The sequence below is a fragment of the Rhinoraja longicauda genome, chromosome 18 (genome assembly GCF_053455715.1).
Source record: "Rhinoraja longicauda isolate Sanriku21f chromosome 18, sRhiLon1.1, whole genome shotgun sequence".
In the NCBI taxonomy this organism is placed as follows: domain Eukaryota; kingdom Metazoa; phylum Chordata; class Chondrichthyes; order Rajiformes; family Arhynchobatidae; genus Rhinoraja; species Rhinoraja longicauda.
Window position 1 is genome coordinate 19,666,795 of NC_135970.1, and position 242,088 is coordinate 19,908,882.

General features: G+C 44.7%; 2 protein-coding genes across 2 annotated transcripts; both read right to left on the reverse strand.

Moving 5' to 3' along the window:
* Positions 1-33,748: 33,748 nt before the first annotated feature.
* On the reverse strand, positions 33,749-34,891 carry rassf10a (Ras association domain family member 10a). The gene is made up of 2 exons (XM_078414898.1): positions 34,420-34,891; positions 33,749-34,299 (listed from the first exon to the last, which is right to left on the reverse strand). The coding sequence occupies exons 1-2, from the start codon at positions 34,889-34,891 to the stop codon at positions 33,749-33,751; spliced, it is 1,023 nt and encodes a 340-aa protein (XP_078271024.1).
* A 6,749-nt stretch (positions 34,892-41,640) lies between these two features.
* Positions 41,641-166,324, reverse strand: LOC144602163 (transcriptional enhancer factor TEF-1). The gene is made up of 15 exons (XM_078414900.1): positions 166,207-166,324; positions 159,932-160,002; positions 150,664-150,889; positions 92,879-92,943; positions 89,426-89,488; positions 89,268-89,330; positions 79,046-79,057; positions 74,308-74,442; positions 73,200-73,246; positions 70,406-70,467; positions 68,806-68,930; positions 65,227-65,400; positions 54,822-54,962; positions 51,755-51,907; positions 41,641-50,019 (listed from the first exon to the last, which is right to left on the reverse strand). The coding sequence occupies exons 1-15, from the start codon at positions 166,322-166,324 to the stop codon at positions 49,906-49,908; spliced, it is 1,569 nt and encodes a 522-aa protein (XP_078271026.1). The 3' UTR covers positions 41,641-49,905.
* Between the last annotated feature and the right edge of the window lie 75,764 nt (positions 166,325-242,088).

The window sequence follows — 242,088 nt, forward strand, 5'->3', positions numbered from 1 at the left end:
TACCATTGACCAGAACCTGATCTGGAATAGCCATATATGCAATGTGGCTACAAGCACGTTAGAGGCTTGGAATCCTGGGGCAAGCAACTCATCCCCTAATGCCCCACCTAGCCATCTACAAGTCAGGAGTGATGGAATGTTCTCCATTGCCTGGATGAGTGCAGATTCAACGCACACAAAGTTCATCACCATATAGGACATAGCAGTCCACTTGATAGTGATCCCACCACAACCATTCACTCACTTCACCAATAATGCAGAGTAGCAGCAATTTGTACAATTTATAGGATGCACTGAAACAACTCCCAAGACTACTCAAACAATACCTTCTAAATCCACCACCTCTACCAGCTAGTAGGACAAAGGTAGCAAAAGCTTTATAAGGATTTTGCCAGGATTCGAAGGACTAAGTTGACGGGAGAGGTTTGCTAAGCCGGGACTTTATTCTTTTGAGTGTAGGAGTGTGATATAAAATATAGAGGTGTGTAAAATCACAAGGGGAATAGATAGAGTGAACAAAATTGGTTTGTTTTCTCTGGAATTTCAGAGGCTGAGGTCCGATATCCTGAGGTTCTATAAACCTGATAGAAGTTTCTAAAAATATGGGAGATGTAGAGAAGGTAGACAGTCAGACCTTACTCCTTTGGGTGGAAATGTCACTAGAAGCATAGCTTTAAGGTGAGGGGGGAAGCGTTTAATGGAGATGTGTGGGATATTTATTTTCCATAGAGTGTCATGGGTGCCTGGAACACACTGCTGGGGCTGGTGGTAGAAGCAGATACAATAGCAATTCTTAAGAGGCCGTTAGGCAGGCACATGGAGGGATATACAGGCAGATGGGATTAGCTTTAGTCTGTGAAGACATTATGCGCCGGAGCGCCTGAGACTATAATGCTGCTCTATGTTGTATTTTCTGTATTCTCTGTTTTCTGCTCGTTTTTCGAGCTGTGATCACAATACTCCAAGAAGCAAGCAATGGTGCGTAAAGGAAGGCAGAGCCAGAATGGACCCGCAGAGGAAGGATTTAGACACAATGCTGCCTGACCCGCTTGTTTCTACAAGCTCTCCAAGATACGCTTGTAGAAACAAGTGGGTCAGGCAGCACACCTTCAGACACGAAGAAGGGTCCTGATCCAAAACATCACCTATCCGTGTTCTCCAGACTGCCTGAGCACTGAGTTACTCCAGCACTTTATGTCCTCTATTGTGAACCAGTATTCGCAGTTCCTTGTTTTTGCAAGTTTTCCAAACTAGCCTTTTTGTCTAAATCCTTCCTCCCCAGAACCATCCTGGTAAAATTCCTCTGCCTTCCTTTAAGCACCGTTGCACGCTTCCTGGAGTTTAACTGTGAGTTCTTCCATCATTTCTGCTTTTGTTCAAGGGCTTTGGGACATAGTTGGATAAACTTTTAGCACGGATTCAAACAGAGAAGCTGAACGTCTGCTGACGATCACAGACACGCACCTTGAGCTTGTTAAATCTATTTTTGTTTCTCAGTTGCAGAACTCCAATATAATCAGGATTGTGTTCACATGGTGTGGGAGGTTATCTGTTCCACTTGCAGGAATCCTTTTAATGTTCTCAGGACCTTTTAGAGCTTTGCATTCCGTACCTGCCTGTACCTCCCACTGATGAACCAAGTGAAACAAGAATGCAACTCTGATCAACTTAGACTCATAGAGCCAGGCCCTTCAGCCCATCTCATCCATGCCAACCAAGATGCCCTGTCTAAATTAGTCCCGTTTGTCCGTGCCTGACCCATATTCCTCTTAACCTTTCCAATCCACGTACCTCACATCTTTCAAATGACTTTGAGCTGAGATTCCTTGTCATATTTGGCAAGGCTAATTTGGAAAGCACCGTATTGAAAGAAGCATTTAGCATTTGCTGATGTCATAGAGTTGTACAGCATGGAAACAGGCCCTTTGGCCCAACTTACACATGCTGACGAAGTTGGAATGCTGAACTAGTCCCATTTGCCTGCACTTGGCCAATAACCTTCTCAAACTTTACTGTCTATCCAAATGTTATGATTGCATCCTCTTCTATAGCTTCTTCTGGCAGCTCATTCCAGATATAGACTACCCTCCGAGTGAAAAGGTGGCCGCTAAGGTTCCTCGTAAATCTCTCCTCTCTTGCCTTAAGCTTATGCCATCCAGTTTTAGAATCCTCTACCCTGGGGAAAAAGATTGTGAGCGTTCACTTCATCCATACCCCTCATGATCTTGTTCACCTTAATAAGGTCACCCCTCAGCTTCCTACGTTCCAAAGAAAAAAGTCCCAATCTATCCAATCTTGCCCTTCTAACTCAAGTCCATCATTAAACACACTCCACACACTGTTTACTATATTGGTAACGGTGGTGTAGTGCTTATGTTATTGGGCGAGGTATTAGAGTTCCACAGATCCACAGACATGAGTTCAAATCTAACCAAAGCAGCTGGGAAATTCTAATTAAAGTCATTAAATAAATGTACCTCGTTGGTGACCCTTGGACTATTTTTGATCGGACTTTGCTGGCTTTACCTTGGACTAAACGTTATTCGCTTATCATATATCTCTACACTGTAAATGGCTCAATTGTATTTATGTATTGCCTTTCCGCTGGCTGTTTAGCACGCAACAAAAACCACAGCTTTTCACTTTACCTTGGTACACGTGACAATAAACTAAATGTGGGATTTTACAAATAGGTTTTGACTCTATAATAGACTGCTGTAAAGATCTATCAGATCTGCTACCATCGTCCAGGCTGTATGCACCGCTCTGTTCTGTATGTAACTCCAGATATATCAATGTGATTGATACTTATTCTTAACTTGTTTTCTCAATTCAGGGGGCAACTGGGGGAGCACAATAAATGCACTCTTGGTCTGTGATTCCACATCTTTCAAAGGATTGGGGGGAAACGTGGGTCTGCAATTAGAATGTCAGCCATGGTTGAACTTTGTAAACCTAGTTTTGCCTGACCCTTTAAAAGTTCATGAGTTCTAGGAGCAGAATGAGGCCATTCAGCCCATCAAGTCTACTCCACATTCCAGCAATGGGTGATCTATCTTTCCCTTGCAGTCCCATTCTCCTGTTTTAACCCTTGACACCCTTACTAGTAAATAATCTGTCAATCTCTGCCTTAAAAATACCAATTGACTTGGCAACCACAGCCATCTGTGGCAATGAATTCAGTTTAGTTTATTGTCACTTGTACCGAGGTACAGTGAAAAGTTTTTTTGTAGAGATTCTATCCGGTCAGTGGAAAGGCTTTTCATGATTTCAATCAAGCCGTCCACAGTGTACAGAAACAGGATTAAAGGAATAATATTTAGTACAAGATAAAGTCTGATTAAAGATAATCCGAGGGTCTCCAATAAGGTGGTTGCTCAAGACCACTCTCTAGTTGGTGTTAAGAGACTCAATAGCGAGTATAACTGCAGTTAAATGCAGAGATATGGGAAAGAAAGGTGGAGTCGGGTGTTAGTAAACAGCTGGATATAGCTGGCCATTTTGGAGATGGTCCAACAGGGTGGGCACTACGGGCAGTATGGTGGCGCAGCGGTAGAGTTGCTGCCTTGCAGCGCCGGAGATCCTGACTACGGAGTTTGTACGTTCTTCCCGTGACCTTTGTGGGTTTTCTCCGAGGTTTGTAGGCTAATTGGCTTGGTATAAATGTAAAAATTGGCCCAGGCGTGCGTAGGGAGTTTTAATGTGCGGGGATCACTGGTCGGCGCCGACCCGGTGGGCCGAAGGGCCTGTTTCTGCGCTGTATCTTTAACTATACTAAACTAAAGACTGTAAGAAAAGCCATTGCAAGTCAATATTCTACCCATGATGAGATAGAAGGAAATGGCACAGTGCCTTAGCTGGTAGAGTTGCTGCCTCACAAGTCTGGTCAGCATGGACAAGGAGGGCAGAAGGGCCTGTTTCCATGTTGTACAACTTTATGACTGTAATCACAGGACTTAAGACAGATGGAATTTATTCACCATTGTGATTGCTGGGCTCAGGCATCGGAAGGAGATTTCACCAGGACACTTACAGCATGATAAAGCAGAAGTTTTGGATACGGCTCACATGTAAAACAGTTAAGAAAAGCAGTATCTCACTCACGCGTGATTCACTGGAGGCTGTGAGCCCAGGTATGTGTAAACAAACACAATGCAGAGCCTGTGTTATGACCTTGGCACCATCTGATGTGTTCAGGGAGATTCACATTGTTCACAAACATTAATGTAAAGATAGTTTACTTCCTCTGTTACCATGAATGCAATATCAAGGTGATTAGACACAACATGCTGGAGCAACTCAGCGGGACAGGCATCTCTGAAGAGAAGGAACGGGTGATGTTTCGGGTCGAGACCCTTCTTCAGACGTCTGACCCTTGCTCCAGCATTGTGTGTCTACCTTCGATTTAAACTAGCATCTGCAGTTCTTTCCTACACATGATGAGTACAAGTTATTGGGCTTGATCTTTGTTGTAGTTCAGCAGGTACATGGCTGTGCAGGAGGGGCAGTGAGGGAGCGCCGCACTGTGGGAGGGACAGTGAGGGAGCGCCGCACTGTGGGAGGGGCAGTGAGGGAGCGCCGCACTGTGGGAGGGGCAGTGAGGGGGCGCCGCACTGTGGGAGGGGCAGTGTGAGGGAGCGCCGCACTGTGAGAGGGGCAGTGAGGGAGCGCCGCACTGTGGGAGGGGCAGTACTGAGGGAGCGCCGCACTGTGGGAGGGGCACCTCTTCAAATATTTCTATGATATTTGTACTATACGCATCAATCAGGCCATGCTGATTATCTCTAATCATTAATATTTCACATACAAATAAGTACTGTCTGTCTGAATCCCCTCCAGTAACTTTCCCAACATTGATATTAAGCTCACGGGTCTGTAGTTCTTTGTCTTGTTCCTTACCGCCCTTCTTAAAACAAAGGCCCAACGTTGGTCATCCTCCTAATACCTCACTCGTTGCTAACTAAGATTCAAAACTCTCTGCCAAGGCCCCAGTAATATTCTTCCTTGCTTTCCACAATGTCCTTGGATACACCTGTTCAGGCCCAGAGATTCATCCATCTTTATGCACTTCAAAACATCAACAATCTCTTTGATCCTTAAGGGAATCTACTATTTCCTACTTGCCCCTTTGCTCTGAATATACTTATGGAATCTCTCTGGATGCAACTCTACTTTATCGGCCAAAGCTATTACACGTCCCCTTTCTGCCCAACTAATTTCCTACTTAATTGTACTCCTCCATCCCTTTACCAGGGTAATGCCTCCAGCGCCTTTAAGGTCGGCTTCTGGAGGCACCCCCGGGACACAAAGATGGCCGGGCGAGGAGAGGAGAGGAGAGGAGAGGCACGTCGGTTCACGTGAACTGCTCCAGTACATGGAGGGTGTGGGCCAACCGGACTTTGAATGATGGCATCAAAACATAGCGACACGTGCATGTGGAGTAAGTCCAAAATGAATCTCACTGTGCAGTTACATATGTGACAAATAAACCACCATTGGACTATTAAATCTTCTGATATGTGCCTCTTCCTTTCCCCTGACCACAGCCTCAATGTTCCTCATCCCACCCTCTTGCCCTTCACACCAACATAAACATGCTGGCCCTGAACCCTCCCTGTCTCAGTTTAAAACCCCCATGCTTGCCAGGCATCCCTTTACCCGCCTACAGCCTCTCCCTCTCAACCTCTGCACGTTCCCCTGTTTGATGCCGTTAAAATTAGCCTTGCCCCACTTCAACATCAACTTTGTGAGCCAGTCCTATTGTTTTGCGTTACTATTTTAAAACGTCACCCATCCTTTTTTCTCCAGTGATGCTGCCTGATCCGCTGAGTTACTCCAGCACTCTGCGAATTTTGAACGTGGATTGTGAATCAGAATGAATCAGTGCGTTTGTCCTAGGTGCTGTTGGGAGTCAGGTTAAATGCACTGAACCATTGTCGGGAGACAGGTCAGAGTACGGCACCAAACTCCTGGGCAGATTTGTATCTGGAAGAAAGAATGAATTCCCTTTGTTACTGGGCAGATCTCTCTTGTGGTTTGTTTTGACACGATTGGCATCATTTTCCTCGCCTGAGAACGTAAGCAGGCAGATTGCAACAGTTCCGGAAGTCAGAATTATCAACAGAAAATTATTGCTTTGTTTTGGGAAAGAATTTGCTCCTCCAGATTTAACCTCCAGTGCCTTCCCTCTAGCATCTCCAACCACCATAACATTGCTGCTGCTTTCCCCTTCTCCGTAGTCTTAGTCTCCCATTTCCCTTTACAACCCCCTCCTTCCCCTCTCCCCCCCATCTCCTTCCACCCGTATCCCTCTGCCCAACTTGACATTTCACTCCTCCTCTCCTTGCTTACCGTTAATGTGAGAGGGGCAAAGTTTAAAGGAGGTATGTGAGGCAGGTTGACATTCTTGTACACCTGCACCCCTAGTCTATCTGTTCTACACCACACTGTGGAGCCCTCTTGTCCATTAATAAGGTCCTGCCAAAATGCAACACTTCACATTTCTCTGAATTCAACTGCACCTGCCATTCCTCGACACATTGGCCCAGTTCATCAAAATCCCATTGCAATCACAGGTGGTCTTCAGTCCACCATAGCAACAATTTTTAAATGTCATCTACAAATTTGCCAACCATGCCCTGACTTGACATAGGGCAGGTTAACATCTATATTCATATCCAAATTGTTAATGTAAATAAATACAATGACCTAGCACCAATTAATAATCATCAATTCAAGTGGCTCATCCCTTGGAAAGGCCTCCAGTCTGAAAAACACCCTTCTACTACCCTCAAGATGGACACGAAGCGTAACTCAGTGGGTCAGGCAGCATCTCTGGAGAAAAGGAATAGGTGACGTTTCGGGTCACAACCCTTCTTCAGACTTAACTACCTTCTTCAGGACTAAAAAATGATCCCAACCCAAAACATTGTCTATCGGTTTCCCTCCACAGATGCTGTCTGGCCTGTGGAGTTCCTCCAGCAGCCTTCCCCTCTACCACCAGAGTATTTTCCCCTCTACCACCAGCTCTGTCTCCTTCCTCTGCTGTTCCTGTGCTGTGCTGTCCATTGTTGTATGTTCATTCTAAAGAGAATCAATCCTCTACCTCACAAAGAAAAAACTTGTTGGTATACACGTCCAAAGAACACTTCCATCCCAAAAACGAATTATACAGAATTGGGCCAAATGGTCTTCCTGTGAACTTCTAGATTGTAACTTCTACAGTCAGACGTGAACTACCACATTTTGGTGCATCTATTGAGTAACATGACCAGCACACCACACCCAACGTTTTGAGTCCTTGTTTGGATGCTCAAGTTACAGTACCTGTACAGATAATAATTAGTCATTTGCATCTTGGGACCCCTGCAGTATTGAAAAGAACAAGTGATTTACTTAAAGCACAGTTCAGTTTGAAGGATTGTTTTAACTTCCCAACAATAACTGGAGATAAACCTTCACAAGAACTAAACTCCATCCAAGCTCTTAACTTGATTATTGTAAAGCTCCATTATGGTGATAATGAATTCTTAAATGCGGTTTAATTTCAAAGCACACAAAGGTCTATTCTTGTGCAAGGTTGTGACAGGTGTTCAGGTGGGGTGAGGAGGAGAGGGAGGGGAGAAATAAAAATGCTGCTGTAATTTTCAGCTTAGACTGTGTGAAATTTGAACTATAAGCACTTATCTGGAGTATTCTCTCATGACCTTGGGCTTTGTGTTTAAAAGTCAAGTCTGACTTGACATAGGGCAGGTTAACATCTATTAAGACAGATGCAAAGCGCAGGTGGGAACAAGGGAGCAAAATATGTCATCAAACATGAAAATAAAGACCGGCAGAAAGACACTAAAAATCTCAAATATTTTGTTTGCCTTGTCAATACAATTTTTACAAGTTACATTTTCACACCTCTTTTAAAAGTTTCCCTTTATAAACATAATGTTGCCCAGTACTAACTTACACCAAGCCCATATGCTCTATGTTCATTGACCCGCACTGAATCCATTTTAGAAGCCAAAACACTCCCTCATTTTCAAAGCTGTTCACAGCCTCGCCTCACCCTCTTCCCGATGTCCTTCAGACCTGCAGTCTCCACAATCCTGCAATTCTGGCCTCTTCATCGGCCATCACTCTCTCATATGTGGCCACGTCTTCAACTGGCAAGACTAGCAGTTTGCTTTTGCTTGTTAAACTGTATGTAATTGGAGCCAATAGGTCTTATGGGGTCAAAGTACAACAAGACCACATAATACCTCAGCGGTATGAACATTGACTTCTCTAACTTCAAGTAGTCCTTGCTTTCCCTCTACATTTTATCTCTGTACCACCCACTCCCCTGACATCAGTCTGAAGGAGGGTCTCGACCCGAAACGTCACCCATTCCTTCTCTCCAGAGATGCTGCCTGACCCGCTGAGTCACTCCAGCTTTTTGTATCTACCTTCGATTTAAACCAGCATCTGCAGTTCTTTCCCACACGTGACCACATTACAGCCAGCAGGGGGATGCACTGTGAAGGCATTGAACCCAACAAATTAGATCAGGTCCAGTGGGGTTAACAGTCATATGCACAAGTGCAGTTTGTGGCACAGGTACCATGAAAGTCTTGCAACAGAACAGGTGAGAGGGGCCAAGTTGAAAGGATGTATGGGGCATGTATTCATGTGGAGCGTGATACAGAGACTCAGATAACACGTAACAATGTAAAGTATACACAAATTACACATAAATTCTGCAGGACAGTAAAAGAAAAAAGACTGCAAAATAAAAGCACGACATTAGTGTAAAACAAGTCCTTGGTAGTGCAAGAGATGGTCACAGTTTTCAGAGAATACTGTATTGATCAATACAGCACAGGAACAGTCCGTTCTCCCTCAATGCCCATGCTGAACATGAAGCAAAGTTATACTGTGTGGGAAAGAACTGCAGATGCTGGTGTAAATCGAAGGTAGACACAAAAAGCTGGAGTAACTCAGCGGGACAGGCAGCATCTCTGGAGAGAAGGAATGGGTGATGTTTCAGGTCGAGACCCTTCTTCAGACTGAAGAAGGGTCTGTCCCGCCAAGTTATACTGATCTCCACTGCCTACACTTGGTTCATATCTCTCCATTCCCTGCATGCCCATGGGCTAAAAACCTTTTAAACAGCACAATTGCATTTGCTTCCACCACCATCCCTGACAGCATATTCCAGACACCCACCACTCTCTGCATAAATACATACCCCGCTCATCCCCTTTACATTTAACCCATCTCAGTTGCCAAGGTAGGATTAGGGCTGTTTTTGGTTTGGTTCAAGAACCTGATAGTTGTAGAAAATAGCTGTTCCTGAACCTGGTGGTATGGGACTTTTATCTTCTGTACCTCCTGCCCAATGGTAGTGGTGATGTGGGTACGGCTCGGATGGTGGGGATCCTTGATGATATATACCATCTTTTTGAGACAGCGGCTCTTGTAGATGCCTTTGGTGGTGGGGAAGACTGTGACCAGGATGAACCAGGCTTAGTCCACCACACTCTTCAGACTCTGCAGGCAAAATGTTTTGTATAGATTTGGTGGGCCATAAAACCTGTTACTCCATATAATTTGTGTTTGCAAGATAAACATTTTTACTTTTGTGAAACACTGTTTTCTGTTTAATTTTATTATCATTTTCTCACGGGCAGCACAGAGGCACAGAGGTAGAATTGCTGTCTTACAGTGCCAAAGACCCAGGTTCGATCTTGACTTCGGTTGCTGTCTGTATGGAGTTTCTATGTTCTCCCTGTGACTGCATGGATTTTCTATGGGTGCTCTGGTTTCCTCCCACACTCCAAAGACATACAGGTATGCAGGTTAATTGGCTTAGGTAAAATTGTAAATTGTCCCTAATGTGTAGGGTATTGCTAGTGTACCGGGTGATTGCTGATCAGCATGAACTCTGTGGGCCGAAGGGCCTGTTTCCCCGTTACATCTCTAAAGTTTACAGTTTAAAGTTCTCAACCTCGGGCTGCTCCCTCCTTAATAAAAGATACCAGCATTTTCCAAATAACAGATGTTAGCTGGTGCATGCATGAAACAAGCTGCCTGAGGAAAGCTGCAGAGGCAGGAACAATTACAGCATTTACAAGACACGTAGACGGGTAAATGGTCTGGAAAAGTTTAGAGGGATTTCAGTCAAACACAGGCAAATGAGACAAATTCAAGAAGGCACCTTGGTCGATATGGATGAGTTGGGCTGAAAGGCCTTTTTCTGTGCTGATCTGATGTCAAGAATCAAGAGTGTTTAATTATCATATGTACCAGCAATGCGACAATTAAATTCTTACTTGCTGCAGCATAACAGGCCTGTGCACACGATACAACATACGTAAGTTTACATACCTTAGCTTACAATACATAAATAATAGATAATAAACATAAGTTCAATACATTAATAACAAAAATACGAGTGCAATATAAAAACAACCTTGTGAGCAACCATGCTCCATGTTGTATGGGTATTGGCGAGTGTGGAACTTGTCAGAGAGTCTGTCTGTCTTTGTGGGGAAAGCCAGAGTAACAAGATTGCTATTCCTCTCTGTGAGCCTTAATTTCGTGAATGACTCTTGTGGTCGGTTTGAATAACCCTGTATTTTGTAGTGTCTGAGCCCACCACCAACCATAGGAGCCAGTCCCATCTCTAATTATACCCCAGTACAAATACAAAGTTCCCTCAAAATGGCAACACAGTCAGACTGGGTGGTGAAGAAGGCTTTCGGCATGCTTGCCTTCATCGGGTAGAGCATTGAGGACAGGAGATAGAATGTGATTTTACAGCTTTGCAAGACGTTGGTGAGACCGCACTTGGAGCATTGTGTGCAGTTCTGGTCACCATACTATAGGAAGGATGTGATTAAACTTGAGATGGTGCTGAGAAGTTTTACAAGAATGTTGTCAGGATTACTGGGCTTAAATTATAAGGAGAGGCAGGATAGTTTGGGACTGTTTCCCCTGGAGTGAAGGAGGCTGAGGGGGATCACCTAAGAGGTTTATAAAATAAGATGGATGGTCACAGTCCGTATCCTGTGGTAGGGGAGTCTAAAGTAAAGGGCATCGTTTTAAGGTGAGAAGGGGAGGATTTAATGGGGACCTGAGGAGTAACTATTTCACCCAGCGGGTGGAGGGTAAACCCAGTGGGTCAGGCAGCATCTCTAGAGAATGTGGATCGGTGTCGTTTCCAGTCTGCAGAACTGTGCTGACCTGAAACATCACCTATCCATCTTCTCCATAGATGCTGCCTGACCCGCTGAGTTACTCCAGCACTCTGTGTATTTTTTTTTGTAAACCATCATCTGCAGTTCCTTGTGTGTCCGGTATATGGGATGAGCTGTCGGAAGAAGTAGTTGGCGTAGAGTATAATAATATTTTTCAAAAGTTTGGACGGGTTCATGGAATAAGAAAGGTTTGGAGGAATATGAGCCAAACTCAGGTAAACTCAGCTCAGAAGCGCCCCTTGGCTGGTACGGACGTGTTGGCAGAAGGGCGTGCTTCTGTACTGTATGACTCTATGACTGCCCACGGAATCCTCCATTCCACTCAGCATATGTGTTAAGCAGCATCTGCAAACAGGGGCACGATTACCCCTCACCCCTCCCCCCTCCTCCTCTGCCCCGCCCCCCACTGAACTCTGGTGTTCAGTGAGACACAATCACCAGGTAAGGAGGAAATGTGTACCTTTGCAAAGATGGCAAATACAAAATCCTGCCCCCTTCCCTTCTGGAATTTGGGCTTTAGTTCTACCGCTGAATACCATCTCCCTGGGAGAGGAATAAAATGTAATTCAATGTATGGTTCAGGCCACCCAGAACCCAGAAGGGAAAGCCCTCCCCCCCCCCCCCCCCCCCCCCCCCCCACACACACAGCGCGATCCCAACATGTGGAACAGATGTTGTCTGGAAATTCTAATTGCAAACAGAAATTAATATACATTTACATTTACATTCCTTCAATCCAAGAACGATGCAACACAGAGTCGATAAGGTGTATTGCATGGAAACAGGCCCTTCGGCCCACCTTGTCTATGCCAACTAAGTTGGCACACTGGGCTAATACCACTTTCCTGGAGTTGGCCCATATCACTCTGAACCCTTCGGTTCACATATCTCTCTGAAGGTCTTTTAAAAGTTGTAAATGTGTACGCTTCTATAACTTCTTGTGACAGCTTATTCCTTATACGAACTACACAGAGTTAAACGTTTCCCCTGAGGTCCCTCTCTTAAATCTCACCCCTCTCACTTTAAGCATATGCCCTCTAGTTTTAGAATCCTCTACGCTGGGGAAAAGACTGTGAGCGTTCACTTTATCCATGCTCCTCGTGGTCATGATAATGCAACTCAACAAGGTCAAACTTCAGCCTCCAACGCTCCAAAGCCAGAGGTTCCAGCCTATCCAACCTCATCCTTTAACTGAAGTCCACAGCCCAGTTACCATCTCATCTGCACCCTTTCCAATTTGATGACTTCCTAAGGAGGGGGGGGGGGGGGGGGGGGGGGTGGAGGACAAGCAGCGCATAGGAACAGTTCTCTAATTAGTCCTCATCTTTCCCCAGAGGCCTGAAAATTCTTCTACAATAGTGTTGTAAAGGTGCGGGTTGAATCTAAATCCACCATCCAATGAGGCTCCAGATCTCAACTCCCCAAAAGATAAAAATATTTTCTCTTCTCCCCTCTAATTCTTTTGTCAATTATTGTAAGACTATATCCTCTTGTTCAGCTCGTCTTCATGTGACCCTTCAAGTCATTCACAGTTTAACTGTAACTTCAATTATCACCATTGTGGAATTCTCTGCCTCAGAAGGCAGTGGAGGCCAAATCTCTGCATGTTTTCAAGAGCGAGCTAGATAGAGCTCTTAATGATAGTGGGTATTTATTCACAAAATGCTGGAGTAACTCAGCAGGTCAGGCAGCATCTCGGGAAAGAAGGAATGGGCGACGTTTCGGGTCGAGCAAGACCCTTCTTCAGACTGATAGTGGAGTCAGGGGGTATGGGGAGAAGGCAGGAACGGGGTACTGATTGTGAATGATCAGCCACTGTAGCTGTAACCTACTGTAGCTGTCCTTCTTAGCGTCAGCTGTGATCCCCGTGACAAATGCTCACGGATAAAGCTTCGCTGCGTGGAATACAAAAATATAAATTGAATGTAAATCAATGAACAGAGAGCATAGAACTGTATGGCAGAGGAACAGGCCCTTCGGCCCACTATGCCCATGCCACAAAAAGACGTCAAGTTAAACCAATCTCCTCTATCTCTGGGGAAAGAGGAGGACTAATTCTACATGAACCATATCCCTCCATTTTCTGCATATACATGTGCCTATCTAAAAGCCCCTTAAACGCAACTGTTGTATCTGTTCCCTCCACCACCCCTGGCAGCGTGCTCCAGGCATTCATCACTCTGTACAAAACTTGTCCTGCACATCTCCTTTAAACTTTGCCCACCTCACCTTAAAGTTATGCCCACCAGTAGTTGACATTCTCACAAAGGTATAAGGTTCAGCTACATCCTCTCTGGTCCTCCCATACCCTTACATGCTGCTATCAGGTCACCCCTTAGCCTGCTTCACTCCAGGAAAACGAGCACAGCAAATCCAATCTCTCCCCGAACTAAGATCGGCTGGCAGCGGTGCACTTGTAGAAGGTTCGTGGGGGTTGGGGGGAGAACTCTAAGTGTGAACCTATTCTAGGGTGATACAGCCCAGTGTAGTCTCCATGTCCACATGTTCCAGATAACCACAGCGAACATTATTGGAATCAGAGGAGAGAGAGACATAAGATGTACTGAACTTCCACCAACCTCTCCAGCTGCCTATCAATAGATAGAACAGAGAACAGTACAGTTCGGTTTAAACCAGCATCTGCAGTTCCTTCCTGCATACAGCAGTACAGTCCAGGAACAGGCCCTTCAGCCCACAATGTCCACATGAACATGTTGCGATAAACATCTCTACCTGCAGGTGATCCATATTGCTCCATTCCCTGCATATCCACGTGCCCACCTATGAGCCTCTTAAACGCAGCGATAAAATAGCCTTTAATTTATAATGTCCAGTGAATCCATGATCTCAGTGGGAGATCCCAGCATGATCAAACCCATTCCAGTTGTCAGCAGTGGGCAGTCACTGGGAAAACAATCAGAGCTGTCCTTGCCTTTATTAAACATTCCCCCAGCTTTATGTTGGTCCTTTACATGATCCTCAGGAGACGAAACAGGAACCAGAACAGTACAGTGACTCTGAGCCCCCTGCGCTTGGCAGCTGAGACGTGATAGAGCGGACAAAGACTTGCCTCCCCTCCCACCGGGCTCCTCTTTAACATGAAGGCTTGTTCCTGGAGGGATTTTCAACTGACTTGCTTGCTGTAGGAAAGCGTAGGGATTTGTAAATCACTGGATGAATGCAAAGAAACGTTGTCCTCTTTCAGGCCTTAGGACTTACTCAAACTCATTTGCAAATTCAGATGAGAGGAATCCTAAAGGCTGCCGTTTTTCAGCTGCCACAACCTCAGACCAAAGCCTTTCGTTCCCTTGAATCTCCACACATGTCAATCTGTTTCTCATCAAACCCCGCCGGCACACTCACAAAACGAAGACAGGCACATTTATGCAGTGGTACCTTCCAGGAATTACGCCACTGGCACGTTGGCACAGCTGGTAGAGCCACTGCCTCACAACGCCGATCCTGACCTCGAGTGCTGTCCGAGTGGAGTTTGCACGCTCCCCTGAGACATTCGAGTAATCCGGTAACCGAGTTTCACTGTAACTTAATTGGAACACGTGATAATAAAAGACATTGGACTGATGGCTGTGGGATTCTCACACGCCACTGTGGTGGCTGTTTATGTTTAATTTTTATGTAATTTAGTGTCTTGTTGCTTTATTTGGTGTGACTTTATGGTAAATCATATTTCGTTGTACCTTGGGGTACACGTGACAATGAAGAACTATTGAACTATTGAAATGTCACCTATTCCTTTTCTCCAGAGATGTTGTTTGACCCGCTGAGTTATTCCAGCTTTTTATGTCTGTCTTTGGTTTAAACTAGCAACTGCAGTTCCTTCCTACACATAGGTTTTACCTCATTGGAGGCCTTCAAATATCTTTCATTGGTCTTTGCTGGCACTAAATATTATTGCCTTTATCCTGTGCCTGTATACTATGGAACGCTTGATTGTAATCATGTATAGTCTTTTCGCTCAGTGGATAGCAGGCGATAAAAAAGCTTTTCACATGTGAAAATAAATAAACTAAACTAAACTAAACTAGGGTCTGTGTGAAGAAGAGTCTCAACCCGAAACGTCACCCTTTCCTTCTCTCCAGATTTGCTGTCTGACCCGCTGAGTTACTCCAGCATTTTGTGTCTAACTTTGGTGCAAACCAGCACCTGCAGTTCCTTCCTAAACTAAACTAGGGAGTAGATATGAAAGCGGGACAACATAGAACTAGTGTGAACGGTTGGTCAATGGTCAAGGTGGATTCAGTGGGCCAAAGGGCCTGTTGTCAGCTGTGTCTTTTAATCCAATAAATCAAAGTCAAAAGCAGGGCCTCGCTCCACTCAGTTCACCCAGTGCCTGTCTCTGGTCACCCATCTGTGGTGGCCCCTGCTGGTTCTGTAGTGCTTTCAGCGCCAAGACAGGAGGACAGGAGAGTTACCCTCCCTCCCCAGGGACAGAGTCAGAAAATCACAGCACCGAAACAGGCCCTTCGGTCAAACTCATCCATGCCAACCAAGATGCCCCATCTAAGCCAGTCCCATTTGCCCGCATTTGGCCCATATCTCTCTAAACCTTAGACAGACACAAAATGCTGGAGTAACTCAGCGGGACAGGCAGCATCTCTGGATAGAAGAAATGGGTGACGTTTCGGGTCGAGACCCTTCTTCAGACCCGACGAGAATTCTCTCTCTAAACCTTTCCTATCTATGAACTTGTCCAAAAGGTTATTAAATGCTATTATCGTAACTGCCTCACTACTTCCTCTGGCTGTTTGTTCCATATACCAACTATCATCTGTGTGGAAAAATTGCTCCTCACCTCAGATTCCTATTAAATCTTTCCCCTCCCATCTTAAACCTACGCCCTCTAGTTCTAGATTTCTCAACCCTGGGAAAAAAGACTGTGCATTCACCCTATCTATTCCCCTCATGGTTTTATACACCTCCATAAGTCCCCTGCACTCCAAGGAATAATGTCCTAAAACTGCCCGACCTCTTCCTATAGCTCAGGTCCTTAAGTCCTGGCAACAGCCTCTTAAATCCTCTGCCACTCTAAGCACACGCCCTATGGTCGGAAGAGAGGGGATTCGCTCTGTATTGCTCTGCTTAGTGATATAGCCGGTGGAATGTGGCTTGCAACCCTGTCATGTGCGAGAAAATGCTGCCAACTTGAGAGGCGTCTTCTGAGATCCCTCTAAGTTAAACAATTGGATGTTAATTCAAGCGGACCACAGCAGATTTTCCGCCTTAGTCTGAGAGTGAATAGATCTTGCCCAAAAGATTGCCCGGTAGGGGAACTAACTGCGTATTATATTTCATGGCTGCATTGGCCGAATCTAAATTCATTTGTAATTAAATTCCACTTTCGCTGCCTATATTGTGTTTCTCAGAAGTCTTTCTCTTATGGTCGTGTGAATGCAGTGGAGTTATGTGCATTGAGAGTGGCGGGGCAGGGGGTGGAGGATGCTAAAGGCCTGCTTTATTTTCCTTAATAGTATTGGTCTGTTGCTTTTGCCAAGTGCCTTCTTATTTTTTGCCATGGAAGTTTAATTTCTTTATTCCTTTAATAAACTTTTGAGGCAGTGCTGGCTGGGGTTGCTTAATATTTTATAATCGCCGACTCTTCAGTTGAATGGCCCTGTGGAGTTATTGCAGGATTATGTGAGCAAACCACTTGTGCATTCAGTCCATCAAAGTCCTTTTGCATTTTACCAAGTATCTGCAAAACAAGACCTTCAGGATAGTTGCCAGCATTCTTGGGCGTTCTAGATACAGTGGCGCAGTGGTAGGGTTGCTACCTCACAGTGTAGGTTCAATCCTGACTATGGGTGCTGACTGTACAGAGTTTGTACATTCTCTTTGTGACCACGTGGGTTTTCTCCAGGTGCTCCGGTTTCCTCCCACGCTCAAAAGACGTGAGGTTTGTAGGTTAATTGGCTTCTGTAAATTGTCCTTAGTGTGTAGGATAGAACTAGTGTATGAGTGATTGTTGGTCAGCGCGGACTTGGTGGGCCGAAGGGCCTGTCTCTACACTGTATCTCTACACTGTATCTCTAAACTAAACTGAACTAGACCCAGGGATGTGGAGGGGCAAACTACACACTTACAAGAGGGATTTGCTTTAGTGTGGGAAGCTGCCACACAAAGGGAGGGATTAAGATTCAATGCCATGTTTGGCTGTGACATGTTGCTTTGTATGCGCCTTCAAGCTTTTGCATCTTTTGTATCTGTGTCTTGAGAGCTAGTAGCATCAGATTCAGCAACTGCTGCTGCCCCTGCTGCTGCCCCTGCTGCTGCCCCTGCTGCTGCCCCTGCTGCTGCCCCTGCTGCTGCCCCTGCTGCTGCCCCTGCTGCTGCCCCCTGCTGCTGCCCCCTGCTGCTGCCCCCTGCTGCTGCCCCCTGCTGCTGCCCCTGCTGCTGCCCCTGCTGCTGCCCCTGCTGCTGCCCCTGCTGCTGCCCCCTGCTGCTGCCCCCTGCTGCTACCCCTGCTGCTGCCCCTGCTGCTGCCCCTGCTGCTGCCCCTGCTGCTGCCCCCTGCTGCTGCCCCTGCTGCTGCCCCTGCTGCTGCCCCTGCTGCTGCCCCTGCTGCTGCCCCTGCTGCTGCCCCTGCTGCTGCCCCCTGCTGCTACCCCCTGCTGCTGCCCCTGCTGTTATCTGACTGCCCCTGCTGCTGCCCCCTGCTGCTGCCCCCTGCTGCTGCCCCTGCTGCTGCCCCTGCTGCTGCCCCTGCTGCTGCCCCTGCTGTTATCTGACTGCCCCTGCTGCTACCCCTGCTGCTACCCCTGCTGTTATCTGACTGCCCCTGCTGTTATCTGACTGCCCCTGCTGCTACCCCTGCTGTTATCTGACTGCCCCTGTTTCCTCTCTCAGAGCCCTCAAACCTTTGGTTATTTCCATTTCATTACTTTTTAATCAGGAGGGCGGTACAGTGGCACCACCGTGGAGTTGCTGCCTCACAGTGCCAGAGACCTGGGTTCGATGCTGACTACAGTTGCTGTCTGTACATAGTTTGTAGGTTCTCGTGATTGCGTGGGTTTTCTCTGGGTGCTCCGTTTTCCTCCCACACTCCAAAGACGTACAGGATAAAATTGTAAATTGTCCCAAGTGTGTAGAATAGTGGTAGTGCACGGGGAACGCTAGTCGGCGCGGACTCGGTGGGCCGAAGGGCCTGTTTGCGAGCTGCATCTGTAAACTAAACTAAAAGCAGCAGTACAGTGGTGTGACGGTGCTGCCTCATGTGACCCAGGTTCAACCTGACCTCAGGTTCTACTTGCACCTTCTCCCTCAGACCACGTGTGTTTCCCTCAGGTGCTCCAGTTTCCTCCCACATCCTAAAGGCACGTAATATTTAGGTTAATTGGTCACTGTAAATTTCTCTGTGAAGGTAAGTGGCAAGAGAAGAGGGGTAAGAGTAGATGGGCATGTTATTGACTTGTAGGACTTTGGTGAGGCTGCATTTGGAATATTTTGTGAATCCTTGATCACCCCATTACAGGAAAGATAATTGGAGAAGATGCAGAAAAGGTTTACGATAATGCTGCATGGATTAGAGGGCATTACATATAAGGAGAAGTTGAACCAACTGGGAAGATAGACACAAAGTGGTGGAGTAACTCAGCAGATCAGAGAGCATCTCTGGAGAAAAGGAATGGGTGACGTTTCGGGTTGCGACCCTTCATCAGACTGAGAGTTAGGTGAGAGGGAAATTAGAGGTTTGGAAATGTTCAGAACAAGTTAGAGCTGGCACCGATGACCAAGGAACGGTGGAGCCTACCTTACCTTACCTGAGCAAATATGGTACCTGGCCTACCTTAAACTAACTTGGATTGTTTTCTCTGGAACATTGTAGGTTGAGGGGAGACCCGACAGATGTAGGTGAAATTATGAGCGGCATAGATAGGTTAGACTCGCATAGCCATGCTCCCAGGGTGGAGAGATGTGGAGCAGGTTTTTTCACACAGAAGGTGGTGGGTGACTGGAATGCACTGCCAGGGATGGTGGGAGAGACGGATATGATAGCGATGTTTAAAAGGCTTTTAGATAGCTCACGGATACACCACAAATGAAGGGATATGGATCACATGCAGGCGGAGGAGATTAGTTCTGCATGGATATGGTGGGCCAACAGACCTGGCCTTTGCTGTACTGTTCTACGTTCCATGTTGTTCGTGCATCTTGGAAACATACAGTTCAGGCCACCTAGTCCTTGCATCGATTTATGGTATTCCTTGTTATTCTCCCAACATTTCCATCAATTCCCCCCAGATTTCCCCATTCGCCCACGTACTAGGGGCATTTTACAGCGGTCAGTCTACCTGTCAACCCGCATGTGGGGGGGGAAACAGTCACAGAGAAAACCTTCAAACTGCAGGCAGGCAGAACCAGAGGCGAGGATTGAACCCAGCTCACCGGAGCTGTGAGGCAGCAGATTCAGCAACTGTGCCACTGTGCCAGTGAGAGAGGGAAACTGGACTGATGGGATTCCCTTGTGGGCCGGCAGGAACCTGTTGGGCTGAATGGCAGGTCTCGACCCGAAACGTCACCCATTCCTTCTCTCCTGAGATGCTGCCTGACCTGCTGAGTTACTCCAGCATTTTGTGAATAAATACCTTCGGGTTCTATTGATATCATCTCCCTTAGACTTGCATCCTCTCCAAAGCCTCCACATCTTTCCTGTAATGGGGCGATCCTTTTATGCCATGGCAAAATATAAGAAGCACAGAACCTCTCAGGATGGCAGATTGAGCTTTTCACCTCGTCCTTGCTTTTGCACACCTCTTCTTTCCACTGTCTTGTAGAATTTACGTGCAATCTATGTTTTATTTGTGCGTAGTGTGTTGTCTGAGTCTATTTGCCTGTGACGCTGCTACAAGAAATATTTTCATTGTACCTGGCCTTGTGCACATGACAACAAGCCCACTTGGTTTCAAGTGGACTTGACTTGAACTACTAAAACTAATCCACCTGCGATAGATGACTCACTGATTGATGATGCGGTAGGCATATCACCTGACAGCCTAGCACTGCGTGATGTAGGTATGCGAGCTATGTAATCCTGCTGTGAAAGGGCTTTGCCACTCCAGCACATTTCAATAGCTGTATCGCAGTAAGAAATGATGGGGTCTCGGCAAGCAATAAAGACCGGGACAAAGATAAAAATGTAACATGATCAAAGGCGGAGCAGACCAGAGGTAAACTGCGAAGCCTCTGTTCTGAGGTTCGGTTGGATAGGGTTGTCCATGCTTTCTGTCCCTTGGATGTTGCTGTCAGATATCAGGAACAGGAGGAGGCCACTTGGCCCATCCAACCTGTACTACCATTCAATAAGAGCATCGATTTAAGCGCAGTTAGCAGTTAACTCTAACCCACACTGCTGATTCTTGCTTCACGTTAAGGATGCGTTCCAGAAAACCATCTTGTTGAGTAAAATTTCATAAATTGCAATAGTCATTCAACGTAGAAAAAGGCCCTTGATTCCAATTCGCGTCTACTGACCAAGATGCCCCATCTAAGAGAACAAAGGGGGTCCCAGTGGGGGGGAGGGGGGGCGCTGAGAACAAAGATGGGCCATTGGGGACTGTAATGAATACTTTGTCAGTGCCCTCTACATAGCGACCCTTTGCATGCCTTTTGTACGGTATGCAAAACAAAGAATTTCACCGTGACATGCCACATGTGATAATAATCGATCAATCAAAACTAGTCCCATTTGCCTGCATTTAGCCCATATCGCTCCAAACCTTTTCTATCCATGTATCTATCCAAATATCTTTTAAATATTGTCACTTGACGTGCCTCAACTACATCTTCTAACAGCTCATTCCATATACCCACCACCACTGTGTGGAAAACAACCCCCTTCCTCTAGGTTCCTATGAAATCTTTCCCCCTCTCTTCCTAGACCTGTGCGCTCCGGTTCTTGATTCCCCTACCATGGGAAAAAGTGTGCATTTACCCTATCTATTCCCCTCATGATTCCCCTGCCCTTCAGAATTAAAGGACGTTCTTTTAGGAAGGAGATGAGGAGACATTTCTTTAGTCAGAGGGTGGCGAATCTGTGGAATTATTTGCCACAGAAGGCTGCAGAGGCCAAGTCAGTGGATATTTTTAAGGCAGAGATAGATAGATTTTTGATTAGTGCAGGTGTTGGAGGTTATGGGGAGAAGGCAGGAGAATGGGGTTAGGAGGGAGAGATAGATCAGCCATGATTGAATGGCGGAGTAGACTTGAAGGGCCAAAAGGTCTAATTCTACTCCTATCACTTATGACCTTATGACCCTTGATTCTCTTATTGTGAGAAAAAGACTGTGCATGTTCCTTATTTATTCCCCTCACGAATTTACACACCTCTATCAGATCACTGTACAGCCTCTGGTGGTACATGGAATAAAGAGCTAGCCTGCCCAACCTTTCCCTGTAGCTCAGGCCCTCGAGTCCTTGGCGATATCCTCATAAATCTTCTCTGTACTCTTTCCAGCTTGACAGCAGCTTCTTATAGCAGGGTGCCGGGGAAATATGAGAAAGCGGGCGACGGGCCTACAACAGTGCTGCACAATGTGCCTCTGTCGTAAATCAGGGGCACGTGCTGTCTTCTGCTTCAGTGTCCTACCCACCATCTTGTTCCCATGCCACTCTTACAGAATCACAAGCGTTCATTAGAGTACCAAACAAGCATAAAAGACTCTGGATAAGTTACGAGCAGCTCCAAACTCCAGCACAGCTGGTAGAGCTGCTGCCACACAGCTCCAGAGTCCCGGGTTCGATCCTGACCTCGGGTTATAGAACGGAAACAGGCTCTTCGGCCCAACTTACCCATGCCGATCAAGATACCCCATCTACACTAGTCCCACCTACCTGCCTCTCTAAATCCTATCCTATCCATGTACCTGCCCAAATGTCTTTTAAATGTTGTTACAGCACCTGCCTCAACGACCTCCTCTGGCAGTTCATTCCATACACCCACCACACAGTGCACGGAAAAGTTCCCCTCAGTTTCCCATTAAATTGTTCCCCTCCACCTCCACCCTTCCGAACATCTGCATGGGTCTCCTCCGGGTTCCTGCCACATCCAATGTACTGTGGGTTGGTAGATGACTGTCAATTGCCCCGGGATTGTAAGTGAGTGCCAGAATCTGAGTGAATCTAGCGTCACAGATAGATAGGATAGTGAAAAAGGATGGGGTGGCACAGTGTCTCAGCGGTAGAGTTACTGCCTAACAGCACCAGAGTCCAGGGTTCGATCCTGACCATGGGGTGCTCTCTGTAGGGAGTGGGTGAGTTTGTACATTCTCTCTATGACCAGTTGGGGTTTTTCTGGCTGCTTTGGATTTCTCCCACACTCCAAAGATGTACGTTTGTAGGTTAATTAGCTTCAGTAAAAACTGTAAATTGTCCTCGTGTGGTGGATAATTCTAGTGTACGGGATTGCTGGTCAGTGCGGATTCGGTGGGTCGAATGGCTTGTTTCCGTGCTGTATCTCCAAACTAAACCGATCGATTAGATCAGCCACTGCTCCAAGAGGCCGAGCGTGCAGATTGGACGCGACAACATCGCCTGGTCAGGATGCCCCGTGCACCACTGGCCCAGTGCCACACCCAGGACAACAGACCTTTATGGCCACATTAACACTAACATCTTTAACTGGAAGGGTACAAGTAGTCAACTCTTGCGTCCTGCCTCTGTGGAATCTGTCTTGCACTCTTGTACTCAAGTATGATTGTGCTTGGGGATAGTAAGACTTTTACAAACTCTGCAAGAATGAATTTCATAGTACCTAGGAATGTGTGACAGTCAAGTTCGACTGAACCATTCAACCATTTGTGCCAGGGGTGGTGGTGGGGGCAGATGTGATATTGGCTTTTAAGAGGCTTTCAGATAGGCACATGGATAGGCAGGGAATGGAGGGATATGGATCACGTGCAGGCAGAGGAGGTTAGTTTAACCTGGCATCAAGTTCGGCACAGACATTGTGGGCTGAAGGGCCTGTTCCTGTGCTGTAGTGTTCTATGTTCTATGCTTTGAACAAAGTCGGGCCTGTAGCACATTAGCCAGTGGGTGCTGCATGCATGATCCGCCCTCTTGGTGATATATTCCTGACACCTCTCCCTCCTCTCTCATTCTCCACAAAGGCTTGCCTCGCTGGCATTGTGTTCTAACCAGCCCTTGCGAAACACAGAGCAGGTGTAAACGTCACCTGCCGCCCCACTGCACTGCTCAGGGCACTGAGCTGAAGGAAGTTAAAGTGAAGCCTACTGCCTGACCTAGACACACACACACATAGCACAGACACACACATAGCACAGACACACACACGCACATTCATACACACATAGCACAGACACACACACACACACACATAGCACAGACACACACACACACACATAGCACAGACACACACACGCACACTCATACACACACACACATAGCACAGACACACACACACTCATACACACACACAGCAGACACACACACATAGCAGACACACACACACACACATAGCACACACACACATAGCGCACACACACACACACACAGCACAGACACACACTCATACACACTCATACACACACTTATACACACACACACATAGCACACACACACGCACTCATACACATACTCACACTTATACACACACACACGCACTCATACACACACACTCATACACACACACACGCACTCATACACACACGCACACACTCATACACACACTCTCTCACATATACACACACACCACATACACACTCACACGCGCACGCACACTCACTCATACATGCACACACGCACATCTCACACACACACTCATGCACATACACCATGTACACACTATCTCTTTCTCTCACACACACGTACACATACACACATGTGCACACACACGGACCTTCAGACACACACATGCTACAGGCACACATACATGCACTCACACACGCTCACACACATGCATCCACACACACAACACACACACAGACACAAACAGAAACATACATGCGCACACACTCACCCACGAGGTATAATCACCAGCTGTGCCACCTGCAGGAATCATCGCTGCACCTGTGTGCTGGCACCCTGACAATGCCAAGAAATATGAAAATATGAAAAAAATATATATCTCTGTTTAACTGCTAAGTTACACTGCTAAGTAGCAGCTGCCTGTGTATTACTTGCTGAGTGCAACAAACCGAAACTCATACGCCCGAGGTCAGAATCATTCCAGGCTCAGACAGAGGCTGATCAGCCCACTGTGGCTGTGCTGCCCCTTTGAAAGTCCATATAATAAACATCACACATCATTTAACATAGAACAGTACAGCATAGGCCCTTCAGCCCACACTGTCCATACCATACATGATGCCAAGTTCACCTAACATCCTCTGCCTGCACATGATCCATACCCCTCCATTTCCTGCATGTCCATGTGCCTATCTAAAAGCCTCTTAAATGCCACCATCATTTCTGCCTTCATCCCAGCCACCCACCACAGTGCACCCCAGACACCCACCACAGTGCACCCCAGCCACCCACCACAGTGCACCCCAGACACCCACCACTGTTAATCCCTGCTAATATTTCTATGTATTCACTTAGTATAGTTTAGAGATACACCAAGTCCATGCAGACCACCCGTAAACCAGTTCTGTTATCCCAATTTCACAATTTACCCACTAGAGGCAATTTAAGGAAGCCAATTAACCTACAAACCTTCACGTCTTTTGGAATGTGGGAGGAAACCGGAGGAAACAGGGAGAACATACAAACTCTGCACAGACAGCATCCCCAGTCAGGATTGAACCCGGGTCCCTGGCACTGTGAGGCAGCTGCTCTACCGCCTGCCACTGTGCCTCCACTGATATCCATGTAACTTAGGGAAATTGAATCAGCTTCCACTGCCGCACTGTGGGAGGGGCAGTGAGGGAGCACCGCACTGTGGGAGGGGCAGTGAGGGAGCGCCGCACTGTGGGAGGGGCAGTGAGGGAGCACCGCACTGTGGGAGGGGCAGTGAGGGAGCACCGCACTGTGGGAGGGGCAGTACTGAGGGAGCACCGCACTGTGGGAGGGGCAGTGAGGGAGCGCCGCACTGTGGGAGGGGCAGTGAGGGAGCTCCACGCTGTGGCAGCCCTCAGTGCCCTTGTGTGCGGGTGTCCTACAACAGTGCTAGTATCGGATTATCTGCTCATTCAGGGCAGCACGGTGGAGCAGTGGTAAACATGCTGCCTTATAGCGCCAGATTGCGGGTCGGTGTGGACTCCGTGGGTCAAAGGGCCTGTTTCAGTGTTATGTCACTGAACTAAATGAAACTAAACTAACTTAAAGTAAACTGTCTATGCCAGTATTAACTGGTGACCTCTCTCATTGTGGAACTTGCTGGGTACATAGTTTCCTATAAGAAAACAACTGCAGATGCTGGTACAAATCGAAGGTATTTATTCACAAAATGCTGGAGTAACTCAGCAGGTCAGGCAGCATCTCGGGAGAGAAGGAATGGGTGACGTTTCGGGTCGAGACCCTTCTTTCTGAAGAAGGGTCTCGACCCGAAACGTCACCCATTCCTTCTCTCCTGTGGGTACATAGTTTCCCCTGTGTTAGCCTCGAAAACCACACTGATTGCACGTACTTAATGATTGGAAAAATTGAAAACCAGGCACCAGATGGGCAAGAGCAGGTTACAATGTATAACATGTCCAGGTACACAGCGCACTAAATCCCAGTTGACGTGTACCACTAGAGTTTACAAACGGCTCCCACTTTAACTCCTTATGCCGTGTCTCATGTTACCTCGGTTGAAAAAGAAGTGTCTCCCTTTCCTCTACCACCCCCTGGCTCTTTCTCTCTAATGCTGAGCCCTCATTTGATCAGGAGTTTACTCCTTAAGTGCCAGAATAGGCTGTGTAGTTGCCCTGATGCCGGGGATGTGGGCATCAATTATTGACCATGTTGACCTGCGCTCAACGGATGTATCAGAAGAATTCCTTCCCTGAATAAAATTAGGTAACCAGCTGGGTCACAGTCATCGAGAAATATACCGGCCATTTTGCCCATCTATCCCATTTGCTCCATTTGTACCGTATCCTTCTTCCCTTTACATATTTAAGTATGTAAATTGTAAATGCCTTTTAAAACATAGTATTTGTATGTTTCCACTACCTCCTCTTGAGTAAGTTCCAGATATCAACAACTCTCTGTGTAAAAACCTCTCCCCTCAAGTCCCCTTTAGAACACCTTCCTCTCATCTTAAACTTATGTCCTCTTGTGTTTCATTGCCACGGGAAAAAGATCATAACCATTTGCCCTACCTACGCCTCTCACTATCTTATGTACTTCCATCAGGTCTTCTCTCAGCCTCTGTCATTCCAGGGAAAACAATCCCAGTCTATCCAATCTCTCCCCAGAACAAGAGTCCTCTAATCCAGGCAGCACCCTGGCGATCTCCCCTGCCCCCCTCCAGCACAAACATGTCCTCGGTCATTGAAATAGCTTTCGATCCACCAGTTTCATGGTCACTATTGCTGATACCATCATCTTAATTGCATGTTTATTTAATTCAGTTTAGTTTAGCTTAGCTTAGTGATACAGCGTGGAAACAGGCCCACCGAACCAGTGATCACCCTTTACACTAGTTCTATCCTGCACACTAGGGACAATTTACAGAAGTCAATTATCCTACAAACCTGCATGTCTTTCGAGTGTGGGAGGAAACTGGAACACCCGAAGAAAACCCACGCGATCACAGTGAGAATGTATAAACTCCACATGGACAGCACCCGTAGTCAGAATTGAACCCGGGTCTCTGGCGCTGAGGCAGCAACTCTACCGCTGCCCCACCGTGCCGTCCTAAACCAGATGAACATGATGAACATGATGAACATGAGCTTGGTAACCTTGAAGGTGTTGGCTAGTTAATTAGCCTCTGTAAGTTGCCCCCAGTGAGCGGTGAGTTGGGGAATCACAGGGGAGTTGATGGGAATCTCAAAGGTTAAAGGGAGAACTAATGGGGAATGGGGATTTCCCTGGGAGCTGCATTAAGTCAATGGGACGAATGGCCTCCTTGTACATTCCCAAGAAATATGGAAGCTCCTCAATTTTTTTACAGAGCACACAGCCAAATTAATTAGGCAGTCTAACAAATCACTTTTTGTGTGTTTTATTTGTATTTTGCACCGTATTTGTTTATTATGTTTTATATGTATTTTGTATTTTATTTGTATTTTGTAGTTTTGTTGTGCAGTATTTTTGCAGCATACACAGCCTGATTAATTAGGCAGTCCAGACAAATCCAGTGACACAGCTTCCAAGCCAGCAGTGCTAAATACGGTAGATCCGGGCGCATTTGCCTGACTTTGTTCCAACCGTTGCCAGTACACACCCCACTGTGTGGCCCGCATTGCTCTGGGTGCTGGCTGTTATTGCAGGAGGCCCCCACAGTTTGTCTCACCATTCTCTCCACAGCGCCGCGCTGAGATTGGGGCAGCAGGCAGCAATTTGTTGCAACATCCTGCACGAGACCAACTCTCTGTCGAGGTCTCGGCACCTGGTGGCTGCAGAACGAATGAGCTTGTGATGACTGAAGGGCAAAATCCACTTGCATTTTTACAGACGTGGTTAAGAGATGTGACTGCAGCTCAGTGGTCAGTCTGCACACAGAGAGATCGCACACACACAGCAATAATGTTCAGTTTAGTGTTTAGTTTAGAGATATAGCAGGGAAACACGCCCTTCAGCCCATCGAGTCTGTGCCAACCAATGATCACCCTGTACACGAGCACCATCCTACATTCTAGGAACAATTTACAATTTTAACCAAAGCCAAATTAACCTACAAACCTATAAGTTTTTGGAGTGTGAGAGGAATCTGGAGCACCCAGGGAAAACCCACGTGGTCACAGGGAGGACTTACAAACTCAGTACAGACAGCACCTGAAGTCAGAATCAAACCCAAATCTCTGGCGCTGTAAGGCAGCAACTCTACCGCTACATCACTGTACCGCCCTGTCTGTTGTGACAACAGAACAAGGGAGTATGACCTCCACTTGCAGTGAGGGTGGGGGGATTCTATTGCCCGAAGGGCCGAATGGCCTACTCCTGCACCAATTGTCTATTGTCTATTGCCCTTCTTGTCATTTGGAGCTGTGCTCCCTGGATTCAAACCCCCTCGCCTCGACCCTCCGGTAGACCAAAGGGAGCAAGACCAACCACCAAAGCTCTACTATTCTGCAGGTGACTCTTATAATATGTCCAATATGACAGAATATTACAATTACAGTACTTTTGTATTAGAAAAATAAGATAATAGTTAGGTTCTTAAAACAATCTGCAGAATCCTACCTCAGCATTAATCCAGTATCATCATCGAATGCATCTACATGAGGAGCTGCCTCAAGAAGGCGGCATCTATCATCAAGGGTCCCCGCCATCCGGGCTATGCCCTCGTCTCACTGCTACCAAGCGGCAGGAGGTACAGATGCCTGGGGTCCCACACCAGCAGGTTCAGGAACAGCGACTTTCCTATCATGGATATGTTTCCTAATGTCTTGTTTTAAGCACAGATTTTTTCTTTTCATTCTTGTAGAATTTATGTCTGCATAATTTATGTTTTTGTGTGTTGGCTGAGTCTATGTGCTTCCATGCTGACCAAATTGCCACACTGGGCTAGTCCCAGTTGCCTGCATTTGGCTCGTACCCCTCCAAACCCTTCCCATCCAATTGTCTGTCTAAAATTCCATTTAAAAAGATCTTCTTTATTACCAGGCACTGGGGGGTTTCTGCATCAACAGCACCTCCATTGTTCTCGCTTGCTTACTTTCCTCATCCTGTTCTGCCCACTACTTGTTTTTTTGTGTGTCTTTTAAGAAGCACCTCAAGAACCTTCAGTGAGAAGTGGCCTGCATCAGACACGTTGTCAATGTTAATCCAGACCCTTCACGTTCCTCTTGCTAGTGGCGTTGGGAGAAAGTTACCGTGTGATACAGTGATGGTATCCATGGCCTTAACATTCCAGCTCTCTTGAGAACTCTCACCTTTCACTCTCTGACAGCAAGCCACTTCCTTTGATCTCGCTGTTGTAGGCTAATCTTATCAAACACTAAATCATTTTTGAAAAAAATCCAAGGACACCGTATTCCCAGAACGTCGCATTACCCATTAAAGAAATCAAATCAATCAGAATGAGGTGCTTGTTGGTTTTATGTATTCCAATGAAGTGTGTTTACAAACCATCAGTTATATCGTGAAGCCTGGTATATTTTATTTGCCTGTATCCATTGTAGAATTACTCAATAAATCCTATCACTGTTTGGTTATGTGACAAAATGGATCAAAAAGGTGTCTTTAGATATACCTGGGTCTTCAGCTGACCAGTCATCCTTCATTCTAAACTATAAACATTTTGTCATGGGATCAATAGATTGAAAACAAGGTAAAAAATTGGTCACACGGTGTGGTTTAGCTATTGGACCTGTATGCAGATACTTGGGCTATTCAGTCTGAAGAAGGGTCTCGACCCGAAATGTCACCCGTTCCTTCTCTACAGAGATGCTGCCTGTCCCGCTGAGTTACTCCAGCATTTTGTGTCGGGAACACAAATTGGCAAATATGGAATTCACAAAATCACTTCCAAAATATTTGAGATAAAGACTAAAAATTCACTCTTATGGAATTTATGTGACAAAAAGTAAGTAAATAAACACAAATGTGAAAGTAACTAAATTTTGTCAATTCTTGTTATGGCTTTGTGTTAGGGGAAATCCCAATGTAGTTTTCTAGGAACACAAGCCCTACATAATGCGGTAATGTACTGTACCTGGGCGATCAACCAGATGCCTGGGCTCCAATCTGGATGTTTGGGCTGACAAATTGAGGAAGTGACAAAGGTGATTGAAGATGTAGGCCTACAACAAATGATGGCTACTTGTCCTTTGGTGAAGCATTTGACAGGGTCCTTCATGGTCCAGCAACTCGTTGGTTGGTGGGACCAGGAGGGAGCTGGAGACGTTGGACATGATGAGCCGGGATGAGGGTTCACCAGGGTAATGCCTCCTGCACCTTCAAGGTTGGCTGCAGGAGGCCACCCCGGGACACAACGATCGGTGAATTAAATGGTTATTCAGTCAGAATCTTTTAACCGGGGTGGAAATCTAGTTAAATGGAAAATGAATATTGTGTTCAGCTCTAGTCGGCCCATTACTGGGAGGTGTGGAAGCTTTGGAGAGGGTGCAGAAGAGGTTTACCAGAATGCGGCCTATATTAGAAGAAATTAGCCACGAGTGTCGACATTTTTTTCTGCAGCATCAGAGGTTGAGGGGAGACCTAATAGAAGTACATAACATTATGAGATGCAGAGAAAGGGTAGACAGTCAGAGTGTTCTCAGAGTGGAGATGTTAAAAACTAGAGGGCACAGCTTTAAGATGGGAGGAGTAAAGTTTAAAAGAAATGTGTGGAGTATGTTTTTTTTTTTACAGAGAGTGGTGACTGCCTGGAACACACAGCCAAGGGTGGTGGAGGCAGGTACGATAGTGGCATGTAGGAGGTTTTTCGATACGCACATGGACATGCAGGGAATGGAGGGATATGGATCACCAGCAGGCAGAAATGATGTTTAATTGCTTTCATGTTCAGCACAAACATCGTGGGCTGAAGGGCCTGTTCCTGTGTTGTACCTTTCTACGTTCTACATCTTGAGGAGAGTCTGAGGAAGGGTTGTGACCAGAAACATCACCTGTTCCTTTTCTCCAGAGATGCTGCCTGACCCACTGATTTGCTCCAGCACTTTGTGTCTATCTTAAGGATAGATAATAGTCAGGCCCAGGTGAAATGTATATCCCAGGCTGGTGAAAAGCAGCAAGGGAGGCAATTGCAAGGGTTCTAGCCATCGTTTTCCAATTCTCGTGGTTTCAGGAGCGCTGCTACAGGACTGAAGGATGGCTAGCAATGTGTCAGCATTTAATAAACAGTTGATGCTGCTCCGGTTCCAGAAGTCTACCCTTACAGAATTCAATCACCCAGAAACCTGAAAAGGGAATGAATAGTCTCGTGGAATTTGTGTGAAAAAGGTACATTTATTTTTTTTCCACTTGCGTTTCTTGGTGCAGACGTAGCTGCCACTGCTTCGTACAACAGGCCATGATGATTCAGACCATTTACAAGGAACGCCATCACCCCTCTCCTCTGTCCCTGTAACACGTGCCACCTCGTTCACGTCTGATGCAGGGAATCCGTTCTGTGGAACCATGTCAATCTTTTATCCGGATGCTCCGGTTTCCTCCCACACCCCAAAGACGTACAGGTTTGTAGGTTAACCGGCTTCTGTAAATTGTCCCCAGTGCGCAGGACAGAACTAGTGTACGGGTGATCGTCGGTCAGCGTGGACTCGATGGGCTGAAGGGCCTGTTTCCATGCTGTATCTCTAGACTAAACTAAAATGTCTGATGGATAGAAACTGTAACAAAGAAGGGGGACAGTTTAGTCGTTGCAATGAAATCTCAGGATTTAGAAACTTGCTTTTCGGTGGAACCATTCCTTGACCTCCAGGCGGTCTGAGACTCTGCCCCCAATGAGAAACATCTGCAGGGCAGTGTCATTGGAAACACAGCTGCTAATTTAAGAACAGCAAGACCCCACAAACAATTGGGATCATCGCCAGATGTGGTCTGTGGGCAAACTGTTGCCCAGAGCTTTTGCCTCCAGACAAGGCCACTGTCGCTGGGTGAGGGCAGGTGGGCTCATGGCTGACACTATGTGGAATGGAATGCCTTGGACAGCGTTACACCCTGTCACGCCTGGAGTTTAATGCCCCTGTCCTGGAGAGAGTGGGGTTAAGAGCCAGAAGCCTCAGGCACGGCGAGGAGTGCTGGCCACTGGTTGGGGACTTGGGGAGGGGGAGGCGCAGGGTTAAACTGAACCCCGAGCACCTTCCTCTGGCTGAAACACCTGGAGCACAACAAACTGCAATAAATACAGGGAACGCTGGCAGTACTCAGCAGCAGGTGTGGAGGGAGATACAGAGCTAACATTCCAGTCCATGGCCCTGCATCATTTAGACTGCTTCCTGCACTCCTACACACCTCAGTGGGGCCACAGTTGCTGCCAATTTATAGACTGTAGATTTTAGATGTACAGCGTGGAAACAGGCCCTTCGGCCCACCGAGTCCATGCCGACCAGAAATCACCCCATACACTAGCATTACCCCACACACGAGGGACAATTTACAATTTTACCAAAACCAATTAACCTATCCTGCCCTCAATTTCACATGTCCATCATACGTTCATAAGTTATAGGAGCAGAATTAGGCCATTCAGCCCATCAAGTCTACTCCGCCATTCAATCATGGCTGATCTATCTTTCCCTCACAACTCCATTCTCCTGCCTTCTCCCCATAACCCCTGACACCCTTACTAATCAAACATCCATTGACATGGCCTTCTGTGGCAATGAATTCTGCAGATTCACCACCCTCTGACTAAAGGAATTGCTCCTCATCTCCATTCTAAAGGCACGTCCTTTTATTCTGAGACTGTGCCCTCTGGTCTTAGACTCTCCACACGTCACTGATTCTTCCCTTTCTCTCCATCGTAGTCTAGGCACAAACCTGCGGACTCCCCCCCCCCCCCCCCCCTCCCCTCTCACGTGACTCCACCCCCACCCCAACTGCTACCTATAACAACTCCATCCCATTTTCTCAATTCCTGCAAAGAAAGGTTCTGGCAGCGGCCTGCCACCTTGACTCAGTTTCTCCCTCTCCACAGATGCCACCAGAAACATAGAACATGCAACGGTACAGGCCCTTCGGCCCGCAATGTCTGTGCCGAACACCATGCCAAGTTTAACTAATCTCTGCCTGCACGGGATCCATATCCTTCCATTCCCTGCTTATCCATGCGCCCATCCAAAAGCCTCTTCAATACTACTGTCCATTCTGCCTCCACCACCATCCCTGGCAGCAAGTTCCAGGAACCCACCACTCTCTGTGTAAAAAACTTCCCCTGCACATCTCCGTTATAGTTTGTCCCTCTCAACTTAAAGCTATGCCCTCTAGCCTTTGACATGTGGACCCCGGGGAAAGAGTTCTGACTGTCTACCCTATCCATGACTCTCATCCATTCAAACACTTACATCACCCCCCACCACCAACCTCCGGTTTAACAATCCAAGTTTGTCCAACTTCTTCTAAGAGCTAATATTCTCTAATCCAGGCAGCATTCTAGTCTCCTACACCGTCTCCAAAGCCTCCACGTCCTTCCTATGATGGGGCGACTAGTGCTCTCATGCAATGCTCCAGATGCAGCCCAACCAAAGCCATGCAGTGCTGCACCATGACATCCTGACTCTGACAACTCAACGCCCTAACGGATGAAAGCAAGGGTACCTTCTGCATGGCGTGGACGTTCCCGGCTTCTCTCTCCACAGATGCTGCCTGACATGCTGGGGGTTGTTTTCTGTTTTTAGTTCAGATTTCCAGCATGTATTGCCCAAGTTACAGAGTGCACAAACACAAGTGCCCTCCCTCCCCGAGCCCCGGCTAGTGAGTGCGGACTAGACCAGGGATTCAGAGACTGGGGTGGCGTCGGAGTCCAGACTGTTCATGGAGCTGAGGCCGGTGTCGGAGTCGTCGGTGCCGGTGGCGGCCGGGCAGCCGGTGGGGGTCCAGCCCGTGGGTTGGGGGGCTTGGACTGTCCGCTGTGCTTGGCGCAGTTCCCCCAGCAACCTGTCCATCTCCCCCCGCTGGTGGTCGCGGGCAGCCCGGCTTTGCTCCAGCTCCAGGGCGCACGTCTCCAGCTCACTGTCCAGGCGCTGCCCAGCGCTCACACTGGTGTCCAGCTGATCCAGCAACACGGCCTCCTCCAGCAACGGGACCCCGTCCGCCGGCCCTTCCTCCCCTTCTATCCCGCCGCCCCCTCCCTCCAGGTACGTGTCCTGCACGTAGTTGGCGCCGTGCTCCCTGATCCTGTCCTGGTGCACAGTGGCCTCGCAGCGCTCAATGTCGCGGTCCAGGGCCCGCAGCCGCTGCAGCTGCTGGCGGATAGTGTGGTCCTGGGACAGGACCAGGTGTACCAGCGTCTCCATGCGCTCCCCGCCCTCCCCACCTTGCCAGCTCTCCCCGCCCTGCCAGCTCTCCCCGCCCTGCCAGCGGATAGTGTGGTCCTGGGACAACACCAGGTGTACCAGCGTCTCCATGCGCTCCCCACCCTCCCCACCCTCCCCACCCTGCCCGCCGCTCTCCTGCCGCTTGCACCGCTTCATCTTGGCCAGCTTCCTGAACGCCTTCCTCACCACCCTCCTGTGCTTGTCCCGGGACATGGCCGTCGTGCTCCCCGCCTTGCCCGGGTTGCCCGCCTTGCCCTTGCTGGCGACCACCTTGGCCTGAGCGCTCCGTGGCCCCGTGCTGCCCAGCTCCACTCGTGTCTTCTCCAGCACCAGGGTGACATTGTGTCGCTCCTCTCCCCACGCCGCCCACAGCCTCAGCACCTTGGTCTTGTTGGGCAGAGTCCTCTCCAAGCCCCGCCACTTCTCCACCAGGCTGTAGGTGTCCAGGGCTCCGGACAACAGGTCGCTCAGCCCCGCATCTTCCAACAGAGCGGCGATCACATCCTGGCAGCTGGTGCGCCTGGACAAGCCGGAGACTAGCTTCTCCTCCTGGTACACCCACACGCCGATCTTGCACTCCTTCCCCTCCATCCCGGCCTCGGGGACTTGACAGTCTTCCCCCTCTGTCCCCCCGACTGTCCGGGAGCCGCTCAGTCCCTCCCCACCGGGGGGCACCTCCTTGGCGACATGTCTGCCCGCATCAGTGTCCAGGGTACCGGCATCTCCAGGCACTGCGCCCTCCAGCATGGGGCAGCCCGCGGCTCTGTGACCACAGGCTGATGGAAACCTGGCAGCAAGAATATCCCCGGCACTCTGGCAACATCCAGACCCAAACTACACGGTAGTTACACTCGCAGCTGGCTGGCAAACGCGAGACTGCATCATTGGGACTCCCCTGCTGGAATCCCCCCCCCCCCCCTCCCTCCCTCCCTCCCTCCTCCTCTCTCTACGTATCTCTCACGCACACACACACCACAACCACTCACTCACAACAAGGCTGCCCTCTATAGCATCTCACGCACGATCTGTTGCTCGGCCGTTGTTGTTAAACAAAAGTGTCCCGACCTGAGACGTCGTCTGCCCATTTACTTTAATTCAGCTTAGTTTATTGCCACGTGGACTGAGGTACAGGGAGAAGCTTTTTGTTGCGTGCTGGCCACAGGAGAAAGACTACATGATTACAACCGAACCATCCACAGTGTCCGGATACACGATAAAGCGAATGACGTCCAGTGCAAGGAAAAGTCCGGTAAAGTCTGATTAAAGATAATTGGGGAAGATGCTGGAGTCAATTATAAAAGACAAAGCTGCGGAACATTTGGATAATAGTAACAGGATCAGTCTGAAGAAGGGTCTCGACCCGAAACGTCACCCATTCCTTCTCTCCCGAGATGCTGCCTGACCTGCTGAGTTACTCCAGCATTTTGTGAATAAATACCTTCGATTTGTACCAGCATCTGCAGTTATTTTCTTATACAGCAGGGGTGTCAAACTCATTTTCACCCCGGGCCACATCAGCATTATGGTTGCCCTCAAAGGGCCGGTTGTAACTGGCCCCCCTTTTCCCCCACTCTCTTCTCTCCCCTCCCACTCTCTCCTCCCCCAGCCCCACTCTCACTCTCCTCCACCCCTACCCCCGCCTCCCCCACTCTCTCCTCCCCTCACCCCTCTCCCACCCCTACCCTCTCCTACGCCCACCCGCCCCACCTGCATTCTCACCGTCCCCCTCCCCTCCATTCTCCCCCTTCCCCCCACTATCTTCCCCCACCACCACCCCCCTTCCCCCCCACACTTCCTCCTCCCACCCTTACTTCACTCTCACTGTCCCCTTCCCCCTCACCCACCTTTTCCTCCCTCCCCCCACTTCCCTGACCCCCACTGTCCCCCTGACCCCCACTGTCCCCCTTCCCCCTCCTCCACTCTCTCAACCCCCCACCACCACCCCCTCCCCTGCTGTCCCCTTCCCCACCCCTCCTCCTCCCCACCCGCACTCTCCCTCCCACCCGCACTCTCCCCCACCCCTCTTTCCCCACCATCCCCTTTCCCCCACTCTCTCCTCCCCCCACCCCCTCATTCTCTCCTCCCCCAGCCCCACTCCCACTCTCCCCACCCCCCCTTTCCACCACTCTCCTCCCCCAGCCCCACTCTCTCTCCCACTCCTCTCCTCCCCCCACCCTCACCCCCTCCTCCCCCCACCCTCACCCCCTCCTACCCCCACCCTCCCCACACTCGCCCCACCCCCATTCTCACTGCCCCTCCCCACCCCCACTGTCCCCTCTTCCCCACCCCCACTGTCTCCCTTCCCCCCCACCACCACCACCACCCCCCCTTTCCCCCACACCCCCTCTCCTCCCCCACCCCCTCATCCCCCTTTCACTCTCACTGTCCCCTTCCCCCCAACCACCTTCTCCCCCTTTCCTCCCTCCACTCTTCCCTGACCCCCACTGTCCCCTTCCCCCCACCCCCACTATCTGTTCCCCCCCACCACCACCTCCTCCTTCCCCAGTCCCATTCTCCCTCCCACCCCCACTCTCTGCTCCTCCCACTCTCCCCTGACCCCCACTCTCTCTTCCCCCAACCACCCCACCTCTGCTGTCCCCCTCCCCTGTCCTACTCTCTCCCTACTCTCTCCTCACCGACTCTCACTCCCCCCCCCTTTCCCCACCACCCCCTTTCCCCCACTCTCTCCTCCCCCCACCCTCACCCCCCTCCTTCCCTCCACCCACTCGGCCCCCACGTCAACTCCCTTCCGTGGACAAGGGGAGAGCCGGTGGATGTGGTGTACCTTGACTTTCAGAAAGCCTTCGACAAGGTCCCACATAGGAGATTAGTGGGCAAAATGAGAGCTCATGGTAGTGGGGGTAGGGTACTGACATGGATAGAAAATTGGTTAGCAGACAAGAAAGCAAAGAGTGGGGATAAATGGGTCCCTTTCAGAATGGCAGGCAGTAACTAGTGGGGTACCGCAAGGCTCGGTGCTGGGACCGCAGCTATTTACAATATATATTAATGACTTGGATGAAGGGATTAAAAGTACCATTAGCAAATTTGCAGATGATACAAAGCTGGGTGGCAGTGTGAACTGTGAGGAAGATGCTATGAGGTTGCAGGGTGACTTGGACAGGTTGTGTGAGTGGGTGGATGCAGTTTAATGTGGATAAGTGTGAGGTTATCCACTTTGGTGGTAAGAATAAGAAGGCATATTATTATCTGAAATGGTGTCAAGTTAGGAAAAGGGGATGTACAACGAGATCTAGGTGTCCTAGCGCATCAGTCACTGAAAGGAAGCATGCAGGTACAGCAGGCAGTTAAGAAAGCCAATGGAAATGTTGGCCTTCATAACAAGAGGAGTTGAGTATAGGAGCAAATAAGTCCTTCTGCAGTTGTATAGGGCCCTAGTGAGACCGCACTTGCAGTTTTAGTCTCAAAATTTGAGGAAGGATATTCTTGCTATTGAGGGCGTGCAGCATAGGTTTACTAGGTTAATTCCCGGAATGGCGGGACTGTCATATGTTGAAAGACTGGAGCGGCTAGGCTTGTATACACTGGAATTTAGACGGATGAGAGGGGATCTTATCGAAACATATAAGATTATTAAGGGGTTGGACACGTTAGAGGCAGGAAACAAGTTCCCAATGTTGGGGGAGTCCAGAACCAGGGGCCACAGTTTAAGAATAAGGGGTAAGCCATTTAGAACGGAGATGAGGAAAAACTTTTTCAGTCAGAGAGTTGTGAATCTGTGGAATTCTCTGCCTCAGAAGGCAGTGGAGGCCAATTCTCTGAATGCATTCAAGAGAGAGCTAGATAGAGCTCTTAAGGATAACGGAGTCAGGGGGTATGGGGCGAAAGCAGGAACAGGGTACTGATTGAGAATGATCAGCCATGATCACATTGAATGGCGGTGCTGGCTTGAAGGGCCGAATGACCTCCTCCTGCACCTATTGTCTATTGCCTATATCCCCCCTCATTCTATCAGTCTGAAGAAGGGTCTCGACCAAAAACGTCATCTGTCTATTCCCTCCACAGTTGCTGCCTGACCTGCTGAGTTTCTCCCAGCACTTTTTGTTTTGCTCAAGATTCCAGTCTGCAGTCTCTTGTGTTCCTCTCCCCTTACCAAACCCATGCTGTCTGCCATGAACTGACTGACATTCTTGAGATGCAGTTATATTGTTTCTTCATTCTTCCCAGTGATTTCCCAACATCAGCAGCAAGTTGACTAGCCTGTAATAAGTTAATCCCTTTTCCCTGTCTGAAACCATGGTATCACATTAATCCTTAACAAGATCCAGACTACAGCCAAATAATGATATCCAAGTAACAAGAAAAATAATTTCCTTTTGATCTCTAGCCTTTGTCATTTGTTCCATTAATCTGCTAACCATCCCCCTCACCTGTATCCACCTATCACTATTGTCTAATCCACGAGTCTCCAGTGAGGTAGATGTCTGCTCAGGGCTGCACTCTGGTTGTCCATAGGGTTGTTTAGTTGCCTGATAACAGTAACTGTCCCTCAATCCAGAGGTGTGCGTTTTCACACATGTACCTCTTGCCTGATGGGAGAGGGGAGAAGTGGCTGGAGCGAGACTCATCCTTGATTATGCTGGTGGCCTTGCCGAAGCAGCGTGGTGTAGATGGTGTCAATAGGTATCACCCTGCGTGTGAAAATGCCATTACAATGGTGAATTGGCAGCAGTGTGCTCGCCCAGTGAGGAAACTTCAATTCCTACATGCAGGAGGTGTTGCATCAACAAGACAGCCGGTATCAAAAACCCACACCACCCTGGTCACCCTCTCTTCTCACTGCTACCATCAGGTCAAGGGTACAGGAGCCCGAGAACCATGACCACCGGGTTCAACAACAGCTCCTTCCCATCAACCTCTCGAACCAGCCTGCACAACACGAACCAGAGCGATACAAAATGCTGGAGTAACTCAGCGGGACAGGTAACATCTCTGGATAGAAGTGGGTGACGTTTCGGGTCAAGACCCTTCTTCAAAAGACTGAGGGTCGGGGAGAGGGAAACGAGAGATGTGGATGGATAAGGTGTGAAAATGAAAGATCAAAGGGTATGGAGGTCAAGGAAAATGTAGACTAGATCGCTGTTAGCTAGAGGAAGGTGACAATGAGGCATATAAAGTAAAATTTAATCAGGAGCACAATAGTCGGAGAACTAGGATGGGGGCGTGGGGGGTGGAGAAAGGGAAAGGAAGGGTTACTTACTTAAAGTTAGAGAAGTCAATATTCATACCGCTGGGTTGTAAGCTGCCCAACACTAATGACAACTCTACCTCAGCAATGATCTACCATGGACTTTATATAGGTTTCTGCACTGTTCTTTGGTTTTATACCATTATGGTCTGGTTATTTAGTATAACGTGATAATTTATTGTATCATTATTGACTTTGTTCCGTTTTATATTTATATGCCTGTAAATCTGAGACGTAAGAATAAAAAACAAGAAGCTCTCCCATGACTCACACTGAAGGGACTCGTCCCGAAACGTCACCCATTCCTTTTCTCCTGCTGTCTGTCCCGCTGAGTTACTCAGCACTTTGTGTCTATCTCTATTGTAAACCAGCATCTGCAGTTCCTCCCTACACACCTGAGAATTGTATTGATCGATTCACGGTACATATGGCAGTAAAACACTCCTGGCACTGGTTGCTCTCTCACTGCCAGACTCCCGATGCAGTTCTGAGAAGCGATGACCAGGCAGACAAAGGAAAAGTTTCAAGGATTATCTCAACTCCTCCTGGAAGGCAGCTGTGCAACATTCCCACTGTTACATATCTCCCGCATGGAATCTCTGGCCCATGACTGGTGAAAGTGGAGGAGTAGTGGTCAGAATGACTTTGAGAACCTCGAGTCCATGTGTGATGAGAGTGCAGAGTGAAGGAAGGGGTGCACCTTCCAAATTATCCACCCACCTGGCAGCATTGTTTCCGCAGCAGCAACCTCATCCGTCGGAGGTGGAGTGGAAGCCTCCTGTGAAGACCTGGCTTCTATTTGCTGGCTTCTGCTGCCCTCAGGTGGAGTTTGACAGAATTGCAAACATTTATTTGTGTGGGCAGTTTACAACCCACTGGTATGAACGTTGATTTCTCGAATTTCAAGTATCCTTGTGAATCTCTGCAGTCTTTCCAGTTTAACGGCAGGAGATATTACAAGGTTCCAGGAATTCTCTCACGGAGATCCATGTTCGGCACTTTACTTTCAATGCCTGATACCCAGACATTCTTTTTTATTTAAGTCCGTTTTTGGTGTCAAGAGTTTATGGATCATTATCAGGTGTCCTTGAGATGGTGTTCTTCTAGAACCACTGCAGAAACAGTGTTCTTGAGGAGAGAGTGTCAGGATTAAAACCTGGTGGTAAAGGAATGATGATATATTCCAAGTCAAGATAGTGTGTGAATTGGAGGAGACAGAGGGTGTCAGTATGCATATCAATGAAAAATTACGCAACCATGTTTTCCATCAATTTACCCAAAGTTGGGGGCACTTTAACTTGTAACATAATAACTGGACTCTAAGCCTGTACAAATAAATATTTTAATTCATTCTCTTACATTACCTGTGCAGTTCAGGTTCGCCCATTACAGGAAGGATGTGGAGGCTTTGGAGAGGGTTCACCAGAATGCTATCTGGATTAGAGGGTACTAACTATGAGAAGAGGTTGAGTAAACTTGGATTGTTTTCTCTGAAACACCACAAGTTGCAGGGAGACCCGATAGAAATATATAAAATTATGAGAGGCATAGATAGGGTAGACCGTCAGAGTATTTTCTCCTGGGTGGAAGTGTCAAAGATTAGAGGGCATAGCTCTAAGGTAAGAGGAGGAAAGTTTAAAGGAGATGTGCAGGCGTCAGGGGTTATGGGGAGAAGGCAGGAGAATGGGGTTAGGAGGGAGAGATAGATCAGTCATGATTGAATGGCAGAGTAGACTTGATGGGCCAAATGGCCTAATTCTACTATCATTTATGACCTTATGCAGGGCAACAGGTGATAGGGTAATAGGTGCCTGGAATACGCTGCCAGGGGTGGTGGTGGGTGATAGTGACGTTTAAAAGGCTTTCCGATAGGCACATGCTTAGGCAGGGAATGGAGGGATATGGATCACATACAGGCAGAGATGAGTTAAACTTGACATCATGTTCGGTACAGAACTTGTGCTGAAGAGCCTGTTCCTGTGCCGCAATGTTCTCTGTCTTATCCATTACCCAAGCACAGTACCATCACAAGAAAAGCACTGACTACACCCGATCCACTCTCGAGCAGATCTAAGCCCACCTTGACAATAAAAGGCAGAGAATTAGAGTAGTTTCCTTTTTTTTATTGTTGATTTATACTGTATGAATACAAATACAAAGTTTCTAGAAAGCTACAAAATGTCTACCACTTTAATTAGGAAGGCCTTAAAATGTGTCATTAAAATGTGTCAAACATTTGCTGTAAAGGACACACAAAGTTGTGTTTCCGAGTGATGATCAAATAATTGCACTTTAACTGTCATGGATAATTAGGTTATCACACATTGGTACCAAGAAAGCTAAGATACATCCTTTATACAAAGCACCTGTAAAAGATTTTCTGCACACAAAACCCTATAAATTTCATATAACTATCCATAGTAAAGATGAGTTTACATCAAAGCCAACATTTTTAAACAGTTATAACCAAAAATAAGGTACCGGTACCTGCACGTTAACAGCAATACAAAACATGATACAGCTCGCAAGTTTGGCATAATCTCCTTCTTTGAAAGTTTTCTTGGGATCACTCTGAAAGACTGATAGGGACGCGCTTTGCAGGAGGAACGAAGCAAGTGCTTGTTAAAAAAACGACTAACTCATCTGCTGGATTTGAGCAAAATAGTATTTCGGGAACAAAGGATAAAACACTGATTGCAAAACTTTGAAGGCAGTGTTGCGATTAGTTACTGCAAATAACCCATCCTTACGGAAGTTTTAAAGTGGCTTGCATTTCATAACATCTTTCACATCCCTTTCAGCTCATTCCAAAGTACTTTAAGGCCAATGAAGTGCTATCACTGTTGTAATGTCACACGGAAGCCAGTATGCACACAGTAGGTTTCCATAGGCAGCAACGCAAGATTGACCAGATTATGACCCTTTAGAAAAACGTGCTTCAGGGGTACAAATGTTCGCCAGGGCAATGGCGTGTAAAGTTTTGACAGTAACAGCGATAACTCACTTTTTTCAGGGAGCATGAGATAAAGCGAAAAAGGAGAAAAAAAAAGAAATTTCTATCAAATTTGCCAGCTGTAGGTGATATCAAAACTAATCACTGAGCATTGTTTAAATCAATTAAAGCCACAATACCATTTCATACACATTACAACACAGAAAATAAGCACGTTAAATTCAATGAGTTATTTTATAAATGTGAGCTGACACACACAAAAATAAACATTTGTTTATGCAGAAGGTACTTGCAGACAGAGGAAACAAAATGAAAGGCTACTTTAGGTTTGAAGGATACAGAACTCCTTGATTCAGGCACATATGTATTCCCCTGGCTAATCTTCACTTCAGCAAGTCACAGGCCACAACGCCATTCAGGCCACAATGAAACAATTTGCCAATAAAGAGATAACAGGGCATTCTGCAAATTTAATCCAAGAGTACTCCACCGCAAAATTTAAAAAACAATAACAACTCCAACAGCCTACCGTGCCTTCCACCGACCGCACAGGTCACAAAAGCAAAACTCCTACACTCACAGTTACTGTTCCTCCTTGCAGAGTAACCAAATCTATATATTAGCATTTCTAGAATTATATTTAACAATTCCTAACACCCCCTAATGCACCAAAACGACCCCACTGTGACAGTGGTGCACAGATAATCCACTTTACCCACATCCTTCGACTTGGGTGTCTACTACTTACACTGTGCGTATAAGCATGCACCTTTGTACATGTGCCTGCTAACTGCGTGTGTACATGTATGTGTAAGTATGTAGCAGTGGGTTTTATACTCCTGTGCACATGTTTAGAAAGTGCCCTTTTTTTGTTTGTACTTGGTGGACGTATCTGAAATAAAAACATAATTTTGGACATTAAAAATAGAGAGCTCCAAAAATGCATTTAAAGTAATGGTTTTTAAAAAAAAGCTCCACAAATCATCAAGAGTCAAGAGGGGTTTTGTTTTGTCATATGTCCCAAAGTGAAACAATGTAATTCTTAAAGAAGGAACATGGTTAAAAGGAATAAGTCAAACAAACAGGACCAGGACTCTCAATTCTCTCTCTCTCTCTCTCTCTCTCTCTCTCTCTCTCTCTCTCTCTCTCTCTCTCTCTCTCTCTCTCTCTCTCTCTCTCTCTCTCTCGAGAAAGGCTACTCATAAATAAAGACCTCCAAAGCCATTGCTAGTCACCCACATCAATGAACCTGAAGCATTGTGGAGAAGTCACTGAGAAACACTGGGGATCTCTGCAGCTCTCACCACACCCTTCAGCACGTGAATGGGCTCACAAACCTTTCAACAACAACAACTTTCGTTCATAAAGTGCCTTTACATGTCCCAAAGGGCTTCACCGACAACCATCAAAAAAGACGTGATGCTAAACCACATGGAAGGAAAAATTGGGGAGGGTGACTTTTAGTCAGGTAGGCTTGTAAGAAGCAGCTTAAAGTAGGAAGGCGCAGGGTGAATCCCAGATCCTAGGGTCCCCAGGACTGAAGGAAGGCCTGTCAATGGCAGAGCAATTAACTTTGCATCTGAGAAAGATGCTAGACTTGGAACATGACTATTTTACAGGCAACACCAATGGGGTGGGGAGCAAGACCAAAGTGGACCAATGAGGATGATTTCTAAAGATTGAAGCATCACACACACACACCTGGATAAAGTGAATATGGACAGGATGTTTCCACTAGTGGGACAGTCTAGGACCAGGGGCCACAGCATCAGAGTAAAAGGACATACCTCTAGAAAGGAGATGAGAAGGAATTTCTTTAGTCAAAGGGTGGTGAATCTGTGGAATTCATCGCCACAGATGGCTGTGGAGGCCGTCAATTGATATTTTTAAGATGGCGTTTGACAGATTCTTGATTAGTAAGGGTGTCAGGGATTATGGGGAGGAGAATGAAGTTGAAAGGGAAAGATATATCAGCCATGCTTGAATGGCAGAATAGACTTGATGGGCTGAATGGCCTAATTCTGCTCCTATAACTTATGAACACACCCACACATTGGACCCAATGCAGGTAGCAAGTACTGCAGTGAAGGGCAGAAGGGACTTGATGTGGATTATGGAACTGGGATGCAGAGTTTTGTATTACCTTATGTTTCCATAAGTAGATATAAGAACCAGCAGATACTGGTAAACAAAAAAGGCACCCAGTGCTAGAGTAACTCAGTGGGTCAGGCAGTGTCCTTGGAGAACATTCAGGTCGGGATCTTTCTTCAGACCGATTGTCTGAATCAGTCACTTATCCATGTTCTCTGGAGGTGCTGCCTGACCCGCTGAATTACTGCAGCCCTTTGTGTTCTTCTCATTTTATCCAACTCTGTAAAAAGCAAGTTTTCTTTGGTAGCTTCTCCTGTGCACCTTCTCGTCCCTCAATGGGATTCCGTTTAAAGACGGCTGAGACACGGAGTCCAAGGCACCTATCAGTCAGACCGTTCGCTATTCTGACACGGATGCACCCCCATTAAAACAGGAGGCGCACGTTTCAGTCAAAAATCCAGAAAACGAGGAACCCTGAATGCAGGCAGACCCGCAGTCTGAAAGGGCAGTGAAAGAAGATCCAGCGAGAGCATTTATCAAGGCAGACTAGGAGAGGAGAGGGTTTCAGGCTTTGATACCAATCACCTTTCGAAGGGCTGGCATAGACAAGATGAGACGAACAGCCCCTTCCTGTCACGACTCACATGCAGAAATGAACTGCCACGGTTCACCCATACTGCAGATGTGGAGTGCATAGGGCAGGAGAACTATTTCTTCAATGGAGGTAACATTACGTTTGATTTAAGAATTGTTCCAGGTACATATTTGCTGCACATTGCCCTATCAGAAGACAATGTGATGTTAGATTGCAGGCTGCATCAGCAAACCAATTCCAAAAATCAGCTGGAACCTGGCACTGAAGGGATAAATGACTATTGAGAACGGGGGGACACTAAAAGCTGGAGTAACTCAGCGGGTCAGGCAGCATCTCTGGAGAGAAGGAATGGGTGACGTTTCAGGTCGAGACCCTTCTTCAGACTGGTTAGGGATAAGGGAAACGAGAGATATAGACGGTAATGTGGAGAGATAAAAAACAATGAATGAAAGATATCCATAAAAGTAATGATGATAAAGGCCGTTGTTAGCTGTTTGTGGGGTGAAAACACAAGGCTAGTGCGACTTGGGTGGGGGAGGGATAGAGAGTGAGAGGGAATGCCGGGGCTACCTGAAGTTAGAGAAATCAATATTCATACCACTGGGCTGTAAGCTGTCCAAGCGACATACGAGATGCTTTTTGTGCCGACCTTCATTTTATACTAGCATCTGCAGTTCCTTCCCACACATTGAGAATGGAATGGATGGTGCAAGTTGAATAACATGATGTCAAGCTGGCCACTTATCCATGTTGGCAGCTCATCATGTTTCCACTAAGAACCTCCTCTCCCAATCTCAAGGTCAACATTCAAACTTCTTCACCAAACCCTCTGGCAGCTTTCCTCCCAGCTGAGCACTTTGTCCGAGTCAATCATTAACTGGGCAGCGCCAATCTTTAGACAAGAGAGATGGCAGGTGGATGCGATGTGTGGAAATATGAAACGATCTGAAGTGGTCGTCAGAATGGATCATCACAACTTCTCGGAGGGTTATAAATAACGCAGTCTCTTTAGAAAACCAGTAGTAATTACACAAGATCCTCCTTCACCCAAAGTTAGCCTCGAATGTGAAACACAAGACCATCAGGGATCATTGAGCCAAGTGAAATCCATTCAAGGCAAAACTTGAGGGGGACGAGGAGAAGGTTAGATCAGGTTTGCAGGTTGAAGTGGGTGGAAATTCTTGTTGAATGCTCAAACGTTGTGCTGATGCCCATGTCTTAGTCTTGATATAAATGTCAAGACACCAGAATCTGCTGCCACAGAGGTCACGCAACCTTGGCAATGGATGCACCTCCTGATCATATCTTGGTCTGACGAGTGGAATGATCTTGTGAGCATCTTTGCACAAGAGGAAGGAGACAACCGATGCCTCGTGATATCCCAAAGAAACTAATGCAGGCAAGAACAAGACTGTATGAGGCAACTGAGAAAAGTTAGGAGTTGTGTTTCAGGGGTACCTCGGTGGAGAGAATTTTGGATTATAGGAGATGGGATTTAAGAGAAGTCTTCAGAGTTGCAAAGTTCTTAACAAAAAAGTCCAACAGGGAGTTCAAGAGAAGTGTCTTCTTCCAGAACTCACTAGTATGTGTGCTTCTATTTAAGAAGAAAGTGTGAGAAAAGAACAAGAGAGGTTAATGGGGGTAGGGGAGAGGGATTGGGAACAACAAGCAGAAAGGAGAATTGTACTGAGCATCAACACTAGTAGGAACGAGGTGACTCAGTCCATTTCTCGGCTGCTCATTCTATATAATCCTGTACAAACCAAATCCAACATTTAATTTGAGCTACCACCTTGGAGGCTCACATGATGCACTTCTTAAACGTATAATTTAATCAGTCTTCACTATTCTAAAAACCGCAGGCACTGTATGTAAGTACGTTGGATGCTGACACAGTATTGTCAAGGTTACTGTTTAGCCAACAACTGTTCACGGTTTCTCATACAATAGTCAAACTCCACCAAGATTCAAACTCTATAACATCCGCTAAAAAAATAAACAATTATAATAATTTTTTATCTTTTTTTGTTTCCGCTATACAATGTGTAACCTCAGTTGTATCTATGAATCTGTCAGCTTCTCCGAACATACTTCAAAAACGCCACCTTCAAGACTTCAATTTGTTTGCAGTACTCAGTAAAAGGCATTAAAGGTGATCACTTTTTTTAGTTTTATTTGGTTTCCGATCTGCACACAATTTACATTTCATTTGACTGAACAGATCTTTTCTAGGCTGGAATATCAAAAAACAAAGGCACTTACGTGCTGGAGTGCAGGAGATCATATGGAGATTGTTATTTGGTCATTAGTTGTTAAAGGCATGTGTTTAAAAGGCTGGCTACTCTTGCATTCAATGCTCATTCCAATCCAAGCTCCGAAACAGGATCCTCGTTTGACCAAATTGGAAGTGATTGTTTTATCACTGGTTGGCATACAATTTAACACACTTTACCAAAAAGATTTTTTTTCAAAATACTTTACAAGTGTGTTCAGATTCATTGTTTGCAACACACGTGTGTCAGGAACAATCGTGAGACAAAGCATTGTTCTCAAAGCACAGTATCATCCAATTAAAATAGGCAGATCTACAGATGAATTGTAACTTTCTATAGTACGCTATTAAGGCACTGATTAATCTACGCTTTGGCAGCACTGAATTAAAATTACATCTGAAAAAAAGTCACTGATAACTTCCAGCTTAGCAAAGAACTCACAGCCTCAGTAACTTCTTATTTGGGTTTCAATAATTTCTTACAATGAACAGTGATCACAATATATATTTTTTTCTTTGTACACGTTTAAGTGTGTTAAGACAAATGCTTTAAAACCATGACATTTTTCCTCAAATCCCCAAAATTGAACATCTAGTAACTGTGCCACTGCAGATTATTTCAACGTACAGAAATTCAAACTTAAAAGTCATAGAAATGACACAGGATAAGCTGGTTTTGTTACACGACAGCGAGCTTACCTGTCAAGTAACATGGGGGAACCACAGCTGTTACACACACAAGTACCAAAGTTGAAACACGCACACACACACATATACACACACGCACGCACATCAAAAAACAGGCAAGACCCCTTGTGAGAGTACACTGCGTCTCAGAGAGAACCAAGAGGTCAGAATATGGAGGCACCAATAAGTCCCTTGTTTATTTGCTGATGGATTCTAGCTGGCAGTTTCTTTCATTCCATCAAACCAAGCTGTCTTCACCCACTCAAGGACACTAACCACACTGGTTCAGTTACCAGCCTCTTCAAGCAAGCGTCATTTACAAACCCACGTCGGGACCAGATCCGCGTGTACTGAATTATCTCCCTTGGTTTTTCTAAACATGCACTTTCTTCCGATGCAAAAAATACACTTTTTTTTCTCCAAAAAGTAAATTTCCAAACACTATTACAAAATAGAATTATAGAAACATACAAAAGTCATTGCTGTTTCTTAACTCACAGTACTCTTATAATAAATTCTTGTGATATGATTGTTGTTTTAATTTGGTATCATCTTTCCTCACAGAACTGAAACAGTACAGCTGGCACATACACAACTAACAAATGGCCTGGAAACATTCACTGGGAACCTAGCTGAGATTTCTACATGGACTAGAAAGGGTTAAGTATTGAATATTACTGTGTAAAGTCAGCAGGGGATTTTAAGTGCCCGCAGAATTTTGTTTTTGCCTTGTAATCTCATGACTGGGACTAACGTTTTAGAAATTAATTTCCTTTGTACTAAATAACCAGTTTGTCACACATCCCCATTATCTTGTGATTTAGTCTCACAACTAAAAAAATAAAAAGCAAATGATCCTTTCTACAACTGATTTTTCTTTTAAATAAAAGCACGTGTTGGCATCGCTGGACAGTACCAATTCAACTGGCCTAATCCCATTTTAGTCCTAATCTCCAAAATACTTCCATTGTGGGTCTGCACTCATTCACGTTGTGACAAGTTCCCATTCATCTAAACCTGGTGAGCATGCTTTTTGCAGCAGGATTTCCTAAAACTGTTCAGCTAAATGTTGCAAGGAACTGTTGACCAATGTTATATTTTTTTTTAAAAAAGGAGTGTGTGTGTTTAAAAAAAAAAGAATAAGGAAACCTGAAAGCAAATAGACCTGGTGACCATGAAATCACTGACATTCTTCACACCAGCATTACGATAATTCTTGACCTGAAGTCTTGAACTATATCCTGATGCCATCTCCTGCATATTCACATGTTGATAAATATATACCTGTGAACATACTATCTTTGGAAAAAAAAACTCTTTAAATAAATTATCTTTACAAAGGCAGGCAGTCATTCCACAGTTAAATGCATTGTGTCTACAATCATTATGTTCCTGTCTTTTGTTTCTTTTTGCTTTCTGTTGACACAGAAACCCTTGTACTGAATAGACAATGCTTCCATAATTATTAGAACAAAATTTAGACGTGATAGTCCCATTTTTTTCCAATGTAGTAACTCAAACAGGTAATTTGTTTTAAAAAAGAAATCTTGAAGCACAGATAATTTCAATATAAAAACCTATCAATATGGTACCATAATTCACAGCTCTTAATGTATATACACACGCGCGCACACACACACACTCACACACACACACAAAAAGGCTACCTACATCAGAAATTCAGACGGGTTACGGGTGTATCAATTGATTTGAGGCACTGCCACATGTTTGAGGTTTTTAGTCTATTCAATTACAGCTGTGTTTTTCTTTCTCCAGAGAGGGAATGAAGTTTTCATGGTTATTCCTTCATGAGCCTGTAGGTGTGATGCTGCGCTCCATGTTCACTGGTAGAAACTTCAAACACACAAGCCATGCACAGAAGCGTCTCCTGTGTGTCCCTGTTTGTTACCACCTGGAGGCAACAAAATAAAATCCTGAGCGATCTCTCCCACAACTAAGAAAACAAGTTTCATTTAAGAATTTAGAAAGAGCTGCGTTGGAGCATTAATAGAACGAGCATTGACATTCGGACACCCGACAACACATTGGGATGGAGATACATGAGACTGCAGATGATGGAATCTTGAACAATTAAAAAAAATACTGAGTGCAGGAGGAACTTAGCAGGTCAGGCAGCATCAGTGGAAGGAAATAGACGGATGATGTTTCGGGTCAGGATGCTTCTTTGGACAAATTGGGATAGTGACCAAAATGAGAACATGTACAACTTTAATCCCAATGCTTGGCTCCCTCCATGTACTTTTATTGTTTCAAATAGTCGTTAACACGACTCGTGCGGTTTCTGTGATCTCAAATTCTTGCACATCTGTGAGGGCGTGCAGCATAGGTTTACTAGGTTAATTCCCGGAATGGCGGGACTGTCATATGTTGAAAGACTGGAGCGACTAGGCTTGTATACGCTGGAATTTAGGATGAGAGGAGATCTTATCGAAACGTATAAGATTATTAAGGGGTTGGACACGTTAGAGGCAGGAAACATGTTCCCAATGTTGGGGGAGTCCAGAACAAGGGGCCACAGTTTAAGAATAAGGGGTAGGCGATTTAGAATTGAGATGAGGAAAAACTTTTTCAGTCAGAGAGTTGTGAATCTGTGGAATTCTCTGCATCAGAAGGCAGTGGAGGCCAATTCTCTGAATGCATTCAAGAGAGAGCTAGATAGAGCTCTTAAGGATAGCGGAGTCAGGGGGTATGGGGAGAAGGCAGGAACGGGGTACTGATTGAGAATGATCAGCCATGATCACATTGAATGGCGGTGCTGGCTCGAAGGGCCGAATGGCCTCCTCCTGCACCTATTGTCTATCTCCCCCCTCATTCTATCGGTCTGAAGAAGGGTCTCGACCAAAAACGTCATCTGTCTACTCCCTCCACAGTTGCTGCCTGACCTGCTGAGTTTCTCCCAGCACTTTTTGTTTTGCTCAAGATTCCAGTCTGCAGTCTCTTGTGTTCCTCTCCCCTTACCAAACCCATGCTTTCTGCCAAGAACTGACTGACATTCTTGAGATGCAGTTATATTGTTTCTTCATTCTTCCCAGTGATTTCCCAACATCAGCAGCAAGTTGACTAGCCTGAAATAAGTTAATCCCTTTTCCCTGTCTGAAACCATGGTATCACATTAATCCTCAACAAGATCCAGACTACAGCCAAATAATGATATCCAAGTAACAAGAAAAAATAGTTTCCTTTTGATCTCTAGCCTTTGTCATTTGTTCCATTAATCTGCTAACCATCCCCCTCACCTGTATCCACCTATCACTTGCCAGGCTTTGTCCTACCCCCATCGCTCTTTTCCAAGTTTCACCCCTCTACTCCAATCAGTCTAGGCGGGACGGTGGCGCAGCGGTAGAGTTGCTGCCTTACAGTGCCAGAGACCCGGGTTCAATCCAGCCTACGGGAGGCCTGTTTCCACGTTGTATCTCTAAATTAAATTAAACTAAAGGGTCCTGACCCAGGAACGTCACCCATCCATTCCTGTCCACAGATGCTGCCTGATCCACCGAGTTCCTCCCAGCACTTTGTGCTTTGCTGAATTCCAAATGTTCCTGGGAAAGTTTTACTTGAACATAGCTGTCGGATTAAATAGTGCAACACTCAATTAATTTGGGTTTTAGATGAAAGGAGAGACTCACCAATAAAATTGTGAAATTCTCCAATACGCTGTTCATCATGTATTTTTCCGGTAAGTGTTTGAGCTTGTGAATGAAGTTGATCATGTACTCACACATCGGGGAGCGGTTTATTCTGTATACAAAACGTCCATTCTCAAACCGTGCATATTCAGTCTGGGGGAAATATTCGCAAAAATTAATTATTACTTTTTGATAAATTGAATAATAATGTTCTGAATAAAGTGAACTGAATAAACCAAACCAGTAGAACATTTGGCCATAGTGTATGCTTTATGGAAGCCCCCAAATGGTCGGGTGAAGATAATGTAACCTTTCCAACCACAGAAGATCCCATCCCCCCCCCTGGCAGCATGGTCCATGCATGCACCACTCTCAAGAGAAAAAACTTGCCCTGCACATCTTCTTGAAACTTTGCCTCTTTCACCATAGTCTTTGACATTTCCACCCTGGGTAAAAAGTCCTATTTGTCTACCAAGTCTATGCCTCTCATCATTTTATCCACTTCTATCAGGAGTATAGAGGAGTATTCTTTAAAACTTGACAAATTTGGGATTGAAGTCTGAAGAAGGGTTCCGACCCGAAACACCACCAATTCCTTTTTCTCCAGAGATGCTGCCTGAACCGCTGAAGTACACCAGCATTTTGTGTCTAAACTTGGGACTGAACTCGGAGTTGAGTTTACCAGGTATGGCCACAAGAGGGAGGGAGAACTCCGGCAATACAGAAAGCAATCGACTTGCATGATCCTTGGAGTGACACTACAATAGGGAAGAGAATGATAGTGCAGGGCATAGGGCACCTCAAACCACAAAAAAAGGATTGCTGACTCAATACTCAAACTCCTCCCTGCTCCTCCTCATCCTCCTCATAATATTTGATTCAATCCAAAACATTGACCATTCCTTTTCTCTCTACAGAAGCTGATCTCCCCAGTTAAGTTCCACCAGCAGGTTGTTTCATTGCTCCTCCTAATATTTGTTTCCTTCTTAAATTTACAGAGTAATTCAGCAGGGAAATAGACCTTGTGGCCCATTGTATCACTGCCGATTGTCAAATACCTATCTATGCTAGATAAGACGAGAGGCCATAGCTTTAAGGTGAGGGGGCAGAGTTTAAAGCAGGTGTGCGGTAAAATATTTTTTTACACAGAGGGCAGTGAGTGCCGGGAACGCACTGGTGGGGTGGTGGTGGAAGCAGATACAATAGTGGAATTTAAGAGCCTATTGAATAGGCACATGGATATGTAAGGAATGGAGGGATACAGATCACGTGCAGGCAGAGGGGATTAGTTGAACTTGGCATTGTTTTGCATGGACATAATGGGCCGAAGAGCCTGCTCTTGAACTCTACTGTTCAATGTTCGAATCCCATTTTCAAGCACTCTGCCCCTTTTCCTTCTGGTCCTCAGCATTCAAGTGCCCATCCAAATATCTGTTACGCATTGCAAGAGTCTCTGCCTCTGCCACCCTGTCAGGCTGAGCATTCCAGAGTCCAAACGCCCACCAGGTGAAAAAATTCCCCTCCTCCCCTACCCCTCAAGGTGTACAAAATTGTGGTGAGTGAAGACAGGGTGGAGAGTAGGAAAGTGCAAGAGGCTGCAAATAGCATTCTCAAGAGGAAAATAAAACAGACTGCTGGAGGAACTCAGCGGGTAGAGCAGCATCTGTGGAGGCAGAGTTTTGGGTTGAGACCCCGCATTAGGACTGAGAGTTGGGAACTTTTCAAAGGTGTTAAAAACTAGAGAACATAGTTTAAGAGTAAGGAGAAAGAGATTTAAGGGTGACCAGAGGAAGATTTTTTTCACTAAGAGGGTGGTTATAATCTGGAATTCAATGCCTTAAAGAGTGGTAGTAGGCGTTTACAACATTTCAAAGGTATCCAGACAAGCAATTGAATAGTCAAGGAATAGAAGGCTATGGACCATGCGATGGCCAATTGCTAATTGATGGTCAATATGGACACGGTGGGCCAAAGAGCCTCTTTCTGTCCCGTCTTGACTATCTCAGAATCCAGAAATGTTTTGATGAGTAAATTAAGCAAAAGTACTGCCAGGAGGGCAGTAACCTGAACACAAAAACAATTAAGGAGAGACAGGTGATAAAAACATTAAAAAGCGGTTACAGTATTAGGAACTTTCAACAGGAGATTGAAAGAATATTTGAAAGGAAATAGTACAGGGATATATTGGGAATACAGTATAGAATTGGAGAGCTCTCTCAAAAGACATAGGCATAATGGGCCAAATTGCCTCATGTTTTAGGTAAAATTCTATGAGCAAAAAACAAACTGCTGGAGGGACTGAGTGGAAGGAAATGGCCAGATGAACAATCTCTTCGGAAAGAAGGGTTTAACATACATAACATAACAACACTTTATGACCAGCTCAGCAAAATGGAGACACAAGAAACTGCAAATGCTGGAATCTTAAGCAAAAAAAAACAACAAAATACTGGAGGAACTCAACAGCAGCATCTGTGCAGAGGAATGGACAGACAACGTTTCAGACTGATGGTGTATGGGGAGAAACCTGGAAGAGAAGTTATGAGGGGAGGGAGGGAGGGAGCAAAACCAGGCAGAGTCGCCAGGAGTTTGTTTCTTGCTTAGAGTCAGAAGACATTTAACACAGAAAAGATCCTTTGGCCCAATTCATCTATGCTGACCATGATGCCCCATCTAACCTTGCCCCATGTGCCCGGGTTTGGCACATGTCCCTCTAAACCTTTCATATCCATGAACTTGTCCAAATGTCTTTTAAATATTGTCATGGTCCTTGGCTCAACCACATTTTCTGGCAGCTCACCCAATATACCACCCTCTTGCCCCTCATGTTCCTATTAAATCTTTCACCTCTCGCCTTAAACCTCTGGCCTCTAGTTCTTGATTTCCATACCATGGGAAAAAGACTGTGTGCATTAAATCTATCTGTTCCAAAAGAAATTCTATGAATGCAATTGAAGTCAGTGTTCAAGTTGTCTCGAACTGCTCCATTAAAGTGCACACCACCTTGACAAAATAATTCTGGATGATTGTAATCCACCTGCAACCCAAGATTATGCTCAAGTCTCACCTCTACTTTCTCCACCACTTGTTTCCCAAATGAGCAGACCTTCGTTGAGCAAGTGATTGTCATGTTTTCTGAGCTCTCGTACTGACTTGTGACACCATAGAATGCTCCAGCATCATCTTGAATATTGCAATTCAGGTCAGCCTAATGAATGCATGAATGAACAGAATGCATAAATTAATATAATGCACAAATTAACATTATGCATGAATTAACATAAAAATAAACATAATCAAACAGGTTCCACAACAGACGGAGTAAACCAAAACCACGCTTCTGTGACTGGAGAAGGGTCCCGACACAAAACGTCACATATACATGTTCTCTACAGATGCTGCCTGACCTGCCGAGTTACTCCAGCACTTAGCGTCTTCTTTTGTAAACCAGCACCTGCAGTTCCTTGTTTCTCTCTAAACCTCTGCAACATTTGAAAACAAGAACTTGCATTTAGAGATTTCCCAACTAACGAGATGATAAGACGGACAGAGAGTGCTGTCCAGCCTCTCTCTCGTTGCGCCGAAGGGCCTGTTTCCACATTGTATCTCTGAAGCTTCCTCTGGCAGATTATGCCAGGTACGGAACACCCTCTGAGTGAAATATTTGTCCGAAGTTCCTCTTAAATCTCTCCCCCTACACCTTAACCCAATGCCCTCCAGTTTTGTAATCATCAATTTTTAATTATCTGTTTAATTACAAAAAGATTACCAATGTTTAAAATATAAAATGTATCCATTGAATTAGACGGTCAGGTTCTTAAGCGGCTTCTCGGTGGTCATGTGTAGGAAGGAACTGCAGATGCTGGTTTAAACTGATAGACACAAAAAACTGGAGTAACTCAGGCAGCATCTCTGGAGAAAAGGAATAGGTGACGTATTGGGTCTGAAGAAGGGTCTCGACCCGAAACGTCACCTATCCCTTTTCTCCAGAGATGCTGTCTGACCTGCTGAGTTACTCCAGCATTTTGTGTCTTTCTTCGGTGTAAACCAGCATCTGCAGTTCCTTCCTGCACATTTGCTACTGACAAGAGTGGTTTGTATTGAAATAGATATTCTAGCCTCGCTACTGATGTCCTGATCCACGAGATGATTTTTTTTTTTAAATAAGAAGACGTTAACAATTTCAAAAAATGTTTTGCGTTGGGCTATTCTGCAGAAAGGAAATGAAACTGGCTCAAATGACGAGGAAAGTCAGGTTTGCCAAGTGCTTTTATGATTAGCTGACATCTGCGACACAATTGTTTCTCCATACTTCTTTTGAAGGCTCGTTACACACATGCTGATACCCCACAATGGCCAATGCCAGTCTCACCTGATTTAGTGAGGGTTTTACACAGAATCTAAAGGGGATCTTACTGACAAATTATCAACTTTGGATATTAAAAGGAAAAATGAAAGCTGCCTTACTTCGCACAACAGGTGATGGGATGCAAGACATGGTAGTGTTAGCAATACAAAAGGTTAGGAGAGCTGCACAAGGAATTATATAGAGAGGAATCGTGGCAAACAGGATAACAGAAGCTCAACTCCATCGGCTGCTTGGAAGTCAAGCCAACGTAGACACCTCAATTCGTAGACTACAAAAAACAAAACCTAAACTGCAAAAGCTGGAAAAACTCAGGCCAGACAGTTGCTGTGTTTCACGTTCAAAACACAAAGTGCTAGAGTAACTCAGTGGGCCGGGCAGCATATGTGAAGGGAATGGACAGATGACATTCCGGGTTAGGACCCTTCCTCGGACCGTTGGAGCATGGGGGAGATACCTGGTTGGCTTGAAGGAGTAAGGGGGAGAAATCTGACAAAGTAAGGTGTAGGTGGGACAAGGCCTGTCATGTGTTCGATGGACACGGGAGGGTTGATTGGTCGTTGGAACCAGTGACAACACAGAGTTCAACAAGTTTATAAGTTATAGGAGCAGAATTAGGCTATTCAGCTCATCAAGTCTACCATTCAATCACCCCAAATGCTATGTACACATATCTCCAAGCGCTATGTACATATATCCTGTGCAGGACGAGGACACAAGAAACTGCAGATGCTGGAATCTTGAGCAAAACACAAAATGTTGGAAGAACTGAGTGGGTCAGGCAGCATCTGCGGAGGGACGACGACATTTCGGGTCAGGACCCTTCTTCAGACTGATTAGGATTTGACAGCACTGGGCAATACTTGCTGGAGTTTAGGAGGTTTGAGGGGAGACCTCATTGACTTACAGAATAATGAAAGGCATAGATAGGGTGGATGTGGAAAGGATGTTTCCACTGGTGGGAGAGTCTAGGACCAGAGGTCATAGCCTCAGAATTAAAGGGTGCTCTTTTAGAAAGGAGGTGAGGAGGAACTTCTTCAGTCAGAGGGTAGTTAATCTGTGGAATTCATTGCCGCAAAGAGCTGTGGAGGCCAAGTCAGTGGATATTTTTAAGGCAGAAATAGACAAATTCTTGATTAGAACGGGTGTCAGGGGTTATGGGGAGAAGGCAGTAAAATGGGATTAGGAGGCAGAGATCAGCCATGATTGAATGGCAGAGTAGACTCGAGTAAACTACAGGATTCCAGTCTGAAATATCCTTTGTACCTCGTAAGTTTTTAATGTTGTGGTTTGCAGGAATAAAACATCTGAAGCAAACATCACCTCTTTCAAAGGGGAACTGAACATTTATAACAGAGAAGATTTTCAGATGAAAGGGAGAATTGGAACCATCAATAGCAATTAACAATCTGCTGGAGGAACTCAGCAGGTAGAGCAGCACCAAGTCTCTCTGGCAGATTGATTTGGTCTTGGTTTAGTATTGTCACGTGTCCTGAGATATAGGGAAGAACTTTGTTTGTGCGCTATCCCGTCAAATCATGAGGCACGAGTACTATCAAACCATGCAGAGCTTTGGCTCCAGATTCTCGCATCTGCAGCATCTCCGGAAAACTAATGACAGACAGCTCATTGAAAGCTGCCTCAGCACAATGGGCCAAATGGTCCCCTCCTGTTCTGTACCATTCTAGATGAGAAGTTCACACATTGATTGGAGATGAGCCCAGCTGAATGGATTAAATGGCCATTAAATCTGCTGAAAGTCATGAAACCTCTTCACTGTCTATTCAGTATGGGCACCATCATCTAAAGCTACGCACAAATGCTGGAGTAACTCAGCAGGTCAGGCAGCATCTCAGGAGATGCTGCCTGACACGCTGAGTTACTCCAGCATTTTGTGTCTACCTTCAATTTAAACCAGCATCTGCAGTTTTTTTTTCCTACACATCTAAAGGTACACTGCAGTTTTAAGGTGGTGGATCACTGCCCTCTTTAAGGGAATTACGGATGGTAAGCGAACGTTGGCCTTGACAGTGATGTCCACATCTCAAATGAATAAAATCTTGAGAGAATTTGGAGCCAGAGTGGGTTTCTTTGTGGATGGAAGGGTGCAAAACTCGAGATCAGAAGGCAAAACACAAGCAAACTGTACAAAATATTGGGAGGCACGAAGGATGGGTGGATGATGTGAAACCTTTCCCCGCAATGGAGGAGTGTATAAAATCATGAGAGGAATAGATTGGGTAGATGCACAGAGTCTCTTGCCCAGAGTTGGGAAATTGACAACCGAAGGACGTAGGTTTAAGGTCAAGGGGGAAAGATTTAATAGGAATCTGAGGGGTAACTTTTTTTTACACGAAGGGTGGAGAGCTGCCGGAGGATGCAGTTGATGCAGGGACTATCCCAACTTTAAGAAACAAATAGACAGGTACATGGCTAGGACAGGTTTAGAGGGAAGTGGGCCAAACGCAGGCAGGTGGGACTAGTGTAGATGGGCCATGTTGGGCGGTGTGGGCAAGTTGAGCCGAGGGGACTGTTTCCACTCTGTGTGACTCTATGAGTTAAAAACCAGAGGATGTAGGTTTATGGCAAGGGACAGAGAGTTCAAGGGGACCCGAGGAAGAATTTTTTAAAACCCAGAAAGTGGTTCGGATCTGGAAGGCACTGCCTAAGGTGGGGGGGGGGGGGGGGGGGGTGGGCAGAGACTCTCAACCTTCAATTATCTAGGTAAGCACTGAGTTGTCAACATATAGAAGGTGATACACAGACCGCTGATAGATGAGATTAGTATTGATGGGGGCTTTATGGTCAGTATGCACTGGGGACAGATGTGCTGCATGACTTTAGGCTTGAGATACTGCGTGAAAACAGGCCCTTCAGCCCACCGTGAGGACCACAGATCACCCCGTAAACGTGTACGTCTTTGGTGTGTGTGGAGGAAACCGGAGCACCCGGAGAAAACCCTTGGAGAAAAACACAGGGTGAATGTACAAATTCTGTAGAGACAGGACCTGTAGTCAGGATGGAACCCGAGTCTCTAGCGCTGTGAGGCAGCAGCTCTACTGCTGCGCCACTGTGGTGCACTAGACTATATAACCTACTTTGTGGAAGACACCCATCTCAGACTTCGTCTCCACTCAGAAAGGCCTGGACCATTTATCTAAAGCGGAGTCCATCATAACCCTCCGGGTAAAGACCTGTGCCAGTATCCAAACACATACAGTCTGAGGACTTTGTATGCAGCTCATAATAACCACCCTCACATTGCCCTCCAAGGCAAACACCAACATGACTTGGAAGCATATCACTGTTCCTTCAATGTCGCTGGGGGGTCAAAGTTGAGGAATTCCTTCTCCAGCACTTTTTAAAGACATTTGGACAGATACAAGGAGAGGAAAGGGTTAAGAGGGATATCGCTCAAAATGAAGGCAAATTGGACTTGCACGATATACCACCTCTGTTGGCATGGACCAGGTAGGCCAGAGGGTCTGTTTCTGTACTGCACAGGCCTTGTGTCAAAGATGTTACCTTTGTACCCATGGCTTGTCCTATAAGACAAGATGCTGACTATATTAACTCTAACCTTGGTCTATTTTGAATCGATTACGACAATACAAAGATTACACATTACGATGGATATCTTTTCCAATAATCTGTAAACTTCACGTCTGAATGGTTCAGATCAGTAAAAACGATATTTCAGTGGAGAATTACTCGTGTGTTTCTGCACAATAAGTTAATTGCAAATCCCAGAGAGACTAAATACCAGTTTTATTAACCATTAAGAGATCATAGCGTAGTACAGCATGGAAACCGGCCTTCAGCCCACCAAGTCTGCGCCAACGTTTAACCACCCATTTACTTCATCCCATTTTATTCTCCCCATATTCCTAACAATTCCCCCCCAGATTCTACAACTCATCACTATATTATGGGTAATCAACAAAGGCCAACTAACCCTCCAACCTACACATCTTTGGGATGTGGGAGAAAACCAGAGCATCAGTGTAAACCCAAGCAGTCACAGAGAGAACACAAAAACGCCACACAGACAGCACCCAAGAGCAGGATCCAACCCAGGTCTCTGGCTTAGTGAGGCAGAGGCTCGACCACATGCACCACTGTGCAGCCCTGTGAAATACTGAGAATGCGTATATCAGCTAGATGTTCACGCATGCAACAAAGACACAGTGACTGTATGAAGTTGGATTCACATGCCAAGCTAGTCTGCAAATCTCAGATTTGTTTTGCATACTGGACTATGACATTCACTTTCTTGATATGCAGTGTCACCACATACATGCTGACCATCAAGAACCCATCTATTCTAATCCCATTCATGAAGCACCAGGTCTGTTACCTTTAATTCCCTGGCCAAGTGCACACCTGGATACTTTTAAAAGTTGTAGACTATCTGTCTCCATCACTGCCTCAGGCAGTGCATTCCAGATTCCAAGCAATCTCTCTGAAAAATAATGTTTCCTCACATCCTTTCTAATACTTGCACCTGAAATCTATGACCTTTAGTTTTAGATTCTTCCATTATTGTTCTTGATTCCCCTTACTCAGGGCACCAGATTCTGTTAAGTTACCCGATCTATTCCTCACATAATCTTGTACACCTCTAAAAGATCACAGCTCATCCTCCAGCGCTCCAAAAAAAAAGAAAGGACTCGCCTGCTCAACCTCTCCCTATAGCTCAGGCCCTCCAGTCCTGGCAAACTCCTTCTAAATCTTCTGCATCCTTTCCAGCTTTACAACATCTTTCCTATAACACAGTGACCAAAACTGAACACAATACTCTAAATGTGACCTCACCAATGTCTTATGCAGCTGTAACATGACCTCCAAACTTCTATACTCAATACTCTGATAAAGGCCAGTGTGCCAAAAGCCTTCTTGACTACCCTATTCACCTGTGATGTCACTTTCAAGGGACTATGTACCTGCACTCCTAGATCGCTCTGCTCTACAACACTCCCCAGAGCCCTACCATACAGGAACAGACCATTCGGCCCACAATGTCCATGCCAAACATGATGCAGAGTTAAATAATATCCTCTGCCTGCACATGATCCGTATCCCTGAATTCTCTGCATATCCATGTGCCTTTCTAAACACCTCTGCAATACCAACTTATGAGCAGTTCAGCCATGAGTAGAGACTGGAGAGTCTGGGATTGGTTTTATTTGAAGCAAGAAAGGATAAGGAGAGGAGGTGGGGTGTGCAGAAGATATACACAATTATCAATGTTAAGACAGAGAGAAACCTTTTCCCTTGGCAGAGGAGTTAATAACCAGAGGGAACAGGTATAAAGTAAGGGACACATAGGTTAGATGGGATTTGGTGAAGAATGGTTGGTGGTTGAAATCTGGAATACACTGCCATAGATGGATTTTGAAAGCAGATAGTCTCACATTTCAACAAATATATTGTTGAGCACTTGAAACGCCGTGACATAGAAGACAGTGCAGAAAAATAGGATTCGTATAGATAGGCACTTGATGGCCAGCACAAGAGGGTCAAAGTGCCTTTCTCTGGGCTGTAAGTGAGGATAATGCGAAGAGTTGTGGGCTCTGCTATGGCTATCTGAGAATGTTGAAGGGTCTCTGTTTTCAGTTGCTTTTGAATGAAGAATGTAAGAGAAAGGGTTAGAAACAAGAGCTGAAATAGGCCATACACCATTCTCAAGGCTATTCCACTGTTCAACGAGATAACTTCAGCATTCAAAAATGGCTATCACTCCCAATGATCCAGGACACTAGAGCAGATAATTCCCTCGAATCCAAACTGCTCCTCAAACTGTGCCTTAAACTACCCTTTGCCCTGGTTCTGACCTTATGTTCCAATCTCTCCAGCCAGCAAGGATGACCACAAAACCTTGAGACAATCAGTCAAACACCAAATGAAAGTTGGCCCAGCCAAAAAACAAAACAACAATGAGTGTAGAGTGGCCACAAGTTCAATTCCCTCATCTCCCATATCACTTGGCCAAAACTCCTGAATGTGTCATGTTTGAAGAAATCTCAGCCACGCCACCAGATGGAGCTCTTGGCCAGCAGGAGGTTACTGGGAGCCAAGCGCTTGCAAGGCTGGGAAAATCCTAACTGTAAGGCCCAAAGTGAAACATTCTTGGTCCACAACCTACAAAGACCAACTCTCCCACAATCGTCCTGCAAACTACCATGATTACAAGATTAATCTCTCAAACATTGCTGCAAACAAAGGTGTAAGAAATAAATCATGGAAACAATATCAAATTCTTTATAAGTTTCATTTAATTACAATAATAATCTGAATAGTCAAGGGTTGACGACCAGACCATGCTATCTGAATAGCACGGTCTAAACAGAAAAGGGTTAGAAATTTGGGAAATTGTGAGCAGTTTTGGGCCCCATATCTGAGGAAGAATGTGTTGGCATTGGAGAGGGTCCAGGGGTGGTCTACGAAAATGATCACTGTATAAGGAGTGTTTGACCGCTCTGGGCCTGGAGTTGCTGGTTTAGACGGATATGGGGGGGGTCTCATTAAAACCTACTGAATAATGAAAGGCCTTAATAGAGTGGATGTGGAGAGGATGTTTCCAGGAGTGGAAGAGTCTAGGACCAGAGGGCACAGCCTCAGAATAAAAAGATGTACCTTTAGAATGGAGATGAGGATTTTTTTTAGCCGGGGGTGGAGGCCAAGCATAATCAAGGACCAATCTCACCTCAGTCACCCCTTCCTTTCCCCCCTCCCATCAGGCAAGTATGAAGGGACAGTTTCTTCCCAGCTGTTATCAGGCAACTGAATGGTTCTCTCATCAGCTAGAGTGTGGTCCTGGCCTATCATCCTCATTTGGAGACTTTTAAATGATCTTTAATCGAACTTTATCAGACTTAATCTTGCACTAAATATGTACCCTTTGTCTGTGGACAGCTTGATTGTATTCATGTATAATCTTTTCTTTGACCAGATAGCATGCAAACAAAAGCTTTTCACTGTACCTCAAACTAAGTCATTGGGTACTTTTAAGGCGGGGATTGATATATTCTTGATTAGTAAGGGCATCATAGGTTATGGGGAGAAGGCAAGAGAATGGGGTTAAGGGGGAAAAAATAGATCAGCCATGATCGAATGGCGGAGAAGGCTTGATGGGCCGAATTGCCTAATTCTGCTCCTATCCCTTATGATCTTATGATCCAGCGCTTCTGAGACACTGGGCCTTAAAGAGCGAAAATAAGAAATTGAATTTAATTCCTTGGGCCAAGATTGGACTTTTCAGAGACTTTGGGAGTTCCAAGATGGAGTGTGGAAACTCTCCACGTGCTGTTCCAGAAGAGGATCTATTGTACTCATGTATGGTATGATCGAACTGGACAGCAGGCACTTCATTGTATCTCTGGACACGTGACAAATATTTAATCTAAAGCAAACTGAATAATTGGACCAAGTGCAGGCAAATAAGATTAGTTCATCTTGGCATCATGTTCAACACAGACATTGTGGGCCAAAGGGCCTGTTCCTGTGCTGTACTGTGTTCTTAATAAAAATTAAATGCTGAATGTGAAAAAAAAAGATGGATTAATGATAATTCTGATCAGGAGTCCGCTTGGTTAATGGAATACTAGAACACAAATGTGGGGTAGAATTCTTAATCTAACCTTCTGGCACTGATAAAACATTAGCTATGAGCAGCAAATATCAACAGGCCTATTTATCCGAGGAGAAAATTGGGTCTTTTTTAAAAAACTGTGTCAGGACCAGAATTTTATTTTCTATTCCTGGCTTATTGCATCATTAGCAGACAGCGAAGAGTTGGCCCATTGCTGTGGTCAGGAGTCACACAGGGTCGGGCATTAGTGAAACAAATGTGTTTAATAGCAACAATCTGGTGATTTCCCTACATTACTTACATTTGCATTTATTGCAAGTTTATCCGATTATTTGAATACAAAATCCCCAAATGCCGAAATGAGACTCCCACATCATGTCCACAGGCTGTCTGGTCAATAATTTGAACGTTATAATATTACATAACATGTAATGTATACATGCCTGCATTTATATTAAATAACCTACTGCATGAATTAGTACATATATTCGGGACCGCTAATAAACATGATCTTCCTGAGACAAACCTTCGAAACAAAAAGAACGGCAGATGCTGGAATCTTGTGCAAAACACAAAGCGCTGGAGGAATTCAGTGAGTCAGGCACTATGACCCGCTGAGTTCCTCCAGCACTTTATATTTTGAGACAAACCTTCAGAGACAGGAGCAGCTCTTTCCCGTGTTAACAGACTACTGAACGGTCCTCCCATCAGATAGGGTGTGGTCTTGATCTCCCAGCTTACTTCATTACGGACATTGGACTATTTTATTACAACTGTAACACTATATTCTGCACTCTGGTACTTTTCTCTTCGCACTACCTGTTGAGTGGGCTTGAAGGTACTGATGGATAGTATGATTTGAACAGACAAAAGGTTTTCACTGTTTCTCAGTACATGTGACAATAACAAACTAATATGCAATTAAACCTCATTCAATAAACCACTGACTGCAACAGACCTACCCCACTGCTGGGATCACAATATCCTTATGTTATTAGAAAGGAATAAAGCACTATGTTTAAACCACAACCACAGATGAGGTAGTAAACGCGAAGTTACAGATTAAGGCATAAAAAGCTGTAGATGCTAGAATCACGAAGAGAAGATTCAGTCTGAAGAAAGGTCCCAAACTGAAACATCATCTGTCCATTCTTTCCACAGATGCTGTCTGACCCTCCTGAGTTGAGTCTCTCCAATAACTTGTGTTTTAGTCATGTTATAGATTGACCTATTTGGTACCATTTACTTCCCCAAAGAACATTCATAATAAGATTTATTTTCGGGAGAACCCAATATATTTCTGCAAAAGAGTTAACAGCACAAAAACAGGCCACAATTTAACCAAACATATCGATGCTTATATTTGCTTATATCGTTGCCAAGACCTCCCACCGTTTTCAATGCATTTTTCTACTCTTTTGCCCTGCTCATTGTACCATGTGGATGAAGAACCCATTGCCAACTGAGGCACAACAGATAAATCTTACAAAAATTCATTGCAAGTGATGTGCTTACCCAGAATTTCACAAGGAAAAAGGCATTATGAGGTCCTTTTCCATACAGTTCCTTAAGGCCACCTTTTTTCTCTGGGAACTTATCATAGATTTGGCGAATGTCCACAGATTCGAGCAAAGGGTCACTGTAGGAATGGTTGGTCTGTCCAATATGTACAAAGAGGTGCTTGTTATACTGCATAAAAAGATGAAAAGTGCAACGTTATCACTTCTACAGAAACAAATCCAACCCGCACAATGCTATGGAGCTCACAGGCATAGGCTAATGATTCAAATAACGAGAGCTCACATTGAGTGCATTAAAAGAATTTTAATTAAAGAAAAAAATACTCGGGAAGGACAAGCTTCAACATCTCATCAAAACAACTTAAACATTAGAGCCGATGCAAAGTGAGCCACTTTTCAATCGGTGGCAGTGATAGAGTTGCTGTTTTACAGCACCAAAGACCCGGGCTCAATCCTGATTAGGGGTGCTGTCTGTACAGTCTATACAGAGCTCACCCCCTCCATGTCACTCTGGTCAACCTGAGGAGGACCTTCACCAACCGACTGGTTCCACCGAGATTCAGGACAGAACGCCACAGGAGATCATTCAACTGTACAACTCCTCCCCTTTCTGTCATGGGATAGACTGACTATCTCTCCCTCCCCCCCCCCCCCCCCAATCTTTGCACATCCCCAATCCTTTCCACTCATCACTTTAATTTCATGTATCTTGTGTTTTATGTCTGTTGGTAGATTAATTTCCCTCCTGGGATAAATACATTTCCAACATATCGTACTTTTTTTCCCATGATGGGCATGGCTTTTCTCCGGGAGCTCCAGTTTCCTCCCACACTCCAAAGATGTACAGGTTTGTAGGCTAATTGGCTTGATAAAATTGTAAATGGTCCCTTGTGTGTGTAGGATAGCGTTAATGAGCGGGGTTTGCTGGTCGGTGCAGACTCGGCCGAAGGGCCTGTTTCCACGCTGTATCACTAAACTAAACAAAACTAATCTACAAGGACACCTAATTATATCAGTTTGAAGAAGGGTCCTGACCAGAAATGTCGTCTGCCCATTCCCCTCTCCAGATGCTGCCTGGCCCGCTAAGTTCCTCCAATAGTTTATTGTTTTGCTCAGGATACCAAGACAGATCCCTCTAAATGTCTGTGCAAATAAGTTGGTCATATTCTATTTGGGAGCCTCAGTGAGATTGTACCAAGACGTATTTATAACTTCTCTCACCCCTCCTTGACCATACTGCATTATTTGGCACGGGTGTTAACCTTTGGGTTATGTACCCAGGATAAAATTATACTCAATGAGAATGGAGATGACTGGATGATTTTGCTAACAACAGCCTGTTGGCCTCGTTTATGTGACTGAGATTAATTTTACACGTCATTTATACGTAATTGTATTTCACGCACTGTTACTTTCTGTAGAAATGACCTTGCCTTTATTAGAAGGAGTTACAGAGGGTTCTGTTCCTCTAGTTTTCTGGGTAAACAGACTAATCTTTGGTTTTGAATTTCTTTGCCCATCTCCAAACAATTTCAATGTCTCCATCCAAAGTGTACTTGACAACTGTCCATTAAAGGAAAATGTATTATATTTTCCAATCATAATTAAAGCAATTACTTTTTATTCAGTTATTTACAAAAAATATTTCACTATTTTTCTTGACAGTTTAAGCTTCCGATATTTAAGAGGTATGTTGACGAACACTTGCATTGTCAAGATACAAGACCCAAATAGGATTGGAATAGTTGTCCAGTTGATGGTCAGTATGGACAATGGTAGGCTGAAGGGCCTGTTTCTTTGCAGTGTGAGCCTCAGCTTATAAATGGCACTGCTCTGTTAGGAGCTGGCATTGACTTAATACACCCAACGTCAATCTGCCATGGCCCAGTATAATTGAAAACTGTGACAGAAGTGTACGAGAAAGGTGCTACCTTTCCATAAAACATGGTTCAAGGATGTCCTTGAGAGCAGAAAACTTTCTCACCCCAGGCAACAACCGCGACCCCAGTTCCCTATCAAAGCAACTAATCTTTAATGGACTTCTGAGTGTAATTTAAACAAAGATTTTTTTAATCAATGATATTTGACATTTCTACTTAACCTCACTTTCAGCATTAAATTGGAAAACAGCCCAGTTAAGTTACTTGGGCAATGCAGTTTGGAAATGAGTGCAGAAGGCTGAGGGGTGATCTTATAGAGGTACATAAAATCATGAGGGGAATAGATAGGGTGAACGCACAGTCTTTTTCCCCAGGGTAGAGGAATCAAGAGGGCATTGATTTAAGTTGAGAGGGGAAAGATTTAATAGGAACCTAAGGGCAACATTTTCACACAGTATATGGAACGAACTGCCAGAGGAAGTAGTTGAGGCAGGTACAATAACAGCATTTAAAAGACATGGACAGGTATCATATCATATCATATCATATATATACAGCCGGAAACAGGCCTTTTCGGCCCTCCAAGTCCGTGCCGCCCAGCGATCCCCGTACATTAACACTATCCTACACCCACTAGGGACAATTTTTTTTACATTTACCCAGCCAATTAACCTACATACCTGTACGTCTTTACATGCATAGTAAAGGTTTAGAGGGATATATGAGCCAAATGCAGGCAAACGGGACTAGTGTCTACAGGCCATCTCAATCAGCATGGATGAGTTGAACCAAAAGGTTTGTTTCAGTGCTGTATGACTTTCTGACTATAACTGTGACTCTATGCTTGAGGACAAATAAGATAATCAGGTACTAATCTAAATCCATGACATTTCATTGCGCTGTTAATTAGAATACCAAACTCTCAACAAGAGGGCAGCACAGTGGGCCAGCAGTAGAGTTACTGCCTACAGCGCTAGAGACCCAGGTTTGGTTCCGACTATGAGTGCCGCCTGGAATTTGTACGTTCTCCCTGAGCGTATGGGTTTTCTAAGGGTGCTCCGGTTTCTTCCCACTCCAAAGATGCACAGGTTTGTAGGTTAATTGGCTTTGGTAAAATTGGAAATTGGTCCTGGTGTGTTAGATAGTGTTGGGTGTACAGGCTGGTCGGTGCGGACTCAGTGGGTACAGGGACCTGTTTCCGCTCTGTATCTCTAAAGCCTCAAATTAAAATTGTATAAGTTTAAAGTCAACAAAAAGTCAACAGAATTAGTTCCATTATTGTCCCAATATTAAATATTGTAGTGCCAAATGCATCTCTCCATTCATTCAACACAAACATTAAAAATGAACACCTCTTCCTCAGAATGCACTGTGATGATTGGGGAAAAAACTAATTGGAATTGGAACTATTTGGAAAATAAACGAAACTGAACTAATTTTTTAAACCCATCATGTTTGTCAAAATTGAGATAATTTTTTTTCTGGCCTATTTATGGATGAGTTGATTGTAAGGCTTATTTACAAAAGATGATGCAAAAGTTTACTGAATTGAGTGCATTAAAAGAGATGCCTGGGTTGTATCAACCGTTGAATTAGTTCCAATGATCCAAACCAGGAGGGTGAAATACAAGTGGTCGCTTTCTGAGTTCCTCCCACAGTTCACAAACGGACTGAATTAACTGTGCAAGCCTTACCGAGTTCGGGTCTCTCTGCTGCTCCAGGAAGGCCGAGAATTCCACAAGCCTAAGTTTCGATGTGCCAATGGATCGGCCTTGCCATGCAGGGACTGAAGGGGTTGGGGCAGCTGTGCTCTCGTAACCTACACATCAAAAATAGAAAATAAATCGGACTGCCTTCCACTTTACAGCGATCTTATAGCAATGTAGAAAATCATGAGGCGAAATAGGATGAACGCAGAGTATATTTTCCCCGGGTAGGGGAATCAAGAAATTCAAGAAAATAGGTGTATGGTGAAAGGGGAAAGATTTAATAGGAACCCAAGGGGCAACTTTTTCCACACAGCTGGTGGTGGGTATATGGAATGAGCTGCTAGAGGAAGTAGTTGCGGCAGGGTACACCAACATTTAAACATTTGCACAGGTGCATGGAAAAGAAAGGTTTAGAGGGATATGGGCCAAACGCAGGCAAATGGGATTAGCTTGGATGGGCACCTTGGTCATCATGGACGAATTGGGCTGAAGGGCTGTTTCCGAGCTGTATCTATAAGGGCAGAACATAAACTGACCACAGGATAAAACCATTTGTCCCTGCACCCACTAACCGGTCTGTGATGCATGGCTTAATTATATTAAACTCCAAAGAAACTATGCACATCACACGCATTCACAAGGTGACAGACAATCACCACCAGCTCCATGAAGCTGAACAATCAGGTAATACTCAAGCAGTTGAGAGAGCAAATTAACTACTTTATCAGCCAACGGGCTTATTAGAGGAATGTCCTGGCTTGGTTTTTAAGATGCGAGGGCTTTTTCTTTGGCAGAGGCGAAGAGATAAGAGACAGAAACAGAGCGAGAGGCAGATTGTGAATGGAAAGAAACAGAGAGACATGGAGAGAAAGTAAGAGTCAAGTGTCACGCGTGAATGTTGCCTGAGGAGGTGGAAGTAGATATTTTCACAACATTTAGCAACATCCCAAAAGTGTTTAACTGCCATGAGTTACTGGCCACGGAATAATAACATTTCTTACTGCAGCTTTACAGGCCCATTAACACAATAACACAAAAATAAATATAAAATAATCCGACATATAAAAAATTAATAACCGTAATACAAGGTAACCAGACAGTAATAGTGGAAAACCGAAACCCATAGTGCGCCCAAAGACACAGTCCATAGAAAATCATGTGCAGGAAGAAACTACAGGTGCTGGTTTACACCGAAGATAGACACAAAATGCTGGAGTAACTCAGTAACTTCAGTCTGAAGAAGGGTCGCGACCTGAAACGTCACCTATTCCTTTTCTCCAGAGATACTGCCCGACCCGCTGAGTTACTCCAGCATTTTGAGTCTATCTCCAGAGAAAATCGCAGTTGCTGAGGTTAGTGCTACGCAGTATTCAAGAGGTTGGTGGTTGCAGGGAGGAACCTGGTTTTCAGGCTCCCGATGGTAGCAGCAAGAGGAGAGCATGGTCAGGATGGTGTGGGAGAAGAGAGTCATACAAAAAAAGGTGGGAGGGAGAAAAGGGGATGGGCGGGTGTGGCTGCACAGTGGGGTAAGGTGGGACCAAAGAGAGCAGAGAAGAGCAAGTGAAAACAAGTGCCTGTATCTTACCTGAAATAGATGTTGTGACTGCTGGCTGGGCTGCATAAGCCTGCTGAGCAAAGGGCTTCACACTGCAAGAAAAAACATCCATGTTACTGAACGCAACAAACACGTCTTGCATATCAACACTGCACAATGATTCACTGCACAGCACAAACATCTAATGAGCAGTTTACAGGTAACAATTAACTTGCATGATTCAGAAGATTTCATCCTGAGCTGTGAACTAAATCGGCTTTCCCCTATCTCCCACAAGCAATCTAACAGTCAAGATCTTTTCACTTCCTGGATGATCTTCCAAGTTTTATGGAGCCTGATTTGCAAAGCAATGGAGGGGGGGGGGGGGGGGGAGAGAAAACATGACCTGAAGCATCAACCACGTTACTCTCTCCACGGATGCTGCCTGACCTGTGCTTCCAACACTGTTCGCCAAATCATTCAAAGGCACGGCATTTCTTTCCACTGCTATGCCGATGACACTCAGCTTTACCTCCCCCTGAAACCCAACAACCAGTCAAATTTAAACAGCCTCTTACACTGCCTTGAGGACATAAAATGTTGGATGGCACAGAACTTCCTCCAATTAAATGAGAGCAAGTCTGAGGTCATCCTATTCGCCCCCCCCCCCCCCCGACTCCATCAAATCGATAACAGGCAGTCTTGGAAGTCTATCCTGCCTAGTCAAACCGCATGTCAAAAACCTCGGCATGATATTTGACTCTGCATTAAAATTTGATAAGCAAGTCAACGCTGTGGTAAAAGCCAGCTTCTTCCAACTTCGAACCATAGCTAAAATCAAACCTTTCCTCCAATTCGACGACACAGAAAAAATCATTCACGCTTTCATTTCCTCCCGCCTAGACTACTGCAACTCCCTATACACTGGGATCAGCCAATCTTCCCTGTCCCGCCTGCAACTGGTCCAAAACGCCGCAGCGAGACTCCTGACGGGTACCCGTAAAAGGGACCACATCACCCCGATTCTGGCCTCTCTCCACTGGCTCCCTGTACGGTACAGAATCAACTTCAAGCTCCTCCTATTCACGTATAAAGCCCTAAATGGACATTCCCCCCCCACATCAAAAATCTTCTAACCCCCCTCTCTAACTCCAGGTCCCTCAGGTCGGCCGACTTGGGGCTACTCACTATCCCGCGGTCTGGGCTTAAGCTCAGGGGTGACCGCGCTTTTGCGGTTGCAGCTCCTAGACTGTGGAACAGCATCCCTCTCCCCATCAGAACTGCCCCCTCCATCGACTCCTTTAAGTCCAGGCTCAAAACCTATTTCTACTCCCTAGCGTTTGAGGCTCATTGAGGAGGCGCTGTGAACTGTTTGCGTGCTACTGTATGTTTCATTTTTTTTCCTTAGTACCTAATCAGATGTACAGCACTTTGGTCAACGTGGGTTGTTTTTAAATGTGCTATACAAATAAAATTGACTTGACTTGACTTGACTTTGTCACAAACATACATATTTCACGAAAGGTCTGAAAAGCACTATCTGAAAGCATGGAGGAAGCAAAAACGTATGGAAGTATGAAAACGCATACGACCAGATTCTGGGACAGTTTCTTCCCAGCTGTTATCGGGCAACTGAACCATCCTACCAACAATTAGAGACCGGTCCTGAGCGACCATCTACCTCATTGGAGACCCTTGGACTATCTTTGATGGGACTTTACTCAACATTATCTTGCACGTATGCAACAAAAGCTTTTCACTGTATCTCAGTACACGTGCCAATAAGCTAAACACAAACAATTTTTACTTTGGAAAGGATAGACACATGAAGGGGACAGAAATGGTAGAGTTTGGGGAAAAGGGTGGCTGAAAGAGATTGGATCTAGTTAAAATAGTACTTTCAAAGTGCTAACATGGCCTGAATGACCTCAATATGCACTGCAAGATGCCAAAATTGGAGCGCTCTTCAGAAAAACTGGAAATCAGCTAATGCTCAGTGAATATCCGACATCAAGCTTCATTCATGGTGTTGATTTCACATTTACTGGGATGCACAAGGTTAACATTGCAGCATTCAGAGACACAGAGGCTGCAGATGCTGGAATCTGGAGCAAAAAGCAAATTGCTGGAGGAACTCAGTGGATCCTGACATTGCATGGGAGCTGGGATTATGGAGTAGGGGGAGGGAGGGATCAGCTGCTGGGTCTCAGGCGACCGAGTAATTCATATGGACGGACTTTCAAAGATCCTTCCAGCCAAATCCAATGGCGGCACGGTGGTGCAGCAGTAGAGTTGCTGCCTGACAGCGCAAGAAACCCAGGTTCGATACTGACTATGAGTGCTGTCTGTATGGATTTTGTACGTTCTCTCTGTGATGGGGTCTGGGTGCTCCGGCTTCCTCCCACACTCCAAAGATGTGCAGGTTTGTAGGTTAAGTGTCTTCTGTAAAATTGTAAATTGTCCCTATTAAGTGTAGGAGAGTGTTAGTGTGGGAGATCGCTGGTCGGTGTGGACATGGTAGGCCGAAGGGCCTGTTTCCACACTGTATCTCTAAACTAAACTCTGCCTGAACAGTGACAAGCGCACCATCCCATCTTTAAATGGTTTTAAATAGGATGCAAAACAGGTCATTCCCCAAAATGTCATCTGTCTATTTCCTTCCATGGATGCTGCCAAGCCTGCTGAGTTCTTCTAGCAATTTGCATTTTGCTCATTATTCCAGCATCTCCGTAGCCAACACTTTCTCGTGCAATTAGAATTAGGGCTGGGCAATAAAGGTTGGCCTGTCAACCATACCCTTACTCCATGAATGAACACCCCACTCCAAGCTGATTGCGCTACTTACTCTTGTGATGATCCTGGCTGTCCTGTGGGCATTACACTTTGCCAAAACTGGAAAAAACACACAAAACCTGTTAGAGCATTGGTCGGGGATTACCACAGAAGACATCCTAAAATGTTTGCAAAGTAAATCAGAATAAAGACATGAACACAGAATAGTCAAGTTATGGTTTGCTCCTAGTGCCTGTGCTACCTGACTTCACTAAAGTGCCAAAATGTTTTAGACCATTCATCTTGAAGTTGAGATACAACCAGAGATGGGAAAGTGGTAGATAGGTTATGGTTTGGTCTATTGTCTAAGCCACACTATAGCCTTGCCGAAATACAAGAGGCTTTTGGATAGGCAGAGATTAGTTTAACTTAATACCATGTTCAGCACTGACATTGTGGGCCGAAGGTCCTGTTTCTGTGCTGTACTGTTCTTCATTGTACCTTCATTGATAGAGTGGATGTGGATAGGATGTCTAATCCATGCCATGGCTCTCACAGCTGAAGCATTCAAGCACCTGATGATAGTTTAGTTTAGATATACGGCGCGGAAACAGGCCATTCGACCCACCGTGCCAACCGCAATCATCCATACACTAGTTCTATAGGGACAATTTACAGAAGTAAATGAACCTACATAACCAGAGCACCCGGAGAAAACCCACACGGTCACAGGGAGAATGTAGAAACTCCGTACAGACAGCATCCGCAGTCAGGATTGAACCTGGGTCTTTGGCACTGTCAGGCAGCAACATTGCCGATGGATATTTTTAAGGCTGCCTGCCACTGTATGTTTCTTTTTTTTCCTAATCAGATGTGCAGCACTTTGGTCAACGTGGGTTGTTTTTAAATGTGCTATACAAATAAAATTGACTTGACTTGACATTCTTGATTAGTACGGGTGTCAAGGGGTTATGGGGAGAAGGCAGGAGAATGGTGTTGAGAGGGAAAGATAGATCAGCAATTGATTGAATGGTTGAGTGGTCCAAATGGCCTAATTCTTATGAATTCCTATAACTTATGAATTCTACCGCTGTGCCACTGTGCCGCCCCAATGATGAGCAACACCAACATGGCAGGTTGTAGTTCAAGACAACGCCGGAAAATGAAGCCACATCACTTACCCCGGGAGCTGCTTGGAAGGAAGGTCGAGGGATTCCTGGCAAGCCCAGCTTGTGTTGAATGGTCGTGGCCGACACTATCTGTGCTGAAGACATTGCCGCCATGCTCTGGAGAGCTTTGTCTTTCACTGCCTGATCCTTAAACAGACCAGAACATAATCTCACGCTGTGTTCTGACACCAAGAAACCATCCACACATCTTCCCTCCCCAACCTGCACCTCCATAAGCTAAGCAACATGCTCCACACTGTGACCCCACAGAACGACACACATTTCCATTAAAATGAAGCAAAATACAAAACCTAGCCTTGAATACTGTCCATCACACCCATGAACACAAGTAATGTCTCCAATTCCAGTGTTAACCCCAGGTTTGTATTGTCCTTTGCTCGTTTTATTCACAGCACAAAACCCAGAGAATATTTCAGCTCTAAAAAAGGCCATTCACTCATCATGTCTGTGAGATCTCTCTCTAATTAATTCCCCCTTTCATTTTTATTCCCAATATTCATCCAATTTAGTGTCTCAACGTCTGTTCCATTTGCAAATTCCTCCTTTTGTTGTTCTTGCCCAATTCCCTCCTGAAAGTCCCCATTGAATCTGCTTCTGGGGTGGTCCGGATCACAACTCTCGGTGAAAAATCATTGCTCCTCGTCTCCCCTCTCCATGACAATTATGTCCTCTCTGACTGGCTACCCAGTCTGCTAACATCCCAATGTACTCAACACAACCCTTGGTGGGAGAAGCTAGTGCGATAGCAATGTTTAAGATGCAATGAGGCGGGCACATGAACAGGCAGAGAATGGAGAATGTGAGGCATGGATCATGTACAGGCAGATGGATGAGTTAAAATTGTCATCATGGTCAGCACAAACAACGTGGGCTGAAGGAGCCTTTCATTCATTTTTATCATTGTTGGCAGATACCTCTTGTGTATGAAGGAACTGCAGATGCTAGTTTAAACCGAAGATAAGATACAATAAGCTGGAGTAACTTAGCGGGTCAGGCATTCCCGCTGAGTTACTCCAGCTTTTTGTGTCTATCTCAGCTGCTTGTTGCTGTTACTCTCTACACACACGGGCCTGTCCATACGGGAAGTCTAAGGTTTGTCCATTCCCTCCACAGATGTTGCCTGACCTGCTGAGTTCCTCCAGCACATAGTTTAGGTTCAACTTATCTCCTTCCTGACTTATCAGATTCCAGAATCAGCAGTCCTTTGCCCATCTGCCCATTATCCCCATCTCACTGGTACCACCTAATGCCTCCCCCTCGATCCTGCCTCACCCCTCCTCCTCACCAGCTATCTCCCCCCCCCCCCTCTACTATTACAGCCCTCTTGCACGGTCTCAACCCAAAACGTCGACTGCTCCTCTGCCTCCACAGATGCTGCCTGACCTGCTGTTCCTCCAGCAATCTGGAAGATTCTGTGATCTGCATTGTGGTGTCTGAAAGCGTGGTGGAAAGGGAATAGGGGCAACTTTTAAAAGGCAATTGATTATGTAAGTGCTTCAAAGAGAAAATTCAGGGATTGTGGGCAAGAGAAAATTGAATTAATTGAACCATTCTTTCAACGAGTTAGCTCGGACACAATAAACTATATGGCCCTCCCCCTCCCCCCCCCCACCTGACTCTCAGTCTGAAGAAGGGCTTCGACCTGAAACGTCACCTATTCCTTTTCTCCAGAGATGCTACCTGACCCCCAGAGTTACTGCAGAATTTTGTGTCCTACTCAAGCTAAATGACCAACTGTGCTGCAAGATTCAATTTGATGATTCAGCTGTAAGATATTTTGCAAAGCTAAACTAAAAAATAGTTTCACAAATATAAACTCCACTGAAGTGAAGGTGAAAATATCAAGTGGATATCACAACATGAGGTAAAAACATGGGCAATCTTTCAAAAGCATGCAGCCAAAGCAATCAAACACATTGTGTCACAGTTAGTGCATTTTAACCCCATAATGAACCAGTGCAATTTAGATCTGGTAGCAAGCATACAATACGTTGAGAAGTAACGTGTGTTTATTCCACTCAACTGATTGCTCAGTCATAGATAGTCAGAGTGATACAGCGTGGAAACAAGCCTTTCGGCCAACTTGCCCACACCAGCCACCATGGTTGCCAGTCCCACCTGCCTGCGTTTGGTCCATATTCCTCCAAACCTATCCTATCCATGGTGTAGTGCAGTGAGTCCACATTCAAATGGACGTTCTTCTATCTGTTAATCTACTTGAACTGACCCTGTGATTATGGGAATGTGACTGTTGTACCAAACTCCAGCTTATCCAAAACTCTATCGCAAACAACATTGGACCATTCACCAGGTGTGTCGTGCTCACATGCCTACACGTTTGAAATTCTCATCCTCATTTGTAGAACCCTTCATGTTCTCCATCCTCTAATGTTTTGCAAGCTCTTCTGCTCTTTCGATGGTGGCCTCCTGCACCTCAGTTAAACGCCCCATGGCTGGAGGGCAACCCAAGGTCTGGAATTCCCTCCCCACGCATGTTCTTCACTTCTCTCTCCTTTTTTAGGGTCGCTGCAAAACACTCAACTTTTGGCCACCAGCTATCACATAATTCTTATCACTCCTGTCCACATCTCAAAAGGTTCATTGCACAGCAAAAGCACCAGTGAACTCCTTTCCACTCTTTACATCTCCGTTGGAGTCAGAGTCATTCAGCCCAGAAACAGGCCGTTCGATCCATCCCGTCCATGCCAACAAAATGTCCCGTCTATGAAAATTCCATTTGTCCATGTTTGGCTTAAATATCCCTGAACCTTTCCTGTCCACGTGCCTGTCCAAATTACTACCCCAAGTCCACATGAATTAACCCATTACTCTAAAGTTAATGTGGCATTGTAAAATCCAGAACGCTTTGATAACCCGAGAAGCAGCTGGGCGGGAGAAGCAAAAGTGAGGGAGTGCCCAGGCTGATTAGTGATTGACCCGTTTATCTGATTAACTGGAAATTCAGCAGGTGCTGGATGTTTAAGTGATTATTGCAGCTTGTTGCGTGAGGCGTGTGCACTTCTCAATTTCCCAGCTAAAATTTAGCCACAAAGATGAACAACACCCTGCCCACAGGCTTACACTGGGAAACGCATCACCTGCCACTGACAAGCCAATGCTCAAACTACTACTTAAAAATTTGAAGAAAGATCCCAACCCACAACATCCCCTCCACAGATGCTGCCTGACTAAGTTCCTCCAACAGTTTGTGTTTTGTGAAAGATTCCAGCATTTGCATCCTCTGGCATCTCAAGTGAAGCAAATATTTAAATGGGGTACGTATGAATAATAAGGCCAAAAGATCCAAATGTGGAAAGTCTCCAACCCAAAACGTTAACTTTTCTCTTCCCACAGATGCTGCCCAACCTGCTGAGTGTTTCCAGCATTTTTTGCTTTGATTTTCTTATGTTACAACCCACATTACGGTCAACCAAAGACTTGTGACTCTAACCGTCTGGAACAATGGGGAGGCTACTCAACCCTTTAAGTCTCTCTCACAGAGTCTTAGATCACAGAGGTTCTCCAGTTCGCAAAAGGGATTCCTAAATCAGTTATACCAATCGATAAGTTACCAATCCCACTGTATAACTTTTCAAATGAACCCCAAGAGATCTCACAAACTTTGGAGGGGGCGGTCCCACAATGTTTTGTATGTCGTTCTTCCGATTAGACTTTATAGATTTAGAGAAACAGGCCAACCAGTGATCACTTCGTATGCTAACACTATCCTACACACTAGGGACAATTTACAATTTTACCAAAACCAATTAAGCTACTAAACCTGCACGCCTTTGGAGCCTGGGAGGAAACCGGAGCAGTCACAGGGAGAACGTACAAGCTCCGTACAGACAGCTGCCATAGTCAGGATCAGAGCTGGGTCTCTGGCACTGTCATGTAGCAAATCTATAGCTGGGCCACTGTATCAACCTACACCAGGGAATGACCCTGCCCTAATTTTACAGGGACAATCTCCACCTCACTGCTTTCCCCCAACCTGACCTGGAACTCAAAGGGAATGTTTCCATATTGACGCATCATCTTAAATAAAATATGAGGAAATATTGTTTCATGTTTTAATGCTTGGAGGATCTAAATGTAAAACTTTCGGCATGGTGGGGCAGTGGTAGAGTTGCTGCCTTAAAGTGAATGCAGCGCCAGAGACACAGGTTCCATCCTGACTACGGGTGCTGTCTGTACGGAGTTTGTACGTTCTCCCCATGACAGCAAGGGTTTTCTACGAGATCTTCGGTTTTCTCCCACACTCCAAAGACGTATAGGTATGTAGGTTAATTGGCTTGGTAAATGTAAAGATTATCCCTAGTGGGTACAGGATGGTGTTAATAAATGGGGATCGCTGGTCGGCGCGGACCCGGTGGGCCGAAGGGCCTGTTTCCGCGCTGTATCTCTAAACTAAATTAAAGGTATCAACCAGCTCCCTGCAATCAGGTGAATGCTCATTATGGGGTTACAGTAAGCTTGGGTTGGGTATCAGGCAAACCCAAGGCTGAGGGACAGCAAGCGAGCAAGGGGGGCATGCGAGTTGGCATAGGAGGGGTAGCCATTCTACAGGGAAGTTGTCTCAGAAAGACACAGAGCAGCAGGTCCCTCCTAGGTGCACATTCCTTCAGCATTACATACACCCTGCCAGCAATATCATCGGCCAAGCATGCCCATCCCACTACACAGAAGCAACAAAATAAATAAGAGCCAATCTTTTAAAAATACTCACCATGTTTGTTACCTGTATACAACAACAAATAGTTTGTTAAATTATTTTTGGATAGCAGAACAAAAAAGAAACCCAAATTACATACGTTAAAATAAACATAACAGTAATCAATGCAAAATGGCAAAACTGTTCTGGATTTTCCCCCTCCTTTATTCAGGCAATTTAATGACATCAGTTGTTGGTTGCCCCTTCATTTGGGAATGACACAAATAGAAATCTGGTCACTACTATCCGGCATCCTCACTTGTAAATGTCCAACTAAATCACCACATCCACAGAACGAAACAACAAAATTGTTCCTCGTTGGTTTTAAAAGCTTTGTTCAGCTGCTTTGACTGTTTGATCAACATCGTTACAAATTGCTCTTGGCACTGAAACTTAATAATCGTTGTTCTCCCCCTTCCCCTCTCCCTACCCAAAACACTGCGAGAAATGCCATCCATCCATAAAGCCTGTAAAAGCTCCAACTTTAACACCCTGTGCCTTAAAAATTAGAGTGGAAAAAAAAGGTCTCTGCTAACAGAACTCAGAGGACAAAATTAATCACCCAATGTGAGGAGCAGACAGGGTGGCGGTTTTTCCAAGCATGGCCCTTTTATGTTGAAAAGTCATTCTGATTTGATTAAAGACCATTTTGCTACTTTATCGCAGAATCATCTTGCAACAGAGGCAGTGGCTGTTTGACCCATTGTTTCTTTGTCCTTTCCCTGAAAGACTCTGAGGTCATGAGGAGCAATGAATAAAGGGAACGTTCACAATCTTTCCCCGAGGGAAGAGGATTCTAAAACTAGAAGGCATAGAGCTACGGTGAGAGGGGATAAAAGTACAGGTGTCATGGGTTATGGGGAGAAGGCAAGAGAATGGGGTTGACAGAGAAAGACAGATCAGCCATGATTGAATGGCAGAGTAAACTTGATGAGTTGAATAGTCTCATTCTGCTCTTATAACTATGACACTGACAAGGGAGGTATTTAACAGGTCTAACTAACAGTGGCAAAATTTTCACCCAGATGGTAGTTCATATCTGGAATGAGCTGCTACAGTAAGCTACAAAAAACAGATATAATTATGATTTTCAAAAGACATTTTGAGAGATAAAGATAGGAAGGGTCAGAGGAGTATGGGGCAAATGCAGGCAAATGGGACTTAACCCAGAATACCAATTTGGTCAACATTGACAAGCTGGGCCAAAAGGCCTGTTTCCATCCTGTACAGCTCCATGACTTTAGTCATCTCATATATGCCCCATGCTTTCCCTAGAGTCCTATAACTTTGAGTGTTTATCCAAGTTGTCTTCTGAAACTTCAATTTTTGCAGTTATGTGTTCTCGATTTCAATAACTAGATGCATTAAAAAAATTCTCTCCTTTGGTTCTTTTGACAATTATCCTAAATCTACATCTTCTGGTTCCAGTAGAAACAGTTTTTTGCTGAGTGAATTTATGGGTGTTTTTTTTAATGTCAGGTGAATAAATTGCATTCCCCAGGGTCAGGATTCAAGAACTAGAAGGTGTAGAGTGAGAGGGGAAAGATTTAATAGGAACCTCAGGGCAGTTACACCTAGGGCGGTATTTATTGGAACAAACTGCCAGAGGATGTGGTTGAGGCAGGTACAACAACATTTATAAGACATTTGGACAGATACATGGATCGGAAAGGTGTAGAGGGATGTGGGTAAATGGGACTAGTTTCGATGGGTATCTTGGTCAGCTTGACAAGGTGGTCCAAAAGCCACAATTTTGTGCTGCCTGACTCTTTATAAGTGCGAACAAACATTTTATAATCTCCACAGCTCTTCCCTCCAAGTTAAAAGGGAATTTTCATTTCATCTGCACAACAGCAGGTTTTTACTGTAAAAGATTGTCTTTCTGCACCTCCCGTGGACAGCACTCCTCAATGAGAGACCACAGCTTATGTTTATAGGTGATACAAAGAACAGCAGATGTTGAATTACAAAAAAAAACACAGTGCTGGAGTAGCTTGCAGCTTCAGGCAGCATCTCTGGAGAAGGTGGATACGTGACAAATAGGATGGGGACCCTTCTTCAGACAAAAGGTCCTTTGTGTCTAGTCATGTATAAAGCCTGTGTTCACCTCAACAAGTGAATATGTAATGTTTACATATCATCATATCATATCATATATATACAGCCGGAAACAGGCCTTTTCGGCCCTCCAAGTCCGTGCCGCCCAGCGATCCCCGTACATTAACACTATCCTACACCCACTAGGGACAATTTTTACATTTACCCAGCCAATTAACCTACATACCTGTACGTCTTTGGAGTGTGGGAGGAAACCGAAGATCTCGGAGAAAACCCACGCAGGTCACGGGGAGAACGTACAAACTCCTTACAGTGCAGCACCCGTAGTCAGGATCGAACCTGAGTCTCCGGCGCTGCATTCGCTGTAAAGCAGCAACTCTACCGCTGCGCTACCGTGCCGCCATACCGTACATACTCTACCTCTGCTCAGTATAACTCGTTGCTAATAGGATCGTAAAGTTTATTTGGTCTTTGTTGTGGTTGTTGGAAGGGGTCGCATTTCCTTGAAAGTCCACTGCAAAATTTACCCTGGTCATTTACATCCAGTTCCCTTCAGAATCTGCCCCCTTCACCTCCGGACAGCACCTCACTGCACACGAGAACATTTCATATCCTTTCTTTTCTTATTTGCATTAAATCTTTATCCTCAAATCTTCAGCCACTGGGAACAGTTTCTCCTTGTTGACTTCATCAAGCCTCTTCAACACCTTCTCTGACCAAAGGACTACAGACCCAAATCCGCCCAGCAACCAAAGCCCCTGAAACCATTCCACTATCCTCTGTCACTTTGATTTCAATAGATTTTTTTTTCCCCCTGAATTTATCACATAAGAAAAGCAAATTAAATATCTCTTGCATTTCACTTCATGACTGATTTAGCCATTGCTGTACAATTTCTCAGAAGCCGTAAATATTTGCAATGTGTTGGGGAGTAGGAACAAATGTTTTGAGAGTACAATTCATGCACTTTCTGTTCATTGATAACAGATTTCAAAGCACTGAGGAAATTATAAAATCCAGGACAGTTGAGAATTAACTCGACAGAATTTTTTTCTTAAATATCAACGACTTGAACTTACTAGAAAAGAAATTCAATTCAATAAAAACACAACATTCATGGATGAGGTGAACTTTGCAATCTTCTTTTTTCTTTGAATGTAATACATGTAAATCTTATACTATAAAGCTCTTACACAAACACTGTTCCTTGTAAATGCTCAGTTGGATTAGGAACAACTAAACTCAAAGGCATAAACAAATTTTTCCCCTCTCTGCCTCTAGGCCTGCCTTATAATTTGCTTTTCATGAGAGAGAAAGCAGTTAGTGTAAAAAAGCTCTCTGTGTCAGCCAAGCATCAGCCAATACCTATGAAAGAGCATGCAGACATAGCCAGGCGCTGCCTAACGAGCATCCATTAATCCTGTTCATTGTGCAGTGAAACTCTGCCAATCCCTCCATCAAAAGGAGTTTTCCTCTGGCATATGAATTATTAAAAAAACATTTTTTTTACACAAATAATGCCTAGCAGGAACAATTTGGCATCATTCTCTGTGTGGGTAAGAATAGAGTGGCATCTGGAAAGAAGAAGAACCGGCCGAAATACAAGCAGACAAGAAACCATTGCAGAGGAAGTGGTTGTAAGTTTACCTAAGATTTTTGATCAGTATAAGAAACGCAGGAGCCCAGGGTTTTATCTGTGGGTCAGTTTGTGTGTCTGAAAAAGTGCAGTTCTGAATGGTGGGGGGCAAAGAGAGGTGAAAATTCAGAGATTTAAAGTGCATCATCAGAAGAGAAAAAAACAAGTCCACTGAACTGACTTTAGGGGAGATCACAAGGAATGAGAGGCTGGTGACACTGTTTAATTGGACAGAGTGGAGCGAGGACAGAGTTGGCACGAGTCATTCGGTGGGGTCCTCCTCAGCACTAAATCCATTTGGATCGCTGCCTCCCTCAATGCTTTGTCATCTAACCCATCAAGAGGAATGAATAATGAAAGTGTAGTTGTCCTGGCAACTAGGTTATGGACAAGCAACAAAATATCGCTCGATAGAACCATGACAAAGCCTGGCTGTGCTAACACCTGGGTTATTCATTAAGAACCCTCTGCAAGTTTCCCTTTTGATTTTGAAACTAAATATTTTCATTAGATCATAAGTGATAGGAGCAGAATTAGGCCAGTCGGCCCATCAAGTCTACTCCCCCATTCAATCATGGCTGATCTATCTCTCCCTCCTAATCCCATTCTCCCGCCTTCTTCCCATAACCTCTGGCACCTGTACTCATTTTGTTCTACTTTTAAAAAAATAAACTCACTTTGGGACTTAATAAACTAAAAATAAACGCACTTTGCGACCCGAAACATCACCCATTCCTTCTCTCCAGATGCTGCCTGTCCCGTTGAATGACCCCAACTTTTTGTGTCTATCTTTCATATACAATTGCTTCAAGTACAATAATGTTGTACCCCAGTCAACATTAACTCATTTGGTTTACCAACGCTTCAATGGACTTGCTTTGTTGCTACATTATATCTTTTGCTACGTAGTGACATATTTTGAATGAATAATAATTCTGAAAGAGGGCATTCTTAGGCTTCTAACTCCGAGTGCATGAAGATACAAGAGTGCAGGTGCTGGAATCCTGAGCAGAAAACAGAATGCTGGAGGAACTCAGTGGGTCAGCCAGCATCTGTGGAGAGAATGGACAGGCAATGTTTCAGATTGGGACCCATTTTCAAACTGGAGATGAAAGGTCCCGACCCAAAACATCTTCTGTCCATTTCCATCCACAAATGCTGCCTGACCCACCCTCCAGCACTCTTGTTTTATGATCCCAATCCATGATGGTGTGGAACTCAGTCTAACGCTAGATGCAATTTAATGCCATTGCTGAGTAACAAGTACTGCCACCTAATGTAATCTAACAAGATGGACTGGTGCAAAATACTGCCCTCACCCTCTACAAGAAAAACAATACAAATCTCTCTCCCCAACATCAGTCCTTACTCTCTTTAGCCAAAGGCGAGCTCCACAAGACTGGTGCATTGCTAATATTAAGCCTTTATTTCAGAATGGCAGCAGGAATAAGCCAGAGAACTACAGGCTAATGAGCCTTACCTCAGTGGTGGGAAAGTTATAGGAAGGGATTCTGAGAGAGAGGATTTATTTGCATTTGATTAGAGATAGTCAACATGGTTTTGTGTGTGGGAGATCATATCCATGATGACAGAGAGGGCAGGAGAGGGTAGGGTGGTAGACCTTGTCAAGATGAACTTTAGTAAGGCCTTCGACAAGGCGTTGGTAAGTTGGTAGGTTGTTCCATAGAGTTAGAACGCAAGGGATCCAGGTTGCGCAAGCAAATTGGATGCAAAATTGACCTGATTGGAGGTCTGTGATTTGGAAAAGAATGCAAGTGGCATAATTATCAAATCTATAGATGACACCACAGTTGATGGTGTGGTGGACAGTGAAGGTCTGTCTGAGTTTACAAAAAACAAAAAAAAGTGCTGGAGAAACTTGTTGGGTTAGGCAGCAACTGTGGAGGGATTGGACAGAAATTTTGAGACAGGACCCTTCTTTAGACTCGTAGACTAGAGGGGAGATAGCTGGTAGAAAGAGGTGAAGGGAAGAGTGGGGCAAGAGTTGGCAAGTGATGTTAAGTGATAGGTGGAACCAGATGAGGAGGGGTTGATGAGTGGATGAATCTGATGGAGGAGAGAAAGGTGGAGGTAAAAGAAAAATGGGGAATCTGGAGTGGGGAAGGGTGGGTGATGAGCAGTGGAAATGTTTTCCACCTACCCCTCCAGTGCCAACAACCCACCATTCTACCACCCCCTCCGGTTCTATATTTCACTCCCCCCTTCCACTCTCATCAGATTCCACCACTCTTTTGTCTTCTCCACTTATCACCTACAGCCATGGTTACTATCTCCACCCTTCTCTCCCCCGCATGACACATCTACCAATCAACCTCTCCTCACCCTCATTTACCTGTCACTAGCTAGCCCTTGCCCCACCCCTTCCCCTCACCTCTTTTTACCAGCTATCACCTCCCCACTCCACCCCACCCCACCCCCCCCCCCCCACCCCCACTCCCATCAGTCTGCAGAAGAGTCTCAACCCAAAGCATAACCTGATCCTCCAGCACGTTGATTTTTGCTCACGGTTCCAATGTCTACAGTCTCTTGCATTTGAGCTTATAACAGGATATAATGGGCAAAAGTGGGCAATGGAATGGCAGAAAGAATTTAACTCATTCGTCACGCAAGATGAAGCCTTTTGGGAAGTAAAACCAGGTCAGAGCATGCACAATGGCAAGGCCCTGGGGAATGTTGATAAACAGTGACCTTGAGGTACACGTGCATAGTTGCCTGGAACAGGCAACACAGGTAGGTAAAGTGGTGAGGAAGGCAAAGAGGGCACTTCATCCGAGGCATCAAACGTAAGAGTTGGGACATCACATTGCAGTGTATAAAAGGTTGTTAGGGCATACTTGAAGTATTGTGTGCAGATTAAGCTGGAGAGGGTACAGGAAAGATTGACAAGGACGTTGCATGTATTGGAGGGCTTGAGTTATAGGCCACGTATTTTTCTCCGGATCAAAGGAGGTTGAGAGATGACACGCCAAAGGTATATAAATTTAAGAGAGTAAAACGTAGATAGCGAGGGTTGTTTGCCATGGAAGGAGCATCTAAAACTAGAGGACATTGATTGAAGGTGAAAGTAAGGAAATTTAAAGGGTAAAAGTTTTCATAAAAGAGTAGCTGGTACCTGGAATGAGTTGCCAGAGGAAGTGGTGGAATCAGGAACAGTAAAAACATGTGAGAGGCTTCTGAACAGGTACTTGAATGAGCATGGCATAAAGGGATATACAGTGCCCTCCATAATGTTTGGGACAAAGACCCATCATTTATTTATTTGCCACTGTACTTCTCAATTTGAGATTTGTAATAGAAAAAAATCACATGTGGTTAAAGTGCACATTGTCAGATTTTAATAAAGGCCATTTTTATACATTTTAGTTTCACCATGTAGAAATTACAGCTGTGTTTATACATAGTCCCCCCGATTTCAGGGCACCATAATGATGGGGACACATGGCTTCACAGGCGTTTGTAATTGCCCAGGTGTGTTTAATTGCCTCCTTAATGCAGGTACAAGAGAGCTCTAAGCACCTAGTCTTTCCTCCAGGCTTTCCATCATCTTTGGTTTGGCTTCATATTAGCAATGCACCAGTCTTGTGGAGCTCGCCTTTGGCTAAAGAGAGTAAGGACTGATGTTGGGGAGAGAGATTTGTATTGTTTTTCTTGTAGAGGGTGAGGGCAGTATTTTGCACCAGTCCATCTTGTTAGATTACATTAGGTGACAGTACTCTATACTCAGCAATGGCCCAAGATCCAAAGCATACCACCTCATCTGTGAAACACGGTGGTGGGGGTGTTATGGCCTGGGCATGTATGGCTGCTGAAAGTACTGGCTCACTTATCTTCATTGATGATACAACTGCTGATGGCAGTAGCATAATGAATTCTGAAGTGTACAGACACATCCTATCTGCTCAAGTTCAAACAAATGCCTCAAAACTCATTGGCCGGCGGTTCATTCGACAGCAAGACAATGATCCCAAACATACTGCTAAAGCAACAAAGGAGTTCTTCAAAGCTAAAAAATGGTCAATTCTTGGGTGGCCAAGTCAATCACCCAATCTGAACCCAATTGAGCATGCCTTTTATAAGCTGAAGAGAAAACTGAAGGGGACTAGCCCCCAAAACAAGCATAAGCTAAAGATGGCTGCAATACAGGCCTGGCAGAGCATCACCAGAGAAGACACCCAGAAACTGGTGACGTCCATGAATCGCAGACTTCAAGTAGTCATTGCTTGCAAAGGATATGCAACAAAATACTAAACATGACTACTTTCATTTACATGACATTGCTGTGTCCCAAACATTATGGTGCCTTGAAATGGGGGGACTATGTATAAACACTGCTGTAATTTCTACATGGTGAAACCAAAATGTATAAAAATGGCCTTTATTAAAATCTGACAATGTGCACTTTAACCACGTGATTTGTTCTATTACAAATCTCAAAATTGTGGAGTACAGAGGCAAATAAATAACTGATGGGTCTTTGTCCCAAACATAATGGAGGGCACTGTAGAATTAATGCAGGCAAGTGGGATTAGTGAAGATAGGCATGATAGCTGGCATAGTCACGGTGAACCCAAGGGCCTGTTTATATGCTGTACAACTCTGTGACTCCCTTTTGCTCACTATGGTGTATCTGCCCTGGCAGTTTCCATGCTGTAAGCTGTTGACTGAGTCTACAAAGCTGTTCTCATTTCTTGCCAAGTCTGAATGGTCAGTTAGCAGGGGACAGGATGGAGTTTCTCACACCACTAGAGGGTAGTACACAACAGGCAAGTGACATTAAGATCAAACCACTTTCCTAAAGCCGTGAGAAGGTTTGATGGAATAATTTGACTCGGTAAATGGATGGGCTGCAGAGTAGAATAGAGTGGAGTGGGGCAGAGTGAGTGTATATGTGGGGGAGGGAGGGGTGTGTGTGTGTGTGTGAAGGGGCAAGTGAGAGGATATGTATCTGCTGTAGTCAGTGTGTCATTCTTAGAGTGTCAACACGTGTGTGTGTGTGTGTGTGTGTGTGAAGGGGCAAGTGAGAGGATATGTATCTGCTGTAGTCAGTGTGTCATTCTTAGAGTGTCAACACGTGAGTGTGTGTGTGTGTGTGTGTGTGTGTGTGTGTGTGTGTGTGTGTGTGTGTGTGTGTGTGTGTGTGTGAAGGGGCAAGTGAGAGGATATGTATCTGCTGTAGTCAGTGTGTCATTCTTAGAGTGTCAACACCAGTGTGTGTGTGTGTGTGTGTGTGTGTGCGCGTGTGTGTGTGAGCGTGTGTGTGAGCATGTGTGTGTGTGAGCATGTGTGTGCGTGTGAGCATGTGTGTGCGTGTGAGCATGTGTGCGTGTCAGCGTGTGTACCTATCAACATTCGTAGTATGGATGTGTATGTGCGTGACTGTGTGCGTGAGTGTGAGTTTGAGTGTGTGAGCACGACTGTGAATCTGTGTCTGTGCATGCATGTGTGTGAGGTGGGCACAGAAAGCCTCCAGTTCCCACCGACCCCTCTAAGCTGGGTGGAGAAGCGGGTGCTGTTACAAGTCAGTCTGCAGCTCCAATCATTTTTGCCAGCGTGCTCTCGCTACATTCAGAAAACCAGATGCCTCACATATTTAACAAGCTTGTCGGAGCCAGGCTAGCTTGTTATCTGTACCATGCAATTTAGCATATCTGGTCGGAAATAAAAACAATGCTGTTTTCTTTGTTCCTATTCGTCATTTAACCCTTTGAGGACCATGCACAGTTACCGAGCAAATAAGCCTTTTGCTTCCAGTGGCCCGAAATTTTACATTATTTTGGTTACCTCATATTACAGATATTATTAATTTATTGTGTTTTTCATTATTATATATCATCAGTGTTTTATTGCATTTGTGGGCCTGTTAAGCTGCAGCAGCAGCACATTAGAATTTCATGTTTCTGTTGTCGGTACACATGACAACCAAACTCTCTTGTCTCTTTTCTGTGGCCTTGAAGCCAAGTGGATTTTTTATTTAAACAGGCATTTAGGTCAAATCTGCCTCATGACTATTTTGTCATTTGAGTTTTCTAGCACATCCTTTATCTCAATCCTACAATGGTGTGAAAATGAAGATTCAACTGCAGACTATGTTTGTGTGTGAAAGAGTATGTGTCAGTGGTACTTACAAAATTTAAAACTCAGGGCTAACAACCTGTTTGTCAAAAGCTTGTTATAATTTCTCGTGTCTAACACAAATGCCAGATTTCTGCACACTTTGTTTTTGCAAACTGTGCACATACAGTGAAAGGGATTTTAAGATTCATGCAAATTTACATTCTCTTCATTATCTTCAATCCACCTCAACAGAATTTGCCAATGATGGGCCGAATCATTTTGATCTGCTCTTCCCAAGAGCATGTCGCCCAGAGGGTTAAATTAAAAACAGCATCACGGATAATGGCATGCAAGGGGAGCAGAGGCTCAGAGAGCGTGTCAGCAGAGGAGAAAGTAACCTCCACGGATGGGAGAGAGTAGAAAGACGGAAATGAAGCAATAGCAAGCCCAAAGCAGGAAAGCGCATACCTTCAGCTTGGAATGAATCTCACGGGATTTCCTTCGGGCAAGAACCTGAATGTGACTAGACACCTGCAAGGGTCGGGGAGTGGATGAAAACAAAGAGAGAAAAAAGCCTGTAACCATGGAAACAAATGCCCATGTGCAAAGCAGCAAACCGGACGTACCTTGATGGCGGCTTGAATCTCCCGAACTTTCTTTCTTGCTAACACCTGTATATGACTAGACACCTACATTTTGTACCCCGTGAAACAAAAAAAAAAAGGCAAATTAAAGGTGAAACATGTGTTCTGTCTTCAGTCGATTGCTGTTGTTTTGGATAAAACATTATCTACACCTTCTTAACCAGCTTAGCACGTGTGAGGAATTTGAATTCCCAGCGGGCAACTATGCACCAATGCAGCATGGTGTGTCATCACTGCAGAAACCTCCACACAACTGCTGCATGTGTGGACCTGGATGGAGAAGGTTTACGTCGCCAAGTGACAGGTGGACTTCTGAATCTTAGCGCTATCCATGACATTGTCATCAGTTGATTGGATTGGAGCACAAGCATCAGCGTAAGTATTAAAACAAAACATGCACAAAGAAAAAACTAATATACAGCCGTTGGAAGACTGCACTTCAATTAGAAAAATCAGTTTAAAGGAATAAAATATCGACAGTTACGCCGCAGATTTTTTATTCACCCAAAATATAAATAAATAAAAGGAAAACAAAACATTCGGGTTCTTACAACCAAGGCCCCACTTGACCTGCAGCACAAAGAACGTAATTAGGAAGCAGCTCTCAATCCAATTAATTGACGCAATGCAAATTGGTGCATTGAGAAAATAAAAAATAGAACTCCAATCCACGTGTTTGGCCTCAAACAAAAATTCATAAGAGATTTATGGCAGTCACGGCTGATTCTGAAGTTCGGAGAGGAGGCTCCAGGAGACCAGAATAATCACCGGTGTAAAGTACCTCCCATGCCTTGATAGATGGAGTCACAGAGTCATTGAGTAATAAAAAGAGGTGAGACTTTACACCTTGGAGAAACAGGCTCTGACGATTGAAAGATGGTTATAGATTGACAGTTTGCACTAATTAAATGAACGGTTACCATTATAAATTGTGCAAGACCAATTGCATGTCGGGAGCTGGGTTTTTATCCTTTCGGACTTACAAGATCCATCTAAATGATGGCTATGATTCAATGAATTGCTTTAAGCGAAAGCTGGACTGGTTTCAGTCCATCATTATCGAGGCAGATATCATTAGATAATTATAGAGGCAGATACCGGAGTGATCACTTGGACTAGTTCCGATCACTTAGAAGGACATAGGACAAACTGCCCAGATTTTCACCTAACCTATTGCTTTTCTCTTGAACCTTGGGTGCTGTAGGTCTCCCATAGGTCACGTGGTTTCGAGCAAGGTGGCGGGTGCACGTTCAAGGTTATTGAGATGTACGAGATCACGAGGGGCATGGATTAAAATGAATACTCAGTCTTTTTGCCGGGGGGGGAGATTCTAACACTAGAAGGAATCGGCTTAAAGTGAGACGGGCAACTTTTTCATTCAGAGAATAGTCCGAATCTGGAATCCGCAGCGGTAGAGTTGCTGCTTTACAGCGAATGCAGCGCCGGAGACTCAGGTTCGATCCTGACTACGGGTGCTGCACTGTAAGGAGTTTGTACGTTCTCCCCGTGACCTGCGTGGGTTTTCTCCGAGATCTTCGGTTTCCTCCCACACTCCAAAGACGTACAGGTATGTAGGTTAATTGGCTGGGTAAATGTAAAAATTGTCCCTAGTGGGTGTAGGATAGTGTTAGTGTACGGGGATCGCTGGGCGGCACGGACTTGGTGGGCTGAAAAGGCCTGTTTCCGGCTGTATATATATGATATGATGATATGATATGGAATGATCTGCCAGAGGAAGCTATAGAAGTGGATACAATTATAACTTTGGGGAGACATTTGGACAGATATGTGGATAAGGATTGAGAGGGCAATGGAACAAATAGGACCAACTCAGTATACCAACTTGGTCCGTATAGACAAGGTGAGCCAAAGAGCTTGTTTTCGTGCTGTTGAGCTCCATACCTCAATGACTCTCTTAGAAAGAAACACCAGGCGAGAGGGACATGGGCATATTTTATCATCAATAATGGCGATGGGACTGCCGGATAATTCAACCAAAGGCAAATAGTCAATTGACTGGAGGGCCAGCCCAACTAAAGAGATATTATCAATAATACATACATTGGGATAGCACAAGGGGTTTACTTACTAACAGGGATGCAAATTATCTGATCAATTGAGAAATGACCTGAGGGAATATATTGACAGTGTTTCGAGCTGTTGTCAGGCTCACGATATCACAAGCTATGATTTCAACATTGACAATTTTTCTCCTGATGTTTTAAAAGAAAGAATGGCTTTGTGGGCTCACGTCTGAAGCACTGCTCATCTGGAAACCAGTAAGCCTGCACAAAACCCTCCAAAGATATTCAGAGTAGAAAGTAATCTTAATTGCGGAATGCACAAACCCTAAGAGAGGCCAGTCAGCCTCTCAAGCCAGACCTATCATTCAACTTGACCACACCTGAATTCCACTTATCAAGAATTTGTCACTTCATTAGCAAATGGTTAGTTGCAAGTTAATTTACTACACAATTCTGAATACGTGAGTGCAAGATGGGTATCATTTAAACACCAATTCATCCAAAACATCTGACTGGCTGACTCCACAACATGGGGAATGAGGTCGTTTTAAAATAGAGCAACCTTCGAGATTAAGTTTCATTCTTCTAACTGGGCAGATAAAGGCACAATTAAATATTTTGTCATGACGGAACCAGAGCTTGGTACAATGAATTAATATGTTATTCTACCCGAGTACTTTCTGGGGACTTATTTGTAATGAGGAGGTGCAGGGGAGAGGAGGCAGAGAGTGGAGGTAGGGGGGTGGAGGCGATCTTCATTTTTAAAATGGTTCCTTTTAAGAGGTTGCTCCTATGTAATCTCCCCCCATCCCAAAGAAATACCACCATGATGTGGCTCAATACACCCTTTCACTCAACATATGAACAAGGGGAAGCCATCTTGCCGGTGTTGCTGTCATTCAATTGGATCATGGTTAGCAAAAAGCTAGATACCTCAGGTTAAAAATTAGAAAAGAAATTAAAATTAATTCCCATTTGTTGAAGTTCCAAATTCCTTCCACCCTCTGGGTGCAGAAGTGATTCATAACCACTTTCTCCCCTCATCCAAACCTCAAACCAATGGAAAGAGCCTCGTCCGACCCTACTCTATCGTCTAAACAGTTCTGACATCTCCAATGGCACATTCTAAATCATCACAGCCATTTTTATACTGGTGAACTACCCATTTAAAGCATTGCTCCAACATTAGCATCTATATAAGAAAGAAAACTTAATTCCTGAACCTAATCCATTGATGAATGTCCAAGGCAAATGGAAGCAGCCATTTTGTTTTCATGAATGTAACTGCAGTGATGACAGTGATGTGCATAGCAGGTCAATGGCATTCTGCAGCAGCTATGCAAGGGACCTGACCCGCCAGAGACCAAGGCAACACTCTCCGACATGCAATCCTCCCGTCGGTCTAGTTTACCTGCTTCCTGGTTCGTGTCTTCCCTGTTCTTAACTTGATGTACCTGGCTATCAACTCATTGCGACCTGTGGAACAAAAAAAATAGCGGATGGTTAAAAAGATTACCGACACAGGGTGGGGGATAAACCTAAACGCAAGAACAAGCCTTTAAACACACAAGGAAAGGGAATGGATGGGACAATGTTGGAAAGTATGTTTAAACTTAGCTATATAGACTGCTACAAGAAAAATGCCAATAAGCTGGAAAAAAGATGTATGAGGATGTTGCCAGGATACTATGCTCTGAGCTATAGGGAAGGCTTGGACAGACTAAGACTTTATTTCTTGGAGCGCGGAAGGCTGAGAGGTGATCTTTGAAATGGTTCCTTTTAGGAGGTTGCTCCCATGTGTTCTCCCTCCATCCCAAAGTAATACTAATTCCTTGATTAGGCCGGGTGTCAGAGGTTATGGGAGAAGGCAGGAGAATGGGATTCGGAGGGAGAGATAGGTCAGCCATGATTGAATGGTGTAGACTTGATGGGCCGAATGGCCTAATTCTACTCCTATCACATGTTCTTATGAGGGAGATCTACAGCTGGTGATGTTTCCCCTGTGCCTGTTGCCTTGCTCTTCTGGTGGCAGTGGTACTGGGTATGGGGGCCTGTCACTGTGCTGTGTGTTTTATTTGGTCATCTCCACTGGAGAATGCATTCGAACATTTTTATTTCCTACAAGACGTTGTGTAGAGCTGTTTTTGTTACAGTACCAAGTCATCAACACTGTCCAATTTTAAACCTGACCAATTTTTAAGATGTGTTTCCTTCGGAAGGTATTTGAAGCTGTCCAGTTAACAAATGCCAACACCCGACACTGTGACAAAGGAAATGTGATCTGTTTGTGCTGACTACATAATCCTGCCAGGTGCTCTGATCCAGGAGCGTGTGTGGTTACAGTTGACAACAGGTCACACTAAACGTCAATAAAATATAAATTCCACTCAACCCTACAGTTGAAGGAAGACATATTTTCATTCCTCCCACTACAATAGGTTTATCCTCACTCCCACAATGAAGGTGGAATTAAAATTGTAGAAAGGTGCTCAGTGGAAGATCCCCAACCATGATCGTCGCTGTTTCCACCGCCACTCCTTGTGTTTCACACACCCACCATCCTGCATTAAAAAATCTTGTCCCCTACATCTCCTTTCCACTTTCCTTCTCTCACCTTAAAGCACATCAGCCAAATTTCCCACACCAAGTGTGTTTCTGCAATGATCTGAAGTCATCTCCACAGAAACTAGATCTATATGTTTAATTAAAGTGATTTTAAATCACTCTGCTACACTGTCTTTAAATGGTTAGCCCAGCCTCTTGATTACTGTCTATAACTAGATTTCAGAGAGTGATAAACACTGCCTGGTCCATCACAGGTACAGACATCCCTCTCGTTTAAGGGATCTATAGGGGGTACTGCCTCAAAAAGGTAGACAATATCAAAGACCAATACCACCTTGCCCATGCTCTCGTCTGGCTGCTACCAATGGGAAGAAGGTGCAGGAGCCTGAAAATCATGACCACCAGGTTCTAGAATAGCTTCTTCCCAGCAACCATGAGGCTCTTGAACACAACAACATTAACTTCAGCAACTATGACTCTATGGACTGGCTTTGGTTGCACTACAGACTTTGGTTTTGCATTATTATTGTTATCGTATTATGGTTATTAATTTTATTATTATATATATTTCTGTGTGTTAATGCGTTCATGGGCCTGTTAATCTGAATCAAGTAGGAATGTCTTTATTCCGTTGCAGGTACAAATGAAAATCAAACACCCACGACTCGTTTACCACACCTATTTATCAGAGAGTAATACCAATACAAGTAAAACTGAAGTACAAGCATGCCACTACTAAAAAGCTTCCCAGCAGTAGGGAAGTTGGCATCAACCAAAATAATGGCATCCTAGGGCATTTTCACTCTTACTTACACCCAATGACTTTACCCAATTGTCAGGCATCTTTTGAACAATGTGGAGAATTACCTAGATATGTCCTGATGGGAAATGGTGGGAGAATTGTTGGATGCCAGGGTGGGGTTTGGGGGAAAAGGGGGGGGGGGAGGGGCGGGGTAGGGGATGTGAAGAGAGAAAGGGAAAACAGAAGGGGGTAGGGGGTATTACTTGAAATTGGTGAATTCAATGTCGTAAGCTACCCAAGTGAAATGCAAGGTGCTGTTCTTTCAGTTTACATGGGGCTTCACTCTGGCAATAAAGGACAGAAAGTTCGGTGTGAGAATAGGGATGGAGTTAAGGGGAGCAGCAACCAGGAGATCCAGTGGACTTTCACAGACAAACGTTCTTTTTATTCCAGGGATCAATTTTCAGCACATCCCAAAGCACTTTAATGGCATCGGTCTTCCAATTACAGGTGCTCCTCAATTTACAATGGGGTTATGTTCCGATAAACCCATCGGAAACCGAAAATATCGTACGAAGTGCATTTAATACACCTGATCATGTGGCCAGAAGCGAGCTACGGGTCGCTGCCATTGCCCAGCGTTTGCACCATTGCAAAGTCGAAATATCGTACGCCGAAGCATCGTTAGTCGGGGAGCATCTGTAGTTAGTAAGGGTGTCAAGGGTTATGGGTGAAGGCAGGAGAATGGGATTGAGGAAAAGAAAGATCAGCCATGATTGAAAGGGGGGAGTAGACTTGATGGTCCCAATGGCCTAATTCTGCTCCTATCCCTTCTCAACATGTGATGTTCTCACCTTCAGCAGATCTTTCTAACTGAATATTACTCTGAGAACAGGAATGCATTTGTCATAACTTAGTCCCATTTAAGTTGCAGCTGGAGACCATTTTGCAACAAGCAGCAGCTGAAAATTAAAATTGAGGACTTTTAATTATACATTTTTAATTGGAAGATTGCTAACAATAATGCTATTGACTTTATACCAACATTAATTAAAAAGGCTGCTTCACAACAAAATGAAATGCAACAGGGAAAGAACTTGCATCACTCCTATGCCCGTCACAACCTCTGCTCTGTTCAAAGTGTTCCAAGGACAATTTTAAAACCATGTTTAGTTTTTTTTTAATAGAAACATAGAAAATAGGTGCAGGAATAGGCCATTCGGCCCTTCAAGCCTGCACCGCCATTCAATATGATCATGGCTGATCATCCAGCTCAGTAACCTGTACCTGCCTTCTCTCCATACCCCCTGATCCCTTTAGCCACAAGGGCCACATCTAACTCCCTCTTAAATATAGCCAATGAACTGGCCTCAACTACCTTCTGTGGCAGAGAATTCCACAGACTCACCACTCTCTGTGTGAAGAAATGTTTTCTCATCTCGGTCCTAAAAGACTTCCCCCTTATCCTTAAGCTGTGACCCCTGGCTCTGGACTCCCCCAACATCGGGAACAATCTTCCCGCATCTAGCCTCTCCAACCCCTTAAGAATTTTATATGTTTCTATAAGATCCCCCCTCAGTCTTCTAAATTCCAGCGAGTACAAGCCTAGTCTATCCAGTCTTTCTTCATATGAAAGTCCCGCCATCCCAGGGATCAATCTGGTGAACCTTCTCTGTACTCCCTCTAAGGCAAGAACGTCTTTCCTCAGATTAGGAGACCAAAACTACACACAATACTCCAGGTGCGGTCTCACCAATCCCCTGTACAACTGCAGTAGAACCTCCCTGCTCCTAAACTCAAATCCTCTTGCTATGAATGCCAACATACCATTCACGTATGGATGGTTGGAAAAACAACAGCCAATTTGTACACAAAATGTTTCCAAACAGCAAATATGATTCCACGGCCAGATCATCAGAATTTAAGCTATTCACTTTGGGTAGATATCAGAGAGGATAACATCCTAGTCTTCCTGGTAATAATCCCATTGTTTTTTTTTGCTTTCGGAAGAATTATAGAGTTGTACAGTACAGAAACAGGCCCTATGATCTACCATATCCATGCCGACCAAATTGCATTCTCGGATGATCCTATTTGCTTGCATTTGGCCTGTAGTCCTCTAAATTTTTTCTATACATATATCGTCCATATGTTTTTTGAAAGTCATAATTATATTCGCTTCTATGACTTCTTCTGACAATTCATTCCAGATACAGACTACCCATTCAGTGAAAAAGTTGCCCGAGGTCCTTCTTACATCTCCCTCCTCTCATCTTAAGTCTTTGCCCTAGAATCCACTACCATGGGGAAAAAGACTATGAGTGCTCACATAATCAATGCCCCAGGTGATCTTGTACACCTCAAAAAGGTCATTCCTCATCCTCCCACTGGAAATAATGCCATGGATTTATTTTTTGCACTCAGTAGAGTTATAGTTATATAGCACGGAAATGGGCCCTTCAACCCATCTTGCCCCGGCCTATCCAACCCCTCCCAATAACTCAAGCCTGCATGCTCAGTTAACATCCTGGTGAATGTTAGGTGAATGGTGTAAGACACGGCATTGGGCGCGTCAGTCTAAATTTGGTGCTCAATTCCCTGATGCGAGACACAAAACGACGACAATTCAGCTCAGAATTGAGAACACTTGTCACTGAGGTATTGCAGGCATACAACCTAACAAACAGACCTTGCGACACAATGTGACCGAGAAATTTAGGTAATCATTGCGCACAACGCACCACTGATTAGTTTAGAAAGCACACGTGTGAAAGATCATTAATTGTCTACAAACGATTGTTCAGAATGTTTAGGAGTTGGAAGCATAAGGCGATATTGACGGAGTTTGTGTGTACTGGAACTCTTACCAACCTCTCAGATGCTCCGTAGAAAGCATACCATTGCACTGCATCACAACTTGCGCAAGACCTCCCCAACACTGCCCTCTGATTTGTTCTGAACTTCTTAATACCTCTAGTTTCCCTCTCCTCTGACTCTGTCTGAAGAATGGTCTCGACCCAAAGCATCACCTATTCCTTTTCTCCAGAGATGCTGCCTAACTCGCTGAGTTACTACCTTCCCAACTTCTATACTCAATACCCTGACTGATGAAGGCCAATGTACTAAAAGCCTTACTGATCACCCTATATAACAGTGCCACCACTTTCAAGGGACTATGTACCTGCACTCCCAAGTCCCTCTGCTCCACCACACTTCCCAGGGCCCTGCCATTCACTGTAGTCCAGTAGTTTCCATTCCAATGGACCATTTGACCTAAAAGCATCAACAACAATTTGACCTTTTAACATTGCCACACATCCCAGGATATTTTATTGGAACAATTATAAAACCGCAATGTTTAGTTGAGCCACATGTAGAGATGATAGGGCAGGTGACGATGTGCTCAATTGGAATGGACAATCTCAGCATGGCAAGAGGATTTAGGGACGGAATTCACAGAATTAACTGTGCAGCTGCTAATGCAACTACTAAAACTGAGGGTTGGCAAGAAGCAAAAACACTCTTCGGGCAGGGATAGTAGTTTTGGATGATCTCAAGTCCGTGGACAAACAATGGAAGATTGCCCAAGATTGTTTTCGGATAGCCTGGAGATAAATCTGAGGATTTCTTCAAATTGACCTTGTAAAGAAACTGTTATCCAGAATAGGAAATACAGGAGAACAAACTGCTTAAGGAACTCAGGAGATCAGGTAGCATCTGTGGAGAGAAATAGGTAGATGACATTTTGTATTAGAACCCTTCTTCAAACAGTCACAGGGGTTCAGACCAGAAACATCGTCCTTCAATTTCCCCCTATGGATGACCTGCTGAGTTCCTCCAACTGTACAGTGGACACACAATGGACACACTTATTTTCCAGCTTTCTCCCACCTACTCCAATCAATCTGAAGGATCCCAACCCAAACCACCATCCATCCATTCCCTCCACAAGTACTTTCAGCACTTTGTATTTCACATCTACAGATTCTTATGTCTCCAGGATCCACAGGCATTTGAACAAGATTTTTGTTCACATTAGATTCCAATACCTAGAAAAAGGAGACCAAATGGACCTGCTATTTAATAGGATAATGGCTGGTCTGACTGTTGGCCTCAACTTTCCTTCCCATTGCTCATAATTCTGAATTCCCTTGTAGTCCAAAAGTCTATCTCAACCGTGAATAAAATGACCTCAAACACACAACAGTCACTTGGAATAGTGTATTGGACCCAAGATTTTTTTTGTATTTAAGTCTTCAAAGTGATGTGCCTCCACACCCTTTGATTCAGCTAGGACTTTAACAGGACTGACAACCCAGGGACCCATCCAATACCTGCTGATTGAGGAATGATGCCACAACCCTTCCAAACTTCTGTGTTAGTCACTTCCCAACAGCCACTGCATTTAGAATCTAGTACTGGGAAAGAGCGTATAGCTTGGAGAATAATCCCATATTGCACACCTCATCCCTGGCATTACAATCAAATATTTTGTCTACTTTAGGACAACTTAAAGATCCATAAAAATTTAGTTTCTACCAGTCTGAAAACAGGTCCCGACCCAAAACGATATTTATCCAGGTCCCTTCAGAAATGCTGCCTGACCCGCTGAGTTCCTCCAGCACTTTGTTCTGCTCATGATTCCAGCATCTGCAGTTCACTATATCTCTAGATACTACCTTTTTTTTGCATCAAACATCTACAGCAAGCAATAACATATAGGGAGGCGTGAGATCCATTAGTAAGGTTAGTACTTTCCTTTAACCTCTGTCTGATTCAGTGCTTTATGATCAGTAATTGTAGAATAATCAATAGATACATGCTCCGACAACACGTTGTAGAGTAAAAGGAGACAAATTAGTTCTACTGTCAATCGAGAGGCATAAATTAAATCCTTCACATAAACAAGGCTGCTAAAAACTACCCCTTCACCCGTTTTCATTCAGTGAGTTAAGAGATGGATGTCAGAGTCAAATTGCACAGAAACTGTCCCTTTGGCCCAACCCGTCCATCCTGAACAAAAATGGCCCATCAAAGCTAGTCCCTTTTCCCTCTAAACCTTTTGTTGCATGCTAACCAGTCAGCAATCATTCTGCTGACTGCTTCGCACGCAAAAGCTTTTCACTGTACCTCGGTACACATGACAATAAACTAAACTGGTCCACCTTTCCTATCCATGTACTTGTCCAAATGTCTTTCAAATGTTATTGTAGCTGCCTCAACTACTTCCTCTGGCAGCTCGTTCCACATACCCACCACCCAGTCTGAGTAAATAAGTTGCCCGTCAGGTTCCTATGAAATGTTTCCCCTCGCATCTTAAACCTATTCCCCCTAGTTCTTGATTCTCCCACCGTGGAGAAAATGATTCTGTGCAAGTTTAAAGGCAGTGCTAGGAAAGGGGATAAAGCAAACCACAGGATTTCTGAATAGTTGGACAGCAGGTTATTAAAGCTTTGCTGCCTACGCAAAATACAGTTTCCAGTTAGGAAGAGATCTACAGCTGCTTCCTATTAAATCTCAGTTTCTTATTAAATCTCTCCACTCTCACCTTAAAACTATACCCGTTAGTTCTTGAACCCTGGGAAAAGGCCTCTGTGCAAGTTTAAAGGGAGCGTGGAGAACATGGCCTGGACGAGTTCGAGAAAGAGTGCGGTTAACAGGGCCCCGGAGAGTTTAGAGGCAGGAGGGGTAATGGGGCCACGGTAAGGCACATGGCAAACCATCAGGATAACGGAATAGTTGGACGACAGGTTATTGAAACTTTGCTGAATGGGAATAGGTTGCTGAAACGTCAACCATTCCTTCTATCCAAAGATGCTGCCTGTTCTGCTGAGTTACTCCAGCATTTTGTGTCTATCTACGATGTAAACCAGTAACTACAGTTCCTTCCAACTGATTTCATTAAGGGCCTGTCCCACTTAGGCGATTTTTTTGGCAACTGCCGGCAGCTTATTTCCAAGTCAGGCAGTTCCTAGTTAGGAGTTCGTGATTAGTGCAGGTGTCAGAGGTTATGGGGAGAAGGCAGGAGAATGGGGTTAGGAGGGAGAGATAGATCAGCCATGATTGAATGGCGTAGACACGAGGGGCCGAATGTCTTAATTCTACTCCTATCACTTTTGTTCTTATGAGGGAGATTGACATCTGGTGATGTTTCCCCTGTGCCTGTTGCCTTGCTCTTCTGGTGGCAGTGGTGCTGGGTGTGGGGGCGCTGGGTGTGGGGGCGCTGGGTGTGGGGGCGCTGGGTGTGGGGGCGCTGGGTGTGGGGGCGCGGGGGCGCTGGGTGTGGGGGCACTGGGGCGCTGGGTGTGGAGGCGCTGGGTGTGGGGGCGCTGGGTGTGGGGGCGCGAGGGCGCTGGGTGCGGGGGCACTGGGTGTGGGGGCGCTGGGTGTGGGGGCGCTGGGTGTGGGGGCGCTGGGTGTGGGGGCGCTGGGTGCGCTGGGTGCGGGGGCGCTGGGTGTGGGGGCGCGGGGGCGCTGGCGCTGGGTGTGGGGGCGCTGGGTGCGGGTCGCTGGGTGTGGGGGCGCTGGGTGCGCTGGGTGCGGGGGCGCTGGGTGTGGGGGCGCGGGGGCGCTGGGGGCGCTGGGGGCGCTGGGTGCGGGTTGCTGGGTGTGGGGGCGCTGGGTGCGCTGGGTGCGGGGCGCTGGGGCGCTGGGTGTGGGGGCACTGGGTGTGGAGGCGCTGGGTTTGGGGCGCTGGGTGTGGGGGCGCTGGGTGTGGGGGCGCTGGGTGTGGGGGCGCGAGGGCGCTGGGTGTGGGGGCGCTGGGGCGCTGGGTGTGGGGGCGCTGGGTGCGGGGGCGCTGGGTGTGGGGGCGCGGGGGCGCTGGGTGTGGGGGCGCTGGGTGTGGGGGCGCTGGGTGTGGGGGCGCTGGATGTGGGGGCGCTGGGTGTGGGGGCGCTGGGTGCTGGGTGTGGGGGCGCTGGGTGTGGGGGCGCTGGGTGCTGGGTGCGGGGGCGCTGGGTGCGGGGGCGCTGGGTGTGTGGGCGCGGGGCGTGGGTGTGGGGGCGCTGGGTGTGGGGGCGCTGGGTGTGTGGGCGCGGGGCGTGGGTGTGGGGGCGCTGGGTGTGGGGGCGCTGTTCTTCAACCCCTCCCTGTAAGAACGAGTTCTACATTCTCAAAGACTTGTACATAGCTTTTCCTGATGTTCCATTGACTCGAGGGTCTCGACCCGAAACGTCAACCATTCCTTCTATCCAAAGATGCTGCCTGTTCTGCTGAGTTACTCCAGCATTTTGTGTCTATCTACGATGTAAACCAGCAACTACAGTTCCTTCCAACTGATTTCATTAAGGGCCTGTCCCACTTAGGCAATTTTTTTGGCAACTGCCGGCGACTGTCATAGTCGTAGCAGTTCGCCGAAAAACCGGCGACTGGACCCCCCCACGACAATGTCTACGACAAGCTACAACAACCTACCACCTAGTCGACGTCAAGCTACGGCAAGCTACCGACAATCAGCGACCCAATCGTCGCGACTTAGGACGTCCACCTACGACCGCGCTTACGACAACCTATGATCAGGCAGGCGACAACCTACGACAACTGAAGTCAAACTACGTCTACCCATGACAGGCCACGACAAGCTACAACCCTGTCGGCGACAACTGAAGACGTCATTTTGGCCTCCGGTTTTGACGCCGGTACCTGTCGCCGGTTGACATAGGTAGTCGCCAATGGAATTAACCGGTCAGCACCGGTGACAACCTACGTCACCTGGCGACAACCTACGACAGCACCTACGTCAGGAGACGTCAAGCTACGATCATTGGCGTCAAACCAACAGTCGCAATTTTTTTTTAACCATTTCAAAATCCGGCGACGACCAGAAAATCGTTACGACTCTTTGGAGACGACTCACGACCATACAGGCGACACCTCGGCGACCGTACAGGCGACCGTGTGGCAACACCTCGGCGACCGTACTGGCGACACCTCGGCGACCGTCCAGGCGACACCCCGGCGACCGTCCAGGCGACACCCCGGCGACCGTACAGGCGACACCCCGGCGACTGTACAGGCGACACCCCGGCGACCGTACAGGCGACACCTCGACGACCGTCCAGGCGACACCCCGGCGACCATACAGGCGACACCTCGGCGACCGTACAGGCGACAGCCTAGTCGCCTGTAGTCGTCTAAAGAAGAAAATCGCTTAAGTGGGACAGGGGCTTAGTATTTTAATTTTGCTTGTGATCCCCGGTTCTTGCACATGTAAGACTCCGAAGTTGGTGGAGCAGAGATATTGGAGGTTGTACAGATGAGGTTGAACGAGAGCATGAGTGATTCAAAAACTGGAATGGGAATGGTAATATTTTTAAATATTAACATCGTTTGCACTACTATGGTCTAGTTACATAGTTTTACTGATTATTACTTTAATGTATTATTGTGGTTGAATTAATAGGCCTGTTAAGCCACAGCAAGTGAAAATGTCATTGTTTCGTTGTCGGTACATGTGACAATCACTTTTGACCAGAGCTTTCTTTTTGTCACGGTGTCAACAGTTTCTAAACTAGACTGATGTGTAACCACTAACAGCAAGCACCCTGTGAAGTGTGTTGTGTGTACCAACACCTTTTTAAATAAAAAAAAGCTCTTGAATCTTGAAAGTTATGGCATTGCCAGTGAGGACAAGGCCAGTGTTGATCAGGGAAGGGAAAGGTAGTTGGTCTGCAGTTGAGATCGGGTGTGAAGAAGGGTCTCAACCCGAAACAACACCCATTCCTTCTCTCCAGAGATGCTGCCTGACCCGCTGAGTTACTCCAGCATTTTGTGCCTATCTTCCTAAACAGTATGTGGCTACCAGTTTGGAGACAACCATAGTGTTTCTGATGACCTCTGGTTAATGTAAGGTGGGGAAGGGCAGTCTGCAAGAACTGAAATAGTAAAGTGCACACTTTCTCCTCATTCCTCTTACAAAAGCTTGTAATGAATCAGGCTTTGTGCTCGCTTTTAAAAAAACACCCAGGAAACTACACGTTTTCAAATCCCAGCTGTATTCAACCACATTAGCACCTTTGAGTAAATGCAGAAACCTAACATGTAGCTCAGCAAGGAAGCTGGAAGTGTTTGAACGGATACATTCCGGTGCAAATACAATTTCTGACACTCATTGTAAAAAAAAAAAAAATTCCCCTCTGAAACGGCAATAGTGCTTTGCTTTTCAATCATTAATAATGCATTGTCAAAGCTTTTAAAAATGTTCAGGCAGGCAGGTGTCCGCAAGGGGTGCAGAGGGGGAGTTACGCGCGGTACACTGCTTGTGAGCCAGCGGTGGGGTGGGTTGACAACGTGGAGTACAGCCTGGGTAACTGCACGGGATCGCCAGAGCAGGACAACATAACCAGCGTCGGTGGTGGGGGTGGGGGTGGTGGTGGGGGTGGGGGTGGGGGTGGTGGTGGGGTGGGGGTGGGCGTTCGGTCCCATTCCATTCTCCCGGCATGCTTGCATTGTAATCTCTACCAGAGGAGCCTTGGCATTTTTAAAAACGAACAATGTATACACACCACCAGAATAAAGGCGAGCAGCCTAGCAGATCAAAGCCTATAAATGGCCAGCTGTAAGTACCGCTTACTCCTGAATAATTCATTTCTTTTCACAAGGTTTTTAAAAAACACTCAGCAGGACTTGGAACTCATCCTGCCCTCCCTCCCTCCCCACCCACACTCTGCTGAGTTACAAACTTTAAAAAGAAGGCTCTCTCTCCAGCAAGCAGACGAATGGAAGCCATTTGGCCCACTATATCCATGCTGACACCTTTGAAAGAATGATCTGATTAACCCCACTCTCTATTTTAACCTTTCCCAAATGGCCCTCTGAGTTTATCCTTCAAAGTTGACAATGATTGACCCCACGGACGGCACGATGGCGCAAGGATAGAGATGCTGCCTCACAACGCCAGGGACCGGATTCAATCCTGACTACGGGTACTGTCTGTAGGGAGTTAATACATTCTCCCTGTGACTGCATGGGTTATCATGTGGACAGAACCTTGCCGTAACTTAGAGATACAGCATGAAAACAGGCCCTTCGGTGCACCGAATCTGTGCAGACCAACGATCACCCATACATTTGTTCTATCCTACACACTAGGGACAATTTACAGAAGCCAATACATCTACAAACCTGCATATCTTTGGAACGTGGGAAGAATGCCTATGCAGTCACAGGGAGAACGTACAAACTACATGCAGACAGCAACTGTACTCAGGATCTAACCCAGTCTCTGGCACTGTAAGGCGGCAACTCTACTGCGATGCTACCATACTGCCCCACTTCTCTGACCACTCATTCATCAGAGGTATATGGTCAGAGGGGAAAAACTTAATGGGAACACCAGGGGCAACTTCGTCACACAGAGAATGGTGGGTATATGGAACAAGCTGCCAAAGGAAGTGGTAGAGCTGGACACTCTAATAGCACTTTAATAGGTATGTAGATAGGAACGGTTTAGAGGAAGATGGGCCAAACACAGGCAAATGGGACCAGCCTAGATGGGGGCATCTTGGTCAGCAGGAACACGCAGGGCTGAAAGTTGGGCCCATGTTGCATGACTCTATGACTCTCCTGTGAATGATCCAATCAAGCCAAACACAAGTACAACATATAGAGTAAAATGAAAAAAAACCCACAGAATGCAAAATACATTTTTAGAGCTTTGTATCAATACAGTTACAGGTCCAATGTCCAAGGTCCACGATGAGGTAAGTGGAACCGTTCGGAAGTCTGAATACAGAAAGGAAAATGCTGTTCCTGATTCTGGTAGTACTTGCTTTCAAGCTTTTGTGTCTTCTATTCAAACTTTCATAATTTTGAAAACCTCCTTCAAACATTCCCTTTACTTCCTGTGCTCTGTATAGCTAAAGACCTTCATCGCCGAGACCATTCTTGTGAATCTTTGTGCACTATTTGGATCAATGTTACTGAAGGTAACCGTACTGTTAGGAAGAGGTCCACTCAACCATTCAATATCATGGCTAATGCTGTTTCTAACTCCACTTTCTCATTTGCTATTTCCTTAAATTCCCCACACTATTGGAAAATCTATTGAATGTGGCCTTGAACATATATTTCACAGATCCTGATAACTTAATTCTTTGTTGAAACTTCTATACAAATCACATTCGCACGTGCAGACACAGAAGCATTGAATATTATTCACAAACCTTGCAGCGGGAGAAAATTGCTGCCTGCCCACTGTGCAGCTAATTGGAGTCAGATTAACATGTAAATTGTTGCACAACACAGTTCCTGCTCTCCACAAGGTGAGGGTATCACTTTTCACCAGTGCTATTTTGAGGGGCAGTGTGTGTGGTTGGTGAGCTGCAGTCAGGGGGTTTAATCCCGTGGATCCAATTTATTCCTCATCCCATTAACAAGCTAGAATTTTCATTATTATCATTCCTCCTGCTGATTCATGAGTTAATGTTGAAAATGGAGCATCGCAACAAAGAACAATTAGCATTTGCACAGCGCATTTCATGACTTAACGTCCTAGGGCTATACAGCACAAGAATAGGCCATTCAGTCCATTTTGTCCATGCCAATGAAGTTGGAATACTGGGCCAGTCCAATTTTACTTTGTTTGACATATATATATATATATATATATATATATATATATATATATATATATATATATATCCCTCTAAACCCTTCCTATCCATATCTGTCCAAATGTCTGTTAAAAGTCATAATTGGATCCATTTCTACAGGTTTCGCTGGCAGCTGATTCCAGATATGGGCTACCCTCCCAGTGAAAAAGTTGCCCCCCCCCCTCACACCTTAAGCCCATTCCCCCCAGTTTTGAAAAGAGAAAGTGGGCAAAGGGGGTGTTCATTGAATTTGGAGGATTCAATATTCTTAACATTGAGTTGTAGGCTACTCAAGCAGAATATGAGATGTTGTACTTCTGTCATTTGGTCTCATTTCAGCAGTGTAGGAGGCCTTGTGAATCATGGACAGAAGTCCCTACCAGTGGGCGCATAGTGGCGCAACGGTAGAGTTGCTGCCTTACAGCGCCAGAGACCCCGATTCGATCCTGACCTCCGGTGCTGTCTGCATGGAGTTTATAAGTTCTCCCCGTGACCACGTGGGGTTACTCCGGGTGCTCCGGTTTCCTCCCACATTCCAATGGCATGCAAAGACTGTTTGTAGGTTAATTGGGTTCGGTAAAGATAATAAACTGTCCCTAGGACAGTGCGAGTGTACAGGGTAATCGTTGGTGGATGCAGACTTGGTGGGCTAAAGGGCCTGTTTCCACGCAGTATCTCTAAACTAAACCAAACAATAAGACTAAAGACATTTCCGTCACCTACAACGGGACCCCACCACTGGCCATATCTTTCCATCCCCTCCCCTCTCTGCGTTCCGCAGAGACCGTTCCCTCCGTAACTCCCTGGTCCACTCGTCCCTTCCTACCCAAACCACCCCAACCCCGGGCACTTTCCCCTGCAACCGCACGAGATGCAACACCTGTCCCTTTACCTCCCCCCTCAACTCCATCCAAGGACCCAAACAGTCTTTCCAGGTGAGACAAAGGTTCACCTGCACCTCCTCCAACCTCATCTATTGCATCCGCTGCTCTAGATGTCAACTTATCTACATCGGCGAAACCAAGCGCAGGCTCGGCGATCGCTTCGCTGAACACCTGCGCTCGGTCCGCATTAACAAAACTGATCTCCCGGTGGCCGAGCACTTTAACTCCCCCTCCCATTCTCAGTCTGACCTTTCTGTCATGGGCCTCCTCCAGTGCCATAGTGAGGCCCGCCGGAAATTGGAGGAGCAGCATCTCATATTTCGCCTGGGCAGTTTGCAGCCCGGTGGTATGAACGTCGACTTCTCCAACTTTAGATAGTTCCTCTGTCCCTCCCTTCCCCATCTCCTTCCCAGATCTCCCTCTATCTTCCTGTCTCCACCTATATCCTTCCTTTGTCCCACCCCCCTGACATCAGTCTGAAGAAGGGTCTCGACCCGAAACGTCACCCATTCTTTCTCTCCCGAGATGCTGCCTGACCCGCTGAGTTACTCCAGCATTTTGTGAATAAATCGATTTGTACCAGCATCTGCAGTTATTTTCTTATATTATATAAGACTAAAGGAACAGGAAGACACCATTCACCCTCTGGGAAATATGGTCCCATTCCAACATCTCAACATCTCAACGCATCTCAACGGCTATGGTTCCGCTACTCTTGCCCCCGCTTTGCTTCACAACAATCCAACCAAGATCTGCACCCTTCCATTGTCCCCACCTCTTTGGGGGGAAAGGTGCATCTTCAGCCCTGAAGCTCAAATTCTGTTGGACATTCCTCACTCAATGAAGAGGGACTGCCATTAGTTATAGTTCCAAAGAGAAAACTGGAAGGGACTTCCAATTAAAACTGGATCTAATTATGACTTTTAACTTCCAATTAAAACAAATTAAAAACAAGGGACACATCAATGAAATGGAATTCGACCAATTCTATCACCGTTAAGCTGTACCGACAATGTCTGAAGAAGGGTTCCGACCCGAAACGTCACTCATCCTTTTTCTCCAGAAATGCTGCCTGACCTGCTGAGGTCCAGTATTTTGTCTCTATCATCGTTCTTAAAGTCTAGAATGTAAAGCTAGTTCACCAAATGCCCAATCTCCTTTTCAAGGGCAGTGGTGCAGACCCACGAAAGGGTTCACAGAATGTGAAACCTTTAAAACATCAGGCAGAATTCCTCAACCAGACTGTATAAACCAAACACATGGCTAGGATTTACTTTTAATAAATATTCCAAAATGTAAGAGCTAATGTGTATATAATTAACACAGCACACTTCTGAAGGATTGAGGATCAGCCAGGTTTGCAAACTAAGGCACTTCACAGCTGGGCAGACACATAGACAGCCAGAAAGAGACTTAAAGCTCGATGGATACACACACGACAACACACATGCACACATATACACAAGATAACAGTTTTTAAATCAAAATTCAACAGTGTTAGAATTTTAGGTCAATGGCCCTTCATCAGAACCGGTTCTGTTCTAATGAAGAATCATGGACCCAGAACATTAACTCCGTCTGAAGAAGGGTCTCGACCTGAAACATCACCCATTTTTTCTCTCCAGAGATGCTGCCTGTCGTGCTGAGTTATTCTAGCCTTTTGTATCTCTCTTTGGTTTTTTTTTTATTCGTGTCATCACACAACTGTTTGCCAATAGCGAGCAAATTTTAGTGCCACGTGGTTGGCCTCTGCAAGATCCTTTACAGTGCGTGTGTCATGCAGCATGTCACAGCTCAGGAGATGTTCCATTGTCTGGAGCTACAGTATGTCACAGCTCAGGAGATGTTCCATTGTCTGGAGCTACAGTATGTCACAGCTCAGGAGATGTTCCATTGTCTGGAGCTACTCTGGAGCTACAGTATGTCACAGCTCTGGAGATGTTCCATTGTCTGCACTCGCAGTCTGCCGCATCTTCAGTATATCCCCACTTCAGCATGTTCGATTTGCTCCTACCCATGCCTGTCCGCAGTCTGTTGAGACTACACCTGGTTATCCACGGTTGGTCGGAACCTGTTGGGAGTTTCTCAGAGGGATCGATTGCCATGTGAATGTTTTCCAGAGATTTCTCTAGTCTCTCTTCCCAGAGTTTGAGCCTTCTGGGCGATGCACTGCAGTCCAGGGGATGGACAAAAGAGAGGAAACTTCTGCGTGATTTCAAACGCTGAGGTAGAAAACGGTGGTCATGTAGGGGGTGTCTTTCATCCTCTGATTGTCTGAGGCGTTCTTTTCGACTGGCTACAGCTCTGCTGATTCCAGGTGCAATGCCAGATAGGTAGATATTGTCAGTCTTGGTAGGTTTCATGCATCCACTGATGCAACGACAGCTTGTGTTTAGCACAGGATCAATCTTCCTTGCATGAGCTGAGCGCTCCCACACTGCGTAGGTAGTGGAGAAGCAGAGAGCCAGAGCTGTTGATCGAATGGTTTGAGAATTTGCTCCCCATTTGTATCCATCGCTACCAACTACTCTTCCCCGATCCAGAGGCAATGTTACCTCAAGGACAAGACATAAGGTCCTTTTCAGGACCAGCAATCACAGTTCTGTCTTTCAATTTTGAAGGAATTTCAGCAGCTAAACAGGAGCTACTAGGTGACATCTGTGTCAGAAATCTTTCTTTGGTGTAAACCAGCATCCGTTGTTCCTTCATACACAGACTTCATTCATCTCCCCACAGATACTTCCCGACCTGCTGACTACTTCCAGCACTTAGTTTTCATTTCAGATTTCCAATATTTTTGATTATGGATCGGAAGGGCTTTGAGGGATATGGGCCAAATGCAGACAATGGGACCATTTGCTAAGCCAGCATGAGATGTCTTTGCCCAGAGTAGGGGAATGGAGACCCAGAGGACATAGGTTTAAGGTTTAGGGGGAAAGAATTAATGGAAACCTGAGTTTCTACACAAAGGGTGGTGGGTGTATGGAACAAGCTAACAGTGGAGGTAGTTGAGGCATGCACTATCGCAACGTTTAAGAAACCTTTAGACAGGTACATGGATAGGGTAGGTTAGAGGGATATGGGGCCAAAAGCAGGCAGGTGAGATTAATGTAGTGGGGGGATGTTGGTCGTGTGGGCAAGTTGGGCCTGTTTCCACTTTGTATGACTATGAACCAGGTCAGCATGGACAAGGTGGACTAAAGGACCTGCTTCTCTGCTGCATAGCTCTACGATTCTATATGATTTCAGTTAAAATAAATGTTATCCATGTTAAACAGTTCTCAGCTGGGCAGCAGATAAATGCGAGCATGTAATTCTCATTGCCAGCTGCGGGCACGTTCTCACTACAGGAGCTTGCTGTCACTGAACGACATTGGACAGCATGAAGTAATCACTAAATGACCGGCAAAACACTGCCTCTCCAACCTGTGGTCACCAGATCCTCAAACGAGGAAATGTGCAGATAACTGCTTGTGATTGCCTTTGCTTCTCATTGTGCAGGCATCCCATGATAAAATATAATGTACAGGATGCATGGATAAAAAGAAGAGTACTTTAATAATGGCATCATAAATCATTGAATGATTCACTCCACTCTGCCAGAGCTGTGGCTTTAAGGGAGTCTGTAATAAACTCAATTTTCTTCATCCTCCTTCCAGAGATCTGAATGTTCTCTCCTTCAAGTATTAACACAGTTCCTTTTGTGACCCTTACTGTCAAATCGTTGGGCTAGCTCCAGAATAAATGAGCTCTCCCATAACTTCCGCCAACCCAAGATTTTTGAGCCTTGTCAGCTCTGGCCTCTTCATAAGTTCACAAGTTATAAGAGCACAATTAGGCCATTCGGCCCATCAAGTCTACTCTGCCATTCAATCATAATTAATCTATACTTCCTCAACCCCATTCTCCTGCCTTCTCCCCATAACCCCTGACACCCATATTAATCAAGAATCTATCAATCTCTGCCTTAAAAATATCCATTGACTTAGCCTCCGCCGCCTTCGGTGGCGATGAATTCCACAGATTCACCATCCTCTGACAAAAGAAATTCCTCCTCATCTCCTTTCCAAATGAATGTCTTTTTATTCTGAGGTTATGGCCTCTGGTCCTTGACTCTCCCACTAGTGGAAACATCCTCTCCATATCCACTCTATCCAGGCTTTTCACTGTTCAACAGGTTTCAATGAGGTCTCCCCTCCCCTCCCCTGTCACTCTACTTTTGAGGTACGATGCTGGTAGAATGGTTAAATCTCCAGGCTAGTAATTGTGAGGCCAGGACTAGCAAACTACAAGCCCATCATTACAACTGTAAAATTTAAATAGAGTTAATCTGGAATAACTGACATTAGTAATGATGACCACAAAAACAGCTGGTTCATTCATGTGCTTCAGGTAAGGAAATCTGGCTGGCATAAAGTGTGGTCCACTTGCAACCGTAGATCCACGCCATGTGGTGGATTCTGGGTGGGGGAAACAAGCCCTCCAAAATAATTGGTATTACCACCATCTAAGTCACATAGCATGGAAACCAACCTTTGGCCCAACGTCCATGTCGACCAGGATTCCCCACATAAATTGGTCCCAATTGTCTGAGAAATTAAGGGTGATTAAAGATGGGCAATGTGCTGTAAAACGGGAGTTCGCACCCAAAGCCTCTTTGTCTGGCCTAGATGTGATACCGGACACATCTACCCTGGCTAAATTCCCTCTGGTGGCCAAACAAGCCTCAAAGTTGTAGGTGGCTCATCTTCTCAAAGGGCAAGTAACACGAATAATAAGTGCTGCACTTGCCAGAGGTGTGGCAGCTAATCTTCACACAGAATCCTCCTATGCTGGTGGTAAGTAGGTTAATTTGCACAGAGCATGTTGGCTGAAGAATAATTATTAGCTGCAACATGGAGATTTTCACTGCACCTTAAAACTGCTGACAAATCTCCTACATCCACCTGAGGGTAGAAATCTAGTTCTCTTTGGAATAATCACCAAGTTAGAACGTACTGGGTTTTGTGGAGAGAGAGACTCACAGATCCATCACCCTCTATGTGAAAGATTGTCCTGAGTGGTCTGTGAAAGCCTGATGTTGACTACATCCTAGACTTTGTCACTAACAGATGGTGGTCTCCTTCAACCAGCGTTTCTATTCAAGATCCAAAATCTTCATCAAACCATCCTTTACATTTCTACTTGCAGTCAAAAGGTCTACTGGGGTCATACAGTACAGAGACTTCAGGCCAACCCGTCCATGCCAACCAAGATACACCATCTAAGCTAGTCCCATTTACCCACATTTGACCAATTTCACGCAAAATCTTTCCTATCCATGTACCTGTCCAAAGGTCTATTAAATGTTGGTATTGGGCCTGCCTCAACTACGTCCTCTAACTACTTCCAAACAATGACACAACTATGTCCACTGACATGAACAAGACCCAATAATTCTGTATCACAAAGTGCAGCATTTTCACTATCTAGTTCATTCAACCAGGGACTGTCATGGGCTGAATGGCCATCTTGTGTGTCATGTCTATAGAGGAGGACATGACACGTATCCTAGAAATGGACCAACAAACAAAGGAGACTACAGAGAGAAGTAGACATTGCCATGTGCATCACAAGTACTAACCATCGAAGGGATCCAAAGGAGACTGTGCCCCAAAAAGGCAGCCAATATCAAAGACACGCATCAGCCTGGCCACACTCTCATCTCTCTGCCACAATCAGGAAGGTAGTCCAGAAGCCGGAATAAACCAGGTTAAAGAACAGCTTCCTCCCAGCAACTATCAGGCTCTTGTACACAACACTAACCTCAGCAACTATAATATTCTATGGATCGTGTCTATGGTTGCACTACGACGTCAGTTTTGCAGCATTATGGTTGAGATAATATTTGTTATTAATTGATTGTATTATTAATTATTATGCATTTATCTGTGTGTTATTGTGTTTACAGGCCAGTTAAGTTGCAGCAAGTCTTCACTATGTTATTATTCTGTTGCTGGTACACATGACAATTAAACACTTTTGTCGTCTACCTCCTGCATACTGGATCACTGGTACTTGATGCTACCTATCTATGCAGTTCCTTCCTACACATTTTATCTGCTTCACTGCAAAATCTCCTCAATGTACGCCTACTTTGAAGACGTTCTCCTCCTCTCTCCGACGAGAGTTCTGCAACATCCTACTCTCCGTCCAAAGAAGGGTCTTGACCCGAAACATCACCTATTCCCTTTCTCCAGAGATGCTGCCTGCCCTGCTGAGCTACTCCAGCTTTTTGTGACTATCTATGCCCCACCTCTTATGACAATTAACTTCAACCTGAACTTGGTACTTCACATCGTCTGAAACTCATTCTTTCTGTGGACAGACACTGCTGTGCACAGCGTGAGGAGAGAGACGGAACAGTGCCAGAGAAAGATTGAAAAATTAGCAGCGAGCGAGAAACAAGGTGGGAAGAGAAATAAATAAATGCTGGGACATGTAGTTAACAATATTTAGCTAATTCAGTCCAGAGGCTGCGATTGTGAGCTGAACAGTAACTTATTCATTTACTGCAAAGCAAAAACAGGCGAGCAGCTGGAAGAGCTCGGCAGCATATTCACTCGCTCGCCTTCTCTCTTCCAGGGCAGCAAGGTTGCAGAGGATTTACTTCACCCGGTCGGTCAGTGTGTGTTACGATAAACTAGCAGTCTGAGCAATACCATGCAGGTGACCAGGCACAGGCACGGGTTTAGATAATCGACTGAAAATCTATTAACAAATCTCCCTGAGAGTTTACAGCCATTTCCTTCAAGGAGAAAATTAGGCATGGTGATGGCTTATCAATGTTGCACAGTCAACAAAGGTGGAACGGAGGCGCAGCGGTAGAGTTGCTGCCTCGCTGCGCCGGAGGCCCGTGTTTGATCCTGACCTCAGGTGCTGTCTATCAGGAGTTTGTAAATTCTCTCTGTGACTGCGTGGGTTTTCTCCAGATTATCTGGTTTCCTCCTATATTCCAAAGACATGCAGGTCTGTAGGTTAATTGGCTTCTGCAAATTGTCCCTAGTGTCTAGGATAGAATAAGTGTACGGGGATCGCTGGTCGGCACGGACTCAGTAGGCTAAAGGGCCTGTTTCCACACTGTATCTATAAATTAAACTAAACACAGGCCAATGATTTGAGTTGTCCTTTCCAAAACTAGGTGTCAATCCTGACTGCAGGACCTGTGCTTCTCTCTGTGATCACCCATCAGCATGTTTGCCTCCCCTCCCCATCCATCTGTACGTGTGTATGTGTCACTCTCCCCTCACCACCAACCCGTTCCTCCCCACGACAGTGCTTCCCACCCGTAATAGTACATGGTCAGTAAGTTCTCAAACACTGTAAGCCCAGCAGAGCGTGGATAACATGCATCGGTTGGAATGCCATAATGGATGGGATACAGCTGGCCAAAGTTGTCCATATCTGATCACCACACTTTGGGAAAGATTTAAAGGTCCTTGAGAGGTGTAGAAAAGGTTTACTGCACAAAACCAGCGTGGAATACACGGAAACAGGCCCTTTGGCCTAACTCGATCAATATGACCCACTTCAATTACTTCCTCTGGCAGCTCGTTCCGTATATCCACAACTGTCGGTGTGAAAAAGTTGGTCCTTGGGTTCCTATTAAATCTTCCCCCTCTCATAAATCTGTATATCCTCTTGTTCTTAATTCCCCAACACATGGGAAAAAGACTGTGCGTTCACTCTCTCTACACCGCTTGTGATTTTATACACCTCTATAAGATTACCTCTCAGTCTCCTACACTCCAAGGAATAAAATCTTAGCCTGCCCAATCTCTCTATATCTCAGTCCCCCAAATCCTGGCAATATCCTTGTTAAATCTACTTTGCAACTTTTGCAGTTTAATGGCACCTTTCCTAGAGCAGGGTGACCAAAACTGAACACCATCCCCACCATTGGCTTCCACAACGCAAAGGTGTGCAGGATTGTCGGTTAATCGGCCTCTGTAAATTGCTGGTGTGTAGGGAGTGATGAGAGAGGGGGATAACATAGAACTGGTGCAAACAGATGATTGATGGTCACCATGGACTCGGTGGGCTGTTGCCATCCTGTAACTGTAAACTAAACAGCATTTGGATTATGGTAAAGGCAATCTGTTTACACCTACAAGATATGGTCCAAACACAATGGGCACAGGCCAGTGGTGGTTTTACAAAGCAGGAAGAGTTTGGGATGAAACAGATGGATTCCAGGTGAAGGAGGGCGGAGGGTCAGAGGGCAGCTGGCAAGGGTCGGTCACCATAGGCCAGGAGTCTGGTGATGACTGGGGCTATGGGTGAGGTTGATAAGGGAGGGAGTAACAGATGAGAGGAGAAGCTTAATGCTTAAGTATTAATAATCGGGGGGGGTGAAAGAGGGGAGTGGCAGTATTTCATGTTTCGTTTAGAGAGAGATACAGCATGGAAACATGCCCTTCGGCCCATCGAGTCCAGGCCAACCATTCTCACCAGTTCTATGTTACCTCACTTTCTCATCTACTCCCTCGACGTTCGAGGCAATTTACAGAAGCCGATTAACTTAGAAACCCGCACATCTTTGCCATGTGGGAGGAAACCAGTGAGGGGATGTGGGCAAAAGATGTAGACGCCGATTTGCGCAGGTCACAACCTAATGGATAATTCTCTGAAAGGCAAAGTCAGGCACGGCAGGCCGTTCCCTGCTTTATCCATTATGTGCTGTCCAGGCGTCTCGGGTAGAGAGTCTGGTCTCCGAGCGTGGACAATGGGCAAGCTGTCCTTCCAGCCGTGATGAATGACTGCAGAGGCTCAGGCCCAGATTTACATCACAATGGACAGTAATCAGCAGCATGGAGCTGTGCGGTCAGCGGCCCAGCTTAAAGCTGCCGTGACCACCGCGTGTGTACTTCCGTGTGCAGAGGCAGCGCAAACCTGCCGTGACCACCGCGTGTGTACTCCCGTGTACAGAGGCAGCGCAAAGATGCCGTGACCATCACATGTGTATTCCCATGTACAGAGGCAGCGCAAACCTGCCGTGACCACCGCATGTACTCCCGTGTACAGAGGCAGCGCAAAGCTACCGTGACCACCGCATGTACTCTCAAGTACAGAGGCAGCGCAAAGATGCTGTGACCACCATGTGTTACTCCCATGTAGAGGCAGTGCAAAGCTGCCATGACCACCATGTGTACTCCCATGATTCTAAATCTACTGTAGGCTCGATTGCCTCCAACTGGGAGTGGGTGGGAAGGGAGATGAGGAGATGGGAGGGGGGCGAGGGGAACGGAGAGGGAGAGAGACATGAAGACATGAAGGGAGGGAGGCGAGGGTAATGGAGGGTGAGAGGCGAGGGGAGGGGGTGAGAGGGTAGGGGAGGGGGAGAGAGGCGAGGAGAGGGGGGAGAGAGGCGAGGAGAGGGGGGAGAGAGGCAAGGGGAGAGGGAAGAGAGAAGAGAGGAAGAGGGAAGAGAGGAAGAGGGAAGAGAGGAAGAGGGAAGAGAGGAAGAGGGAAGAGAGGAAGAGGGAAGAGAGGAAGAGGGAAGAGAGGCGAGTGGAGGCGAGGGGAGAGGGGCGAGTGGAGAGCTATTTTAAAATCGAGTCATTGCTGAACTTGGAATCTGCAAAGCCAAACCCATTCAACTTCTAAGCAACTCCTGGGTTAGAGATAGATGGGGCAGATTGGCAACAATCGCTATTTTCCTGTAAGCCATTACAGATTTAGTGTTTTCAGTATATTCAATGAATTAATTGTCAAAAAGGGGCCTCGGTAGAACAAAGCATTACGTTTTCAAGGAAAACAACTCTACAATTTTCTCCAGCAGCGATGGCAATGCAGCTTTGATCAGTTTACAATTCATTTGATCAGTTGGGTACAAGTTATAGAGCGAGAGTTGTATCACAAGGAACCTGGCCCTTTGGCCCACCTTGACCAAGTTGGCATACTGGATGACTCCCATTTGCATGTATTTGGCCCATACCCCTCCGAACCCCGAATATCCATATATCTGTCCAAATGTCTTTAGGGTGGCACGATGGCGCAGCAGTAGAGTTGCTGCCTTACAGCGAATGCAGCGCCGGAGACTCAGGTTCGATCCTGACTACGGGCGCCGTCTGTACGGAGTTTGTACGTTCTCCCCGTGACCTGTGTGGGTTTTCTCCGAGATCTTCAGTTTCCTCCCACACTCCAAAGGCGTACAGGTACGTAGGTTAATTGACTGAGTAATATGTAAAAATTGTCCCTAGTGTGTGTAGGATAGTGTTAATGTGCGGGGATCGCTGGGCGGCGCAGACTCGGTGGGCCGAAGGGCCTGTTTCCGCGCTGTATCTCTAAATCTAAATAATCCTCAATTGTTTCTGCTTCTCATTTCCACAGGCTGCTCTTTCCAGATACAGACCTCCCTCTGAGTGAAAAAGTTCCTTCCGAAGTCCCTCTAAAATCTCGCCCCTCTCACCTTAGGCCTATGCCCACTAGTTTCAGAGTCCTCTGCACTGTGAAACAGACTGTGAATGTTGACTTTATCCATGCCCCTCTTGATCTTGTACATTAAGGTCACCCCCTCACCTTCTTACACTCCAAAGAAAAAAGTCCCAACCTAAAATGTTTCTCTCCGTCACTGAAGCCTGCAAACTCGGGTAACATCCTGGTGAGTCTCTTCTGCACCCTTTTCAAATTAGTGACATCCTAACAAGGTGATCAGAACGGCACACAGTACTCCCTCCAAGTGTGGTCCCGCCAATGAATTGTACAGCTGCACAAGCTTAAAGCATCTAATTAACAGTCGGGGAGCTATACAGGATATATTTATTCCTCCAAGCTACCAGACTATACAAGAAGAAAAAGAGTCTAATTTTCACCTACATAAGTACAATTTCAGTAATTTGAAAGAAAGGTCACTGTCGAATCAACAGAATAAATCATCTCCTAAATTTGTTATATTCGGGTTGACAGGAGAGTTTTCAGCTCATATGAGTGGTATAAACAGCTAACTTGTGTTTCATTATGAAGCATGTGCACCACAGTGAATCAACACATTATAAGTAAGAAGTTCTACAACACTGGCATTCAATTTCCTCATTTAAAAACTTAACTATATGCTGTTGGTGTTAATGTATTCTAAAACATTTACCCACTGGATAACGTGAACCCTCACAGTCTATTCCCAAGGGTAGTCGAGAATTCTAAAACTAGAGGGCCTAGGTTAAAGATGAGAGGGGAAAGATTGAAGAGGAACCTCAGGGGCAACCTTTACACTGAGAGGCTAGTTGGTAACTGGAATAAGCTGCAAGAGGAAGCCATAGAACCGGATACAATTGCCGCTTTTAAAAGACATTTGGACCGATATATTGATAAGAAGGGTTTAAAGGGCAATGGAAGACACAAGAGTGCTTGAGTAGCTCAGCAGGTCGGGTAGCATCTCTGGAGAACATGGATAGGCAACGTTTTGGGATGGGACCCTTCTCCAGACTGAAGGGATATGGGTCAAATGTAGGCACATGGGACAAGCCCAGAATGCCAACTTGTTCAGCATGGACAAATTCTCTAAAAATTCCCTAATATTCTCCTTCCTTCATTTAAAGTGCAGTTTTCAACTAGTTTGTCTGAGCTTTTTTAATTTGCGCATGTGTCCATTCTGAAGCTGGACATCATTTCTGCCTGTTAGTGGCTCAGTGCAAAAATCAAAGCACGTAGAGTAACCATATTAACTCAAATTCTGCAGGCATTTGGTGAGGGTTGTACAGGGTGCTTCAGAACCTGATGGTTGACTGGAAGAAGCTGTACTTGAACCTGGAGGGCAACAGCTCTCAATCTTTTGTGGGAGAATCTAGAGTTAGGAATTACTATTTAATGATTAGGATTGCCCATTTAAGACGAGAGATGAGTGAACATTTTCTCTCAAGTTAGTCATGGAGCTTTGGAACATGCTTCCTCAAAGGACAGGAGGACCAGCATCTCAAATATGTAGGGCAGAGGTAGTTAGATCTTTGAGCAAAACACAAATTGCTGAAGGAACTCAGTGAGTCAGACAGCATCTGTGAAGGATGGACTGATGATGCCTCAGTTCAGGGCCCTAAATACTTGATAAGGAGGTGAAAGCTTACTAGGGGTCAGCTGGAATGTGGCAATGGGGTGAAGATCGGATCAAATTGTGCAGCTTTATTGGAAGGGCCGAATGGCCTATTCCGACTCCAAATTTCATACCTCCACATCCTTGCATTCACCTGTTACTTATGCAGGAAGGAACTGCAGATGCTGGTCTAAACCGAAGATAGACACAGAATGCTGGAGTAACTCAGCGGGACAGGCAGCATCGCTGGATAGGAGGAATGAGTCTGAAGAAGGGTCTCGATCTGAAACGTCACCCATTCCTTCTATCCAGAGATGCTGCCTGTCCCGCTGAGTTACTCCAGCATTTTGTGTCTATCTTCCACCTATCACTTGCCAGGTTTTGTCCGACCCCCACTTCTCTTTTCCAGCTTTCTCCCCCGCATTCCATCAGTCTGAGGAATTGTCCTGATCCGAAACATCATCTGTCAATTCCTTTCCACAGATGCTGCCTGACCCGCTGAATTCCTCCAGCACTTTGCGTTTCACTCAGGATTCCAGCATCTGCAGTCCCTTGTGTCTCCTAATAGCTATCCCCGTGTGTAATACATCTGGTATGTTTAAGGCTGGCCAGAAAAGGACATAAGACTGGAAAATCCCAACCAATATTCTTCACATCAAATAAAATCGTGCATTGCTAAATCCTATAAAATGGCAACATAAGAGAGTGCAGATGCTGGAATCTAGAGCAACAAAAACTGCTGGGCGGCCTCAGTGGGCCTGGCAGCATTTGTGGAGGGTAGGGACAGATGTCGTTTCACCCCTCCCTACATTGGATCCTCTATTTTTCTTCTATCCTGCCCATCCCCTCCTCCCCTACCCATTCTCCTTCCCTCTGGTTCTACATTTCTCCCCACCTTTCCTTATCAGAATCCACCATTTGCAGTCTTTTACCTTCCCTTTTCATCTCCCACCTTGGTTACTATCTCCACCTGCCTCCTCTCACCCTCACCCCACCTGACTCATCTGCCAATTAACCTCTCCTTGCCAACTCTTACCCAACCCTTTCCCCTCACCAACCAGCCACCACCCCTCTACTCCATCAATCTGAAGAGAAGGGTAGGGTCCCGACCCAAAACGTCACCTATTTCTTTTCTCCAGAGATGCTGCCTGACCTGCTGAGTTACTCCAGTAATTTGAGTCTATCTTTGGTATAAACCAGCATCTGCAATTCCTTCCTACACACTTCCCATCTTCCCATCCCTCCACAGATGCTGCAGCAGTAGAATTGCTGCCTTACAGCACCAGTGATTCAGGTTCGATCCTGACTACGGGTGCTTTCTGTACAGAGTTTGTACGTTCTTCCTGTGACCGCGTGGGTTTTCCCCGAATGCTCATGCAGCCCACGTCTTTCCAATATTTTGTGTTTATTTCCAGTTCCTAGTATCAGTGTTTATTTTAGCTTTGACTGCTGTTGAATTCACTGCCACTACCCTTCCAGGACCAACAATCTGAAAGCAGTTCTGCTCCTTTTCCTGGAATGGTGTGATTTGCCTGAATTGCACGCAATACAAAGATTGTCACTTTATCAGTACATGTACTTTATCGGCACGGTAGCGCAGCGGTAGAGTTGCTGCTTTACAGCGAATGCAGCGCCGGAGACTCAGGTTCGATCCTGACTACGGGTGCTGCACTGTAAGGAGTTTGTACGTTCTCCCCGTGACCTGCGTGGGTTTTCTCCGAGATCTTCGGTTTCCTCCCACACTCCAAAGACGTACAGGTATGTAGGTTAATTGGCTGGGTAAATGTAAAAAATTGTCCCTAGTGGGTGTAGGATAGTGTTAATGTACGGGGATCGCTGGGCGGCACGGACTTGGAGGGCCGAAAAGGCCTGTTTCCGGCTGTATATATATGATATGATATGATATGCAACACTAATAAACCAATTCCAATGGGATTTGGTTCACTGTATTCACCATTTGTTGGTTTCTTTTCTTATTTAATTTCTGGTCATACATTTCCACAAGCATGTTATGTTCACTACATCGCTTATCCTCTATTCTCCCCTTCTGTTACATCATGAAACTCAGTGTCAATGCTGTACAGCACGGAAACAGGCCCTTCGGCCCACCTTGTCCATGCCGACAAATGGCATAACAGGCTAATCCCTTTTGCCTTCTTGTGGTCCATATCCCTCTGATCCTTACTGGTTTACAACAGACACCACAAAGTGCTGGAGTAACTCAGTGGGTCTGGCAGCATATCTGGAGAACATGGATAGGTATAAGAAAATAACTGCAGATGCTGGTACAAATCGATTTATTCACAAAATGCTGGAGTAACTCAGCAGGTCAGGCAGCATCTCGGGAGAGAAGGAATGGGTGACGTTTCGGGTCGAGACCCTTCTTCAGAACATGGATAGGTGACGTTTCATATCAGAACTCTTCTTCAGACTCATTGTTTTGGTTTATGGGGGGGGGGAGGGAGGAAATCGGGCAGAGAGGTGAGGCAGGATGAAGCCTGGCAGGTGGTAGGTTGGTACAGGAGAGGACTGGTTTTGATAGGCTCATGGTTGGACGAAGGCCAGAGATAACATGACAAAATGATTGAAGAGTTGTGAATTGTGAAACCAGTGGAAGGAATGTAGGTTTCTCGCCCCTCCACAGTGTCCCACCTGAACACACCCATTTCTCACCTCCCCCTTCCCTTCCATCTATATTTCTTCCTCTACCCTCAAAATTTGCAACTCTTCAATCCTTTTGCTCATACCTTTGTCTTTTCATCTCTGGCCTTTGACCAACCATCTGCCTATTAAGAAACCCTCCTCATCTGCAATCTATAACCTGCTTGGGTTTGTCCTGCCCCTCCTCTCTTCCAGGGTTCTTTCTCCCTGTACAATCAGTCTGAAGAAGGGTCCCGACCCAACACATCACCTATCCATGTTCTCTGGGGATGCTGCCTGACCCACTGAGTTACTCCAGTACTTTTGAGTCTTTTTTTGGATCAGTTGAGTATTTCCAACATTTTCAGTTTTATTCCATCTTCGGTTACAAAGCTTCCTAATACCTCAAACCACAAAAAAGACAAAAAAATATTTACAAACCATTCCTGATGCTAAAATTTCCAAGAAAAGCTTTGGGAAGTTTTGATTTTAAATTAGTTTAGAGATATATCACGGAAATCGGCCCTTCGACCCACTGAGTCTGCACCAACCAGCGATCCCCATACATTAACACTATCCTGCACTAGGGACAATTTATACCAAGCCAAATAACCTACAAACCTGGACGTCTTTAGAGTGTGGGAGAAAACAGAAGATCTCGGAAAAATCCCACGCGGTCACGGGGAGAACGTACAAACTCCGTACAGACAGTACCCGTAGTCGGGGGGGAATCCTGGTCTCTGGTGCTGCAAGCGTTGTAAGGCAGCAACTCTACCGCTGCACCACCGCCCGTGGATGGACAAGCAAAGCAATCATTTTGCTTTCCCACTCACTTCTCCCTTGTTCTCCCAGAGGTTGTGGTCGTTCGAAGGATTCACACGTTTTCTTTAGACATCGACAAATTATACCCATTTTTAAAATGAATTGGATGGATGTCTTTAGGCAAAGACCGTCATTTCTGATATGCTCTGGCCAAATGAGTGCAGATTGTTCTGATATCTTCGGGCAACAAAGAAGAAGTGGACAAGGGGCCAGACCACTGCACAGAAATCTAATACAAATAAACGTCTGTCAATGACAATAAAGAAAGAGTCAGCGGCCCCTCAGGTGCAAGCCATGCAGAACAAAATGACAGTGAAGGATGGTGCGGAGAGATGTTACCAGATGAAGAATGATCAGAGGAAATGTGGTGGGTGGCTGCAGACGTGACTGAATCTGAACACTACGCTGGAACATCAAATTATCCATCTTTTGAAATGAGAAACAAAAAACAAGTTTCGCAAAGTTAAATCAAATCATCATCAATTGGGCGGCACAGTGACGCAATGGTAGAGTTGATGCCTTAAAGCGCCAGAGACTCGTGTTTCATCCTGACCACAGGTGCTGTCTGTATGGAGTTTGTGCATTCTCCCTATAACTGCGTGGGTTTCCTCCCCATGCTCCAGTTTCCTCGCGCACTCCAAAGACGTCCAGGATTGTAGGTTAATTGGCTTTTGTAAAATTGTCCTTAGTGTGTCGGATAGTGCTAGTGTACAGGGCGATCGCTGGTCGGCATGGATTTGGTGGGCTGAAGGGCCTGTTCCCACGCTGTATCTCAAAAGTCTAAATTCTTGGGGGGGGGGGTTTACAGGTTAGAAGCATGGATAATGTCTCTTGGGCTGGACTATCAAGAAGCAGAGGGGACATGATAAGGAGTGTACATTCAAGAGAATCACATCATGGGCACATGGATATGCAGAATATATAATGTCTTCAGCCAGAAGGTGGTGAATATTTGGAATTCTTTAACCAGGAGGACTGTGGAGTTTAGTTGTTGAAGATAGAAATCGATCGATTTTTCGATATTAAGATAGTCAAGGGTTAGTGCAGAAAAATGGCAGCAGGGTAAATGACTAACCATGCTCTTATCAAAAGGTGTGGCAGACAAGAGTGGCCAGGTGATCTGCTCCGACTTCTATTTCTAACATCCTGTGCTCTTACTGAGGATTGAGTGTAAGAAAGGCCAGGAATAGCTTCAACGGTCGGCAGTGATCAAGGGTCAGGGGTGCAGAGCACATGATCCATGTGGACACCTTGATGCAGTGCTAAGGGAAAGCAGCGCTAACAGCAGAAGTATTCATCCCCTGGGACGTTTTATGTTAAGTTTAATTGGGATGTCGTATGAATTACCTTACACCATTGTCGTCCTTAGAACCAATACTGCTTGGGGAGAGGTTGATTTTCTTGCCCTTTACCAAACACTGCAGCTTTTGAATATCTATTAAATCACTTCGACAATCACACACAATTCAAAGTTCTCCTTCCTGTGGCTATTGTGGTAAACCTCTTCCTTACCCGCCTATCTGCAAAGAGTTGACTAATTTCCTGAAGTGCAGGAAGGAACTAACTGGGTGATTTACTAAGGTTCTGCATTTGTAACCTATGTTAAAGTCCAGAATATACAGGTCCTCCCTTGATCTAGTGTTCTGGTATATCTGAGAAATTACTGAATTATAGTTCATCACATGTAACAGCACAGCACAAGAACAGGCTCTTCGTCCCACCATGTCTCTGCCAAACATGTTGCCACGATAAAATACTCTCCCCTGCCTGTGCATGACTCATCTCATTCCATTTCCTGCATATGCATGTGCCCATCTAAAAGCCTCTTTCTTAAGCCTCACTGTTGCACCTGCCCACACCACCACCCCTGGCATTCCAGGCACCCACCACTTTCTGTGCAAAAACCTGCCCCACACATCTGATTTAAACTTTGCCCCTCGCGCCTTAAAGTTGTACCCTCTAATCTTTACAATGCTGGGTAAAGGTATCTGACTGTCTACTCTATCTGTGCCTCTCTTCAATTTATAAATTTCATCAGATCTCCCCTCAACTTCCGACTTTCCTGAGAAAATGATCTGCATTTTTCCATCCACCTTAAAGCTAATATTTGTTAATCCAGGTTGCAGTTTAAGCTTCAAGATACAGAACGGCCACAGGCCCTTCGGCCGACTGAGCCCACACCAACCATCAATTAGCCGTTCACACTAATTCTGTTATCCCACTAGGGGCAATTTTACAGCGGACAATTAACCTACAAACCCACACATCTTTGGGATGGGGGAGGAAACTGAAGCACCTGGAGGAAACCCGCAGAGTCACATGGAGAACGTGCAAACTCCCACATAGACAGTATCCAAGGTCCGGATCAAACCCATGTCTCAGGCGCCGTGAGACAGCAATTCTATCAGCTGCCCCACCATGCTTGACATTTGTAAACTGGGGAGGATCTGTAAAATGTTCTTTTTTTAATGGCCTGCCTAGTTATCTTCAAAGTCCGGCATACTTGTGCCATCTGCTCTCCCTCTCCCCCTACACACTTTGCAAAATAGTACTGCTTAGATTACAATCCTCCTTCTCATCCTCCTCACCAAAATGTATCACTTCACATTGCTCAGTATTAAATTTGCTGCTAGATGGCCAGTGACCTGCAGTGCTCCTGAAACCTCTGCAAAGATAACCACATTTCCTCGTGGGGCATCCATCCTCACGAAGTAGCTATGCCATCCAATGAGATAACATTGCAGCTAGTAACCATCATTCGCAAACGTTGAAACTCGGGTCTTTTGTTTTTAAAAAAGGCAGTAAGGCATTGAACGGGCTGAGGTTTAACTGGCCTCTGCCAATGGAGCAGGTTGTGCAGAGTGACTGTGCAGAAACACGAGATCTGCTGGGGTCATGCATTTTTGAAGAGTTATTGAGCTCGGCTGTGCATGAATCCAATCACCCAAACACAAGCATATCTGACACGACAAAGATCACTTGCTCCTCCGCACCAACAAAACATCAAGGGTAGAAAGAGTCACAGGATGCGCCGGAGATTAAACAGACTCCAAATGCCAGATACATTCACAGGTAAATGCACCGGGTTAAAGGGACCAACTTGGAGGAGGACGATGTGCAAGTGGCAGGCAGGGTCTGAGACGAGGGTGACCCCAAGAAGACAAGACACCAACTTGTATTCATAGAACACCTACACACAGCTAAATATTCCAGTGTTTCACAATGATCAGAGATTTGAGCACGCAAACCAACAACACGACAGCTAACAAGAACGTAGGGGGTTAGAGACACCCAGCACAGAAACAGGCCCTTCAGCCCATCTTGTTCATGCCAACCGTGACACTTATGTTTACTCATATTTTGGTCCATAACAAAACACAAAGTGCTGGAGGAACTCATCAGGTCAGGTGGCATCTGTAGAGAGAATGGACATCAGATTCTGCAGTTTCTTGTGTCTCCATTTGGTATACAGCCTTCTATGACATGACTAGATGCTGTCTAGATCACAGGAATTGACCTACCTACCATTGAAGGGATTTATAGGAAACTCCTGCCTGTAAACGCCGGCCAATACCATTAAAGACCCAGGGCATCCAGCCACGCCCCTCATTCCGCTACTAGTCGGGCAGAAGGTACAGGAACCTGTAAACCATAACTACCAGGCCTTGCTTTCCCTCTCTCCAGCCCCTCCCCAATTCCCCAGCAGTCCTATTGTCCCCATTTTATCTCTATACTGCCGACTCCCCTGATACCACAGAAGAAGGGTCTCGACCCAAAACATCATCCATTCCTTCTCTCCAGAGATGCTGCCTGTCCCGCTGAGTTTCTCCAGGATTTTGTGTCTATCTTCGATTTAAACCAGCATCTGCAGTTCTTTCCTACCAGATTCAAGAACAGCTTCTTCCCAGCAACCAGCAGGCCCTTGGATTGAACAATGCGCAACACTAACCTCAGCAACTAAGATCTTCTATGGACCGTGTCTTTGGGTGTACTATGGATTTCAGTTTTGTTTTATTATCGCCTTCTAGTATAATGGTTATTAAATTACTGTATTATTGATTATTATATATTTATCAGTGTTTTATTGTACTTGCGGCCTGTTAAGTTGCAGCGTAACAATTTTATTATTCCATTGCTGGTATATATGACAATTAAAAGTGTAGGGAGGAACTGTGACAATGAATCAATCTTGACTCAGATTCTGCTAAATGTGAAAATATCTACCTCCACCACCTCCTCAGGCAGCACATTCAAAGTTCAAACCACTAAGAGGACAATAATTCCCCATCAGCTACTGTACAACCTCTCATTTTGTTTGTATGCCCTCTTATTCTAGACACCTCCACCGTAGAGGAAAAATTCTTGCTACTGACCTCTCTATCCCCCTGATAATCTCTAACAGGTCACCCCCTCGGCCTCCTCCACCCTGCCCAGTCTCTCCTTACAAGTGAAATGCTTCAAACCAGACAGCACTCTGGTGAACCTTTTCTGCGCCTTCTCCAGCACAAGGAGTTTCCGAGAGAAAGTCAGAAAGGTGCGGAGGTACAGGGAGGGAAGTCTACAGGTGAGGCCCATCCATCAGTGGTGGGACGATGGAAATGGGTGCTCATGGAGGCCAGAATTACGAAACAGCACGGATGTGAAAGGGTTGTAAGGGTGACGAGGATACAAGAGAACAAGGCCAGAGTATTTAGATAAAGAGGAAGAGAAATTTTAAAATCATATGTGGACCCAGAGTCAATGTAGGCCCACAGGTGATGGATGAGAAGGTCTTGAATACGGGCTGCAGAGATTTATCAGTTAGAGCTCAGTAGAACGACTGAAGGGTAAAGTCCAGAAGTAACCAAGATTCTGAACCTGTCTGCAGCAAACAAAAATCAATTTAAAATGGGAAAGGCTTTGTGGTTACTAACAGCACACTATTTTAAATAACTCCAAACAGTTCCATTGCAATAAAGATTAAAGGATTCATTTAAGGTGATAGGAGGCAAACTTTTCTTTCGTTTCTTTATCAGTGTCAACAGTATCAAACTTAATCACATCATGCCAAATAAAACATATTAGGAGCACTTTTATGGATCAACGCAACTCCGCTCCCGGACAATTGTGGATCATTGAGGAGCAGATGGAACAATGAATGAGCAAGTTCAAATGATTACTCTCACAACAGCAGCAGGAGCCACTGGTGGGGGCAAGCAAGGGTTCATGAGATATTTGGAAAAAGGAAATCAATGGCACAGTGGAACAATACAAAACTTGCAACACAGAATGGAGAACTGGTGTGAGCAGCTAGGATGAGCTTAGATTCCGAAATTTTCTTTGTAGAAACAAAGAAACTGCAGATGCTGCAATCTTGACCAAAACACAAAGTGCTGGAGGAATGCAGCGGGTCAGGCAGCAACTGCGGCAGTTCTTGAATAAGGGACCACACCCAAAATGTCATCTGTCCATTCCCCGCCACAGATGCTGCCTGACCCGCTGAGTTCCTCGAGCATTTTGTTTATATTTTCCCTCTGATGAATGCAGCCAACTCTAGTCCACTGTCATCCTCGAGTTTCCATCAGTTGATCACCTTCATTTCCTCTGCATAATCTCCTTCATGTTTAGTCAGTCTTCAAAGAAAATAAAAACACGAAGAAACCATTTGGAAACAGATTAATCAAAAATTCCTGGGCAATCCCAAGTATTTCTGAAGGTTTAGCAACCCTAATCTTCCCATCACATGAGCTCATGGGCAATAGTGCAATGGACATTTCTACAATCCCCATGCGATCATCAAGGAACTGGATATGCCTTTGAAAGAAAATAATTTGCCAAAGATGTTGGACTGACTGGGGTGCTTTACTAAGAGCCAAGACAGACCAGATGGAATGAACTGCCTCTTTGTGGGCTGCAATGATTCTGCGTATAGACACAAAGTGCTGGTGTAACTCAGCGGGTCAGGCAGTATCTTTGGAGTAAAAGGATGAGTGACGTTTCGAGTCGGTACCCTTCTTCAGACTGGGTCGGAGAGAGAAGTTCTTCAAAGTAGACATGCCTTGAGGAGATTTTGCACTGGAGCGGACAAAATGTGTAAAAAGGAACTGCAGATGCTGGTATGCAGTATATTGAAGATAGACAGAAAGTGCAGGAGTAACTCAGCGGGTCAGGCAGCATCTCTGGAGAAAAAGGATGGGTGACATTTCGGCTAGGGGCCCTTCTTTAGATTGGGTCTCAGGACTGGACTGGGACCAGACTGGACTGGGACCAATTGGAGGAAATGTCCCGACCCGAAACACTACTCATCCTTTTTCTCCTGAGATGCTGTCTGACCCGCTGAGTTATTCCAGCACTTCAAGTCTATCTTCAGTATAAACCAGCATCTGCAGTTCCTTTCTACACATGATTTGCAAGAGGGACTTTCAAAAGAGAATCAGACAAATATCTGAAAACAGTATAGTTGCAGAAACTCCCCCACTCAAATTCTGAATTGAAAGAATACGTCTTTTTTTTTTTAAAAAGAGTTCCACTTTTTCCCCATGGGAAAAGAAAAAATGACAATCAGTGGAAAAAAAGCAAGAGGATGTGGCTGATTGTATATATCATGAAAAGAGTTAGCACAAACTCGATGGGCCGAGCAATCTCCTGAGCTTTCAGCTTGCCTGATCCAAAGCACAGTCTGTGCATCATTTACCTAAGGAAGCGTGTGGTTCTGTGGTCAAAGCACATTTCCAGATAGTGGCAATTTTTTGGGGGCAATGATCAATGCGTGACACGGATTTATAAAGCACACACTCCATCACACTGGGAAGGAACTCTGTCGCCCCTTCCAGTTATGTAAAGCTGGCAAGTCACATTTCCATCAGTGCAATAGCTTTCAAAACTGTTCAGGAGCTGCTCGAGATTCTGGGTGGATTCAGACAGTCACATGGGATCAATTAATACATTCACCAAGCCTTGAATCACTATCAATTAGATAGAACTAACTATATCATCAACATATTACTGCAGAACAAGTCTATTGTAATGCAATATGTCTTGTTGAGGGCCGAGATCAAATGGATCAGCATTGACTAAAGTCAACTGCCAGAACAATTTCAGAGAATGATGACAGAACTAAAACCAAAGCTATTACTGGAACCCAAAGGAGTGATAGGCAAGCATTGTTAATGGGCACAGGACCAGCCATGCACTGCGGGGAAAATCAATAAATCGTGGATTTCCTAGAACTAGTGTTTCGCTGACATGGACAGCACGAAAATAGAAAAACTCAATCTTTTATCCTTCCAGTCGAATAAAATGGAAATCAGGCCATCATTAGCCCCGGTTTAGTTGTCTAGTTACAAAATAGAGACAGGTGATATTTATGCTAAATAAATGCAGCAGAACAAAGACGGCCATGGATAAAGTGAACGCTCACAGTCTTCTTTCTCGGGGTTGAGGATTCTAGAACTAGAGGGCATAGGCTTAAGGTGAGAGGAGAGAGATTTAATAGGAACCAGAAGGCCAACTTTTTCATTCAAAGGGTGGTAGGTATATGGAATGAACTACCAGGGAAGTAGTTGAGGCAGGAACAATAACAGCATTTAAAAGATAGGGAGAGACGATGAGATTCTATACGTATTGTCCATTTATTTTAGGTCGGTAATTCTGAAGAAGTGTCCCGATGCAAAAAGTAATCTATGATTTCCCTCCAAAGATGCTGCCTGACATGCTGAGTTCTTCAAGCACGTTGTATTTTACTCAAGATTCCAGCATCTAGTTTCTTGTCTCCATAGAGTGAAAGTTGTACCAGACAGAAACAGGCCCTTCAACCCATCTTGCTCATGAAAACCAAGTTGCCATTTTGGACCAGTCCCACTTACCTGCATTTGGCCCCAAGCACTCTAAACCCTGATGAGACTCCAGAACCTACAATGTCTCCTCAGTTCAGTGGCAATAAATGCTGACATTAAACTCTCCCCATCTAAGGTGAAATATTTATCTGTTTTCCCTTTTTAATAGATGCATTTAATCTGCGCTGTATTACTGGGTAGTGGTTCTGGGGATATTATCCCACCAGGACACAATTTTCTGGAAGCTTCTAATACTGCAGCTCCACCACCATAAAATGGAGACCGGAACAGGAGATTACTCCAAATGTACAATTAAAACAAGCAAGCATTCCAAAATATCCTAAGGTGCATGTTGAATACAAGCTAGAACATGTCTCTAAATCACTGAGACAGAAATTTAAAAACTAAGCTTGAGGGGTAATCTTATAGAGCTGTATAAAATCATGAGGGAATAGATAGGGTGAGTGTACAAAGTTTTTCTCAGGGTAGGGGAATCAAGAACTAGAGAGCATATGTTTAAGGAAAGAGGGGAAAGATTTAATAGGAGGCTGAGCGGCAACTTTTTCCACACAGTTTTAAGTATATGGAGTGAGTTAGATGTGTTTGGATCAGGTACAATTACAACTTTTAAAAGACATCAGGAAAGGGCGGTGTGGGAATGGGATGAGGAGCTTAAATGGTTAGCACCGGGAGATCCAGCAGGTCTTGGCACACAGAACACAAGTATTTGGCAAAAATGGTCTCCTAATCTACATTTGGCCATGCCGATGTAAATGAGGCCACATAAGGGGCACCAAATGCTATTGACATAGAATAAGGAAGGATTGAGAGGGTGTGACGCTAGTCCATTGATAACCCGCCATGTGTAACACTTCCGTTCCCCAAATTCCCATTTCTGCTCCAGGATTTTCACCCACATCTCTGGATGTGGGTGAAGCCTCCATCTCTTCACCCTTTTCCTCCAGAACGGAGGCCGAGGGGAGTTCTGATTGAAGTAAAACAATTATGAGGGGCACAGATAGGCAAGCAGTTAGAACCTTTTTTTCCCTGGGTAGAATTGTCCAAGACTAGAGGATATTGCTTTAAAGTGAGAGAGTCAAAGTTTCAAGGACGTGAGGGTTTTTTTTTTTTACACACAGACACAGAGGTGTGTGCTTGGAATGTGCCGCCAGGAATGGTGGTGGAGGCAGATACCATAGTATTATTTAAGCTGCTTTACGATAGACACAAAGAAATGAAGGGAATGAGGGGGGATATGGATCACATTCAGGCAGAGAGGATTAGTTTAACTTGCCATCTTGTTCATCACAGTCATCAGGGCCGAAGGGCCTGTTTCCATGTTCTGCGTACATGCTCCACCTGGTCTCTCTGTTCCGACAACACCTCAACTTGTTCAAGTTGGAGCCTGTCCCTGTGCTGGTTCTTCCCAATCCCTGCCAACCCCTTCAGCTGCACACCTCAGGTAGCCTTTAATATCATTTTAAAGGAAGGTAATACTCTGGGTTTTTATTTTAAACCAAGATTAATAGCTCACAAGTAATTAAAATATGAGGGAAGGGACTGCAGATGCTAGAACCTTGAGCAAAACACAAAGTGCTGGAGGAACTCAACAGGTCAGGCAGCATCTGTGGTGGGAATGGAAAGACATTTTGGATTGGAACCTTCTTCAGACTGATGTTGGGGAGAGAAGAAGCTGGAAGAGAGAGATGGGGGGAGGGGGCTGGGACAATGCCAGGCAGGTAGATACAGGCAAGGAGAGTGTGAAAGGCAGATGAATGACACAGGCTAGAGGTGAAAAGGAGATAAAAATTTAGATTAGTTTAGAGATACATTGTGAAAACAGGCCCTGTGGCCCACCGCCAACCATTGATCAATCACCCATACACAAGCTCTACGTTATCTCACTTCACATCCTACACTCTAGGAGCAATTTACAGAAGCAATGAACCTACAAACCTGCACGTCTTTGGAATGTGGGAGGAAACATGAGCACCCGGAGAAAACCCACACGGTCACAGGGAAAACGTACAAACTCCACACAGGCAGCACCTGTAGTCAGGATCAAAACCAGGTCTCTGGCACTGTGAGGCAGCAGCCCCATCACTGCACCACTGTGTATCAGATACGGAGTAAAGAGTGAAATGTAAAGCTGGAGGGAGGGATAAGGGTGGAAGGGAAGGTGGGTGGCTGGGAAGGGGGGGGGGTAATATGGGATTTAGGGATGGGAGATAAGTGTACGTGGATTGGGACGACACTGGTGTGGTGTGGGGTGGGGAGGGGAGCAGTGGACAGAGAAGGGGATTATTATTCAAATTGGAGAATTCTACGTTCATACTTTGATTTGTAAGCTAACAAGCGGAATTAATAACAGTTAAAAGTTGTGAAACTCCACAACAGATGGGGCCATTTTGTTTTAGTGCATTTATGAACATTACAGGCAGCTGTGTTTATGTAAACAATGCAGTTTAAAAAAAAATGACCCTAGCTGCTGACAGGTGAGAACTCATGGAGAAATAGATGGGCACCAGAGAGAGAATGAGCGAGAGCCCAGGAAAACCTCACCCTCCCTTGGCCTCGTGGAAGTATAAAATTCTTCCATTAAATCTCCCCTCAGTCTCCTTTGTTCTAAAGAAAACATATCCAGACACTACCTTACCACACAACTGTACCAACACCGAATTGTCCAATTTCAAGTACGATTCTGATACAGTTGTGTTCAGCACATTGCAGGACACATGTAACAATGCTCTCTAACAATGCATCCCTCTCCATCTTCCCTTCCAGTGCACACACATTTTTACCGCCCTCCCCCACCACCCCAGTCATCCTCCTTTCCCCTCTTTGATGCACTCATTTTCAATTCCCCTTTTTCCTTTACCATACTCCCCTTCCCCTCTCTTCATAGGTAATACCCTCTAATCCAGGCCGCATTCTGGTTAACCTCTCCCGCACCCTCTCCACAAACTACACATCCTTCTTGTAATCGAACGACCCGAACTGCACACAAGACTCCAAATGTGGCCTAACCAAAGCCCTAGAAAGCTGTAACATGATTTCCTGATGTTTATACTCAATGCCCCTAGCTATGAAGGTAAGCATATCACAGACCTTATTTTCCACTCTAAAATATTCCAATCAAAATGTGTACGTAAATTAAAACAAAAGAAACTGCAGATGCTGGAATCTTGAGGAAAAACACCAAGTGCTGGAGGAACTCAGCAGATCAGGCAGCATCTAGGGAGGGAATGGACAGGTGTTGTTTTGGGTCAGGACTCTTCTTCAGACCTAAATCTGTCCTTTTTCTCGGTCCTTTGGAAAATGTCCTTTTTCCCCAAGAGACAGTTGCCTGACCCGCTGAGTTACTCCAGCACCTTGTGTCTATCTTTGGTATAAACCAGCATCTGCGGTTCTTTATTTATACATTCTGTAAATCTTTACGTGTATCTATAAATTAAGCTTTGTTTAAAGAAAAAGGATAAAAGAATATGAAGGGAATGAAGCGACAAGTGGGAAATATTTCGAGGCCTGAATTCTGCTACGAAGCAGATGGGCTGAATGGCCTGTTTCCATGCTCCATGTTGTGTGAAGTGTATTCAGTCAGGAAAGAGTTAACTTGCTGGGGCTACAGGGGAACGTATCTGAAACCAGAGTTCAGTTCAGCAGGAGTCTATGTAAATGGTGTAATTTGAGACCAGCCCACGCACTCTCTCAGAGAACTTTACACACAATTTCACTCCGAGACCCACCCCAACCGCTGAGTTTATTTTTTTTAAAGGCAAAATGGTGCTCGGTAAGATCAAAACTGGAACAAAGGCATCTACACTGGGAGAGAGACGAGTGCAAGTGTGGCCAGTGTAAACTACACAAACCGAACACAAGATCCTGAAGCTATGAACATTTGTCAGGGAAACAGGCAACTTTAAATTTTCGACTGTTTCAGGAAATGGCACAAAAACTAAATGTTGTCCTCCAGCTTTGTTTACACTTACACGGATTATATTTCAAGGACCCTCCCTGCCCTCCTGCTCGCTACCCTCCACATCTCTCACCACAGGACACAACGTATATCAAACACTTATTAACCACGGAAACCCCGGACAATGACTACAAAATAAATTTCACTGTTTGGACTTGTTTCAGCACCCATTTAGCCCTGCTGCAAAACACATCCCAGGAATAGCGTCATTCACAGGGCACACAGTCTCAAACTTGCCTTCAGTCACAAGGGAAACAGATTTGTTTTGATTTTTAATCTTTGCAAATCGTTGGGTCAATCCTTGGCAAAGCACCACATTCAATTCTGGGGGCCGTGCGATGGGAGGACAGTCAAGGTCTGAGAGAGAATTACCAGGAAGGTCTGGCAGCTGTTGGGCATGGAAAAGGCTGGAGAGCCTCTGTTTACTCTCCTTAAAGCAGAGGTTAAAGGTGGTGCTCAAAATCGTGAACAATTACACCAACTGATGTGTGGCGTTTTCTGGCCGGAAAAGACGCAAAACCAAGTTTTTCCACTGTATTTTAGTTTTGTTTAGAAATACAGCATGGAAGCGGGCCATTCGGCCCATCGAGTCTGTGCCGACCAGTGATCCCCACACACCAGCACCATCCGACGCACTACGGACAACATACAATTTTTACCAAAGCCAGATTAATCGACAAACCTGTACGTCTTTGGAGTGTGGGAGGAAGCTGGAGCACATGGAGAAAACCCACACAATCACAGGGAGAACGTACAAACTCCATACAGACAACACCGTAGTCAGTATCGAACCAGGGTCTCTAACACTGCAAGGCAGTAACTCTGTCACTGCGCCACCGTGCCACCTCAAATTTCATTACATGTGACATTAATAAATAAATACTAATATCCCAATTGGGCCAAAGGTCCCCCTTCTTCTCCTCCCTCTTTCTGAGGAAGGGTCCCAACCTGAAACGTTGTCTGTGCATTCCTTCCTCAGATATTACCTGACCTCCAGCACTTTGGGTTTTGCTCAAGCCTATGTCTCTGTTGATAGAAGATAACTTAGCACATTTTACCCATCCTTTGAATTGGATCGTTAATCCTAATACACGCTGCCCATATATATACCACGTTCCATAAATTGCCTTAATGAAATTTGAGCTTGCAGTCCAACCCAATATATGCTGCACAGCATGGAGACAGATCTGAGAGTGCTAACTTTAAATGAAATGTTAAACATGGTCAGATCTATCCACAAATAAAAGCAGAAAACCCTGGAAATACTCTTTGGGTCAGGCTGCATCTGTGGAGAAACAAAGAGGGTTAACATTTCAAAATGAAATTTTTTGCCATCACAAGAAAATGTAGATGTTGGGATCTTGAACAAAATAGAAAGTGCTGGAGGAGCTCCATGGGTCAGGCATCAGTATAAAGAAATCTGAAATGTCATCTGTCCAATTCACTCCTTAGATGCTCCCTGACCAGCAGAGTTCCAGCACTTTGTATTTTGTTTTTTGAAGAAAGGCTACGATGTCGCCTGACCTGCTGATTATCCCCAGCTTTTTTCCCCCAGATTTCCAGCATCGGGGGGGGGGGGGGTTAGTTGTCCCATCCCTCAATTCAGAGCAAGAGTTGCGTGAACACGGGAAACAAAAAAGGATAGTGCACCATCCAATAGTTTTATCAAATTATCAAATAGCCGCAAAGCATTTAAATAGGAGGCAGAAGAGACTTGAGAATGTTGAGAAGTTTATCAGAACGCTACCTGGCTTGGAGGGTATTAGCTATAAGGAGAAGGTGGACAACCCTGGATTGTTTTTGTTGGAACGTCAGAGGTTGAGGGGAGACTTGTCAGAAATCAATAAAATTAAGAAGACATAGAACTTTCCCACGGGTGGTAATGTCAAAGACTAGAGGGCATAGCTTTAACGTGAAAGCGGCAATGTTTAAAAGAAAAAAGACACAAAGTGCTGGAGTAACTCAGAGGGTCAAGCAGCATCTTTGGAGAATATAGGCAACGTTTCAGGTCGGGACTCCTCTTCAGACTGCTGAACACTTTGTATCCGGTTTTTGTAAACCAGCATCTGCAGTTCCTTGTGTCTACAAAGTTTAAAGGAGATGTGCGGGACAAATCTCTTTTACACAGGGGATGGTGGGTGCCAGCAGCGGTAGTGGAGGCAGATAGGTTTAAAATACTTTTAGATAGGCACATGGGCATGCAAAGAATGGAGACTATAGATCATGTGCAAGCAGATCAGAGTAGCTTGGCATCATGCTCGGCACAGGCATTATGGTCCGAAGGGTCTGTTCCTGTGCTGTACTCTTCTGCGGGTAGGAAAGAACTGCAGTTGCTGGTTTAAATCGAAGGTAGACGCAAAATGCTGGAGTAACTCAGCAAGACAGGCAGCATCTCTAGAGAGAAGGAACAGGTGACGTTTTGGGTGGAGACCTTTCTGAAAAAGCGTCACTCATTCCTTCTCTCCAGAGATACTGCCTGTCCCGCTGAATTACTCCAGCATTTTGTGTCTACCCTGTACTCTTCAATATTCTATGGACATCCATAGATGACATGTTGCTAGAAGTACAATGTATTTTTCTTTGCTTTCAAAAATGTGAAATACAATTGCTATCAAATGTGCCAACACAAATCAATTTTATTTTCAGATAAATAGATAATCTTTAGATTCAGACCCATAAACATCAAAATGCAAGGTGGAAGGATGCATTAAGGATGCCTGCAGGCATTGGAATCAAAGAACAGATGGTGCCTTTTGTTACTTCTTTCCCGACCAACCGACCCTACATTCCTAATACAACCATACGAACAGCAGAACACAAAGCCCAAGGGACTTCCTCAAGTCATTCCAAGTGTCAATGAAATGGAAATCTGTCTTCCTACCAAACAACAGCTTGCCATGGAGACACAAGAGACTGTAGGTGCTGGAATCCTGAGCAAAGAACAAAGTGTTGGAGGAACTCAGCGGGTCAGGCCGCATCTGTGGAGGGAATGGACTGGTGGCCTTTTGAATCAGGACTTTGCATTTGGACTTTGAGCCCACGTTATGCCTTTGCCTCCGCAGATACTGTTCCACCGGCAATTTGTTTTTTTGCTCCAAATTCCACCATCTGCAGTCTCTTGCATCTGGAAATATGATACCAACCCATTCAAATAAATATTTGAACAGGCAACTGGAGGCTTGTCAGGCAGCATCACTGGAGAGAAGGAATGGGTGACATTTTGGGTCGAGACCCTTCTTCTGAAGAAGCGTCTCGACCTGAAACGTCACCCATTCCTTCTCCCTGGAGATGCTGCCTGTCTCGCTGAGTTACTCCAGCATTTTATGTCTATCTTCGGTTTAAACCAGCATCTGCAGTTCCTTCCTACACAACTGAAAGCTTGTTTTGGACATTGCTCTTAACGTCCAAGTCAGAGGATAAGGAAGTGGGCTCAGGGAAAGGTTCCCCAGCTGAGGTGACAGATTGTAAGCTCCATTGACCACAGCAAGAGACCCAGTTTGGGCAGGGTCACCACAAGGTCTCCATGGTCCATTGGCAGGGAAAGTTAGCCCCAACCTCTATCCTGCTCAAACCCGAGGGGAAAAACACTCTCAACAGGTTGACTGTCAGCAAAGTCTCCCACCAACTCCGATCACCCATTATCTTCAGGTGTGCTGACCACAGTGATGCCCAGTGTTGGTAACGGTTTATTACTTGTCTCATGAACTGAAGTACAATGAGACGAATTGTTTGTGTGCCATCCGGTCACACTATACATGACACAATTAAGCCATACACAAGTACAAGAAGTAGTGCAATGAGACAAATACCAGAATGTAGAATATATGGTGTTACAGCATTCTAGTTTTAGTTACATAGAAAGTGCGGATATTAACAAAAGTGCAAGGTCCACAATGAGATAAGTTCAGAGATCAGGACTACACCATGCCCTATGGGAGACCGTTCAATAGGCTGCTCACAGCAAGGTAGAAGTTCTTCCTATATTTGGTGGTTATTGATTTCAAGCTTGTGTATCTTCTGGACCGTCACTGTTTATCTTGCAACGTGCCTCAACTTCTCAGGAGGAATTCCAAACCAAAAATCTCAACTGCGCCCGGATCCCGAGAGGAAATCACGAGCTGTAAACGGACTCATGAACACTCTCCAATGCCACCAAAGTCAACACATTAACAAGCAACAAACCATATCAAGTTCCTCGCTAAAGCAGGGCAAAACTCCACTCCAATGTAGAATACATAACTGCAGAAATGGTTTGTAGATGGTGTAATCTTCACCTCGGGGTGAAGATGCCATTACTCACACTGAGCTGGGCTGGGCTGACATTCCTAATTTAATGATTTTGATCGGAGACTCTTCATTTCTACGGCTACTCTCCGTCAAATCTCAACAGGCACTCTTCCAAATGTTCTCCCAGAAACGGTTTCAACAGTACAGCTTCCACCAGGCACAGCCACTCGGGCCAAGAGTGAATCTGTCTCATTATAGTTTAACCCTGCCCTCACTCAATATTATGTTAGCATTCTCCAATGCAGCACGAGAAACAACACCACCTCCACATTGGTCAATATGGGCTACAGAGTGTGAACAAAGGCGGCACCAGGCTGCACCTCAGGTGAGAGGGGAGCAGCCAACTGAGCACTTTGCTTCTTACTCATGATTCCAGCATCGGCACTTTCTTGTGTCTCCCTGTATCAATGGCTAGTCTCATGGTGACCGTGATAGAAGTAGCTCGAGTATCCAGGTGGGTCACAGGGAGAATGTGCAAACTCCACACATTCAGAATCCAAGGTTAGGATTGAACCCAGGATCCCAGTGCGGTAAGGCAGCAGCTCGACCAGCTGCACCATTGTGCTGCCTAATTTCCATTGGAGAGGAAATCTGGCGTTCTGATCCCATTTGGACTGTGGGAATTTGGACTACTGGAATGTCACTGACTCACTCCTTCATGGAGAACCGGGGACACACAGTTCAGGGCATTTAATAAACTGGTATTACCAGTAAGGAATGCTCACCATATACAGTTGTGAACTTCATGGTACAAATCTACAAATTTTTTATTGTAGTTTTCTACAAAAGGATAGAGAGCAGTACCAATGATGGAGCATGAACCCCTGCTTTAAATGGTTGATAGTCAGAGTTGCATAGCACAGAAACAGGCCCTTTGGCCCAACTGGCCCATGCTGACCATGGCATTCTGAGCTAATCCCATTTACCCGCATTAGCCCACTTCCCACTAAACCCTTCCTATCCATATATCTGTCCAAATGTCTTTTCAAAGTCGTGATTGTATCCACTTCTATAACTTCCTCTGGCAGCTCATTCCAGATATGGGCTACCCTCTGAGTTAAGAAGTGCCCTGAGGTGCCTCTTAAATGTCACCCCTCTCAGCTTAAGCAAATGCCCTCTTGTTTTAGAATCTTCTATCCTGGGAAAAAGATGTAAGCATTCACTTTATCCATGTCCTTATAATCTTGTACACTCAATAAGGTTACCCCTCAGTCTCGTATGCTCCAAAGAAATAAGTCCCAGCCTATCCAAGCTCCCCCAATAACTCAAGTCTGCAAGCCTAGGCTAGCTACATCCTGGTAAATTTCCATTGCACCCTTCCTGCGGCTGGGCGACCAGAACTGCACACAGTCACTCCAAGTGTGGTCTCACCAACGACCTGCACAGCTGCATTATGACGTCACAACATTTGTACTCGGTATCCTTACCAATGAAGGCAAGCACACCAAAGGCCTTCTTCACCACATTGTCCACCTGACCCACCACTTTCAGTGAACTATGTACCTAGACTCCCAGATCTTTGTCCTAAACCACTCTCCAGGGCTCTACCATTTACCGTGCAAGTCCTGCCCTGATTTGACACCACATTTGTTAAGAGTTAAATTCCGTTTGCCATTCCTTGGCCCACCTTCCCAAATGATCTAGATTGCACATTAAAATCACTTCTATAGAATGAACTATTACACTCAATAAGGCCACACCAGATTAGAATGTTAACTAGCCTATTGTAAAATATATCATCATTTAGCTTTGATTAGATACACATAGAAACAGGCGCTTAGGCCCACTGAGTCCACGCCGACCAGCAAACACCCGCACTGGCTCCATCCTACATACTAGGACCAATTTACAGAAGCCAAACCGCAAAACCTGCACACCTTTAGAATAAGGGATTAAACAGAGCACTGAGAGAAATCCCACGCAGGTCGCAGGGAGAACGTACAAACTCCGTACAGACACTACCCGTAGTCAGGATCGAACCAGGGTCTCTGGCGCTGTGAGGCGGTTGCTCTATCGCTGTGCTACTGTGCCGCCCTCCTGCACCATTGTGCATTAACATTGAAAACATTTGGGATATTGCATTGAACATACAGCACCGCCACAGACAATTTGGCCCACCAGTGTAAATGCCCCCTGACCAATCTCCTCCCAACTCCCTTCAGCTCATTCTCCATCCCTTCTCTTGGATTCCTTTCTCTGGAATGTTGGTGAGTTGAGGGGAGACCCGATGGAAGTTTATAAAGTTATGAGGGACATTGATAGGGTAAACATTCAGAACCTTTTTTCCTCAGGGTGGAAATGACAATGGCTAAACGGCATAGACTTTAAGGTCAGAGGAGAAAAGTTTAAAGGTGCTGTGCTGGGCAAGTTTTTTCTTTAAAAAACAGGGTGGTGAGTGCCTGGGTTGCACTCCGGGGGTACTGGTGGAAGCAGATGTGATAGCGCTATTTTAGATTGGCAGGTGGATATGGAGGCAACGGAGGAATCATGTGCAGGCAGAGAAGATTAGCTTAATATTACATCATGGATGGCACAGGCATTGTGGGTCGAAGGGCCTGTTTCAGTGCTCTACTGTTCTATGTTCTCCCCGCTTGCTTCCCCTCCAACCCATCCGCACCATGGAAGCAAGACAGAGTTGCACTTTCTCACTGCTCCCCGATTAACTCACATTTTTAGCATATTACACACTGGGGGAGGGAGGGAAAAAATTAATCAAGTTTACGCTCCTAGAACATCAGCGAGAGTCCCACAACCAGGGTTTGTGTGAAGTCAACAGATAGCCTGGTTTCCATTAAATTCAAAAGCCAAATAAGGGTGGTCTCATCAAAGCCTTTGTCTGCATAAAAGGATGACATCATCTACATCATGAAAGGGAGAGTTTTATCAGCCAAATCAAATTAAAACTTCAAATGCAAATCCTTATGTTTAACTTTCCTCTACCAGTAGAGTTGGATATTCTCCAGCAGTTCAAACTGGTTCGGTATTAATTGAGCAGCCTCTTGTATTCATTTGCATTTTAATTATCATGGGATTTTGTTTTTCTTTTTTCCCCTAATTTTGGTACACAGTTATGAAATCTTTGGGCAGGGAAAGCTGAGAACCGCTCTCTGAGCTGTGCTTCTGCCGTGGATAACTCCGATTTGGAAAATTAATTTCTCAGTGACTGGCCGAAGAAGGCAAGACATCACACAGCCAGCGAAAGAGGGGACAAAAACAAAAAATCTGCCGTCAGGTAAACAGTGAAATAAGCAGAGCCCAGAGAGAAGGGAAGATAAGACATTGTTTTGGATTAGGAAACAGTTACCAAGGAAACAGTTGCTAATTAACAATATACTTGGCCAACAGAAGGGCAGGACAAAGACAGCTAAAGCAGGCGTTATCTCAGTAAGTACGCCATACAACGTCTTGCGCAACCTTCCATTTCCCCATAACAGAGCTGCCCGAGTCTAGGCCAGCACTGCGGAATGACTCGGGAATAAAATGGGGTCATGCGAGTGAAGAACATGGGAAGTAATCAAAGCAGGAAGACGATAACCCCACCATTAATGCGGTGCTTACCATTACCAAAGGACCTGCAAATAGCAACGCAATTCTAATGCTGAAAACACAGGAGTCCGTGCTTACACAGCAGGATCCCACAAACCGCAATGTAACTCATTGTATGTTTCGTGTGATATCGGTTGTGAGATTGGTTTTGTTTTTCAGGCTGTGGGATGCACTGGCAATGCCACTCCTAAACACCTTGGGCAATTCACAGGACGTATGGATAGGAAGGGCTTTAGAGTGATGAGGGCCAAATGCAGGGAAATGGGACTGGACCAACACACCAACTAAATCGGCATGAACAAGGTGGACGAAGGCCCTGGTTCTATGCTGTACAGCGCTATGACTCCATGACTTCTAAGAGTCAACAGCATGATTGTTGGTCTGGTTATCTGTAGGGCCGGATGGGGATAAGGACAGCACGATTCCTCTACTGAAGGATGAGTGAGCCAGTTGCTTTTTTTTTTAGGGCAATTTTCTTAATGGTGTAGGAACTGACATGAACAATGACCGTTTCTCCTCCAGGTGATTGTCACCAGGTCATAAGTGATAGGAGCAGAATTAGGCCATTCGGCCCATCAAGTCTACTCTGCCATTCAATCATGGCTGATCTATCCCTCCATCCTAACCCTATTCTCCTGACGTCGCCATAACCTCCATTGCACCTCTCCATCTGAACGACTCCTCCCTTCCCCAGCCAACAGTCTAAACCTTCCCCAACAGCATGCTCCTCAGCAAGTATGTTGGTCCCACTCTGGTTAAGGTGTAACCCACCCCACATGTAAACACCCCACCTTCCCCTGAAATGGTCCCAATGATCCAAAAACCTAAAGCACATCTTCCTGCAACATCCTTTCAGCCATGTATTCATCTAACCCATCTTCCTATTCCTACACTTGGTAACTTGTGGAACCGAAAGCAACCTAGAGACAACAACTTTTGAGGCCAGCTCTTTAAATGGCTATGTAGCTCCTCACACTTGAATTGGAGGACCTTATCCCTTCCCCTATCTATGTCATTGGTACCTACATGTACTGCATCCTCTGGCTGTTCACACTCCCCAGTCATAACATCCAAGACATCCAGAAGGGCAACACACCAACCTGGTGTCCTCTTTATTTCCACAGAAATGCCCATTGTTCTCCAGTTACTCACGGCCAACTGTAGCTCTCCATTGTTTCCTGGGGTATTTTCTGCAGCATTTTCAATGAAGACATACTAATATTTGATTCATTTCTCTGTCATGACCTTGGCCCCAATATAACTTCTGCCTCGTTTTGTAAAGTCCCACATTGACTTTTGCTAGTATTCTGGTATATGTAGGAACTTTGAATTTGTTTACTTTGTTAACTAGCTTACTCTCGTAATTTACACAGATTGAGCTCTACTGTGCTGAGGCTAGATGTATGCACGGGTGTATTCACACGAGTGAGTGAACGGGTAGAAGTGCTGAATCGTGTGCGAGCGTTTGAGTGCATTTTGTGCATCTAGGATAACACAAGGATGTGTAGGTGGAAGGCAAGTAGGGGTCGACTTGTTTGAGAGTGTATGCACTTCTAATTTTAATGAAAGGGGAAAGTGATTCTCTGAGTTTAGTTTAGTGTAGAGATACAGTGTGGAAGCAGGCCCGTCTGCCCACCGAGTCCGCACTAACCAGCGATCCCCGGACATTAACACTACCCTACACACACCAGGGACAGTTTTACATTTATATATTTATCAATCTTATCAAGCCAATTAACCTACAAAACAGTACGTCTTTGGAGTGTGGGAGAATGTACAAACTCTGTACAGACAACAGCCGTAATCAGGTTCGAACCCAGGTCTCTGGCACTGAAAGGCAGTAGCTCTACCGCTGCACCACCATGCCACCCTTGCACATTTACCTACTGACAAATGCCATTTGAGAAGAGGCGTAGATTTAACAGCCAGCTCCAAACCACTTGCTTATCAGACGGGTGGAAATATTTACACAGCGAGAAAATGTTGGACAGTCCACCAACTACTAAAAAAAAGTTACCGTTTTTCCAAAGTAACCGCTGCTAAAAACTGGCTTTAAAGGAAACGAACGGAACTTGCAGGTGAAAAATGACAGGCTTAACACTCCGATCTGCAGCACACGTCTACACAATTGTGATACAAAACAGCACACGCTTTGATCCAGGGCAATGTACAGTGTCAACACACTCAGGAGCTCACCCTACATGGTTAGGGCGAGGCAGGGTCTGTGCGTCTCATTCACTGCTGCCATCTCGGAATTTGCAACATTTCTTATTCCCCCCCCCCCCCCGACTCTACATTTTTTTTTCAATAAATTCTTTAAAAGTTATACTAGAAAATTACAATTCCTTTCCTCTGACAGAGTCCACGATACCAACTTGGCTCAGACAACCAGGAAGTAGAATCAGTTTGCATGGAGACAAGGAGGCGGTGAGGCCAAAATACACAGGTGCGAGTCATTTGTAGAACCATAGCGGCAGGAACACTGAAGGAGGGAGCATCCGGATAAGGAACAAGAGCACCTTGTAACAAAAGTGATACAATAAGAAACTTGTGAAGGAAAGGATGAAGGAATTTGGTAAATGGTTTAGTGTAGCTTGGAGATAAAGCACAGAAACAGGCCCTTCTGCCCACCGAGTCATGCTGACCAGTGATTTCCAGACACTAGCACTATCCTACACGCTAAGTTCATAAACCGAGGAGCAGAATTAGGCCGTTGGGCCCATCAAGTCCACTCCGCCATTTAATCATGGCTGATCTATCTTTCCCTCTGAATCCTATTCTCCTGCCTTCTCCCCATAACCCCTGACATCCTTACTAATCAAGAGTCTGTCTATCTTCACCTTAAATATTTCCGTTGGAACAACATCCACTAGGGACAATTTTACCAAAGCTAATTAGCCTACAAACCACACGGTCACGGGGAGAATGGACAGACTCCGTACAGACAACATCTTTAATCAGGATCGAACCCGGGTCTCTGGCGCTGATAGCAATTCTACCGCTCCACTACCATGCCATCCTAATGGTGTTTAGATGACAAATACAAACAATATTTTTCCTACAAAATATTACATGGACATCAACTAAGGAACAGTCCAATATTGATATCGTATTGTGAAGGGTTAATTGGTATTTTCACAGCAAAGTGTCGCATGAGACACAAATCTTTCATTCAATCTCAGTCAGACCCTGAGCTATGCAGCGCTGAGCAGGCCCTTCAACCCACCTTACCCATGTCGACCAAGTTGACATTCAGGGCTGGTCATATTTGCCCGCATGTGGCCCATATCCCTCTAAACTATGGTCCACCTCAGTGCAAGTTCTAAATCCATACCTGGCGACTATGGATGACACTGCCGGACACTCCCAGCAACCCGGGTTCAATCTTGATCTACAATGTATAAGGAGTTTGCACATTCACCCTGTGATCCCACACCCCAAATGTGTGGGCCAGTAGATTACTTGGTCAATCGCCCCTTGCATAGGAAGGTGGTGGAATCAGTGATTAACATCTTATTTAATCAACTATGGACACAGTGATTGTACAAAATGAAAGCAGATCAAAAGATGCTGGGGTGGAGACAACCATGGTTGATTTGGCCAGACTGGGCCATTTGTGCCCTGTAATCATGTGCAGGCAACTACCTACTTGATTAGTAACTTTACAGATGAATGATTATTTTAGTCTTTGCCATTCGTAACTTCCAATGCCTTTGGATGAATTATCTCTTCAGGGCATGATGCAACGGACATGCGTACATGAAAGACTTTTAGTCATACAGATGGAAAGCATGGCTTCAGATATTGAGAGAGACCAGATAGCCTGCAATAGTCAAGAGCATTCATGGTAGCATACTTTGTTGAACCAAATCCTTAGCTTTCTCTGTGCATTTTCACCGAGGAGTTCAATATATAAATTCTAACACGTTGCCTTCAAAGCATCACGGAAACATCTGGGATGTGGATAATTCCCATTTCTTGGATAAAACATCCTATTGCGAAATAAATACAAAACACATTGTGTCCAAAATCCTTTTTATATTTCCCCTCCCCAGTAAACGTTTAGCTTATTTAAAAGATATTTCGACTTTTTAAAAAGACATTTGAACAAATACAGGGATAGGAAAGGTCTGTAGGGATATGGGGCAAACGAAGGTGTGATGAGTGTAGATGTGGGATTAGTGTACATGTGGCATCTTGGTCTGAGTGGGCAAGTTGGGCCAAAGGGCCTGATTCCACATAAGAGTTCCTCTACAAGACTACTTTGTAATTTCAAGACGTTATAAGAACTATAAATAGTGGGCTACAAGAAAAAGCAAATCAGACTTACAATGTCTCCCAAGATCCTTAGGAATAATATAGCAAATAAATCAGTACAGCACAGGAACAGGCCCTTCGCCCTGCATGGTCCATGCTGAACATGATGCCATGATAAACTACTCATTAATTATGCTGTATATAATCCATATCCCTCCATTCCCTGCACATCCATGTGCCCATCTAAAGAGCCTCTTAAACACCACTATCGTATCTGCCTCCACCCCTACCCCTAGCAGCATGTTCCAGATACCCACCATTTTGTGTAAAAAAAAAACCTGCCCCGAATATCCTCAAGGATATTAATGAATATATCCTCAATAACTCGCCTCCCTCACTTTAAAGCTGTGCCCTTGACATTACCACCCTGGGGAAAAGGGTCTTACTGTTTACCCTCTCTATGCTTCTCATAATTTTATGTAAAGTCATTGAGTCATCCAGCATGAAAACAGGGCATTCGGCCCATCTTGTCCACAGCGAACAAGATGCCCCATCTATGTTGGTCCAGTTTGCTTGATTTGGCCCGTGGGGGAGGAGGGGGATCGGGAGGGCGAGGGGGAGGGGAGCGGGTGCTGCACTAATGCAGGAGATGTTTGGGCCCAACGGGTCTACTTGGTCTAGTAATCCTCTAATCCAGGTAGCATTTTGATTCACAATTCCGCTCCCTCTCCAAACCCTCCACATGCTACTTTTGGGGTTAACTGAACCGGACACATTACTCCAAATACAGCCTAACCGTATCATGACTTCCTGACTCTTATATTCAATGCCCTGACCAATGAAGGCAAGTATATGACTCCATCTACTTGCGTTAGAAATACATTAATAGTATGTGAAAAGGACTTAAGAATGGAGCGGAATTAAGAAAATGTAGACAGTAATTAATAAAAGCACATAATTTCAATGCAACAGATAGAACCACACCAGGAAACAGAAAAGATCTTGGCTTTCTTTAATTGACTGAATTCTAAACCAACGAGTGCTAATCCGTAGCATTCTAGTTTCAGTTTGTAGGATGAAGCCGCTGCTCAGAAAAAAATTCAGGACACCACAATGCAAAACAGCGTTTATTCCTGTTGCGCCTGTCACTTTCTTTCCAGAAACTCTCAAAAATGTATTACAGCCAATAAACATGTTTGACACTTAGTCATCATTGTGATATTCAACAAAGCAACCACCAATTTGAATGAAACAAACTCCCAAAGACAGCAAAGTGATAATGAAATGGTACGGGTATTGGCTCATTATTGTTCCGAGTAGCAAGATAGTGAAAAGCTTTTGGTTGCTTGCTATCCAGTTAAATCATACTACACCAGATTGCAATCAAACCATATTCAACTGCAACAGAAGATAAGACACCAAATGCTGGAGTAACTCAGCGGGTCAACCTGAAGGATTTCAACCCAAAACGCCACCTATTCCTTTTCTCCAGAGATGCTGCCAGACCCGCTGAGTTACTCCAGCACTTTGTGTCTATCTTTGGTAGCATCTGCAGTTCCTTCCTACACCTTCAATTGCAACAGATTGATTAAAATTGAAAGATACAGCGTGGAGACAAGTCCTGCGGCCCTCAGTGAGCACGCCGACCATTGATCACCATTTCACACTGGTTCTATGTTAACCCACTTTCACGTCCACTCCCCACACTAGAGGTAATTTACAGTAGCCAATTAATTTACAAACGCACACATCTCTTGGACGCTGCCAAAGGTGGTGGAGGTAGATACAATAGCAGCATTGAAGCTTTTGCATAGGCACATGGATATACAGCGTATAAAGGAATACTAGACCAAGTGGACCTGTTGGGCCCAAACCTCTCCTGCAATGGTGCAGCACCCTCTCCTCTCCCCTTCCCTCCCTCCCCCCCCCCACCGTCCCCCTCCCTTCCCCTCCCCCCCACTCCATCCCCCTCAACCCCCTTTGTCCTCCCTCCCCTCCATCCCCGTCCCTCCGCCCCTCTCTCTCCCTCCCCCCCCACTCTATCCCCCTCAACCCCCTTTATCCTCCCTCCTCCCTCCCCCCTCCTCCCTCCTCCCTCGGAGAGAGATTTAAACTTTAAAATGTGAATAACTTAAAAAATATAACACCGATTTCAATGAAACTTCTTCCATTAGCACCAAAGGGACGACGGTGAGTAAGGTGGGCTTAAAATTGTCGAGCTGTCATGTACCATTTTGGCTGTAGTTCAGGAACAAACAAACAAACAAGAGTTTTAGTATATAGATAGATAGATGGGTCATGTGTAGGCAGAGTTGATTACTTTAACCTGGCATCATTTTCAGCACAGATATTGTGGGCCGAAGAGCCTGTTCCTGGGTCCTACTGTTCGATGTTTCATGTACTTGCTTCACGTACTCGTTCAACACAATCAGTGTGAAGCATTGAAGCTGGTTCCACACATGGCCAGAGACTGCCATTGGGTCCAATGAGCCTGAGGCAGTTCTGCTTAGCCCCTCTCACTCTGCACAAAGCCCTGTAATGTTGTCTCTCCCTTTCTGATATTTATCCTCCCGGGCCTCCCGGCGATCGCTGTGCAGCCGCGCTGGAGTGGACCCGGCCGTCGGCACGGCGCCGGTCAAGATGAGCCCGGCCGCCAACATGACCGCCGAGAACAAGGGACAAGGACGGGCTCGGCGGCCTTCGGTGTGAGGGTAGAGTTGGCGAGCGAGGGGGAACACGGCTGGGGAAAGGGGCGAGAAGGAAGAGGGACCATGGACAATGTTGAGCACTTTTTGTAACTTTGTCGGCACCCGACTCTCTGCATACTTGCAGAAAGTGTGCAAAATAAAGGGTTTCATTGTACCAAGTACACATGATAATAAAGTATCAATCCATCAAACCACGTCTCTAAGATCCAGTTCATTGTTTGGTCGACCATATTGCTCCTTGGTGCCTATGGTGGATCATACTATAAGCTGCTTAAGCTGTTTAAGGGTTTGATCACCTAATTTAATTAGATTTTTTTTCAATCTTACCAATCATTTTGTAACACGAAGAATACAAAAAAATTGAAAAACCTGCTTCTAATATATTTTTAAAGAGGTGCCACTACACCGAACCATCAAAATAATAGCTCTGTTAGGATGTTGTGAATCTTGTCCAAACTGAGAATTCTGAACCATAACAACTTGATTTGAAGAAGAAAGTTTAACTTCTGTCCCCACTAAGTATTGTGTGAAATATCCTCTTGTTGCTGACAGCCCCTGCCACAGGAAACACTTGTCCCACTTACCCTGACGTTTGAAACACAGGCCTGTAAATGATCAGTCCAACACTGTGCGTCTAAAATCTGCCCTTCCTTTAAAAGGGACTCGTGTGACTGAATAAATCTCCAAGACAGAATACCAATCCTAGGTTAAAGATGTTATGACCTAAACTCTAAACCTTTCTTGTAATTAGCGTCAGGGTACCTAACCCAGCTAGCCGGCAACAAATAACTCCTCTCCCCCACACCCCCCCCCCCCCCACCACCAACACCCATCTGGCCTTGTATCCTCACGCCAGCTGCAAGACTTGCTTTGTGAGCACAATACTTGTTTTTTAATGCAATTCCCTCAGAATGACAGCTGCAGAGCAGAAAACTGCCACCACTCGTGTTTGCAAAGCACCACATGTGAAAGGAAAGTCTTCCCCTGGTTTCCATTACTTCATTCGAAAGCTATGCAGAGAGGCATTTGGTTTTAGGGGTTGGGGGGGGGGGGAGGGAGGAGAAAGAGGCGAGGATGAAAGAGACGAGGGAGACACGGAGACAGCTCAGCTGGCAGCTGCCTTGGTACCATCTGCCCCCAGTGGCGTCTCTCTCTCTCTCTCTCTCTCTCTCTCTCTCTCTCTCTCTCTCTCTCTCTCTCTCTCTCTCTCTCTCTCTCTCTCTCTCTCTCTCTCTCTCTCTCTCTCTCTCTCTCTCTCTCTCTCTCCTTCTCTGCTGCTGCTCTCTCGATGACTCACCATACATTTTCCCTTCGTCCGACAGGATGATCTTCCTTCTCCCACAGGGCGGGTAGATGGCCAGTGCCTCCTGGAAGCTCTGCTCGATATCCGGGCTCCACACTCCTTCAGCGTCGTTGTCCAGCGGCTTGTCTGCCGAGTCGGTCATCCTGTCCAGCTCCTCGGCAGGGCTCTCGCTGCCGCTCCAGTTGTTGGAATCTATGGCGATACCGGATTTCCCCAAGCCCTAGGCCTGGAGCCACCAAGGAGAAAATCTGGGGAGAAACCAAAACCCACACGTTTAATACCTGCATTTAGCTCTTCAATGCACATGTGCATAAAAACACCAAGCATTTGAGAGATTGCAGATGCTGGAATCTTGAGCAAAAACCAAAGTGCTGGAGGAACTCAGCGGATCAGGCAGGATACGTGGAGGGAAATGGACAGACATTGTTTCAGGTTGGGGCCCTTCTTCAAACTCCTATATTTGGCCCATATCCACCTAAACCTTTCCTATCCTTACACCTGTTCAAATGTTTTCTGAAAATCATAATTGTAACCACTGCTCTCACTTCCTCTGGTAGCTCATTCTAGATATGGACTACCCTGCGAGTACAAAAGTTGCCCGAGGTCCCTGTTAAATCTCTCCCCTTTCGTGTTAAGCCAATGCCCTCTAGTTTTTAAATCCTCTATCCTGGGGAAAAGACAGTGTTCACTTTATCCGTGCTCCTCATGCATCCGTACACTGCAATAAGGTCGCCCCTCAGCCTCCTCTGCTCCAAAGAGGGAGGACAAAAGTCTATCCAACCTCTCCCTCTAGTTGGGCAACCAGAACTGCACATAGTACTACTCCACGTGGTCTCAACAACAACCTACAGCTCATCTTAATGTCCCAACTATTGCACTCAATATCCTTCCCAATGCAGGCAAGCATGCCAAACACTTTCTTCAACAACTTGTTCTACTGGCCCCTACTTTTAGGGAACAATGCACCTGTATTTCCAGATCTCTTCCACAACACCATCCAGAACTTGACCACTTTACTGTGTAAGTCCTTCCCTGGTTCGAAATAACAAAGTGCATCATCTTAAGGGGGTATCAAACTCATCCCAAGGGTCAACCTGGTAAATTCACACTATATGCCCTCCAAGTGAGTTATTTGGTACAAAGACGGTAAATGGACATGTTAATTTAATACATCTCTGTAAAATTACAGCAAAATATCCTTACTCTTGCATTCCAGATACCTTACATTGAAAGCTAACTTAATTTGGAAGACAATGAGTTTAGAAGAATGAGGAGGGACCTCATTGAAACACACAAAATAATTGGATACAGTGGATGTGGAGCGGATGTTTCCACTAGTGGGAGAGTCTAGGACTAGAGGTCACAGCCTCAGAATTATAGGACGTTCTTTTAGGCAGGAGGTGAAGAGAAATTTCTTTCGTCAGAGAGTGGTGAATCTGCAGAATTATTTCCCACAGAAGGCTGTGGAGGCCATCAGTGGATATCTTTAAGGCAGAGATAGATAGATTCTTGATTCGTACAGACGTCAGAGGTTATGGGGGAGAAGGCAGGAGAATGGGGTTAGGAGGGAGAGATAGATCAGCCATGATTGAATGGCGGGGTAGATTTGATGGGCCGAATGGCCTAACTCTAATCCTATCATTTATGATCTAATACGATTCATCTTGTTAAGAGGTTTACGCACCTCCAAGGCAACAGTCTGGAAGAACCAGGAAAGCCACCCTCTAATGCACGCTATCTGTGGAAGGGACATTGACCCAAAACATTGACTGGTTTCAGTCTTGACCCAAAACGTCACCCATTCCTTCTCTCCCAAGATGCTGCCTGACCCGCTGAGTTACTCCAGCATTTTGCGTCTACCTTCTTTCCACAGATGCTGCTTGGCTGCCTGAGTTCTTCCAGCATTTCTGTTTTTGTTCCTCTGCGCCCCAATACTTAAAATTGAAATGGAGACCAATCCAGGCACAGAGCTATTAATTGGGACAGAAGAACCATAGAATTGTTACAGCAGAGGAGTCCATTCAGCCCATCTTTTCATGATGCTGAAAGAATGACGCTTGCCAGCCATTATTACATGGCTCCGTCAGACCGACACACAAAGCAGTCACCCAGGTTCGAGTCCACATAAACAATGGAAACAAGCCATCTGACCAACACATGCTGATGCTTACCAAGATGTCCCATCCAAGCATGGGCATCCATTTGCCTATGCCTGGCCCACGTTCCTCTGAACCTTGCCTATCCATGTACTGTCCAAATGTTTTTTAAATGTTGTTGATGTACTAGTCCATCACACTCCCAACCATTTACACTTCACGTTTCCTTGGCAAAGCATCCAACATAATCAAAAACCTTTCCCACCCCGGTCATTCCTCTCCCCCCCCCCCCCAGCTACCGTTAGGGAGGAGCTACAGAAGTTTAAAAGCATACACTACCAGACTCGGGAACAGCTCCTTCCCTTCTGTTATCAGGCTTTGGAATTGTCCTTCCATAAGCTTAGGTACTGTCCAATTATCTAGCCTATCTCATTGCTACATTGCTGAGAACTGGGCGGCATGCCGGTGCAGCAGTGGAGCTGTTACCTTACAGCGCCAGAGACCCGGGTTCGATCCCAACTACGAATGCTTGTCTATATATACATTCTCCCTGTGACTATTTGGGTTTTCTCCGGGTTCTCTGGTTTCCTCCCACACTCCAAAGACGTACAGGTTTATAGGCTAATTGGCTTGGTAAATTTGTAAATTGCCCCTAGAGCATGTAGGATGGTGTTGATGTGCGGGGATCACAGGTCGGTGCAAACTCGGTGGGCCGAAGGACCTGTTTCCATCCTATATCTCAAAACTAAAATAAAATTATAGTCTACACTCTGTATCTTTCTCTTTGCTCTGCTTATTGTGCTCGAGTTTAGCTTGACTGTATTCATGTCTAGTATTATGATTTGATAGCACAGGAATAAGCTTTCCAGTGTACCTCAGTTATCCTAAACCACCCCTAGGGGCCTTTGCGTCAAGCGGGCAGCATATCTCCAGGTCACTTTATCCCGCTATCTCACGTATAGACGTCAAGGCCACAAAGGGCATGATTCAGTGCATGGCCAGGGTGAGGGGCTTTAGCACAAGAGGTGATGGCTCCAGGAACTCATTGGTTGACATAGGTCAGAGAGACTACATAATTACTCTAACACTCCCACTCTTTCCTCAAAGTCTTGCAACAATTTCCTTTCCAAGTATTATTTTAATCGTCCACTTGCTTAGGAAGTCACCGAATGGTGACATCATGGACGGAGGCCCTTTGTCCATCTTGCTCATAGCAGTCCTGGCAAGATCAATACAGCCAGCCCCACTCCCTCCACCCACTCCACACAGCTCTGGAAATTATTTCCCTTGAGACAATCTGCCTGGAAGTCATGCTGTGTCTTTATAGGACTTTGGTTAGACTAATTTATGTATTATGTGCAGTTCTGGTCGTCCCATTACAGGAAGGATGAAGGTTTTGGAAAGGGTACAGAAGAGGTTTACCAGAATGCTGCCTGGAATGGAGGTATTAATTTTTGCGAGTAGTTGGACAAGCTTGGGTTGTTTTATTTGGAACATTGGAGGTTGAGGGAAGACTTGATGCCAGTATATAAAATTATGCATTGATTGTAGCATAGGTAGAATAGACAATCAGAACCTTTATTCCAGGGTGGAAATGTCATATACCTGTCCAAATATCTTTTAAATGTTGTTATTGAACCTGCCTTGACGACCTCCTCTGGCAGCTCGTTCCATTTACCTAACACCCTCTGTGTGAACAGGCAGCCCCTCAGGTTCCTACAAAATCTTTCCCCTCCACATTAAACCAGTGTCCTCTAGTTCTTAATTCTCCTATCCTGAATAAAAGACTGCACTCTCCCGATCTATTCCCATTCTGACTTTATACACCTCTATAAGATCACTCCTCAGTCTCCTGTGCTCCAAGGAATAGTTCTATCCTGCCCTACATCCCCCTGAAGCTTGGACCTTCCTGGTAACATAAATTTTCTCTGCACCCTTTCCCGCTTAACATCCTTCCTGTAGCAGGGTGATCAAAACTGAACACAATGTACTCCAAGTGCGAATAGAGACCCAGCCTACTCAACCTCTCCCTATAGCTCAGACACTCTAGTCCTGAAGGCCAATGGGCTTCTTCACCGTCCTAGCTCCTTGAAGTCTGTAAATAACCCAGTCACATTTCAATATTCTTCCAAGTTCCCTGTTATTTGTATACTGTTTCCTCTGTACACTAGCATTAAATATATATTAGGCGAAGTTGTTTCTGACACCATGACCTGGAGAATTCCATAGCATATTTCCCTCAGCCTAACAGTCTCTCACTACTATTTGTTATCGGGGAGACACAGTTGTGCAGAGGTAGAGCTACTGCCTTACAGTGCCAGAGGCCCGGGAGAGATCCTGAACGTTGTCTGTATGGAATTTGCACATTCTCCGTGACCGCGTAGGTTTTCTCCGGGTGCTCCACTTTCCTCCCACACTCCAAAGACGTACAGGTTTGTAGGTTAATTGGTTTGGTTTAGTTTTGTTTAGTTTAGTGATGCAGGTCCTTCGGCTGACCGAGTCGGCACCGACCAGCGATCCCTGCACATTAATGCTATCCTACACATTAGAGGCAATTTACATTTATACCAAGCCAAGTAACTTACAAACCAAAATTCCATACCGCTTTGGAATGTGGGTGGAAACCAAAGATCTCGGAGTAAACCCATGCGGTCACGGAGAGAACGTACAAATTCCGTACGGACAGCACCCGTAGTCAGAATCGAACCCTGGTCTCTGGTGCTGTAAGCCCTGGTCAACGTGGACCCAGTGGGCAGAAGGACCTGTTTCCGTGCTGTATCTCTAAAATCTGATAATCATCCACCCATGCTGCTACACTTTTATTCCATGGCCCTCCATCTTAATGACATCTTTACTACGTAGCATGTCATTCAATGTCTTTTGGAAGTTCATGTAATTAACCACTTCTCCATCATCAATTCCCTCTGCTACTTCATCATGTCCATCAAATTAGATGGACACAATATGTCTTTAACAAATCCATGCTGGCTTCCTTTAATCAATCCACACATAAACACATGTCTGATAATTCAGATTAGTTTATTGTCACGTACACTAGGGTGCAATGAAGTTCCTAGTAACCAATATATGACAATGGTCAATATGGCAATAAATACAGTGACAAATGCAACACAACAGAATCATGCAAAGATTGTAGCGCAGACTGAATTAGTGCTCAGAAAATACCAAAGTGGAACAAAGGAATAACCAAATGAGAAAGAGTTAAGAGTGCGTGGCAGAACCTTCCGGAGAAGAAAGCTTCAGGAGTCAAATCCCGTTTCAATCAAGGAAAATATTCCTAGCTTCTCCCAACAATCCGATTAGCCAACATCATGCATCCATGGAATCAGGTAGAGTCTCTCTAATTATCTTCTGAATACTCCAAGGACTTCACATCTTTGTGTGAAGCCCAAAGTACAAGGGGCAATGCAAGCGTCTATACATGTCCCCGGTCATCTGTTATTTTTTATTCATATTGCAAGAGAGGAATAGATCGGGTAGACGCACAGTCTCTTGCCCAGAATAGGGGAATCAAGAACCAGAGGACATCGGTTTAAGGTGAGGGGGGGAAAGATTTAATAGGAACCCAAGGGGTAACTCAGAGGGTGGTGGGTGTATGGAACAAGCTGCCGGAGGAGATAATTGTGGCAGGTACTATGGCAACATTTGGACAGGTACATGGATGGGATAGGTTTAGAGGGATATGGGCCAAACTCGCGTGGGTGGGACTAGTGTAGATGGGGCATGTTGGTCGGTGCGGGCAAGTTGGGCTGAAGGGCTCATTTCCATGCTGTATGACTCTGCAATCCTGGGAATAAAGCCACAGCACTAGGAGGTGGGAAGATCCAGGATATTCTTATGTCAACAAATACTCTACCACACCTCCAGAGATATATGGCAGCGACCATGCAGATTGGTTGCATGATAGCCTGGTTTAGCAACGTGAACATCAAGGAACGAAGGTTACTGCGGAGACAAAGTGCTGGAGTAACTCAACACGACAGACGGCGTCTCTGGAGAACATGGATAGATCACTTTTCAGGTTGGGATCCTTCTTCAGACTGTCCCAAAACGTCAGCAAGAAACATTCTTCAGAGATGCTGCCTGACCCATTGAGTGAACATTACACCAGTAAGTGCTGCAGTACAGCGTGGAGTCCAGCACTGTGCCTTTTTTTTGTAAGCCAGCATCTGCAGTTCTTTGTGTTTAGTTTGGAGATACAGCATGGAAACCGGCCCTTAGGCCCACCGAGTCCATGCCAAGAAGTGATCACCCCACACATTAACACTATCCTACACACAAGGGACAATTTACCAAAGCCAATTAACCGACAAACCTGTACGACACTGGGTTATGGGAGGAAACTGGAGTACCCGGAAAAAACCCCACACAATTACAGAGAGAGCGTAAAACTCCGTACAGACAGCACCCGTAGTCAGGATCAAACCCAGGTCTCACAAGCTCTGTAAGGCAGCAACCCTACCATTGTGCCACTGTGTCTACTAGATGCAATGGGGACTGATAATCACTGCTCAGTCCATCGCAGCCACTGTCCTCCCCACCACAGAAGGGTTCCATACAAGGCACTGTATCAAAAGGCAATTCTTGTCATTGAAGACTCACACCACCCTGGCCACACTCTCGCTGAGCCACTACCATCAGGAAGATGGTACGGGAACCTGGGCACTGTGACCACGAAGTTTAAGGACAGTTTCTTGCCAGCATCCATCGGGCTCTTGGAAAACTGCACAACACTAACCTCAGCAGCTATGATCTCCTATGGATTGTGTCTTTAGTTGCACTATGGTCTTGGGTTTTGCTCTATTTGGTTACCTGGTATTACAGTTATTATTCTTTTATATGATTATTACATTTTTATCTGTGCGTTATTGCATTTGTGGTGCTGCTAAGCTGCAGAAAGAAATAATTTAATTGTTCCATGTGAAATGAAGTACTCTAGACTTGACTCTTGTAATATTACATGTTGTTCACAGAGAATCATTCCAATTTCCTTTGCAACGTTCATCCCAGTCTCCCTCACCATCTTCGTAGATCATAGATCACAGGCAATAGCTTGTGAAAGAGATCTTGGACCATGTGTCTAAACCCAAAGTGACTTGGGAGGGAGGAAGGGAGAGAGGGAGGGAGGGCATGAGTGAACATCAGCCAGGAGAAAGCTTGCAAAGAAAGTCAGCAGAAAGCATGCAAATGAGCAGCCTCCGCTGAATTCCTCCCTCTTTTCTTGGTGTCTTGAGTGCTGACAATGCAGTTCTGACTCGGAAAAACCCTCCTCCCCATTCCAGCTCTTACCCTGGTAGCTCGCAACTTGCATAGCAAACAGCTCAAAGTAACAACAATCACTTTCAGCGCAGGGCCATGTGAAATGCAAAAACAGTCTCGCTCGGAACTGAACTAATAAGAAAAAATATCAGCAATAAAATGCTCCTTTTTGGTTTCCTGCTCAAAGAGTACAGTCTTTTCTCACAACTTGAACAGAAAATGTATTGTCCTCTGTTTGGAAAGAATACAATTAATTACCAGAAGGACGGGAGGAGAGAAAAAAAAGAATAATCAAAACTCCAGAGGGCCGAACAATTGCCGCATTGTGCTGGAACTAATTCAAGGTCTATTATTCGAGAAAGAATAAACTTCAACAAGATAAAATTCTGACTTAAAAGGCAAAATGTGTTTATTCACTGTCTCTGAGCTTTATCAGGAGTTCGGGTGGAGATGAGAAGTAGTCTGGATTTGATAGAAAGCAAATGATTCGAGTCAAAGCTGTAACAACCTCTCCACTGTTCTGAAAATCCCACTCCCAATATCATTCGTTTCCTTTTGAAGATTCTTATTTAATCTGTTTACACTGCTCTCACAGGCACTTGACATAAGCATCTTTAATGTACACATTTGGAATAATAGGTTTAAAATAAAATCCAAACTTAACAGAAGTTTATTTGTAGATAATAATCAAGGTTCACCAATGCTCCTCTCTCCTTCAAATCTGAAGCTGGCTGGTTCAACCTTCCTCCGGTAACAAATTTTAATCTAGACCAACACCAGAGTGTGGGTGAAATGTTCATTGTCATAAGTGTCTACCTTGGCCTCATCTTTCTTTCTCTCTCTCTCTCTCTCTCTCTCTCATATAAATTTTGACCAAAAGAGTCAAAGTGCTGGAGTAACTCAGTGGGTCAGGAAGCACCTCTGTGGAAAGCAGAAAGCGTAGTTTACAGGTGAGTGAACTAGAATTGGACAAATCAATGATCAACCCTTCATTCCTTCCTTGCCCCCCCCCCCCCTCCCGTGTCCCAAAACGAGCTGAATAAATGCTCTGATACAGCAATAAGAGTAATGTCATTTCTCAATTTAATTCGCTTCACACAAGTTTGAAACAAAACATGTTTTACAAATCAGTTACACTCGTCAACTAAAGTCCTCGAGAAATAAATGTACTTGGGACTAAAACCATGCTTCCTCTCAAATCACTTCCTCCCCTCGAGCATTTTCAATACTACGTTACCATTTTTGAAAAGAATGCCTACAATTTCAGTGAATATTTTTCATAGGTACCCGATATAAACGGGAACAATTAAATTATTACCTGCTGCAGCTTTGCAACCATATTGTTGTTTATTGTCACGTGCACTAAGGTACAGTGGAAAGCTTTTGTTGTTGCGTGCTAACCAGTCAGCGGATAGACAATACATGATTACAATCCAGCCGTCCAGTGTACTGGTGCGTGATAAAGGGAAATTAGATGCAACAAAAGGGACATTGGATGCAACAAAAAAGAAATACAAAATAAATTAACAGTTATTCCAAGGAAACTAGACCATGATAGTGCAAAAACCAAAGTACATACAATAACCTTATTTGTTTGTACTCCGCACGGAATTATGCAGAGTACAGGTAAGTTATGGAGACACAAGCAACTGCAGATGCTGGAATCTCGAGGAATAAAACAAAATGTTGGAGGAACTTAACAGGTCGGGCAGCATCTGGGGAGGGAGTGGACAGGCAGCATTTCAGGTCAGGACCTTCCTTCAGATACATTATACACATTCAGAGCTATCATGACCTTAACCAATGCCTTACAGCCCAGAAACTTGCCCTTCCATCCAACTTGTCCATGCCATCCAAGGTGCCTTATCTAAGCAAATCCCATTTACCCGTGTTTGACCCAGTTCTGACCTCCTGCTCATCAAAGCTACCTCAACAGCACCTTCCAAAACCACGACTGCTGTTACCAGGAGATTGGCAATAGGCACAGAGGAACAACACAAGGTTCCCCCAAGTCGTCCACTACCCGTGCTTGGATTAACATTGGTATTCCTTCATGATCGCTGGGTCTAAATCCTAGAACCCTACAACTGAAGGTACTAAGGGAGCACCTTCACCTGAAGGACTGCAGCAATCCAAGAAGACAGCTCACCACCACCACCACCTTCTCAAGGAAAGTTAGAAATGGAAAGAGGGGGGATGATAAGCGGAAGGGAATGGAGCAGATTGACTGGGGTGGTGGGAGAAATGTGTGCACATCTGGGTGAGGGTGGTGCGGGGGTAGGGGAAAGAGGTCTTCTGGTCTTGTTGATCAAAACACATGCGCGATCAAGATTCCAACCAAGCGGCTGAGAAAAGACAAGTAAGCTTTCCTCACACCATGGTAGTTGATCGTATCTGCCCACATCAACACAAGAGAATCGCACTTGAAAAAATAAAATCTATCATATTTCTCAAAATGGTAATTTGATTCAAGCACATGCACTGGCATCAGTACACCTTTACACAAGGAGAACAATCAGTGTATTATACCCAGCCAGACAATTAATCTGGAGCTCACCAGTAACGCTACTGGTCACCGTTTCACCACACCGCAAGCAGGAGAGATTCCAATCAGCAAATCTAACACTTCAGCTGTGTAAAATAACACTTTATACTTCAGTATTGACCTATAAATCCTGCAGGAATAGCTCGAGTCTCTTAACATGCAACCACATTCATTGCAGATGAAAAGGAAGAAACTGTTTCAACTCAAATGACAATCTATTCAGACACAAGGAAGTGCAGATTCTGGAAACGTGAGCAAAACACAAAATGCTGGAGGAACTCAATGGGTCAGACAGCGACAGGGGAAGGAATGGATTGGTGATGTTTCAGGTCGGTACCTCTCTTCAGAGTAGGGGAGAGAAAGCTGAAAAAGAGAGGTGGGAGTGGGACAAATCCAGGCAAGTGAGAGGTGGATATGAGTGATGGGGGGGTAATTAGCAGTGACAATCTATTCACACTTTGTAGGCCCATATTATTAGTTATGTACACACTGCTAGGCCAGCTCAAACTCGGCTGAAAAAAAGGGTTTATGTTAAGCAGCACCCTACTGAGAACGTGCAGCATTGTAACAGCACACAATCCTGATTATCCATGTTGATCAATCAATTTGCACTCAACAAGCTTGGTATTGATATTAGCATTGGTTTAACATTATCATGTACACCAAGAGACAGTGTGGAAGAACTTTAAGAGCTATCCAGGCAAATCGTATATAAAAGTTTGGAAAAAAGCAAAGATGATTAGACACAGTAAACATTCCCACATGACAGCATCCAAAACCAGAGGTATTATTGTAAGACGTTCATTTGGGGCAGCACGGTGGCACAGCGGTAGAGTTGCTGCCTTACAGCGCCAGAGACCCAGATTCAATCCTGACTACGGGTGCTGTCTGTATGGAGTTTGTATGTTCTCCCCGTGACCTGCATGGGTTTTCTCTGGGATCTCCGGTTTCCTGCCACACTCCAAAGAAGTACAGGTATGTAGGTTAGTTGGCTTGGTAGAATTGCAAATTGTCCTTAGCGTCTGTAGGATACCTTTAGTGCACGGGGATCGCTGGTTGGCACGGAGTCGATATGCCGCAAGGCATGATTCCGCATTGTATTTCTAAACTAAACAGATAATCCAATAACAGCTTCTGTTAATGTAGCACAATGTCCCAAGGTACATAGTATTACGGCATTGAACATTATTTATTTTAGTACCTAATATTAGGGCAGGCGATCGAAAGCTTGATCAAAGGAGGATCCTGGGGGTCATCAAGTGGCGGGATTTAGGGGAGGGAATTCGGGAGTTTCGCACCTTGTTAGCTGAGAACCACCACCTGAGGAGGAGCAATAACATTTGGCATGATCAAAAGACCCTAATTTGTGAAGGGTCTTGGGATGGGAGAAATTAACTGAGAGAGTCAGGAAGAACGGTTTCAAAGACATATCTAGCCTTCCTACACATTTTGTCCCTGTGAAGGAGATCCTCCCCACATTTAGTCTGCTCCACTACGAAATCTCCTCAAGGGATGCCTACTTTGAAGAAGTTCTCTCTCTGACGAGAGTTCTGCAACACAGAACCCCCTTGCTGCACCCCCTCTATAACTGTCAATATATCTCGTTCCCCTCTCCCCTGACTCTCAGTCTGAAGAAGAGTCTCGACCTAAAACATCACCTATTCCCTTTCTCCAGAGCTGCTGCCTAAACCCGCTGAGTTGCTCCGGCTTTTTGTGTCCGTCTTCAGTCTCAAAGACATGTTGATTTTTTTTTCTTCTATATACCAATGACAAGTACTGGACAGATGTGGAGATGGTCATAATGTCTCCTTGCAAAGATGCAATTGATTTATATTCAAAAGATAGTGAGTCCTAAATCCCATCTGCGGCAGCCAAGCAGAGCTGTAAAACACTACATGTCTCCAACTGGGAAGTTCATGCTGGTTAGGAACTGGTAATGCAAGCAAGAGTACGATGAATGTCTTTGATCCATAACATACCTCTGGCTGTGTAAAGAGAGATGTTTACTGGGCTGCTACCTTCCATCAGTTGGAGCACAGGTTGAAGGCTTTAACAATAAGTGGCTACAGCAGTTTCAATACAGCAATCAAATCTTCTCTGCACCCATTTGAAATTTCAGTTCAGACAACATAACACTCAAAATTAGCAACAATAAATTAAATAGCGGGGGGTACTTTACCTTGCTGCTGTTTTGTGAATCTGAAAATGAATACAAACGGCTACCCCTTTGTGTTTACTCTCAGTTATAGCCAGTGTCGTACAGCACGGAAACATTCCCTTCAGACCAACTCTTTCTTGCTGGCCAAGATGCCCCATCTAAGTGAGTACAATTTACGCATGTTTGGCCCATCTCCCTCTAAGCCTTTCCTGTCTGTGTACCTGTCCAAATGGCTTTTAAATGCTGTTATTATACCTGCTTCAACTACTTCCTCTAGCAGCACGTTCCATATACCCACCACCCTCTGTGTAAATAGACAGCCCCCCAGATTCCTATTACATCTTTCTCCTCTCACCTTAAACTTATGTCCTCTTGTACTTGACTCTTGGGAAAAAGATCACATTCACCCTATCATTTCCCCTCATGATTTTATACACCTCTACGAGATTACTCCTCAGCCTCCTCCACTCCAAGGAAGAATGTTCTGAAGATTACCCATTCCAACATTACTCACCTATGTTCATTGAATTACTACAGAGAGAATAACAGGTGTCTTACTGGAGACAATAACCTGCAGATGCTGGAGTCTTGAGCAAAACACAAAGTACTGGAAAACCCAGCAGTTCAGGCAGCATCTGCGGAGGGGATACAGACAGATGGCATTTCGGATCGGAACGCTTCTCGAGACTGAAAAAGGATCCCGATCTGAAATGTTCTGTTCATATCTTTCACGGGTCTATTACTGACAGGTACAGCTCAGTGACAGACTCGCTCAGAGTACATAAGTTGCGCGTTCAAGTCTCACAACAGATGTTTGAGTACAAACTCCAGGTCAACCCTCCTGCTGCACATCCTGCGAACCCAAATATTAAAAAAACAACTCTAATGCACATTCACCTCACCCTGGACCAATGCTTGCTTTCATCAGTATCAACGTCAGGAAGTCATGATGCAGCTTCATAAAACTTCACTCAGGCTGTATTTGGAGTATTGTGTGCAGCTCGATATAATACGATAGAACTTTATTTATCCCAGGAGGGAAATTGATCTGCCAATAGTCATAAAAACACAAAATACATGAAACGTGAAATTAAAATGATGAGTGGAAAGGCTTGGGGGATGTGCAAAGATTGTGGTGGGGGGGGGGGGGAGGGGGGGAGGGGAGTCAGTCTCAGTCTACCCCATGACAGAAGGGGGAGGAGTTGTAAAGTTTGATAACCACGGGGAAGGTGTTCTGTCCTGCATCTTGGACAGTTCTAGTCGCCCTATTACAGGAAGGATGTGGAGGCTTTTTGGGGGGGGGGGGGGGTATAGAAGAGGTTTACAAGAATGCTGCCTTGATTAGAGGGTATTAAAGACAAGGAGAGGTTGGACAAACTTGAATTGTTTTCTCTGGAACGTCAGAAACTGTGGGGAGACCTGACAGAAGCATACAAGATTATGAGAGACATAGATAGGGTAGACAGGAGGAACGTTTTCTCTCAGGGAGGAAATTTTAAAAGACTAGAGGGCATAACTTTAAGGTGAGTGGAGCAAAGTTTAAAAAGAGATGCTTAAAATGCGTTAACATTTTTTAAAGCATTTTTAAGGGACAAGTTTAGTTTTTACACCGAGTTAAGAGTACCTGGAACACTTTGCAGGGGGTGGTGGTGAAAGCAGATAAGAGAGTGGATTTTAAGAGTCTTTTGGATAGGTACATGGATATTTGGGAGGACGGATATAGAACACGTGCAGGCAGAGGAGATGAGTTTAACTCGTGTTCGGCAGAGACATTGTGGGCCGAAGGGCCTGTTTCTATGCTGAACTCCTCTGTGTTCATTGTTTTATTTGGCCTGCCTCCCACCCCCAATTCTATTTACAAAAACAGGCTGAGAACATTGCTGCTATTTTGGATCTAATGCTTTACATATGGAGTTCACAACAAACTACTTCCAGCACAGAGCTAACGAACAAGACAGATAAGGAAGAAATAAATTTGCCTCCAAAAATATTCAAGACAAGCCAATTCACAGCTGGCGCACTCCTTGAAACTTCTATTGAACTACCACTGTTTACCTCTCAGACTCTGGGAACTTATAACAAGCAGCTGATACTTGTAAACCCAGTCCATCTGGTTCACCACATGTTGCCGATTTCAGTTTACTGCTTTGAATAAATAGATTACTGGGGACAGGGGCTAGGCAGAGACTAGCAAACGTAAATATCATTGGAGCTTGTAAAACATCATAAAAGAAAAAAAAATCTCTCTCTGCAGATTGTGTACAGATGGGAGGCAAGAAATATTATTGCAAAGTTTGCTATGTTTAACCAATGACTGGGAAATCACACAAAAGGGGGACACAAACACAAGATGCTTGAATTTAGGGGAGCACAACACAAAAATACGTGACATTTGCCAAAACTTTATAAGATCCAAGTCAAGTGAAAAGTGTGTTTAATAGTCAAATGTAAAGGTAACGGAACAATTAAATTCTCACTTGCAGCAGTTTAACAGTGCCATGAACACAATAACAAACAACTATAATAGTCCAGAATATCTTTAAAAATAGTAATATTAGGTAACCATAATGATGCATACCTAAAATCCAGAGTGAACCAGCGACACAGCCCAAAGAAGATCACAGTCATAGAAGACGACGGGTTAGTGTTATATAGTCATACTTGGGTACCACAATTCAGGAAAGTAGTAATGATGTTGTTAAAGATAATAACTTAACACAAAATTAGCATTAAAAAGCATTGAGTGTAGAGAGATATTGATTGAGAGATTTTTTAGTGTAGTTTTGAGGAACAGCGTGGAGACAGGCCCTTCAGCCCACCAAATCCCTGCCAACCAACAACCACCCCATAACATGAAGGGTCTCGACTCGAAACGTCACCCATTCCTTCTCTCCAGAAATGATGCCTGTCCCGCTGAGTTACTCCAGCATTTTGTGTCTACCCCATAACACTAGTTTGACCCTAGGGACAATTTACAAAAGCCAATTAACCTTCAAACCTGCACGGAGGAAACTGGAGCACCCGAAGAAAACCCATGATATCATGCAAACTCCACACAGTCAGCACACGTAGTCAGGATCGAACTGTGTTTCTGGTGCTGTAAGGCAGCAACGTTGCCCGAATAATGTCATCAAGCTGTGCAGGATGGAGACAGGCTTCGGACAATCTTATCCATCCTCATTCATCCAATTGGTGTGCTGGGCTTGACGCATTTGCCTGCAATTGACCCATGTCCCTCTAACTCCCTCCTCTATATATCTGTCCAAATGTCTTTTAAAAAGTTGCAATTGAGTTCACTTTTAGAGCTTTCTCTGGCAGCTCATTTCAGATACAGACTAACTCTCCAAGTAAAAAGGGTGCCCCTGAGCTCCCTCTAAAATCTCTCCCCTCTCACCATAAGCCTATGCCCTCTAGTTTTTGAATTCTCTATCCTCGAGAAAAGCGAGTGTTCACATTACCCATGCTCCTCATGATCTTGCACACTTCATCCAGGTCACCCCTCAGCCGCATACAGTCCAAAGAAGAATGACCCAGCCGATCCAAGCTGACTAAGCCCTCAAGCCCACGGTACATCATGGTGAATCTCTTAAACACTTATTCCATTTAATGGTCCATGGGTTCTTTATAGTCACATGTACCAGGTACAGTGAAACACATTTTTTGCACACAGCTGAGCAAGACTATCCCCATGCATAAGCACAAACACTCCAGTTAGTAGTATGCACAGGGCAGCTCACCCAGTCCAGATGCAGGAGGCCCCATTCTTACCAGAAATGCACACAGTACTCCAGGTGTGGTCTCACCAATGGCCTGTACAGCTGCAAAATGTCATCCTAACTATTGTACTAATTACGATTCCCAAAGGCAAGCACGCCAAATGCCTTCCTCACCACACTGCCCATCTGACTCTCTACCTTTCAATAACCGTGCACTAGCACACCCAAGATCACTGTTCTGCAACACTTACCAGGGTTCCAGCATTTACTTTTTGTTTTTTGATAAATATTTTTATTACACATAAATACATATTAATAAAATTTACTTATTACATACATTCGTGATATTATTAATATTAACAATTGTGTCCTACATATTTCTATACTTTTTTTTAAGAGAGGAAAAGATAGAGAAAAATAAAATAAAAATAAGAGATCCAAATTGGAGAAATGAATGGAGTATTAAAAAAGTTATCTATCATTGGAGATATATCCATAATTTATTATTCATAATTCTTCCTCCATTCCATTATTCAGGCCACGGTCAAGTCCTCGAACCAAGCCATTTTGACCCTTTAAATATACAATAAATGGAGACCATATTCCTCTGAAAAGATTCAACCTGTCCACTAGTACAAGTCTCAATCTTTCCAGATGAAGTGTCTCCGACATTCCTGTAATCCACATTTTAATTGTGGGGGATGTAGGACCTTTCCAGAATTTCAGTATTAATTTTTTCCCAATTATTAAACTATAATCAATAAAAATTCTTTGATTCGTTGTTAATAATTGATCTGTTTCTAATATTCCCAGTATTATTAAATTTGAGTCAGGGATCAACTTCCTATTAACAACATTCGAAATTATTTTAAATATTTCTGTCCAGAATTTAGTGATTTTTTCACAATTTGTGAATATGTGCGTTAAATTAGCTTCCAATTGCTGACATTTGTCACAAATGGCAGATATATTTGGAAAAATACTATGTAATTTAGCTTTTGAATAATGTAGTCTATGTAATATTTTAAATTGTATAAGAGAGTGTCTAGCATTTAGCGAACAGTGATGTATGTGTTGTAAACTTTCATCCCATATATCAGGTCTAATAATTTGACCTAATTCATTTTCCCATGATTGTCTATATATTTCTGTACTTGGAGCATCGTTTTCCAGTAGAATATTATAAATATATGATATCAATTTTTCTGTATTTGGGTGTTTATTCAAACATTCATCTAAAATCTCTGTCTTTCTATTTCTAATTTCATGTGTATTTGCTTTTACATAATCTCTAATTTGTAAATATCTAAAGTAATCTTTTGAATGTAATCCATAAATTTGTTGTAATTCTTGAAATGAAAGGAAAAGATTTTCCCTATAGAGATCTCCCATCTTATTAATTCCACAGTTTTTCCATTGTAAAAAACCTTTATCTATCATTGAAGGTTTAAATGTGATGTTATTTACAATAGTAAGAGCTAGTGGTATACATTCCAATTTTAATGTTTTCTTTATTTGTTTCCAAATACGTATTCCACTATCTATTATAAGGTTTTCACCATAGGTTTTCTTACTTATTTTATTATTGGCGAATAAAATCGAACTAATTTCAAAGGGCGAACAATCTTCTTTTTCCATTATTAACCAGGTTGGTTGTTTATCTGTCTCTACTAACCAAAAGTTAATATTTTTAATATTGACTGCCCAATAATAAAACGTAAAGTTTGGTAGAGCTAGACCTCCATTTATTTTTGGTTTACATAAGTGTTCTTTTTTTATTCTATGGCTCTTATAATCCCAGATAAAGTTAGTGACTATGGAATCAATTTTTTTAAAAAAATTTTTAAGAAGATATATCGGAATCATTTGGAAAAGATATAATAATTGTGGAAGAAAAATCATTTTTATTGCATTAATTCTACCTATCATTGAGATTGGTAATGTTTTCCAATATAAAATATTTTTATTTAATTTATTCAATAAGAGCGGAAAATTAGATTTAAATAAAGAATCAAATCTTTTTGTTACATAAATTCCAAGATATTTTATTTTTTCGTTTGCTATCTTAAAAGGAAATTGTTGTAATATATGCAGATTATTTACCCTTATCGGCATAAGTTCACTTTTGTTCCAATTAATACTATATCCTGAATATGATCCAAATTCAGTTATTAATTTTAGTAAATTTGGAATACTAATTTCCGGGTTTGTGATATAAAGTAATACATCATCCGCATATAAAGAAATTTTATTTTCAGTATTTGTGGTGTCATATCCACATTTACTGTGCAAGTCCTACCCTGGTTTGACATAGCAAAGAGCAACACTTCACGAGTGCTCAGATTTTTTCCAAAGTTAGTCAGTGGAACTATTCACCATAGTTAGTGTGTCAGGAATATTACTCGGCACCAAGAAATAAACGGGGAAATGAGCCAAATTAATATTTTTGCCACCAGAAAACCTCTGACCAGCAACATGACAAGAGAAATCCTCAACAGTTTTAAGAAAGATTTTGAAACAAAATATCGAGATAAATTCATGGAAACAATTGTCAATCTAAAATACCTGGAAATAAGAGTTTTTCACAAATTTCATTACACATGACAATCAAAGCCAGTATCAAACCAAAATTGGGGAAGCTACTTAGAAATAATGAACAAGAGGAGATTAACTGTTATTTAATGCAGCTGTTTTCTTGGCCCCTGGAATGCCGAGGCATCCGCCCAAGTATTATCACCACGATAACGTACATACCTCTGTTGAAAATAATTGAGAACACAGACTCAATTATCTGTGAATGATACAGCACAGAAACAGGGACTTCGACCCAACCAAGATGTCCCATCTAAGCTAGCACCATTTGCCCGCATTTGGCCCATATCCTTCTCAATCTTTACTACTTATGTACCTGCCCAAATGTCTAAAAAATGTGGTTATTGCACCTGCCTAACCGCTTCAGGTACAAGATGACATCTTGGACATCGCACTGCATTACCCTTGACTAAATACTCAGGTCTTGAGAACGGGACTGACTCAGAGGCAGGATAGTACCATCTGAGGCACGTTTCGGTTCCAGAAATTAAGGGGAATAATACATACACTGAATACAACGCCTGCATTGCACAACATCTACAAAATGGACTGCAGCAATTCACCAAGGCTTCTTCAACAACACGTCTTAACTCCATCATCTGGAAGACAATGGCAGAAGATTGCCACCACCTGCAGATTTCCAACCGCGCACCATCCTAATGCCAAATGTTCTTTCAATGTCACTGTGTTCAAGAACTGGAACTACTTACACAGACGTATTGGTTGATTGAAACAGGCCTTTCAGCCCACACTGACCATCCATTCGCGATCCCACTTTCGCAACCACACCAAGGGGCAAATTATAGAGGCCGATTTACCTACAAACCCGCAAATCTTTGGGATGTGGTTGGAAACCAGAGTATCCGAAGGAACCCCACATGCTCACATGCAGAACGTGCAAACTCCACACAGACAGCAGCAGAGGTCAGAATCGAACCCAGGTATCTGGCGCTACGAGACAGCAGCTCTATCAGCTGTGCCACAGTACAAGCTGTGTACATTCTGGGAGCATTTTCATTGGAAGAACCACAATGGCTCAAGCAAGTAGTTCAACACAACCACCACCAACAATAACAATCGGAAATTAAAAACTGGTCTTAATGGCAATGTCCACATTCCACAAGAACAACATAATCTGGTACAAACCACAGATCTACCTCTATGGCAAGTAAAACAAAACGTTTTCCCATTGTATCTCGTTACACTTGCAATAATAAACCAAACCAAAAAATAATGAAAGATTAACAGTTCTGTATTTTCTGTACTTTCATAAGCCGACATTAAAACTTCAGCAAAACACAATGTGCTGGGAGAACACAAGAGGTCAGGCAGCATCTGTGAAAGAAAATGGACTGGGTGTCAAATCGGGTCCCTTCTTCAGACTGCTAAAATAGGGGGGAGAAAGAGGGAAGGGTGGGCAGCCACAAAGCCTGGCAAGTGATAGGTGGATACAGGTGACAGTGGTTGATTGCAAGATGGGTGGAGTGAGTGGCAAAGAATAGGGGTGAAATGGAGACAAAAGGGAGTCAGATGAGAAGGGGCTCAACCCAAAACATTGTGTGTCTATTGCCTTCCACAGATGCTACTTTAACAGCTGAGCTCCTCCTGCATTTTGTGTATTCCAGCATCTGCAGTTTCTTGCGTCTCCATTAAAGTTTCAGCAGCTGACCTCCCCTCATCAGGGGAACATGGGTGATCTGCATTAGAACAGAATATTTCCCATTTCAGAGATTCCTTATTTACTAAAAGAGTCCACAAACTCCTTGAATATTGGTAGCGCTGGGGCAATGATCATAATCAAACCTAATCACATTTAATTGCATATTTGACTCAATGTTCCACTACAGATGGAAGTTTACTTCCCCCTTATCTGATTTTCAGGGACTTCAATGTTAGAGCACAAGACAGATTAGTAGAAGAGTTTTTTTTTTAAGGGAAAAAATTACATGTTTACTTGTATGATGGCTTTTTTGTGTGACAGTTTGCACAGACCCACACCTCTAATGTTCCATGCATGTTTGTTTATCATGCATAGCTAAAGGATAAAGTGAACGAATTAGAACATTTATTTGTGTAGGAAGGAACTGCAGATGCTAGTTTATACTGAAGATAGGCACAAAGTGCAGGAATAACTCAGTGGGTCAGTCAGCATCTCTGGAGAAAAAGGATGGGTGACGTTTCGGGTCAGGACCCTTCCTCAGACTGACAGGTGAAGTTTCGAATCGGGATCGTTCCTCAGTCCAGTAATCCCAGGTCCAGCACATGTAAAGACTACGGGAAGAGGCTCCTGTGTAACTTCACTTAGTCTGAGGACAGATCCCAACCCGAAACATACTGTATATGGCTTTAATAGTTTAGAAGAGATCGACAATGATCTAATTGAACACCACAAGCTCACGGGACAATATTAGTGATGGATACAAACACATGTTTATATAGCATCACATATGGTTATTCAACCTGCACTAATAAGAACAAATAAAAGTCACTGGAAATAACATGCCAAGATTTTGTTTCCCCACACAGAGGGTGGTGGGTCTATGGAAGCAGCTGCTAGAGGAAGTCATTTGGGCAGGTATAATAACAATATTGAAAGGACATTTGGGCAGACTCGTGGATAAGAAAGTTTGAGGGATATGAGCTAAACACGAGGCAAATGCGACTAGCTTAGATCTGTGTGAGTTAAGAAGGGTCTCGACTCCAAACATCGCCTATTCCTTTTCCCCAGAGATGCTGTCTGACCCGCTCCAGCTTTTTGTATCTAAATTTAGCTTAGATGAGTCATCTGGGTCGGCATAGATGAGTTAGGCTGAAGGCCTGTTTCCATGCTGCATGGCTCCAAGACTAATTGAACTAGTGTAGCTGGGACATGTTGGCCGGTGTGGGCAAGTTGGGCCTGTTTCCACACTGTATCCCTCTATGACTCAAAGGAACTGACTAAATTTAATCTTTAATATAAAAGGGCAACTCTTACTTACAGATGTAAGTTTGCTATTTAGGTTGTTAAAGATATCTAACTAGGATACATCAAACATTAGCACATTGACACCATCATTAAACAACATGGCTCACAGCTCCTGTACTATTTGCAAACATATTTTTTGGCCCACAGGGAGCCAGTCAGATTCTAATTGATGAAAGCTTTCTCAACAAGTAGTCTTCTCTTCATTACAAATATGAATTTAAAGCATATTATTCCACCAGAGTTGCCACACACCCACGGATATGCAGTGCAACATTAAATGTGCCCAAGCACAACAGAGAGACAATAATGAAGCAACCCTTCCCACATTAATTCATTAACAAGTTAAATTGCAACAGCACCATTTCACAGCCAATGTTGTTACAATTTGCTCACAGATCGGATTGGTAGATGCATTTGAATTTTGGCCATAAGTGCAGTTGAAGAAATCGCTGACTTTGTCCCTTCTTCAGACAGGATAGCCACAAGAGAAAAACGGGAGCATTCATCAATCAACTTTGTATTCTATCCAATTAATCCCCATCTTTGCTCCTTCACCATATCATTGAATTACTTTTCATCCAAATGTTACCCAATTGCCAGGGTAGAAGATTCTACAACTAGAGGGCATAGGCTTAAGGAGACAGGGGAGAGATTTAACAGACACCTATGGAGAGAAAGATAGATCAGCCATGGTTGAATGGGAGAGTAGACTTGTTGGGCCAAATGGCCTAATTCTGCTCCTATGACTTACGAATTTATAACCGCAGGAGCAAAGTTTTCCACTCAGAGCATTGTCTGCATCCGGTGCGAGCTGCCAGGGAAAGCTATGGAATGATTTTTAAAAGACATTTGGACATATTGGATGGGAAGCATTCAGAGGGATATGTGCCAAATGTAGGTAAACGGAACTAGCCCAATATGCCAACTTGGTCAGCAGGGACAAGGTGGGCCAATGGTCCTGCTTCTGTGACGTACAGCTCCGAGTCTCTTCGAAATCTCTTTAAGGTTATTACAAAGTCTGTTTCCTCTCCAACCTGGCAGCTCATTTAAAACCACATTAAACCTTTGTGTTAAAATCTTCTCATCCTATCATCTTTAGTCACCTCAACTGTGTCCTTCAGTCAAGGACCCTCTAGCTTCTGAACTCCTTCCCAACTCTTCATAATTTTGAGCACTTCCATCAAACTTCTTTAACCTTCTCAGGTCCAAGGAGAAGTGCAGTATCTCCAGTCTAACCGCAAAAGCTGCATTCCCGCATTCCAGGAACCGTTTCAACAAATCTCTCTTTTACTTCTTGAAAGGCTTCACATTGGGACACGAGCCCATCAAAATGGGTCATTATTCAAAAAAGTGTGGGAGCACCCAGATAAAAACGATGCGGTTTCAGAGAGAACGTACAAATTCCATACAGACAGCGCCCATAGTCAGGATCAAACCCGGGTTTCTGGCGCTGCAAGGCAGCAACTCTACCACTACACTACCATGCCACCCATATCTCTTCCAGGCCAGTATATTCCTTCTTAAACAAGTAACTGTGCACAATAATCAGAGTGCAGGCTCACCAATAGTCTGTACAATTAAAATATTTTCTTTCCCCAACCCTCAACAATAAAAGCCAATTTGCTTTCATTGCTGCAGCTACATACTAACTTTTGTGTTTCAGCTTCAGAACACCTAGATCTCTCTGTACTCCACTCATTTGCATTTTCTCTGCAATTTTGATAATAATATTGAATTTATGCTGCTTTTATATATTATCTACGTGGATTGTGTTTCCAGGCCTGCTGAAAGTAAAAATGTTATTAAGTTGCAAGTACGTATGGCAATTAAACACTTTCGACTCTAGAATTTGCCTTTTTGATTCCTCTCAGTGAAAGAAAGGATTATTAAAAGTACAGGTCCACCATCGATTTTCCGACAACTGGTGGTCTGGTGCCCCCTTTAATCTGGACAAATTTGTGACAGCACACTTGAAACCTCCCCTCACAGAGGTCCCCCTGAAAACGTGGTGTCAAGGCAGAGTGAGACAGCCGATCTAGACTTCATCACTGATCGGATCAGCAAATCTGACAGGTCGACTTCCGACGGCCGACTTCCGTAGCCAACTTTGCAGGCTGTGACCTCTGTTGGTTTGGCAAAACGGATGATACGGCAAGGTTCTGGAACCAAGGGTGCTGGGAAATCGGTGGTGGGCCTGCAGTGTGAATAATTATAGGCTTTCAAAAGTCTTCTTTCAAAGTGCAAAAATGACGTCTAAGCACACGGGTTAGAGGTATGATGGAATAATGGGTATAATATTGGCAGATTGAGAAACTAGAGAAAACGGTGATCAGGTTAGTCCTCAACTGAAGTGTACTGTTCATTTCCCTTGGGGATATTTTGGACTCTACGGTCTGATAAGACTTGGAGTTATGTCAAGCCCTTCAGCCCAACTCATTCATGCCAACCGAGATGCCTCATCCAAATTAGTTTCATTTACCTTACCTAGACAGTCAGAACCTTTTACCCCAGTGTGGAAATGTTAACGGCTAGAGGACATAGCTTTAAGGTAAAAGGGGCAAAGTTTTAAGGAGATGTACGGAGCAAGTTTTTTTTAAAACGCACAATATGGGGAATTATTGAAAATAAAATAGGGGTATTTAAGAGGCTTTTAGATAGGCACATGATTATGCAGGGAATGGAAGGGTATGCATCATTAGTTTAGCTTGGCATCATGTTTGGTAGACATTGGGGAGCTAAAGGATCCATTTCAATGCTGTACCTTTCAATGCTCCATCCATGTACTTGTCCAAATGTCTTTTAAATGTTGTTGTTAAATGTTTGCATTGTCTTGATTATGATCAGATTTTAGGAATGGGGGGAAAGCGTGGAAGGATATGTGGAAGGAATGGATAGGCGACGATTCAGTCAAGACCCTTCTTCAGACTGATGAAGTAGAGGAAGAAAGCTGGAGAAGGGTGGCGAGGGTTGTTGGAAATGCTGGTATGGGATAGGTGGATAGAGGTTGGAGGTGGTGGAGGTCATTGGTAGATGGGTGGAGTATGTCAAAGACCAGAGCCAAAAAGGGAGGAAAACAAATGGGTGTCAGATAAAGCAGAGTGAAATGTAAAGCCAGAGAAAGGGATATGGGTAGAAGGGTTTAGGGGGGAGGGGAAATAGGTGAATAAAAGAGAAACATGGGACTGAGGAGTGGGAACTGAGTGTATGATGGGGTGAAAATTAGAAGATAACAGTTCTAGCCTCAGATTGGCAAAGAAAATTATGAGAATTTGTTTTCTGCAGTGAGTTACTACAAGGGTCTGACAGGAATAAAGGTGGGGATTGGTGGGAGTTGTTTCTACAGTAACTTGAAACAGTATTGGTAAATACAGGAAAAGACTACATTTGCTTTCCTGTGGGAAAGAGAGGAGGTGGGTGGGAGGGGGGGGGGGGGTTGTTTTATGAGACTAACTGAAGAGCTCTTTGAAAAAGGTCAAACAAATCTTTAAACTGGAAAGATTTAAGGAATTTGCCAGGATTGGAGCAATAGAAAGAAGTTGGACAAGCTAGGACTTTACTTGGAGCACAGGATATTAAGGGGTGACCTTATTGGGTGAATTCACCGTCTTTTACCCAGAGTAGGGGAATCAACCAGTGGACATAGATTTAAGGTGAGAGGGGAAAGATTTAATAGGAACATGAGGAGCATTTTTTTCTAGTGTGTGAACGGTATAAGGAATGAGCTGCCAGAGGAAATAGTTGACGCAGGTACAACAACAACATTTTAAAAAATAATTTCTGACAGGTAGATTGACAGGAATGGTTTAGAGCGATATGGGTCAAAAGTGGGCCAATGGAACCAACTTAAATGGCCACCTTGGTCGATGTGGACAAGTTGGGCTGAAGGCCCTGTTTCCATGCTGTATGACTATAACAGTGTGTGCAGTTCCCTGCAGCCAGGAGCAATCTACAAATCTCTCTGCGTGGAACAAAGTGGGCCTTATATTTATATAAAAAGCGCATTTTCAAACTGTTTTTGCCTTGTTGAAAATCTGGATCTAATCAACACCCACGTCATCAGCTTTGTTGGAATGCCTTTCCCTTGATATTCTGGGAGCACAGGGAGGTGTGGGACTCGGTCTCACTAAAGATCAAGGATATTATCATTTTGTCACCTCCTTAAATGCACAAAATCAAAGTCTTCGGAAAAACATTGGTATAAATATGTGTTCCTGGTTTAAACAGTCCACGCTGGCAGCATTAAAGACGTGCCGATTACCAAACTCAACGCTAAACGGTTTTAGGGATTTTGCCAGAAAATTACTTTGTGAGACAAACAATTGCTCTGTAATGTATCCCATTAACTCGTGCGTTTTGATGTGGATCCCTTTGGTGTTTATTCAGCATAAACTGTTCATTGTGTTCAGTGCAGTAAAGGACATGTACTGGGTCTTTCATTTCACAGATCTTACTTCAACAAAAGCCTCTTCCAGCTTGAAGTCTTTGGAAGGGTCCAGATCCGAAGCCTCGCCTTTTAAAATGTCCTCCAGGGATGCTGCCTGACCCACTGAGTGTTTTGACTCAGATAGCTTAAACGTCATTCATCGAGAAGGTTTTGCTGCAACATTCCCACTTTGTATGGATTGATGTAGAAACAAAAGAACTGGTTTAATACCAAAGATAGTCACAAAGTGCTGGAGTAACTCAGCAGGTCAGGCAACATTTCTGGAAACAAAAAAGGATTGGTGACGGTTCGGGTTGGATCTTCAGGTCCCACCCCAAAACGTCACCCAACCTTTTTCTTCAGAGATGCTGCCTCACTCGCTGAGTTACTTCAGCACCTTGTGTCTCTCTTTTGTATGGATTGATTTCAGATAACATTGATTTGATCGACAATCAGCTCTCAGGCATCTTAAACCTCCTTCATTGGTCCAGAAGGAGGCATCTTAAACCTCATTCTGGACCAATGAACATCGGGACACTGTCTCTGAGACACCCATGGACTGCAGGAGACAAGATACTGCAGATGCTGGAAGGTTTGCAAGAAATTGTAGAGTCATAATTGTAGCCCAGTCCATTACACAAACCAGCCTTCCCACCATCAACTCCATCTACACTTCATGCTGCCTTGGGAAAGGCCAACATAATCATGGTCCATTTTCACCCTCGTCGTTCCCTGTTCTTTAGGTTTAAGTTTATTATCGTCACATGTAACGGAGTACAGTGATGAGCTTTGTTTTGCATGTTATGGAATGAAATCAGATAATACTATACATAAATACAAAATCAAGCCAAACTCATGCTCAAGAGGTAAAGCAAAAGGAAAGATAGAGTGCAGAATATATTTCTCCGCATTGTAGCGTACCAATTCCAGAGACATAGGTCCAATGTCCGCAACAGGGTAGAGGTGAATCGGACAGTTCTCTACCTGATGGAAGGACTGTACTCCATCTCGTCATTATTCGTGATCCTGCCCACTGCGGTGGTGTCATCTACAAACTTGTAGATGGACCTAGGGCTGAGTTTGGCTGCATAGTCATCAGTGTATGGGGAGTATGTCATGGGGACTGAGACGCATCCTTGTGGGACACTAAATTATTCAGAAGGATGTACTATCACCTATCCAGACTGGTGTGGGTTAGAAAGTCGAGGATCTGATGGCAGAGTGGAGTGCTGACTCATGTCCGGGAGTACGGAAATGAGTTTGAATGGTAGTGTTGAAAGCAGAACTATCTTCGATATACAGGTGTCATTGTTGACCAGGTGTTCCAGAGATGGCATTTGGGGCAGGGAGCTAGCTGGTGTCTGCTGTAGACCTGTTGCGACGGTAGGCAAACTGCAGTGGATCACGGCCATCTCCATCATATCTATGTCTTGCTGATTGAAATACCTGTCCGGGCGCTTTTAAATTATTTATTAAATTGTTTAAACTGCTTGGCAAAATGTGTTCCTAGTGAATGGTATTTAACCTGTTATCTGATGCCGTAGCAATCTATGACCCGAAAAATTCACTCTAGTTTCTCTTCCCACAGAAGCCACCAGACCCGCTGAATGTTTCCAGCATTCTCTGTTTTCATTTTAGATTTCAGGGAGGTACAAGTTTTGTTTTTCCTTTTGTCTTCTGGGTTGTTTGCTTTACTTAAACCATCCCAGCTCACTTCTTTTGTTTGGTACAAAAGAGGAATGTTGCGTGACAGAATAAGTTAAAGGAGTGTGCTCATCAGAACAATTCTCATGAACTACAGAATAGGAGAGAGTTATAGAATCATAGATTCACACAGCGTGGAAACAGACCCTTGGGTCCAACTCGTCCGTGCTGATCAATACACCCCCATTGCCCGCCTTTGTCCCATAGCCCTCTAAACCTTTCCTATCCATGTGCCTGTTCAAATGTCTTTTAAATATTATTATTGAGTCTGTCTCAATTACCTCCTCTGGCAGTTTGTTCCACATATGCACCACCCTCTTCACCACACCTGAAACAAAATGCTCCACAAGTTCCTATTAAATCTTTGCCCTCTCACCTTAAACTATGCCCTCTTGATTCGAGTTCTTCAGTTTCAGTTTAGTTTATTGTCACGTGTTCCGAGGTACAGTGAAAAGCTTTTTTTGCGTGCTAACCAGTCATCGTAAAGACAATACATGATTACAATCTTGATTCCTGTAGCCTGGGAAAAAGACCCCAAACATGCACCTGATCTTTTCTTTCATACACCTCTAAAAGATCACCCTTCAGCCTCCTGCCCTCTAAGGAATGAAGTCCTGAGAGTGCAGTTAAAAGTGCATTAAATACCTTGATGAAAACCAGAGCCAGTGAAGCCAGTTTTTCCAGTTCTAAGTGAAAGGTCACCCACTGTGTCTCACGGAGGAACAAGGCCTTTCAGTAACTGGTGTTGTGCAACAGTAATGCAACATGTTGTGGTGAGAGGTAATTTGCATGCAAATTAATATAATCAACTTGATTCTGATCAGCACCAGCTGTACTATTTGAGGAGCAACGGCACATCGAGCTGCCTTGACAATCCAATAAACACTAATGAAGCATCGCGAATTAACAAGTTATTGGTGTGAAAGAAAAACAAAGTTCTGGAGAAACTTAGCGAGTCAGGCAAGTTGGAAAGAAAGGTGGGAGTGGGAAGAAAGGTCCAGACCCAAAATGTCACCTATCCATGTTCTCCACAGATGCGACCTGACCCGTTTAGATTTTTAGATTTAGATTTAGAGATACAGCGCAGAAACAGGCCCTTCGGTCCACCGGCTCCGCGCCGCCCAGCGATCCCCGCACATTAACATTATCCTACACCCACTAGGGACAACTTTTACATTTGCCCAGCCAATTAACCTACAAACCTGTACATCTTTGGAGTGTGGGAGGAAACCGAAGATCTTGGAGAAAATCCACGCAGGTCACGGGGAGAACGTACAAACTCCATACAGTACAGCACCCGTAGTCAGGATCGAACCTGAGTCTCCGGTGCTGCATTCGCTGTAAGGCAGCAACTCTACCGCTGCGCCACCGTGCCACACCATTGAATTACTCCAGCACTGCATGTCCATTTTTGAAGGTGGGACAAAGCCTGGCAAGTGGTAGGTGGAGTGAGTGAGTGAGTGAGTGAGTGAGTGAGTGAGTGAGTGAGTGAGTGAGTGAGTGAGTGAGTGAGTGAGTGAGTGAGTGAGTGAGTGAGTGAGTGAGTGAGTGAGTGAGTGAGTGAGTGAGTGAGTGAGTGAGTGAGTGAGTGAGTGAGTGAGTGAGTGAGTGAGTGAGTGAGTGAGTGAGAGTGTGATGATTGGAAGATGGGTGGAGTAAGAGAGAAAGGCAAGGGGTAAGGAGATGACAAAAGAGAGTCAGATAATCAGAGGAATGAAAAGTACAGCCTAAGGAAAGGAAATTGGTGGAACGGGGCAGTGAGGGAATAAATGGAAACATGGGACTCGGGGATGGAAGACGAGTGTACAAAAGGAAAGGAACCAGGTGTCTGGTGGTATGGGAAGATGGTGGTGAGGGGGGGGGGGGAAAGAAGTGCATGAGCACCAGGGTGGGAGGAGGAGGGCTGTTTGCTCAAGATTCCAGCATCTGTAGTTTCTCATGTCCAATAACTTGGAGACACAAGAAAGTGCAGATGCTAGAATCTGAAGCAAGTAGCCCCCCCCTCCCCCTCCAGTTCACGCAAACAAAACACTCCAATAACTTGGAGTGTTTTGTTTCAAACCCATTATGAGAAAACAATGTATGTACCATGTCGTGATCTGTAGCTGATTCTTACCTTCCCCACATCAGAAAGGAAGTGGTTGCATTTCCACCAATTGTTGGAAGAATTGTGTAAAGATCTCAGAGGCAGCGAAGCCATAATCCATCCTCCTGCACTGATGTTTGAATGATAATATTGGCCAGGGCACCAGAGATAATCCCACTCACTTCACATGCCTTCCTTCCCCTGCCCCCACATATGCACACACATTTCTCCCACCACCAGTCACCCTACTCCTTTCCCCTCCTCCCAACACTCATCTCCTATCAAGTCCCCCATTTCGTTTTTATCCCTTCTCTTTACGTTTTTCATCTGCCTCCACTTATTCCCCACCCCTGTGCGTTTGTTTCATCAATCTGAAGGTTGTCGATCCAAAACATTCTCCAGAGATGCTGCCCGACCCACTAAGTTACTCCAGCAATTGTGCCCGTTTTTTTACATTTCATTCCTTCTCTTTTCTCCTTTTCTGACACTCATCTCCTTTCCACCTCTAAAAAGGTCCAGACCCTGGTTCATTCCCTCCACAGAGGCAGTCTGCCCCTCTGAGTTACACCACCATTTTTTTTCCCCACGTAAAATAATAGTGTAGGGATACTCCTGCCATTGCGCGGCACCTCCCCAAGACTGTTGCTGACACTCCATCAGTACAAAAGTACAGGCTGATCATCGATGCAATGTTGAGGAAGTGCCAAGCCAGCAGATGAAGCATAAACAGGTTCAAGAACAGCTTCAGCCCGCCCAGTAACCATCAAGTCTTGAACACTTCACAGCACAGACCGCAGCAACTATGATCTTATATGGATTCTGTCTTCGGTTTTTGCACTCTTATGGTTACCTGGTATTACGGTTATTCATTTATTGTACTATTGATTATTATTTATTTGTGAGTTATTGCATTCACGAGCCTGTTAAGCTGTAGCAAGGAAGAACTTCATTGTTACATTGTCAGTACATATTACTATTAAACACGCTCGAGTAGGGATGACACTCTTAGGGTGGCACGGTGGCGCAGTGGTAGAGTAGCTGCCTTACAGTGCCAGAGACCCGGGTTCAATCCTGACTACGGGTGCTGTCTATAGATTTTGTATGTTTACCCTGTGACCACATGGCGTTTCTCTGGCTGCTCCGGTTTCCTCACATACTCCTAAGATGTGCAGATTTGTAGGTTAATTTGGCTTCAGTAAAAATGGTAAATTGCCCCTAGTCTGTAGGATAGTGCTAGCGTGCGGGGATTGCTGGTGGCGCGGACTCGGTGGGCTGAAGCTCCGTTTCCGCGCTGCATCTCTAAACTAAACTAAAGATCTCATGGCACTGGTTCAAAAGGAAAATACTTCTTCCGTGCAATTTCCATCTCTAAACAATGTTAATGCATTGCTCTTTGTGGGCTCTTGCTGTGCACGGAACGCTAATCAGAGAGAGCACTTTGAAAGGACTTCACTGGCTGCAACATTCTTGGAGACATCCTTACCTCTTGCAAGCCAAGGCAAAAATGCAGGCATCTTTCCCTTTTTAATGATGATTATTCAGGCAATAGAACCAGACAGAGAGACCAGATCAGTCAGGTTCCTCATTAATGACCTGAAAGCTACGCACAATGCAGGCACGTATTACTGAACTGCAGATACATTAAGCAAATGGTGACCTGCAATTTTTTTCCCTCTTTCATGCTTTCATCTCTTGGCTACTTTACATTTCAATTATGCACGTCTTCCATTCTATGCCATCTCCAAGCTTCCTTTGCCATGGTATCGAGCTCACACAAACCTTGCACGTTCCAATTTCTTTAGTTACTGTAAGTGGCCTTCACCATGCAAGCACTGATCATTATCTATGGAAAGATGCCTGCCTGCCATTCAGCTTAGTGTATTATTTGCATTGTGGCTAGCTTTGTGTCAGAATGAAGACACAAAGATTTAAACAAAAAGCTTTTTCTATGCCTTGCATATTCCTTTATTTCAACTTTTCTGATTAGCTACAAGGTGCCTCAAAATAAAAAGAATAAATTATAAAGCTGATTTGCTCACGTCAGCCAGAGATGAGACAAAGTAAAATCACTCTGACCTCCCAATGACCTCCCTTGGACAGGACCTTCTTTGAAGAGAGGAATAAGAAATTAATCAGATAGTCTTTAGGCTTTCATTGCTCGGGGTCCTCAGAGAGTGATAGAACGAATACTTGGTGAGACAACACAGAGCACTGCTCCCTAGTGTTAATACCATCCAGCTCAGAGGGGAATGAATGTACAGCTGCAGGCGATACCAAAGATAAGCCCATGAAGTCCACAAACGGCAGCAAGTAGGAAGCTTAGAGCGTGGGTAAGAGGCGATAAGCCAGCACATGTTAGAAAGGATGCAATTGGTATTGGCTTATTATTGCCATGTGTACCTAGATACAGAGAAAAACGTTATTTGAATGCTATCCAGTCACATCATACTCTCCCCGAATACAGTCAAGCCATACACAGCAGGCAGGGCAAAGTGAAACATGTCAGAGTGCAGAATACAGTGTTGCAGCATTATAGCTTTACAGTTAGAGAAAAAGCTCAAGGTCCACAATGAGACAGGATCGGGCTTACACCTTTGTTTATGGGAGGACCGTTCAACAGTCTGTTAACAGAGGGAAGCAGATGATCCTGAATCTGGTGGTACGTGCAAATTCCTCAACATCTGCAGTGCACATGTTACAGCCAACAATGGACCATTGTGGGCTCCACCTTTTTTTGATCATAATAATCATAATCATACTTTATTATCCAAGTATGTTTTGCAACATACGAGGAATTTGTTACTTTTTGGATATCTTTAATTAATTTGTTCTATATCACCGTCTATATCTCTTGTTTCCCTTCCCCCTGACTCTCAGTCTGAAGAAGGATCTCAAACCGAAACGTCACCTATTCCTTTTCGCCAGAGATGCTGCCTGACCCGCTGAGCTACTCCAGCGTTTTGTATCTATCTTAAAACAGATTGGGCAATAGTTAGCAACCAGTCTCTTTAACAAAGACCTGAATTGCCTTCCTCCCAATCGCTGCATCTCTTTAGAACAGAGAGGTGACTCCCCTGACTCCACTCTACATCCAAATGTTCTGCAGATCAAGTTCAGTTGGATGCAGCAGCAATAAGGTCCATGCGGAGATTGGATAGGTTGCGTTTGCTTCCCTGAGTGGAGAAGGCTGAGAGATACTGAGGTGCAAAAAACTATGAGGGGCACAGGGAAGGTTGACAGTAGTAAGCTTTTGCCCATGGCAGAGGTGTATAACACTTGGGGGCAAAGGATTAAAGCAAGAAGTAAGGAGCTTAGAGGTCATACAAGGAAGAATTATTTTCAGGTGGTTGGAACTTGGAATGCGCTGCCTTTGTGGGTGGTGGAGATAAATACTCTTGCAGTAGTTGAGGAACATCTTGATGAGCACATGAATCACCAAGGCATAGAAGGCTCTGGGCCAAGTGCTGGCAAATGGCATTAGTATAGACAGGTACACAATGGCTATCATGAACAGGGTGGGCTGAAGGGCCTGTTTTCCGTGCTCTACGGTCTATAACCCATCAAAACACAATGATCGACTCAACGTAATTATAGGCCATAGACACAAAATGCTGGAGTAACTCAGCGGGACAGGTGCATCTCTGGATAGAAGGAATGGGTGGCATTTCTTCCGTTTGAAGAAGGGCCTCGACCTGAAACGTCACCCGTTCCTCTCCAGAGATGCTGTCTGTCCCACTGAGTTACTCCAGCATTTTGTGTCTATCTTTGGTTTAAACCAGCACCTGCAGTTCCTTCCTACATGTAATTATAGGACCAGTGTGTGAAGGACAAGGAAGTTACGCACTCTGTCACAACTGGAAACCCTCACATTCACAGCTGTCACACAGATAATTATACAACCCTACCCTTCAAATTCCATTTGAACATTACTCGTTTAGAAGGCAAAAATGAATTGGATTATCAAGCAAGGAAACAACATGATAGTCTATTAATACCTGATCGACTTATTGCAACATGTCAGAAAGGCAAGCCACACAAATTTCCTGATCTAATAATGAAAGATTTACAAGATTACAAACAATAGAAAATTAACCATTTCTTGCCCAATGACCTGAAGTAAATACAAATTTGGATCTCTAAACCTAATCATAGGATTAAGTTGCTTTTGTCTATTTTTGAAGAATATTAAAAATAGGATTTATTAACGTTATAGTCTTTTTACCTCAACAGTTTTTGACCAAATCCTATCACTTTTGTCCCAACCACCATGACTGGCAATGCGTTCCAAACAACCACCATTCCTTGATTTCCTGCACACATTTGACCCATATGTAATTACGTTGAGTAGCTTGTGATTTGATAAGTTATAGAACCGTACAGCACAAGACTATTGATCTCTGCAAATGAACGTTGAGAAGACCAAAAATTCACAGCACAGTGAAGACGCTTCTCCTCTTAGTCCAAGAATGATTGACCTATTCTTCATTCTGGATTCCCCACCTGCCCCACAGCAAAAACAGCAGATCAATAAACCATCAGGTAAGGAAGCATCTGAAGAGGGAAAGACAGACGCCGTTTTGAGTGGGGACCCTTTTTCAGAGCCGAAACACCATCTATTAATTTCTCTCCACAGATGCTGTCTAACCTGCTGAGTTATAGCCCTCAAAGGCCAAGCCAAATATGATGCCAAGTTTAACTAGTCTCCTCTACCTGCACGTGATCCATATCCCTCCATATCCATGTGCCTCCAAGATGCTGCTTCTGCTTTTGGCTCTACCACCACTACTGGCAGTGCGTTCCAGGCACCCACCAATCATTGCGTAAAAGAAAGTTGTCCAGTGCACCTCCTTTAAACTTTGCACCTCTCTTCTTAAACCTACGCCCTCTCGTTATTGACATTTCCACTCTTGCGCAAAAAACAATGTTGGAGGGACTTTTTCTCCACAGATTCCAACATCTGCAGTTCCTTACGTCTTCATCAATAAACCATCGACTGCCAGGAACCATGTCCATCCACCGCAGCACTCCCAGCCCGCCACCTTAACTCTCCCGCTCATCCCTTCCTCACACCACCGCAGCACTCCCAGCCCACCACCTTAACTCTCCCGCTCATCCCTTCCTCACATCTATTGCTCCCAACGGATGGAATTTGAGCTCTTCGAAGTTCTCCCTCATTAAAATTTCATCGTGCCACTCATTTGCTCGACGCACTTTGGTTTTTGCAACATGTTGGTTTAGTTCACCAAGACTAACTGATAATTTATTGTATACTTATTGTTGCATTGCATCCAAAGTGGCCATAAAGCTGCAGCAAGAGCTTCATTGTTCCAGTTCATATCCAGTGCACGTGACAAACAAGATACAGGCCAAACGCAGGCAGGAGGGACTAGTGTAGCTGGGAGCTATTGGCCGGTGTGGGTAAGTTGGGCTGAAGGACCACTCTATGAGTGGAAACTAGTCTCCTCTGACTCTAAATCTGGCTCTTGGTCATCAGTCCCTCCATCTACACCTTCCTTTCAATACACAGATAAGCATAACCAGGTAAAACTCCAGTCCGTCATTTATTTCATAGAATATCTTGGGGCATCCAATTACATTATTAGCGCCAAGAACGTGGAAAAAGTTTTCATCTCCAAAGTTTTAAATGCTGTTGTTAATCTGTATTCTTAAAAACAAATTAGTTAGAGACCCTGTTATGTGAAGACCACATCAATAACAGCAGGCAGCCAGCGAGTGGTCCAAATATCCAGACCAACGTCTCAAAGTTGGATTAGTGGTTTGAATGGGATGTCCTGCGCTCAGTCAAGGTTAGCGATGGGGCAAGGAAATAGGACAGTTCACTGGAGTGAACATAAGCAACAAACAGTAGCATGGAACTAAGACTCCATACACCCCCTTGTGCTGGTTCCGTCATTCAAATCAAATCAACAAAAACCCACCGAGTCTTGAAATTTACCAAATGGCCTTCAGCAGTGCTTTCTATTGAAGATTTTCATACCTCCACTAACTTGTATATGGGAGCACACTTTCTAAAATGATCATTATACGGTCCCTTCTCCAGAATCACATTAATCTCCCCTTGTTCAGGACCACTCCAAAGAAAATAATTTTTGTTCATCTACCCTTAGATGGAATAGTCAGTAACACTGATACTTTCTCCATAGCTTCTGCTTGACCTGTTGAGCTATTTTAACATTTGCTGGGATTTTTTTCCCAGGGTCAATGGTTGGTTGCACTCCGCTGCGATTTATCAACATTGGTTCACACGAGATACAAGATAACAAATGTAAATAGTGTCAGACAAGAGGGGATGAATTGCACCACAATGAACAACAAAACCTTTATTGACAACCGAGGAGAAACTGGCACCAGTAATAAACATTTAACCCTTGCCTCGATGTACAAGCCAAAGTGTGGAAAGATGGTTCCACTTCTTGATTAGTACAGGTGTCAGGGGTTATGGGGAGAAAGCAGGAGAATGGGGTTGCGAGGGATAGATAGATCAGCCATGATTTAATGGCGGTGTAGACTTGATGGGCCGAATAGCCTAATTCTGCTCCAAGAACAGAAACACGAGTAGAATTCAGCATCAGTTTTGTGATTCAGAGATTTCTAACAAGTTGTCATTAAGATGGAAGGGTGCGGAACAGATTCACCAGGATGTTATCTGGGCTTACAGGCTGGAGATATTGGGAGAGGTTGGATAGGCTGGGACATTTTTCCTTTGGAATGTAGGAGGCTGAGGAGTGCAATATCACTGAGGTGTACAATATTATGAGGGACAAGGACAAAATGAACACTCATGGTCTTTTACACAGGGTAGAGGATACCAAAACTAAAGGGCGTAGACTTAATATGAGAGGGGAGAGATTAAAGAAGGACTTCAGTGCAACTTTTTCACTCAAAGGGTTTGGAATGAGCTGCCCAATGAAACTATAGAAGCAGATAGTTTAGTTTAGAGATACAGCGCATAAACCTGCCCTTCAGACCACCGAGTCCGCGCCAACCAGCAATCCCCACATACTAACACTATCCTACACCCACTGGGGACAAGTTACAATTTTACCAAGCCAATTAACCTGTGCACGTCTTTGGAGTGTGGGAGGAAACCGGAGCACCTAGAGAGAATGTACAAACCTCAAACGGCCAACACCCATGGTCAGGATCAAACCCAGGTTTCTGGCGCTGTAAGACAGCAACACTACCACCCAGATACAATTACAATTTCAAACGACATTTCAAAATGTTCATGGACAGGAAAGGACACGGGATAAATACAAGTAAATGGGACTAGCTTAGGTCAGGGATGGAGACACAAGAGACGACAGATGCTAGAATCTCGATCAAAACATGGTGTGCTCGAGGAACTCAGCGGGTCAGGCAGCACCTGGGGAAGGAACGGACAGGCAACGTTTTGGTTTGGGACCTTTCTTCACAATGCTTAGATGGGGCATCTTGGGTGGGTAGTGCTGAGTTGGGCCGAAGGGCCTGTTTCCCTGCTGTATGACTCCAAGGTCGGACTCCCAGGTGGCATGCACAATTCATCCCACCACCTAGATGGTGGGAGCTGCAACAAACTGCTGCATTTCCCTGTCAAGGTGACTGCGCTTGGGAAGTTATTATTTGCTTTGGGACAACTAAAGGCACACATTGACCTTTAATGCAGATCAGCTTAAAAAAAACCATTTGGTTAAAAACAATGAACTGAACGGAAAAAAAAAAGCATATTCTCCAAGGACAAAAGCAACCAACCTTGAATTGGCAGTTAACACAAGCTAATCTAGGATATGATGTCTACAAGCCCACAGAAATTGATGTTTAATTAACTAATCAATCAGCAAGCTGTACGAACTGCCCCTGCAGATACAGAGAAATCTGAACCCTGCAGGACCCAAAATCTAGTTTGTATACTGAAGCAATACATTTCTGTCTTCCAATCAATATTTCAGTCACTTGAAAAATAGCTGTGATTAGCAAGACAGTAGTTACTAGACGGAGTCTGGTCTCCAGAATCCAAACAAGAGACCACAGCAAACGGCTCCCATATTTCCTTATGTCATGGAATGCAGCCATTCAGCCCATCTAGTCTAATGCAGGCTCTCAGAACAATCCATTCCCCCCCTGCTTAATTCCCAGCAACCTATTCTCTGCCTCATGCCCATTAATATCCATTTCCTTTTTGCAGTCAGGAGTGATCTTAGAGAGGTGTATAAAATTATGTGTAATAGATAGTGTGAATGCACAGTCTGTTCCCCCAAGCTAGGGGAATCAAGAATAGGTTTAAGGTGAGGAGGGTAAGATTTAATAGGACCCTGAGGACAATTGAAAGGGGGAATGCAAGGGTTACTTGGAATTAGAGAAATCAATATTCATACCATTGCATTCCCTCTCTCTGTCCCTCCCCCACCCTACTCATCTTGCCAGTTTCACTGCTGGTATCCCTTCATTATCACCTCTTCCACAGCCCACAATGGACCATTGCGGGCTCTGCCTTTCTTGAGTCATCAGTGTCAGTTGTTCTGTACATTTTCAAACCTCTAGTTTCCCTCTCCCCTGACTCTTAGCCTGAAGGGTCTTGACCCAAAACCGAAACATCACCTATTCCTTTTCTCCAGAGAAGCTGCCTGTCCCACTGAGTCACTCAAGCATTGTGTCCATCTTCAGTGAAAAAAACAACACAATGAAGGATCATTTCACCCAGGTCATTCACAATTCTCTCTCCCATTGGGTAGAAGATGTAAAAGCTTGAAAGCAATAGACAATAGGTGCAGGAGGAGGCCCTTCGGCCCTTCGAGCCAGCACCGCCATTCAATGTGATCATGGCTGATCATTCTCAATCAGTACCCCGTTCCTGCCTTCTCCCCATACCCCCTGACTCCGCTATCCTTAAGAGCTCTATCTAGCTCTCTCTTGAATGCATTCAGAGAATTGGCCTCCACTGCCTTCTGAGGCAGAGAATTCCACAGATTTACAACTCTCTGACTGAAAATTTTTCCTCATCTCAGTTCTGAATGGCCTACCCCTTATTCTTAAACTGTGGCCCCTTGTTCTGGACTCCCCCAACATTGGGAACATGCTGCCTGCTCTAACGTGTCCAACCCCTTAATAATCTTATACGTTTCGATAAGATCTCCTCTCATCCTTCTAAATTCCAGTGTATACAAGCCTAGTCGATCCAGTCGTTCAACATACGACAGTCCCGCCATTCCGATAATTAACCTAGTAAATCTACGCTGCACGTCCTCAATAGCAAGAATATCCTTCCTCAAATTTGGAGACCAAAACTGCACACAGTACTCCAGGTGCGGTCTCACTAGGGCCCTGTACAACCATACCACCAGATTCAGAAACAGTCACTATCTGCGCTTTCTCTGGAACTGTAACACTATAACTCGGTCTCACTATATTCTGCACTCTGGTAGTTTGATTTGATGGGATAGCATGCATACAACGTTTTTCACTGTTTCTTGGTACATGTGACAATAACAAACCAATACTATATAATAGAAATCCTATTTAAGAGGAGTGGAGTGCTCCTCAGCACCCTGGACAATAGTTATCCCTTAACCAGCATGAATATAAAAGATAATCTGATCACATCTCACCACTACCTGTGGGAGCTTCGTGTCAAGAGTGATTAATTGGCATATGTACCGAGAACAGAATAATTAAATTCTTACTTGCAGCAGCACAGCAGCACTGTAACACAATACACAAATAAAGTAATAAACTAAATTTAATAAAATTAATGACTAAAACGAAAAGCTCAAAGTCTTTAGTGCAAATGAAGACAGTCCATAGGTTAGTAGACACAAAATACTGGAGTAACTCAGCGGGTCAGGCAGCATCTCTGGGAGAAGGAATGGGTGACGTTTCGGGTCGAGACCCTTCTTCAGAATGATTATTCGGAGGGAAGGAGGAATCACAGAGGGGGAGCAGTGAGAGAGGGTGTTGCTGAACTCTCGGAGAGAGAAGGAGAACTTCTTTAAGTTGACATACCTTGAGGAGATTTCGCAGTGGAGCGGACAAAATGTGTAGGAAGGAACTGCAGATGCTGGTTTAAATTGAAGGTAGACACAAAATGCTGGAGTAACTCTGCGGGTCAGGCAGCATCACTGGAGAGAAGGAATGGGTGAAGAAGGGTCTCGACCCGAAACGTTACCCATTCCTTCTCTCCAGAGATGCTGCCTGACCCGTTGAGCAACTCCAGCATTTTGTGTCTACCTTCGATTTAAACCAGCATCTGCAGTCCATAGGTGCAGCGTTCAATATATAGATCCCTTCTATGGTGAGGAGGTAAGTACCCGTGATAGACCTGAGGGCATCTACCATTATTTGTAATCTCCTTCGTACCTGGGTGTTCTGAGTTGCCGAACCAGGTCATGAATCAATATGCTCTCTACTATAGAAACATAGAAAATAGGTGAAGGAGTAGGCCATTTGGCCCTTCAAGCCAGCACCACCATTCAATATGATCCTGACTGATCATCTAAAATCAGTACCCTGTCCCTGCTTTTTCCCCCATATCCCTTGATTCCTTTAGCCCTAAGAGATAGATCTAACTCTCTCTTGAAAACATCCTGTGAATTGACCTCCACTGCCCTCTGCGGCAGGGAATTCCACAGATTTACAACTCTCTCGGTGAAAACGTTTTTTCCCATCTCAGTCCTAAATGGCCCACCCTTTATTCTTAAACTGTGACCCCTGGTTCTGGACTCCCCCAATATCGGGAACATTTTTTCTGCATCTAGCCTGTCCAATCCAAAATAATTTTATCTGTTCCCATAAGATCCCCTCTCATCCTAAATTCCAGTGAATATAAGCCTAGTCGATCCATTCTTTCTTCATATGTCAGTCCCGCCATCACGGAAATTGCCCTGGTGAACCTACGCTGCACTCCCTCAATAGCAAGAATGTCCTTCCTCAAATTAGGAGATCGAAACTGCACATAACAGTGCACACCAACAACAGAAACCTGTGGAGATTGCGGAACACAAATGGTTGTATCCTAGAGCACAAAAGTAATTGTACCCCAAAAGTAATTCATTGGCTTTCAAGCACTTGGAAAAGGGAGGTATAATTCAAGACTTTATCTTGTCTTCCAATTTACACACCAGAACCAAATGTTTAAGATGAACTGAACAATCACCTGAAATGGGCAAGTGCTGTAGATTTTATACCCGTGCCAAAGAACAGCCATTTTCAATAACAACCCATTGCCTCAGCACCATCCTGGACAACTTTGTTGAGCACTCAATGCTCTCATACTGGATCGTCAAGCTTCTACTCCAGGAGGCCAGGTGTTTAACAGCTGGGGCCATGCCAATTCAGCATTCCAAGTGAACACCTGGAAATATTTAAGAAACATCTGTGCCACATTCCTAATGTCCGGAATATTTATTTTTCTCATTAATTCGGAGGGCGTGGGAGTTGCTGGCTAGGACAGCTTTTATTGCTTATGCCTAATTGCTGTTGAGAAGGTGGGGGTGAGCCATTGCCTTGACCCGCTGCAGTCCTGATGGTGCTCCCAGAGCTGTTAAGGAGAGAGTTCCAGGATTTAAATTCAATGACAGCGAAGGAACTTCAATCTATTGGCCAGGGCATTGAGTATACGAGTCCAGGAGGTCACAATGCAGCTCTACAAGACACTGGTTTGGCTGCATTTGCAGCATTGCATGCATATCAGAAAGCCACATTATAGAAAGCATGTGGAGGCTTTGGAGGTGCAGAAGAGTTTACCAGCATGCTGCATGGATTAGGTGTTATTACCTCCAAGTGAGGTTGCACAGACTTGGACTGTTTTCTCTAGCCACAGGTGGTTGAGAGGAGATGTGATTGAAGTATGTAAAAATATGAGAAGCATAGATAGGATAGACAGTCGGGATCTTTTTCCCCAGGGTGGAAATGTCAATGGTGTAGCTTTAAGGTGAGAGACAAAGTTTAAAGGTGATGTACGAGGCACGTTTTGCTGTGTGCATCATATTTAAAGTGTACTGCATCATATGTCAGGTTTTTTTACAGGGGGTGCCTGGAACCTGCTGCCGGCAATGGTGGTGGAGGCAAATACGATTGAGGTCGTTGAGAGGCATTCAGATAAGCGCGTGGATGTGCAAAGAATTGAGGGATATTAACATGTGCAGGCAAATGGGATTAGTTTATGTTGGCATCATGCTTGGCACAGACACCATGAGACGAAAGGCCTGTACTCTTCTACGTTCTATTTCCAAGTCAGGATGATGGGCAGCTCGGAGGGGAGCCTACAAGTGGTGGCATTTCCATATACACATTGCTCTTGATCTTTTCAGTGGGAGAGGGGCTGTGAGAGTGGTCTGGTGAATAACTGCAGTGCACTTTAAATATGATGCACCACTGCAGCTACTGGGAGACAGCAGTGAAGGGAATGAATGTTTAAGATGCTGATCATGTGTTCTGGGTGTCCTTTGTCCTGGGTGGTGCTGATCTTCTTGAGTGTTGTTGGAGCTGCACAGGTGTGGGCGAGCAGAGAGCATGTCACACTTGAACACTGTGGGTGGTGGAAACAACACAAGGTGTCAGGAGGTGAACCTCTCATCTCCAACCTCTGGCTTGCTCTCATGTAGCTGATCCATTTGAGCTCCTGGCTAATGGCGTTCTCTAAACTGTTGGTGGATGGAAACCTATTGAGGACGATGTCCGGGAAAGTGAAAGAAACCTGGTTGGACTCTCTTGTCGGATATCATCGACCAGAACTGAAGTGGCAAATTCATTGGGAGGGGTATGGAGTACACATGTTGGTAGTTCATGATGCAACCGTACAAATGGTTGGCGAGGCCACACTGTGCAAAGTACTCTGTACAGTTTTGGTCACGCAACTATAGGAAGGATGTCATGAAGTTGGAAAGGGTGCAGAAGGATTCACCAGGATGTTACCTGGGCTTACTGGCTTGAGTTATAAGGAAAGGTTGGATAAGCTGGGATTTTTTTCTTTGAATCGTAGAAGGCTCAGGAAGATCTTAAAGCTGTACTAGATCATAATGGGCACGGAAAAATGAATGTTTTTTTTTTCCTAGATTCTAAAAGTAGAGTGTATATGCTTTTGGTAAAAGGGGAGAGATTTAATAGGGAAGGGCAACCTTTCCACGCAGAGGGTAGTGTGTATCTGGAATGGGCTGCCTATGAAAGCTATCGAAGCAGATACAATTACATCTTTTAGAAGACATATTTATAGATAGGAAGGATTAAGAGGATCGTGTGCCAAATGCAGGCAAATGAGATTTGCCAAGCTTGCCAACTTTGTCGGCATGGATAAAGAGGGCCAAAGGGCCTGTTTCCCAGCTGGATGACTCAATGACTTCCACTTGAGTGGAATTCTCTGCCTCAGAAGGCAGTGGAGGCCAATTCTCTGAATGCATTCAAGAGAGAGCTAGATAGAGCTCTTAAGGATAGCGGAGTCAGGGGGTATCGGGAGAAGGCAGGAACGGGGTACTGATTGAGAATGATCAGCCATGATCACATTGAATGGCAGTGCTGGCTCGAAGGGCCGAATGGCCTCCTCCTGCAGCTATTGTCTATTGTCTATTGCAAGTCTTGTGCATGCAGACCAAGTTAGATTGTCTGAGGAGTTGCAAACAGAACACTGTACAAGCAGCCAGTACCCCACTGTTGACCTCAACGATCGAAGGAAGGCCATTGCTGAAGCAGCTGAAGACAGCTGGGCCAAAAGGAAATAATGCAAATGGGGGCAGGGAAAGAAACCAACTCTCTTTGCATGGATAAGCTAGAACACGCCAAAAAACATCTGTCATCCACGTCGCTGCAGCCTGATGTAGGAAGGTTACCTAACTACTTCCAGTTGGCCCAGAGTTTTAGCTCAGAGTCCAGTTACTTTGGTGAACATTTACCCAAAATCCCCAGACATGCAAAAGTTTTTAAAAAAACACTACATTGTTTGTCACTTGTGTACTTGAAAAAATTAGTTAGTTCTGTGAGACTAGAGTGAAGTGTTTAGTAGTTATATGCATCAGAACAGGAATAATAAAAATCCTTGCATGCTGCAAGTTTACATACACATTAACAGCAACAACATGACAGATAAATTAGCAGTTCAAGAGCCTGAGAGTTGATGGGAAGAATCTATTAGACAATAGACAATAGGTGCAGGAGGCGGCCATTCGGCCCTTCGAGCCAGCACCGCCATTCAATGTGATCATGGCTGATCATTCTCAATCAGTACCCCGTTCCTGCCTTCTCCCCATACCCACTGCCTCCGCTATCCTTAAGAGCTCTATCTAGCTCTCTCTTGAATGCATTCAGAGAATTGGCCTCCACTGCCTTCTGAGGCAGAGAGAATTCCACAGATTCACAACTCTGACTGAAAACGTTTTTCTTCATCTCAGTTCTAAATGGCCTAACCCTTATTCTTAAACTGTGGCCCCTTGTTCTGGACTCCCCCAACATTGGGAACATGCTTCCTGCTTCTAACGTGTCCAACTCCTTAATAATCTTATACGTTTCGATAAGATCTCCTCTCATCCTTCTATTCTTGAACCTGGAGGTCACAATTTAAGCTCCTGTACCTTTCCGATGGTGGGAGTGAGAAGAGAGTGTGGCCAGGGTAGTGTGGGCCTTTGATGACCTTCTCGAGGCTATAGATCCCATCGATGGTGGGGAGGTCAGCACCTGTGATGGACCAGGCAACATCTACCATTACCTGCAGCCTCCTTCATTCCTGAGCATTCGAGTTACTGAAGCAGGCTGTGATGCACCCAGTCAGTGGGCTCGCCACTGTGCACCAATAGTAGTTTGATAGATTATTTGGTAAGAAGCAGGAAGGTTAAAGGGAGGGTCCAGAAAGTATTTCAAACTCACACAGATTTGAACAGAGTACATCTTGAAAAAGCTGTACTTTCTCTACATCTCTAGGGGCAAGGCATGATTAATCAGAAGACACGGAGAAAAGGTAATCAGCAATGAACAAAAAGTTTTTTATGATGCAAGTTGTTGTGATCTGTCTGAAATACCAGCAGAAGGAAAAACTTTTTCAGTCAGCGAGTTGTAAATCTGTGGAATTCTCTGCCTCAGAAGGCAGTGGAGGCCAATTCTCCGAATGCATTCGAGAGCTAGATAGAGCTCTTAAGGATAGCGGAGTCAGGGGGTATGGGGAGAAGGCAGGAACGGGGTACTGATTGAGAATGATCAGTCATGATCACATTGAATGGTGGTGCTGGCTCGAAGGGCCGAATGGCGTACTCCTGCACCTATTGTCTATTGTCGAGTAACCAGGAACTTTCAAATTACTGAAGTGCAGGAAGGGGAAGGTTTGGAGAGATTTGGAGACAGGACAGGAGAGCTCCTTCTGGAAACTAGTACTTGCCCAATGGGCTAAACAGCTGGCTGCTCTGTATAGATCAAGAATCAAGTAATCTGTGAGCCACACCCTTATTTCTACAATTCTCTTTCGCAATCTACAGTTTCTAAATTTAAAGTGGTAGAAAGGTCCTTAAACACAGGGCTGGATTGAGTCGAAGAAGAAAGTGCAAGAGAGGACCAGAGGGGTATTGGTTTATTATTGTCACATGTGCCAAGATAAAGTTTAAAAAAACCTTCTGTTTGTATACTATCCAGTCAAGTGTACCATGCAGCCGAGTACAGTCGAGCTATACGCAATTACAACAGGTATTGCAAAGAGAAAAATATCAGAGTGCTGGATGCAGTTTTACAGCATTGTAGCATTACAGCTGGAGAAATAGTCCAAAGTCTGCAATGAGGTAGGTTGAAAGATCAGGACTACACACTTGTTTATGGGAAGACCACTCTGTATTCTGATAACAGAGGGGAAGTAGCTGTTCCTGAATCTGGTGGTATGTGCTTTCAAGCTTTAGTATCTTCTGCCTGAGTTAGGAAGGTGACTGGGATACGAGTGGTCCTTGACTCTGTTGGCTACATTCCCAAGACAGCGCAAAGTGCAGTTGGGGGTCGATGGTGGGGGTCTGGTCTGTGTGATGGTCATCCACGACTCTGTAATTTCTTGCGGTCTTGGACGGAGCTGTTCCTCAGGATGCTTTCTATATTTTGTTTACCACGTCAAGAGATTCAGGAGAGCTTGTCACGTGCACCTGATATGAACCCGAACCATGAAATTCTGACTTGCTGCAGCCCTTTCAAAAAGGCCAGCACAAACAATGACCTTGCACTGTGCTCCAAGATTCAGAATAAACCAGAGAGATTGCCAGCCCAGACAGACTGGCCAGCTAATCTCCAGGAATTAAAGTTAATCTCTACTGTAGCGCTGAAAGCAAAAAACATCTGCACAAGGCTTCAAAGACGAGAGGTGGGCAAAGCTGTTTGAGAGCCAAACCTTATACAGTTGGATATGGACTAGGCTGCCCAAGTCTAGATGGTAGCAGAGAAGGTGTTGCAAAGATTAATCTTCTGGCTGATGACAAGTGTACAATGGGGCCATGGGATACGGTCTCAGAACTTGTGGGACTAGAAATTGACAGTCTATACTTTTTTTCCCCATCAGGATACAGGATTAGTGAATTCTAAAACTAGAGAGCATAAGGGAAGAAATGTAAGTGGAGTATCAGGGGCATCTTTTTCACTCAGAGGGTAGTCCGTATCTGGAATGAGCTATCAGAGGAAGGCCATTAAGGGGGGCACAGTGGTGCAGCATGGAGTTGCTGCCTTACAGTGCCAGAGACCCAGGTTCAATCCTGACTAAGGGGTGCTGTCTGTACGGAGTATGTTTGTTCTTCCCGTGACCGCATGGGTTTTCTCTGAGATCTTTGGTTTCCTCCCACATTCTAAAGATGTACAGATTTATAGGCTGGCTTTGGTAAAATTATAAATTGTCGCTAGTGATCGCTGGTCAGCGTGGACTATGCAGTCCGAAGGGCCCAATTCAGCGCTGCATCTTTAAAAGTCTAAAAAGAAAGCTATGGAAGTAGTTCAATGTTTGGACAAATATATGGATAGAAAGAATTGAGGGATATGGGCCAAATGGTACTGGCCCGATACACCAACTTGGTCAGAATGGACAAGGTGGGCCGAAGGGCCTGTCCTGCGTTGTACTGTTCTAGGTAAGAGTGTCTTTCTAATGATTTAAATTGACACTTATAAAAGATTCCTATTAATAAACCTTCCAAACTGCGAACACAAAAAAGACTAAACCATTAAGTAAGAGGATCTGTTCTGCAATCCTTTTGTATTATTTGCTCTACACCACAAAAGTGGCTGACTCTGGCAGGGAGAGAGGAAGTCATTCAGCGTCTGAACCAACCACTGGAAACCAAAGCCTTTCCTGTCTTTGGTCACAGCCCCAATACTGAAGCACTGATCGGAGCTGCAGGATCTGAATCATCAGATGATTCACCGCTGAAAAACAAGCTGCAGTGTGAACGAACGTCATTAACAAACATGTAAACACCAGGTTTATGGTAAAACTACCCGTTTCATTACACATTCCATCGCATCTCCAAGGTACAAGCAAAACCACCTGACAAAACACAAAGTGACAGAGGGACGCAGTGGGACAGGCAGCATTTGTAGAGGGAACGGACAAACGGAGCTTTCTTCAGACTGATGGTGGGGGAGAGAAAGCTGGGGGAAAAAAGGTGGGACTGGCACAAAGTCTGGCAGTGATAGGTGGATATTGGTTGGGGTTGGGAGGGGAGAGGAGTGATTGGCAGACAGGTGACGTAAGTGACAAAGGTTAGAATCTAGGAGGAAGTAAAAAGGTATCAGATATGGGAAGAAAAGGAGTCATCAAATAAAACAGTGCTAAACAAAGCACTAAAGGAACTCAACAGGTCAGGCAACATCTGTGGAAGGAATGGATAGGTGACATTTCTGGTAGGGAGCCTTCCTCAGGCTGATTGCAGTGGGGGGAGAAAGCTGGAGGAGGTGGGAGCAGGACAAAGTGATAGATGGATACAGGTGAGGGGGGTTGATAGGCTAATGGAAGAACAAATGCGAGAGGTGAAAAGGAGATGAAAAGGGTGACAGATAAGGAGAGGAGTGAAATGTAAAGCCGGAGGTCAGGATATGGGTGGAAGGGGGATGAGTGGAAAAGAGAGTAGGGGCTCTTACTTGAAAGTAGAGAATTTTATTGTTCATACCATTGGGTTGTAAGCAGGATACGAGGTGCTGTTCCTCCAGTTTGAGCGTGACATCATTCTGGCAGTGGAAGAGGCCAAAGACAGAAAGATCAGTGTGGGAATGGGAAGGGGAGTTAAAATGGTTAGCAACCAGAAGATGCAGCAGGCCTTGATGGACAGAGAACAAGTGTTCGGCAAAACAGTCGCCAAGTCTGTGAGTGATCTCACCAACATCAAGGAGACTACATTACTTTACACTGGACAATTCATAAGAAGGGTCTCGACCCAAAAAGTCACCAATCCTTATTCTCCAGGGATGATGCCTGACCTATTGAGTTACTCCTGCACTTAATGTCCTTTTCAGCATTCATACCTTTGGGATCGTAGGTTGCATCTCCAAAGCAACCTGACACACACACACTTAAACAAACTTTATCCCCTTTCGTGGCATTTAGAAGTTTTTAATAAAGTAGTTAAAAGCTTGGAAAAAAACTGCAGATACAGGAACGTAAAACTGAAGCAAAATTGCTGAACAACTCAGGTGAATGAAGCAGTATCTGTAGAAAAAGATACAAGTTAATGCCCCGGTCGCAAATCCTTCAGAGAATGGAGACAGGGTGCAGCAGTCCCGCACAGCACAGCTCGAGTATGGTCATGTAGACATCTGCATTCAAGTCAATGTTAAATAATGGAGACAAGAGACTGCAGATCCTGGAATCTTCAGCGAAAACAACACAAACTGTAAGAGGAACTCAGCAGGTTAGGCAACATCAATGATCAGTCCGTAGAAGGGCCCGACCCAAAACGTCGTTTGCCCATTTCTCTCCACTGCTGCTGCCTGACCCAGTGAGTTGCTTCAGCACTTTGTTTTTAGATTAAAACAGATTGCAGTACTTAGCTTCTTCTCCTTTGCTCTCTAAATGGGGTGGGGAGGGGAGAGGATGCTATTGTATGCAAACGGCCTGCTGCATTTTTATGGCTCTTTATTGTCACGCATGCACAACAGAGTGAAGTTCTTTTGCACAACCACAAATGCACAGTAGCCACAATTTTGGCGCCATTTTGAGAATAAAAAACAGAAAACAGTCCAAAGTGCAAAGTCCAGTCCACCTGTTGGAAGTCCTGGAGCCCCCCCCTGCCCACCCGGATCCAGGTAAGCCCAACCCGACATCCCACTGCTGGCTGCCTCTGTCCCTGGAGCCCCCCCTGCCCACCCGGATCCAGGTAAGCCCAACCCGACATCCCACTGCTCCCTCCGCTGGCTGCCTCTGTCCCTGGGGCACCTCCTGCAGCCGACCTCAAAGCCACTGCAGGTCAGCTGCAGGAGTTGCCCCAGGGACCTCTCCTATCAGCCCACTTTCCTATTAAAGCAACCACTTCAAAAAGTAAACATACAAATTAGGAGCAGAACCCCCTCAATCCTGCTCTCCTACACACAATTGTTGCACCATTCTGCTGTCTTGCACTTTCCATTATATTTATTGTTGTACAGTATTTATCATTACTAAGTATACTGTTCACTCTTCGGGCTTCACTCCCAACAAGAAGTGTCATTGACAATCTAATCTGAACCTGCGACATCTGTCCCACAACCAAAGCCCTCTGAAGCAGGTACACAAATCACTCAACTGTGCAGAGCAATCTCATGAAATGCTAACGCAAGCTCACTGCCATTCAGAGCAACTAGGGATTGGTAATAAAGAATGGCCTTGCCAGCAACATCCACATCATGGGCACAATGGAGACTACAGACGCAATCTGGAGCAAAAAATTCAGTGCTGATGAAATCAGCGTGTCAGGCAGCAACTGTGCAGGGAATGGACAGATGATGTTTCAGGGAAAGATAAAGTGCTCAGCGGGTCAGGCAGCATCCCTGGAGAACATGAATAGATGATGTTTCAGATCAGGACCCTTCTTCAGAGAATCCCACCCCGAAAAATCACCAATCCAAGAGATGCTGAAATGTCATCCATGTATGTTCTCCAAGGATGTTGTCTGACCCGCGTAGTTACATAGAAAATAGGTGCAGGAGTAGGACATTTGGCCTTGTGAGCCAGCACCGCCATTCAATAAGATCATGGCTGATCATCCAAAATCAGTACCCCGTTCCGGCTTTTTCCCCATATCCCTTGATTCCCTTAGCCCTAAGAACTAAATCTGACTCTCTCTTGAAAACATCCAGTGAATTGGCCTCCACTGCCTTCTGTGGCAGAGAATTCCACAGATTCACAGTGAATCCAGCAATGTGCATCCTTCCATGATAAACCAGCAACTGCAGTTCATTGTTTCTACAGATGACATTTCAGGTCGGGATCCTTCTGCAGAAAGTCTGAAGGGTTCCAAACCCACTGAATTCCTATTTGCTCAGGATTCCAACATCTGCAGATTCTGGTCTCATCACAAACAGAATTTCCCCACAGCGAATGGACCATAGAGCCACTGAAAACCAAAACCTGAATGTCTGAATACTGGTTTTCTTTTTCCACCTCTCAGTCACATCACAGTCAATAAGTTCTGAAACATGGAGACACAAGAGAGTGTAGATGCTGGAATCTTGAGAACAACACAAACTGCAAAAGGAAGTCCACAGACGCTGCCTGACCCGCTCAGTTCCTCCAGCAGTTTTTTTGCTGAAGTCCTGAAGCTCTCACTGCTTTTATATGGCAACCAATGCACACAAAGGACAATTCCAAATAAAATACGGCTATGACAAGATAATCGGCGGATTATCGATGGATTTTGAGTAAAGGTACAATCTTAAATCTAAAGATCCAGCAGTTTCTTACTGGGAATAGGGTACTCGCTGGAACGGTCAGCATTTATTTCCATTTCCTAATGGCCTGCAAGTAATTTTCCGAGACAATTTCGGATCATTTTGGTATGTTAAAAAGGTACATATCCTCCACTAATAAAGCAAACAGATTCTTAGGACAATCTTGCAGATTCACAGATACTAACAACTTAACTCCAGTAATCTAGTGATTTTTAAATACCAGCTCCGAATTATTCAAATTTCTGCAGAATTACCCCAGTTAATAGCCCGTGCTGCTCCCAACAATATTCTTACTCAGGTGATCAAACGTAAACAGCTTGTGCAGCTGAAAGTCCATGGAACGGCAAGATCAAGGTGCAATCTCAGGATGGCGTTCATCGGCAAACGATAGTATGGGACTTAAGACCAGCTTTCTCTCCAATTGCACCCACTCACTACCTGCCTCGATAAGCCAGAAACTGATGCGAAAAGAAATACTGAAAGAAAAATCGACCATATTCGCTTTCCGAAATGGAGTTTACACCACCTCAGGGCACACAGCACAAGATGTTAATCCACTGGCCTTCAACCACTACATATTGCTTGCAAATCAATAGCAGCTTTAGAAAGAGGAATGCACACACACAACCAGGCAACTAAAAACAGCAGAATTACTCATCACCTGAATGTAATGTTGCAACACTTATTAATTCAACATCTATAAAGTCATAAACACCTTGCCTGCTTCACAGCAGTGAAGCAACATTGACACATGTGGACAAAAGCTGGCTGAAAGAAGTGGTTTCAAAGCACTTTTATTTATCACTGCCCAAGCCTAATGCCCCTGGAAATGGGTGATTTGCCAGGCCGTTTGAGAAGGTGACCGTGTTGGGGGTGTGGAGTTACACTGGGAAGCTGGATCGGATAATAACAGCAGATTTCTCACTGATGGCCACTGGCAAACTCAATTTGCAACCCTCACAACTTCCTAACCCACCTATTTTCGTAACATCTGAAAATTCAGAGCAGCCAAGCTTATCATCATCAATCTACGGTTTAAATTATTCTGGTCCCTGCACCAATCTCCCGTGCTGTTCACTCATTACTGGCTAATACAGAGCCATTTATTCGCACACGTATCGCCAGTCCCCATCGGTGCCAACGTATTACTACTCCACAGGTCTTTGTGCCCATATCTTGTGCAGTGATCTGTTGGAGAGTATCCTTATAGAAATCCAATTACAGATCCACCACAGATTTTCCGGCATCTGTGGTCCATCACCTCCATTAATTCGGATAACATTATGAGAGCACACTTGAAACCCCACCCCAGAAGTCCACTCAAAAATGCAACACCCAGGCCGGGTGTGGCAGTACATCTCAAACTCATTGGGACTCCCAGGTTGAATTTGCTCCCATGGAACTCCGTCTGGTGAAAACCCACGCGGTCACGGGGAGAACGTTCAAACTCCGTACAGATAGCACTCGTGGTCAGGGTGGAACTCGGTTCTCTGGCGCTGCAAGGCAGCAACTCTACTGCTGCGCCACCGTGCCACCCTAGTCAGTCAGCAAATTTTTACTTTCTTTGAAGATCACATGTATCTTACGAGAGTGATTTTCAGTAGGGGGTTTCAGTGCAGTAATACTGCCCATCTACAGCTGCTTTCCAGAGTACTCTGGGAATAGAATCCCCTGGGGCACCCCATTGTAACAGGATCAACAGAGTTCTGGCCTAGTTCAGCTCTGAATAGTTGCATTTAATAACTATTCCAGAAATTAAAGACTTCAGTAACACTCCTCCTGACTTCAGGGTGTCCCAGAAACACTTTACAGGCAATGACGTAGAGTTAATGTATAGACAATGCCACAGTACACAAAACAGTGGCCAACCGATGCAAAGTAAGTCACCACAGACAGCACTGTAGGAAAGGGCCTGCCAGATTCTAGTGGTTGCAGTCTACAGTACTTCAGTCTTAATTGCACCTTTGGGAGAGAGAGATTTTGACAACATGAATAAAGCTTTAATCACACAAAAAAAATCAACCTCTACCAGCAATCAAAGCCTGCAATTTTACAATCGGGGGTATGTCCAAAATCTCAGGAAATTTAAGTCAGCAGGAAACGCTCATGAAAATCCTCCAAGCACTGGCCACGATCCCAGCTCCCGCCCCAGAGAACAGAGGGCCACGGAAGCAAGGAACAGTTTGTTTTTTTTGGGGGGGGGGGGGGGAGGGGGGGATTTCTAAAGCAAAAACAGACACGTTTATCTGTAACCCCGGTTGATATCAATAAATTTATTTCTGATGCCCTTACATGGTTAACCAGTTGGAGAACATAAGGTAATTATCACGACAAGAGACTAGTTTGCAGTGTGAGGCCTTCTCTGGGTTGTCAAATGGGCAGTACTTCAAGGAAAAACTGGCTGGCTTTATGAAGGACTCAGGAACTGGATTTAAGATGGTTGGCAGTTTACAACTAATCTGAAGTTTAAGTCTTTCAAAGAAACATTTAGTATTGACGGAAGTGAAACTCAATCCATGCATGAAGCAGATTTGTAAATTAAGTATTGTTATATCAAGTTAATTACCTGGACCAATTAACTATTAATTGAGAAAATAAACAGTGAACCCGTGATTAAATTTGGTGACTCAATATTTCTACATACTCTGTTCACTCCTCCTTCTTCCTTATGAACGTCTCAACTTGTCCCTGGAAGGGTCTCCCTGCTTTTAACTCTCAGTGGTAGCTATGGGGTACTAAAGTGCTTTAATTGCAAGTACTGTTCCAATTGCAAGTTAGAGTAAAGAAATCCAGAAGTTCTGAAATGTTTGAGTTACAGTAATGGTGAAACCATCAGCAAATAAAAACATGAAAACCTACAAATGTTGATATCCAAAATAAAATAAAGTGCTGAAAATAATCTCAACGTCAGGCAGCCTGCAAGGAAATGGAACGTTTCGCAGGTCTGAAACCTTCTCCAGTTTCTCAGACCCTTCTCCCTTTTAGTTTTTATGTCACAAAACTAGATTATTGCAACAACCAACTCATTCTCTGAGATCAGTCAGAAAAGTGTTTTTGATAATCCACTATTGGAGACACAGGAAACTGCAGATGCTAGAATCTTGAGCAAAACACAAAGTGCTGGAAGAACTCAGCAGGTCAGGCAGCATCCATGGAGGGAAAGTGACAAACAACATTTCGGGTTAAGGACCCTTCTTCAGACTGAAGGCCTATTCCTGGGATTAGAAAGTTATCTACTCAAGAGGCTAAACAGTGCAATCCGCTGAGTTCCTCAGGCACTTTATGATAATCCACTGATGTGGACGCCTTTTCAATTCAGAGGATAATTTTGCAGTGGGCCACAAGATCAAAATTGTTAGTACATGCACACCTACTGCCCTAAACACATTGAAAGGACAGCATGGAAAGTAGCACAGAGATGGAACCAAAGTGTAGAAACATACAATGACCATTCAGCTCATCGAGTCTATATTGGCTCCTAAAACAGCTCTTCAGTCAGTTCCTACTTCCCGGCACTATCCCCATAGGCCTGAAACTTTTTTCCCTTTTCCAGGTTTCAAAAGCTCCAAGTCCACTGCTGCTACGGATAGCACATTCCCAATTACATCATCCTTTATGGGAAAATTTGCTTGATCTTCTCATCAATCATGAGAACAGCTGAAAATAGTATGTGTAGGAAAGAACTGCAGATGCTGGTTTAAAATCGAAGATAGACACAAAATACTGGAGTAACTCAGCGGGACAGGCAGCATCTCTGGAAGGAAGGAGTGGATGGCGTTTCTGAAGAAAGTCTGAAGAATGGTTCCAAGCCGAAACATCTGTCCTTTCTCTCTACAGATGCTGCTTGACCCGCTGAGCTCCTCCAGAACTTTGTTTTTGGTCACGATTCCAGCATCTACCTATTCGTGTCTCCATGTTATAAACCTGCTGAATCTCCTTTGGGGATTCCAAAGAGGGTGAAAGGTTACTGGGGTAGATATCATTGCAGGTTCAGATTACATCAGATCACCGATGATCATGTTAATGGCATAGCAGGCTTGAGGGGCCCCGTGTTCCTCGCTCCTGCTCCGGATTTGTGAAGTATTGTGATGGGCAGCAAGGTGGCGCAGCAGTAGTGTTGCTGCTTTACAGTGTCAGAGACCTGAGTTCGATCCTGACTATGGGCACTGTCAGTACAGAGTTAGTACATTCTCCCCGTGACCTGTGCGGGTTTTCTCAGGGATCCTTCCACACTCCAAAGATGTACAGGTTTGTACTTGGTAATTTACTTGGTAAAATTGTCTCTAACGTGTAAATGAAAGTGTTAGTGTGCGGGGATCAGTGATCGGCACGGACTCAGTGGGCTGAAGGGCCTGTTTCCGTACTATATCTCTAAACTAAACGCAAGTTTAATCTTCCTTTCACAGGTTTATCAGACACATTCCAAATGTTATTGAAACAGATGCAAGAAATGGTTGGGTTTCCAAATCTCTAATCAGTGGAAAACTGAACAAACAGTTCCCAGATTCAATGTTTATCAGCTTTTAATACAGGACATTTTTAAGACTGCAGGAATCACAGAGGAACGAAGCATTAACATTTGACAACACTATCTTCAGCAATAGCCCTGCGCAAACAAATGACAAGAACACCAGCTGTTCCTCGCTCTCACCCTTCTCTTCCCGCACCGTTGTGCAATTGGGAAGAGAGCGGTAGACCTACTGCCTTACAGCACCAGAGACCCAGGTTCAATCCTGACTACGGGTGCTTGTCTGTATGGGGTTTGTAGGTTCTCCATGACCTGCATGGGTTTTCTCCGAGATCTTCGGTTTCCTCCCACACTCCAAAGACGTGCAGGTTTGTAGGTTAATTGGCTTGGTATAATTGTACATTGTCCCTCGTGCGTGTAGGATAGCATTAGTGTGCGGGGATTGCCGGTCGGTGCAGTCTTAGTGGGCCGATGGGCCTGTTTCTGCGTTGTATCTCTAAACCAAACTAGGAATCCTAGACCAACGTGATTTAAAAACCCAAATGCCAAGCAGTAACAGAGAGTAAACTATCCTTGCCTTCACCCACACTCTCAACTGCAAACTCATGCCGCTAGAAGGGTCTCAACCTGAAACGTCACCCATTCCTTCTCTCCAGAGATGCTGCCTGCCTCGCTGAGTTACTCCAGCTTTTTGTATCTATCTCCACTAGATCATAAATCAGCAAAGACGGCTGTCAAAGGATACAGTGGGATTTAGATCCATTACAGAAATGGGCAGCGAAATGGCAGATGGAGTTTAATCCAAGCATGCCCGAGATATTGCTCTTTGGGAGGTTGAATGTAAGGGGAATGTATGCAGTTAATGGGAAGACTTTTAACAGCAATGATGTAAAGATGGATCTCGGATTCCAAGTCCACAGATCCTTGAACGAGGCAAAACAAGTAGATAGAGTGGTAATCAAGGCATATAGTATCTTTGCCTTCATCATTCAGGGCATTGAGTATAAGCATCAGGAAGTCATTTTGCAGCTTGAAATGAATTTGACTAGGCTACATTTGGAGTATTGTGCAGTGGAGGCCAATTCCCTGCATGCTTTCAAGAGAGAGTTAGATAGAGCTCTTAATGATAGCGGAGTCAAGGGATATGGGGAGAAGGCAGGAACGGGGTACAGATTGTGGATGATCAGCCATGATCACGGTGAATGGCGGCGTTGGCTCGCATGGCTGACTCCTGCACCTATTGTCTATTGTCGTCCCCGTTACAGGAAGTAGGTGGAGGCTTTGGAGAGGGTGCAGAGGAGGTTGACCAGAATGTTGCCTGGATTACAGGGTATTAGCTATCCAGAGAGGTTGGACAGACTTGGATGGCTTTCTCTGGAGTGTCAGAGGTTGAGGGGAGTATACAATATTATGAAAGTCAGAGATGGGATAGACAGTCATAGCCTTTTTCCTTGTGGGGGAAATGTCAAAGACTAGAGGGCATGGCAGTAAGGTCTGAGGGGTAAAAGTTTAGAGGCACTGCGACACAGAGAGCGGTTAATTTGGCATAACGTTCGACACAGACAATGTGGGCTGGAGGGCCTGTTCCTGTGCTGGACTGTTCCATATTGGAATCAAGAACCAGAGGACATAGGTTTTAGGTGAGGGGGAAAAGATTTAATAGGAACCCAAGGGGTAACATATTGTTTACACAAAGGGTGGTGGGTATATGGAATGAGCTGCCAGAAGAGGTAGTTGAGGCAGGTACTATTGCAATGTTTAAGAAACATTTAGACAGGTACAGGGATAGGATAGGTTTAGAGGGATATGGGCCAAACACAGGCAGGTGGATGGAACATATTGGCCGGTGTGAGCAATTTGGACCAAAGGGCCTGTTTGCACACTGTCTGACTCTGACTCTCTATATTCTATGTGGGAGGAACCCATAGGTGAGGGCAGGTTGATAACCCCGGAACTCAGTATCAGGTCACAGATTCACAAGCAAAGATATCCATGCTGCGAGCACAGCAGTGAGGCGAGAGTCAGGGTGCCACTGTTGTTAAATCATTTCAATCCACTAAAAAAAAATGACATGGGGACTGTTCCAAAGAACTGCCTGTATCACCACCACTATTGTGGTTTGGGGGAACTTAGTGTTTCAGAAGCAATCCCACTTTGTTTAAAATTCTAAATTAAAAATCGTGCTCTATGTCTGGTCAACAATTAGACCAACGATGCAACAAACATAGAACCTGTCTGTATTTATATAGCGCCTTTGGCAGTTACTTCCAAATAAAGCTTAGCGTCAAGGCTTGCAATACACCAAGTTTGGCGATTGATGCGTTCAAAGATAAGGCGAAGGCAAAAATAAAACTTGAAGAGTTGCGGGGTTTGTTTGGCCGCTGGAGGCATGCTTTCTCTGGAGCGTCGGAGGCCGAGGGGAGACCCAATAGACGTATAGGAGTATATAGAATTATGAGAGGCATAGATAGGTTGTCAGTCTGTCTACCCTTTCTCCCAGGATGGAAATGACAAAAAAACAGAGAACATAGCTTTAAGGTGAAAGGGGCAAAGCTTTAAGGAGATTTCCGGGTGGGGTTTTCCCCCCACAGGCAGAATGGTGGTTGCCGAGAATGCGTTGTCAGGGGTGGTGATGGAGGCAGACACAACAGTGGCATTTAACAAACGTCTAGATAGGCACTGGATATGTTGGAAACGAAGGGATGGATATGCATCATGTGCAGACAGTGGAGATTAGTTTCACTTGCAGTCATTGTGGGTCGAAGGGCTCACTCCTATGCTGGATTGTACTATGTATGGGCACCGAGGGTTGAATGTTTAATCTGAAGACGATCAGGTGATCAGAATTAGAGGAGAGCAGCTGCTGGGAACTTGGAGAAAGAAGGGTGCGGAGGCCAGGAACAAAGATGAGAGTTTTTAAATCACGGTACTGTCATGAGAGAATGTAGAGGTGGGACTTTCCTAAAAGTGAACCAGCAGAGATTCTGTGCTTTAAAAAAGCAGTCCAAGGAAACAAAAACTCACATTCAATTTTCCTGCTGCAATTTATGTATAACAACTAAATTGTCAGAAGGAGGATCTCGACCCAAAGCGTCACCTATTCCTTTTCTCCTGAGATGCTGCCTGGCCTGCCAAGTTACTCCAGCCTTTTGTGTCTGTCTTTGGTTAGCAATCTACTTCAGAATTACAACATTAATAATTCTTCCAAAAAGATAACAAGGGACAGCGCGTGTTTTTTTTGTGACTGTACAACATACCAACCCCTTAAAAGTTTAAGAGTTAGATTTTTAGAATTATTGTTGATTTTACACTTTTTAGCTTTTAGTTTATTAAATTTAAGTTGATTGATAATAAAATTAAAACAAGAGGGCGAAATGTATCGATTTCTTTTAAATGGATAAATCCAGCTTAATTTTTAACTGATGGGTGCACTGGCACCTTTTTGTCTTAAGAAAAAGGCACTGAGCAGGAGAATCCTTGAATCACACAATAGGAAATCCACATCATAGTTCAGTTGCAGTGCCCAAGAGACTTTCCACAGCACACACTGCTGATCATTCATCGAGTGAACAAGCAGATGCGGAAACGGACAAATTGATTCAAGCTGAATTTATACAGCCGTTTCCATAGCGTCAATTCAGAAAGGGTTTAAAAATCACCAGATTGAAGTCATGACCTTGCCAACGCGCAAACTTCAGGACTCTACCACACCACTGTTTTGCTACAAAAAAAAACTAATACTTTTTTTCCCCAAAAGAAATGAATTACTTCAATAGCTTATATCTGCGCTCTCGGCCAATTTCCAAAAATAGCCAAATTAATCTGAACATTACACAGACTAAAACGCTTCTGGGGGGGCTTTATACTGACTAATAATGTCCATGATAGTCATACGTTGCTGCTTGGCTTCTAAACCAGGTCATACATAAGAATTAAACTTGATAAATGCAGCTCTGGCAACTCGGGTGATAATGAAAATCTGGTACATGATTCCCAGATAGGATTCTGATGAACATGTTTGCAAGTTTTCTCAATGTGGTTTAAACAATTGGAGCACAGAGGGCATAGTATTTGACAATGGCCACGCATGCTACAGACATGTATGCACACCGAACACGCACACAAATGCAGGAGAAAAGGGGGTGAACATTAACCACTTTAGCCGCTGACTTTGGCATACTGTAATAACTTTATTTTTGTTACAGACCCCATTAATTCCCCCTCAAACCATTCAGGTCTGAAATGACCAAAAGTGTTCGCTTTCACTATTTACAATAATAGGATTTTTTTCTAAGTCCTTTAAAATAAAAGCCACTTTGTTGACTGTAGCAACAATCTTTTGTGCTTGTTTATCAGACACACACGCATGCACTCCTGCCCAATGCAACCCAATCTTACATTAGATATCGCTAATACTCTATCGGCTGAATAATTGTTACCCGGTTCTGGCATTTTAATAACAAATAACACAAAGGAATGAAGAGATTCCATTGAGGGAAAAAGAACTTCTCGATGAACCTGCTTTATTAGAAGCATTCAAGTGTGAGACTGGGCAGTTAGCAACCCAGACATGTGGCATATAAAAAATGCTATTGATAAGCAAAATTAACAGGCAGCTTATCTGAAGCATACACTAACCATATGGCGTTAGAACCTGCGCCCGCCTGTTGCTTAAATAACAATGGACCGCCACAGAACGAGATTGGCAGCGCTGTGTGACAAATGGTCATTAGCAGGGCGCCAGGAGCAAGAGAGAGCACTGTTGTATTTGCAATTTACGTAACAGGTGAATGGAAAGAATGAACCAGATGTCGACTTCAGACAGCCTGTCTAGCTTCTGAGAGCGTACAAATGCAGAGCCACAGAACCAGGCAGAGTGCACACACAAGCAAAGATGGGAGCAGAGGAGAGACAGGGAAAAGAGCAGGAAAGGGGGAGAGAGAAAGCACAAAAAGAGGGGGAGAGGGGGAGGGGACGAGAGAGAGAGAGAGATAGAGAGCATGAAGAGGAGAGGGAAAAGAGAGCATGGGGAGCAGGAGGGGGAGAGAGAGGGCACGATAAGAGCAGGAGGGGCAGAGAGAGAGAGTGAGCACCGGAAAAGAGCAGGTGAGGGAGAGAGCTCGAAAAGACCAAGCAAGAGAAAAGAAAAATAGAACACGCATAAACATGGCCTGCAGAGACACTGCAGAGAACAGGACGAGTTAAGAGTCCACCACACTGATGGGTCTCGCGTCAGGCAAACAATGTGTAGAATTTCTTTCAGACAGGTTTTATAGCAACCAAAAGTTGGTTCATTACTCAAATGTAACTTTCCAACCACCAAGGTGGGATGAGAACTCTCGTCACTGGAAGAAAGCCAGGAGTCCAGGAGCTTCACTGATGCACCACCCCAGCGAAAAGCTGATTCATTTAACGAGCTGCATGTACATGCGGGAGAGGGGAACAGAACAACATCCCGAGGAGTTTTCACAGTGTTCTTTTACCTCAAAACATCATGCTGGAAGATCTGAGAGGGTCGAGTTGTTTTACCTTGTGGAATAATCTAAAAGTAGCAGCCAATGCTTGAAAATAATGGGTCGCCCATTTAAGACAGATGAAGACAAGCTCTCTTACTCTCCGAAACCTATTCCTTGAATGGAGTGTCGGGAATATTACAGCAGATGGATTCTTGAAGAGGGAGAAATGTGGAGTTATGTCACAATCAGATCAGCTATGATCTTATTAAAAGACATGTTGGGCTGAATGGCCTTCTCATAGGTCCTGAGAGAGGCAGAGCTTAAAGGAGATAGGCAAAGCCAAGTTTATTTTCTACTCAGAGGATGGTGTGTGCCAGGAATGTGCTGTCTAGGGTGATGGTGGAGGCAGATACGATAGTTGCACTTGAGGCAACTATTGAGTGGGTACACGGATATGCAGGAAATGGTGGGATATAGATCATGTGCAGGCAGAGAAGATGAATGTAAATTGGCACCATATTCAGCACAGACACTTTGGACCGAAGGGCCTGATCTTTGATGTACTATTCCATGTTCCTTGTTCGTATCCCGATGAGTGAAATAGAGGTACAAGAGCCACTTATTCGAATCAAAAACCCTGGCATAGAAAGCTTAGGTGAAATAGCCCCTGGCCACTATGGAAAATGCAATGCTTCTGCTCAATTCTCTCTTAATTTGTTGAAAATATACCTTGTAAATAAAATCATACAGGAAAGACATACACTCCACTCCAATGACGTACAGGTTTGTAGGTTAATTAGCTTGGGAAAATTTGTAAATTGTTCCTAGTGTGTGGGATAGTGCTAGTGTACGGGGATCACTGGTTGGCACGGACTCAGTGGGCCGAAGGGCCTGTTTCCGCGCTGTATCTCTAAACAAAGCTAAACGGAAATACAATGTGCTTACATTCATTGTGCCATCAAATCAATACATTCTCTCACAATGCATCAACGCCATTCATGTTTCCTCTTCAAACAATGCACCACGAAGAGCCTAGCCTGACAGGCTGTTGCACAGAACCCAGTTCCTCTGTGACCAGCCCCTAGATGGTGGTCCTTTCCCTTTGCAAAGACTGCACAAAGCTTCACACACACTCATGATTCCTGGAACGTGTCAGTCGGCGACATTCCCTTGCGGACATTTCCTTGTACTGATTTCACTAGAAGGTGAAAGTACTAAATGCGAGATTTAGTATGTTGATGAATACGTTATTGAACTTCTATAGGTGTACGGTAGCGACCACACAATGCCCAGGATAGAAGACCACAGAGTGGACGACACTGACCTATCCATCATGAGTACTGACCTCCCCACCATCATAGGGATCCATAGAAGGTGCTGTCTCAAAAAAACAGCCAATATTAAAGACCAACACCACCCTGGCCACACTTGCTTCTTGCTACTATCATTGGGAAGGTGGTACAGGAGCCTGAAAACCTTGCTCTTCCCAGCAACCAAAAGGATCTTGAATACGATACAACACTAACCTCTGCAAACAGAATTAACTGAAGATGCTGGTTTACAAAAAAAAAAGAGTGCGAGAGTAACTCAGTGGAGGTCAGGCAGCATCTCTGGAGAAGATAGATAGGTGACGATTCGAGGCGGGACCTTCTCAACCTCAGCATCTTTGATCGTCTATATACTGTGTCTTTGGTTGCATTACAGACTTTGCTTTTTGCACTATTATTGTTACCTAGTATTATGGTTATTGATTTATTGATGATTACATTTATCTGTGTGTCATTGCATTTATGGGTCTGTTAAGCAGCTGCAAGTAAGAATTTCATTGTTCTGCTGTTGGTACATTTCACAATTAAACACCCCCGACACCCTCGAGCAATAAATCTGCCTCGATCATCTCTCCAGACAGCGAGTTCTGGTCACCATCAGACTTGCGGTGAAGAAACAATTCTCCATGATTTTTGCACCAATTATTTTGAGCCCGTGGCCCCTCCTCATCAGGATTGTGATAAACAGACAGAACCTTCTTTAAAATAAATCACGTACAGATTAACAGCCTTACAGTGCCAGAGACCCCGGTTTGGTCCTGACTACAGGTGCCTGTCTGTATGAAGTTTGTACGTTCTCCCTGTGATTGTGTGGGTTTTCTCCAGGATCTCCGCTTTCCTCCCACAATCCAAAGACGTACAGGTTTGTAGGTTAATTGACTTGGTATTCATGTAAAATTGTCCCTAGTGCGTAGGATAACGTTAGTTTGCGGGGAGTGCTGGCTGGCACGGATTCGTTGGGCCGAAGAGCCCATTTCTGTGCTACATCTATAAACCAAACTAAACTGTACTCATTTAAATGTTATGCCAAGGTAGTGGCAAGAGCTTCAAAGTGTTGCTCCTATTCAGGTCACATTAGCGCTGATAAACAAATTAGTACTTGGGAAAATAGTCAAAAAGTTGCATTAACAAAGCAATTCCCCTTCCTCAGCTCCCAGTGCTGAATGCATTGTTCTGCTGCTAAGGTGGATCTGCACACCATTAAGACCTCAGAAGTCAGACTGTTAAGTAAACAGAGCTCGGGGTCAATCAGAGTTTAATTGTTCTTTGGAGAGACCTGTGCAAGTCTGAAAATACTTGGTAATGTCAGGTTGAGTTAGCCGTACATAACTAAAAAAAGCACAGCATTCAAGGTTCTTCAGGTTAATTGGGAGTCTCTGATGCCTCATACAAGCTGCTGGTGTTCTTTCTGCACACATCAAGCAGCACATAACACACTATACACTGCCCTGGACTAACTGAATAAAAACCCAAATATCAAAATAATTGTTCTTTTCAAGAGAACTTTTCACCAGGATGTTACCTGGGCTTATAGGTTTGAGTCGGAGGTGGTGTTGGATAGGCTGGGAGTTTTTTCTTTGGCATGTAGGAGCCTGAGGGGTGGCCTTTTTGAGGTGTGCAAAATCATGGATTAAGGCTCAGTCTTTTTCCCAGGGTTGAGGATTTTAAATCTAGAGGGCATAGGCTTAGGGTGAGAGGGCAGAGATTTAAGAAGGACCTCAGGGGCAACCTTTTCACTCAGAGGGTAGCCTGCATCTGGAATGAGCTAACAGAGGAAACTATAGAAACAGGAACTATTATAACTTTTTTAAATTATTTGGATAGATGTACGGATAGGAAGAGTTTAAGGAGCTATGGGCAAAATGCAGGCGACTGGGACTATCCCATCATGTCAACTAGGCCGGCATGAACAAGGAGGGCCGAATGGCCTGCTTCCATGCTACGCCGCCCTTTGCTTATGACAGCAGAACATCCGATCATCCCTTTACAAGGATCTGCTGCTGTAAAGCATTTCTATAGAGCCTTTCACATCCTTTTCAGGACGTCCTCATTTGCTTGAAAATCAAGACTCCAGATGGTGGAAACACTTTCGAGGGGTGGGGGGGGGGGGGGAGAATCAGGTCATATTTCAGGCTAAAAACAGTTCCACAGATGCTGCATGATTTCCTGAGCATTCCACCATTTTCTATCCAAAAGTACTTTGTAGTCAGTAAAGTTTGTTTTGAAGGCAGAGTGGCCACAGTTGCCAGGTTTGTGCAGATGGAGGAGACCAGTGGACAGAGGACAAGGTTTTGGAGATGTGCTCAGAGCTTGTATAAGGAAATGCCTCATCCCAACTGATAGCCGAGGACACACTGGCCAGGATGGCTAAAAGTGGATGTGATGGTATCAGTCCGGCGACAAGAACTCAAAAACTCCAACTTGTCATTTATCCCTTTATTATCTGATGGCTTTCCACATCATAACAATGAGAACTGTTCAAAGGGAAATTAATTGGCCGTAAGCACAAGGGAAACCCTCCTTGTCTGAAACACTTTCCTTTTCGCCCCTAGCCTTTGTCGCTTAGTACACCGATCTGCCAATCACACCCCTCCCGCCCCCTCACCTGTATCCACCTATCGCTTGCCAGACTTTGTTCTGCCACCACTTCGCTTTTCCAGTTTTCTCCCCTTACACTGATCAGTCTCAAGAAGGGACCCAACCAAAAACATCACCTGCACATTCCCTCCACAGAAGCTGCCTGACCCGCTGAATTCCTCCACACTTTGTGTTTAGCTCAGGATACCAGCATCTGCAGTTTTGTGTGTCTGAATTTCACGGCACCCTGGTGTGCAGGGCAATAAACTAAATCTGAATCGATTCTCACCTCTGGCACTGGGTGCAATTTGCACATTCCCACTGTGACCATATGAACTCCCCACCTCCCCCAGGTGCTCACGTTTCCTCCCACATCCCAAAGACACGGGGGGGGTGGTGAGTTCATTTCGCATTATGTTGGTGGGCACAGTATTTGATGAGTAAAATAATTTGTAACAGGGAAATAAGCAAAAAGGAACTGATTGGAGTACTGAGAGGGCAAGCATTGATGCGATGGGCCGAGTGGATCCTCCTACTCACAAGACAGTACGACATACATCACCTCCTCCAGCCCCCCTAGAGAATTACCATGCTCATCAATCTGGACTCGCTTTGGCAGCCAATATCACAGGTCAAAGAATGAAACAAATCTCCTTCATTAACCCTGGAAAGGTACTCTCTATTGATAAGTGAGATGTATGTTGCACTCTTTAAAGATCATCACTTTATATTTAATTAACTGCAGCTTCTACGAATGCCAAACAACCTCAAGTGAATGTTACGCTTGCATGGTAACTAATTAATATTCCAGTCATTTTTCTTTCGACCCCAAAACTGTATTGAATTAGGACAAAAGCTGTACGAGAAAAATCAAATAAGACCTCAAACATCTTTTAAAGACAGGCCAATTATCTATTAACTCAATATGCAGGGAACGCTTTTTGCAACAGATCTCATTTTTACAAATTATCTACAGACTTGTAACCGAGCAGAACGATTTCCAGTCTTTACACAATGCAATTACCAGGAACACCAGCCAGCAGCTACAGGTCATTCCATCATCAATCAGATCACGTCTGATCTATATCTCAACAACCATCCACCTTGGTTCCATAACCTGACTATCTCTTAGAGTCACAGAGCTAAACAGCATGGAAACATTCCTTTAGCCCACCTTGTCCATGCCGACCAAGTTGGCGAACTGAGCTAGTGCCATTTGCCTGCATTTGACCCATATCCCTCTGAATACTTCCTATCCATATATCTGTCCAGATAACTCATTCCAGATACGGACTACCCACCGAGTAAACCCCCCGGGTTCTTTAAATTTCTCCCTTCTCACCATAAGGCTATGTCTTGGTTTTAAAACCCTCTACCCTAGGGGATAAAAAAGACATATATCCACTTTATCCATGCCCCTCATGATCCCATACACCTCAAGAAGGCCCTCAGCCTCCGAACCTCCAAAGAAAAAGGTCCCAGCCTTTCCAACCTCTCCCTATAACTCAAGCCCACAGGCCCAGGTAACATCCTGATGAATATCCTCTGCACCCTTGCCTTTAACAAACACCAACTAACCTCAGTTATGAATCCCAATACATTTATTTTTTGGGAGAGAGGAGAATCTACACACTTTCCATTCAAGAAAATGGAATCTAGCTCCAGAAGAAAAGGATTGCATTTGTATAGCACCCTCTGTGGCCAATTGAAACTTTTCCCAACCCGTTAAACATTAAGCGTGTTTGCAATGGGAAAAGCACAGCGACTAGTTTATATTCAGTAACTTTCCACAAACAGCACATGATATTGATTAGTTTAATATAGTAACAATATTTGATTGATCAATTACTTATTTCAGTACACGTTGGCCATTCAGCCCATCAGATACATACCAGCTCCCAGCAGATCAATCCCATCAGTCCCATACCTATTCCCTCTCACATGCCAATCTACTGCAGGCAATTCACCATCCAGAAGGTAGACACAAAATGCTGGAGGAAACTCAGCGGGACAGGTAGCATCCCTGGATAGAAGAAATGGGTGATATTTCGGGTCGAGACGTTACCCATTCCTTCTCTCCAAAGATGCAGCCTGCACGCTGAGTTACTCCACCATTTTGTGTCTATCTTTGCTTTAAACAATTCACCATCCTGCAAATCTCTGAAGTCAGGGCAAACTTACAACCCAGCCTCTGCAGTTCCTTGCTACACATTTATCCAGCATTTTGTGTCTATCTTCAGTGCAAACCAGGCTCAGTCTCAACCAGGCTCAGAGACAATAAAACCACCTAATAAGCCAAAGCTGATACCAAAAACTGCAACCTCACCCTCCTTTGGATTTTATTGACAATTAATCAACGGCAAATCACATGTATATGGCACTTTCAATTTAACAAATTGTCTCAACACGCCTCACTGGAACAATCTGTACATAAACATCTTTGAATAATAATTCTAAGAATTAGGGACATTTTTTTTTTAAACTGCCTCTTTATGCAAGAGGGTATAAAAAAAGAATTATGTATAATTGCAGAGTTTTAGTTAATACTCTGCAATTCGGTTGAGGATTTTTTTAAATCTCAAGATGCTGGGCATCACTGGCAAGATCAGCATTCACTGCTCCCTCTTTAACTGTCCGGAGGATGGTGGTGAGCTGTCCCTTTAACTGTGGTCTGATAAAGCCGAGTTGGAGTTTAGTTTATAGTCATGTGTACTGAGGTACAGCGAAAAGATTTTGTTGTGTGCCAACCAGTCAGCGGAAAGACAATACACGATTACAATCAAGCCATCTAAAGTGAATAACATTTAGTGCAAGATAAAGTCTTGTAAGATCCGATAAAAGATAGTCCGAGGGTCTCCAATGGGGTAGATAGTAGCTCCAGACTGTTCTCTAATTGTTGGTAGAACAGCTCAGTTGCCTGATAGCAGCAAAGGGCTCACTCTGTTACCGAAGTCAGTCAAAAGCTAGCTGAAATTATAGGACAGTCCAATGCACATTCTTCACATACCAATGTAACTAGCTATGCAAAAAAAAGAAACATTAACACTCTCAGATTTGATAACTGACAATTTAACCCCAAATTCCCTGGATTATTAGATCTCTAGAAAGTCCAACACTAAATGCAGCATAACATATATCCATCCACTAAATAAAAATAGACATTTTACAATATTCCCTAAGTTTAATAAAATCAAGTCTCCAATTCTTTCTACATTGCAACAAACCCGATTACAATCCATTTTCCACACCACCAGTCTATCCTTCCTCCCCCCCCCCCCCCCCCACCCCCACCATCACACAGATTTAATTCTTACCATCTTGCCTGGCCAGGGGTTAAGAAGCAACTCTGTTTGCTGTGGTAATGATGATGATGATGGAGCAGTAAAAACACGGAACGTTAACAAACAGCGCATTTTTTAATTTTAAAACGACGTCTGCTGGAAATCCATCCAAACACAAGATAGTTTTCAATTAGCAAAACAGCATAAAATCCAGATTTTCAAGACCACACATCAGGAGCTTCTTAAAATTGGAACCATTTAAAAGTATACTTTTTTTTTAAACTTTGTAATTTCCTCACTCTTCATGTTTTACTCTTTACTGCTAAGCTGACAGGATAAAATACATGTCACTCTGAAAGTACAAATGTTTGAAGATATTGAATCTTAATAAATTCTGCTTAGATTGCACTTTACAGCAGGTTGTTTTTATGATACGTCAACCTTTTTTTTCTGCTGAATTGCTACAGGATTTAATAAACCAACGCGTTGTAGGGGATAAACAGATTGGACAACCATTTCCCTTCACAGAACAAACACACTGCCCTTTATAAGGCAGCAAGCTTTCAATAAGAAACTTGATACACCATGGATCCAATTCTGGGTACTCTACAACTCAATTAGTCAAAAAAGTTTTTTTTAAAAATAGAGATAAAGACCATTCCCCACCCCGAAACACTACTCAAGCCAGTTTATGTTTTTACTCAACAGATGGGACTCCACAACTGAAAATTTAAAGTCACATTGAAGTACAGTTCACGAACCACGACAACAAATCCCGGTATTTTCTTTATTGGGATCAAATCTGAGTTCAACAAGGCTTGAAATTAGGCCACCAGGGCCAGAAGTCGACAGAGACAGGTCCAGGAGAGTGAAACAGTGGGCAGTGTTAGCGAGTCATTTTTCACACATATTAAAGGCAGCTGTCAAAGAATAGCCAGCACCAGGCACCACATGCGTGCGTGAGCACAAAGCACCGAGCACAGATTGCTGACGAGATGAATTCATTGGTCTGTTGTGTCGTGGCCCACGTTGCTCAGTTCACTGGCCTCTTTCCAACAGCTAAAGCCATGCCATTGCTGACATGATACCAACACATCTCTGCTGTCACGACCGGCATCTGCCACTAAAGTGCTGCCCCAGAACAGGAATGGCCGCAGAATCAAAGGTGACTTTCAAAAAGGAAATGGAGAAGGCCGTGGAGGGGCAAGTCAACGGATATTTTTAAGGCAGAGATTGACAGATTCTTTGATTAGTACGGGCGTCAGGGGTTATGGGGAGAAGGCAGGAGAATGTGGTTGAGAGGGAAAGATAGATCAGCCATGATTGAATGGCAGAGTACGCTCGGTGGGCCGAGTGGCCTAATTCTGCACCCTAGAACTTCTGAACATGAAATATCTTCAGAAGCAACGTTTGCAGGGCTGGGGGAGAGTGGGACAAACAAGAGGGCTTTGAAACGGCTAGCTCGCGCAAAGAGCTTTTGGAGTATTGTGTGCAGTTCTGGTCACCCCATTCCAGGAAGGATATAGAAACTTTGGAGAGGGAGCAGAAAAAGTTAACCAGAATGCTGCCTGGATTGAGGGCTATCAGCAATAAGGTTAAGAGAACATGGGATTGCTTTCTCTCGAATGCTGGAGGTTGAGGGGAGACCCGATAGAAGTATATTAAATTACTTGAGGCAAATATAAAGTAGACAGTCTTTTTTGCTAGGATGGAAATGTCAAAGACCGGGGGGCATTACTTTAATATAAGGGAGGCAAAGTTTAAAGGAGATGTGCAGGTCAAGTTTTTATTTCTAGAGGGTAGTAGGTGCCTGGAATGTGCTGCCTGGGATTATGGTGGAGGCATTCGATGATAGTGGCATTTTAAAGGCTTACAGATAGGCACTGGACATGCAGGGAATGGAAGGATATGGATCACATGCAGGCAGACGAGGCCGGTTTATCTTGGCATCGTGTTTGGCATAGACATTGATTGAGAATGATCAGCCATGATCACATTGAATGGCGGTGTTGGCTCGAAGGGCCGAATGGCCTCCTCCTGCACCTATTGTCTATTGACATTGTGGGCCAAAGGGCCTGTTCCAATGCTGTAATTTTTTTATGTTCTCTGAATAGCATCCTTTTCAACTGCCCCATTCTTTCATTAGAACAAATGAGAGCAAAACATAGACTCCAAGCACAAATTATAATGGGGGGAAAGCATCTTAATTCACTCGGCCTGGCCTAACAAGTTCAAATCCACAAAAGCTCGGAAATTTTAATCCAATGAACCAATGTGAAAAAAATAGGTATTCTAAATAACAGGTACATAATAGCGGATTGCCAGAAACACCACAGGAGGAAACCAGCCAAATACCGGCAAATGGGCGCACCCAATATTCCAAGTTGGTCAGTGTGGTAAGTAAGGTGGGCTGAAGGGCCCTTTTCCGTGCTACACAGCTCTATAATTCCACAAGACCTACAGCACGTGCTTGAATCTTAACTGGCAGCTCAGTTGTCAAGGTGGTGGCTCACCACCAACTCAAGATGATTATGCCTGTAACATTCACGTACCGGGAACCAACAACGAAGAAATTAATACGTATAGGAAGGAACTGCAGATGCTGGTAAACATCCAAGATAGACACAATATGCTTGAGTAACTCAGTGGGTCAGCCAGCATCTCTGCAGAAAAGGAACAGTTGACGTTTCCAGTAGAGACCCTGCTATAATTTTTCTGCCCCCACTACCTTCTAATCTGATCACCAAGGCTCCCCTGCCTAGTATATGAAAATTATCCACTTAATTTAACTTGGTTTGGAAGAAATGCACCTCATACTCCATGTGGGAAGCTTACAGCCCAAGGATTTTTCAATTTCCATCCTCTCACTCTCTTCCCCCACACCCCATATGTTTCTCCTGAGGATTTGCAACTCTACCACCTCTTTTCCAGCTTTCCCCCTCCAAATACAATCAGTCTGAAGAAGGATCCTGACCTTCCTTCCACAGATGCTGCCTGACCCGCCAAGTTATTCCAGCTCTTTGCTATTAGCTCAAAATTCCAGCATCTGCAGTATTTGAGTGTCTCCTGATGTGTCCACTGCAGCCCTTCCAAACCCAACAGATCTGAAGAAGGGCCTCGACCCGAAATGTCACCCATTCCTTCTATGCTGCCTGTCCTGCTGAGTTACTCCAGAACTTTTGTGTCTATCTTCGGTTTAAAGCAGCATCTGCAGTTCCTTCCTACACATTTCGCCCGCATATCCTTGCTCAGTCTGCTCGGGAAGGACATCAGATGTCACCTAGAATTCAGGCAGAGTATTTTAACTTCAGCCAAAGAGCCACATGACCCACTATATCCATGCTAACCAGGTTGGCAATGTAGGCTAGTCCCATTAGCCTGAGAATGGCCCATATTCCTCCAAAACACTTCCGTAATGGCCAAGGAATGTGGACAAGATGTGATGTTGCCATCAGCATGAACTCATTGCATTTGTAGACGGCACGGTGATGCAGCCTCACAGCTCCAGAGATCCAGGTTCAATCTTGACTACGGGTGCGGTCTGTACAGAGTTTGTACGTTCTCCCTGTGACCACGTGGGCTTTCTCTGGGTGTTCTGGTTTCCTCCCACATTCCAATGACATGCAGATCTATAGAATAATTGGCTTCTGTAAATTGACCCTAGTGCATAGGACAGAACTGGCACTAGGTGATCGTTGGGTGGCACATACTCGATGGGCCGAAGGGCCTGTTTTCATGCAGGATCTCTATAACTAAAAACTAAATTCCACTTTGCTCTGCTAGGATTTGAACCCTTGGCCCAGGAACATTTTTCTTATCCAGGCTGCTTGTCCATTAGGTTTACCACCATACACACTACTCCCATGGGAGGAAGAGTCTAAGACAAGGAGACACCACCAAATTAAAACTAGACAGCTCAGGGAGAGATGTGAAGAAGTGTCTTTGCACGATGGCCAGAGGGAATATGGAAGTATCGCCACAAATGCTCCTAGCCCGAGGCGGCAAAACAAATTGATGGATCAGCTGCTGTTCAGCAGCAGATTCCAGGCCCTACATTCAAATAGTCCCTGCACGGGTTTGAAGGGCTGATTGGCCTCCTTCGATGGTGAAATTATTGTATGGCTATTGAGTGATTAAATCCATAGGCAAAAGTGGGACTAGCCCAGAATGAGAACTTGGTCAGCATGGGCAAGGTGGGCAGAAGGGCCTATTTCCGTACTGTGTGAATGAAGTCAAAATACTCTTGAATTCTGGATGAAATTTTTGATATCCTACCCTGGTTTGCTCATCTCTAAGCAGCCCCCACACACTCATTATTGAAGACTTTTCCAGGACTCAAGGGTCTGAGCTGTAAGGAGGTTGGGCAGGTTAGGACTTTATTCCTTGGAGTGCAGGAGGCTGAGAGGTGATCTTATAGAGGTGTATAAAATAATGAGAGGAATAGATAGAGTGAATGTACAATCTTTTTTTCTCCGGGAGATAGGAATCAAGAACTGGAGAGCAGAAGGTGAAGCTTAGGAGAAAATTTAATAGGAACCCCAGGAATATATTGTTTATATATACATACACAGAAGGTAGTGGGTATACAAACTACCGGATGAAGTAGTTGAGACTGGTACAATAACATTTAAAATACATTTGGACACATACATGGATAGGAAAAGTTTGAGAGGAACATGGGCCAAACACAGGGATATGGGAGCAGCTTATGAGGCACCTTGGTCAGCATGGACGAGGTGGGCTGAAGGGCCTGTTTCCATGCTCTATGGCTCAATGACAAGGATGTAGCTTCTAGGCAGGAAACTGGGGTACAAGAGTGACTAAGCAGTGAAGAGAGGGAAAGAGGATTGGGAACAATCCCCCACCAGTAACTTCTCAAAACAAAGCTAAATGTTTTTACAGGCTGACGAGGCAGCAATCTGTGTCACAATTTTCCATCTCGCACACCCATATCATCTGTGCATCTCAAGAAATAAGTTGGAAAAAATTGTTTACTTTAATTTTTATTATCCCCTCCACCCTCCATCACCCCCCCCCCCAAAACAAATTATATTCCATGTATCAAAATTCGGCAGCAGTTTGTTAATTGGGGAAGAGCGAATTTCCGATAGCTGAAAAGCCAGTGTTGTGTCACCCGAGGGCCAACATTTATTGCCCATCCCCAACTGCCCTTGAGATGCGAGTCAACAGATTTGCTGCGTGGGTCTAGCAGCGCACAGACAACACCATGAAAGGTAGCACATTTCTTTCTTCCTAAGGGAAGGGCTTTCCAATCGTTTCATGATCACCACTGCTACCAAAGCTATCATTCTGCTCCGGACTTAATGAACCAAAGTAAAAATTCCACTGCCTTGATCAAACATGAACACATCTTCCAGATAATTTGGACCTTTAGCCCAGACTATACACTCAATTTTTTTTTTAAAGATAACAACTTGCAATCAAAACCATCATCCACAAAATCCAATAAATTTATCAAGGAAAAATTATTATGAGTTTGGGGATGATAGATATGGTATACGAAAACTTTAAACTAGTTGAATGATAATAATAATAATTTGACTTTTGCAACCTTGGATCAAGAAAAGGTACGAGAATAGTTGACCAAAAAAGTCAAATTACACAAATTCTGAATAGGAGTGATTTCATAATTCTTTCCAAATTCACATCCCATTATACAGGTTAATAAACGGTAGTACCTAATATCTGCAAGTGGTGTGCTTATAAAGAAAATATTAATTTACATAAAACTAAAGAGCAATAAATCAGCACTCCGTAAACACTTATCATTGAATGGGTTTGCTTCCAGCTCGGCAACAATCTCATCATGTCACAAAATGTCAGCAAGTTGGGTCCTTTGCACAGAACAAAACTCTTCAAAACCATAAACATAAGCAATATTAACTGGCGAGAATCTGAACTTCACTTTAAATGCGTGTTCGTTCCTGTCTCGTTAGTCTTACGAACAATGGAAAATAATTTTGAATTTTGAATATTATTTACGAGGCTACTATGAGGGCCTTGAAGGAACAAAATGTAAAGGAAGTGGGAAGAACGGAAAAATAAATGTGTTTATGATATAAAACAACCTTTAAATATTATTGAATTTTATCCTGAAAATAGCAACAATGTTTCACACTTGCAAAAATATTTAAGAAATTTCATAATCTACCAGGCAACATTTTTTTGTACCGAGCGACCAAATAACTCGGAATTAAAACAAAATATGTTCAGGCGCACTCTGTATATACTGTAAAATACTGTATATTTTTGTTGTTGAAACGAAATAAAAATTCCTCAAAATGCAAAGTGTTTCAAATACGTTGTGAAAGTCAGTTTCCGAAAATGCGCTGATTTAGAGAAATGCGTTTCCAGAATTCCCCAGACAAACCTTCAAACCACGCCAGGCACATTTATATCACAACTCCAAACTGACGCTACTTCTTAAGTCACTTCCAGGACCATAATCCAGAAATACCGTTTCCAAAAATAATCAATTTCAATTAAGTAAATCCTTACACATGTGTATCGCTATCAACGACCATTCTCCGCTCATTTGCTGTATCGAGTTATTTTAACTATTCTCGAGAGAATAGATGAACGATCGTAAGCTTATGCATTTGTAACCAAATTAGCCTCCTAATTTAACTCCCCATTTGTTTAAAAAGTAAAGCTTACAGTGCCGGTGAAAGCGGATTGTAATAAATCTACTTTGCATAGTTATGAACGCCACTTATTGCAACAACTTGTAACTCTGATCAGTTTTATTTTAAGAAATAGTAGGGATATAAATATAATTTAAAAAAATGCAGGGCTGAGATTTTGCAGAGGTGTGCGTGTGTGCACACTTTGTGAAATCATTGCACCCTTACGTCAGAATTAAGCCAATATTTACTGAGTGCATTAAAGAGAGAGAGAGAGAGAAGTGGAAACTGGGATTGAGTTACTTACTCAGAGAGAGAGGGGGAAGGCGCTGGGATTTGCAACAAGTCGGCGGGGTCCGGGGCCGTTAACGACGGGTCTCTCCCACCCCCCCAACACTACAGGATACTGTCTCCAACTCCGCCGCTTCGATGGGATTTTCTTTCTTTTCCCTGTTGCAAAAAAAAATAAAGAGATATTCCGCTTAATTCCATGATTGTTTTTTTAAACCTTAAAAGAGAAACAAACAAAAAAAACACGCGCAATTTAACAAAAACAAACCCTCGGTAACAAGTCTCCTGGTGTTATTTATTGGGATAGATGTATCCATAATTTAAGGATTCTCTCTCTCTCACTCTTTCTTTCTCTCTTTCTTTCTCTCTCTCTCTCTCAGTGAAGGGTTGACACGCCCGGAAGTTGTGCTCCACCGAGAGGGAAAAATGTTAAAAATGCCAAGGATTTCTCCGGCCCGGCGGCTGGCCCGGCGTTCCCGGCCGGCTCTGGGCAGCTGGGCAGCGGGGCAGCGGGGTAGCAGAGGCGGCCGGGCCGGGCCGGCCCGGGCTCAGGGCAAGAGACCCACTCACTGTCCTCTTTCCCTCTCCCTCCTTCCCGCACCCTGAACCTCCAGCCCATTGTTGCGAGAGGAAAAAAATCAGATACATTGTTAACAAAAATAGATACATTGTTTCAAACAGAAGAAGATACAAACTCACCTCAGGATTTTTTTTTATATATTTAAAAAAACTCTTATAAATGCATGATTTAGGAATAGAATTGGAAGGGGTGAAAGTTTTGTAACTTGTTGGGGAGGGAGGGGGGAGAGGGGGGGAATTATTTTTTGGGGGGGTGGGGGGGGGGGGTTGCCTGTTTGAACTGAGTTGGGAGCCGGGAAAAGGCGCAGCGCTCGCAGGAATTCCAGGAATGAGAACTGGAATGAGATGAACGCCAGCGCCGAGTCTGCGCACTGCCGCCCTCCGCCGCGGGAGGGGGGGGGAGCGGTCACGTCATCCATCCGTTGGTAGAATGGGGGGGGTAGAAAGATGGAGGCGCATGCGCGGGGTTGGCCCGCTGGCTGCTGGGAGTTGTAGTCATTGACTCCCTGCAGAGTCATGTAATGTAAGAATGTATTTATTCACAAAATGCTGGAGTAACTCAGCAGGTCAGGCAGCATCTCAGGAGAGAAGGAATGGGCGACGTTTCGGGTCGAGACCCTTCTTCACTGCAGATGCTGGTACAAATCGAAGGTATTTATTCACAAAATGCTGGAGTAACTCAGCAGGTCAGGCAGCATCTCAGGAGAGAAGGAATGGGTGACGTTTCGGGTCAGACTGATCAGTCTGAAGAAGGGTCTCGACCCGAAACGTCACCCATTCCTTCTCTCCTGAGATTCTGCCTGACCTGCTGAGTTACTCAAGCATTTTGTGAATAAATACCTTTGACAAGTGTCCAGGAAGGAACCGCAGATGCCGGTTTAAACCGAAGATAGACACAACATGCTGGAGTACCTCAGCGGGACAGGCAGCATCTGTGGGGAGAAGGAATGGGTGACATTTCAGGTCGAGACGGGTCCGTCTCATGAAGGGTCTCAACCCGAAATGTCACCCATTCCTTCTCTCTAGAGATGCTGCCTGTCCTGCTGAGTTACTCCAGCTTTTTGTGTCTACCTTCATATAGAGTGTTTTATTGTCATACGTCCCAGATAGAACAATGAAGTTCTTAGTTGCAGCAGCACAACAGATATTCGCCACCTCCAACGGGATCCCAACACTAGTCACACCTTCTCATCTCCTCCCCTTTCCGCCTTCTGCAAAGACCGTTCCCTCCGCAACTCCCTGGTTAACTCATCCCTTCCCAACCAAACAACCCCCTCCCCAGGTACCTTCCCCTGCAACCGCAGAGGATGCAACACCTGTCCCCCATATCTCCTCCCTCGACTCCATCAAGGGACCCCGTCAGTCATTTCAGTTTAGGCAGACATTCACTTGCACCTCCTCCAACCTCATCTACTGCATCCATTGTTCAAGATGTGAACTCTAATACATCGGCGAGACCAAAGGCAGACTGGGCAATCGTTTTGCTGAACACCTTCGCTCAGCCCGTGTGAACCAACCTGATCTCCCGGTTGATAAACACTTTAATTCTTCCCATTCCCAAACTGACCTTTCTGTCCCAGGTCTCCTCCATTGTCAGAGTGAGGTTAAACGCAAATTGGAGGAACAGCACCTCATATTTCGCTTGGGCAGCTCACAACCCAGCGGTGTGAATATTGATTTCTCTAACTTCAAGTAACCCCGGCATTCCCTCTCTCTCTATCCCTCCCCCACCCAAATCGCACCAGCTTCTCGTTTTCACCCAACAAACAGCTAACAATGGCCTGTTTCCTTTATCATCGTTACTTTTTTGGATATCTTTCATTCATTGGTCTTTATCTCTCTACATAATCGTCTATATCTCTCGTTTCACTTTCCCGTGACTATCAGTCTGAAGAGGGGTCTCGACCCAAAATGTCACCCATTCGTTCTCTCCTGCCTGTCCCGCTGTGTTACTCCAGCCTTTTGCCTGGTTAGCACACGAAACAAGGTTTTTCCACAGTATCTCCATTCACGTGACAATAACAAACAAATTCACCAAGAGCTGAACATGATGTTCCAATTCCTGTACTCAATGCACTCCCCACAATACATGTAATACACCTTCTTCAGTATCTTGTCCGCTGTGTCACCACTTTCAGCGAACTTGCACCCCAAGGTCTCTATAGTTCTGCAACAGAGACCTGAGACCTGCTATTCACTGTATAAGACCTGCCCTGGTTTAACTTCCCCAAATGAGTCCTGCCCTGGTTTTGCACACAACTGCCTCCCTCCAACAATTATGATCATTTTGAGGGATGTAAGGTCATTTGACTTCATCCTCTTACTCTTTTAGGGTGTTGCGGAATAATTCCTGCATTTTTAGTTTTTATCTAATACCACAGAATTTTATCTTTGAAAGAGTTTTAGTACTTCCGGTCCTCCCCATCCCCTCTCCCCTTCGAAGAATCAAAGAATAGTAAATGCAAGCAAATGAGACTCAAGAAACTGCAGATACTGGAATCCTCATCAAATCACGAAATGCTGGAGAAACTCAGTGGGTCCGGCGGCATCTGAGGAGGGAAATGGACAGATGCCATTTTGGCTCAGGACCCTTCCTCATACTGATCTGCAAATGAAAGTCTTAACATTGCAGAAACCTGAAATAAATACAGATAATTCTGAAAACACTCAGCAGGTCAGGCAGCATCTGTGATGAAATAAACTAAACAAAGCATTTCACTGCACCTAGCTAGGTACAAGTGACAATAAAGTATCATCATCACCATGCCTCAAAAGTTGTGTCATCTGCAAAGTGCTCTACACAAAGTCCATATCTTTAAGATACACAAAGAAACCCAGTAATCCCTGCACAAAGGGTCTTCAACATGAAAAAATAACTATTTATCTCTCCACAGATGCTGCCTGACCTGCCAAATATTTAAGGGCATAAACTCATAAGGTTGCACAGGAAAGAAACAAGACCTTTGTCCATGCTGACTGTGACACAACATTTGCCTGCATTAAGTGCATTCCACCTATCCCTTTGCTATCCAAGTACCTTTTCAAATGCCCTTTAAACATTCTAATTGTACCAGGCCCCACAACCTCCTCTGGCAGCTTGTTCCATGTAACAAACTTCTGCCCCAGACCTCTTTTAAATGTCTCCCCTCTCACTCTATGACTGTGCCCTCCAGTTTTAGACCACACTGCCCTGGGAAAAAGATTGTGGCTATCTACCCAATCTATGCCGCTCGTGATTTTGTGAACCTCCTTAAGAACACCCCTAAGCTTCCTTTGCTCCATTGAAAACAGTCCAGGTAAATCCAGTCTTTCCTTATAATTCAAACCCTCCGGCATGGGCAACATCCTTGGGAAAGTTTTCTGCACTCTGTACTGTACACAATATTCCAAGTGTGGCCTGACCAATGTTCTGCACAGTTGCAACATGGTGTTCCTTACTCCAATACTCAATGCCTTGGTCAATGAAGACAAGACTCGAACGCCCTGGAATGAAGAAGATTGCAATGAGTGGTAGACACTCAACTATTCATCACGGGCACTGACCTCTCCACCACCTATAGATGATGTTGCACAAAAGTCAGCAAACATCATCAAAGACCCACACCACCCTGGACATGCTCTCATTACACTCCAGCTATCGGGAAGCCGGTGTAGGAGTCTGAAAATCATTACTACTGCTTTCAAAAACATCTTCCCAACACCCGTCAGGCCCTTGAAAACTGCAGAACACTAACCTCAGCCATGAACTTTGAAGGTTTGTCTTTGGTTGTACTAAGGACTATGGATTTTTTGTGCTGGTATTGTGGTTAATAACATTGCATTTTTTTTGTTTATTATATTTTCTCCATGTGTTCTGAGATGTTGCTGCAAGTAAGAATTTCATAGTTCCACTTACATTCCCATCTAAGTTATTGATATATATATTTCATTTACTTTTACTTTATCATCACATGTACCAAGTTACAGTGAAAAGCTTTTTATTGTATGCTATACCAGGCAACGGAAATACTATACATGATTACAATCGAGCCATCCAGTGTGCACATACATGATAAAGGGAATAACGTTTAGAGTAAGATAAAGTCAGGTAAAGTTTGATTTATGATAGTCCAAGGGTCTCCAATGAGGTAGATGGAAGTTTAGAAAAGTAAGAATCATAACACACTATTCAACATGTAACATACATGGGTGAGTGAGTGAGTGAGCATGTGTGCGTGCTCCAGCATCAAACCCTGCAGTACAATGGCCAAGTCATTGGGTATTTTTAAAGCGGAGAGTGACAGGTTCTTGATTACCAATGGTGTCAAAGTTAATGGGGAGAAACCTAGTTACAGGTCAGAGAAACAACCCTCCACTTCTGCTCTCTGCCTCAGATCCCATGTATTTTATCCCTCTATCTTGTCGAAAGCCTTGCTGAATTCCATGTCTACCATATCTACCACACTGCCTTCAGCAATCTCCTTGTCACCACAGTGTCATAGCAAAGGGTCTGAATGCTTTGTAAATGTTTATAGACAATAGACAATAGGTGCAGGAGGAGGCCATTCGGCCCTTCGAGCCAGCACCGCCATTCAATGGCTGATCATTCTCAATGAGATATTTATCGATTTTCAATTTATACTTCAGTTATTTATTTTTAATTACTTTGCAAAAATTCTAAACACCTGTTTTCGCTTCTTCATTCTGGGGTATTGTGTGTAGATTGATGATTTAAAAAAAAGAATTTAATCCATTTTTAAATAAGGCTGTAACGTAACAAAATGTGGAAAAAGTGAAGGGGTCTGAATACTTTCTGAATGCACTGTAAATAGTGTAGAAAGACACAAAATGCTGGAGTGACTTGCAGGTCAGGCAGATTCTCTGGAGACCTTTCTTCAGTCCCGACTCGAAACGTCGCCTATCCATGTTAGAAACATAGACAAATAGACAAGGTAGGCTATTTGGCCCTTCGAGCCAGCATTGCCATTCATTATGATCATGGCTGATCATCTAAAATCAGTACCCCGTTTTTTTCACCTATCACAATGAGGAATGTGGAGGAGTCACTGTGGTGGATGTTCATGTTAAAATGTATTTTGTGTGTCCTGGTGCTTTTTATTGTTATGACTGTATGGCAAATGTAGTTCCTCGTATGTTGCAAAACATACTTGGCTAATAAAGTTTTATTGTGATTGAGATTGTTTCTGCTTTTTCCCCTTGAGTTCTCTAGGTTGCTGCCTGACCTGCTGAGTTCAGTACTTTATCACCTTGTTTGGTATAAACCAACATCTGCGTTTCCTTGCTATTGCTTGAATAGTGTGTCATGATTCCTACTTTCCGACCATGACCTTACTTAAGTGATGATTCAGCCCCGGGAGGAAGTTCTCCACAAGAAAGTAACTTACTTTAAAGGATCAAGAAACCAGTCATTAATTGTCCTATGTAGCAGCAACAAACTATGAAATTCTCACTTGCTGCAGCTTTAACAGGCCCGATAACACAACAAATTCATATACAATAATCAACAATAAAATAAATTATAATCAGCAATGCTAGGTAACCATAATAGTGCAAGTACCAGTCCATAGTGTGACCAAAAATACAGTCCACACATGATCATAAATGCTGAGGCTAATGTTGTGCGGTGTCCAAAAGGCTGATGGTTGCTGGGTCGAAACTGTTCTTGAATCTGGAGGTCACAGTTTTTAGGCTCCTGTACTTTCTTCCCGATGGCAGAAGTGAAATGAGAGCATGGTCAGGGTGGTGCGGGTCTTTGATAATATAAGCTGCCTTTTTGAGGCAGCGCATCCTTTAGATCCCTTTGATAGTGGACGGGTCCGTCCGTACTTGCGATGGACCAGGCAAAAACCTCAGCCAGGACTCCAGGGAGAATGGTTTTGCTCCTCTTTCTTGGGGAATAACTAAAATTTATCTGTGAATAGCATACAGGATGTCACATTTTCTCCAGTCTCCTCCCACATTCCAAAGATGTGTGGGTTTGTAGGTTAATTGGCCTCTGTAAATAGCCCCTAGTGCATAGGATGCGAATGTGGGATGGAGCTGGTGTACGGGTGGGCGATGGTTGTCGTGGACTCGATAGGCCAAGGGCCTGTTTCCTTGCTGTATCTCTGAATTAAACTAAATGATATTTTGCACTCTGCATCTTCACCTATGCTCTATCTATCTATTGTCCTTGAATTTGATTTGATAGTCATTATGTGTAGTATATCTGATGGATACCATTCTGCTTTAGTTAAACATTTTGTTCAAGATGGCCGCGCCGTTGTGTTTGGCTGCCTGCCACTGTAACTTTCTTTTTTTTTTCCTAATCAGATGTGCAGCACTTTGGTCAACGTGGGTTGTTTTTAAATGTGCTATACAAATAAAATTGACTTGACTTGACTTGACTTGATCTATTTGGATAGCATGCAAAATTCAGCTTTTCACTGCACAGTACATGTGACAACAATAAATCTAAATCAATATCTAATGCAACTCAATATCTAATTCTAAGCTAGTACAACTGCTGCCTCACAGTGCCGAAGACCTGGGTTGGGTTCTGACTTTAGCAACTGCCCATGTGGAGTTTGCACGTTCTCTCAGTGACCACATTGGTTCCCTCCGGGTCCTCCACTTTCCTCCCACATCCCAAAGACATGCAGGTTTCTAGGTTAATTGGCCTCTGTAAATTGCCCTCAGTGTGAGGGTGGTGGATAGAATCTGAGGGGAGTTAAAGAGAGTGTGGGGAGAATAAAAATGTAGGATTATGTTGACGGGATTTTGATGGCGAACATGGACTTGGTGTGTCGAAGGGCCTATTTCTATGCTGTATGACTTTAACTCTAACTCAAAGAAAGCATCTCCTGTTGTGTCAGGTTCATCAGTCCTGGACAGAAATCTTGCCCGGCTCAAAATCTTCTGAATTCAAGGTTAGACTTCTCATTATATTGGCAGCTAGAAACGGAGCCAAGTAGCCAATACAATGTAGCATCAATTAATCTGCTCGTTCATAGTCCAGCACATAGCAACACTCTGAAATCCTTGTGAAAGAACATATATGTCATTACTGCTTGGGTGCACATGGTAACAAATAGTCATGGAAAACAAAATTAAAAACCGCACGCACGTACAGATTCATTGAATCACTGATACAGAATGGAAGCAGGCCCTTCGGCCCACTGAGTCCACCCAAACCATCCATCACTCGTTCCCACTAATTGTTCGGTATCCCTCTTTTTCTTCCACTCCCCGCACACTAGGGGCAATATTACAGAGGCCAATTAACCTACAAACCCACACGTCTTTGGGACGTGGGGGGAAACTAGTGAGGGGATGTGGGCAAAAGATTTAGATGCAGATTTGTGCAGGTCACAACTTAAAGGATCATTCTCTTTGGGATGTGGGAGGAAACCGGAGCACCCCAGTGGAAACCCACACAGTCACATGGAGAATGTGCAAACTCCACACAGACAGCACCTGAGGTCGGGATCGAACCCAGATCTCAGGCGCTGTGAGGCAGCAGTTGAAACAGTTGCACCACCGTGGCACCTTTACCCACTCCACTGTTGACCATCACGGTGCCTTTATTTAAGAGCAAGGGAGATAAACCAGGAGATTATAGAGCGTTGCGAGGAGGTTATCAGAAATTATTATTGGGAACACCACCACCTCAAAGTTGCCCTCCAAACCACACACAAGAATCAGAAGTCGAGAGTCAATAGAGTGAAGAGAGTTTAATTGCCACATGCCTCAGCTTAACAGCACTGTAAATGCATAGACACACCGATAATGTATAATAAGCAATAAGCCAACAAATTACCAACCGTAATACAAGTGTAAAAGATGAAGTCCATTGTGCAACCAAAGACATGGTCCAGAGATGATCAGAGTTGCTGAGGTTCAAGAGCCTGATGATCACTAGGAAGAAGCTGTTCTTGAACCTGCTAATCACGGTGTTCAGATTTATATACCTTCTGCCTGATTGTAGTAGCAGGGTGGTGTGGGTCTGTGATGATGCTGGCTGACTCTTTGAGGGAGAGCCTCCTACTGCTCCCTTTGATGATGGGAAGGTCAGCACCTACGATGGACCGAGCAGTAGCAGTGTCTACTACTCTCTATAATCGTTCCGCGGCATTCGAGTTGCTAAACCTGGCCATAATGAGCACCAAAGGTAGATACAAAATGCTGGAGCAACTCTGCAGGTCTCCGGAGAAATGGAATAGGTGACGTTTCGGGTCGGAACCCTTTCCCAGACTAGAAGATGAGGCCAGGTGCCAGCTCTGGGCACCTCCTCATACTTACCCCTGGGCCATGACCCCACAGATGAGCACCAGGCCATTATCTCTCAAACTATCTCCAATTTCATCACTTCCTGCTCCACAGCCTCCAACCTTATAATTCCCAAACCCATCAAGACGACTTTTACCTTCTCCCTTAAGTCCATAAGCAGAACTGCCCTGGCAGACCTAATGTTTCTGCCTGCTTCTGCCCGACTGAAATCATTTGCACATACCGCGATTCCATGCTATCCCCCCTTGTCCAATCCCTTCCCACTTACGTCCAATAAAAACCTCTATCTTTCATTCTGGGAAAGGGGTCTCGACCCGAAACTTCACCTATTCCTTTTCTCCGGAGGTGCTGCCTGATCCACTGAGTTGCTCCAGCATTGTGTGTCTATCCGCAGTATAAACCAGTATCTGCAGTTCCTTCCTACACGTAATGCACACCAGTCATGACTTAGAAATATGTCACCGTTCCTTCACCATCGCTGGCTTAAAATCCTGGCTCCCCCCCCCCCCCCAAACAGCATTGTGGGTGTACCCATACCCGAAGAGCCCCAACTGTTTAAGATGGCAGCTTACCACCATGAGCAATGGGCAATTAATTGCAGGCTCAAGCTGCAAAGCCTACAATCCTTGCATGGTTGAACACTTGCATGGTAACTTTGAGCTGATTAGAGTGAGTTTGTGTTGCTCACACAGCATAAGTCAATGACTCATGAACCTGAGAGATTGTGCAACTGAGATGTGGCAGCTCAGTGAGTCAGACTCTAACCTGTGTATCTGAAAGTCATGGGTTCAAATCTCCCTTCAGTAATTTGAGCAAGTGGTAGCAATAGAGAGAGCACTGAAGAGAATCCCTTGTTTGCCTTGAAATGGAGGGCTGCAGTTACAAGAGACTTGCTAGGCTTGGCTTTATTCTCTTTCTTGCTAGGGTTTATTGCTAGGGTTGCTTTCCCTCTCTCTCCATCCCCTCCCCCTTCCCAGTTCCCCCACCAGTTTTACTGTCTCTGATTACATTCTATCTCTGTACCGCCAACTCCCGACATCAGTCTGAAGTAGGGTCTCAGCCTGAAACGTCGCCCATTCCTTCTCTCCAGAAATGCTGCCTGTCCTGCTGAGTTACTCCAGCATTTTGTGTCTACCTTTGGGTTTTATCCTCACTGGAATGTAGGAAGCTGAGGGGCGAACTTCTTGAGGTTTATAAAATGATGAGAAGCATAGCTGATAGTCAGTCTATCTGACTCAGCATAGGGAAATCTAAAACTAGAGGACGCGGGTTTAAGGTAAGAAGTATGAAATTGAAAGGGGACACGAGGGGCAGATTTCTCAGGCAGAGGGCGATGGGTGTATGGAACACGCTGCCAGAGCTGCAGAACGTGGGAACAGGCCCTGTGGCCCAAATCAGGGGACAGACCCACAACACGGACATTTATATAGAACATTTGGTGTAGTGAGACATCCCAAGTAGCACAATGGAACAAATTCAGCACTCAGTCACACAGATGACATACAAGAGAGAGAGAGAGACACACATGGAACTGCAGCTGCTGGAATCTTCTGAAGAACACAAAGTGTTGGAGTAATTCAGCGGATCAGGCAGCATCTTTGGAGGATATGAATAGGCGACGATTTGGGTCGGGACATTCAATCTGATGAAAGAAATAGTCTTCAGGAGTACCTTCAAGAAGGGAGGGGGGATGGAGAGAGTTGGAACATGGAACATAGAACAGTAGAGCACAGGAACAGGACCTTTGGCCTGCAATGTCTGTGCCAAAAGTGATGCCAAGTTAAACTAATCTCTGCCTGCACACGATCCATATCCCTCCATCCCCTGCACATCTATGTGCCTATCCAAGAGTCTATTCAATGCCACTAACGCTTCAGCCGCCACCGCCACCACTGGCAGAGTCATCCAGTACAGTTTAATACACCACGTGTGCTACACACTTGACCCACACATCTCCGTAACACTTTGTCCCTCTCACGTTAAAGCTTTGCCCTCTAGTCTTTGACATTTTTACCCCGTGAAAAAGTTTCAGACTGTTCACCCTAACTATGCCTTTTATTATCTTGTAAACTTAAAATTTAGGGAAAATAAATTGCATAGCTCGATGCTGCCTGGGATTGGAAGGCAGCTTTGCCCAATAGTGAAGTGATAAAAGCCAGCGTCAGGCTTGAGGCCAGAGTTGGAGATGCGTATTCCAGCAGTGTTCAAGAGGAGTTTATGGGGAAAGGGTGCAAGACCATGGAGAGGCATTTCAGATTTGTTTAGACATTTAGAGATACGGCGTGGAAACAGGCCCTTCGGCCCATCGAGTCCGCACCAACCAGCGTTCACCCCATACATTAACGCTATCCCACACACTAGGGGCAATTTACAATTTACAGAAGTGCGGGAGGAAACCGGAACACCCTGAGAAAACCAAGGCAGTCACAGGGAGAACATACAAACTCCGTACAGACAGCACTCGTAGTCAGAATGGAACCCGGGTCTCTGGCGCTGTGAGGCAGCAACTCTACCGCTGCACCACTGTGTCGCCTTGAAAATAACAATGTGAATTTAAAAAGCGAGGTGTTGTCATCAATTAATCGATAAATGTCCACATGATTTAAGGTTACGGAGAAAATAAATCATGATAAATGTGATTTATTAATTAGGTGTAAATACAAAATAATATTAAATGCAATGTAATTGATCCCTATTTTGAAACCATCCACCTCCTGGGGAATATGAAAAGAAGGAATCTATTTAAATAATTGTACATGCAATATGTTAGTAATTATTCAAGTCCTTTTCTGGCATTCAGACATTATAATGAAAAACATCAGGACTGATTGCATGAAACAACTGTTTGCAGCATCAGCATTAATGTGCATCCCATTACAATATATTACAGTATCAGACTCAAAACACAGTATAATACAGGAAATATAACCACACACTCTATATTAGAATATTATATGTATTCAAAGATTGAGAGAATACACGATCAAACTTCTAACGGAATATGGTATCGAGAAATCGGACTGGTTGTGTCACATCTAAAAAGTCTCTCCATGGTCTGAGGAGGGGTCTGGACCCGAAACATCACCTATTCATTTTCTCCAGAGATGCTGCTGACCTGCTGAGTTACTCCAGCACTTTGTGTTTGTCTTCAGTATAAACCACCGCCTGCGGTTCCGTTATGATTTTTAAAAGACATTTAGACAGATATATTCATAGGAAGGGTTATTTAGATCATGAGAAAGCACAGCACAGGGACAGACCTTTGGCCCACAAAGTCTGCCAAATATTATGACCTTATGATAGGATGACTAGTTTATAGATTGGCTAGATTATCGATTATAGATTATCGATTATAGATTATCAATGAGTCCTTAATATTCTATTACAGAAGATAGACACAAAATGCTGGAGTAATTCAGCGGGACAGGCAGCATCTCTGGAGAGAAGGAATGGGTGAGGTTTCGGGTCAAAACCCTTCTTCAGACTATTCTATTACTGACATTTGATAAACTTAACACTCTAGCTGGTGAATCTATAGAATTCTTTGTTACAGAAGGCTGTAGAGGCCAAGTCTGTGGATATTTTTAAGGCAGAGGTAGATAGATTTTTGATTAGTGCAGGTGTCAGAGGTTATGGGGAGAAGGCAGGAGAATGGGGTTCGGAGGGAGAGATAGATCAGCCTTAATTGAATGGCGGAGTAGACGATGGGCCAAATGGTCTAATTCTACTATTACTGATGATCTTATAACATAATGCCAAGTTAAACTAATCTCGCTTGCCTGCACATGATCCATATCTATCCATTCCTGCCTATCAAAACACCTCTTAAATGCCACTATTGTATCTGCCTCCACCACCACCCCTGGCAGTGCCATCGAGGCACACTCTGCCCTCTGCATAAAGAATGTGCCCTGCACATCTCCTTTAAACTTTGCCCCTTTCACCTCAAGCTCAACCTCCAACCTTCTGCGGAGGGAAGAAAAAGGATCCAACTTTGTCCAACCTCTCATCATAGTGAGTGTGAGCGCATTCTACAGTTAAAATAAAATAAGTTTTGTCTGTTACTCCAAAACAATAAGAGTGGTATAATTCTAATTTAATACCAAACTGGGAGTTAACAAAGCAACAAGAAATCTTGGGCACTGCCATCTGGTGGAGTCTCACAACTCCACAGCTTCCATTGCTTGTGCTTGTATAATACACCTGGTTCATTCATAATGCTTGTAATCTATTGATCACACAGCAAACAGGAGGCAGTGTGAAGGTACATATTGACAATGGGAACAAGGAGGCTCCAGAGTCAGAGCCGAGATGCGGTGAGGAGTAGGAAGATCTGGGTTTGGGAGGAACAGAGAGGTCAAGAGATGGGAGGAAAAGGGGGATTGAGGTTCAGGAGAAAGAGTGGGTTCAGGGGTCGAGGGTAAAGAGGGATCAGGTGCTAGGAAATAGAGAGAGATGAGGTGTTGGGAGGGAAGGGGGATCAGGAATCAGGTTAACGAGAGATTGCGAGGTTGGGAGGAATAGAGGGATCGGGTGTTGGTAGGAAAAGGGGCATCAGGTATCGGGATAAAAGGGGGATGGGGATTAGGGTAAAGATGGATTTTGGGATGGGTGGAAAAGAGGGATTGGGAGGTTGGGGGACAGAGGGATTGGCGTTGTGTGGAATAGAGGGATCAGGAATTAAGAGGAAGGGAGGGATCAGATCAGCATACAACAACTCCATACAACAACTCTGAACATCCTCTCCCGGACACCCTCCAATGTGGGCTAACCCTACGAGACACCAATAAGGTCAAATATTTTCTCCCCGAGTATCCTGTGCTTTTGGAAATCTCCTCTTCAATGGCAAAGAGGATGTAGATAGATATTTGATCGGCAAGGGAGTGAGGATAACTGTAGATAGACGCAAAGGCAGATTTGAAGTTACAATCAAATTGGCCGTGATTGTATGGAATGGAGGGATAGGCTCGAGGGGTCGAGTGGCCTCCTCCTGTTCCCGATTAGTACATTTGTTCATTGAAGCCCAGCAAAAATGGAGGAAGGAGCTTCTCAAACTACATACCACTGGAAACGCACTGCCCGTCACCTCCAGTGGCGCCCCTCTGCTTCCATGCACCAAGGTTAGTACAGTATGTCCCTCTTCCCCAGCCGATCACGGAAGTTTAGGGCACTTTCCGAGGGTGCGGGAGGTGAGTTTGCAGACTTTCCCCTTCACCTTCCATCTCCGGCACCTTGGACCTTGAGATTGAAATGGCCGACTCTGGTTCAGAGCATGGAGGGTATGAGGGAGCAGCCAGACCGGCGGACATGGACAGACCTTGTGGAAGCGAGGAAGCTGCTGCTGGAGAAAGGAACAATGGCGGACCCAGCGTGGGGGGACCACCATGAAGGGGGAGGAAGAACAGTGGACAATGGCGGACCACCTTGAGGGGGGAGGACGAACAGTGGACAATGGTGGACCACCATGAGGAAGGAGGAAGAACAGTGGACAATGGCGGACCCAGCGTGGGGGGACCACCATGAAGGGGGAGGAAGAACAGTGGACGATGGCGGACCTGGCGAGGGGGGACTGCCATGAGGAAGGAGGAAGAACAGTGGACAATGGCGGACCACCTTGAGGGAGGAGGACGAACAGTGGACAATGGTGGACCACCATGAGGGAGGAGGAAGAACAGTGGACAATGGCGGACCCAGCGTGGGGGGACCACCATGAGGAGGGGGGAAGGGGGGAAGGGAGAATAAAGGCGGACCTGACGCGCGGATACTTCGTAACTTTGTAAGCGCCCTCTATGTGGCGACCATTTGCATATCTTGAGTATACAAGCAAAGAATTGCATGTGACAATAAAGTATAAAGTATTCATTCATTCATTCATTCTTCATTCATTCAAAGGCACGGAACAATGCAGCAAACTGAAGAAGCCTGCCTTTACTTCTCAGGGTCAGAAACATCACTCTTTTTGATAAGTGTTCGTGTCTTTCAAACTTTTTTGGATACTTCTTACAACATAGAAACGGGTCATTTAGCCCATCGAACCAGACTGAAGTAAGGTCCCGACCTGAAACACTGTCTTTCCATTTCCCTTCACAGATGCGGCCTGACCCGTTGAGTTCCTCCACACTTTGCTTTTTGCTCAAGATTCCAGCATCTGCAGTCTCTTGTGTCTGCATTTGAATAGAACGTTATTCCCTTTAACAGGTATCTGTACACTATGGATGACAAGGTTTCCATTATGTGGAGTCTTTTCGTTGATAGCACGCAACAAAAAAAGTTTTTCATTATACCTACATGACAATAAACTAAACTAAACTAAATCACCTCGGTGTAGAAGGCTAAGGGCCAAGTGCTGGAAGACAAGATTAATGCAGCTGGGTTAGTATGGATGTGGCTGGCTGAATGGCCTCTTTCTATGCTGTTTGACCCCATGACTTTTTCATTTCCCACAGCTCCTCTCGTCAATCCATGACATTTCTTGGTAAACTTCTTGGGCGACACGATGGCGCAGCAGTAGAGTTGCTGCCTTACAGCGTTTGCAGCGCCAGAGACACGGGTTCGATCCCGACTATGGGTGCTTCTCTGTACGGAGTTTGTACGTTCTCCCCGTGACCTGCGTGGGTTTTCTCCGAGATCTTCGGTTGCCTCCTGCACTTCAAAGACGTACAGGTTTGTAGGTAAATTGGCTTGGTAAATGGAAAACAAAATTGTCCCTAATGTGTGTAGGATAGTATTAATATGCTGGGATCGCTGGTCCCGTGGACTCGTCGGGCCGAAGGGCCTGCTTCTGCGCTGATTCTCTAAACTAAAAAGGCAGCAAAAAATCTATTTTTAGACAAATTCCTCCCTGACCTTTTTTAAGTGAAAGAGCCCAGACCAGGGGATCACCGACTCTGTATGGATCCACACCTTCTGCAGAATGCATCACTGCCCAGTCGGGAACCAATCACTATGGAAAACCAGGAATACCAACCAGGAGCACATTCCAGAGGCTCCCTGTTCTTTGGGCAAAGAAGAATTGGCTAAAATTTGGGTCTATTATTTACTCTTCCAAGGTCCAGGCCTACCCATTGGTCATTCATCAGTTCATTTATTATTTGGATTACATTCCAGCTCTTTCAATACCTTAAATATTTCGATAAAATAACTTTTAAATCAACCCACAGTAATTGCACTCTGAACAAACTAACCTTGAGCTACTGGAATAGCTGAGTTCTGTCAATCCAGTAATGGTTCTGCTGGTTTTGCTCTGAGTATTTCCAAAGCCATTATATCACCGGCTGTATGGACGTAACAATACAGGGGGGCACTCCAAGGGCAATCCCATCAACAACCGAATGCACTGACACAAGGTAATGTCCTTTGATTGATGTTGAATACAGCCCAGTGCCCAACTATAAAGGCCGTGAGTGACTGGCTACGGTTCCACCAGACGTGGTGAACTTTGAGCGGTTGCACAATACAATATACATGTTGCCCACATGATGCCAAGATGCCGCCTAACCAGGAGTATCTTCAGCAGTTACTGCTAAATATTGTCCAAAGACGTACAGGTATGTAGGTTAATTGGCTGGGCAAATGTTTAAAAGAAATTGTCCCTAGTGGGTGTAGGATAGTGTTAGTGTGTGGGGATCGCTGGGCGGCGTGGACCCGGTGGGCCGAAGGGCCTGTTTCTGCGCTGTATCTCTAAATCTAAAATCTATTTACAACACTGAAGTCTTCTTTCAAACTCCCACTGGCTCGACACTCAAGTGCACCTTATTCTTTAAATAATTCCTCCTTGTTCTTGCTGCAATGTAAAATTAAAATGCATCTGCCCACGTCGGAGCAGTCAGAGAGTGCATTGCGTGCATTGAAACATGAAAGACTGCTTCATTTGCAGCACCTATGCAGCAATTCGCAATGTAATTATGAGCAAAATACAAAGTGCTGGAGGAACTCAAGGGGTCAGGCAGCATCTGCAGAGGGGATGGACAGATGCCATTTTGGGATGCCTCCAATCTGAAGAAGGGTCCCGACCTGAAATGTCATCTGTCGGTTTCCTGCAAAATGGAACATCGAATCCATGACTTTACAGTACAATACACAGTACAATGTGTAGAAAGGAACTGCAGATGA

What these genes read in the sequence shown, in the direction of transcription:
- LOC144602163 (XM_078414900.1), bottom strand. Translation starts at nt 166,324, where the DNA reads ATGATGTACCGTGGGCTTGAGGGCTTAGTCAGCTTGGATCGGCTGGGT. An exon ending in AGATTCAAGCCGCCATCAAG is followed by an intron (nt 89,331 to 89,425) that starts GTACGTCCGGTT and finishes CGACCCTTGCAG; the next exon opens with GTGTCTAGTCACATTCAGGT. An exon ending in AAGTGGTGGAGAAAGTAGAG is followed by an intron (nt 51,908 to 54,821) that starts GTGAGACTTGAG and finishes TATTTCCCCCAG; the next exon opens with ACTGAATATGCACGGTTTGA.
- rassf10a (XM_078414898.1), bottom strand. Translation starts at nt 34,891, where the DNA reads ATGGAGGGGAAGGAGTGCAAGATCGGCGTGTGGGTGTACCAGGAGGAG. An exon ending in GCAGGAGAGCGGCGGGCAGG is followed by an intron (nt 34,300 to 34,419) that starts GTGGGGAGGGTG and finishes AGAGCTGGCAAG; the next exon opens with GTGGGGAGGGCGGGGAGCGC.